General features: G+C 44.2%; 1 protein-coding gene across 3 annotated transcripts; it reads left to right on the top strand.

Moving 5' to 3' along the window:
- The first annotated feature begins 55,069 nt into the window (after nucleotides 1-55,069).
- ABTB3 (ankyrin repeat and BTB domain containing 3) lies at nucleotides 55,070-224,588 on the top strand. 3 transcript variants are annotated; one of them, XM_057420536.1, is made up of 18 exons: nucleotides 55,070-56,263; nucleotides 152,336-152,485; nucleotides 166,600-166,804; nucleotides 177,554-177,706; nucleotides 191,610-191,775; nucleotides 195,147-195,236; nucleotides 198,399-198,500; nucleotides 199,614-199,707; nucleotides 199,817-199,952; nucleotides 200,498-200,521; nucleotides 201,568-201,788; nucleotides 203,212-203,390; nucleotides 214,641-214,746; nucleotides 215,537-215,639; nucleotides 217,440-217,521; nucleotides 218,377-218,445; nucleotides 221,530-221,643; nucleotides 224,336-224,588. In XM_057420536.1, exons 1-18 carry the CDS (start codon nucleotides 55,303-55,305, stop codon nucleotides 224,543-224,545), a joined length of 3,165 nt encoding a protein of 1,054 aa, XP_057276519.1. In that variant the 5' UTR covers nucleotides 55,070-55,302; the 3' UTR covers nucleotides 224,546-224,588. The 3 variants fall into 3 exon arrangements, with proteins under 3 accessions (XP_057276519.1, XP_057276521.1, XP_057276520.1); XM_057420538.1 differs by lacking the exon at nucleotides 198,399-198,500; XM_057420537.1 differs by lacking the exon at nucleotides 200,498-200,521.
- The last annotated feature ends 12,494 nt before the right edge of the window (nucleotides 224,589-237,082 follow it).

Here is a 237,082-nt window from a genome sequence, read left to right as displayed (position 1 = left end):
ACACCTCTTCCCTTACTCTGAAAGTCGCTTTTCAGGAGCGCTGTCCTGTGTGCTTGCCTGCTTAAATCTAAGGAGGACTCGAGCAGCCCAGAGGAGGGCCGCGCAGCTGGTCAGGGGGCTGGAGCACCTCTGCTCTGGAGACAGGCTGAGAGAGCTGGGCTGGTTCAGCCTGGAGAAGAGAAGGCTCCTTAAGGGGAGACCTTAGAGCAGCTTCCAGTGCCTAAAGGGGCTGACAAGAAACCTGGAGAGGGATTTTTTGTAAGAGCATGTAGTGACAGGACAAAGAATGGTTTTAAACTGAAATAAGGTATTTTTAGATTAGTCATTAGGAAGAAGTTCTTCACTATGAGGGTGCTGAGGCCCTGGCACAGGTTGCCCAGAGAAGCTGTGGCTGCCCCATCCCTGGCAGTGTTCAAGGCAAGGTTGGATGGGGCTTGGAGCAACCTGCTCTAGTGGAAGGTGTCCCTGCCTATGCCAGGGGGTTGGACCTGGATGAGCTTTAAGGTGCCTTCCAACCCAAACCAGTCTGGGATTTTATGATATATTATCTTTTTAAATACGCTCTGCCTAAAGATTACTTAAAAACTAGGTCTGAAAATGAAGTCAAGCTTTTACCTTGGTGACACGTTCACTGAGCTGTCTCTGACCCTTGGGGACCCATGATCAGAGCATGGGGCCAGGATGCCTAAGATTCCGATTCTTGTTTCTGCCCTATTACCACCTAAGAAGCCTCAGGTATGTCTCTGCCCATTCCCGAGGCCTTCATGCACAAACTCTTGACAGTAGCCATGTAGTTCTGCTTTGTTTTAGATTAGATTAGATTATAAGAAGAAGGACAGAGAGAAAGAGACAACCTCCTCCATTGTTTGTGCTCTTTATTTCCAATAGAAAAGTATTTGAACAAGAATTCCCTCCCTTAAAGGACCAAGCAAACAAAATTCTCATACTTCAGCCATTAGCTCAGCTTTAACTTGATTGTTTATTGCAATCTCTTTTGCCCTCCCTCAGAAATTCAAGATTTCAAGGGTGGTGAAAATTTCTGTGTAGAGGGGAAATGTACATCGATCCAAAAAGCACAAGGAAATCTTAAGCAGATTTAATTTTAATGTTGTTTTCAAGGGATCTAAGACCCTGGTTTTGAATTGTGTGCACTGCAAATGCAAAATTAATTCAATATTAAATTAAAAAATGCAAATAGAGTTGATTTCCATGTTTTTTTTAATTACAAATCTCCTGTAGAACAGAGAGATGGAAGATGCAGAAAAGAAAATAGAAGAGATACCCAGAAGGAGCTTCTCCCTTCAGGATGCTGTTGCTTTGCTTGCTTGCAAGAGGTCCTAGTGCAAATTTCACAACACAAAACTCTTACGAAAGAGCTGCAAAATGCTGAAATGCAGCCAGTGTGCAGGATCCCATGTGAGTACCTATGGTTAGTGGAAGCTTGTGCACGTAATGCCAGGTAGATCATACTTCCCTTATCTTTGCTAATTGCACTTAGCACAAGAAGATAATCTCGTTAACTGTGATTAGTCTGGCTGGGAGTAGCCAGTAAGCACATAAATAATTAATAAAAGAGCAATTTATAGGCAGCAATTACATAGAGGGAGGATTTTCTTCAAGTCTGTTTGCCTATGTAGAGCTTCTGACCATGTGGTCATCGCAAGGTCTTTAATTACCTGGGTTATATGTGTTTCTCAAGTGCCTTTTACCCTATTCCAAACTTTTAAGTGAAGTCATCCTTACCTAGTGGTAGATAGAGCACTGCTCTGAGGAACAGCTTGTACCAGCAAACATCAATAATGTTGCATTCAGACCTGAGGGTGAATGCATTCACACCTCAGGTGCTATGTGCACAACAGCAGGGGATTTCAGGTAAGGTTGGTGAATAGATGGACGAAAGATGGTGAAAGTAGGGAGGGATTTTACAAAAACCTTAGAGGGAAGAAGGAAAATTAAAGGAATGGTGTAAGGAAAGAAGCTAGCAGAAGGAAAGAATCAAAATGTCAGGTAAGAAATGGAAGTGCGTTGGCAGATGAGGGTGCGTGGATAAAATTTAGCATCTGTTGTGTCTTGACTAACTGGATAATTAGTCCTTTTATAACATAAACAGTTTCTGACCAGGCAAGAAGGGGAAGAAATGATCCTTCGCAGGTATATTAGGTATTACATGACAATAGGGTTTTCTGAAGTATGTATAGTGCACATGGCTTTGGTTTCCAAGTGCTCTGGGATTCCGGTGATTTTGCTCCCTCTTCTGCTATCAGCCCCTCCTTATGGGGTAGCATACCTGGCTTCTCCCCCTTCTGCAGGGCAGCTGAGCTGCTGCCCTGTGGGGTGTTTCAGCATCCCCCTTGTGCTCTCAGCCATGCAGCAAAACATGGGTGGGCACTTCAGAAAGCAGCTCACCTCGTGCAAAGTGTTTGCATATGTGTATTTTTTGTAATTAGCACCGTCAGGCCTTGATTTTATTTGTGACATCAATTGCTGCTAATTACAGTGCTTACTGATGAGCAGACCCTTCATCTCCCATGGTTCCTGTTGCTAGACTTCTGCCTGAGCAGCTGGAGCTCTTAAGAGGCGCTTTCTCTGTGCCACACGTGTTGAGGCTGAACAAGCTGTGATTTTAGGTGCTTATTGGGTGTTTTGGCAAAGTTTGGTAGCTACACCATCCGGCTCGGCTTGGGGGTAGCATTGAGCTGTTGAGGGGCTGTGCAACAAAAGTCATTTGCAGGGCAGCACACACCTTGCAGTGAAGCGAAGTAGCCTGGCCTGCCCCGCTATGTCCAAGTGACCATGGGGAAATTGACCATTCCCTAATTCCTTGTAGCTGCCTGAGCTTGAGGAAACCAACTGTCTCTCTGGGAGACAACTGCCATTAACAGGGCCCTTTGCAGGCTCCAGACAAGCCTTAGAATGTGTAAATGGACACACTTTGGAAAGGTGTTTAATCGTCCAGTTTAAGGATGAAAGTGTTGGGTGGATGTGTAAAAAAAGTCAGCTCACAACTGGTAAAGGAAATACTACCTTAGTGCATGTTTGAAGGTAGTGTCTGAAAGATTTATTACAGTTTTATGCTCCATACCATAAAACTTCACCCAAAGCAATGAAGTCAGTAGACAGAAGAAAAATTATTGAAGTGTTATCTATGACTGTGCAGCATTTGTCCTGCCAAGGCATTTTGTCATGTGCTTACAGCCCTACTCAAACATGTGTTTGTGGGTCCAGATAAAGAATAATGCAATTTTAAAACCACAACAGCACTGCTTGATGAACTCTCATTTAATTTGCACTTTACTACAGCCAGCAGAATATCCTGGAATTATTCTCAGGCTCTCTGTGCACAGGCCTAGGGATTGGTGGATGCATAGAGTATGCCCTGGTGAGAGAAGTTGCCTCCTCTGTCTATTCTTGTTAATGTATGTGGACAATCATGACAAAAAATGAAGCAATGGGGGACATTTTATATGCCAAGACTTTCAAATTTGCATACCCAACCTTGGGATCTAAATCCAGATTTAGATGGTTTCTAAATAATTAATGACAGCAAAATGTAGTCAGAGTCTCTGTTCTGAGCAAATTATTTCTCATCTGAAACTGACAGGTACGTAACCTCTTTCATACAGGTACCACAGGTCTGTAGTTCATGCCTAGATTCACACTAGTCCTCTTTTACCTGGGCCTTGGCTGTTAGACACGCTGAGCACCTATAAGCTCCCCACAAGCAAGCTAGCAACAAAACACACATGCGTGTGGATTTATCTGTGTAGGCTGCATCCCAGGTTGAAGTCTTCCTCCCCACAATGTAAGCAGAGCCTTGAGTGCCACCTCCAGATGCCCTGGCAAGTGCTCCAAGTTTAGAGACGCTTCTCTGCATGTAAGGCCAAGCCTCAGTTTCTAGCCATTTTGCATTGTTTGGTGGGTCCTGTTACTAGTTAGGGTGATTTATGTTTTACTATCTGTCAGGCAAGGGCTGGCATCGTCATCTGGAGCGTATTTAGAATGGAAAGGGATTCCTGCGGCTTCACTGAGGAGGTGGTAGATTCCATTCCCCATGTATCTTAGCTATTTTTATCAGATGATTTGGGGTGGGTTTCTGTCTCTACAGCTATCATGACATGATGCATTTTAACACGATAACGTTATAATCCATCAGTTTCTTTCGGTCTCCAGTGCCTTCAAAAGGAAACCCAGATCCCACCCGCACCCAAAGAAATCTTTCTTGTATGTAAGGGCACTCATTTCCAAACCCATCTCTTCTCCCAGGACAAGTATGGATGAATGGCTCCCTTTTTCTCTGATGATAACTGCAGTCTGACAATTGTGGCGTCTCCACTGGCTGCTGGAGGCAGGCAGGGGTGGGATCTCTTCCCACTGGAATCCCTGCCACGCCGTGCCTTGCGAGGAGAATCCGCTGGCAGAGTTTCCCTCCAACCTCCCTCTCTAATTCCTGTGCGTAGCTCTTGTGCCCATCTACACAAGTAGGCTGCGCTGCTTCTAATTAAGCAAGTGATTTTGAAACAGCTCTTGAACCCTTGACCTCCAGGATTCCCTCAGCCGACATCCCCTCGGCTCATGATCCCAGGAGAGCTCTTCCACTGGTTGCTACTCTTCATGTGAAAATAGGTAGGGTGTAATTTGCAAATATTTATAAAGGTCTGTTCTGGGTAATTGAAACTGCTGTTAATTGCTCATGATTTCAATCCAGACAGCTGGTTTGTTTTTCTGCTCCGCTCCCACAGGAGAAGTTGCATTGCTTCATGCCTCAAGCCCCCAGAGGTCTGCTGGTTTGCATAGCATATTGTCTATCTCCCGCATTTTCAGTAACATTTGACTGAGTAGTAAAGGCGACCGTGGCTTGTTCCAGGCCTTGAGACAGAGAACAGACAATATGTAAAGCTTTCTGGCTTGAAAATTTGGGAATGATTGCACTGGGAGCTGAATGAGCACGAAGAGGAGAGGGAGCAGAGCTGTCTGCCAGGGCTCTGAGCAACATGGCAGACCTTGTTAGGAGGGTGGATGTTATAAAGCCTCTTAAACAGTAATCTGAGGTTGGTAAGAATTCAGCTTTGATTCAGACTGGCTCTCCAAAGGTCAGGTTGGATTACTTCAGTGCTGCAGAGCTCTTTGCACCAGAAAACTCTGCATGAGTGGGTAGATCCCACTGGACAGCTAGCTAGCAGGAACAGCATGAGAAGAGGAATTACTGGAAAAATGGTTAATACTCTTCCTGAGAGACATCTATGACAAGAGAGGGTGTTAGGAGCAACCAGGACAATTCAAGCAATGGCAACAGAATAGGAGATCACTCAGGGCTAAATAAATCAATAAGGTAATCAACAGCCAATTAATCACAAGAATGTTACAAACAACTTAAACACAACAAAGAACAAAGACAGAAAAAAGGAATCTGCTGTGTACACTCACATATATATGTGTGTGTGTATAGCCTTGTATATAATAAAAGGAATAGAAGATCAATAAAAGCAGCAGGGCTCTTGAAGGGGAAAGATTGATGAGTTGGATATTGCTGTGGAACTGAATGTCTCATTAAAGACAGTGAATGAAAAATGGTCTCTGAAAATAGGAAAAAAAAATAATAGGAGGAACTGAAGTGAAATCCAGGCAGCAGGAACTTCAAAGCACCTGCATATAAGTGAGGACACTAGCTCAGCTGCATCTGTGGGACTATCTCATAGCGTCAAAAGGATTTGTGCAGTTGCCTTCAGCTCACACCATCAGGCAGTTGCCTCCTCCAGCTCCATGACCCTCCCTGCAAGAGCAGCCTCATCCACACCACTGCAGCTTGGGCCTGGGAGGGATAGCTGCATTAGGCTACAACATAGGTAAAGATATGCTGTGGCATTCAACAGGCAGGGCCTAGAAACCACAGAGCTGCTGGTTCTGTTGCTTTCCAGGGGTTTCACTCCCAGTCCTTCATTGCTGACAGGCAGGATGAAGCCGGAGGCAGAGCCTGATGGAATCTCACGTGGTTGATCTGATGAGCGAGCTTTGTTGGGCTTTTTATGCTAGGGCTTTGTTTTGCAGGCAAGGTGGGCCAGAAGGACTCAGAGTCCTCTCTTCACACCAGGGCTTTACCAGCCCTGTCTGGCTAGCAAGCTTGGCAGCTCCCAGCCCTCACCAGCTGCAAGGGTGCTCAGCTGTGTCTGCGGAACCAGGGCATGAGGAATAATTAGTTCAGACCAAGAAAAACCTAAGTGCTTTACATCAGGAGCTAGCAGTGTGGAACCTCTTGGTCAGCTCATGAGTGAAGGAATGAGTGTAGGTCAGACCCAAAGCCCCCTGATGGCAAAAGAAGGTGCCTGGTGATTTAGACTTTTAGCTGTGCAGTCCTCATGACTGCACAAGCTTCAGTGTTTTGGGGTGTCTTAAGCATATACTAAATGTGACATCTGTGATTTAACCTACTTTGTATTTCTCCTGGGACTGTAAGTTTTGAGGTGCTTTTAGAAGAAACTCAGTAGGTTAAACTGATAAAAAATAGGCTGTACCAGAGGAGGGGCTAAAGCTAAAGGAAGCTGGGAAAAACCAAACAGATCAACAGAAATGCTGATAAGTTTTAATTGTAACACGTAGAAAAATAATGGAATGAAAACAGGTAGAAAACAGATAGTGATAAGTTTTAATTGTAACACGTAGAAAAATAATGGAATGAAAACAGGTAGAAAACAGATAGCTTTAGATAGAAAATAGGTTTATTTGGATAATTCTTACTAATATCTACCCTATGCCTTTATATGTATATAATACATTATACAGGGTGAAATGTACTCATTTCATTTTTTTTACTATGACCTCTTGCACGTGAATTGTGCATGAATTGTACCATCCACATGCTTTTGTAGCTAGCATTAGTATTAATCTGTGAAAGCTGGTGGGAGTTAAAAGAGGCAAACTGCATACATCTGCTACGTATGAAGATCTTTGTATTGTCCGTTCCTTATTTATTACCATCTAACACTGTCTTTAATGGCAAATGCTAATGACTGCACAACTACAGAAAATACGAAGGAGATGGAATACACCCAGTAAGACCCTCCAGCCAAACTGAAACTCCCCATAAGATTTCCATTAATTAAAATCTCTACAGATGGGTTCCTTTAATTGGAGGAAATGGAACACGATCCCTGTAATTAACTCTTCACTCAAAGGCTTCTCCCCTCTCCAGCATCTGGAAAGAGCAGCAGCGATTGTTTGGCACCTCATTGCTGGAGGCCGCAGCTGACTCTCCGAAGCGACACGCTGCCCAGGGCCCCACACCAAAACCACTCTCATCTTTTCATTCAGACTCCTCCAGTAACCCTACCACACTGCACTGAGAGTTCTCTCTCTGTTTCTCTTTGCCATGAAGGGAAATGTCCGTTCTCCTCTAAGGTCTTCCCTGCCTGGGCTGGAAGGTGAGCATCTCTTTTCCACTGCAGTGCAGGGAGCAATGCCAAGCTCTCGAGCAAGTGATATTGAGAGATAACCAAAGAAAACTTGCTGTCCCCCTTGAAGCAGCAGGTGATCTTTGGAGCAGACTTTGCCTTATGATGAGAGCCTTGCCTTATGTGGAGTATCTAGCAGTGTGGCACCAGCAGTCCACACAGACTGCCCAGCCAGTTCCATGGGAATATATCCACCTCTGTCTCTAGAGCACACAGTTTCTTCCATCACAGGTCTGACAGGTCACCTTTTCCCCCTGCTCCTGTAATTAAAAGCTTTTGTCCAGTCCCACAGCACTTTATGTCCTCTTCCATCCCACTATTTCCCTTTTGTTACCACTTTTCTGTGTACATTCCAAGTCCTATAATTGTCTCAGCCTTTCTTGTTCAGAGAGTCATTTTCCCTCCAATAGCCATATCTGCTGTGTGGCGCTGAACCCCATCTGCTGTTCTGCCTCCTCTTTCTCCGTCTCATCAAGCTGGCATACCAGAGCAGAACACAGTGAAGAATAAAATTTCCCCTCCCTGTGGCATCTGTAAAGCCATGGGTCTTTGTTACCTGTTTTCTTGTCTGCTGCAGTGTGAGGCTCCGTGAACAGTGAAGAAAACTTCCCAAGAAGTGTGAGGCAGTGCCAGGCAAACTGGCAATTGCTGAGGAAAGCCGCTTGCTCCAGGATGCCCAACATCTCAGGTCTTCTGGGACAGCTTATGTGTGCTGCTGGTGGTAATGCAAACTACCAATGCATTGGGTATGGACAAGCCCTGATCCTGAGGGTATGGTTAACTATTTATAGTAACTACGACTGGGAGCAGCTGCTACAGAGAGCGCTTACACACACTCCTTAGCTAAGGGTTAAGTCATCATCGCTGGTGTTAAATGTCCTTGGGCTCTGCCACAGGTGAGCCACAGGGATGGAAGAAGCAGTGGCACTTTGCACACAGTGAATTTCAGCACTGAATCCTGAAGCAATGGATTTGTGACTACATACCAACTGGTCCAAGGAGATTTGCCACTTTTGGGGAAAGCCAGGAGACATCATCTGGAGAGAAGTAGAAGGGTTTCAGGGGAACTCACGGGCCTGGAAGCAAAGGGGATACCTGGGGTCACTCTGCAGATCTCAGCCTTTCCTAATCAGTGTGGACCTTGCAGGATCCACAGCTCTCCATGTCTCCTGAGCACAGGGCAGCTCTTCAGAGGTCATCTTCTTCTTACACCTACTTGCCATTCACTATGACCAACATGGATCTTGGTATCTTGGCTTGGAGGAGCTTCCATGGAAATCCATGTTCTCAGTGCTCACAGGTATGTTGGAGCTGTTCTCCAGGGACCCATGGGAGCAGTTGCAACTGCATGTGTCGCAGACAAACGGACTCAAGAGAAGACATGCTTGGATACAAACCAACCTGAGGTAGGGGCTGCAAAGCCACATGGAGTCTTGTGCGTGGACTTCACTAAGAAATATATCTCATGCAACAAGGGCTCTTTCTCAGCTGGCCCTGACCAGGAGCAGCACATTCAAAAGGGAATAATATGTACAGGGCAGTGGGTAATACAGACAGAAATCGTTAGCTTTCTCTTTCTCATAATTTCTTTTACTTCAGTACGTGGGTACACACTCAGTACAGATCACTGCACACTTCTGCTGAAGGCACTTCCAAGTTGTGCAGCACAGCACTGTATGAGGCAGATGTTTTACTGCTGCTTTCCATGCTTATCAGGAAAGAAAGCCAGAAACAGAAATAATGATCATTTAATTGCTCATACACTCTCGCTTTGTTCTGTGACAGCAGTGTCTGAGTTTTCTATCTATGGCAGTTGGGTTTCTTCCTGTTTTTTAGGATGAGTTAGTTTTAGGAACACAAGTCTGCTTTTAATCAGTGCTTTAAAAAATAGGTTTTTTTTTTCTTGGAAATAACTCAAACATTGGTATCACTGGAGTCCTTTGGTCCCTGAGGCAACCTCTCTGCTGCTGTGGAATGCTAGGGTCTGCTGGCTACTCTGCAAACAGCTTCAGGCATTAAAGAATTGCACATTTTGCTCACTGTAGCCAAGCCAGACACCCTTCAAATTGCAAGGATCCACTTTTGGGGTGGGCAACACCTTTCTGAGTGGAGAGCAGGACTGCTGTGCTTGTGCCCACATAAGGCACTAGCCTGCATCTCAGAGAGGCTGTGTCCAGTTTCCCACATTCACATAACTCAAGAGCAATTCAGTCCACATAAAATAGCCAGAAATGATGGTGGCCTCAGACTACACCCTTAAAAGTTACATAGCTACTGCACTGTAAGTCAGTTTTGAAGATGGTACCTGCGTTAGCAAATCAGGAAAGGTAAGCATATTTGTGCCTTGTGAGGCCAAGGGACATTATACAGTGGTGCCACGCAGGGCCCCAGGATGCCCCTTTGTCACGCTTCTTGAAGAAGGTGCATAATCCCTTCTGCTCGGCTTCTCTGAGGTCTTTCTCTGAGGACTCCTCCTGGTCCTTCTCTCTGAGAGCCTACAGGAATAACAGCCCAGTCCAAACAATTGCTTCTGAATCCAGTGCTCCTTACAAAAAGGAGCTTATTCACCTGGCAGAGGGATTGGTAAAGAAATGCAAAATGGCACTTACGGTTCAGCAGAACACTTGGGTGTATGATTGTTAGAGAGAAACCTAGGTGTGTGTTTCAGTGCAGTGCTGGGTCCCTGCTCCAACTCCTAAGTCACCAGCAGACATGCACTAAAGAGGCACCAGTCTTAGTGCACAGAATATAGGACAAACAAGACGAGGTCCCCCCACTTTTGACTCGCTAGCACTGGATTGGCTGTAAGCAGAGTTCCACGCCACTTCCCACAGCCTGCAACAGTTCAGGCGTGCCATTGCCTCCTATCCTCCACATCGAGCCAGAAGTGATGTGGAGAGCCACGTTACCTCCCTCCATAGGACAAACCCAGGTGTCACGAAAGCCTTGTTCTCTGATGGGTTTCAACTGCTCAAAGGGGAGGACTTGGGTCAGGCTTGCTTTTCACTGATGTAGAGCTTCTGCATATACTTGAAGTTGGGGATGTGGCTAGAGAGGATTTTTCCTCATTCACTGCTTGCAAGAAGACTGATTCAAATTCTTGAAATGCTTCACCCTCTACCAGGGTTATTTAATCTGCAGGGATACACCCAGCAAAGTGGTTTGTCTTTATAAAGTTTTGCTAAATATTTCAAGAGACTGCTTTGTGCAAATTGCTACCTCAGTGAATGTGCCTTGCAAACCTGTATGATGACCTAATTAATATTGCTAAGGACACTTCAGTAGATGCATTTCCTACCTAAAGGCAAGCTGCCCACTGTCACCCAATGAATTTTTAAATGCCTCTTTTTCCTTTTTTTCCTTCATGGTTTTTGTTGTTGATACCTCCCCTATTATGGTCAGAATACAAATTCTCTCTCTATAAGTATCGATTCAATTGTACATTCAGCTTGCAAGAGGCTGTCTAGTAGCCATAGTAGTGTCCTGCTTTTCTACTGCTTACTGAGTGAAAAGCAATTCTGCTTAGCTCTTCCTGCAAGAAAGCATCCTGCTGGCTTTTCACACTGCAGGCTGGTTCCCATGCCTCCAGAGTCAATAGGGGTTTCGTCACTGATTTTATTATTTTTTTTAAACTCTGTGTCTTGTAAGGTAGATTACAGGCAGTGAGATGATGTACAGTCTGGTCCTGTCTGTACTGAAGTCAATCCACAATGCTTGTGGATTTTGGTAGCAAGTTGTAACTACATTTACGAGGAGGTGATGATCGTGAAACATCCCTAGCTTATACGTGCCCTGGCATAGACGCAGAATCTGGTTTGACATCATTAGCCCTAATCATGTGGGAAATCAGTAGATACTGACTTACCAACTCCATGAAAACAAAGCACAGCCTGGCAGCTCTCATGATATTGGTCTTTCTAGGAGTGACCTGTATACACCCAAGCGTCTCCGCCAAGGGTGATTTCTTAGGCATAAGCCTGTGGGCTAAAGCCATCCAAAAGAAAATATTGTGTGTCAAAATATGTCAATCTTTGGGTATCTGATTTATCAGTTAATGGGTGGATACCTGCCCTCTCCACTGATCTCTCAAAAGAAAGGAAACTATTGTGTTGAAGTTTTTTTTCCCAGCTCTGGCCTTATGCAGTGCTGTAGTTAAAGTTACCTGAATATATTCACTTCTCATTTGAGCAATATCAACTTTAACTGCTTTTCATATGCCAAACTCATTTTATATAGTTAAACCTGCTTCCTATTTTGCTTTCTACCATTGATGTGGTGTAGTAGGTATGAACATAACTTGAAAATACAAGAAAAAATAGTCTCAAAGGGGCTGGTGCTTCTGGCTAATTTTATTTGTTATTGTTGGTTTTTGTCTTGATGGTAGTGACTTGCCCTGCCCCTGACTGTACCCAACGTCTCTCATATGATACTTGCTCCTTTTTGTGCTCCTGTTGGGGAGAATTGTGTGCAATAGTGTTTTGGTTGTTTTTTTTTAGGAGGGCATGTTTATAAATGTTCATGTGCACTATATAATCCTTTCTCAAACACAGGGTATTTGGTCTGTAAGAGGAGTCAGAGTTTGGGAAGAAGCAATGGGACCAGAAACATTGGAGGGCAGCAGTACTTGCCACTAGCTAAATGTAGCTCAAAGAGAAAATGATCTCATGGAAATAATTCCACTGTTCTTACCTTTTTTCCAAAACTTTTTGGGGCCAAATGTGACCAAGTAATATTTTTAATTTTGTGAACTTCCAATAGAAATATTGATGCACGGGGAAGGCACAGACTGACAGTCAGTGACTCATCAGTAGTATTTTATGGACCGCCTCTGCCTTTCAACTCTAGTAATTAAACAGTCATTGCTTGGAAATGCCCTCCCAGTGCGTCCTTGCTGGTTAATTATAATCCCCTCACCTTGACTCTGAAACGTCTCCTGCAGACGGAATGCAGTAAACTGCTGCTCCTTACCCAGGCAAGTCTTCCACCAGCTCCCCAGATTGTGGAGGGTGACTCCGTGTCCATGAGGTGCCAGCCTCCAGGCCCTTCTCTGGTCTGCTGGACCTGCTGTCAGCCACAGGGAAGCCATTGCAGCTTCTGCTTGGAGAAGACCCTCTGTCTTTACCAGTGCTCAGCCTCTCAACCTGCGAACTCAGGGAACGCTGTTGAAATCAGAGGAGGACTAATCTCCTGTTGGTGTGAACTAGAGCAATGGCATTTAATTAAATAAAAACCAAAACAAAACTGAAAACAAACACAAGCCAACAACAAACAAACAGAAACAAAAAACACCCCACATGGCTTCTCCAGCTCCACTGATAGCTTTCCATATGGGTCTAGGCCAAATGAACCAAAGTCCACGTAGATTACATCTAGCACTTTTCTCTGATCAAGACAAGCAGATACCCAAACAAATTCAGTCTGATGTGATTGATCTGCCTCTCCTATAATCATGTTGCGTTTTTGCCTCCTTTCATTTCTGCATCTTGACTATTGCTTCCTCCAATATCTCTTTTAAGAAGCTGTATGATAGAGGTCAGACTAATCAACTGTACTTTCTGAATTACTCTTTTTCCTAGTTCAAGATCTACCCCCAAGTCTTTAAAACTCTTTCAGCCGTTTAAGTGCCTGCACAATCTCCACTACTTCTCGTATATTAACAACATTGCAGTACTCATGGAAGAGATGCATAACCTTGAACTGTCAGTACACACAGGTTCTCCGGCTGTTCAACATCACCGTAAGTTTTCAAAGAAGTGGAATATAATGCAGGTTAAGACTTTCTCTATTTCCAGCCTTAAATTTGTACATACTGTGAAATAACCTCTGTTAAGTACTGCCTTTGTATCAATAGTTAACAAATGTAGACAGACAGAAATGTCAGATCAATAGAAAGAGTGTCTCTTTTTTTTTTTTTTTTTACTTTCCCATGCAAAAATGTCATGAATTATTAATCAAAGCAGACTAAGATTTCAGTGAAGATCTGACTTCCTGCAGCAAGATACAGTATCCTTAAATGTTGAAGGTACATTCTTTCTTAAAATGCATGCTAGAGTAGGTTTTAATTGCAATATGAAATGGATTCAGTGCCAAAGCTTGAGTAAGGATGAGCATGAAGTGTGGGCTGCAATGTTTTAACATGCAAAGAGCTTTAATATGAGTACTGTAAGTGTACAGAAAAGCATGCTACACAAATGGTCCTGAGGACTTCAGGAGAAAGCTGTCAGTTTCCCCATCCCTAAAGAATTTTCTAAACCTCGGGGCAGGGCAACAGTGGGGACATTCCCCTCTGTGCAAAGGGCAAATAGGGCCCAAATCAAGATTGTCTTTAGACAGAAGAAGAATTTGGGGATGCCAAAAGCTGAATTTCAAGGCTAGGGGTTTCTTTCATGCAATGGTTTCTGGTGTCCTTCACACTCACTGGCAAAGAGGTTCTGGGAATCCTCAGCCTGCTGGGGCCATGCAAGGACCAGGGCTGTTGAGGCAGAGAGGGCTGTTTGCTGGATTGACACTTAGACCTTGCATCAACTTTCAGCAAGCAGCTTCCAGTATCTATTTTAAAGCTCTGTTGGCTCAGTTTAAGCCATGCCTGTCATGAGCATTATGTTCAAATGCAAGCTAAAATGACTTAAAGACACGTTTAGAAGGACCGTGAACCCTGTCAGAATTGATAACCAAGGCCTCGCTTGCTTGATTATTTTCACTTGCTCAATTTATTGAATATGTACAGAGAATTAATTGAAAACAAAGTGCATTTGCATGACATATTTAAATTATGTATCAGTAGCCTGAGACACTGTGGTTAGCCATTAAATAAATCACTGTAAAAAGACCAGTTCAGAATGATGTATTTCTGAATACATTTGTGGCAAAGAGAGGAAATGGAAGCTTTTCAGGGAGGAAACAAAAAATCCATCCATCATGGGATTCTCCAACTAAAGTAGCCAGGGCTAGTAAAAATGTTTTAAAACATAGGTTTTAAATAGGTTTCCAGCTTCTCCTAGGAGTGGAATGCAGTCAGGTTTCTTTGTGTTACTCTTTTTGGGTTTTGTATGATATATGTGCTCATTTTGAGAGAAATATAAGAGCAGTTTGTTGGCTGGGCTTTTGGCTTTTTGCTGTCCTTATAAGAAAATAGTTTTCCATTAATTAAATTGGAATTCATCCCTTTGAAACTCACCTGCCACAGAGCTCAGCAGGTAGGAAAAGGCAGTCCTGCTGGCCCTGGAAACAGTAGCAATGCTTCAATTAATTGCAGTTGGACCAGAAAAAATGGCACTTCTCACAATGGCCTCACAGATTCAATGTGTGCTCAAGTGCTTGTGCTTTTCTTTTTATGGCTGCAGCTCCTGGAGTCATGAGATTCCTGTTACATTTCATTTGTCCTTTTCAGGATAAAAAAAAAGAGAGGAAAATTTTCAACCTCTAATTGTGGACGATTCTGAAAATGAGATAAGGCATCTCAGGTTAGCAGTCATCTCATGACTGCTTTTTTGAGTCCTTGCCTCATGATTTTGAGAGACCAGAGACTGGTTATGCTGCAGCAGCAACAGGCCTTGTTGTTCAGAGCCATAAGGTCAATTATGCAGGAGGCTGGCACCGGTGATCAGGGTTAAATGCACACCTGAAACATATCACCCTCAACCACCTGGCTGATGTGGGCTTCTGACATCCTTGGAGCATCCTCCCCCAGGGTCGGTTTGTGCAAAACATAAAGTCTGCTAGAAAATCTTAATGTAAGTTAGCAAAGCTGAGGCAATTTCTGGGATCCTGCTCTGCTTTTTGCTAATTGTATTATTTATCAAATTTATGTCTTAGTTGGGTTGAGAAAAGTAAACCTCAAGTTTCACTTTCTTCTGAGGAGCTTCTGGTTAAGATTCCCATTCAAATTCTTTAGTGCAGTATAGTAATAGCAGCAGCAAGTGTTCTGAGGGAGTCCTTGGCTTTGGGGCTACTTTTCTAGGGAAATATGCACATAGAAGGAACATTTTTGTTGCTTGAAGAAAAGGATCTTAACCTGCTGACTTTCCTCCAATTCTATGTGCTGACCTCACTGTGTTTGATTTACACTAGTGCCTAACTGGAGGCAGTGTACCTCCTAGTCTTCAGGAGCTCAGTGGCCTCGTTTGGCATTCCTGACAAACCCCTTGATAACCACAGATAGATACCATGTAAAGTGTGAGTACTCAGAGATGCTATCTTCCTATGACTGTGCATCTTTAAGCTAAGAACAAGAAAAAGCTTCCTGCATTTATGTCCTGCTGTCACAAAAAAAGCCCAGCCACGAAGGCACTGAAAATCAACACTAAAAAAACACCCCAAGCTTACTTTTCCCTTTGTATAAATATGCTGACTTACATCAGCTGAGATCTGACCCCGTGTGGGAAACCTGAGAAGCTGTATCTAAGCATTAGGAGTAGGTCCTCCTGTATTAATACTTTGTAGAAAAGGGAACAAGCTGTTCTTTAGAAGGAAGAAAAATTGCACAGCTCTGTGAATGATGGATCTGTTACACTTGTACAATTTCACCAAAGACTCTCCTGGCAAGAAAAATGCTTTGGAAAAGCATCCCTAAAAAAATCCAATACTGCCAATAGTTTTAGCCATGCAAACACCACCTCTGTGTATGTCACTGTACGTAAATCCTGTGAGCTAAATGTTTAACTGGCTGTTTCTGCTATTACTCTCTCACCCTGAGAGCTGTTTGCATTAGCAAACAAAGTCTAATGTTTACGTACGCAGTCACCCACTCTGTTTCCCTCCCTCACTTAGCTTTTATTTTGGAGAGTTGTTCTCTCCAATGATGCAAGCCTGCTGTAATAGCTCTGCCAAAGGATCCTGCCTCTCAAAAGAGAGCTATACTGGTGGGGCCAGAAGATAAAAGCTGGGTTGGTGCACTTTAATTGATACCAAGATTTCTTTTAATCAAGAGCAAAAGGCACTGTTACAGTCTTTCTGTGACATGAAGAGACACAGATGAGGACAGAAAGCATTTCTTTTACTCCCTCTGAAAATACCCCCCTAGAATGATAATTTCCTTTACAGAAGAAGGAAAAAGACCTGCAATTAAGCGCTCAGCATGCAGACAGCACTGTTAGGTGGGGAAGTCCACAGTCACTCATGCAGGTGGGTACTGTATTTGCTCCTGGGGGTGAAGCCGTGGCACAGAGTCAAAGGGTTTCTTCAAGGATAGAGAGATTCTGGAATAGAAATGGAGAGAGCAAGAATTTTTTGTGGCACTATGCTTGCAGCTCTGTCCGCTGGAGCCCTGTGCATGGTACTGAGGAAGCTGCAATATACTGATTGAAGGAAGACCCAGCATTTTTTTCCCCTCTCTTGCTGGTGATTGCTGTTGTTAAAACAGTCTTTCCAGGCATCCTTCTCATTGCTCCTACAAACTACAGTAGTAAAAGTGGCAGGAATTGCTTTCCTCTGCCTTTAGATCAGGAATTCTTATCTATTCCCTTGAATTCCTGTCCAGTCTTTTGTGGCCTGTAAGTTATTTTCCTCAACACCAAAAGGGGACTTTTTGCTGGGGCTTCAGGAGCACATGCAGTCTCATGCTTGGATGTTACAGTGATGGACAATATTTAAAGACTCAGTGGCTAGAAGGAGCAAACTGTATATATGTGTGTATGTGTAAGAAAACCTGCAGAATATGTCTGCTGTTCTAGCTGAGGTGGGGCCATTTGCAGGGCAGTGCTTCCCTGATGTGGGATAACAGGGCATGGGTGGGGGGTGATTCATCAGAATTTCCTAGGAAAGCCTCACCTTTGTGTGGCTGGCCACGAATGGATGATGAGCCTTCTACAGAGACTGTCATGCAACTATCAGCAGGCAAGCCATGAGGAGAGTTCTTCAGCAGTCATTTGAGAGTGGTGCCCAACACAGGTGGGTGTCCACACAGCCTTTGCCCCTGCCTCCCTCCAGTCTGGTTCTGGGGATGCTGCAGGTGATGGGGATCAGCCCAACGGCAGCTCAGGCTGTGGCAAGAGTGGTCTCATCCATAGGTGAGAAACCACCTTGGCAAAGTTTCTGTGGGCACAGGTATGACTAGAGTTATGTGATGGGGGCCCTGTGGGGTGGCAGGATGCTAGGGAAGGCAGCAAGGTGACCGCACGTGCCTGGCAATGGAAAGTCATCTCTTTTGGAGAGGGCAGTCTTGCCACCAATTCCTGCACAGCTTGGATTTCAGCACTGGTGGTGCCACACAAAGGAGGACCCTCCCACCCTACACAAGCTCAATCGGTCTCAGAGATGGGTGTCCTGTCCTGGTCTGGAGTAAAAATTTGGGGACTGGAGATAGCAGACAAAGCACAGAGCCATGGTGAAACAGAGCTCCTTTTTTCCATCTTTACACAAACAAAAGTCCCATTGAAAGCAGTAAGACATTGAGTCCTCTGACTGAAATATATATATATATATATAAATACACATAAATTTTTGATGTATTACAGTTCCAGCTCTACTCTTTCCCTTGATTTTAATTTTCTCTATGGAGTTCAAATACAGAGTGTTCCTTCACAGCTTATTTTCAAAGCCTTTTCTTTACTTTCATATTTAAACTTACTTAAGGCCCCCAGATTTTTCTCCCAGCTGTGGAAGGCAAAGGCAGAGAAAAATAGAAAAGTCAAACACTCTTACAGTACTGGAATATTTAAAGACCATTCTTGACATACGGAGAAAACCCACAATAAATAATACTTCCGTTTTTTAAAGGAAATTATCTTTTTGACTGAAGCCTTTACCCGTTTTAAAGAGTATGAACAAATTAAAGTGTGTGTGTGCCTAATGAGGCTTTGTTTCCACACCTGTAAGTGTTGTGGGGAGTTTTACCCCCACTTTTGCTCCTGTTTTCTCTCTCTTATATTACCAATCAGGCCCTGCTTCCCAGGCAGGAGCCCTTGGAAAAGAGAAATGCCTGAGCTTATGCCAGAATCACTGCCCTGGTTCTTTGGCAAAACCAGGCTTCCAACATGTGCTGTGTGCAGCACATGCCCTGCCCAGGCAGGCGACCATCTCAGGGCTTCCATTCAGCAAGGGTGGGTGTTGCTTTCTGGGGTTTTGTTGCCATCCTTCCCTGTAGCTGGTGTGTCTGCTTCAAGGTTTCTTTGCTTGTTGTTGGGAGAAAACAGCCAGGTTTGTGCATTCAGGCAGATCTGTATAGAAACAAGCAGTCTGTGTTCAGGTTCCTCTCGGACATCCAAGCATACTTGCGTGACTGAAGTTCATTTTAATGGGGCTGCAGTCCTGGTCTCAGCCCATCCCTTTGCAGGTTTGAGGAGCCCATGGTCCCTGGATCCACTTATTGAGTGCAGCTAGCAAAGGCAGCTTGCAGATGCAGCAGGTTTGGGGCTCTACTTTGAGATCTGAGACTGGGAGGAAGCTCCTGGGAGCTCTTTGAGGACTGTGAGGTGTGGGGTGCAACCAGTGGCCATGACCACTAGTGAGCCCTGGCAGCCTGGAGTTCATTTCCCTTCTGTCACCTATATTGCTGCAAAATGCAGATTCACTGTAACTCCTCAGACTTTTGCCTGTTTCAGTAACCATTTGCTTCCGAGGGACCAGTGGCATTGTGCAGACCATGATTTCACCCTGTGGAGGCCATGTTTTCCCCAGGATGGACACAAAGCAGGCTGGTGCTGGGGTAGACTTTCTCCTGGTATGCTTTTCAAATGCTGGCAGGTTTGTGCACTAGCAGGGGCAGCTGGGTTGGCTTTTTCAAGAGTAGAGCAGGCTATTAGCATCCCTGGGAGGTGTCTCAAATAGTGAGGTGCAGGGGTATAGACCAGACAACCTAGGGAGCATGGAGGTCAACCTGGATGGCAGGCTCCGATGCCAGTTGTTCATAGTCCTCCCCTCCACCCTGGATAACAGGAAGATTTTCTTTCCATGGAGGGAGCTGAAGCTTTCTGCATAGAAAGCTTGGGGCATCCCAAGGGGATACTTGGGGCCTCCTGCCAGCAGCTGTGTAGCCTCCAGGTCATACATAGAGGGTGACTTCATTGAGTATCTCTCGCGAAACTTGGGGACATTGCCAAGGATGCTGTGTTTGTAAAGCAGCCTGGTAATACAGCCAGGGAGGGTGATAGTTAATCTCTTTCTCCTTTATTTTCTCTGGATGAAGCATTTATTTGCGCAGCATAGCTGGTGGGGGTGAGCGCAGGTGTCTGCCATCTGGAGCACACAGAATTAGGAGACTAAAACTTGGGCTGGGAGGCTCACAGAGAGCATGGGAAGGATGTGCATGCTGCCTGGGAATAGCACCCCAAGAAAGATCCTCAGGGAAAAGGGATGCAGGGATGTAACTCATCCTCGCCCAGAGTCTTTCTCACCTGACAGAAGCATGCCATGGCAGCAGAAGCTTAACCCACTGCATGGGGAGAAGTAGTGCAAGGAAATGAAGGATGGTGGGCACTTCAGAAGAGCAGATGAGTTTACCCCTGCTCATGGCTTTTCCAGCCCCCTGTGTCAGGGCAGTGGGACTTTGCTGCTTGTCAACACCATTAAATTTTGATCCCACTGGCCAAATCCAGCAGAGTTTGAGAGACACTCAGGAGCCTCAAAGTTAATTATAGACTCTCAGCAGATTCACGAAGAGGATCATTAAATCAAGGAGGTGGGTACAGATGGGGCTCACTAAGGGGACAATGCTCCTAGCTTGGTCTAGCTGATCTGGTGAAGCATCTTGCCCATGCATGTATCACCAGAAGCAGAGGGTAGGAGCTTGCTGTTGCTGGGATGATGAAGAGTGATGGGGAATAGAAGATGCAAATCTGCAGAAACACAGGCTCCATTAATTTCACTGCTTTGTAAATGAGGGTAGGGGGTAAGAGCGGTCATTACTAGGATGGTTGTGATTATTAGGACAAATCCACTAGAGCTATGAAATTAATATGCTGAAGTGTGCTAAGTCTCTGGATGCTCTTATTCAGAAGTCACTTTTTTTTACTATCAGGTCTTTTGCTAGATTGTTAAGAAATAATTAGTGGGGCTGAGCTCAGTGTGGCCACATGTGAATGGGACTGTGCATGAACAGAAGGCTTGTCAGATAAAAGCTCAAGGAGTAGAAGGAAAATCTCAGGTCAAAAGAAAGCATTTGCAGAGCCCGGGAAGGGAGAGAATCTGAATAATCTGCCTGTATATAAAATACATCTCTCCAGCTAGACTTTTCAGATGGATTACTCCGAAGGGACTGTTGTGACTTTATTTCTTAAGCATGTCAGAGAGGCTTTTCTAAGACAGTACTTACATTTCCACTCCCTTATGTGCCAGTTGCAGATTCTCAGCAATGCTTGTTATGAAGTCTTGTTCTCAAGTGCATTTAAACCCCCCCAAACCAGAGCTATGCTTAGCCGTCTTTTCTATGGAGACTTGATAGACTTTCTGCATGTGTTCCACAACTCACAGTATCTCAGGAGGAACTCCAGTATTTTCTGTTTAAAAATGGCACAAATCCACTTCCTAAATCTGAGTTTGAGATATGCAATTGAAGGGGTCAATAAAATGTTAATTCTTTTTAGAAAAAAACAAAGAAAGATGTCCTGCTCCTGCAAATGAAGGGTATTCAGCTATGCCATGACTGCATGTTGCAGGACAGGATAAGGAATCCATTTGGCTCTTTGGGATAGGTATCAAGCTGCTCAATTACAGGAGAGTGATGGTCCCAGCAGAATAAATGAGAAGCTGCTGGGCTCTGTGTTCCCATGGGAAGGCTGTTGCAGGCTCTCCAGCTAGCTCAATTATAGCTGCAGGCTGCAATGTGTACTATCAAACATACAGTGGCTTCAAAATAGAGATCTGAGCTGTAATTTTCCACCAGGATGCAGGTCTTTTCCCACATCACTTTAAGTTGGGATTATTCATAATAGTTTGTGTCAGCAGCGCATGGGGGCTCCATTTGAAATTGAGCTCCCTTGGATGCACTATTGCACAGCCTCATATTAAAGGCACTCTCTGCGTTGAGAAACATCTCCCATAAATATATAAGGTGAAGGATGAGGTGGGGGAAGAAAGTGCCCATTGTGTAACTGGTGAGCCTGAGCACCGGTGGCACAGACAGCAGCAGGGATTCCCTGGTTCCCAGCCCAACATCTCTGCTAGTGCTGCTGCAGAGGCCCCCTCTCACTATGGTTCCGCCAGTGATGGCAGATGCAGGAGCTCTTGCTCAGCCCCTTGCTGGTTGAAAGCTGTTCTTTCTGCAGCTCTTCAGTGCTTGGACAGAAGGGGCTGACTTGCCAATGGAAGAGTGTTGCCTTCACTGAGGAACATGCTTCAGGAGCTGCTCAGCACTTGCAACTCTGTCAGTCTAGAACAACATAAAATACCATGACAAAGTCTGCCAAAACATTGCACGTCTGCCAGGCATTATAATTAGAAGCAATCGGGCCCTGGAGGGGCTTTGCTGCCTGTAGCACAGCACGCTGCAGAAGACACTGGTATCCACGCCAGCTGCACATTTGGGGCACTGCTCTGCTGCCAGTACAGTTGAAGTTAATCCTTGAGCATAATATTGTCCATACAGTGACACTGCTGCAGGGCTGCACAGGCTGGGCAAGCAGGCAGTGAGTCCAGTGAGTTGTGTAAGTGCTGCCCATGCTGCACTGGATTTGATAGCTTGCCATAAGGCTGTGTGAGACTCTGCGGGCACCTTTTGGTGTGTGTGGAGGAAGCATCATGGTAAATCCCAAAGGACTGAAAGCAAAAGCCTATGGAGGGCAGAGCAAACATGTCATGTTGGGAAAAGCGGTTTTGATGTAAGACACTTTGTTATTTGGTGCTTCTGGTTCCGTAGGCAGCAAGCCTGTAGCTCCTACTCTACTACTTCTGTAGTCTCATTTGCTGGATGAGCATGTGCTGGCTTCATTACGTGCACCATTGTGACTGATGGTAGAACTCATGTTGACTTTGATAAATGACATACTGAAACCTGACTGCCATTCTTCCATGTGCTTTCACGGTAAAAAGGTGTGATTTTTAATTCTTGGACATCCAAGCAGGTACAAAAAAACCTGGGAGCTGATTGTCCACAACTCCTGAAACAACTGCACAAAGTGTAGGAAACCCCTTGATCCTTACTTGGCAAGTGGTGGGCTGGCTACAGACCTCCCCCCCCCGCCCCGAGCCATCTACTGCCTTTTGGAATAGGAAGAGGGATTTAAAGGAGGCTCATTAAAATGTTTCCTTTACACATTCAGTTCCAAGCTGGTGCTTCTTGCTGTGCCATCTCAACCTCCTTACGTATTTGTTCCTACTTTCCTTCATACCTATATCTCTGAAATTATTTTGAGAAGTAGCTATTTTTCACCTTTTGTCCTTTTTCTTAAAATTGGGAATGTTAGATACTCGTAAGTACTCATCTTCTCGTCTTTTCCTCACTCTGATGGCATTTCCTAGGTCTGTCTCACACTTAGACCTATCTCCTTTGTAATACTGAAATACACATAATAAGCAGTATGATTTTTATCCAAACTATTGTAAGCCAATATTATTTATTTTTACCATTCCTACTATAATTTTTGAGCTAATAGTCATGATGCTGCAGTTATAATTGAGTTCTAGTTTGTACATAAGGCTGGGGTTCATAATCTTTTTGTATGAAAAATGCGATTTGTCTTCAAACTTTGCAACACCTACTCAGAGAGTAGAAACAGGACTCCTTTTGTAGAATTTGCAAATATATCTTTTAATTAGCTTGGCGTTCAAACCAGTTATAGGTTCGTCCCTTTAAAAGTTAGTACTTGTGTCAAATCTTTCACTATGAGTACTCTTGATATCAGAGTAGCACAGATACTTCATACTCGGTAAATAATAAAAATGAAATCTTGGGCCCAGGTAACACTGAAAAAATATTAGGTTGTAAATATCCTAATTATTAACAAGTGCCTTTAATTACTATAATTACAGCAGGCTAAATACAGTAAAGTCAGCAGCTTAGATAAGCCTTGGGTGAGGCCATTTGAGATGTCAAAACTAAAGTCTCCTTACACCATCCTGCCTGTACAGCTAATTGGAGTGACATGATTCAAACATCTGTAACAAGGAAAATATATGCACAAGCAGGGCAGACTATGTGAGGCAGCCCTGTTGCCCTGGGAAGCTTGGTGGCTGCATGCTGGCATGGGGGCTTGCCTGGAGACCTGCTCATGCATCAGGTGAGCTACCATTCATCTCAAATCATAATAATGTTAACAGCAATAGCTGAGTTACTGGTTTATGTGATAAAGAGTGCATAACTCAATAATCCTTGTGTATGTTATCATCTGATCCAACAATAGGTCTTGATGTGTAAATTGATCTATCAGTCTCATAGCTGTAGGTGCTGCATGCTAAGATTCATCCTTGAGAAATGTCCCAGTCCTGCAACATGAGGGGTTGCCCAACACGGCTGTGTGCAGCAGTTACCTTGGCTTTTGGAGCAGGGATGCTGACCTTGCTGTGGCCAGGGAGGGAGAGGACCTCTGCTGTAGGCAGCACTAGAAACACAGCACAGTGGCCTTCTTTGCCCTACCCTGTGTTTAGTGACTGTGAACTCAAACTGTTTTCCCAGTTAAACTGAAAACTAAGGATTAATATCAATAACACTATTAACTTAGAAGCATGGCAATCTCTTCTCCTGCTCTTCCTGGAAGTTAGGAGTCTTGCCAGCCATGTCTACCTCAAAGCATTCAGATTTCTTCTTTGCTCCCTATTAAAGTGCTCAGACAACCATGTCTCTCTCCTGGTGTGACAATGCAATGAGAAAATTGTATCTTTAAATACCAACCTAATCTAATCTGGGACAAAAACAATAAAAGGCTTTAATCATAATTGCACAGTGCCTACAGGCTGTCACCAGAGGGCAGAGACAAGGTTGTTCATTGCCATGTGTGGAGAGTTTAGAAATTAAATCCCCTTTTCACAAAGGCAATAAATTCTGCTCTCACTTGTGTCTTTTCCAAATATTTCAGCTCTATAACCAGATAGCTCATTTCATCAGCATCTGTCAGAGACTCTTTTGCTTCTGTCAAGCTATGTACAAAGGGGCAAGGAGAAATGTCTTTTAATACTACACACACCTGACTCTATAACATCACAGTTTACATGAAATACTAGCTCTAGATATAAACAGGAGACTAACTTTTCCTTCACGGGAATTTTTCCACTGCTTTGTACTTGTGGTGTGCACGATCTGTGGATGCATCCCACCCTGGTACCCACAGCAAGGACAGGGAGAGAGGGTCTAGTGGGAGCACATCTTTGATCAAGAACTGCTCTCATATGGTACATGTGCAAAACTGTGCTGTGGTTTCAAGTTAGAATAGAGGTTTTAAAGCCCAAAACAGTAAGTTACAATTTGTCCACTGCCTCCCCTGGGTAGGGAAGGCAGATTCTGACAACTCCTCTATTTTCCATTTCTTAAGTTGGAAAGACAGTGAGGGTTTTGAGGGCATCAGTGGCAGCCTATGAATTCATTTTTGTTCTGGTGATTGCCATGAAGTTCTCAGCAGCAGGAAACCAGCTCAGCCTCAGACACTGAAGCAAGGCACATCAACCTGGAGAAACTCCACCATGGCAGCAACTGGTAGTCATTGACTCAAAATAACTCTCTTAGTGTTTTGTCTTCAGGACCAGGGCATGCAAAATCCTAGTACAGGGGGAATGGGCACAAGGGCCACCCGCTGTTTTTAAAACAGAAAAATGCCTTCTGCCAAGGAACAGGCACTCTGGAGCAAGAGGCAGACATAGGAGACCGGGAATCCCTGGTTTTCCTGCAAATACCAGGGACCTGCTGGCAGCATGGGTACCTGGTGGGGGAGATGTGCTCAGGGTTCTGCTTTTCCATGGCTGTGTACCTTCTTGCTACAATCTACTAGGTAGCTTGGTTTTGTTTAGGAAGAGGGTTTTAAAGTTCTTGCAGTCGTCCCTGTTTGCTTTCTGGATAGTTAAACTGCATATATGAGCATCTGAGGACCTTGCCCCTTGAGGAGGCTGAACGTCCTGCATCAGATGATGCCAGGCAGGAAACATGTACAAGAAACCAGGATTACATGCAGGATCTGAATGGTGCTCATAGCCTTGGAAGGAACAAGGCAGAATGACTCTTAAGGGCAGAATAACAGTAAAGAGGAATGCATGAATCCTTGAGCACAGATTAAGTGAATATAATTTATTGTACTTTCTGTTTTAGCATGTACTGAAACACTCAGCTCTGTGTGTTTCTCTGTCTGAAGAGGGAAAAGCAATTGGAAAAATCCATGGGTTGGGAAGGATTTGTCTTATGTCTGAACTCCAAGGATACATTGATACAGAAAGATGCTGGACAGTGTTTGCAGTATTTCCAATTAAAATCCACTGTTCTGCACAATGAAAACAGAGTTATGCCGAAATGGGACAGTGTTCTAAATGTGACACAGAGGTCTCATAGAAGGCTAAGTGGGTATAAAGCAAGCCTATCCAGCATCACTGATGTCAACCATGTTGTTACAGCTGTGTGATCAGAGTTTTTTGCCGTTGAGTTCCTTCTTACTCCCATCTTCAACAGGTATGATTATGAACAAATACATCAGGAGGGAAGCTCAGTGCATGCAGAAGCTCAGTGCATATAGTTTAGCTAGAAGGCACTGCAGCAAAAAGAGCAAGGGAGCTGTGGCTGTTTTGGCTTGCCTGGTTTTAAGAAGCTACAGCTACTGGATGCACTGAGGACTTGAGAAGAAACTGCATTCTATATACTATTGCAATTAAGATACCAATGTTTCCCTCTCCTTCCTCTTTCTACACTGCTAATGACTGTGGGACTAACACTGCAGCCAGGGGATGTATTTTGCCATAGACACCTCTTTGCTACCAAATCCCAGACAACTCCATGAAGGGGAGTTGCTCCTGAAGTAAGATGCAGAGGCTTGGTCTTGCTCACTGCTTTCCACCTATCATGTTGTTTAGATAACTAATATGATGAGGGATTGGATACTTATAAGTTTCTGATGTTAAAATTGTCATCAAGAATAAAATAAATTATATAGGGAAACTCTTTCAAACATCCCCGTTTCTAGTCCCCAAAGGACTTAATCAGAATCCAATCTCTCTACAGCTTGCACCAGGATATCTTACTCTTCAAGTTGAAAAATGTTTATACACTAGCTCAGGCAATAGAACAAGGGCAGGAGGAGGGGGCTGGTTACAGCATGTTACAAATATAGTGTAGGATAATGTTATTTTGCCCTACTGGCTACTGTTCAGACCCTGCATTTATCATTAACCCTTAAATTTTTGTAAAATAATCAGACTATAACACTTTGATCATACTTACATATCTGTAGTTTTAGTTTAGTTTCACGGTCATGATATTGAATCATCTTAAAACAGAGGCAAGACAGTTTGACTGTGGTAACTATTTGTTTCTATGCTCAGCTGGACTTGTGCGCATCTTTCGTGCTGAACGTTTAATGCTTAGATTTTGGCTTATCGCAATGTCTGTGGTGTTTTACGACAAAATGCTGTTTTAGACTCTCAACTGTACCTTAGCACAGCTTTGGTTTGGGAAAAGCTACATTACACAGAACACTGCTGCCAGGCTGCATAATGAGCTGCAAGAAGACTGAAAAAGACTGCTTGTTTTTCTCTGGGGTTGCTGCTTTGTTGTTTGATTTAGTAGAACTGAGCCCAGTTTGTCACCTCATGATTATGGGGGCTGAATTTCTGACATGGCTCACTGCTCCCACACTCCTGGGACACCCAAAATGTCTCTCTCTGTCTTCAAAGGTAGATCCAGAGAGGTGAGCAACAGACGGCTACTGCCAGTGAAGTTGATTTGTACCATGTACCACTAAACGACCTGGTTTGGTGTCTGTGAATGACCTGTTGGGTCTGCTGTTCATCACTTCAGTGCGATGGCTGAACTGGAGTTAAGCCTTCTCTCAGCAAGTGAAGAAGGAAACACTTTCAATCAGAAGCAGGAATTGTTGGGCCAGCCTGCCAAATCAGATTAGAAGCAGTTTACATGACCGTTGTAAGGATTTATCATAAGGTGCCGAGACGTGGGAGACATAAGTACATAAACAAGATATCCCTTGAGTTTTTTAATTATTTTGGCCTGCAACAGTGAAAAGCATTTGAAAGGCCAGACCCTTTGTAGTGCTTAATATCCTCAGCTCCAGCTGCACTCCATGAGATCCAGCATGCCTGGTGCCTCCCCAAGAGGTTCATCTGGTGCTGGCCCCACGCTGCCCTTCCTCCCAGTGAGCAGCCGCTACCACCCCAAAGATGGATATTAAAAGAGCAACCTGACTCCACTGAGGACCGCAAGACATTCCTTCTGTGTGAAATTAATTCATATTCAAGATTCTTCATAGCTCTGCTGCCACTTATATGTTTTCACAGCTTAAGTGTATTAACGCCTACGAGACCTCAGATCTCTATATAGGATTTGACATGTCTTCAGGACATCTTCAGGACCCGCACAGGAATCTATGTGAACTAAGCAGCAACAGGAAAAAAAAATATAGCCACTCCTGGAAATGAAAAAATAACTGAATTTAGATCAAACACATGGAAAGCCTGGCTTTTGCCCCGAAAGGTTAATCGCTATTTGGAATTTTTTTGCAGTGGGAGATTCCTTGCGTAATTATTGAAAGGCGAGATCAAAACCCAACATCATCTTTTGAGTGCCAGTGTCATGCCTGGATAAAAACAAGCTAGATGATCCCTAATAATATTCACTTCCAGACATCTTGCTGAATCTCTGGCTATGTTTGGGATAGGAAGGAATTTCCTCATGTGGTGAACTGGCGAAGCTTTGGGGTTTGTCTTGTTCTTGTGCATTGCTCAAGAACCATTCTTTGGAGTCTTATTTCACCTTCTTTGACTTTCTGCATCTTCGTGATCAGAGCTGAACATTTTCCTTTTCCCATCATTGGGCCTTGTTTTGTTTCTAATGATTTCCTTTACTTTACCAAACAGGTATGGATGGATCTGATTTTTTGGCATTAAAACATAACCTAGCAATTGCAAAAATAATCTGGATTATTGCCTACATGGAAATAAGATGCAGACAAAGGAAGAAGACAAAGTGAGTATTAAGGTGCTCAGTCAGTTACAGCCTTCAACTTCACTTTCTGGAAAACAAAGGGATTGCAGGATGCACCAGTGTGCAGAAGTATGGTGAAAGGACATGTGTTGCAGCAGCACTACATGTAAAGAGTAATCTCTTACCTTTCAGGTGTGACTAGATCATTGTCAGGCCTAGTATAAAACAAAGAAAGTAATTGCTAAACCTCATGGTTAATGGCAAAATTTGTAGAATCATAGAATGATTTAGGTTGGAAAGGACCATAAGACTCGTCCTGTTCCAACCCCCTGCCATGAGCAGGGCCACCTTCCACTAGACCAGGTTGATCAAGGCTCTGTCCAGCCTGGCCTTTAACACTGCCAGGGATGGAGCACTCCGAACTTGCTTGGGAGGACTGTTCCAGTGTCTCACCACCCTTTTAGTAAAGAATTTCTTCCTTATATCTAACCTAAATCTCCCCTGTTTAAGTTTGAAGCCCTTTGTCCTATTGCTACAGTCCCTAATGAAAAGTCCCTCTCCAGCATCTCTATAGGCCCCCTTCATATACTGGAAGGCTGCTATGAGACCTTCATGCAGCCTTCTCTTCTCCAGGCTGAACAGCCCCAACTTTCTTAGCCTGCCTTCGAATGGAAGGTGCTCTAGCCCCTTTACCTTGCAGCCCTCTTCTGAATTTTGAGTAATTCCTTTATTACTCTCTTGCTGTTATGTTATGAAAATGGTCTGTATGTCTGACACTTACAGCACACTCAATTACTCTCATTATTTCAGGTGCATTACTTCTAGATCTTTATAAATTGCTCCAGTGCTTTTTTTTTTGGTTTTCTCAGTTACCTGTGTGTACCTCAGCCTTGCTTGAAACCAACAGGAGGCTTTAAATTGGGATCACAGAGAGTGAGTTTTGACTTGGGTTAAGTAGAGCAAAGAACTAGATCCAACAACAACTGCTCGATCTGATATTTCCCTAGCTGTTTTCTCTGTTCTGCAAAAGGTAAGCTTATTTTAAATAGTAGTCCCTGGCTTGCTGTACACCTCTCTCCTGTTCAGTTGCCATGATTCCAAACCCACAAAGGCTAGAGAGCTACACGAACATTGTCTTGTGAGCATGTGAGCAAACTAAAAATTGGATCTTGAAGAGGAGATTGAATCATTCCTCCATAAGGAATACTAACTTCAACACATTGTAACTGTAAGCAATGTTTGCAGTTTAATACCTACTTCCATTAGTTATAGTTAAACCTGTCCTTTCTGAGGGATGTCGGGAGTTTTCCCAGATAGGGCACTACTCTCCTCCCCTCCCTCTGTTGCCTTTGCAGTTCCTTTCTGGTTTAACATCTTCTTTATTGTTGCTGGGTCATGGATCAGAGGCTGCTGAGGATGCTCATGTGAGGCAGTAGCCCCCGCATGCATCCGGCAGGCATGACCCTAACTATGCAACCAACAATGTGCTCATTGCTGCTGTCAGCTCCACTGCCACCCAGTGCATGAAGCTTAGAGGGCTCTTTGACAGAACTGAGCAACTGTACTGAAATCTCTTTCATTTAGCTCTGCTTTGCCCCTGTCCTGCTGCTGCTGAAGTCAATAGCCAAAGTCCTTTGCCCACAGCCATGCTGGAGTATGCATCCTGTCTGGCCAAAAGAGGAGAAGTTGCCTGCTATGGTGCATAAAAAGCAAACAGAGAGGCAGGAGATACTGCTTCTTCCATTGTTATTTTATTATTGTTCATCATTTATCATAATTGTTGTAAATTGCTGTTCATCTCCCGAACGCATATGGAGCGTGCTTGGTATTTGGAACTGACAGAGAGGGAGCATCTCAAAAAATCCCCGAGGATTTCTGTGATCACAAGCCTCAGAAAGATAACAAAATTAGCACACATAATTTGCCTTGATTTTATTTATGCCTTCTGACAAGGTTAGCAACAACCCTCCTTTCTGAGATTTTGTTTTGTCTCCTCTACCAACGAATCCAGATTGGCAAATGCTAGATGGGTCTGATTTATTATTGTATGCCTTGTTTTTCTTATGGAAAGGGTGGTGCAATTAGAAACAAATTACATTCAAACTTCCTAAATTATAAAGGCTGAATACTGGGGAAAATTAATTAAAAAAAAAATATTCTTTTTCTCCACCGTTAATTTAAACTGTAACCTGAAGACTGTCCTTAACTGACTCTTATTTGAGTTGGGGGGTGGTTTAAGCAGCTCCATTGTGAAGTGAATGATGAAACCCAAGCTCAGTGAAACTGCACAGTGATTAGACTGAGTGTGGTCTGTACTGTGGCTGTTGGTGGCTGAGCCATGCTGTCTGTCCTCAGATGAGTTCACCTTGAGTTACGGTAACTCAAGCAGTTCTGACTGTCTCCTAGATGCCAGCTCTCAGCTATTCCTGGAATTAAATTCTAGGCAAGCAGAATGCATTTTAATAGAAAAACATCTATTTGATCTCCATTTTTTAAATTCTCATAGAGAAATGTTAATTTCTCTAATTCTGTTGCTTTTTTCCATTCACCCCTTGCTTTTCCCACACTTTCTGGCTTGCGACAGATGAAAGAAAGTAGGACCTGTTCATGGGAAGAGGCAGACGCAGTCTGGATGCTTCAGAGGATCACCTTGTAAGTAGCTTGTCTTTGTTGTCTCCCAGTATGAACATGAGTCCCTGTCCTAGCTAATCTGGTTGATTCAAGAGTTAGGAATGGTATGCAATGATACCGATGGGCTATCCCTAGGGCTGAAGAATGAGCATACCCATTATTTATATTTGAAAATCTCAGTTACTTATGTTCTCAGCAAAAGCTCTTAATTTTCTCAACTATTTCTGTACATTCAGCATGAAAGAGTTGCATAATGGGCCCAGCGACTCCCACAACTATTGTTTACAATCTGTCAGCTAATCCTTTCTGTGAGTCAGGCGGTGCCTACTGGGTTGGGCATTTGACTGGGATTAGGAACTCGTTATTATGATGATGCATATTGCAGTGCTGCCTGGAGGACTCAGCAGGATTATGGCCATGTTGTGCTAGACAGCATTCAAACCTATAGCTTGTAGCCTATTGTTAGAGCACCTTCACTCTAATTCTGGATTTGACCCCATTTCTGCTTGTGGCCCCTGGGTAAAATGTCTAATCCTGTTCTGTTTCCGTATCTTTTTAGGGGAGTTGATAATTCATTCCCTGCCATCAGTCAATGCCTGAAACCACCTGCCTTTGGAGGAGAATGCCAGGATGATGTCACCCAAAGGCCACAGGGAAATACTGCAGCACAAGTGGGAAATAGCATTTCCCCTGTTTGAGTGCCTCTGCTATTCAGTGAAATAGGTTTCACAATGGGAATTTGTGCCCTTTCCAGTAGTGCTGCTGCACCCGAAGAATACGCAAGGCAAAAACCGCAGCAAGTCTTGAGTTGCACCAACACTGTTTGCAGCCATGGAGTCATTTGCTGAGCCAGGGACACATTAAGTGGTGTTAGAGTCTTCCTTCTCCCCTCTCTGTGCTGCACATGGTTGCTGTCCTGATGTGAGGCTTTAAGGGGTAGCAAGCAGACTCTCCTCCCTGTTCTTTCAGGCTTTAGGTGTTCCTGATGCTGCTGGTCCAGTTTCATGCCAGAAGAACAGTTGCTGGGTTCAGGCACCAGCACATTCTGTTCGTACTCCATCTCTGCACTGCCATGGCCAGCCATCTGTATCTGCAGTTGAACCCGAACCTTGTCTACACCTGCAGTTCACTCATTGGCAGCTACTGTTCCATGATATCACTCAAGTGTGAGCCTTTGCAGGGGTAAGCTGTCTTTCCTTATAATTTCAGGTCAGGGTGAGCTTTTTTTATCACTCCATAGAAATGATGCCTCTTCTGTCCTGAGTGCTTTATTGAGGTGGCCATACCAATAGCTTGGGAAAATGGAGCTGAGCCATGTACTGATGGGCTCTTTGAGGGCTGCCTTCTGTCCCATTCTGTTGCTGGGAAAAGTGCTGGTCAGTGGGACCACTCTGCAAAGTGCTCCTAAAGAAGAACAAAGATATCTGAGACATCTTTCAAAGACAGCAACATCCCACAAAGACAGGAACAAGGCTGGTGCTTGCTGAGGGATTCCTGAACAGCTTCAGCTTCATTTCCCTTTTTTCTAAGCCCAGATCCTGTCTCTGCAAACTAATAACAAAGTGCTGAAGTTGTCACAGCCATCATAGACACAGCCTAGAGCTGGCACACTCTTGACTATTCTGTTTAGTGAACTTTTTTGTTCCATGGGAGATTTGAGACTTAAACACTCACTTGGTTTGTACCTCCTTATTTGAGACTGACCAGTCTGAACCACTTTTGATTGATAAACTATCAGTAGGAGTCTCAAACGTAGTTAAGTTCCTATCAGTTTAATTAAAATAGATTACTGGATAGAGAAGCCCTGTGAAATGCTCCCATTGAGGAGAAAGCTACACCATGAGTGCTCCCCTGAGTAATCACCAGAGGCTGCTATCAGCAATATAATCAGCAATGTCTGGTATCAGTGGGTACTGAAGAGCTCAACTTGAAACTCACACTTCAGCACATGCCAAAGAGCGGTTGAGACACGAGTGACTGAGGACTAATCATGTCCACCATATCGTAAGTGAAAAGTATATAGAGGAGCCACCATAAGGTGGCCTGCATCACAGGTCTGTAGGAAACTGGGCTTCATTAATGTTCTTGTATAAGGGACAACCTGTTTGATAAGGCAAAGGTTTTTAAATACTACTTTTATGCTATTATAGGCAAAAGGTCAGTCAGTCAAAACTTTGTTAACCAAAGAAAAGTTGTATTTAAAGAGTTTCTTTACCTATTCCATTCTAGCTCTGTCCTGCATTACCTTTTCAGGATGCAGTACGATATGAATGAAGCTGGATATGAGAAGCTGGAAAGAGACAGTGCATTTAGGGTTGGTGTGGAGTTTACTTTGTGTTTCTTCTACCCTGGTGAGTTACTGGTGTTGGCCACAGTGGTGCAGACTATACCAGATCAATTTTTAGGGACTCAAATGCCTTTGATAGACGTATCTTCTACAGTTTTCATTTTTGTCTTCACAAGCTAGTGTTTGTGAAGACCACAGATTAGATTAGTGCTCTCCCATGGGATGCAGACTTCAGGGTTTAGGTAATGCTCTGTGGCTAACAAGAGCCAACAAGCTATACCTGAGTCATTCCCCTGGGTGAAAGATGCCTTACTCCGATGACGACAGGAGTGGGCTGAGCATCCTTCCAGAAGATGCCAAGTGTTGACACAAGGACAGTCATCCCCCATTGTGACTAACGAAGCAGAACTTGCAGTGGAAGAGCCACTGAGGCAATTTATCTTACATTTATCCTAGAGGCGATATCAGGCTGCCAACGAGATTAGAAGAGCGACACTTAATGTAGTCTTTTGGTAGTGGGGCAAGATTTATATTCTTAACATAAGCTGCTTAGGGAAAGCCTCTTTTGCTCAGCATTTATCACTTGTTACTGATGTTTTATTGCATTGATAGCCATCCCAAGAAAGTGTTTGCTAAGTCGCTACTTGTTTTATGCATAGGCATATTCCCTTTGACTCCAAACATTTTGACAGAGCAAAACTGGGGACAAACTGAGTTAGACCTGCTTAGTTACACTAACATAGACTTAGTTTAGCTCCATTTTCTTGGCAACCGAACAGGACCTAATGTGCTTTCTGAGTCACTGTATTTCTTCCTACTGGCACTGGTGGGAGCTGGAATGGTGACCGCAGATGTGCGGACCTTACTCAGGAGAGGCTTACAGTGAGCCTAGCAGGATCTCTGGCTTGAGCAATAAATGCCAAATTTGAATCTATAACATAAATCATGCTGCATTTCCTCTCAACATATCTATACAAAAGGATAATGCAGTGTACAGCATCATCACCTAACAGTGCCTGTAATGTGTGTGTGCAGAAGAGTCCCAAAGTGTTGTACAATGACATTCTACAACGATCTTAGTAACAAAGTCCAATTAAGAGCAGCAGTTAACCTATATTTTTCTACCCTACTTTAAGTGTCAACTTACACCCAGGATTGCAAATAATACTTGGAAGTACTTCACACTGTCCAGAGACATAATTACAGAAAGCTGTAGTTGTCTTTATCAGAAAGTTTTAATTAGCAGGACACATTAAATAACCAACTGATACAGATCTTAATGAATCATTTATAGGCCTACATCTTAGATAATTATATGTAGCTGGTCACACATAAACACTCACATGTGCCTGGGTTTATATGAAATGGAATATTCATCTTCCTCATGTGAAAGTAAAACATCGGGATGGGACAAAACTGGGGCAACAGCCCACCTTAACCAAGTAGCTTGTGCCTGGACCATTGCTGACAAAATTTGTGGGGGATAGTTGGCTTGAAAAGAAATCCACCTTGAGGAAAGGCAGGAACTCTGGGCTTCCAAACTGTTGGCTGGTTTGGTTTTTGGTTTTTTTAGATCAAGGTGGTTGTCCCAGGTTGTCCCAGTGCTTTACATAGTGTTGTTCTGGAATAAGGAGAGGGCAGATGCACACAGGGGTTGAGGACATGGTTTCTGGGGTGAGCTGGGACTCTGGTGTCTGCAAACCATGTCATGCTGCCCTTGCTGCAGCCCTCTGGCAGCCTATCCTGCCCTAGGTGTGACTCTTCTTGAGCTATGCTGCCTGCCCTGGAGTGTGGAGCACCAGCTCCAGAGCAGCGACCATAGGCCCTTTGCTCCACCAGGAGAGTTCCCAGCTCTTTGGTTTCACCATCTTTGTTGCTGCTTAGTATGTCTGGATAAACAAGGTGGGAAACACGGGAAAGCATCCAATAGCTCCAGGGCTAACTTTTGCTCTGTGTACTGTGTTAGGGGCAGATATCCACAGCATTTCTTTGCGTCTGCTTCTTGACTGAATAAAAGAGTATATGTTGTCTGTTTATCTGGCCAAGTGAAGGATGCATGGGAGCAGCTGGCTGTGAAACCTATTTATTCTCATTGCTGATTTCTGTAGAGCTCGGTAAGCTACAGCCACATAAACAAATAAATTCTGGTGTAATAGGCATAATGCATACCTCTTCCTCCCCTCTGCCTGGAAGAGACTGGTTGTAGGCAGACAGCTCTTGTCAGTCAGCCACAGTGACAGGACAAACTGACTGGTGGAGCTTGCCCATGCAACTTGGTTTTAAGGGAAGTCTGACAGCCTTCAGGATACATATGTCAGGCGTGGTGCCAGTCCCATCTCTTTCAGCAGGTTTATCCCTCCCACCTGCTCTGCTGAGTTCCCTTGTGTACTTGCATCCCCTCCTCTGCTTCTCCCTGTCCCATGGGCTGCCTTGGTATCCATCTCGGGTCCTGTATTTTAGCTTGTATAATTCTGAGCTGTTGGTTTCTTCTCCCGATTTCTATCAAGTAATACTTCAATGCCTGATTGTATGTAATATATTATGTCCAATCCTCCCCAACTAAAACACACCTCCTGCATATTTGCCCATAATTTTCTTGCAGTGTCTGACTCGGCTTACTCTGCTTAGCTGGAGCTCCAGCAGGAGCAAAGCTCATGTTTGTCTGATTGCAAGGCAAAAGCTAGCGATAAACAAACTATTGCAAATGTATATTTGAAAAGATGAGGAGCAAAGTGTTACCAACCCATGCAATATTGTCATCTGAAGTCCTTTAAAAGCAGTGTCGAATGATTTTCTCCAGTATCCAGAGTATGCTGTTAACAGGTTTCCCCGGTTCTCTAGCATCAGATTATCTCTGCAAAAAATTTGTGGGGTTTTCAGATTTAATATGTTAATCTCCCGATGCACCACACCAGGCATCTGGAATAAATCTTTACTAGACTGTTTACACTGTGCTTCCTTTCAGGGTGGTTAGAGGCAAGAACTGATGTGGTGTAGGGTTTGACAGCATCTTTCCACACCTAGTTGTTGCTTTTGTGGATGGGGGAGCAGAGGCTCCCAGGATGGCTTCTTGTGTTCTTCCCATCAGGGGGCTGTTGCAGAGCAGGATGTGAGCCTCAGCTCTGTTTCCCCCAGTGTGCCCAAGGTGGCAGAGGTTTCCTTTGCCACCTTCCTCTGGAAGGAAAGGAGAGACCTGGTGGGAGAAGTTTGCTTTCTCCCTCTGAGGCACAAATTGGTTTGTATGAGTTTCAACCCTCCAAGCCCAGAGGCACCTATGCCAGAGGAGCGCCCACATGCTCCATCCGACAGAGCAGTCTCTGCGAATGCTCTCAGCTCCAACGTCTGATAGCAGCCTACGTGCTAAAGCTGACAGTCTCTCTGGATGGATGGTTGTAATAACTTTGCACTTTGTGGCTGTTGCTGGTTTTATCCTCACAACCCTCCTGGGAGGTAAGAAATTGCTGTAAGTCATTTTATGTGGAGACACTGAGCCATGGTATGATGAGGCCACACAGGGAGCCAGCAGCAGAGCTGGCTATCAGACCCTCTTCTCCTTCCTTATCAGCCTTGCCTCCTACCTGTGCATAAGCAGGATATGGGGAAATGGCTCCTGAGTGACTATGAGGAGTGGGAAGGAGTCAGGGAACCCAGAAGAGTGGTGTCTTCCAAAACCAGGCTGCCTGAAAGCCCTCAGAGTACTGAATGACAGCAGATTTGCTCCAGCACCATGTTTTCAGTGGAGCAGATTTTTTTCCCAGCTCCTTGTTAGACTTTCAGTCTTGGTTTTCCAGCCACCACCAACACTGTCTGGGCACAGGTCCATGTTTACTCTAGCTCCACAGCCAGAAATATGGTGATCTCTTGTTCATCCTAGTGTGTGGTTGTGCTGAATGCATCAAAATGCGTCATCAAGAGTCACCAGCTACATAAAGCTTAGAGCTGTGGCAGGGAAATCAGAGAGGGTATAGGACAACATTGAGGAGAGCAACAGCACTGGAAGCCAGAAACTTGCTTAAAACAGTCTGAATTTTAAAAATCACTTTATCAGGAGACCGTTCCCTAAAGTTAAATGTTTCTTTTGGAGTGCTGAGTTTTGATTTCTGAGCTGGGTCAGGAGTACAGTTTATTTTACAAGAGCCAGTGGTACCAATTACAGCCTGAGACTTTCAGTGCAGCACAGGGGACTCAACCACACGTCTTCCATTAATTATCTCTTGGCCAAGTTAACTCTGCGATGGCAGCACAAGTAATATGTCACACACTCATTTTCTGTCATTAAAATCAGCAGATATAACCTTGATCCTTGCTGGAAGCACACCTTCACAGTAAGAAGATGCTATTTTATTGCAGGTACTTTTCAAAGAATACCATTTTAATGCCAGGTTGTGCTGAAGCAGAGCCTGCCTGGCTCCTGCTTTCTCACACCTCCTGGAGCAAGGAAGAACTAAGAGCCTGCACTGTTGCCACTGCTGTCTACCTTCGAAATTCTCTCAGCTTTTGATGCTCCTGTTCTATCTCCCATCCTTCCATATAAACTCTGGGGGACAGAAAGCATCTGTTTCTAAGTAGTGTCCAGTGCCTACCTCTACGCATTAAAGCCTGGCAATGCGTTAACAGCTAACAATGACAACTTATGCTCTGCCAGACAATTCAGTCTGTATCTGAAGAAGAAGGCAAAGAACACTCAGTTTGGGATAATCCCAAAACATGTGTGATTGCCATTTTATAAAGAAAAGAGGGAAAAAACAGCCACATCTATTGGCCATATCCTTCTCTTACCCTTCACGAAAAACAAGGCTGATGAATAGACAAATGAATCCATCTGTCCATCTGGCTGCCCAGCACCTCTGAAGGCGGCAGCTGGGCTGAAAGTGGGAAGGACATAACTTACTGAGTGAAGGTGTCCAGATAATGAATTAGGCCCCAGAAAACTAAAAACAGCAAGAAAGAAATTGTACTGACCAAAAATAAAAGTTAAAGGGAACAGGGTTACACAGTGCTAAGCAGCCTCTTGTGTTTGCAATTAGCACTGTCAGTAGCAACAGAGAAAGTTTTCTACCAGTTCCTGTGAGGTGTTCCAGCAGGATGGACATGGAGATCTCAGAGCAGTGAGAAGCACCTAAGCCTCAGTGTTTTAGAGGTGATTATACCTTTGCAGGTTTGTCTTGGCAGGCACCAGCTGGAGAAGGTGCCACATGGCTCAGGAGTGGCCTGCAATCCTGTTGGGATGCTGTGCTAATTCAGGCACTATTAATTGAAGGATCTACTTAGAATTTTTTTCTGTGAACACAATTGGGTTTATTATTTTTATTATTGTTAGAATTGTCACTGAGAGAGTCTCTTCTGTCCTTTTCAGCAGCTATTCTGAGTCTACCAGAAAGTCAACCCAGAAGATGCAGTCCTCTGGGTGTGCAGGCATTGATGAGACCTTACCCAAGAAGAGCCTGGCTGAAGTCGGAGTGGCTGTGTTTAATCATGGAGTTTCTTCCTCTCCTGGAATTATAGTAAGATCAGAGGTGGGACTGCGTGCCAGTGCCTGTAAACTAATTTCAATTGCAGGGTTATAAATGTGCCTTGAACCTTTGCATGTATCTGTGCAGCCCAGGGGCTTTGAAGCAGTCCTCTGAATTGTGTCACTGTGTGGAAAATCTCTATCCCCACACTTATCCATGGCTACAGGCATAGAAAACCAATCAATCGCTTGGACTGACAAAACTGCAGAAGCTAAAAACTTCTGTTTCAAGGCCATCAAGGAAAAATATTGCACTTTCCTTCCTCCACATGCTACAAAGCCTTTCCTAGAAGGGCTCTGGGACATGCTGGGGCTGGTTTCCCACTTCTGCCACAGGCATAAATGTGAGTGCAGGTGAACAAAGGCTGCTATGACTTAACCAAACCAGCACAGATGATGAAATAGCTATATGGCAGGAATGTCTTAGAGCAAAATACATTTAAGATTGTGATAAGGTGAAATACTATAGCAGTGGAAACTGTATGTTTGTAATGGGCTGTATCCAGTTATAAGAAAGTCAAGGATTCAGGAATAAGAAGAGTCTGTTTTTAAGCAGATTTCTAATAAAGCAAGGCTTACATAGTCATGTTATCTGTACTTGTCTGCCTGCTTAGACCCTTCCTGTTCTCCTCAATAGCTTTTGCCTCCATTAGGGTCATTGTTCACTATGAAAGACAGTGATGGTCCTACAAGGTCCATAACCAACAGCAGTGCAGCTGGGGAGAGACCTGGGGAAATGCTGCCTGTGGACAGCCAGCATTCACACAGCTGCAGGCTCTGGTAGGACCAATGGCCGCAGCTAACCTCTCTCCAGATGCCCTAGCTGCTGGCTGATACAAGCTTCCAGTGATGGTTTTCATTCTTTTCCCAGGGGAATGACCTCTGCCTTTCTCTGCTTCTGTGCGATGCAGTGATTTACCTTCAAAGTCTATGGCATAGGCTGGTTTCAAAGATTACTTCCAGGCTTATTTTAGATCTGTTTTAAGCCAGAGGAAATGCTGGTAGAGTCTGTGGCTGGCTTGCTCTCGCCTGGCTCTCATGCTTTCAGAATGCCAGTTATCAGACAGAATTTTAATGGCTTTTATGGTCTGTACGAAAGACTGGTGATATCAGAGGGAATTCTTAAACAGGCTTTTCTGAGCTTTACACAATGTCTTTTTTGCCTGCTGCAGAAATGGAAGCCCTAGTTGTGTAATGCAAAACAGTTTGGCTGTTGAATACTCTGGGGAGATGGTGCTGGGAGAAGGTGCTTCCGTGGCTGGTTCTATTCTAAGGGTGGGTTTGCATCTGCTGCCTGCGATGATAACCTGGCTCATGGGCTGCTCCCGTTTCCTGTGAAAGGGCCGCACATCGCGCTACCCCTTGTCCTCCTGGGTGGAGCTATCTCTGGGTTTGTGGCTTAAAAGCTGAGTGCTGGCAAGGGGAGAAAGATCAATAATCCTCAATAAGGAGCTAAGTAAGACAGTGGCTTAAGGGAAAGCTCCAGAGAGCTCATAGTTACCATTAGGAGGGACAAGCAGTGATGTCTTATTGGCATATCTCATTAGAAATTGCTCGGAGCTACTGGACTGGACAGTCTCTTCAAATGCCAGCAACCCTGGGGGAGCTGGATGTAAATGTTGTAATTGATATAAGGATGGAAGCTACTGCACTACAAAGTGACATTTCAAATATTGTGGGAATGGATGATGTGAAACATCCTCAGCAAGATATGTTTCTGTCAACTCTTTTGACTCCTGTCAGAGGTACATGTTTGAGCTTTTCTCTGGGCAGATGGCTTCTGCAAATAGAACCAGCTTTGAAATATGAAGTTTTGCTGAATTCATTATACGCTTTCTGACTTCAAAGCTTTGCACTTTCCTCTTTGGTTTTAAATAGAGTCACTCAGCTGCTTTCAGGCCTGTTACATTTGAGACAGGGTCTGCAGTGGATGTCACTGATAAAGCGCAGTAGCGGTGGAAGGGTTATTCAGGGTGCACTGAGCAGCAGTGTGCCTGCCCAGAGCTTCTTCTCACCTCTGCCCACATCTGGCCAGGAGGGACACAATCCCTATAGTTACATGGGTCTCAGGCGGCTCTCCCTGTTAGTGACTTTCCTGATTTTCCCATTCCTCAATGAGAAGCCTGGCTGCACTAGCCTGTCCCTGCACCCCCAGCTTTCCCAGGGTGCGGGGCACTATGCAAGGAAGAGGATGGAAACAATGCTCACAACAGGACTTGTTCTGCCCAGCTCGGTGTAAGTCTTTACAAAAGGAAGCTTCTTCCCTGGGAGGGAAGATCTATATGAATTAATCTTTAAAGGGCTTTATATTGAATTTACCTTCTGGAGTGTAATGGCTTTCCACCTTGGTTTAGCCAGTGGATGCTAGTAGTCAGAAGTTACTATAAGCATAAAGCTGTCTTTATTGCTTTACTTTGGCTGTATGTACTTCAACTGAAGTGACGGGTTTGGGGTTTCATATCTCATTTTTACTTTTGATGATGTGTTGCAGACACTCAAAGGGAAACAAATTGGAGAGCTTTCTCTTTGTATCTGCTTGCTATGCAGAGAGATGACATTTTGTTGGCCAAAAGTTTTCTTGGAAAGAAAATGTCACTTTGGGGACTGAAATGTCAGGTTAGTCGAATTGTTCATATGCACAAAGAGGGGGAGAGATGAGCACCCAAACTTCAAAGCAGCTGAACCATTCCTTTCAACATCATCTGATTTGCCACAACTTTATTTCATAATCCTTCAGATGCAGTTTGAAAGTTTTAAAGGTTCAAGGCCAAAATATTCAGACAGTACAAAATGTTTGCTTCACCCAGAAACTACTTTTTTCTTTTTCCTTTTTCTTTTTCTTCTTTTTCCTTTTTCTTTTTCTTCTTTTTTCCTCTTTTCCTTTTCCTTTTCTTTTCCTTTTCCTTTCCCTTTTCCTTACCCTTTTTTTCCTTTTCCTTTTTCAAACTGGCATCAAACTAAAGATCTATTATTTGCCCTGCTCTGGTTGCCTACAGCATCTGGGTAAATTGAAGGCAGAGCTCATGAAACTGCAAAGTATTTAAGCAGAAAAAGTTCTTCATTAGTACCTCGGCTCTCAGCAGCTGGATCCTTTATGGATGCTCTAGAAAAGAGGTGTATTACAACTTTCAATATTCCTTCATGTACTCATGAACTGGAGAGTTTTTGTGAGATTTTTGTCTTATCAGCAGTACATTATAAAAAAAGTCAACTTTTTCCAAACCTTCATCATTTCATTGAAAGGGTTATTCTTAATTATAACCCTGGAGTTAGTTCATGCATTGTTTGATCGTCTGTTCCTGCTTTCATACAGATACTAGCAACGTGGGCAGCAGAGCAGCCCTGTCACAGAGGATTAATAGCAGAGTGTGGTGTCGCTTGCGGAAGCAAACTAAAGGTTAACATTAATATTGTACCATATGAATAAACACTGAAATTGGAATAATTTTTCTAAATGTTTCAGCATCCTAAGTACAAAGTAATAACTCTGTCAGGAACAATATTCACTGCTCTCTTGTCTGGCTGCGATGGAATTAGCAGCAGCCTCCTGGGAGGAACTTAGGTATGTCAGTGGTAGAAACCCACCATGCGGTTGTGTTAAGGCAAAAGGCAAACAAATCCCTTGTCACAGTACAGGGGGAGAAACCTAAGACTGCTTGGAAAATCAGCACTGCTTTGAGTATGGTGTTTATCTTGGTTTCCTCATGAGCAGAATAATGCAAAAATTGGAAATATGTATTTGTATATCAGACGCAATGTGTTGTAGAATTCGGTAGAGAATAAAAAACAGAGTCTATGAAAATCTAGAATCAGGGCAGGAAGAGATCAAACAGTGGATGATGAGAAATGACTTACTGAGTACTCTCTGCTGAGATATCTGTAAATATCTAGCTCTTCCTACCTGCCCCAAGGTCAGCACTTAGAGCATGGGAAATGTCAGGTGGAGGCACTTGCATAGAAAAAACAGATGCACAATTACACTGTTTACCCTGTCTGCTCAAAACCATGTTGAGCCCTAGTCATCTTTGAAATAAAATCTTCCTCCACAACATATTGGTGCCCAGTAGCATGTGTCACAGAACTCATTTAGGATTTCTTCTGAAGAAGCCAAAGTCAGCTACTGCCAGAAATCAGATATTCAATTAAACAGTCTCGTGCTTCAAGCAGTATGGCAAGCCATGAAAAAATTGCTGCTGTGGGAACAGCTGGGATTACATGGTTATGGAGGGAGAATGTTTACATCAGCAACGTGGTCACTTGCACATATGGAGTGGTAGGATCTGAAGAGGACAGTGATGAAGCTCAGTGCATGTGTGGTGTTTCCCTCTTCCAGCCTCCAACCATGATCTATCCTGACCATGGCAAATCACAGCAGAGACAAAAAGAGGCTCCACTGAAATGATGATTTGCAAGAAACAGTTGCACTCCAGCTTTGGCTTTCCTTGAAGTGACTGTGCTGGGGCTATTGGCTTTGAATGTTGGCTTTGACAACAAGGCAGGTTTGTGCCTCTGCTGCTCTTCCACCCTTCTAAGATGGCTGTGTCTATGCGTAGGGCTGTCCCAACACTGAACAGCATCACAGAGTGGAGCTCATACCCTCTCCCTTCCCCTTTTGCTTTCCTCATGTTATTCTTCCCACCAGCTCAGCTCCTGGCGCAGCCAGCGATTACCAGGCTGGGGCAGGGACTCACCCAAGGGAGCAGGAGATCTCTGTGCCTGTGAGTGTACGTGTGAAACAGAAGTTATTTGATTTGCCCTTGGATCTAACTCTCTTGGTTTAGGTAATGTCGAACTGTAAGGACTGACATTAGCCACCTCACTTCTATTAGCAAAGCCACTTTAATACCTTGTTCCAATCACTTTGTTTTCTGCCTGTCTGACTGCTACTGCTGAACCCAGGACACTGCCTAAAGACCTTTTTACTGTTCCTTTGCATGATGACTGCTTTCCACAGGCTGAGCCATGCAAGCAGAAATCAGGCACATGCATCTTGCTGATATGGGTATTTTGAAACCCTTTCCAAATGCCTTTGCCAGTGAGTGCAGAAAAGCTTTTATATCAGTAAGGATGTGTATATTGGGCTTTCTTCCAGAACCTGTGAGAGGGGCACAATATGTGCTGCAGCGTTATTTTACCAACTGAATAAATGTCATCTCTTTTTCCAATAAGAAGCTTGGACTATGGCAGAAGAGGTATTTCACTTTATAAATGAGTTCTACACATCCTGAGTGGGAACTCAGTGCCTTCACAGGGCAGAGAAGCTCAGTTCTATGCAGACAAAGCACCCCAGTATTTTCAGTGTGGCAGATTTTGACTGTCCGATATTACACATTGTTTTTCTCCCCCTTGGATGATTTGGCTTTTTAAAGCAGCAGCTGAGACCCAGGGGACTATTAAAGCCTGAGGGGGGAAATAAATCTTCACAAAACCTCAAGCTGGGCCTCTGATTTTGGGACACATGATTGAAAATGTGTATTCTGGACTTTTACCACTCTGTGCCCTGTTGCTCTGGAGGATGGTTGGACTATACGCTGTTTTGTATAAGGGGATGGATTATTGCACTCAAAAGCCTCACTGATTTACATAGTTCTTCTATCCGGTGGTATGTCACTGGGGTATTTTTCCTTTGCAAGATGAGAATGTACCAGGAACAACAGGTCTCTTCAAGAAATGCATCATGTGGCTTAAAATGTAGTGTACAATGAAGGAAAGTATCACGTTAAAATGAAGCCTTCTGTTTGTAATTAGGAGATTAGTTAAGCGCTGTGCTCTGCAGCTCTGGAAAAGCCACAGGCAGCAGCTGAAATGCCCTGGGAAGGACTGTAATAGCTGCCTTGGTACTTAGGAATCAGTCTGTGGCAAGCTGTGTGTGTTCCCTGAAGTGAAATGTATCGTGGACCCTGATGAGCTTGTCCTTCGAGACAGCTAGCATGCTGACCTTGCTATGCTTGGTGGGGTTGCCGCAGATGTACTGTACAGATGGTGACTCCAGGGAGCCCATCTCCTAAATGCTGATCTGGATGCTCGAGCCAATGGTGCTGTGCAGCGAGTGCAGCATCCTGCAACTGCAGAAGCTGCGGAGCCAGCTTCGACACTGGTCAATTTTTAGAAGAAGACATCCTTATAAACTTACTCCTCTCCTTCTGTGCTGTAGGACTTTGGAAAAGGCAGAGTATTGTCTACAATCCCCGCAGGTCCATGCCTGCTGGGATGGGAGCTGCGTGATGCAGGGCCACCACAGATGCTGGTATCCATGGCAAATGCTGGTACCCACCACAGGGCAAGCCTGCAGCACGCAGCTGCTCTCTGCTCACCAGCAGGTAAAGCACTTCTGTCATACACTCTTGCTAAAAATGCATGGCTTGTGGCATTAAGGAGAGAAATCAATGCATTTCCATTTGAGTACAGTAAGTGTATTTTGCTTCTGTGGGTAGTTCCTCTAAGGCCTTAATTGGCATTGACTGGTGATGATCAGGGTGTAGAGGAAGAGCCGGAAGCAGACGGTTTCTCAACCACAAAGTAGCAAGTGGCTTTGGGCTGACTTTTAGCACAGTGTAGAATTAAGCTGGTTTCTTCTGAAGCTTTCCTAGAAAAACCTTGAATTCATTCTGCAGTTTGCCTCTTTGCTGGATGGAGTACAGTAGATGTTTGTCTGAGCTTGCACAGAGGTTAGCTTGGGATTTTTCTCTCCCATTGTCAGCAAATGGGACAGTGCTTTTGTTCCCAGACAGTTCTTAATTTTTAAAGCTGATGAGTGCCTCACTTTGACAGAGTGTTAAACATTTATACGCACCAGTAGGGTGCCTTCTTCATATCACACTCAGATGGCTCATCTGCAAAAATAGCCCCCAAAACAAACTGAAAACAATTCTCCTCATATGCAGAAAACTCGGCCAAAAAACTTTCTTCTGTGATCAAAGTAGGATCTATGTAGTTTGGTTTTTTGCAATGGGGTTAGATCTTTTTTCCTCCCTACAGGGAGGAAACATAGCTTGTCAGTTGTCAGCCAAGAGATACATTTGGATTTTTCATCCCTATGTGGATATGTGGGAACACGCACTAGGAGACCAGATCAACATTGTAATAGTGCCTGCATTGATCTAATGCAGTGTTTATGTGGACTCCAGCCATCACTCATTTCTTCTCCAGCATCCAGAGGCTATGATGGGTTATTTTATACAATAATCATGATTGTACTTAGCTGTTGTCTAGCACTTACGAGGCATTTTATGAAGAAGGTCAATGTAATTATCTCCCTGTTACAGCTGGAAAATAAAGACACAGAGACATAGAATGATAGAATGGTTAGAGTTGGAAAGTATGTTAAGATGATCTAGTTCCAACCCCCCTGCTGTGAAGTGATATGTCCAGGTCCATTTGCACCATAGCAGTGATGGGACTAGGGAGAGGATGTGGGTCCCCAGAGGCCTAGAACAGGATTCTGGGTGGTGTGTCCTGGCCACGTGGCTAAAATGAACCCTCTCTTTCCATTCAGACAAGGGTAAGACCCCTATGGCTCTGGGATCGGTTCCCACCCCGTAGACTCATGCCATGGGAGGGATTATCTCCCCAAGAGGACACGGCTGCTGAAGGATACAGACCATGTGGTTGTCCAAAATAAACAACTGCTCTTTCCTTTGGTCACTGCAATAACTGCATTGAGATGGGATAAAAAGGGAAGTGTTTATGTCTTTCATCCCTCAGTTGTCTTTTCCTTTTGGGAAATCCTGTCACTGAAATTTGACTGGAGCCTTGCTGGTGTCTGGGATATCTGCCCTGGCAGCTTGTTTCTCCACTGACTCACTGCATCTTCACCTCTTCTGCAGCCACTTCCTCCAGCGGCCCAAGGAAACAGGTCTCATCCTTCCTCACCCCTTCTCCCATCTGGCCCAAGAGGGTTTGGGAGCCCAGCATGGCCACCTGTGAGAACTTCATCCCTCCCAGCCCATCCGCAGCTCATGACGAGATGTGAGAATACAGGGGCTTCCTCACACTGAACTGAAATTAAGATACGAAGCCAGATGAAGGCAATGGCTTGTCACCAACACCACCGAGCTTCTGTGCTTGGGGTAACAGACTTTGCATGTCGGGAGTTTGCAGAGGGTCTCTCTTGTTGCCCTAAACTCAGTAGATAAAAATAAATCACCAGATCAGTGTTTAATACTGCCTAAACCTCCTGCCCTTACAAACTGGGCCCCACCTAGCTTGTGCCATGTTCACAGCACACGCTTACTAGTGTTTGCAGTGTATGTTTAAGAGCTACTTAAGGGCACTTTCCTGCACACAAGCCCAGCCTGCAGGGGACAGGAGCATGGGTTAAGTGTGTCATTCCTTTTCCCTTCCACAGTCCTTGTAACTACAGGGTAAAACAGTGTGCATGCTTAAGCCACACCTCCTCCCAAGCCCAGGGTGGACTCCTGTCCTGCATTTACAGTCTCCTTCAGCATCCAGCTACTGTCAAGTGTGAGCCCTTCCCAGACTCTGCTTTGGGTACTGGAAATGTTATATTCCCTTTGCAGCTGACATCAGCCTATGACCATATCAAGGTGTATCTAGATATCCAACAGGGGACTCTGAAAGGAGAAAAAGTTGCTAGTTTGGAAAGGTTGTTTTGGCAGGTTTCTAAATGAGATACGGGTCATTGAGAGCTTGTGATGTGAAGCATAAATGGCTCCCAGGTGTTTCCCTTGCTTCTGCAGTGCTTGCTTCCTGAGCCTTTAGGCATCTGCAGATGCAAGAAATACTTGAAATTACAAAAATTGGAAGAGGCAATTTGGTAGCTCATATTTCTTAAAGTGCATGGAACTCCAGTAGGTCACTGGCTGGATAAAATGGATAAAGCATAATCCCTGCGCAGACCGTAAATAGTTTGTCTACTCCCAGCAATAGAAGGGAAAGAGGGGGAAATGGTGGAGAAAGCAGGGATTATGGGTTAGTTAGGGCTAGAGATTTCTCACAGATATGTTCTGATTTACTCACACCTTTACCATGTGTGAAATCGAGGGGTCTTTAATAACCTTCCAGTTCCTGGAAACAGAGTTACTCAGTTCAGAAACCTCAATGGGTTCCCAGGAGATGTCTGCTCCTGAGCGGAGCCCACTGTCCTCATGGGTCAAGTCCTCAACTTCATTAAACCAATCATAACCTCATGCAACTGCATTCCCTGAAGTGGAGATCTGGCCTTTCCCCTCCCATCTTGCTGTACCCTCTGCTTCTGAGTCACCAGGGTACTTACGCTAGACTGCGCTGTACGATGGGGCCCCATGGGGTGATGAAACAGGTGATGAAACACACCTCATGCCGGAGTTGGGAAATGTCAGTTCTCATCGCCCAGTGCTCTCTACTGTTAATCTTAAAAAAATTATTATTAACCCTCAGAATAATAATTTAATAATAATTTAACAATAATGTAATTAATTTTCAGAAAGAAAAAAAAAAGAGGTGTGTATTATATGTTGCTATATTTACTTGTTTTATTTTTTATGTGTGGACTCCCATGTATTAAGGTATAGTTGTTGAACCTGATAGACTGTGGTGATGTAATATCTCCCTACAAGGAAAAGCGCTGACAGCAACATGAGCTTTTCAGGAGTTAGTTCTTACTAGGTCTGAGGCAGCTTGGCTGTTTTCTCCCCCCTCATTTATTTATGGGCATTTCAGCAATACTTTTGGTCAGTCAAGGAATGAACAGAATGCTGTGATGTTAAAAATAAAATATGGCGCTTTGATCAGTTTTTGAAGGGAAATGAGAAGAAAACACGCAAAAGAAGTTGTAAATGCTAGGACAAAGGAAAGGGACTGGTACAATGCTGCTCAGTTCCTTCCTTATATCATATATCATATATGATAATGTTATATCATTCCAAAATGCCTAGGTTTTGTTTTCTTGTTTTTAAAGGAAGGAAAAACCCTTTCATATTACACTGACTTCTTTTGTGAGCAGGACCTCAGCCATGGCAGCATGGATGGTGAGGATGGGAGCTTGTGATGCAAAAGATATCTCTTTACATGGATGGTAAGGTCGTTTGTATATCTGCAAATGCCCCCTGTAAGAAAAAAACAACCAACCAACCAACAAAAAAAAAACCCAAAGTTACATGGGGAAATAGGGAAAGTCTTTACCTGGGACTTTTCTTTGTCAAACAGAACTGTCTGGGAACAGCCTTAACCGACATCATGCCTTTTAAACAACAGAAACATAAGTAAGCCCTAAGTACTGGCAGGAGGCAGAGCTGTGAATAGATTTTAAGATAACCTTCTGTAGTCCTTTTTCTTCCCTCTCCATTTTAAAAGAAATACCCAGGAGTGTGGGAAGTGAAGAGCATGGCTCATGTCCTTCTTCCACCCTTCCCTTCACACATTTTCTAGAGGGAAATGTTATATTGTAGAACCTGAACCTCTTAATGTTGCATGTGAAACCATGTGTGGAGTACAGTACCATAAAGTATCACTTTTAAAGCCTCCTAAATACTTCTTCTCTTCTAAAATCAGGACTGACTCTTAAATTGCAAACAAGGACTAACAAATTAGTTCGATATGGGGAGATTCAGGTTAGATACACGGAAGATGTTCTTCACTATGAGGGTGGTGAGACATGGGCACAGGATGCCCAGAGAAGCTGTGGCTGCCCCATCCCTGGCAGTGTTCAAGGCCAGGTTGGATGGGGAGTTGAGCAACCTGGTCTAGTGGAAGGTGTCCCTGCCCATGGCAGGGGGTTGGAACAGGGTGAGCTGTAAGGTCCTTTCCAACTCAAACCTTGTAGACACGCTGCATGGCACGCCGGGATCCAAGTGAGCACCAGACCCAGTCCACCGCCCTCTCAGGGTGCATCAAGTGTGGTTGCCTAACTGTGGTACTTAGCCTCTGCCAATGGCAGTCTTTGCAAACGAGTTTTTCAGCACTCCTCTCCTTGAGGAGACAAAACTTCTGAACTGCCAGGTAGGAAGAGGATCTCAGTGGTGATAGATAGACAGAAGCAATTACTTAAAATGGTAGAGTAACTTACGTCATTTTTATGCTGGACATCCTCCCAAGTGAAGAGTAAAAGGCTGGCTAACTTGACAGCCACTGCTGATCTCAATCACATTTGTCACTTTAGATTTCACCTTTAAATTGTTTTCTCATATACCCATGTACATATCCCTTACTCAGGTTTGTTGTGTCTTAGGTGGAATGGAAATTTCCACTGGCTGAACAGAGTCTTTCCTTGTCTCTGTCCTCTAGAAAGCCTGCTGTTCCTGTTTCTTTTAGTTCTGATCAAAAAGCAGTATGTATGTATAAACTTCCTGCACATAAAGCAGGCGAACACTGTTACACTTTTTGGAGTGCTATAGCAAATTGTAAGAAGCACCTACACTTGCTGGCTGGGGGCTAACTGCATGTGGATTCTGCTTGGCTCTATATATGCTTTTAGTAGTACTGCCTAAGATAAAATGAGACAGCGATGCCAGTCCTCAAAACAAGTTTGGGAGCATCTTTTTATTTTTTACGTTCGTAGGTTAGATGCTAGGAAGGCTGTTTCAAACAGTAAGATTATTTGGACCATCCAGGGATGTTGCAGTCTTAATCACAGATGGTTTAAGAAACAAAGAGATTAAAACCTGTCAGGATTTGTTTAGAGGTTGCAGCCAAAGGTTCATTAGAACAAAGGACAAGATCCAAGATCTTGTAAAGACAGTAAGTACTGCTGTGTTGGCTGTGCAGACCTCTGAACCAAGTTGCACTTGCAAACTGGTGGTAGTGCCCTTGGCTGGTGTGGGAGTAAGGGCTTAAACCAAGGGACTGCCTTTGGGGCTTTGGTCCCATCTCTGCAGCACATTATCTTGTCTCACACAGCCACCAGCAGCAGACCCATGAGGAACTGAGCCGTGCTCCTTCCCCTGGCATAACCTCCCCTTTTCTGGCAAACAGCTGTTGAGAAACTTCCTGAGATGAAGACTGCATGTGCATCATTCTGTTTAAATTACCAGTGGCTTTAGCCTTCAGGAATTTGTCAGATCTCTTTCTCAAATTGCTTATGCTCTTGGCTTCCAACACATATGAGGCTGTGGGCTCCACAGCTTTGGTTTTGGCTGGGAGTTTCTCTGAGAATCTGAGCTTCTGAAAAATCCCAAGTAATAGCTCGTGGGGGGGGGGGGGGGAGCCAGGCATGAGTCTCCAATGGACTTCTACTCTCAACATACAGTGGTACAGTGGTGTGGGGACTGCAGGAAGAAAGTCAGGAAGGGTTTTGAGCTCAGTGGGAAGTAGGAGCTGCTGCTTTTGTGCAGCAGAGGAGTTTGGCTAGGCAATAGTGAGCTGAAATTCAAGGGCAGGTTTTTTCCTTAGTGTCTACAAGAGAAGCAGCTGATCGGCTGAACCTTGCCTCTCTGTGGGGCAATAGCTCCTGCTGAGTCCTTGCCAGGGCTCCTAATGTAGCCGATTGCTGAAATCAGCAGGACGGAGCTGATCCAGACGGGAAAAAGTGGATTGTACGGCATTCAGCCTCCATGTGTCCTTCCTTCCCACTCACACTGAAGGCACCACCAGTGCCTCCCTTCCAGCTAGCGAGCTGGTGGCCTCATTGTGTCACTCATCCCCACTCCTTTCCATGATGTGTGTGCTTGGGAAGCAACACCAGAGTCAACTCCTGAGCCTGCTTGTCTGAACAGTTGGCAGCGCTCGCCCAGTAGCCCTGCAGGGACAGTGCTACCTGATGCCAGTGCTTGGTTCCTTTTTTGATGGATGTCGTATTCGCAGCAGCCCCAAAGGCTCCTCCACCAGGGATGTGCATTTCACACCTGCTTTACAGGTACAGGATTACAGCCTTGCTTTGTAAATTAACCTCCTGTGATTAGAAACATTAGCACTCTGACTTCCCAAGCAATATAAGCACGGTTTTCCTAAGGCTCACCACTTGTTCCTAGCAGTCAGAGATAGCACTGGGAGATCCTGTGAATGCTGCTTTTGATCCAAGCTGTACTGCAGTGCACTGCATTCTGAATATAAAAATATGTAGTAGCCCTATCCTAGGTACATTCTTGTTCTGTCCAACAGCCTGTTTGCTGTCATGCTTTTCCCTACGGCAAGAAAATGCCACTTGCAGGCAGTTGACTGGGTGGGGAAGGAAAGCATCGTGGCACTTACTTCTCTCCTGATACAATTGTCAAATTCCCATTCACTTAAGTTTTCCCTGAGCACCTTTCTAAAACGTGGTTCAGTTTCCCTCTTTCAGGGTTTTTGCTGGCACTTATCATCCTGGAATGGTACTTAATCAGTCCCTGTCTGAATTCTCTGTAAGGATAATTGATGTCCATGTCTCCAACAAGCTGAAAATTGTCTGTCCCCCCCCCCCCCCCCCCCAGCCTTTGGCATATAAAGGGACTTTGTTTTCTGCAGAGGATGTTTTTGTTTAATAAGCAAATGACCCCAGCTTGCAGGGTGGGGGTACAGCTGCAGACACCAGCCTTTTGGCCCAGGGCAGGAGAGGTGTGGTACCCTTTCTGGATTAAAGCTCAGGACTGTCTCCAGAGCTCACCCCATGCAGGTACTGCACATGTTCCAAGGGTGTGGGTTTTTCCCTTCAAACTGTTTGATCCCATCTTTTCCCAGGGCGGTTTCAAGAAGGAAGTCACCCTGTCTCAGGAGCACTTTAAGATGTCCTTCAGTAGCTTGCTTTGGGATGCAGCAGCCAGTGTATCTGCGCCCAGGCAGGTGAGATCCTTTAGGCACCAAAAGGTCGCTGGACATCCAGAATGGCCACTCTGCAGTGATTTGAACTTCAAGCCCTTTCAATGAGGTCATTAATCTTTTGACTAAATGAGTCAGAAGCTCTCGCTGCCACTTTCAAAGGTTTAAACCAGCTGCTGACGTGCCTTTGGTGTGCCCAAGTGTGGCAACATCTTCTGAACTGGTAGTGTGACCAGGAATCAAATTAGGATGTGAGTCGCACATCTCATTGTTACTACAAAATCTCCAGTAATGTTTTCAGTATTTTGCTTTCCAAATTAAAACGAAAAAAACCCTCCAACCTCTTTTCAACTATAAACTGGCTCTGAGCTGGCAACATGAATGCTTGAATCTGCACACAGCCTGAGACAACTGTTCACTTCTCACTTATCTTGTTCATCTCAATGCACAGTTAATGCTGCAGCATAAAAAAATGATGCAACACCTAAGGCTGGTGTTGACCTATGAAACACCATTTTTTACAAAGGCTGGTAAGCAAACCACCCAGATCACTTGTTCCATACTCCCTGGACACCCTCCTTGTGCCCCCGTGAAGCCCAACAAACCATTTATTAGAAAACCTCCCAAACATGGACTTTCTCTCAGTTTGACATGCTGTCAAGTGTGCTCAGTGTGAGCCGTTGTGGCACTTTGTGAAAGCACAGGGACAGAGTCAGGCAAATGGAGAGTGAGGAGTTTGGTCCCAGTGGTGCCTGCGTTCCCCTAACAAATGGAAATATGGATTTTGAAGGAAGTTGTGAATGCTCCATCCGTGGCAGTGTTCAAGGCCAGGCTGGACAGAGTCTTGGGCAACACGGTCTGGTGTGAGGTGTCCCTGCCCATGGCAGGGGCGTTGGAAGTGGATGATCTTAAGGTCCTTTCCAACCCTAACTCTTCTCTGATTGTATGAACAGCCACTGCACTGAAGCACTGAAGACAGCAGAGGGCTCTACTGCGAGCCTTACAGCTGAGTGGCCACAAAGTCCATCCGATTTTGCTCTCAAGTCATGCTCGCTTTTTTCGTGATCCTCCCCCAAAGCCTAGCTGCTGCCGGCAGTGTGGGCCTCAGCTTCTCACTCGCAGCATGACAGTGGCTCTAGTTCAGGTTGCTCCTGTCCTCAGCTGTTTTATCAGGATGTGGTGGTGGTGAGGATTTCTGTGGAAACCTATTGAGTGCATGGTGTACCCTGTGGAAGAGCCAAGTCTGTGCTGAGAAACCAGTTTCTGACAGCACTTGACTTAATTTGGAAGGCAACCCCGTCTCAGCGTTTTTGATGGTGTCATAGTTCTCCCCAACCTGACAAATGAACTTACCTGTAATTGCGTTAGTGTCTTTCCTGTAGGAAGTTGCTGTTGAAGGATAGCCAGGCTTTGCTTGTTTGGATGGGGAAATCTCTTACGTGACTCGCCTTGTCTGCTCAAGAATTTTGGCTGCCTCTGTTGGCATGATAGAGAAATGTGCGTGCTAGGCTTTTATCCTTAAAGGGATAGAATTTCACTGGTATTTTACACTTAAAAGGATAAAACATTTCTTCAAAACCAGAAGGCACAAGCATATACATTCTCAGTCTGTCGCCTGGGATATTAGGCAGACGACTCCTAATATTGCTAAAGCCTAGCAGTGTAAGATTAAAATACGTTAGTTGGGGATAAATTGTCTGTATATTGCACAAAAAATCTTAATGGGCGTAGGAACTGTGCCCTAAGCCCAGTACAAATCTTACTTGCCAAAGCTTTTGTGATACTTGTGGGGTTAATTTCAAGAAAAACTTAAGGGCTTTATTGTACTTGTTTTAATTATTTGTAAATTGCTCTTCCTGACTCCACTGATGCCTGGTATTCTTACGTGGCAGTTTCTGCTCAGTTTCAAAACATCTTGACAGTCTCATGCTATTTGTGTGTATGCCGGTGCTCCCTTTCTTCTGTTTATAGTAACATCAGGAAACTCCTGCTGTGAAAAACGAGGGAGGGCTGGAGCGGGACGCCGGTTTACGCGCCTGAGCGGCGGCTGTGCTGGATGTAATGGAAACGTGCTTCACACCTTGCGGAGCCGGGGGGCACAGAGGACGCGGTTGGCCGCATTCCGCCCCGCGCATCGCCACGCACCCGGCTGGGCCAGCGCCGGACTAATGTGGTCATCTTCGGGGCGCACAAAACCCGCGCCTTCGGAGGGGAACTGGACCGCGGGTTCCTGCCTGTGCGCAGGCTGCGGCCCGGGCGGGGCCCCGCGTCACCTGGACACGCCGGGGACAGCGAGCGGGACAGGGCCGCGCCCCTCGCTGCGCGGGGCTGCGCGGAGTGGTTCCGCGCCCCGCGGAGCTGCGGGGAGGTTCGGTCAGGCGCAGGGTGCAGCCCCATTGGCCGCCAGGCACGGTGTTTTGCATGTCTCCGCCCCCCGCGCCGCCCCATTGGTTGAGAGCCGGAGGCGCTTTGCATGGCCCCGCCCTCCCCGCGCCGCCTGGCCGGCGCTGTGCTGTGCTGCGGTGCGGTGTCGGGCCGGCGGCGCGGCGCAGTGCAGGAGCGGGAGCTTGATCTGGGGGTAGGGCGGCGGGCAGCACCGCCGCTTGGTTGGAGTCTGGCGGAGCGGCAGTAGCAGCAGCCTCTGTCCGGCGGAGTGAAGCGAAGCGGCCGGTGGGTCTCGCTGTTCTCCTCCCCTTTTCCGCCTTTCCTGTGAGCCGCTCCCCGCCCGGGTCCCGCGGGTGCAGCATGAAGTGCAGCGATGGCCCGGAGAGGTAAGACGGCGGTGAGGACGCTGGAAGACCTGACGCTGGACTCCGGGTATGGTGGCGCGGCGGACTCGGTGCGCTCCTCCAACTTGTCGCTGTGCTGCTCGGATTCGCACCCCGCGTACCCCTATGGAGGAAGCTGCTGGCCGCACCTAACTGACTCCATGCACAGTCGGCACAACAGCTTCGACACTGTCAACACCGTCCTAGCGGAAGACTCCGAGGTGCTGGACTGCGCGGGGCAGCAGTGCTCCCGGCTCCTGCCCGACCTTGAGGAGGTCCCCTGGAGCCTGGAGGAGGTGGAGGCGCTGCTGCTGCCCCCGTCGCGCCGGGAGCCGCGGGCGCCGGCCGCCGCCGCCGCCAGCCCCGGGAGCCGGGATGCGGCGGCGCGACTCTCGACGCTGGTGAGCCGGGCGCTGGTGCGCATCGCCCGGGAGGCGCAGCGGCTGAGCCTCCGCTTCGCCAAGTGCACCAAGCACGAAGTGCGGAGCGCCATGGAGATCGTCCTGGGGTGGACGTTGGCGGCCCGCTGCACATCGGCCGCCCTGGGTGCCCTCTCCCTCTACAACATGAGCAGCAGCGGCGGCGACCGCTTCAGCCGCGGCAAGTCGGCGAGGTGCGGGCTGGCCTTCTCCGTGGGCAAGTTCTACCGGTGGATGGTGGACAGCCGCGTGGCCCTGCGCATCCACGAGCACGCCGCCATCTACCTCACCGCCGGCACCGAGAGCCTCTTCCGCGACATCCATGCGAGGGTGCTGGCCGGCCCCGCCGCCCCGCTCCCGCCGCCCGGCCGCCCCCCGGCCACCTCCGCCACCCCAGCCGAGAAGGAGAAGGAGGGCGGCGAGGCGCCCCGGTTCACCCTGGAGGCGCTGGAGCAGACGGTCAACAACGACCCCGAGCTCTGGGGCTTGCTGCAGCCCTACCAGCACCTCATCTGCGGCAAGAACGCCAGCGGTGAGTGCTGCCGCGGGGCAAGACCGGGGGCCACCGACCACCTGTTGCGCCGGGGCGGGACCGGGCGGACCCCCCCATCCCTCGGCGGGCGTCCGTTCGTCCGTCCCAACGGGCGCGGGGCGGGCGAGGCACCTGCCGCCGGCGACGGGGTGGCCGGGGGAACGGAGGGGTGGGTTTGCCCCTTCCTGGTGGTGCCCGACGGAGCGCGGGGAAGGGGCTGCCGAGCATGCCCTTCTGGCTCTGCCGGGGCTGCCTGCGGGACTCTGTGTGTGTGTGTCAGTGTTTAGGAGCTGCTGGCTGGGGTGCGGCGAGGGCCGGGTGATAGACATCGTTCGGAGCTTCAATTTTCCACAGGAAATGGCAGAAGCGCAGCTGAGCGCTCGCAAGCGAGATCAAACTTTGTTACATATGCAGTGGTTTGGCCAGAGATTGCGTGGTTGGCGCTGAAATGCAGTCTTTCTGGACAGATTTCATTCATGTTGCTGCTTGTTTACCCAGAGCTTGACACAGATGCAACACGGTGATGCATCAGTATCCTGGGGATTTTTTCTTTTCTTTTTTAAACAAAGAGCTCGATATTTTTCAGTTATCGTTCAGTACAGCAACCAAAGTTGACGTTTCTTATTTCAGCTCCCTGTTTGTCAGGGAAAGGAAGATGGAATGAGCCACATCTTGGAGAGTCGGAGTTGAAATCTGGTGTTTTCCTGCTAGCGTCTCCTAAGCGTGCACAGGCACATGCAAACACTTTTATTAAGCTTGAATACAAAATACCTGTCAAGCTGAGATGCAAATATTGACGGGTGGTAGGGGGGTAGGAACTGGGAGAACAAGGATAACTGGAAGCCTAGATCAGGTCTACAGATAAGCCCTGTTAAGTTTTTACGGCCACAGAGGATGCATTACAGCTAATTATCTATTGTGTTAAGACACCTTCTCTCCCATAAGAGACCCAAAGGAGAATGCCAAGTGGGAGCAAAAGAAAGGGGCAAATCCTCTTCCCCGGTGTGAATTGATGCGGCTCCGTCACATTCCTCTGGTGGTTCTACTCCATCTGAGGATGCCCTCCCCAGAGGCTACTGAGCCTCCCTCCTCTCTCCCAGTGCATCTCCTGGCAGGGACATGGGTCGCAGGGCGCTGTGCTTGACCCTGGTGTTGCAGGATGAAGCCTTCCCCAGGAGTACCCCGCTGTTTTTTCCTGGTCTGTGTACCAGGAGCCCTGGTACTGTGCCTGTAGGTTTCAGATGGCACTGTGTTGCGTTTCTGACATTGCAGCACTGCCTGTGCAGGCTCCTTCATACTGAGCCTTTCATTTTGTTTTGCGGCTCTCTCTAACTCCCTCTGTATCAGCTCAGTGGGTTTAAATGAACTTCATCCTGACCCTCATGGATCTTCCTTCCAGGGACATGATTCAGAGTTTTCATCTCCATTTTGTTGTAGCTTTACCTGGCACAAATCTCCTTGGTAGCTCAGTCCTGACTCGAGCAAATGGCATTTTCTCAGATGTTCCAATCAGACCCTAGCAAGTTGTCCATTTTGTTTTGCCTCTCTCCCTGTGTCATTATGCTTTCTATACAAATGACTGTAATGTTGGTTTGCTTTTTACCATCTTGCAGTATGTAGTTTGGCATCCTGTTATATATATTTAGAGTTACAGGTGCAAACGAGTCAGGCGTTCTTGTTATAAAAGCCATTTTTTATTGCTGTTTACATTTATTTAGATTTAATCCAAGGACGCGTTGCTTGCTCTGAAGTACTTTAATGGCAACTAAAACAGCCATTATAAACCATTAAACACATCAGCCTGTTTCTTCACCAGTGAGATATGTATCTGTTTATACAGTCCTCACCATTTTGATGTCTGAGTGCTCCATGGTTGGTTTCCTTTTCAGGCACTTAAAAAGTGGGGAATTCTGATGGGAGAGATTATTTGACCTGCTTGAAACTATTTGGGCAATCTGTGGTAGGAGGCTAGGAGTGCTGGAAGCTACATCTCTATACAGTGGCATAACCACAAATTCATCCTTCCTCTCTGCTCAGAACTTGAAACACCATGATAAAGCAACTTAATAGGTGGCAGACTTCTTGCGTTTCTCTGCACTGCTACAGGAGAAGACACAGGGCTTGTACTCTGGAGGTTCAATAAGTCAGGGTGCCATTCCCCAGCTGAGTGGCACATGGACGCAGGTGCTGAAATCGATGGATTTGGTCCATCTGACATGGATGAGAAGTGGTGGCAGGGTCCTTTCTGGAGGTGTCATGGCCAATATAATTTGGGGGGGGGGGGGGAGAGAGAAAGCTATGCAAAAGCAGCCATCCTAGCTGTTTCTCTTTCTAGCAAGCAAATGTCAACCCTTCCAAAATTTTCTGGGCTAAATTCAGTACCCTGAATTCTGTCCAGGCAGTGAAGCAGGCAACCTGTGAAGAATATGGGTATGTGAGGAGCGTGAGTTTGTGCATGATGTAGTCTGCGATTGCTCTAAGACAGTTTATGAACACAAGTGTCGGGGAAGATGTTCTGAGGATCTGCAAGACACAAACCAGCTTTTCAGGGCTTCCCCATCGGCTGTGCAGAGCGTTTAGTGGTTTTAGCTGAGGTTTTTTAGCCTGGTGTCATACCCAGTCATCTTGGAAGCTGCTGAATAAGATCAGTATTGCAAGATAACCTTCTCCTGCCTATAAATGATGGTCACATGCCTTCAGACAAAGTCTGAGCTGGTTCTTTTAGTGGGTGCTTCAGCCTGTTGGGCTCATCTTGGGTGTGTCTGGCCCGAACTTAGACAGTGGCCCTGATGGGAGCCCCATTCTCTGACAGATACCTGTTCATTCCTCGTGCAGGGTGAAGGCATATGGATGAAGGTGGTGGCACTCCTTCCTTTGTGCAGCAGACCACACCTCCTTGATAAGCCTCTTGATAACCTCTTATGTGGGACTGGGGTAGGGATGACAAAGGAGAATCAAGCAGTGGCATCTGGAGCAAGATGCTGGAGTATGCCAGCAGCTGCTGACATCTTGTCTGAGCCTATCCCAGTTACTATATCAGAAAGAATAGAGCTTAAAAGCACTCTGAGGTAGTAATTTCCCCCTCTTCCTCCTCCCCACCCCAGATTTTAATGTCCTGGTTGAATGAAAATTAAAAACTTTACATTTGGGAGTTCATTTGGTGCTCAAATGTTTCAATTATGAGCTCCATCCTAATGGCACGGTACACGTTTTACATCCCGTAACAGTCGCGTGGGGTGTTATTTCCCTTGAAATAGTGGGAGCAAAATATTGTGTACTCAATGAAAGGCAGTAAAAGCTGGCACCTCTGTGGTTTAAGCTATATTATTTCCGTTTTCTTATTGCTCATCAAACCCGTACTTTCAGGCCTGATTTGGGAGCTGGATGGCTGAGAAGTTTCCCTAGGTCTGGGATCTACCGCGAGTTGTAGAAATAAGCCCATGCATTTAATTTTCACAGGGGATGCTTGGATGGCAGATCCAAGCAGCTCAAAGTCACCTATGCTGTATTACAAAGGTCCTCTTATACCAGGTGGAGGAATGGTATTAGACAACACTTAGGTTAATATAGAACTTTGGAAACATGTTGTTCCCATTTCAGTCTTAAGAGTCTCCTTATCTTGTGTGTCAGGACTGATGGTGGGAAGGGCAGAGGCTATAAGCAGGACATCCATGGAGCCAGGGAGGAGGTTTTGGAGGAGCAGTCAGTGTGCACAGCTCTGCCTTGTGTGTTTGTGTGCAGCTACTAAAAATAGTTATTTGGAACCCAACTGCATCCCTGTGGTTTCTTCCTATTTTTAATATTATTTAGAGAGGAAGACACAATGACCAGGAAGAAACCCGGGATTAGGTCAGGCTTGGCTGACACGTGTCTGCTAACCTCAGTTTAACCTCAGCCTCTTGTCCTAACCCCCACAAACTAAACGGACTCCAAGCAAATGAGCAATACCAGTGTATTAGCACAGCTTGACCAAATCTGTTAATGCTTTTAAGTTCTGATACATATGTATGCATACATGTGTGTTTATAGAGACCATATCCTCTTTTACTCATGAGCATACTGTTATCTGTTTGTTACTTCTCTGCTTTCTATTGTAATTGAACCATTCAAGATGCTATTACGTCTCTTGGGGCAACATGAAAATCAATCTAAAACTTATTCAGCCAGGATGATAGAGGAATATTTGGGCACAAAATAGAATTTCATGCCTTTTTCTTGGGCTTTTTTTAACTGCGGTTTCAAGAACATTCCCTTCTCCCCCTTAAGCTTTCAGAGTAAAACAAACCCTGAAATACAGTTTCAAGTTTCTTATATATGCTTGTATGTTATACTTAGAGGTCCCTGTTACTATGTTTCTCCCCATCTGTTCCTGGGCACTTGAGTCCCTGGCTGAGAGGTTAACGCAAGTAGCGGTACAACCGGTGATGTGTGTCTTTGCTCTATTCTCTTACCTGACAATCCCCCAAGCAAACTGCTGCAGCCTCTCTGAATACATTGTGAATTTGTTCCCTCTTTGGGTGGGAGGGAGAGTTGCCTGGCCAAAGGGCAGGAGGTTGTGCCTGATTGTGGCTTGTGGCCACAAATGCTGATGAGACCTGGAATGGCAGTGGAGAAATTGTGCTCCTTTCCTGGAATGCTATGGGTTGCTTTAACACCCAGTGTTAAGCAGGAGCAGGACAGACTGAGAGCTCAGCATGTGTACGCTTATTGCAGACCTCCATTACCTCACAATGGTGAGACTGTGAAGTACAGATTTGACTGGCAGGCTCACAAAGGTTTGTTTCCCTCTGAACATTTTTGTTCATATAGTTTGATTCAGTTATGAGTATAACATTAAGAAAAAAGTCCCAGAAATGGTTATACTAGCAACACCCATAATAATCATATTGGCATACATCAGCTTTATGATTATTCCCCTTGTCATGTTGGAAAGTACCTTAATAGCAGTTATAGCCACTCTAAGGAGTTTTAGGGCTGCAGCTAAACACTTAGGTTCTGATGCAAGCAAGGCTTTGGAATAATGATTGGAAAATATGATTATATACACAAGAAGCATAATTTTATCAGTATATTGTGTTCCTGGCTGAAAGCTAACAGGTCTCATGTGGTCTTTCATCCCTCTTGTGAGTGGGTGACACAAGGTGCAGATGAGTGTTAGGGACAATGTTGTGCCTTTCCCTAATGCTTCTGCAAATGCTCTCTGTTCTGTAACTGCTCATGGAATCATAGAATGGTTTGGGTTGGAAAGGACCTTAAAGTCATCCAGTTCCAAACCCCTGCCACGGGCAGGGACACCTTCGCTAGACCAAATTGCTCCAAGCCCCGTCCAGCCTGGCCTTGAACACTGCCATGGATGGAGCATTCACACCTTCCTTGAGCAGCCTGTTCCAGTGTCTCACCACAGAAGTTACTCAGTTACTTTGAGTGAAAAAGACACCGTGGTTAATGTGTTGGCATTTGTGCAGTGCTTATTGAACCAAGCTGTTGGTTATCAGTAAGAAGTCTTCCATGTCATCCAGAGTAAATACCTAGTGGTGCACAGCCTGGGGACATCAACAGCTTGGAGCTTTTCTCCCTTGTCCTGAACAGGGATTGAGTTCTCCCTCAGAAGTCAGAGGAAAGCATTATGGTCTACCCCCCTGACCTTGCCTCCAGTGGAGGTGTAAAAGGAGAAAGCCACACTTGATTAGTTGACACCAGAGCAAAAGAGAGCTGATTTCTGGAGTGTGTGAGTGCCTGTAGTAATTTGCTCTGGCCAGTGTGTAGTGCAGAAAGAGTAGGGTCTCCTTTCAGATGGCTTCCTGAAACTAGCAGCTTCCATCCAAAATATCTCTGTGGCTGGCCCAGTAGAGGCTGTACAGAAAAAGCAAGGAGGAGATGGATGAGGATGTTCATCACCAAGATGTGCTCTCTTCCTGCGAGGATGATGAGCAGCAGCGCTGCTGCTGTTTGTGTCCTTGAGCAGCTTGGTTTTCTGTGCACTAGCAGGGGCCAGGGTGGGTGTTTGGATCCCTGTGGACAGTGGACTGGTTCTGATCTCTCCTTTAACACCAAGTATTAGCATTAGCTGCTGGACAGAGAAGTGAGCAGCTGCTTGGTGTTGTAGGCTGACTTTTCCAATGCTTTTGTCTCCTAAATCTTCTGACCAAAAGCTATTTACTGCACCATCTCTGTATAAATCTGTAATTGTTACGTACCTGGTAAGTGTATTAAAGATTTTAAAAGACATACACATGGAGACAGAATTCCCCCAGAGCTTGTGCAGCCAGCTTGCTCTCTGGTTACTTTGTCAGAGGTGTTCAGTTGGGCAGCCTGAAAAAACACACAGACATTATAGAGGACTATGCCACCCAAAGCCTCAAATGCAGCTCTTGATCTGTCCTTGCTTTCAGGGATTTCCTATAACAAAGAGTTTCTATCAGTGGGTTCAGCATGGCTGCATTTGTCTGCCAGTGCGTAAGCTTCCCATTTCCCAAAAGGTAATACAGCAATCCTGCTGTTGTAGGCTGTGAGGAGGTAGAATCTGGTGGCCATAAAGCTACATCTCTCCCCTGTAAGAACAGGAGAGAGGACACCATCGATCAGGTGAAATGAGTCAGTGAGAAGGCAGTTGTAGGCTTGTTTTGATAGCAGGAGTGAGGGGTAAGTTTCTGGGAGGAGTTGAGCGCAAGGAGCTATCATTGGTGTGGATCCATTCAGCAGCATGGATGGGGCACAGGCACTTATGCCTATACCTTGCAGAGGCTTGTCTTTGTTATTTTAATTAACTTAAGCTGTTACACTGCACTGATGCTTTTGAATCATCACACGACCTTACCATGGCAGTTTGTGGGTAAGGAGGAAGTTGCACAGCATGGCTTATGGGACGTGACCATTTCCTTGGGCTCCATTCCAGCAGTGCTTGTCATCTTGGTGGTATTTTATTCTATTCCTTGATTCCTACGCTCAGTTCATTGTAAGCAGTACCCTTTTGTGGTGTAATTGTTACTGGGTACGACCAAGGAGGTTTTAGAGTATGGTACTGTATGGGGGCTGTTGGCATCCTGCAGTAAATACATGGACCAGCTTGATGGCTGAGAAGCTGCTTGGGACACTTGCAGGTTCCCACAGGGATTTTCTTGGCTCATCACTGATAAGGAAAAGAAATTGGTTTTGACTTGATTTAAATGATACCGGATTGGTAATAGAGAAGAAAATTAGACCTCTCCTATCAACAGGCTTTGGGAAAGGTAATTGTGCCCATGATGGACTGAGCTGGCAGAGGTGGGTAAGGGAGCAAGGATGGACTCATTCACCAGATCATTTAAAAGCACAGTGTTAAATGGCATCCTACTTGTTAAGATAATTTTGGGACAGATTCTGGTCATGGTGCAAATGTATGCGTGTGGTGGTGTGTTGTCAGTGAACAAACAGATCTGCTTGGTGGGAGCTTTGGTGGCATGATGCTTGAGGAATGGGCTCTTCCTGCTGTTGTGCTGAAGGCAGTAATGGCTGTTGATAGTGGGGTCTTTCAAAAGCTACGTGGAAGCGCAGGAGAACATGTATAAGCTCTTTTCCCCTGGTGTCGTAAGGCAGCTGAAAGCAAAAGTGCAGGGAGGGATCCGTGTTGCAGGATGTGTGGGATGTGGGATGCTCGCCAGGAGATAGGAGTGCATGGAGGCGTTGCAGCCGAGCCGGGAGGGACGGGTAATACCTTTGGGTCAGCAAATTCACAGCCTGCTCCCAGAGCCCTTACATGGATAGATCTTGCTCATGTGAACAGCACATGGATTTCCCATGGCATAGAGGTCTCAGGAATGAGTCATGAGTGAGCAGGCGAACAGGAACCCCCGAGAAGATTAGAGAAGAGGCCTCTTCAAGGACCGGATTTCTGTCCTCGAGTGCTGTGGAGTAACACCTGGACCTGTGAGAGTCTGAGGCTTTAAAATTAATAAAAACACCCTGCTTTAAAATTGCACTGGTATGAAATATTGCTCCCAGGTGGGGGAAGTGAACAGGGCCAGGGTTGCAGCAAGGGGTATGGTGAATGCATTTGCATTTTCGAGGCAGTTAAATAACTGGAGGAAACTTTGCATCCCGCAGTGTTTCACAGTTTCTCTGGCCCTGTGGTATTCTTGGATAAACACTGCTGGGCTGTTGTGCCTTTGCTAATGTATTGTGTTTGGCTGCGAACAAGGAACTAAAGTGAGGGAAAGTCAACTTTCTCTTGCTGAGCAGGTCTTGTGAGCCTCTCTCCAGTATATTATCAGGCAGGGATTTGGAAAAATAGAGGTGGTGAGGCTGTGAGCCGTATCCAGTCCCCAGAGTGCAGGTCCTTTGCCCTAGGTGAAGCATCAAAGCAGAGGATGTGGCTGATAGCAAGGGAAGCTGCCACTGGGTAGGCAGGCCTGGTGCCTGGGAACTGATGCTGGACTCCCAGCCCTGTGGTGGGGAGTGCTGCCAGCAGAAAGGAGAGAGATTTCAGAGGCTGGAGCAATTTTGGGTACCCATTGAGGTGCTTTTTGTGGAGGATCCCGAGAGGATTTCTTTGTAATACAGAGGCATTTTTTTGCATGCCAGTGTATCACAGAAAATTAGTTGCACTGAGTCATTCACTGTAAGTTTAGGTAGGTAGATGATTTTGCTCTGGGTTGCAGTATAGTGAACAAAACTTCTAGGGGCTTCTAGGGGCTAATGCAGTGTTGTAGTCCTTGGCTGGGCAAGGACTGTTCCCACTGATTTTGGTGGTGAGGGTGGTCTGTCAAATGCCAGAATGAGATGTTGCATTTGGTAATAAATTAAAGAAAAACTCCCGAGTCAAAGCTGTAGACCCAGGTTTAGTTTTGCTAAAAACCAGCTTTTTCAAACCCGAAGATCAATATTAGATACTTATTCCCGTTTTTGTTTTCATTGTTCTAGTGATTCATGGTGATGGTTTTAAACTAAAAGAGGGGAGATTCAGGCTGGTTATGAGGAAAAAAATCTTTACCCTGAGGGTGGTGAAGCACTGGCACAGGTTGCCCAGAGAGAGATGGTGGATGCGCCATCCCCGGAGACCTTCAAGGCCAGGCTGGATGTGGTTCAGGGCAACCTGATCTAGTTGAAGATGTCCCTGCTCATTGAAGGGAGTTGGACTGGATGAGGTTTGAAGGTCTCTTCCAACTCAAACTGTGCTATGATTCTGTGGTTCTATGGTGTTCAGCTTGAAGACTGCTCAGCGCAGCCTGTAAGCCCTTGTGCTAACTGGCTAGCCTATTTCCGCTGGCCCACATGAGAAAACCCTAAAAATAGTCCAGCAGCATGTGTTTTCAAAAGTAAATTAGATTTTAAAAATAAGAGCTTCAGTTTAATTATCTGGCATGCTCTCAGTGAGGAGGAGGGGTTTCAAAATACGCAATTCCTTTAGCATGGAAAAAAACCTCCAAACCCAGTAACCCCAAACAAGCTGCCCCTCAGTAGTTAGACCCTGCTATTGTACTTTAACTAGTTCTTCACTATACCACTGTGCTCACACAAAAAATTGCCTTGTGCATCAAATGGTTTTGGATAGTGGGAACAGTTCTGCAAGCTGAGTTGAATGCAGGGCAGACAACAGCAGCATGCACTCTATTTCAAATGAAAAATTCCTGCCTGTGTGAATGCATATAATACCTTGCCTTCCATCTTAAAGAGCATGTTTGGTGAACCATGGGAAGATGAGCAGGAGTAATTTCAACTATTATGCAGGTTTAAATGGAGGAATGAGATAAACACCTGTCTAATGCAAAGGATGGTGAACTTACGTAGCAATGTTCTTGCAGCCGAAAGCTGGGAGCCAAGATAGGTAAGTCAGTGACGCTGTCTGTCTGATGTACATCAGCAGTTAAACTGTCGTGCCTGAATGTGTCTACAGCAAGATTAAATACAACAAGAGACAAATACCCTAGCCAAAGTTTATTCCCCCTTAAGCATGCAGTCTAATTGATTTTCATGAAGGATATGGGCTGTCACTTCTCTTCAACCCATAGAAACTGCCTATGTGTGGGATAATTGGCAGGTTTTATAAGGATACCTGTGGTGATGAGAGCCATCAAACCAGCAGGGCAGATGGGGATGCTGATGTCTGCCAACTCTACCTCCTCTCTGCTGACCAGGAATGTCACGAGGAGAGAAGGGCTGGAGACAGAGCTTGAGGTTGTGGAGAGACCAGGCAGTTATCAGAGGGGTGGAAAACCACCATGTTATCAGGGGTGGTGAGGTTCTATGGAGACACCTTTAATTACCACCTGAGTCGGTGTGAAGCAGGAGCTGGTGAGTCACAAGGTGTTTTCAAAGGTTTTGGGCTGGCCCTGAATGCTCAGGCATTGGCTGCTATCACAGCTGACTTCTCTTTCATTCTGAACAATTAGGTGCAGCCATGGCAAGGTTCCCTTTGGACCCTGCCTCCCTTACCCCTGCTTTTGTCACCTTGAGATCAGATGGCTCTGACTGGCCCAACCTAGCGCTATTCTTTGGGACTCCTTGGAATCGCCTGGAATGCCGATGCCTGCTTAATAGCTGGTTCTCATGCAAACAGTGCAAACACACCCAAACTGCAAAACTGGCTACAGAGCTAGTTGTTGAGCAAAGTTAGACCTGTACAGTGGAAAGGAGCTGCAAGGCCCATGGGCAGCTTGTCCAATCCATGTTGCATATTATGACTGCTGCCAAGGCATCCCTGGCTAGAGTGAGAATGTGTTATGGGCACACTGGGGTTGGGATTCATACCTCTGAGTTGGGTGAGCCCCTGGGAAAATGTCCATTTTGGGAACAGGATTTAAGGTAAGAGGGGTTGAGAAAATGAGGACTTCTTAATTTACTTCTCCACTTAACTGTGGCTTGGGGAGCATCATGGGTATGGGTTCTGATCTTGTTCCCTGTGGAGGTTTGCACTGCTGCTGGCACTGCACTGATACACTGAAATAGTTGTCGATATTTAAACACATGAGTGTTGGCCGTGGTGTAAGGAAAAATGAGAACAATTCAGCACCCCCATAGAACATCCTCTGAGCCTGGAGTAATTAGTTCAGTTTCAGTAGCCTCATTTCCAGAAAGAGATAGAATAGAGCAAACAGCAGAAATGATAATGAAAGCTGGGGAGCCCAAGGGGGATATTTCAGTACAGCGATAGCCAACTGGAGTGGCGTTATTTGGTCCAGAAAGAAGGCACCCAGGGGAAGCTGTGATTGCGCCATGCAAAAGACTGAGTGGCAAAGCGGGAGCTGATTTTATTGCAGAGAACCACGATGAAAGACTGAAAGAGAGTATACTTAAAATAACTCTAAAGAACCCTCTCCTTTTGCAACGTACTGGGGGGGGTTGTGGAGCTGGATACTGTAGGGAGTGACTGGGAAACAGTATGTCGGGGTTATGCACATGAAGGAGGCTGTTTCTAAAGGTTATATTGCTACTCTGCCTTACAGTCATAGTTGCAGAGGAAGTACTGTTTCATGTTTTAGCCCAGGCTTTGCTTGGATGGCCTTCCCAGGCATTACATATGGTGAGGCGGTTGTTTCTGGCCTTTCTCTACACTGCAGAACCATTCGCTGCTGACGGTGCACTGCAAACTGAGGCTCCTTCCTGCAATATTGCTCACACAAATAAACTTTATTCCTTTCAGTAGTCCTGTGAATGAGTAAGAGCCACAGGACTGAATGATCTACTGTTCTGAGCTCCTTTCATGATAACTTCTCTAGGTTTGCTTCTGCAGTTTTGACACTGGAAAATCTCCCTTCCCTCACTTTCATATGTGCTCCCAGCATTAGGAGTGGTGACCCTCTAGATATAGCTGCCTTTTTTCCCTCCTTTAGCTTCAAAGAAGTTTAGTATTTGCTTAAGAGTCTCGCTAATTTTCTGCATTCTGGCTTAATCTCTCTCAAATGCCTCTCTGAAAATAGTCTGTCCGGATGAGGTAAAAATATTCACTTGTCAAAGCAGAGTATTTAGAAATAGCTGTAATTTTGAGTTGTATCAAATAGAAACTCGTGCATTTGCATTTGATTAAGGACAGGTGTTTAACTTTTTGTGCAGCTGGGTTTGTTTGTAAGGTTGGCTGGAATTTTTGACCTACTGGAAAAAGAGCCCTCACTAAATCTGGCATCAGTGCTGCGGCGCTGTGAACTTGGTGTTCAGTAGGAAGAAGGATGCAAAGCATCGCTTCATTACACTGGACTTTTGCATCAATAATGTAGTAACGTAATGACTTGGAGGGAAAATAATGGGCTCTAATGGTGTAACCAGTGTGTTTACTGATACTGTAGCACAATTAATTGTGGCTTTTTTGGAATTAAGTGCTGCAAACAATTTCTGTTAAAAATGGTTGCAGTGCATTCCAGCTTAGCCTCCTCCTTCCTGCAGGGAGGCTGGCGGCCTTACCCCATTCCCTTGGGATGATCTGCAGGAGAATAAAAATGGGCCTTGTTAACTGAAAATTGTGGAAGTGTTTCTCTGTTTATTGTCATGGAGCGCAAGAAGCTGGTGCTCTGCTTCCTCAGGCCTGTGTTTTGTGACTCTCCAGTAACCTGGGGTCTGACTGGGGGGAAGTGCCATGGAGGGGCTGTGGACTTGAAGGCTTTGTCCCTATGCCTTTCCCCATGGAACTGTGAATAACAGGGCTGAAGCCTTTCTAGTTAGTCTGAGAGGCTTTTGTGCTTCCTTGAGCACTGTACCCTCTGGGAATGGTTTGATCTCACCAGGAAAGGCAGCAAATATCCCCTTATGTGGTACCCAGTCATGGTGTGGGGAGGAGGCGCTAGGGAGCACAGAGCAAACCATGAGGCTGGTTGGGCTGCTGAGACAGCAGAGTGGACTCCAGGCTTTATTCAATTGTTATTTGTTTTTGTGGCCAAAACCCAGGGGTGCAGGGATGAAGGAGGGCTTTGTGCTTGGGTTGGATTGATGAAAACTTTTGCGACCTTTGCATCATTCCATCATTCAGAATACTCTTCTGTTGCTTTTCCAATACCTGACAAAGTTTCAGCTTGCTGCCAGCCTTCCCCTCAATGGAAGATCTGTTGTTTCCATAATATTTGAAGGAGCACAGTTGTCAGTGGCCATCCCTCTGGCCATATAGTCTTTGGCCAGAGCTGGTTGAAATCTGCATGTGATCTGGAAGGTTGCTGGGGTGGATGGAAGGACCAGCAGGCATGTGCAGCAATGAAGATCTCATTTTCTTAGAAAAAAGCTAAGAAATGCAACTTTCCATTTTGACAGATTTTTAGGAAATGGGTCTGCATTCATATTTCTTGTAAACTTACTGAACAGTCACCCTGGTGTCATGTACAGTAGACAGAGACCTACAGGAACTGCAGCTTGGGCTCCAAACATGGTGGTTTGTGGGCACCCCCAGGTTCCTGATGTCTTCAGCAGGTGAAACTCCCTGGTTTTGTGTCAGTGGGCTCCCAGATGTGTCCTGCTTGATTTGTTGTGTACTATTGACAGGGAAGGGAATCCAAAATAGAAGGGAATACATTCCTTGAAGCACTTTATAATGCACTTTTGTCCCCTAGTTTCAGATTGAACAGGATGTTTATGAAGGGATTTTCAGTGATGGTTGTTAGAAGATTTATTTTCTTGTTACAAAATGAAAGAACTCTTTAGTTTGATCTTCTAATTTGTTATAAAAGAGCCAAAAAAGATATATTTAATCATTTCATAACCACACACTTTCAAAACTGTATTTATCTGATCTTTGTGCTGCAGAGGCTAATTGCTTTTTTGTACAAAACAGTGTTTTCTGCTGGTGGGTTACTTGCTTTTTCGCATGTATGTAGCAGCTTTGTTTTAAAAAGACTGTGCCAGGGGGAGGTCATGGTTCAGTTCACAGAAGTGACAGTGTGCATTTGGAAAGTGGGACACTTTATGTAGCATAGAGAAGCAGCCATAGGTATCCGTGTGATGTGAACTTGGGACTGGCACTTACTGGGAAGATTCACCACTTTAATTATGTGAGAAGCTCACCCTTTCATGGGAATTTGCCACAATTTTGCTGGTAGCACTTTTCTGTTAATAAACATTTACCTCATTACTTGACGATGCTATGTACAGACAGCTATTTAATGTGTTGTAGACTACCTGTAGCCATAAGCCCCCATGGGCATAGTCAGCTAATGGTGGTGGAGGAGCTTCCTCCCCAGGAACAAGGGGGAGCTTCTCACATGCTTGGGCCAGAGGCCAGGCTTATTTTTTCTTACATTTTCTACATGAGTTTGGTGTCAGACTTCTTCCAAAGAGTACAAATTCATAATTTATTTTATTTATAGAGCTCTGTGATTTATACCCTGAGATATGTCTCAGCGGCTTCAAATTACAGACAAGTATGGAAATACTGGCTGATTTTTCACTTACCCTGTTCGTAGACTCCAAGCTGCAGGTTCAAGCCTAAAACTCAGCAGTTGGTAATGAAAATACAGTTCAGTTTCATGGCCTCCAGTCTTGCTGTAAACCTTTCCTAAATTTCTGCTTCCTAATGTGTGATGAGGTTTGCTGCAGTGATCTTCCTTAGGCTTATTGCTGCTGTGTGAGAAAGCAACTTTAGCTGCATTTAGGTCAAATATGTCATCAGGCAGATCTAGTGCTTGAAGAATGGAAAAGTTCCATTGAAGTCAATATAGCTGTGTTAAAATAAAAATAAAACAAAACCTACTAAATGAGTCTGTGACCTGGTATCCTCTCAAGTTATTGAGAGTTGACCTAGAAAAGATACATACATACTTATGTTAATCACCGTGGTTTCTATTCCTGGAATTTTCTTTGTTGGAGGAAAAACTTCTCTTATATTTGAACTTCGATACAGTGCTTCCCTCCTTACACAATTTCCAGTGATACCAGCCTTTGTGTTTGAAATGGTGCTGTTGATGGAAGCTGTCCTTTCAACACACACACACTTGAAATGCCTCAAAATGAATGACTGATGTGGGCTCCAGCACATGGTATGTCACAGCTTTGGCATGCCACCCATTTGTGAGGGCAGCTTAAGGGATGCTATCCCAATCTAGCAAATACACCACAGCCCATTCATGTTGCCCACTGCCTTCTCCCAAGCGATTCTTCAACAGGGAGTAGTTTCAGACAGTCTTGCTGCCTCGGGGTACTGGATAAGTTGTCAGCTACTTGACAATTTGCCTCTGTTTTACATGTGTAAATGTAGTGTTGGGAAGCACCATCTCCCTAGAGCATGCACAAGCCAGCCTTATACTTGTGCATGTGTTTTAGTCTGGGGATGTTGAGGTTTGCTGTCACCTCACTGTGCAGGAGAGCACCAGAGGGTAGGTGCAGCTGTAACTACTTATGGCTGTAGTCAGTTTGGTGCCTCTCACTTCGGTGTAGCATCAGCTGCCAGACTGTGGGAGCTCTTTCCTCTGAGTCTTGAGAACCTGGAAAGGATGTAAAGCAGGGGTGGGTACTGCCTTCACATATGGAAATGGCATGTCTCCTGGCATGCCTGGCCTGGCTCAGTGCCCTGCTTCAGCCCTGGGTTCTGCCAGGTGGAAACCATGCAGAGCTATTGGGTAGTTGGGGGTCTTTGTGCACCCTTTTCCTAGTCATGAGGCTGGGGAGGCTGATGTGCCTGTTGAGATGCTCTGGTTGGTTTTTAGCTCTCTGTCTCTGTTAGCAGGACACCTGGCTTTAATGTTTGCAAAGACTGTATCTTGGAAGCTGAGTAGAAAACAAAAGCTCAAGTGCCTTGACTTTTTGATCTTCCTTGCAGAGACAGGCTGCTCCTTTCAGACCTGTGCTTTCTATAGACAGCCACTTCTGAAGTCTAGTCAATTCCAAAGAGCCAGAGCCAAACAGGAGGTCTTTGGGAGCCTTTCTGCTTGGAGGTGACCTTCAGTGCCAGCCCTGGCACTCTCCTCAGTGCTGAGAGGCTGGTGTGGTCCCATAGGAGGCTCTGTTGGGAGGTATTGGAATGCTTATTTTTTTCCGTGACTGCAGCAGGGCCTCTGCATCAGCACAGCAGCTGATGGCATTCAGAAACTCTGCACCTTTTTATGGCAGCAGAGGGAACCAGAAGGCTTAACGAGCCCTGTTGGCTTCTCCAGAAAAGGAAGGAGGGATTTATGTTGTTCTGTGGGCTTTTAAATAAAAACAATGAAAAGCCAAATATGTTTTCAGACTTGCGTGAAGTGAGTGTCTAAACTTAATGGAAACTGAGGGGAGATTTATGTGTCATCTGCTGTCCTGCACATACCTGTGTAATTCCTTGAGAGATGCCTGGGGGGAAGGATCGGCTTTGTGTTGCAGCAAATCTGTTCAGTGTTTGAGAGCTTCACCAGCTATGGAGGCCAGCTGCCTATTTTTACCCACATGTATGCTGCAGGAAAAGAGGAAGGGTGGTTCTCAAACCACCTACCTCTCTCTTCAGTGTGTAAATAGTGGATTTGAAAGCAGTGTCAAAGTTAACAGTGGGTGCAGATGACATGTAAAAGTGCTCTCCACTACTTGGCAGGAACAGGAGCTGCAGTGCATTTGACTGGAAGTGATAGCAGTGGCTACCTCTCCTAATGCACCCATAGCAGTGTCCCCTCTGCTGTCATTCCTCCGAGGCACTCTGTGACACGGCCTTTTGCCTGCATTGGTGCTATAAACCTCCCTAATGATGTCCAAGGCAACATTCCCAGGCTCTCCCAAGGAGCAGCTGCTTCACAAGGGTTCTGCTTTACCTCTAAAATTGGATTGTGAGGTTTCACTTAGAATCCACAGGCTGAGGCAAGTAGCGGGACTGATTTGGGGTTAACCATGAGATGTAACATCCAGTTTGGATGTTCCCTGGCCGTCACCGTGATGCATCCTTTGAATAAATCCCTTAAACCAAAACTGTGTGCTACATCGGGAGGTCTAACCTTGTTCTTCTTTCACTCAGCGGGAGGTTGTTGGAGTGACAGTGTCATACATCATGTGTGGTGTAGCACGTTACTAATCATTGTGCGTGGGCTCAGGCAGCTCCGTTCCATACATTCTCACCTCCATTTGTTTCTAATTAAGGGTTACCATGCTGGTGGTCTCTGGTGCTCCCCACATATCATTCGTAGGGTAGGCATCTACCAGAAACTGGTGTTTCCTTCAAATTAGAGCTACGCAGCCATCTCCCTCTTTATTCCCACAAAGATTCAAACTTCCCTGGCTTTACAAATGTGAAATGCCTACAAGCATAGCTGTGAAGAATTACAGGTAGCCACTTTTGCTGTGAAATGCAAAGGAAAGTTGGGAATGCCAGGATGTGCAGTACAATCCTGTCAAGAATGAAAAGATGGTTTGAAAAAGAAAGCATGGGTATACAGGATGAATTCTTGAAGGTGGACTGTAAAGTGCTCTCAAAATGGAATTGTCCCTTTAACAATATGCAAACAGCAGCAGGAAAGGGAGCATTTAGTCACATTCATTTTATTTTTTCTTAAAAAACCTCTGAAATTCTCCAAAACTGTAGCAGCAGGCTGTCCCTGCTGTGCTGCGGTGCACTAGAATGCTCTGATGTCCCTGGTACCCCACTGGGTGATTGATCTGCCCCATACAGGTTTTGCACGGTGGTGATTGCATATTATGAGGATGGCACAGCTTAGCATGGCCTGTGATCGTAGTATTTTATATGCTTTTGAGAGAATGTATATGGCAGTGTTTTTAAAGATTGTGAAAAACTGTTGCTCTCTTTAAGCAGTATTTTTCCATCCTTCTTTCCAAATATGTCCTTTTTCCAGTGAGGAGAAAGGTGAAATGAGTGGAGATAATTGTCTTGGCCATATGGGCTGGCAAACCAAGTGGATGCACTTCATAGTCTGGTATTTTAATTTTCAAGTTTCTATCAGTGCTGCTGAAAATAGTTTGTTCTTTAGATACATTTTGTTCTGCTGCTTTGGAATGACGTGAAATGTGTCCATAGTGTTTTGCAGCTTCGAGCTTTTGCAGTTTGGTTTCTCATGGCCAAGTTGTCCCTGTTTTCTTTCAATAGCTTTTCTATCTCATCCTTCAGCTGGGCAAAAACTTGTGTTGTGCAGAGACAGTGGAGGAGACACAAAAGGTATTACCTAACTGGTGCCTCAAAACTTATCCTGGTAAATTTGATCTACTGGGCACGGTTGAATGGATTAGATGTAAACTTCAAATGTGTATAACATCTGACTAGCTTGGGAGGTTAAGGAATAAAGCAACTCACCACAGCAGCATTAATGGAGGAAGTGCAAATGATCTAGTATGAGTGTTTTTGCCTCTTCCTTCTGTGCTTCATAGATGGTTGCTGAATACTTACCATGCACCAAATTAATTTGAAACACCATTGCACCGTGCAGCTAGTGACCATCTTGAGTAAGTCCATGTACTGTCACTGAAGACACATGCTGATACAGGCTGAAAGTTACTAAAAACTGCATTTCTGAAAACTTTCCCTTCCTCTTAGCACTCTGCTTTCTCATGGCTGTGGCCTGCAAGAACCCCTGGTGTTGACCAAAACCCTGGAATACTGCAACGAAGAAGGAAGTCGAGGCTGATGCTCCTCCTGCACCTTGCTTGGTGATGCTGCATCACCTGGCTTCCTGGGGAGAGTGTTTACTCTTGGAGAAGCAGGAGTCTCAGGAGATTCACTGAAAGTCAGGTAGAAAAAGATGTGGGGAGCAGCCCAGCTTTTGATAATCCCTGAGTAAGCCACCCGGCACCAGGTTTATTCCCTGAGTCGCTGACACAACAGTTGGAAATAGCCTCTCTGCAAGGCCCAGGACTTCCTGGGAAGTCAGGTTAAGGATAGATGTCCTGCAACTGCACTCCCTCAGCCTTCACTCTGGAAATGCCTGTCACCTCCAAGCAGTGAGGTGGGGGGTAGTAGTGGGGGAGAAACAACGTACTTTCACGAGGGCCGTGAACTCCATAAAGAATGGGTGAGCCTGAATAAACTTGTTTTCCCATTCCTGTCTTGACAAGGTAAGCCGCCTTTAAAACACACAGTGCACAGCAGGCACTTGTAGTTAGTTGCTCCTCCAAGAAACAGAAATTACTGTGTTGTGGGCCTTTTGATTGACAGCTGCTGCGGCAGCCCTGGCCTGGCTTTGAAATTCCCTATACTTGCTGGAGTTATTGAGCAGGTCATGCAGAAGCTGTGGCAAACATCAGGCATTGGACTTGCAGTCAGTGCATCCCTTCAAAGCTAAAGGCACGATGGAGGTCCAGCCCCCTCCCATGTGTGTTAGACGCCGGTTGGGAGGCAGAGGGATAGGCTGGGTATGATGGGAAGTTCCTTGAGGTGGACAGCTCATAATGCTGTGGGGAGCTGTTGCTTACTGGGGTGTTATTAGGGATGATTTATTTACAAAGCACCTCCACAGGCAGGGCAGATAATGTCAAATAAAAAGCAATTTTGAGGTCTGGTGCCAGTGGAGGAGCTGTTTGGGTAAGCACCAGGAAGCCCGCACCCTGGTGTCTTGGTATGATAATGCTTTACCATAACTTAAAGAAATCTTTGTTTGAAGCTGCTTGTGACTTTTCATCTGTTGTATGTTATCTGCCCTCTTGCTGCTATATATTGCTGTGTTTCAATTACACATAATTGTCTAATCGTCTCCACTTCCTCTTCTTTTCCTGAGCTATTAACACATTTCCTCGAAGCCCCTATAAGTCTTAATACTCCAGGTTTAGGAGAATCCTCTTGGTGGCATCTCTGCAGTTGTGCCTGTCCTACCCCTTCCCTTCCTGCCCCCAAACCTGCAGCCTTTAGCACAGAATTGTGCATTTTGGCTGAACAAAGGCTTATCCTTCGTGAGTGCTTGTGTCTCCCTGGCTTGTGGGCTCATTGCATGGTTTCACTCAGTCTTCCCCTGTGGTGGTGGTTCTCCATCACCTGGTCACCTCCTCAATGCTCATCATGGTGAAATGGGGTTTCTTACCAGGCTGTAAGAAGAGGGCTAGTGCAAATGTGCATCAGGCCATCTTCCTGTCATCAGATTCTGTTCGCTGCCTTTTGTAAATACAACTTGGTCATCAAATTTGCTTGGTATTTCTGTTTTTTAAGTGATTTTCTGTAAAGACACTCTATTAGTGTTTTTCACACTTGGAGATCTATTGGTTCTGTGTAAAGGTTGTGGGTGCGATAGGAACTTTTTCCTCCTCCACCAATACTGTAAATAGGCAAAATTTTGTGTTAAAATATTGTAAGACTATTTAAATGCTCTAAATTGCCAACTGGCTGGTCTGCCCACGGTTCTGATACACCTGGCTTGTTTAAGCTCACAGTAAGCACACTGACAAAAGATGTGGATCTGTGATTTGCATAGGTGACTGAAAAATCTCCAGGCATGTTCCCAGCAGTAATGCTCATCTCCAGGGGAGAGAGTCAGTGATGTGAATATGGGTTTGAGTTCATCTGAATCTGTCTCCATAACTGGTTCTTCTGTCCAGCAGCTTGAGGTCTGACCATGCTCAGTGATTTATTAATGGTTCCTCTGGCATGACTGGTGATTTGCTTTCCAGTGTGAGCTGAGAACACTGTTATTGCTCTGTGCTAAATTAACACCTATCCTAAGAGCATTAGTTCACACTGTGAATGGATTGGGTCCAGGGCTGGTCCAGTCTTGGCTTCCAGCTCTGCTGGGCTGAATCCACAGCAGCTGGTGAATGTTATCCAGATTTACAGAGGCATAGTTGAGCATATACTCTGACAGAGGACTTTCCCATTCCCTGTTTTTGTGGGATTACTGTGGAAATCATACTCTTACATATATATTTGTAATCCCATAGGAATAAGTAGTAATGACTGCTTGCTTAATCTGGGATTCATTCCCTCCAAGACACTTGCATGGTTGGAAGACATTCAGGTTTCTCTGGGCAGAATAATTCTTGAACTTTTCTTTTACTCATCATGCTGTTTTATGTTGTGTGTTTTATTTCTTCTAATAAAGCAGTTGATTGGAATTTCCTAACTCTGTGTCTTACCCCATCCCCATGTTGTATTTATTTTCTACAAGCTGTTTATCTCCAGACTGCTCATATCTTGCTAGTTCTGTATTAGCTTGAAGACTGCTCCACAGCAGTTTTATGGTCTCAGTGTATATTTGGTTTCTTTAGATCCCTCCTGTGCCTGTCGTTTGGTCTTATTGAGTTGTAATATGGTAGGCTAAATATATCCCTTGTTTAACTCCATTGACTTCAGTAGATGTTTGCTATAGAAAGAATTTGGCATGTTGATTAAATGGATATACACTCACATTTCTTCTTCATTTTTTTTTTTCCCAGGCTTACCTAGATCAGGAATTGTATCTCCTGCTAAATACTTCTGTGTCCTTTATACAGAGCACATAGGGAAATAACTACTGAGTGGCTTCATCTGTCTGGAGTCTTGTTACGTGATCCCCTGCCTTGTTCAACAATAGACTCATTCTCTCTCCAGTATTTTCCTTGGTTATATTTATAAAAACATATACTTGTTTCCCATTACTCTTTCAAAGTAAAAGCAAAACAAAAACCCTACTGTTTGTCCCCTTTATGCCTTATAATATTTTACCTCCAGTGTATATTCAGGCTTCATAACTTTTCTTTCCTCTCAATTTTTTTTCGCATGTAAGAAATGAGCTCATTGCCAAGAGCCAGAGGAGCCATTTATTTTGACCCACTTGTTTCTCTGTAGCAATGGAATTGCTTTCACATGTATTTCTTCCAGGTTAGCCTGAAGGGTATCTCATCCTTTACATTTTGAAACGCAGGTCACTGTTTTCTCAGTTGTTTTAGGTGAAGATAAGTTTGTTTTCCTGAAGACAGATTGTAAGTCCCTTCCTTAGTACTTGGTTCATGCAGAAGGGCCACCAAGATTTTTCTTCTTGTTTTTTAGTGAACACCTCGCTTCTAGCATCAAATTTAGCATTGCCTCATGTCTCATTGCATTCCCCATTGAAATGTGTTATCGTTACCTTCACAGTTCACAAAGTCCTCTGACCTATATCTTATAGGATGGCAGGTCTTTCCCGAGAGCTAGCTCAGCAATTAAAGTTTCCCCCTGGCACAGATGGTTATGATAATAGGACATCATATATTTATATATAGAGAAAGTGAGGCAGGAGAGAGTGAGCACTCCTCCATTTTTCAAAGTAGTGTACAAACATTAGCTAATTAACCCTAATAACAGCTCTGCAAGGAAATTAAATGTGATTATTCCCATTTTATAGGTGGAAACGCTCAGGAAAGCAGACTAAGTGACATGCCAGAGGCCAGCACAAGATGTCATTACTGAGGGGTGGGGTAAGATTTAAGGACCAGAAGCCATCCTGGCATGGTTACTGTTCAGTCCAGCAGGTTGCTGAGTGCCAGGTGAGATCTTCCCTGATCTCCCTCCAGCTGGTTTACACCTCTCGTATGGTTTTGAGTTGTCCCTGGTGTGCACATTTATTTGAGAGAGTTAAGTTGTTATTCTCAGAGCTCGCCCTTCTTTACATGGCTTGCATTTGTCACTACCCTGAAGCTAGAAGAGGTGCTTGGTGCTGATAGTTTATTTTCTATCCACGTTTTCTGGTGATGAAAACAAGCAGGTCTGTGTTGTAGCTTCACTGTGGACATCCACCTGGTTTCGGTGCAGGGAGCTCTAGCTCTAGCATTTTCTGCGCATGGCTGCTGTGGGAGTTGAAATGTAATCACTGGGGCTGTTGTTGGAGGCTCCAACCTGCAGAGAAAACATGTGTGAGTAGTTGAGTAGTAAATTATTATTTCGTTTAAGTGACTTTTTGTCATCTCACCTGCTTCACCCACAGTGTAGGGTGTATGCTCAGTCTGTGAATGGAAATTGTACTTCAGTGGGCACAGTGCTTACCCCATAGCAGCACGTGGGGTCATGCTGTGTATGCCTTGTCTCAGCATCACATTGAAGCAGTGTGGCAGCAGCCTGCTTGCTCTTAGAGCCCCATGACAAGAGGCTCAACTCATTTAACACTTACCAGTCACCAGCCCTATTTGTGCCTTAGCTTATCCACAGTTTAACAGGACAGCAGATTAGTAACCCTTTAAGTCTTCATGGCTTTTGTGAAAGCCCCTTTATGCAAGGGGAGTATGAGGTGATGTCCATGTCAGAATCAAGTGGGCAATGCTGTGAGGCTGTGAGAAGGGTTCCGTGTTTGGATGGTTTTGAGGATTTGAAAGTGGAATCCTGTTGCGTGTTCTTAATCTTTTCTCACCTTGCCTGTCACTTTTGGTTTTTAAGGAGTGGGCAGAAGTGTTGTCTCGTGTTATCAGCTGCTATTTTTAACCAGAGCAATCAGCACCGTAGATAACCTGTACACTTCGCAACAGTTCCTGGAATGTGAGTCTTTCACATAACCTTCATCTCAAAGAGCACGTGCAAAATCGGATGCAGAGGTCGCAAGCATTTTGGGGAAAGATGGTGGAGTTTTGAATGTTGCTTGCTTTTTATTTTCAGGTAACCATCTGGCTGAACACCTGAGAGTGGGAGTAGTATGGTGTTTACTCTTTTATTATCAGTCGCTGGCAACAGCAAAACTTCTCCCTGGAGACTTGTCCTGGTGAGGGCACAGCAGGAGCATTTGAATTGAAAATGGTTGTGCTATCTGAATTTTTCTGTGCCTAATGGAAACTCCAGCAGGGAGCTGGAGGAAACAAAAAAGCATTTCTTTTGCTGCGATGTCACTATCATAACTAATAATGTAACACAACCCAGTTTATCTCTTGTTGGCCTCCCACCCAGTAAACAGGGAAGCAGTGCAAAGCTGTCCTGGGTGATGAAGGGCTCCTAAGAACCGTCACACCCCTCTGCACAATAGGAATGCTTCCTCAGCAGCAGGCATCTGCAAAACCTGAAATCATTCCTAAAGCAAGAGCTGCTCCTGTGTCTGGGAGCTGAACCTATGTGTGGCCACCCATGCCTGGGACATGTCCAGGGGCTTTGCCTGGTCCCTGCAGCTTGGGGGGAAGCTTTGCTATTCCTATGTTATGGAAGGAGGGGAGTGTTTTGAGGGAGCAGAGGAGGAGCAGGACATAGGTGCATGCCCTGGGAGACCATCTACCTGAGACCTTGAAAGAGGGCTGGGAACTAGAGTTGTTTGAGCCCTGTCCAGCACCTGGGCTGCGGCAGCAAGCAGGGGAGGTGGCAGAAAGTGAGTATCTGGGGAACTTTAGGGGTTTGTGCCACAGACTGGGCCCATCTGAAGCAAGGAAGGGTGGGGATGTGACACATTTCCCCCCAAGTAACCATAGCCCATGGGTGCTGGGAGGGAGGTGGACCCCACTGCAGGTCCGCAGCAGTGATCTCTGCCTCCCCTAGCCCTGGGCTTAATGCCTTTGAGAGGAAACTCTGCACTGTGTTTATTATCCTTGCTTTGTGTTGGGCTTCATTGTTTAAATGGGTCATTTGTCATAGGGCTAGAATTGGGCTTGGTAAAGCCTAACGTGGATTTGGTTTATGGAGGAATGTGAATCTAGCAGTGCTGCTTTCAGAGGAGCCTCTTTTGGAAAGCAGTTTCACTACATCAGGCTGAGTGTTTTAGTTTTCTTTATTCTTTCTCAAAATCCAGCATTCGTGAAGTTATTTCTGTACATTAGGAACTACACTGGCAAACATCTGCTGGCTGGTGGCAAGGTCCCCACCTAGGGGAGCCCAGTTGGTGAGCTGGGCTTGTGAGGTGGGTACATCACCTGAGCTGAGGTTTTTAATTGTCTTCAAGAGCAGTATTATGTGCTACTGCCCTAAATCCCTGCTTTACATATGGTTTTGACATGTGCCCTAAAGCTTTCCTATGTGCCTGACCCTTGGGGAGCTGAATGCCCGGCTGGGCTTGTTTTCAGTGTGCTGCAGCAAATGGATGAGCAGAGGCTATGAAAGAGCAATGTGCTATGAAGCTGCACCACAAGAATACATGGGATTAGAAATGGTCTCTGGAGTTGCTGTTTATGTTCTGAGTTAAATTAAGGTTTCTGAAATTTGGAGTCAAGGGGGAAAGATGGTGCAGTGCACAAAAGCTCATTACAGAGGCCTGGGTAAAAAGGCCCTTAGGAATCTGATGGAGTGGTTATATGAAATACTGAGAAAAGCCAGGTTGCATTTCCAATTTTGCCCTTAAATATACTTTCTTGTCTTCATTAAAGTCAGTGACAACCTTGCATATACATCTGAGGTCAGAGTTTCATCTATTAGAAGAGGCAGGCTTAGGTTGCTTATTGTTGGTGTGCAGATTGACTCTGCAGGGGATAAATGCAGTTTATTTTCATGTGATGTAGTGTAAGAATGCTTCAAGGAATTGCAGGCACCAGCAGGGCCCTAAAAGCAAAATCTGGAAAGATACTCACGTACTTAAGAAAAATAAAGGACAATTCATTTTATTTGGAGCTTGGCATTATGATATTTTTTATTCTGCTGAAAAGTAAGATTAAAAAATCGGTTTTCATACGGCACTAATGGATTGGTTACATAGCTCAAGCTAGGAAAAAATCTTGAGACCTGGCTGTATAGTGTGAAAGAATATTGATGTCATCTCTGTGAAGTTTTCTATGTATTAACAAGTGGCCTGGATGAAGTAGAAGTGAGGTGTGTAATACCCAGTTATCTGAAGACGGCAAATTGGGCGTGCTTTTCACATACAGAAGCAACTGCGAGACAGGAAGACCAGGAGAGTGAAGAAGAATGGGCAGCTGCTTGCAGTGCTGGCATTAGCATAGGTGTGTGGAAACACTAATACACTTGGGGTGAAAATACTATCAGCTAGAAATTAAAAAGAGATTATTAAAATGCAGAGGAGCAGGGAAAGCCTGAGGATACCTCACATAACTACCTAATCGAATGTGAGTATTCAGTTTGATGTGTTGCAGAAAGCAAATGCTATTTGCCTTCCAGGACTACAAGAGAATATAATGTATCCAAGAGCAAGTAATGCATTGTTAAGTGGACCTGCTTAGCATTCCTGTGTTCTGGGGTAAAATAAGTTGGTTTGTACCAGAGGCAGCATGAGAAGGGGCCTGGATTTCTTGATGTAGGTTATGCTAGTGGGAGCTAGCTCTTGCTGGAAGTCATGCTTAAACTTACTGTATGTTCTCCTGTCATGCAGGGAGCTTAAAACTGAAATCACTTTGGCAGTGGTATTTTTCTTTATTGTATGCCATTTTTGAGAGGTTCTGGGAAAGTCGAAAAGGAAATCATGTTAGATGTCTTGTTTCTTGGCTGAGGGGACTCCACTTCTTTGGTGCTTGGGTATGCTCCCAACCTTAACAGCCCCTTCTAAACTTGTTTGCACAACTGTCATGGGTTAATTCTTCCTCCCTGCATTGCATGCATGGCCTGACAAGGGAAGCTTTGCTGCTTTTTTTCTCCTGTTGTGTTCACATGGCAAAAACCATCAAAGGTTCTCTCTCTGCTTATCAACAGCATTGAGAGACAAGTGCTAAGCACAGAAGATAGGGCTTTTGAGGGCTGTGGTCAGGATGCCAGTGAAGACTTGCTGTTCTCTTTTCAAACTACCTTACATTTCAGGTGCATCTGCTGATAATGTGGCCTATGGCCCCTTTAGTCATTCCTACATGCTTTCATCCTGTAAAGGTCACCTCCCCTATTTCTGAGAGTTCACAGCTTGTGAAGGTTAACTGATGAGTGAGTTGTTCCTGAGAAATTAGCCCAAGCCCAGTTAGTAATTTCCAGCAGGGTAACTCAAGATAAGCACGGATTAGCAGAGTTTGTAGGCTTCTGATTTTGACCTGGTAGCATCTACGTTCTTACACTTGCAAACAGGTAGGCTTACCCTGGTTTTATTCACACTGTACAGCAGCCCAGTCCCTGGAGCGCCAGTTCATGTCTTATACTGGAAACTAGAAGCCAGTAGTGCTTCTAAGAGGTTCTCATAAATACAGGCTGACTGTGTGGGATTTTTATTCCTCTGTGATATTGTGAAATGTTCTGTGTGAATGTCAGTGAAGGTAGTAAATACCTGTGATACTTTTCCTTTGTTGTTTTGCTAATGTTCCCATGCTTTTGCAAGAGTAAACTCACTGACTGGAAGGAGGTTCTTGACTCAAAAAGCAGTGTGATGAATGTGTATATATGAGTGAGCGAGTGAGATGTGATCAGCTATTTGGCTGGTATTCTTCTCTATGATCAGCGGGTCTCACTAGCACTGCCCTCCGTGAGCACTGGCCAGCCTGTGGGCAGTGACACCAGGCAATTCCCTGGTGCATAGGGGCAGGAGGGACCACTGCTATCTCCCTAGTAGTACCACTAGGTACAGCATCACCTTCAACTTTGTGAAGCAGATAGTGCCAGTTCCCTTTCTTTGTGCCTCCTAAAGTGATCGCCCCAGCTGTGATGTGCTCAAATCAGCCTATACAATATGCACACCCGCTCCTTGTGCCCTTAAGATGGGCAAAATACCTCCTGTGCGCTGTGTTGTGCTGCCTGGTGAAGCATGGCTGCTGTGGGTGGGGTGTGTGATTGCTCACCAGCAGTGATGGATGGACACAGTGTTTGTGTTGGTGTAGAAGAGTCAGTGCAAACCTGCATATGGGGGAGACTGGTCTTTGTTCATGGAAATAAGGAACGTCATCTCCTGGGAAGAGGTACTCTACACCGAGCCTAAAAATACAAGGCCATAGAAGTCTTAAGATGTGATTATTTTTTTTGCCTGTCTTTTCTTTCCCTCAACCAGCTACTGAGAATGAGAAACAACCAACCAACCAAAACCAACCAAGCAAAAAAAACCGAGCAACAGCAGCAGAACTTATTTCTTCAAACCATGTGTGGAGGTTTTTTTAACTCTGCAAATGGATTTTCTTGCTGGGCCGCTTTTGTCCAGCACCTTCAAAGTCTTTCAGGTTAGCCTGGTGCTGGGGTCTGTTGTGCTTCAGCCAACCTCCACATCACATTGCTTCCCACACATTTTCTCCTATTGCAATGAATATTTCTGTCTGTTACAATCTTTATGAGCTGCCTGATCTTATCTTCAAACCAAGGCCAGGATGTGGTATCCCAGCTAAACTGAAGGGTTTTGTAGCACCCAAACATGAGAGCTTTTCTATGATACCAAGCCCTGGCTCAGTCATAGGGCACTCTTGGTGGCTTGAGCCATTGAGACCAAGCTTGGGGACAGCATCTTGGAGGATAACTGCAAGATGGAGCAACCACCTTGAGTTCCTTAGGGCCCAAATACTGTCCACTGGAAATCCCATTTTATTTTCCCTGTGCTGAGGTGCTCCTTTCCTCCCTCTCCCAGCCTCAAGTTTAAATCCTGCCCTCGGAGCCTGCTGCAGTAGCAACAGCTGAAATGTAGTGAATTCACTTATTTATTTTCAATTATATTGAAAATTATATTGAATATTATATATATTATTCAGTTCATTCAGGGAACGTTTCAGGGACATAGAAGATCATTTAGGGGTGACTCTCTTCCTTTTCAATAGTAGTGCGTGAGTGTTTCATGTGTATTGAGGAACGCTTTCTGCAAGAGGTTGAAACCGCTGCTTACACCTCTGTCCTCTCTATTCTGATGCAGTGTTAAGATAACTCTCTCCACTCAAACCAGATTGTATCCTGAAAGAAAATCTCTCTGGGAATGAAGTTGGGCAGTTTGACTGTGTCATTTTATATTGTCATTTGAAAGAATCATTTCTCTGCAGCTGGGGCCATTGCTCTAAAAGAAGTGAAGGTTATAATTTACTTAGCTCCAGCAGGGCAGGGGATGCTGCACAGCCACACATTCTTATTGTTTTCACGGGGTTGAGCAGCACCATTTTCTCAAACTCAGAACCTAGGGTTTAATACAGCTTATGAGAAATGGCAGCTTTTGCAAGAAAATAGAGTAAATGTGTTAATGTGCATGCCTTTATAATTCCCACATGGAGTGAAAATTAGCCTCTTTCCACTTTGCAGGAAAAAATTTACCAAGAGGGGATCTGAAGAAAAGGTTGCTTTATTTTCACTTAATATGCTATATTACATTTACCTGCTTGTTATCTAACTGAAACTGAACTGCAGTTGTCAAAATAGGTAGAGCACATCTTGCACATGTATAGAAGGGTATCTGTGTATATTGAGTTAGTGCTTGGTCCGGAATGGTCATGACCAAATGATCACCTGCTCCTTCAGCCTTTTGGAACAGCATTCTTGATCACTTATGGTCTGAGCCAGCTTCTGGGTATGTCACTGAAAAAGCTCTTGTTGACTTCATTTGAAGCTGGCTTGGGCCCCATGCTTCAAGATGCTTTAGGGTTGTTTGCATGCAGAGAGGGAAGGGACCTAATACTCCATGCTGGAATGAACTATTTTAGCTTGACATCCAAAGCCATGCTGCACACTTCATTCTTGAGGGTGATGGCAACTATTTTCTTACCGGCAGTGAACTGCGGTTGGGGAAACATTCCTGCCCATAGTGCAACAACTGGTGGAGGAAAGCACCTGCCGGGGATCCCATTGCCTGGTGTGCTGTTACTTCTGCTTTAGTCTGTCAGCTGTTGTAACAGGAGTTACATTTACTGGCTGCTGGAGCAGTGGAGTGGATATCAGATTGCTTCTTATGGGCTGGAAGACTTCAATGCATTGGTAGATTCTTCCATATATAGTGCCTTCTCTGCTTGATAGAGAAGTGTCTCGGCAAGGTTACCAAAATAGCACAAGAGCAGAAAGTACACAACCAACTGCTGTCTCCATCCTAATGTGAAATGTGATGGCTCCGGAGATGAGCTCATCCATGTCCCATTGGAAATGTCAGTTAGAGGTCAAGAGAGATGGACCCAGGTATGAAGAGTTGGGAGTATATGCAGTATACTGTAGCTCTGCAGGCAGGTCCCCTGGCCAGTGAAATGTGTTTTGATGGGCACACACAGAGGCTTGGCAGAAGTCAGGCAATGAATTAGGTAAGCCTTAGAGGCCTCATTTCCCAGGAGCATGCTATGGCCATTGGCAAAGCCTTGCTCGTTGCAGAACCTATGACAACTGTTAGATCAAGAACTATTGCAGGAGCTAGGTAATACTTTTATTTCAGAAGAAAGAATGCTGTACAGGTTTGCATTCAACAGGCTGATATGCTTAAAATCGTATTACAAACAAAATTATTTTGCACTGAAAGACTGTTGCAATTTGATTATCTCTTTTTTCTTCTTTTATATTTGGCAAAATTTGACTTTTGTATGTGATGACTGGGGGCATTGCAAAGTGTTCTAAAAATACAGGTACGTGTAAACATAAGCATCTGTGATGTTCCTATGTAAAGATACGGTCAATACATGTATGCATACTAATGTGTATAGGAACACATATTTGTGTAAATTTAGCAAATGGTAACAGTAAATTCTTTGCATTATTTAAAAATATTGAACATTATATCAATTTCCAACCAGTTAAATGCAGGGTTAGTTTTCCTTTCTGGACTGTTCTGGAAACTTAAGCCAAATATTTACACGTATTGCTCATGCTACAAATGGTATAATCCTATTTCAGAGCAGTTTAGTCACTGATACCAGGTTAGGTTCACAGAGGTTAGATGATGCAAACATAAATCAGCAGAAGCCGGGTTTCAGTGAGAGTTTAAGTTTTCAGAGCCCAGGAAGGCACTGGCAGTCACCTTAGTAAGGAAAACTAACACAGAGACCATAAAAATGCTGAGTGCAGTGCTTTTCATGGTCATGAGCAAAGCACTTTTTTCCTTTTAAAGGAGCTATTTGTGTATGTTTGTGCAGCATTTTATGTTGTCACTGCCAATCTAGCTTCCCTCCGTCCCCTTTCTCAGCCATTATACAGAAATCCACCTCTCTACTCCCCCATCTTCCCACTTACTCTTCTTGGGGAACCCAAATATCATTGTATTGAGCTTAGCAGAGGTAAATACCTGTTGGAAAACCAAGCAGCGCCTTAGTAGACCTGCCGTTCCACTGCAATTTGTAGGACGTACTTGCATGCTCTTTTGAGCATGTTTTGCACCACCTACCCAGCTGGCTTTCCCCTCCTGTGGTTTCACAGCTCTTCAGCAGCAGTTACACATATCCCACGTACCCATAGATGATTTATCCACTTCTTTTTCCTGTCCTTTCCAGTTGCAGCACATTTGCCTGTATCGCTTTTCAAGTGTCAGCCTTTTATTAGTCTTGTTGGGCTAGGCTTGATCCTGTTCTCCCAAATTAAGTAAGTTCAGCCCATGCTGTCATTGACACATTCTCAAATCAAACTTTATAATCATTCCATGAGCTGTTTTTTGACCAGGTCATGAAGTTTGCACTGCTGTGAAATCACTAGGCATTCGCCTGAATAAAAAAAAAAACAGAATAAGGTTTTTTTTTCAGGGTGAGCTTGTTATAGAATCATAGAATCCTTTAGGTTGGAAAAGGTCTTTTAAGATCATTGGGACCAACTGTTAACCTAGCACTGCCAAGTCCACCACTAAACCATGTCCCTAAAGTCACATCTACACATCTTTTAAATATTTCCAGGAATGGTAACTCAACCACTTCCCTGGGAAGCCTGTTCCAGTGCTTGACAACCCTTGCGGTGAAGAAGTTTTTCCTAATATCTGACCTAAATCTTCCCCAGCGAAACTTCAGGCTATTTCTTCTTATCCTATCACTTACTACTTGGGAGAAGAGACTGACTTTGCTACAACCTCCTTTCAGGGAGTTGTAGAGGAAGAAGGTCTCCCCAAGCCTTCTTTTCTCCAGCCTGAACAACCTCAGTTCCCTCAGCTTTTCCTCATAGCATTTTTCTCCAGACCCTTCACCAGCTTTACCAGTTTAAAACTCTTTCAGTGAGCCCTGCTAACTCCTGCGCAAAGATCCTTTTTCCCCTTTGGGACAGATGTACCTGGTCTGTTGCCAGCAGGCCTGGTGTTGTGTAAACCGACCCATGATCAAAAACCACAAAATTCTGCTGGTGACAGGTACTGATCTGCTGGCTCTTCCCTCATCATTTCATGCAAGTGGAAGGGTAGAGGAGAAGAACACTGCTTGTGATCCAGTTGTCCCAAGGCCCTGAAGTCTCTCTTGATTGCCCTTGGACCTCATGTTGCAACTTCATTGCTGCGTGCCTGAAGAATCAATAATGGGTGATAACCTGAGGGCTGCACCAGGGCGGGAAGCTTTCTCTACACAACTTTAACCCAGGCCCCAGGGTGGCACCAGACTTCCCTTAGCAGTGGTTCCAGTGTGAATATTGGGCCTTCTGTTCCCTTCAGAAGAGAGGCTCCTATGCCAATGACCCATCTTCTTTTCTTTATGGAAGCAGTTTTGACACAGGGTGTAGACCAACTTAACAAGTTAGATGACCCATGGTCCTCATTGTTCGGTTCCACTATCAGAGCCTTGTACCGGTTATGCGAGGGCAACTGGGCAGGTGGGGCAGTCACAGAGTACACGTGCCTGCTGTGCTGGGTGGGAACTTGTTGCCATTCCCTCCTGTCCCTTAAGCCACTGTGTTCAGTCAGGCAGAGAGAGGATACGGAATCCTCTGCATCACGTGTGGGCCAGTTTCAGGGATGGTAGGGTGGGATTCCTGTAGTGTCTCTCTTTTGCTCCCTGATACCCCTCAACCCCTTCATGTCCTCCGGGAGCTCTGTCACCAAGCGGAGGAGCTCCTGTGTGAGATGTGCTCACTCCTGTTGTTTGATACAAGCCTAAGAGCAGGGTACACCCTGCAGCCTGACAGCTGGGTGGCACCATGTTCCTGCCTGGGCAGCTGCCTCAGTCGTGGTGCGTGAGAGCTTAGAGAGGCCATGGCTTTCTGCAGCGTGGATACCGTGATCCCCAGTCAAGCTGATGGAGCTTCAGCACCCTTCCTGCACACCCTTCCTCGCAAACTGCCGTGCTCTGTTTGCTTGCCCTGGTCAGTGTGCTCCCTAAGGGCTGTGTTTATCGGGGTGTGTGTGGCGGGTTGGTTGCCATTGCTTCTGGCCCCGTTCAGGTCCCATCAACTGTTGTCTCATTAGCTGTGGGCTCCTGGGGTCTCTCTCAGGTTCCTCAAGATCCCTTGGATGCAGATCGTGCTGGCACCAGTGCTGCTCGCCTTGGCGACCTTATGTTTGTGAATTTAAGCCTTCCCTTTAAGACAGTGGTCATGCTTTGAATCAAGTGTTCATCCTTGCCTCCTACTGCTTACTTTTTTTTTTCTATCTCAAAGGCTTTTGGTTGGTTCCAGACTGTTGGTCTTATGTGTGGCCATGAGGGTCAGTCTTGGTGCCTCCCATGGGCACCTAATGTCCTATAATCCAGTATATTTAATTCAGGACTTAAGACATGGTATTTATCTGGCTTAGCCTTTGGTTACTGAAGCAGCAGATCCTTCTCTTCAAAAACAGAAGGAGGAGAGCCCCTGCATCAAAATGTAACTCTGAAACATCACCACTTCTTCACCACAGTACTCCAAAGCAGAGTAGGAGCACAGGTGTGTGTCAGGGCAGAGACTGGGCTCTATGTTGTAACCGTGTGTTTTGGAGACAAGCTGGTTAGGTGGGTGATCATCCTTTCCTCTCTCCTGTTTGCTTTTTGTTACTGTTTTGGTTTATCGTGTGTGTGTGTTTTTGTTGTTGCTAATTTTTGGGGTAAAATACTGGTACTTGTGAGCCAAAAGAAGAGATGGTGTGGTGTGTTACAGCAATACGTAGCTCTGACAAAAGATGTAATTGTGCCAGGGCTTCTGGTCACCACATGAAACATATGAGCAGGCTTTGGATGGCTTCTCACCACATGCCCCAAATGGGAGGCGCTTCGATTGCACTATTATATTTGAAAAATAAACTGGTTGTACTTTGCTTCAGCTCAGTTTTGCACTTCTTTGTGATTACCTCTGGAACCCTCTCCTTCCACCCAGGAGTGACTTGAATGTGTTCTGTGTTTTAGTATCAGGAGCCAAACCTGTATGGTGTGGGTCTTCTCTTGTAGTGTTTTCTGCCAGAGAATGAAGATGCAGGAAACAGCTGGAGGAGCATTGCAGCTGGCACTGGTGCAAGCTTCAGGATGGTGGTGGGGTTGATTGTTGAGACCCTGCAGCAGTTTGCTGCTTGGTGTCTCTTCCTTCAGTGCATTTTCTTTTCATGCCTGGTCAGACTTCACTTTGGCTGCAGCCCCAATTACTGCAGAGAGGGCCAGGAGAAGGGAAAGCACCCTACCCCCTGGGAGCCTTTTGGCCAGGAGTCCCATGCTGCTGGGTCAACCTTCCCATGTTCCGTGTTGCTCTTCCTTCCTCTCTGCTCTGTCTCTTGAGGCTTTGTGGCTACTGGTGTGAGTCTGCATGGCAGTGCTAGTTGATGGAGTCCCTTTCTGTAGGTAGCCAGGTGCCAGAAATGTGGGTTTATGCTCTTCTTGAGTATTCAGCCTCAGCTGTGACCTGCAAGTTGGGTGGGTTGGTGTAGCAGTAGCTTGGCTGGGAGCAGCCCTGTACGCAGGACTTCCCCAGGGCTGGTGGGCTCCTCTGCTGGCCCTACCCTAATTTACATCTATTTAATAGAAAGTGTGACTGCAAACCAGTTAAATTTGCTTGAAAAAGTTCCTGGGCTGACTGAGGACTTCCCAAGCCAGAAGCTAGGGTGTTTCCTTTACTTGTTCCCTTGAATTTGGACACAAATTACGTGTAAACCTTGTGATGGGAATGCACGTGGGAGATTACGGTCCAAGGTGCTGGTTTCCATGGGACTTCCAAGTTCAGTTCACCTAGCAGTAGGCTGGGCACAGCTTCCGTATGGTACTTAACAGTGCTTATAACATTGATTGCCTTCACTTTTTGGTAAAGAGTGCCTGCTGATACACACAGCTTTAATCAATAAATAGCAAATATGAGTCTGCGTACAATCTGCACTGGGTTCCTTGGTTCAGAATGCCCATTTTCCTCCGCAGAGTCTACTGATTTGTAATGCTAGGTGTGAGACCCTCTCTGTAATGCTTCCTCCATGTCAGGAAAACCTCCTGGTAAGCAGATGCCTGCTGTGCTTGGCTCCAGCAGCTGTTGGGCAGGCTGACAGCTAAAGATATGCTTTGCATTTTCCGTGGGGAGTGTTTCATGTTAGTGAGTAATTAGCATTAATAATAATTAATGTTGGATGGAGAGAGTTTGTACCTCTACAATACATTTATTTTGAGAAACTCAAAATGCATGTAGTTGTGGGCTAGCAGCCTGGAATAAATCTTGATGCAGCTGGGGTTGATGGCTTTGACCCTGCTGTTCCCTAATGAAAAGTGTGAGAAAGCTGGAAATAAGAGCTTGAGGCCTCTGCTCCTCATCACTTGGGGAGCAACTTCTGGGTCGTACCCTTCCTACCCCCACAGGGCTACTTGTGTTTCTTACGTGTATGTTTTATAGTAGTTCTTGCAAGCACCAGCAGAGACCCATTATGCTCCCTGTGGAGGTGATCGCAGCCCTGACCAGCCCCACTTTGCAGAAGCAGTCTGCCTGCCCTGGTGTGTGCCCCTGCCAGCAACCGCTTCCAGCACGCCAGCTTGTGAACACGGAAGTCAGGTGCTGTTTGGTGAAACAGCAGCGAGAGGGATGGAAGCAAATGGCATGTGATGGTGTGGGGAGCTCGGGAAGCTGGCAGCAGTGGTGGTGATGGAGCCCGGCACTGCCTGCTTCAGCAGGGACAAAGCTCGTGTGCTCAGCCACACGCCTGTCACAGGCTGTGGGTTGTAACCTTGGTGGAGAGTACCCTGAGCAAAGCAGAGCTGTCACAACCTTGTTTTATTTAATGAGTGAAGCCTTGTGAAGGCACAGCTTCATTTATTGGATCTGTTCCCTGTGCTTTTTCCTAGCACGTAGCGGTGCTTTACATGTTCCTTGGAAGGCTGAAGAACAGGACCATGTCTATTTATTAATCTTTGCCTAAGAAAGATGACTACCAGATATGTTCTTTGGCCTTAACAAAGAGGTATAGTCAGTGATGAGATTAAATGTGACCCAAGAGGAGGTGCTTTGCTTAGGAAAATATTCAGTGATGGCTTATAATACAGCCTGTCTGAGGCACCATATCCTCCCTGGAGGCCTTGTCTTGAACTGAGCAGTGACCCTTCCTAGCACTTCAGTGCCATAGGGAATCTAGGAAGAATATTAACAATAAAGGGATATACAAAGCAAGCTTTGCCTCAAACAAGACACCACCAACCTAAAATTATTCAGCAGAAGTTTAGTTGGCCAAGTTAATAATTTATGGTTCTGGCTGATAGCACCCCATGCAATAGCAGTGTGTTCAGCAGCCCCAGACCTGATTAAATATGCATGGACTCATTGGATGCAATTTCAGTGCAATTAGAGTATGAAGGCTGAGTATGGAGGCAGAAGGAACTCTATCATTTCTGGAATTGTCCTAAAAGGCCCTGGTAGTTCTTCCATTGTCATGTTTTACAGGATAGCAATTGTTCCACATCAGCTGTATTTAAGTACGCTGTTTTAAGGAGCGGCTGCCGGCTGTGTTATGTACGATATGAGAAGACAAGTACTCTGCGGGTCAGTAGGCACAGAGACTGCTTGCAAATGTTAAGCTAGTGCAGGACTAGAGAAAACTTGTTGCAGTAGAGCTTCTAGCCTCATGTGTGTCAGATTTGTAGGTGCTGGCAGTGATGATGGCATGAGGGAAAGGTTAGACCAGAGAAGATGATAAATCTCATTTGTTTTTTCTCTGTTTGCTGTGAAAACTCGTGTATCATGCTCATCACTGAGACTCTGGTGAATACGGGGTGCAGGAGCTTAAATCCTTATAAAAATGCTTTAAGTAAGAACAGGGAAAAAATCGTGTTCGTTGTTCCACAGTCAACATTGTTGGCATCTAGGTGTGTCCTGGCTAAAATGCCAGTCGCTCCAACAGCTTTCCTTCCTGGAGCCACACCACTGACTACTGTGTTTCATCCATCCCCAGCATGGCCAGCTCTGCAGATGGAGACGAGTCTGACCAGTTTATGCCAGCTGACAATCTGGCTTATTCTGTTCTGTGACCAAGGAAAATCCTCGCTCTTCTGTGCAGCTTCCTTCATTTTCTCCTCTCTCCTTTTGCTTCCTTGTTGCCCTCCCTTCTCCTCACTGTCTCTTTTTACCTTCCTCCTAGCTGTATGCTCTTCGGTCTGCTGCCCACTTATGAGCCACATTGCCTGAAGATGCTTCAGTGCCCTGGGTTTCTGTCATGGGTGCTTTTATTCTCCAAAATGCATTATTTTACTGGCTTTTTTCCTAATGAGATTTAAGACAACCCTCAGAAGGGTTGGATTGCCTTTACTTGTGGATCTCTTGGTGGAAAGTCACCTGAATGAGTGATTCCCTGTAGAACACAGGGGAACAGAGGCTCAGCAGCTCAAGACTGGAAGGGAGTATGAAGGGAAGAGTGGGCACATGGTTTGTAGCATTGCACTCTGAGCCTTGGAAATCACTGATGCCAAGAGTGGCTCAGTACTGTGGAGGAGAGAGACAGAGAAGAACTGGGGTTGGAACAGACTGCTGGAAAGCACCTAGTCCAACATCTGGCTGGAGGCAAGACGAATTTCAGATTTAGGTCACTTTGCTTGAAGGCTGTCTGGTCAAGGGTGTTAGAAAGAGCAAGAAAAAGAACCTGTATTCCTGCTCTTCAAATAAATGCATAATCACCTGTTTTGGCTGGTGCAGGTGAATTGTTCAGGCCATGGAAAGAGCTTTCATATTCTCGCTTTGGTTAAAATTCTGAAGATGTGCAACCTGTATTTACTGGTATGAGCTCATACAGGTGTCTGCTCACCTGGTTGTTTGATCTCGTTGCATTATTGTGTCTGTCCTGTGGAGGCCTGGGTTCATGTTATTTTTTGTAGCGTGATGGTGTAGAGAGGGAGGTGGTCCTGACTGTAAGGCAGAGATGGGGGGCATCTCATTCAGAAGCTTGGTCCTTGCAACCCTGTGTTGTCCATACAACTGCAGCATTAGAGTTTTCAAAGGAGCTAAAGGGAAAGACAAAAGCAGGGTGAGAATTGGACACTGAGAATCATGTTGATGTTTAATTTCACTGGAGTGCCTGCAGCTGCCTTGGCCTTTACTTGCCCCTTCTGAGCTGCCCTCCAGATACCTCCAGGGCCATTAGTGTCTAGGGACAGGGAGCTGGGAATTTAGGGCAGCTGAATGCTGCCCTTAATGCCTCCAGGTCTCCTTGAATATTCAAGCCTCCAGCTTGCTTCCTTGGCTTCTCAGTCAGTAATTTGGGGATAACAGAGGTGTCTGCTTCTCAGAAGTGCTGGCAGGATTAAAGGGTGTTTGGGAAGCAGCACTTTGAAGAGGAACGTGAGTAGTGGTGTTGCAGGGTGGCAGATGGGATTTGCTCTGTGCCTCCAGGGGGGAGAGTGGCATGAGCCACCTCTGGCCAAAACTGCAATGTTTGTAGCATGTACAGAATAATCTGTGCCACCTCAAAATACGCATGCACCCTGTTTTCCACACCTGTTACCAGCCTTGCAGATGCAAACACAGCTCTGCTGACACAGTCTCCTCTGCCTGCAGCGCCCTTCTGCTGGATTGCAGGCACCAGGAACGGGTTCAGATATATAGGTGCAAAACAGGTACTCTGTCTCATTTGTGGAGCCCAGGGAAGGTAATGCTGTACGATGTTTATCAGCTGTCACACCTGCAAAACCCCAAGAAGTCGCTGTGTTGAGGATGCTTTGGAGGAAGGTCACACAAATAGCTCATGGTAGCATTGACCTTTATCAAGCACTTGGTGCTTTTCATCATGGAAGGTGTTACTCTCAACTGCAAAACAACCGTTTGAAGGAGGGAGCTGTTGTTAGCATGTTCTGTACAGATGTAGAGCTTGGGCATTAGGCAATCTCGCACGTATTGCGTGGGAAAAACCTGCAGGTGGCTGCTTGTGGGGCTCTTCATCGTTTAACCCGTGGCCCTAGGGCTTCATTGAGAGGCAGAAAACTGAGTGATAGCTTGAGTCTGCCCTCTTTGGCTGTCGACTTTCAACATACAGTGATGGAGTTACAACAAGTGACTGATGGTACAGTGAGGATAGATTGAAGGAGAAGTTTGGAGCATAGAGAAGGCAGCAGGCCAAAGGAAGGCAAAAAGGAAGAGGGAATTATGGTGTAGGACTAAATGTCTTCTTGCTTATTTATGTCAGGAATGACCCCTATACATCCACATGAAAGGACATTGGCTGCCATTTACATACTGGCTGTATGAGGTGTATCTCAGATAAGTAGGTAGAAGGAAAACCGAGGCCTGATGAGGAGAAAGAATAAGATCATTTGTCTGAAAGATCATCCCCCCCATCCCCTCTTCCCTCAAAACCAGAGGCATCTTGAAAGTTCGGGCTAGAATATTTGTAGCAGCTCATGGGAAATCTTAATATAAGCATTTTGTTTTCTTTTTAATTTGTAATAATCAGCTTCTCCTATCTTTAAAAATGAAGTTTGTATTCATTGTTTTCTTCTAAGTATGTATTTTGTTCGGATTCTGAAAAAACATTTCAACCCACACATTTTGAAAATCAGCAAGATTCAGCTTTACATCTGTCTGTCAATTCCTTTTTTTTTTTTTTTCCCCCTTAAGAAAGGAATTCCCATACTTTATTTTTCCAGGCCGCTACTTCTGGAGGATCTGTTTTTTTCCAAAAATCAGCTATTGCACGTCTGGCTGTCAGTAGCAGTTGTGGTGTTGTTGGGTTCTCCCCAGTGCAGGAATTTCCTTGGGTTGTGACCTAATAAAACCAATGTGAGTTTTGTGCATAAAGCTACTTTACTGATCTTGCATATTCTATTTGTTGGTTTTGTTTTTCTCTCTAAACCAGTACTTTGGGCTATCTGTACATTTCCAGAAGACTCCTTCCTTGGAGGGGAAATCATAAATAATAAGGTTTTCGTGGATGTTGAAAGGATGGAGACTCTCGAAGGAGAATCCTGTTTAGAATTTCCTGATTTTCCTCCTGCAGCAATAGTTAGCTTTCTTTTCTGTAAAGTTGTGGAGGTTATAGAAATATATTGTGCAAAGGGGTGGGCAAGGAGTTAACCACTTCGATACTTTACAAAGCATTTAGTAGCAATTTGGAAAGCTGAACAGTATTTCTCTTTGCAGGATTTCTATGTGGCAAAGATAAAGGTAATGGCAAATTTCTCTGATCAGAAATGGCCTAAGAGTTTTGCAGATCATATCTATAAAAATAATTTATTGCAGTTATTCATTAGGGGAGGCATTCAGTAGCAGAATGAAGCATGTATGTGAGGAACAGATTATTGCCTTTAAGTCAAAGACACATTCATATTAAGTTTTGCATAAACATAAATTGATATATAATCAAGCAGACCAATTCTATTGAGGTTCTGCATATTCAGCAGCTCTGAATGAGGGATTGGTTCATATCTTCCATCAGCCTTCAACAATGGAAGTATGCAGACTATTTTCCCATGAAAATTAGAGTTGCAACATTGTCAATTTGATTACTCAAAACAACTTTTCTCAAAAGCAAGGATAAACCAAGGAGTTGGTAGTTAAATACTGGCCTTCAAAAACAAAACCCAAAAGCAGAGTTTTTCAGTGGAAAGCATTGGTTTTCCATGGGAACTGTTTATTTAATGATATAACTTTAATATAGTGGTGGTTTAAAAGAATTGGGTAGGAAAGATTTAAATAGCTTTTTTTTTTTCTTTTGGTATTTCTAGAATATTAGCTGGTAGCTTGAATGTAAATAGAAGGATAGGAGTTCTTCATCTGCCCAAAGCAGGCTGATACCGTCATGTAACTAAAGTGGGGTTATTGTGGATTGCAAGCAGGAAAGCTAGATTCATAAAAGAAATTGCTGTTAGCATTTCTTTTTATCCCAAACCACAGGGTGGTTTTGATTAACCAGTTATTCCTGGCTTCTCAAGGGAGAGTTTGGAAATTCAGAGTAAGAAGAAATAGCATGACAAATGGAAGAGTTTGAGATTTTTCTGGCTCACATCAGCTAGGACGATGCAGGGGACATAACTGGTGTAACCACAAAGTCAGTCTTTGACTGTGGTTTTTAAACCTGCTTTACTTTTTGTCAGCAGAAGCAGCATTGAAAGCACGCTGCTCTTGGTATGTAACTTACAGATTTTGTTTTTCTTTTTCAGTACTGTTTGTTTGTAGACTTCCAGTTTACTGAGGTCCGGATCTTGTTGCTGTTGTGCATCTCGAATAGCGACACTATTGCCAGTTTCTGTAAATTTACTGCTAGTGTTTCAAGAACTGTTTCCTTACTCCTTGTAAAGCCAGCTACTACAGTGGGATTTCAAAAGAGTTCATTTAATTCTCCTCCTTCCCTCAAAACCCACCCCCAACACACACATCAGTTTTTACATGCCATGGCTGTGCAAAAGAGCTCAAAAATGGGAAGCATGTGTGCTCCAGAGGCTCAGAAATCTGACAGCAAGTAAAAAGAATTATGGTTTGAAAATGTATACATTGGGCTTTTTCAGCCAGTTGCACATTAGGGGGGAAGAGGGTGGCTGGCAGATGAAGTTTAAGCCTTTATTGGCTGATCTGAGCCCTTGAGCCCAGATACTGGTTATGGATTTGGCGCCTTGGCCAGGCAAGTACAGCATGTTGGGAAAGGCATTGGAGAACATATTAAACATGAACTTTGCATTTTGCTATAAATGCAGTTCAAACAGTCTTTTATTTAAATAATTAGCCTTAGCATCCCAATGCTGCTCCCACAGTTGCTTCTAAAACATAAGCTTTGCCCAAGGATTAGCTGGTCAGAAATATACTGGTGTATTATCTAGTTTATTCAAGTGGGTTCTCCGGGAAAAAAAAATATGAAGGGATATGGCATGGCTTTTCTCCTTGTGATGTGACTGCTAAGTGGCTTTTAGGTTGGTCTCAATCTTGAGAAGCTGTCAAGGCCTTGCTGACTTTGACAGGCTCAGTACTAGACCTGTGCAGAAGCTTTCTTTCACATCACCTGAAGATGCTGGGTTCCCGTTAACCCCCTCATATGCCAGCAATAAATTGATGCTTGCGGAGACATTTGACAGAAGGAGTCATGTATCACTTAAACTCTTATTTGAAATATCAAAACACAGCTTGGTCTTCTTGGTGTATATGGATGCATTTGTCATGGACTCCCTTTCTCTCCCAAATCCTTATGAAGTAAGAAGCAGCAGTAGCTGGTAATCAAAGACATGAAATAAATAGATTTATTTTCCAAAGACTGACAACCTGCTATACAAACCAATGCCTTGACTTTGCAAATACAGGGATCTTAATAGATGCTAGGATACAATGCAACACTATAATTAAGTGCTTTTACCTGGGGCTTGTCCTTATTTAAAACAAACAAAACCTTGGTGGTGGTAAAAATGATGGAGAGTCTGCCAAAGGAGGCAAGCTTTTTCTACCTGTCTCATTGCTAAAAATACACAAAGTAAGTCGTGAGAAAAGTGCATTTCAGCCAATAAAGGTTCTGTTGAAAATTGTACTTTATCTACAGTGTTCATCTAAGGGGGAGACTCCATGATGGAAAGTGTACCATAATAAGCCTTTCTGGACTGCATTTCCTTTAGGCATTTTGAATATTGAGAGCAAGCTTTGGCACTTTGAGTTTGCAAGTCTCAGGGCTGCTCCACGATGGTGTTGGCATCCATGTCTGGGTCATCCAAAGTTGCTGATTACTAGTGAGTAGCAGGCACGTTGGATGCAAAGCAGGGTAATGTATTATGCTCTGCTGCCATTACTGCTACCTGTGCTGTGTTATTTTTGGGTACCATTATTAATCTAAATGGATGTACTAGAAAATAGTCAGAGTGGATCAACAAAAAAAAAAAAAAAAGCCAGGGAAAGAAAACAAAAAAAAAGCAAAGATTTGGAAGCAGAAAGCTTGTAATAGAAAAGCCTGAGGATGAGCTCTGTGCCAAGAGACAGACAACTAAGAAGAGACACAATATCTACAAATACACAAAGAACAGTTTCAGAGCAAGCAGGGATCAATTATTTGTAGTCAGTTGGGACATAAATAATGATGAAGGGGGAAAAAATACGTGGAATTAATGGGAAAAAGGTGAAGATCGCTTTGGGAAGGGCCATGGGGTATCCACTGTGGATGCTGCAGGCTTCTGGTGGCAAGGAGTACCTTCTGTGGGATGATTGTGCCCTGCTGGGTGCAGCTGGTGGGCACCACCATGAGTGGCTCAGTGGCCAGAAGTAATTTTAAGCCCAGGTCCCAGCGCTGAGGAAACACTTGAGCACCGCCTGGGTTTGAGGTGCATGCTGGAGTCCTGGTGGTGGCAGCAGGAGCTCAGTGCCTCCTTTCCTTCCATGACACCCCTCCAAAAATGTAACTCTTCAACTTCTGAAATGTAGATAATTTCAAAGTGAGGTTTTAAATGGTAAAGCTAAGCCAGAGCACTGAAGGAGACATCTCCAGTGGCAGTGGAAGCTGGAGCTTGAAGCATTAGTTTCCAAGTCAGGAGCTGTGTCTTTACAGACCCTCAAGCTGGGGTGATCTGATAGTCAGTGCAGGAGTGCAAGCTGTTTGCAAGGGATTGGAAATTGTTTCTGATGTCTCCATAATGAGTCCTTGGGTGTTGTGGGTGTAAACAAATAGTTTCTGTGACATTGACTTGTTTGGTGGTGAGGAAAAAGCTAGTGACAGAGAGAAATTAATGGTTCCATTTATACTTTTTGACCATTTCTTTTTCTTCTGTAAGTGTGGCTCCCACAGACATGCCATGATCTGGAGGAACTAAAGAGGTCTTTATGAGCTGGGAGCCAGCGGTAGGATCCATGCTCCCAGGAAACACGCACACAGATTTTTTTGGTGTTATTTATTTATCAAGTGCAGTCTACTGATAGAAATGAATGTTGCTCCCTCAGAAACCTGTCCACCACCTCTTCCCACAGAGCTCTTGCCTCTTCATTGAGGAAACACAAGCACCATTTAATGCTGCTAAACTAAAGTTGCCAACAAGGTAACAGTTGACTTTGCTTGAAGCTGGACGCACTCAGCTCTGGTAGGGCCAGTTTTTGAGTAGACAGCTGACTTGAAAAGGTATTAGCTATCATCTTAAATACGAATTTACTTGTTGGGTTGACTTATTTTGGAGGTACGTGCCACACTAAAAGCACAATGTGCTTGTGGAAGAGTTGTCCTGTGCTATGGTGTAAGTTTGGAGCTTTCAGGAGTATTATGTCTTTAGGTGCCCTGGCACAAATGCACATTGTATGTTTGAACGAACTAGCCCTGCTCAGACAAAGGTGACCTCTTGCATGCTGCTCCTTCTTGGGGAGAGAACGAATAGGTGAGAGATGGTAGTAATTCAGCTTCAGCAAGCACAAGAGTAGAGCATCTCATGTCAGAAACCATATGTAGATTGGTGTGTTTATCAGTGTTGACCCATTATGGTCACAGCTACATCCAGGCTTCTTCTTACCTGTGGCAATTGCCCTTCACCTCACCATTCTCTTCGGTTTCCTTGTTAGCTGCAGAGAACCAAGACTCAGTTACCTGCGTGTTGCATGCAATGCAGACACCACTGCTGTAGAAGTCAAAGCTTAGAAATCCTTAGCATTTCTCACTCAAATGCAGTTAGTCTGATTGCCATATTTCACGCCTTCCTGCAGATATTAACCTTCTCCTACCAGCTTTTTATTTCTCCTCTGCAGAGCCTTTAAATCCCCATCAGCTGCTGTGGCAGTGTAGAAGATCTCATGATCCTATGATACATTCCTTTGATTTTGGTTTTATTCCTCCGAGTGGAGGCCCTGGACTGAGTGAAGATTCTTCGGAGTCTGAGCTGTTCAAACTTAGTATTTAAGCCAGTATTTGAAATATCGGGGGGGGGGGGGGCAAAAGAACCTCCCAAATCATCAGCTTGTTTGTTTGCTTGCTGGGTTGTTTGTCTCCGCTGGGTGCTGCTGGTAGAAATCCCACAACAGGCACCGCAAGGCAAAATGCCGTTCGGGAGACTTCCCAGTTTAGCACTGTGATTCAGCAGGGTCCTGGAGCAGAAACCTTGGTGTGTGGTTTAATTAGGAGCTAAAATCAGGCAGAAGGAAAAAAACCTGCAGAGGCTCGGATGGAAAGTGAACAATCTGTGATATGCTGTTAAAAGCGGCTTTCTCAATGGGTTTGTGTATGCTTTTGTCACCCAAGCACAGAAATCCCAAATCCCCTCTCATCAGGCCCACTGTGTCCCCTGTTTGTCCCTGTGTCCCCAGGCTCCTTCCAGCCTGCTCTCGTCCTCTGCATTGTGGGCAGGCGAGAGGCAGTGTGCCCCTGGCTTCTGCTGACCCTGTGTCTCATTGTCAATTTTTGTTCAGTTTGGAAACCTCGTTCCCTCCCTCAGATGGGGCTGAGGGTTGTCATGGGCTCAAAAGGAAGGGACCCCAGGAGGCGTGAGCCTTCCTGCTCTGGGAGTACAGGCTGCTGCAGAGGGGCACAGCCTGGGTAAAGAAGGGGAAAGAAATTCCTGTTTGGATGGAGAGGCAGTGATGAAGCTAACACAGTCAGCTAACCATATTGCATTTCTGAAAAGAAAATGGAAAATGGAAAAAAAAAAAAGAGGTTTTCAGTTCTGTATTATAAAATCTGGTACAGATTTGTAGACAATAAAACTTCACGTATGAAAGAACATCTAAGAACGGGAGATTTGTCTTATCAGTGCCGATTATGTTTTCATTTTCCATTCTCCTGAAATGATGTCTAAGAACATTTTTAATCACCTTTTCAATGTTGTTCTTTATCACAATGGTTTTAATTTTGAGGCCATTCTGTATTTTCCACTTGAAAAATAATCTTTTCCTTAAATTTCCTCTCTTTCCCCATGCTTGTTAGATGCCATTGAGTCAAGTATCAGAGTGATTATTTTATTTATATATGTTTAAGGGATTATATAATTTTATGTCTGATACTCGTTGCGCATATGAAAATAGAGCTAAGCAAATTTCATGCTTCAGGATATAACTGCTTCTCTGGAGATGAGGAGAGATGGTTTGCCGCATTGCAAATTCGCCTGGGTGCCTTGGTCCTGCAAATGGCCAAGGAAGTGTTGAGCATCTCTGGGCACCCTGTGAAGGCTGGTGGGGGGGAGACAGGAGCACCCAGCATCCCAACAGGATTGCTTGGGACCTGGCAGCTCTGAAGCTTGAGACTTTCACCTTTTGTTGTAGCATCAGGTATTGCTCGCTGCTGGAAAAAGAAACATCAGTCTGGTGATTCGTGAAGTGCAGACTTCTCTGTATTTACTAGACAGCTCTTACTCTTGTTTTATAGCGGGGATCCCGTCTCTGCTTCTGGAATTTTAAGATATAGTATGCAGTGCAGAAAACCATCTCTGCAAATGGAGCCCTTTAGCTGACTTCTTGCACTTTGTCATCAGCTGTTTGTCTTGTTGCCAGACTGTAAATCCCTGTGCTGAAACTTCCCAAGAAGGTCAGCAAAACTGATGTTTGTGCATATTTTAATTTTGGGGTGGGACGGAATGTCAACCAGAATAGCTCAGAGATTTCCAAGAAATATGTTGTGTGGCCCAGGTGAGATATTTTTGGGAGCAAGGATTTGGGGCCTGGCAGAGAAGCTTCTTGGTGGCAGGCATGCCTCCTCCCCATCCTCATACAGATCTGCACCAAGTAGGCAAAGTGCAAAGCCTTGGATGAATGTCATGCTGGAAGAAGGGCAGATTTGGCTGCTGTCTTCTCCCACTCCATCATCATCCCTCTTTCCTCCCTGCTGCTGCACAGTGGCCATCCCCACTGGGGCAGCCCTCACAGCTGGCCTCCTGGTACCCAATGCTGGAGCTGGCCCTGATGAGATTACCAGACTGTTGGATTGTGCTCTAGTTCTCCCTGAACTCCAGCCACTGGGCTCTCACGGGTTTAACAGGTGTGTGAAGTAGTGCACAGGTGATTTTGCATGCCTTTTTGAGACAAATTACTCAACATAAATAACCTGAGATGCTGTTATTTATATCCACAACCCCTTCATACATTTTCTTGCTTCAGTGCATTTCTCAGTACAGAGCTTTCATTGGGCTCAGGAGCCTGGGGTCTCTCCTCCAACTGCCACAAGCGTGGCCAGCAGGACCAGAAGCTTCTCATCCTGTTCCCCCAAGGTGCTTGCTTTGCCCTTGGCAGGACTCACAATCAAACAGCAGTTCTGCCTGCTAAGAAAGGGTATTTTCTGTTTGCAGCCTCCTCATGCAACCTGCTCTCATACGTGCCCTGTGGTCTCTGAGGGGATTGTGATAAGCGTATTGCTTAGCCCCCTGCCAGGGCTGTGGCATTCCCAGCTACTGCAGATCCCATCGCAGCAGTGGCTCTGCTGGATTAGTTTTCTTCCTTCAAGAGAGATTTTTGATAGGCTTCTGCTGCTATTTCACGGTCCTGTTCTCTTGTGCTGCAGTTCAGAAGGGCAGGTTTCTTGCTTCTACAGTTTTCCAATAACTGAGCAATAGCTTACGTTTGCTCCGCAGTAAATTCAATTTTTAGTGTACTGGCCTAGTTACATAAGTGATCCGAATCCCTCTGGATGTCTCTTGTGGTTGCTTTGTATTTACTACTCCCTTCAGTTTCATGTCATCAGCAATTTAGCAATTTTACAGCTAGTTTCTTCAAGTAATTTATAGACATTATCAACAGGGTGGAATAGATACTGAAAATTTGCTGCGTAGATCTCACTGACTTTAAATGAACTACTTTTGCAGGAGCAAGAGTAGTTGACGGGGTGGGGAGGTGATGGCGTATACTCACATCTCAGGTGGGCAATGTGCACGCTGGTGATCGGGGAGGTAGTTTGGCCATAAATTTTAGTGCCAGCATTGGAGAGTTTGCGATTGATGCTTCTGAATTTTTCCAGTTGGGTAGCCATGCTGATATATATAACCTATTTCAGCTGCATTAACAGCAGACACTACTGTCAGCATCACCTTGAAGGATGCTTGCAGTGAGATACTATCTTAATTCCTTCCCCTGGGAGATACAGGTATTTCTTGTGCTGCTCCTTTGGAAGGAGTGCTTAGGGCAAGGATGCTAAATCTCTGTGCTCTCCTCAAAATAAGAGATGGAGAAGAGATCCTAAGAAGAACCACACAGCTGAAGAAGTCTTTAGTTTGGCAGCATGAGGAGTTAAAAAAGAGGTGGAGGGATATCTCTGCAGAACTGCTTGGACATGTCTCCTGTAGCTCGAGGAGCAGAAACTGCTGAGAACTAGGCTGCTCTTTGATAAGGTGCCATAGCTGCTGGCCCCTTAGAGAGTACATAGCAAGAGAAGGCTGCACCCCCTGGGGAAGTCCAGTGTTGAGGCGTTTCGTGTCATTGCGCGTAAAACCCACGGCATTGTTGACCTCAAGGCTGTGATGATGGACGTGAAACTGGGGAAATGACTCACTCCCTCTGGTAATTCAGGCTGAAAGCTAGTGTTCTCCAGCCTTTGTTTGACATTTAAGAGGTGTCCCCCTTCCCCTCTGAAGAAAAGTGAACTCGGAGTGCCCCAGCCAGTCTCACTATTGCTGTGTCGTGTTGAGGACTTTCTTTATGACCGCAGGCGCTGAGGACTGAGTTAATCCAGTAAAATTAAAGCTGATGGTGGAAAATAGTGGGAGGGCAGGTCTCTGCCTAAGCTGGCTCACTCTTCCTCTTCGGGAAAGGAGGGGGTGACCCATGCTTAGAGAGTTGTTACCACAAACATTTATTCTGAAGGGCAACAAAACACATCCGTTCTCATGGGGAATATTAAATGTTGACCTTTAGCAATAATTTAACGGGTGTTAGAAGTTTTTAGTGAATAATACATGGGCTTCCCCAAGAAGCCTTAGATTATCTAGGGAAAATGTCTCTTGCCTCTTCTCTGGTTGAGAGAGAGATGCATTGCGGGTGCTGTGTGCACCGGTAGGGAGCGACTGGGTGCGTACCGAGGGAGAGCAACCTGCTGCCATTTCCAATGGGAACATCATAAAAACTTGTTATGAGCATCACAAAAACTTGTTTTGAATATTTTCAGAATTTGTCTTGGCCCTGCCATCGTTTAATAAAAAATCAAATCAAACAAAGAAACCAGCCCTTTGATACTAGTTGGGATATTAGATAGTTCTAATTGCTTTTCTCTGCAGTGCGGAAACAGTCCACTCCCTGCAGACACACCTTTTATCACTGGTATTTTCTTTTTGCTTATCTATGCATAACTTTGCTGTATTTTCATGGTGACATTTCATACTTGGTTTTGATACTCTTTGTTTTGCTGCTTTTGCTTTGCTTCTCAAAAGGGATGAGAAAAATTCAGTCTTCCAAGGTATGAATAAACCTCTTATCATCATAGTTTCAAAGGGTGATTAATGGAGCATTTCAGGTCCATTTTTTCTGGTTGTTTTTCAGGTCCTTTTCCAGTTTTCCATTTGCCAGTAATTCCTTGATTCTAGAGTTAACTCGCTTGATTTCTCAACTGATTGAGCACTTCTGACGCAAAGAACAAGACTGGCAAAATTGGTCTCTGGAAAAGCACCCCGGTAATATAATAAATAGCATAGAGTTGAGTGTTGTTTAAAACCCACCACACATTCAGTTCCTCATAGACTTCACACAGCCTGGTGGTGGGTTCAGTAGTTTTGTCCAAGAAATTCAGGCGCAGGCACAGTCAGCATAGCGGAGAGGGAAATGCCTATAAATGTATAAAACCATATTTATGTACTGTTGCCAATACTTTTAACACAGCAAAGGCCTGATTTCTGAGGTTTCTCTTCAAAGTGCAGGCTCAATAACGTGTCTTGCTGGGCGCACACTGATTTATTTGCCCTATGTTTGTTACCACATCCTGTAAGTCATTAACGATCACCTCGGAGGTGCTGGAATGTCCTGTCTGAAGACCATTAGCAAGGTGCACACATATTTCTAGGCCCCACTCACTTGCTCCTGCCCTAAACCTGCCCTGCAGCAATGCTGCCTGTACCATGTTGCCCATCATCATCAAGCATGAGCATGGGACTTATTAGCGTATAAAGCCTGTACCTCTAGTAGTGTTTCCCTTCTCTTCCCCCTAGTTTTACCTGGCCCCAGGGAGGCTGAATGCAAACAGAACCAGACTTGCCGCGGGTCAAAGGAGCGAGGCAATCAAGAAGGCAAGTGTATTCCCAAGGGGGGATGGACTTGCTGGCTGATGCCTGGGATAATGAAACTGCTTGGGAGAAATGTCAGCTTAAATGAGTATGTTCAGAAAGCCGGTTATTGCAGCAGGACTAGTGGGTCGTGGCCACTGGTGCAGGACAGCACGCTGGTTTGGTCATGCCAATGGTTAGCTTGTAATGGTTGCAAGGGTGGCTGCTTGCCAGTGTGAATAGCTGGGTAAACAAATGTATAGAAGAGCAACTGTGGATGTGAATAACCCACTCTTTATTCAAAGGATGTGAAAAAATGTGTAGCTCTAATCAAATCCGCTGTGGAAGCGACTGCGGAGGAGATTTGGGTGTGATGAGGAAATGGAAATATTTGCCTGGAGGAGAAGAGAAGCTGAGCACTGTGGTGGGGGCACAGGGGCAGGAAACCCTGTGAGAGGGCATTGCCTCTGTCTGTGGGCCCTTCATTGGCAGTAGCTAAGGGTTTTGAGGGCAGCTGTCCCCATGTTGCTTCTGGGGCCGAGGCTGTGGGGACAGAGCAATGTTTTTTGTGGCTTGACCCAGCTGGTGAACAAGTGAAGGGGTGGATTTTTCTTGTTTCTTTCACCTGGCTGCCTGGTCAGCCTCCGTGCCAAGCTGCTGGAGTTGTGTGGAGCTCCCTTATGTTGCCTTCCTCACTGCTCGCCTACGAGGGTGATGTGGGGTGAAGCATTCTTCCTCTGTCGGGTTGGGATGCTTCTCTACAAGGCAGGGTGAAAATCAAGGGCAAGCTGAAGCTCAGCAGAAAACTGCAGTTTTGTGCTAAATACGTAGCCACTAGGAGTAAGGGTGCTTTAATTCAATGAGTCATCACTTGTTCTTAATAAAGAGTCTGTGGGGACAGCTTTTCTGGTGCACTTGGCTGGGTTGAGGTACAGAGGGGAGTTGCTGTAATGTGTAGCCAAAGAGCCAGTCCCAAAGGCATTACCCCAGCTGGAGGAGCTTGGAAAGGCATTTTCTCACAAGAACTGATTGATAGCCCATGACCAAACAAGAGAGACCTGGTCAGGAATGATGGTGCTCAGCTCAGGAGGGACCTGTCTGACAGGCTTGTGCAGGGAATGGAGCCATCCTGGCTGGGTACCCCACAGGGCAGGAGCTGGGGTGCCCCAGCTGTGGGATATGGGAACACGGGCAGGATGAATGTGCTGATGGGCCTGTGAGGGTTGAGTGAGAGGATACTTTATTTCTCCTTCAGTTTCCCTTGCTAAGATAGGAAAACACAGGATTCCAAATCAGAGCATGCTTTCTACTCATTTTCCCAGCCCTTCCCCGGGCAAGGAGAAGCTTGCAGTTTACTTTCTAGAGTTGATGCCTAAGAGTGTATAAATAGATGATGTCTGAAGGGATAGAGCTTTAGATAACGGTGATGTTAGCTGTGCTTTTCAAGAAGTTAGCTTCTGTTGTATCTTATTGCAGTTAAAGGTTTTGAGGATGGATAGCATTCTCCAGACTGCAGAAGTAGTGTAAGATGTGCTGTGGGTCATGTTATCAGTCTCTTGCAGGTGGTGGTGCTTGTTTAGTGTGCAGCTTTGAAGAGAAACCCCTTTGACATTGAGGTGCAGTTCCATAAGATCCAGTACAGGTGTAATGCAGAACACAGACCTTCTCCAAATAGCTTATGCTGTTGATTTAATAAATGGCAGTAACGATTGTCTTAATATAAAACCCATAGCATAGTTGTGATATTGTAGAGTCTGAAATCTTGTTGTCCATGTTGGGTGGTATTTTTGGTTTTGAGAAGATAGCCAAGAAAAATAACTGAGCAAAGTCCTTGGAAAAATTGGTGCCATCTTACTCTTAAGATGTACTTGAGTTGACCTGCTTCAGGTCTAGAGGTTTGGTAGGAGGCATCTTCAAATGGACATTTAACACTGATAGAAATAATCTTAATTTTAGGTGCATTCAGAATAAGCAAGTGGTTGCATGAGCACTAAGAAAAGCTGTATTAGATGAGTGAAAAGCAAGGTGCAGTGCTATGTAAGGCAATCAAAGAGGCATTCATTGTCTATCTTTTCATCCAGTAGCATTTTGCATAAAAATTAATTGCATGTAAATACATAAAAAAGTTAGACTGATATTCACCTCATCTTCATTGCTAATTGGAACTCCAAATTGCTGTGTTATGTTTGATAACAGATTGATTGATCTGATCAAGCAACGCTTGCTTATCTCTAGAATGGAGACAACTGAATTAGCGTTCAGAAAAATGCCAAGATGATTATATCATACCCCATAGTTCATAGATGCTTTCTTCAATGGTATTGCCTTTAGTCTTCAATAGGTAGCACTGGGCTCAGTATTAATGTTGCCATGATTAGAATATGGCCTTTATGGAGGTAGGAATAGGTTCAGGAAGCACCATATTCTGTACTGCCAGTCAGACTTGGAGATGTGATCTCATCTGTCAGTGGGTAATGAAAACTTAAACTAAGTTAGCTGTCAAGCTTATGTAAAAAAAAAGAGACATGCTGAGTTCATGTAAAACTAGCACATATAACAGCAGCATCCGTAATAAGATGAACAAGAATGATGGAAAGCACAAACCTGTACATAAATGTCTTGGATTCAGTATTTACTTGCAGCTGAGAGGAAGCATTGGGCCGCAGGGCACAAAGCGCCCTCTTTGTAGGTGATCCAGGTATGCAGTTTTCAGACAGGTACTCAGATGCTTTTTGTTATTATTACTTTTCCTTTAGAAAAGTATTAAGATCTCAGGCACAAGGATAAAGAGCTGTGGAAGTTCCTGAGCAAAGGCAGCTGCGAGAGGATAATAGGACTGAGTCTAATTGGAGTATTTTTGGCACTTATCCTCTAAATAATTAATGATGCTGAAGCTGAGCCATTTTGCTCAGATGTTTTGATTTCAGGAGTGTTTTATTAGATTCCAAGATTTAAGATGGACTCCCTCATCATTTACCACTTGGGAGGAGGTAGTGAGAGGTGTGTTGAGGTGAAGGAGGGAAAGAAAGCAGAGGGGAATAAAAAAATCTGCCCTGTTCAATCTGTTGTGTCTCATGTTGAGTTTCCCTGCTACTAGTTGTGCCTGTAAAACCTCCAACTTACCAGGCACAGAGGGATCCCAAAAAGGTAAACTGAATTTCATTCTGGGCTTGAAAAAGTTTTTTGTTGTGGGAAAAACATTCCTAATGAGCAGCTGCTCCTTCTTACGCAGCTCAGAAACTTTGGGGCCTGCCCTGAAGGATAGCACTGATGTCTCCGTATTCAGAGGTTTGACAGGAAAATGTCTTTTACCACATTGGCAGGAGCGATCCCTTGGGTAGCAAGCGCTGATGTTAATATCTAAAGGGAGTCCGTGTTTTGTGGCTGTATCATATGGAATGCAGCATGTGGTAAAATATTAGTAGGTTGGAGAAGGTTTTAGATAAAATATGTTGATGATTACTTGAGCAGCTAAAATAGCTAGGTAAATAACAGCTCTGTGGGCAATTTAGTGATTAAAATGTATTGAAGATGTCTTCAGACAGCTAGCATGCATGCTTATCAAGTGAGACATCAGAGGCTAATTCTCCAGGGATAAAAACGAGGCTGTGATCTGTACTCGTTTGAGAGCTTGCTGCTGAAAGGTGGTGCTGAGGAATGAGGGACCTGAAAGCTGGGAGCCTGCAAGGATGGTGGTCACATTGCGTGCAACGTCCAGGGAAAGCCTGGAACTGAGCATCATTGCCGTTAAGTTTTTGTCCCTTTAACAAACCAAATACATTTGTTTAGTGTGTCTTCAGCACAGTATAAATAAATCTTCTGGTGACAAGGCTTGTGCCTTGGAGTCTCCTGAAAAGTCCACATGAGCAGGAAGCAGTGGCTGGCAGTGAGTGACTCTGACTACTTACAGCGACTGGCTTTCAAAAGGTCTTGTTCTAAAGCGTTGCTAGTGTGCAGTGCGTGATTTTTAGTTCAACATGCTTGGTGAGCTTGGAAATGAGACTCAAGGAATAAATTTCCCTTTTGACTACTGTCAGAGAGTTTCAACAGTTAGTTTATCGAATCTGTACCAGCTCTTTGGTGAGCCTGAAAAATTATGGTTTGGGACGTTATCTCCTTTCCCAAGCCTCCATTTGCACTGGAGCAGTATTGTCTTGTTTGCTGGGGACAGCAAACACACGAGCAAGTGCTTGGAGCAGATGTTACTGCAAAGGTAACTGCTCTGTCATTCCTTTCAGCTGGAAGTGTATTTGTAATTTTAGGATTAGATTTGGGTGGAAATGTTACTTATTTATAAATACACGCACATGGCAAATTCTTTTTTATGTCATCTAATAAAAAACAGAGGGCAGGCAGTGTGGCTGAAACATTGCTTGTATCCTGGGTTTCCATGTTCATCAATGGTAGCTTTCTAGTCTTCTAAAACCCCATTTTTAGTGGAAAAATCCAAGACACAGGCATACAGATCTGGAAGCTAATGCAGTTCCATAGCCTGCCAAGCTCCTGGCAGACACCTCAGGTCTTCTGTCAGATGATTTTGAACCCATTTTTTTTTTTCACCAGTGAGTTACTTCTGTCCTTTGGAGTCTGCTGTTCTTCAGTTAGGGAAGATGCACTGCGACCTTGGGTAGTCATCAAGAAGTCAGTGGATTTATATCAGCTGGAAATCTCATGGCAGTTAAAATAGTGCTGGGTTCTGGGAGGATGGGAAGACCTTGAACTCTGTCTGGGGTGTCTGTACCTCCCATCACCACAACCTGGCTGCAGGCAGAAGCCCAAACTCTGTCTGCCTCACCTCTGTGTGTAAAGTGGGGATGCCAGCAGTGGGAGCCTGGTTGAAGTGCTTTGAGGACCTGAAATGGAAGGATCTACACCTTGTCCGTGTGTTTGTCAAAACCTTGTTCATGTTCTTTCACCAATAATACTGCTGTGCTTAACACTAAACAAGCAATGCATGTATGTTGTTGCTAACCATTTATGTAATAATGAAGTCATTAGTTTATCATCTTGAGCCTGGCAGTGCCAGCCAACAAGAGTTTTGAAAGCAAATGGTGTCCTTTCCCACTCCGGTGAGCATTGTCCTTCCTCCTGTCCTCGTCCACAAATAGGAGGAACTCCTAATCTCTGTTCTTGATAATGCCTTTTACCATCTCGCAGTGCAGGACTCTTATTATACACTCATAAGAATAGATCTGAGAATTATTTCAGGAGTCCACCCCCTTACACCCAGTAGGATATTTTTGGCTGAGTTCACCTCTTCAGTTTGTAAAAGTCTTTAATATGGGAAATTCCACAGGCTCCCTAGGCAAACCTCCTCAGGGTTATCTTCACCATTGGAAAAAAGCCTTCCCTAATGCTTAAATTAGTACTTCATTGCTGAAGGTTAAGCCCGTAAGTTCCTGTTCTATGCACTGTCAATGTGGAGAACAAATCAGTTCATTTCTATTTGCAGCAACCTTTGATGTGTTTGCTGACCTCAGAGAAAATCTGATCACTAGTCTCTCACAGGTCCAGACCTTTGATTATTCTGCCCTTGTCAAAGTATTCCCTTCAGTTATCTGAATTTTTTGTTCCAAGTGCAGATGGCACAGATTTGGTTTTGGTTTTTTTTTGGTGACAATACTCTATTAGATACATGTAAGTTCAACTAAGGCACATGTTTGGTTGACTGAAGTAGCTCATGAGTCTTGAAAACTTTCTTTTATGTACTTGCTGCTATCAGTCACGTTGCCATTCCATTGATTTCTTATGTCCTTATTTTACAGTCTTGCAGCCCTAAGAAATCAAGTTCTTATTTTTGAAGGTTAAAGCTTCCAAGAGCGTCAGTGATCACTTGTTTTGTTTCCTTTTGAGGTAAATGCTATGTTTTCTTTCAAGTGTCAGATGACTGCAGGTGATCAGCAAGGGCATAACAATGCATGCATAGAAATCATTGGTGTGGGGGGGAAGTCTAAATGTCAAAACCAAGAAAATCACACAATCCAGTAAACCCTTGACTCTCCTTTAATGTCCCTGGTAGTTGGACATTATCTGACTTGTTCCCCATGGGATTTACTTGTATGGCTGCTTTGGTTCCCAGGCCTTTTGCACAGTAATTTTCTATCTCTGTTTGGCAGTTTACAGTGGATTACCTGCAAAGTCTATTCAAAAATAAAAAAGGAAGCTTATTGAAATTCAGCTGAAGGGTGTATTCACAGTCTTTTAGGGACTGAAGAGTGAAAAAGGGTTAAACCCACCCTGCCTTTTGACCCCAAAGTCCCTCCCTTTTCTAAAGTAAATAAAGTAAATAATTGCTCTTCATATTCTGTAGCTTGTCTCTAACCCCTTTTCCTCGAGAAGCACTTCTCTTCATCCTCAAAGTTTTCAGCAGAAAAAAAACTGAGATAGTTTAAGATTTTGATCGGGATCTGTCAATTGGGATAATTACTGTTATTTAAGTTCTTCAAAATGGACAAGATCTGGTGACGTTTATTGTTAGATGTTGATGAAATGGGGTAGTAGGACCAAGAATATATTGTAAGATAAGATTTTTTGAACAGCAGATGTAGCCATAATTACAAGTATTTTTTCGCTGCATTTTTTTTTGCTTTTCTGAAAGTGCATGTTTTAACAATAAGCGTACATTTTTAAATAATACCACAAAGAGTACTGATGTGTATGTGGAGTTGTGCTTAAGTCATTTGCCAGACTATGCTGGTTGTAAATGACTCCCTGTCACTTTAAAAAGCTGCTTTTCTACATCCTACAATAAAATAATTCACAAGGTCACAGAACATTTGCAAATACTCACAGGGCACCATTCATACAGATTGGCAGGTGAAGAACGAGTCATAAATAATTACAGAGTCTTTTCTTTGCCTTTGGTGAGCTTGGGATCAGGACATGGTAGCTGGTTGGCAATTGAAAACTGAGCTAAAAATATTTGCATATACGATCTGCTTCATGGCCATGAATGCTGAATACACTGGGAATCTTTATAGCCTCTTTGAAGACCATTTGAAGCATATACGGATAAATTATTTAGGTAAATAATGTGCAGCTAGCAATTTGACAAGATTTAGGTTTTGCTGCTCTAAAAGGCAAGTGCTTAAGTATCTTTGTAATGTGCAGATGAAAAATCTTGTCTTAGTTTGGAAGAGTGAGGTTTGCTGAGCCTCTAGCAAGTCTTGCAAATCTTCTGAAGCAGGGGCATGCCATGACACTAATAAAAAGACAGTGACATATCCAGGTCCATTTATAGAGTGCTTTTACAAGGACTGAGGTTTCACTTGACAGAAACGAGGGGGATTTACTTGGGCAGAGGAGAACCAGTGGTTTTCTTCTTGTCTCCCTGTCAAAACACAATTACGTCAGAGGCAACAGTTGAGTAAGCTTAGGGATGTCCAAAACCCAGTTGCATTCTCATAATTTACTTGCCTAATTTAGCTACAGCTAGTGGGTATTTTGATGCTAGCATGGGAGAGGTGAAGGCTCTGAAACCCATGCAGGTTCCCAACCTCAGTAGCACAGCTGAATTTTAAGCATGCGGGAGATGCCTTGCTGAATATCAGGGACTGGCAGTCCTGGTGTATGGGGAGGTGACTTGGAAAGAGCTTTTGTAGCAGTGCTGAAAATGAGTGGCTGCTGTTTAGTCAGCATTTATCTGGAAACCTTAAAAACTCTCATATTTATTCTGATTTTTCTTATTTTGAGTCCTGCTTTTGCTAAGATGATGGTTTTCAAGAGCGGTCAATAATAGATACATTGGTTAGAGGGCTGCTTTCTTTAATGCTTTTTAGGAATGATGAGAGTAAACAGATGGAAATGAAGAAAGTTGTCTATAAGCTTCAAAGTTCTGCTTAGCCTGTAAGAAGCAAATCTGCAGATTGGAGATGGAATTATCAGTGATTTTTTTAAATTCTTTTCTTGTGTGCAGTTCCCATAGGCTGACTGTTCTTGGCATGCAACAATGGCTCTGGTATTCCTTTGGGATAATTTTGTTGTTGTTGTTTGGGAATTAAATCTGCTGTACCAGTAATTCACTTCTAAATATGAAATTTCAAAGAATATCATACATTTCGTAGCCTGTTGCTATTGCGAGCTTGAAGAACGATTGAATGTGAAGTTTTATTAACTGTAGCCCTGGCAATTTCAAAGATACTGGTTGTGGTGAAAGCTTTTCTGACAGTTCTTATTCATAATGGCCTGAATATGTCCAAGACTGCTGGATCTATAGCTTTTAATCAGCTAATGGATTGAGCCTCACAGTGAAACTTGGCTGTATTCAGGCCGGTTAGAGCAGAAAGGATTTTGCCATTTTACTGTTATCAGACTGGGGCAAGTTTCTGAGGGAAGCAGCAGTGTTGTTCCTTGCTGCTGGTTAATGACAAAGCAATGTTATACCTCAGAATAAAAGGTTGCTCAGCTTCCCTGAAGCCTTTGTAATGGCCTTTGCCCTTGTCCTGTTTTAGGATTTGGGATCTTTATATTGCTGTTTTCATCTAGCTATGGGTAAGAGCAAGTAAAGCAGAGCAGAGGGAGATTACCACAATTCAAGGGTGTATTTCCACTGTAAAACTTTATAATCTGACCTTTTCCACCTGGATTGCAAGTTCAAATAGGCAAAGAAAAGGCTGTATAGAGATATAGGCAATGGTTGGGATTGCCACATTTTCTCCTGCTTGTTGTTGCAGTGATGGGGAGGATGTGCTGTCAGGGTGGTCCATTGGTGGGGAGAAGCCAGGTGGCATTGCCAGTGATGAAACCTTCAAGTTCAAACCTAGACATGTGAGGTGTGTGTGTGTCCTGAGACCGTTCAGGGAGATACACATATACATAGGAGGTCTGAAGTAGTTTACTGGAGTCTGACAAGTTCCCTTGTCAAAATTCCTTTGTGTGTTATCTGGGCAACCTGATCTAGTTGCAGGTGTCCCTGCTTATTGCAGGGGAGCTGGACCAGATGACTTTTGAAGGTCCCTTCCAACCCAAGGTATTCTGATTCTGTGTCTGAGAGCTTTTCACAGGTTGCACATTTCCAGTTATTCTGTCAACCGCTTCCTTTTGTCTTTTAGTCCAAAATTCCAAGACTGGAGGGGGGTGGGGGGGTGGAATCCAAGAAAGAAAAATCAGGTTGATTTATGTCTTGGGGAGTGGGAATTGCTAAGGGATAGAGAGGAGGAGTCATTCTTCTTTGAGCAGAGTAAGAAGATGAAAATTGCCCTGTGAATATGAATTCACCAGCTTTAGTGTGTGTGTGGTGAAGTTCCCAAGCTCTGTGCCTGTAGTCACAAAGTCTGGTGAGACTTCCTTGATTTTTTTGTTGGGTTTTTTTATTTTTCCTCTTTCAAAAAATAAGAAGATACTTCCTTCAGGATAGGCCAGCACTGCTGCAGGTGTCACCACCTGGGTGCAGGTGATGCAGTTTGCATCCACATTTACTCTGGTGTAGGTTGAAACTGACTTGCCTGCCCTTCTGAATTCTGTGCCTGTAGGGTAAAACAGACTCTCTTCCCTTTAAACAGTCTCAGATTTCTTATATGTTAAGTGTGTTATTCACACCTGGCACTGCACAATGAAGGCACTATATTTTTGGTTAAAAAGAACAGAAGAGAAAGAGCCATTCTGTGGTGATGCTCTTCCCCGCTGCCCCCCAAAAAGAGAGGTTTGGGTTGGCTTTCGGTTTTGTTTTGTTACGAAGAGGTTTACCAGTCCCTGGAGAGTGGGGTGCTGAAATGACTGTTGCAAGCACAGGCCTGCAGAGCTGCCAGGCACCCAGACACCCCATTTATGTTATAGGGAGTGATGTGGTGTTGCTGGTGGGGCTGGGAGCACCCTAGCCAGCTCCTCTTCCTGCCAGGAGCAAGGCAACTCTGTGCAGCAGCTCCCCATCCATCCCCATGTGCAACGCAGGACCAAAGCTACTGGGAGGGCTCTGGCAGGCGTGAAGGAAAAAGAACAGATTCCCAGGGTCTCCCCTCTTCCTGGGGAGGCTGTGGCAGCACATGGTGGCCCCTGGGTGAAACACAGAGTGGTGGGTGCCTTGAGGGCAGTGCTGACCCCAAGCCTGCTCCGAGCCCTGCCCCACACACCCCTTCATTTCAGCGGGGTGATGCAGGAGAAGGGGTCAGTGGCTGGGAGCCACAGTGGTTCAGAGCTCCCCTCTCCCTGTCCTGCCACTGCACTGGGGTAGGTACCGCAAGCGGGTGTTTAAAGGGATTACTTTACACGCTGTTACTACACAAGCTGGAACATGATTCAGCCCTTAATTAAGATGCCATAGTTAGGAGCTGTCTGCAGACAAGCAGCACCATTTTCCCACATGCGGAAGGCTCGTACTTCAGCTTTGCAGAGAGACTGCCCAGAACAACAGATTTCAAACTGTCATGGAGAACATGATCTGCAACCAAAGGTAATCTGTGCTTGAGGACAGCAGCAGAGCTATACTGATCCTCATGTCTTACACTTGAAAGGTTTTTTTTTTTGCAATGATGGGTGGAGGAGGAAAAAGAGGAACAATAGTCTTGTTCCACACAGGGCAGGAGTGATTCACAGCCCACCTTTGTTATTGCTGTGACTTCGTGTTTGCCTTGCCCAGGAAGTATGTCGTATTGGGTTTGCAGGCATGCAGGCATGAAGTGAGGTTACTGTATCAAAGAGCTTCAGATCAAGTGGGATGAAAGGAAACTGGTGGGTGTCAGGAAGAAGGTGGTATTTCTTGTGGTTGCAAGCGGAAGACCTGCGACCAGTGGGCTCACCAGTGTCACACTCAAAATCTGAGGCAGATCCGATGTGAGCCCTCTCTGCCTTCTGCAAAACTTGTCTGTAGAAGAGAAGTGTTTGACAAAGTGGCTGAGTTTGAATGAGAGTGAGTGAGAGTTTATTTTATGGAGCCATTTAAAAATTGTCCGATGTCACATTCTCTTGGGTGCGATGGGTGTATCGCTCATTTTGATGGGCTTCCATGAGAATAAGCCTTTGGTTCATTGCTCTTGGTGTAGAGATTATTACTGATCTCAAATGTGGTATGGACCAGGATTGGGTGACCTGTTCATATCCCTTCAAATGGGAGAACTAGTATTCCTGGGCTAGCTAGCCACCATGTTGGTGGTAAGCCATATGATGGAAAAGTTTTGATTTTTGTCATCTTATTGCTTGTATCAGAAAACTGTACATCAGAAGCTCTGCAGAGTTTGGTGGTGACGGAGGTAGGGTGGCTGTGGGCCTGGGGAGCCTCTTAATGATGGGAAGGTTGTTGGGGACCAGGTCACACCTTGGGTCCAAGGAAGTTTTGGAGCCCCCATATCAATGGTATGCACATGGTGGGACCCTGATCTCAACCTACACGTTGGCCTGTGGGTTGGAGAGCTGCAGGTTTGGGTAGGAAAGAGTCTGCTAAATCCCACGTTGTGCGGTGTTGTAGCCACTGCACTCACACTGTGTGAGCATGAACATCTGGCTGGGCACACAGCTGCTCCCTGCATCTGGGCCTCAGTTCCTTGTTCGTCGTTAGCAGGTCTCCCTCCCATGCCGGATCCTCCCCAGCTCTGTGCGCTTCCCAGAGAGGAAGTAAATCTAGTGAACCAGGGAGCAACCTTGTAGTAGAGCCAAGTGGGATGGAGGGCTGCCAGGAAGCTGCATGGGTGCAGGCTGAGCCTAGCAGATGTGCTCCTGGCCCTTTGACAGTGAGAAAAAGCTGACTCGTGTATCAGGCGGGCAGGTATCGTCTGCAGCCACCAAGGCTGGTGTGCGTGGGGTTGTCTCTGCAGCCTGTCTTGTCTCCTATCTCTGCTACAGGCAGATGTACAATAAGCCCTCATCCCTCAACTGCAGTGTCTCTTCTCTCTTCACACACGACACCTATGAGAGATCACACTGGCAGTCTTGAATATTTGCATTTGGTGGGAGGGGCTGGTTTGGGGTATGGATCCTAAGATGTGTATCAAAGGGATTGCTCTTTTATATGATGTTTCCACAAGTGAAGATTTCATCAGACCTTCTCATGGCTGGTTGCTGTTGGCTCCAATTGTCCAGCAGCAGTTGATGGGAAATCCATTTGCCATGGGAATTAGCAGGGGTGGGATTTGTGCCAGGGCCATGGGAGATCCAGACTCTTCCTCACTGCTCCCAAAACTCCCTTAACACCAGGTGCTTCCCTTCATCAAGATAAATGAGATACACAGTTTTCCTAGCTCTATTTTTTTTTTTTTTTGCATATATGGACCTCATTATTGTCCTTGAGCAGCTGTGGGTATGTATCTGTGTGCATGTGGTTTGCAGACCATCTGCCAGCAGGCAGAACAGATTTTAGTCAGACTTTTCAGATCTGAGGTTCAGGTCCTGAACTGATGTAGGTGGGTAACCCACCAGCATTTATAATGGGAAGCTGGTGCCTGAAATATCTAGGTGGAAACTGAGCTACAGGTCAGGGGGGCTGGGGAAGCCTTCAGGGAGTCGCAGAGAAGCACCGTGGATGAGTAGAGTCAAACGGCAAGTCCCTTTTGGCTAAGGGATAAGATTGGGCTTGAGTTGCATGGCTGTGGGCTCATCCAAACTGCCCACACAATCTCCGGTGCAAACACCTAGTTTTGTCCCATTTATGTTCACACACTTGACCACAGCTTTGGAAGGAGGAAGTCAATTTTCTGCCACTGATCTGTGAGAGATGGACATCTGTTTCCCTGGGTTTCAAGGGGAGCATGTGGAAAACCAGCGCGCTCCTCCAGCCATTGTCCTGCTTAGGCCATGGGGAGCGTCTGTCTCCCAGAAGAAGGTGCTCTCTGGGGGAGTTGGGGCAGAGCTGATGCCTTGGGGTTTCACCCACGGGTGGGAGAGGGGCTGTGGTGGATGTGGGTTTTGTTAGCCTGCCCTCCCTGGGAGCTCGGGAGGAAGACAGAAGCCTGAGCCTGATGGAGGAAGGAGGAGCAATTATTGGAAGTACAGTTAATCTTTCTTTAATTAGAAGACATGCTAAATTAAAAGACCCAGGAGTGATCCCACAGATGTCAGCTTACTGAAAGATAATAATTGGTGTGAGAATCTAATGTTTTGCTAAGCTTCATCTCTGCGTTTGATGGCATTGTTATGTATTTGTGTGCTTTGTTTAAACTGAGAGAAACTTGACCCAAATAGACAGCTCAAGCTTTGTGTTCTGTCTTCTTCAGGACTGGCATTGGACAGTTTTCTTAAGCAATAATGCCCATGATGATTATAACAATAATAAGCATCATAATTCTCTATTGTCTATAATTTTGGAGAAAATAGCAGCCAGCTTTAGAAACCTTTGGAGAACAAATGTCTTTATGATGGCAACTGTGGACTTCAACTTTTGACAGCAGCTCTTGTGGGTAAACTTCCAGGAGGATAAACCTGAGTGGTGAGAGGCAGGACGTTGCACAGAGCAGGCAGATCCTCAATTAGGGTATCACACAGCAGAGATATCCCGGCTCTGCTCAGCGGCAGGTAAGAAAATCTGCCGTCTCCTTTCCAAAGTGCAACAAGTTTTTCTCCTATAATTCTGGGTTGTTCTAGGAAATTCCCCTTTTGCTTTGGGAGTGGGGGCTGGCTGTTAAATCCATGCTGTGTCAAATCCTGTGTCAGTCCTGCAGTCCCCATCCAGTTGCCCCTCCACATCCTTCTCTGTGGGACCCTGGCATGGATCTGAGCTCATCCCATGTGAGTGCACAGCAAAAGGCAAGCACTGGGTCCTGGCTTGGGGGACTTGCCTTTTATATGTAAAATTTAAGCCACCAATTTTTTTGAGTGTAGCAAAGGATCTGTACTTTCCTTAGAGTTAATAGGAATCAGCAGCTCTTGCTTTATGGGATGTCGGTGTTGGTGAGGCTGTGCCTTAAGCAGAAAGAAATCCTCTTTCATGCACAAAAAGAGGGTCCCTCTGAGTATCCTTAGAGAAAACAGGAGAAGCACTTCTGTTGAGGGAAGAGCATGAGGGTAGAAAGATGATGATGTTCATGCCTGAGGATAGCTCAGGGTGCTGGATAAGTTACAGCTGGTGATGCCTTCAGCCTGAGTATTCTGCAGAAATAAAGGTTGTGGCACATGAGAAGGAAGCTTATGGATTTTCACGGGCCTTTGGATTTTGACTTGAAAGCACACTTTCTATTACAGTCTGAACCCGAGCAACAGCATTAGAACAAATGAAAATAATCATAGCCACTTTATTGATATAGACCTAGTTACAAGGAAATAGACTGTTCTTTTGGAACCGGTTTTCCAATACAGTAACGCAGTCAACCCAGTGCTTTTCTGACTTAAACCTATTTTATACTAATGTTTATATCAACTGTGATGGAATTATTCCCAGTTTACATTGGTAAGTGAGAGGAAAATCAATTGCAGGGTATTGACCTTTAAATGCACTAATTACTTGCTGTGTGCCAAGCTGGGTGCAGCTAAGAACTGCTCTCTGTGTCCCACAGAGCTTTCTTCCTTCTCTCTCCTCCTGCATGGTGGCTGGGGATGCGTGTGGTTTGACTGCTCAAACAGGTAGCAAAGTTTTCCTGCCCTTTCAGGTAAGATCTCATCGAGATCCTGACTCTGGAGCCCTTTTGGCAGTCAGTACTGTAGCAGAGAAAGGGCAGGAACTGCTTTCCCAGGCATTGGCATGGCCAGCCCCCGCATCCCAGGGGAAAGAAAAGTCTAGGAGATGCTGTCGGTGTCTCCCATTTGTTGTGCAGACCTGGTGACAGATGCTGGAAGATGCAGCCCCTGAGAGGAAAGTCCTGGCAGAGCCTAGAGCCAGGGCTGGAAGTTGGTGGGTGGTCCCACAGCCACTGCAAAGTGGCACTGAAAAACTGGGAGGCTCGCAGCACCTCATCCCGGCCTCAGAAGTGCCACCCCATTGTACAGCTCTGGCCAGTGTATGGGCGTTCCTCACCATCCCACTGCCCCCATCTGTATTGTTTTATTTTTCCCAGAAACAGGGAAAATAGCTGACATTTTTAGTGTTTTTTCTTAGAGTTGCTCTGAATCTCACTCCAGTGTGAAGTGAAACCTGAGGTTGTACCCAGTGTTACATAGATAGTTAACCCTTCTCTCACATGCCTGTTTTTTGTGTGTGGCATATCTTCAGGTTGCAGTAAGGTGTTATTTCTCTCTGCACTCAGGAGCTTATGGTCTGGCTCAGACATAGGATTAGGTACAAGTAAAAGGAGATCAAGATATTGATTCAGCAAAGCACTGGCATTTAATCCTGTGCCGCCCCTTAATAATAACAACACTGGTAGTGTGACTATAATCAGTATTTACCATCTGCAGTTTAAGTGCGTGCTTTTATGCTTGGCTGAATTGGAGCCCAGTTTTCTGTGTATGTAGCAGAAAGGGGGGAGAGGAGTGCTGGTGGAGCAGCAAATAGTACAGATGCTCTCTTATCAGGACCTTTACATCCATGTGCTTGCACTGATGTGGGTACACCTGCCTTACACCCAGGCAGTGGGGTGGCTCTGGCAGCAGCACATCATCCTGCTGAGGGTGACGGGGTGGTTTCAGTATGCTCTGCTCAGTGATGGGAATCGTGCATCTTGCTGAGGAGGCTGCCCATTCTGCCTTCTGTGCTTGCAGAAGTGGTTTGCTTTGGCTTTTGCACTGCCACATGCTGTGGCTGCAGGTCTGAGGCACAGAGCAAAAGCATTCCAGAAAATGAATGGCAGCATTTTTTTTAAGAAAGCCTTCAAGAAAAACTGTTAGCAGCCTTTAGAACAAGAGCTGCATTCACCTTGTGTTTATAGCAAAGGCTGCTCCACTATCTGGAAGGTATGTCTTCCCTTTTCATTTCCAATGCAAGGAAGTCCTTTTTTGCGTGGCAGTTGAGAAAGAAAACCACAGAAGCTTCCTCTTCTTTCAGTGCACTCAGCCCAAAACACACTTTGAGGAAATACTTGTTCCTGCCTGAGAAAGGAGACTTCTGTGTGCTCTGCAGTTCATAGCTGCAGCACAAAACACATGAAGCTAGATCATTTTGCAAGCTGTCCTAATGCAACTGTCAGTAGTCCTAAAATGAAGGAAATTAGGAGGCTAAATAATGGTGAGTAGCTGATAATAGTAATTTAAAGAAGACATGCCAATAAGCAAGTTATTCTCTGAAACAGCTCATTATGATACTATAAATCCCGCTACTTTCAGGAGGGTCAGCCTGCAACTTCTAGCTCTTTGTGTCATTCATTCAGCCTTATCATATCGATTTAAAACATTGGTTACCTACTTAAAAGCATTCACGTTCATAGCTTTTCCTCTCTTGCTATTCCTTGGGAGAAGACTGGATTTTCTTCTGAGCACAACAAACTTTCAGGTTTTTACGTGTTTAGCGAGGCAGCTGCTGGCCTGGCTTTCACCAGCAGCACTGAACAAAAGAATTAATGGGTAGATTAGTCTATTTTATCTAGTAGGCAAAGGCTGTTTATCTGACTTTTGACTAGAGCACTGACTCACTGTCAATTTTATTTTAGTCTTTCAGCATTTCACGTTCAGTGAAAAGTCCAGTGTTAAATGACATAAACCCAACATCTCCTTTTCCAGTCAGCCATGCGATTCGATCAGTTGTTTGTATGAGTTTTGTGCAAATGTCAACATTACGAATTGATGGTGCTTGGCTTGTCCGTGACTGATGATGATTGATGTGTTTTGGCGCACCATATTTTTTCATAATTCATGAACTTGCCTTTCTGCCTGTGTTCGTATGTGGCCAGAGCTTACAGCTGTGTAAATCAAGGCAGCACTTGAGCAGTCGTGGTCCCTGCTGACCTGAGAGTCTTTCTGTTAAAGGCGAGTTAAGATTGTCTCATCTCATTTTCACATGTGACGTTTGCATCACCGTGGGGCAGGGAAAGGTGCTCGTGGTGGAGACATGGTTTGTGATTGCTAACATCCTTGCATTTGAATGTGTACGCAGCCCAGCTGGCAGAGCAGTTGAAGGCAGTGTTGGACACAGATGAGAACAGAGAGCGTGCTGCTGGTCTCTGCTTTCTGACAGACAGATCTGCAGCATGGTTTATACATAGGCTGTACGCAAGGATGCTCGGCAGCAAAAGAAATAAATGTTTCGGCATGACGGAGCCCATTTTTGCTCTCATTCTCATTGCAAGATCTATGCTTATGGTAAGCTCTGGTTTTAGCAGGGCTTTTTTGCTTTTGACCTAGCTAGTGACCTTCAGAGTGCCCTAATCCACACAGTACGGTCTCTGGACAATATTCTAGCCAAATTACTCATCACGGCCATACAGTCCCCGAAAGGCTTTAAATGATGCATTAAGCAATGTAGTAGCATCTGCCACATGTGGTTACTCCTCTTGGGGATGTTTGCACCCAGGCAGCTCTTTGTTTTGCTTTGTGCTTTGGGAGGACAGGGATATGTGTGTGCATGTGAGCAAGAGAAAAGCGCACGTTGATTGTGTGTGCATGGATGGATTTAAAGAGGTGTACCTGGTGTAAGACCTGCAGCATTGACCTGGCAGAGCCTTTAAGCTTCATAAGGTGTGAATAATGTTGGAGAGTTTAAGGAGGCACCTTAAGTGTCTTCCTGGACAACTGCCCAACTACTTAGCACCTTTTGGGTTTTGTGTGAGATCTGTGGGTGTTGGAAGCAGTGGAGGTGAAGGAGTGTTTCTTATGTAGCCTCTAGCAATCATAATCATGGCAAAAGGTTGGTTGGATATTTGTAGCAAGGGTTCCATCCTGCAGATGTTTTATCCTGCAGGTAGCCCTGCTGGAGCCTGCTGGGCTGCTTGTTGGATGGGCCCAGGGCAGGAGAAGCCTGCAGTGGAGGAGGAATGGAGCACCCATGTTCCCCATGCCTCATAGAGGCCCATGCACTCAGCTGTGCCGCCTGGCTCCATATCTTGTGCATGGCAGAGTGGGGAAGGGGAGAGTAAAGCCACTGAAACCATCTCAGACAGGGTGAGCTTTTGCTGTCATGGCACGCAAGTGTTGCTTGTGATGATGAAGGTGCTTTACCCTCCGGGTTCATGTCAAGGTGGTGGAGTGACCTCTGCGTCACATTGTGAAGGCTGAACTGGCATTGCTGCAGACGGCGTGAAAGGGCTCTTGCAGTGCCTGGGGGGATGCAAGCACTTGTGCTGTGTAATGTATGCACAACTTAGTGTAAATATGGAGTCTTGTGTGCAACCACCTCTTTAAGCACCATTACTATTAATTAGTAAGGAGGGTAATAGCACTGAGGGTGCTTGACCTGAAAGAAAAGGAAGGTGCGGTCTTCTGTACGTTGGTAAATTCATGCAAAGATTACTGCAGAATTTAAATGTGTCCATAGTGACAGGGTTATATTTGTGAAGAGGAAGATTTGACTTAGAAAGTCACACCTGGAGCACAGGTGGATTTTACTTGAACCATCATGCTGTGATAAATTGCTGTGGTTTTGAATTGAACCTGGGGAACAGCACTGAAAATAGCCCATCTACCAACTGAACCTAGGTGCTACCATGACTGTTGCTGATTTTATTATAATATTATCCAGAAGGTCCTGCTGTTGCTGGTTGCATTACAGTAGGGACATTTTTTGCATTGAGATAGACTAGCTCCTTTCCTGGAAATCCCCATATCCTGTGGGTAGATGTGGGGTGGGAGAACATTTGAGATCGGAAGTTCACACAGATGCCTTGTCCAAGGCCCCTTGAGGAGTTTCTAGAAGTGGACCTCAGTCTTCCCCATTTCAATCTAGTGCCTGAATACTGAGATGAAATTTGTTAATGACAAAGCAAAATTATAATGACTCGGGGAAAAGTGTGACGTCTCTAACACTGACAGATGCAACGTGGTGGTTGTCAGGATCCAGGGCTTGATATTTCCTTGAGTATAAAGAACCTGAGTGCGTCCCTTGCTGAGATTAACACCTCCAAATCAATCTGGTGTACATCAGGAGGGAATACACAGATTGTCAATTATCCTTGCTGAGATTGCACCTCTGAATGAATCTGATGTACAGCAGGAAAAAATACATCGATTGCTAAATATTCTAGAATGGAGACAATATTTCAAATCCTATTTGGATTTGGAACAGTATCCAAAAAATTAGTGGAATGTTTCTGGATCTCTGCAGCCCTCCTGGAGAGTGAGGAATAGCAAAACAACCCTCTGTCAAGGTTCAACAGAGTACAAACCTCTGCATTGGTGTGTTTGGCTGGGCAGAAAGTTCAGTTTAGCCGTTTGTCTCTCCAGTAGCTGCAGTTCCAATGGCAGGGAATATGAGATACCTGTGGGAGATGCTGTCATACAGAAATGTCTAGGAGGGAGGGAGGCAAATAAGAGCTGTATTTCTTCTTTTTTAGCTAAGGGAGAGGGAAATACTTTTTACGAGGTTATGCCACTTTCCTCAATATTTGAGTTTTCTTCCAAGAGAGTGAGTTTTGAAACTCAAGGTAGCTCCATCAAGAGCTGGGAAATGTGGAGACGAAAGGAAAATTTTAACTTTCTATCTGTAAGTGTAGTTCTTTGTGCGGGGACCATCAGGATGACCTGCTTCCTTCCTCTGTCTTGGTGGGACAACTTCCTTGAGTGCAGGTAGCATTGCCGCTGAACTTCCTTCTCAGTATATGTTCATTTGTATTATCATAATTTTGGGAAAAAAAAAGAAGGAAAGAATGAAGATGGGGCAAAAACTGCTGGCTAACCCAGCCACAGTTAATGCACCACTGGAATTTGTGTCAACAAGCTGAGTGATTCTGAGGTTACGTTGTAGTCCATTGTGGAGATATTTAAAACCTCGTCAGTGGCAATGCTGGGAGAAATAAATGATTTAGAAAACAGATTATAGATTCATTTTGCATGGAGTAGGTGCAGGCCATATGGAGTCCAGATGTTCCTGGTGCCTTCCGAAAAGGTAACAATCCAGAGCCACTAAAGGAGGAATTTCAGACTAAACAAATGAGAAAAATATGTGGCTGAACACAACAGAGCTTTTCAGCACAGCAGTCTCTCCTGCCTCTCACCTCCTCGCCATTGCCCTGTTTCATTGCCTTCTGTGGGAATTTTTTAATGTAAAGTAGCAAAAAACACACCTTGATAGGCAGAATAGTGTCTCAGCATCTGTATGCAGCCTGAAGTTAACAAACAAGGCAAGGTGCTCCGTTTTGGGGGATAACAAATAGAAAATGTTTAATAGATGAAAATAAAGAGAATGAATAGAAAACATAAAACATTTAAAAAAAATCTGTGATTTCCCCCCCTTGTTTCTCTCAGCATAGGCCTCAGTATTTCCTCTTAAAATCCTCTATGCTGAATTGTAACTTTTTATCAATAATACATAATTTGCATTTGCAGCACATTACCTCATTTGCATTTTACTTGTCAAGCAACTTGAATACAAAGAGGTAGAGGCCCCAGCTCTGCAAACATCTATATGTATGAGTAACAGTTCAATTAAGCAAAGATATACATATGCATATGTTTTCAGGGCGGAAGCCTGTGTGTTCCTCCTGAGGTAATTTTGGAAGTTTAGGGTTTATTCAGGTTGAGAATTGAGTTCATGTCTCTCAATAGACAGAACACTCTAAAAGCCATTCTTCATGAAAATACAATGCCTTCCATGTGTTTGCAGGGAAGACAGGATTCCTGGTAATTTGTTTTTCTGTACATGAAGAAGAAACAAAGGATGAGGGAAATATCTGTGACAGGTAGTGCTTAGACATTCAGGACTGTGTTCCTCAAAGCCGTACACCAATATTGCCTAGTCATGCACCAGCTGCATTTTCATGCTAAAATTATTAGATCCTTAAACTTTGTGTTACCTCTGTCTGGGATATCTGTGCCAGCAGAAGACCCATGCAAGTGTGGACATAAAGGGAAATTGTGTCTCTTGTCAGGATAATTATTTTGCTTAAGGTGGACAAGGGGAAGGAAGAGAAGTTTAATTGTAAAATTGTTCTTTAGTCAATTGAGATTGTCTAAGTGTTGGGAAAAGCCCGCTTTTGTAAGCTGCTTTTCTAGCTGTGTAGTAGGCAGATGTTCCCATTGCACACCTGCTCTAGGAGGGTGTCTGGTGTGCGATCGTGCCTTGTAGCATGCATCTCCTTTCCCTGACTTTCATCTGAGGGATGGATAAACCTCATTTGCAGAAAAAAGGGTGAGCTCTCCTTGTAAAAGAAGTAGTCCCACGTATGAAACCAGCAGCCTCCATCTCCCCTGAGTTTGTACAATATAGTGAGTATAACTGCAGTATCTTTTTCTCAGGTTCACCTTCTCCAAATTAAGCGAGGAAATTGGTTTTCTTGAGGCACGCTCCTGGCGTTTACCCTCATTAAGACTTCCTGCTAATGTGATTGCTCAGCAGTATTTTGCCTTTGCAGATTACAACGCTAATGGGTGAAGGCTGCAGCTAATGAATGACCTCCTCAGTCCTTCTGTGAGCTGAGAAAAACACTGCTCAACTTGGAGGATTTGGCATCACTTGCAGCATTTTGCACTTCTGGATAGCTCTTACTTTGGATGTTGAGGAAGCAGAGGTAACACAGGCCAACTGCATCCCTGGTGTAATGCCGCATGTGGTCAGGAGGAAATGGCCTTGGGCCAACAAACGCAGGCAGTCACAGCCAGCGTGGTGGCTACCTACTGAGAGGGTCAAGCCATCAGCAGAGGTGCTTTCCCTGCACTAGCTGCCCTGCTGCACCTTGCTGAAAATGACAGATGCCTGCAGAGCCATCAATCGCCTGGCTCATCAGCCTGCTCCCTGTCCCACTTTGGTTGCAGAGCCTGGCCATGTTCATGGCTGGGCGACTCCATCTCCAGCCACAGAGCTGCTGTAAGCAGATGGAGAGAGGCTGGTGTGGTTGGGTTGTTGGAGGCACAGCTGGAAACAGGAGAGGATGTGCGTCCCGCTGGTCTCAGACAGGGAAGGATAAAAAACATCTGGAGTATTCAGTCTTGCACACTGTCTAAGGTGCAAAAAGACTAGAGATGGGGGCAATTCTCTCCAGCTCATGTTCCTTTTTGTTCTCTCTGAATCAGACAGAAAACAGCAGAAGAAAGTAAGGTAGCATAAAACATGCAGGTCAAAGTGTGTCGTCTAGAAAACAAAATAAAGAGTTTTCAAAGAGATGCTTTCTGAGGTTTAAAATTGCTTTTTCATGTGTGTGTGCTGCTTTATTAAGACGCTTTGAGTTTCAAGCTGAAATTTAAGTTACGTTCGTTGTCTGCTTAAGCAAGGTGTTGTTTTGTTCCTACTTTCAAAGCTGTTGGTGTCAGGTTTGGCTTTTTTGATGTCCCCATCACATGTGCCAGCATTGCAGCAGCACCTGGCTTTTTTCTTTTACCCCAGGCCTTGAAATCAACAGTTTTTCTGACAATCAGGCTGGTTGTTTACTACATTCATGTTCCAAAAGCATCCGTAAGGGGGCTATCGTGGTGTAAGCAGTCTTGAGCCCACCTCATTTTGGTCTGGAAGCATTTACCATTTTAAGGTTATGAAGTCTTAAATTTTCCCTTGGTCTGTTTCTGGTATTGGCTGAGGGTGCCTTCCGCTACACATGGCAATACATGGAAGATGATCAGAAGGGCAGTTTAATATATCTGTCACCTTTGGGACTGTGAGTGGGGCCCTGTTATGTGTTAGTGGCATTTGGAGAAAGAAATTCCATTATGACATTTTGTTTCTTGTCTTGCACCTTCTCACATTTTAGTGAGCTGTTCATCTGTTGTTTCACTGAGGTGAAGTTTACGCTAGTGATCATGTGGGAAGGTCAGAGAGAACCATTAAAAGACTGAAGAATTGCCATTGAGGGGACATATCAGTCTAGATTCAGTCACCCTTGCTTCTGACCTCAAATAAACATGAGATTTCGGGTGTATGCACCCATGTGCAGTTCTTCAGATGTTAAAACATTACTGCAGCAGTGCCATAATGTTCATCACCCTGTGCTGTTGGTGAGCCTCACCCTTGAAATGTGTGCTCTTTGTGCTTTGTAAAGCTCCTCTTAAATAACTTGTAATAATGCAAAGATTTTAACCTGGGGTTAGGAGTGAGCAAGCTTCTCCAGAGGGTTTTAGCAGTAGGGCTGGGACAGGTGATTCAAGAAAATGAATTTATAGTTGTCACACATTGCTAATCATGGTGATAGTGAAAGACAGCACTTGCCCTTGGAGGTTTAGTGATGGAGCGAGCAAACTGAAGGCTCCCAACCTTCTTGCTGTCAGGGTGCTTAGAGACACCAGGCAAATCTTTGCTCAGTACAGCAAAAAAGAAGCTCTTGGTCATCAATCGTCCTGAGTTCTTCAGGCTTTTGTGCTGCCTGTTAGAGAACAGAACCTGCACAGTGGCCCAGATAGTCTATTTAATGAGGTGTTCCTCTAATGAGGGGTTATCATTTTAAAGCTGAGCGAATAAAGGGTGAGGTGTAGTTTCAGATGCTTCCTTTTTGGGCTTTACTGGCTGTTCAACTGGCCTACTTAAAGTAAACAAAACTCTAGCATTGCAGAGCAGCATTTCACAAAAGCAGATTTGTCCTGTGTTTTCATGTTCTCTGGAATATTACCTGGTACAGATGGAAAAACTGGGTCGTCTTTTCTCCTCCCAGGAGAAGGTACTGCTATGTAGATGTTCAGCCAGAGAAAAGGTGGCTGACTGTATGTTGGCAGCACATCAATGTGAAGCCATCCATCTCAGTGACAAGAGGACAAGGAAACGCAGTGGGTGTTTGGGTTTAGTTTTCTTTCCTTGTTATTGTTTCTCTCTAGAATCAGGGACTAGTCACTGTAATCTTCTGTTATTTCTGTTTCCCTTTCAATTTTCCAGGTCTCTGTCAGTTTGGTAAAAAAAACCAACCTAGCAGTGGAGTAAAACCATGTGTGGTAGTGCAGATGTATAAGAAAACAAAATTGCAAGTGCAGCAGTAAATTTAATCTGGCAATCCCTAATTTTAGAATACTTGACTTTGTGACTTTAACTTTCCTTTGGGCATACAGTTAACTAAGCTGTTCCAAAAAATTACGTTTTCTGATTGAGTCATGTGTGGAATAGTTCATGACATAAGTGAATTATCAACCCAAAAGTAATAATTTGTCTCTGTATTTTGTTACCTATATATTGGTGAGTCCCCTCATTTTCCTGCATGTGGTTTTTGATTTTTTATTTTTTATTTTAGGATTCTTTTGTATTTATTTAGTGCATATGTTAAAATTTGTGCAGTTTTTATCAGCTGTGTAATACTGGGCTGTGAGGTTTGATTTTAGTCCAGGTTGTGCTCACGCTGGTTAGTTAAACACTAGTGGATTGCTAGGAGGTGCAGTATCTTATAAGGTATAGACTGCCTTTGCCATTTAAGGGGCTTTACATTGCTTTAAACATTCACTCTTTTTTAAAAATTGGCCTTCATAGTTTCCAACCTTACAATAAAGACAGATAGTACATGTATGTAAAACATTTATAGAAACATTAAAATTGTAACAACAGAAAGTAGGAATCCTTTCACATCGCATCTCATTTCTAGTTAGTAAGTTTCTCTTCTCTTAAGCTATGACTTTTAAGTATCCACCAGTTTTGTAGCACAGCTCTATAAAACCTTTAGTTGAGTGAAGATCAGTTATATGAGGGGACTGATTTATTGCTGATCCCCCGAGTGCTTGCTTGCGAGCAGTTTTGCTGTCAATATCATTTCCAAGGGTGCTGTATTTTTGCATGTGGAAGAAGAGCACAGCAGCAGCCTGCGCTTTCTGGAGACAAGGCATAGCACAGTGAACCTTCAGCTACCACGAAGGAGAAACATGACTGCTACTGCTGAACCCAGGACACACAGGCTGAAGCTGTGTTGGTGCTGTGGAGTCCTGCTGGTGTGGCTGTCAGCAACAAGTTGCCTCCTCCAGCCGGTAAAGCCTAACCAGCAAAAAGCCCAGAGTCTAGATGGTGTTACACAAGCAAAATTACTGCCTTTTGGTTCTGTACTGCTGCAGCCAGGGTCTAATGATGCTGCTTTTCAGCTGCCTGTGTAGAAACTACTCCAAAAAGCCACTTCTGTTTCCAAAACTTCCATTGTCATCTCTGCTCTTTCCATTTTTTTTCCTCCTGTCTTCTTCGGGTCAAGTTGCATCCCTACCATGTTTTCCAAATGCTTCCACATCTTCTTCTGGGTAGCCCTATAGATAAGATACAGCTTTGGAGTAAATCCTTGCATCTCTTATCAACTCATTTTGTGCTATACCCAGGATTTTCTGATACATTTGCATCTAACAGTGTTTGTCTATCTATTCCCTTCACGGATTTACAGCTTTCCTGCCTTGATATACAGGCAAGGGTAATATTTTAAGTTGAAGACTTGTAGTCTTCAAGAGTTTGAGCCGTAGATAATATTTTTAATGGACAAATCCTATTTAAGATGCTAAGCACATATATCCTCTTTTCAGTTGGTGAAAATTATCCCAGTTGACTGTAATATACAGACAATTACTGTATAAACTGCATCACTTCTGCTAAGATGGAAATTATGTTTTAAGTACATTTTTTCCTCTGTAGTAGGCTGCTAACTCCATCCAGTGCTGGATCCAGCTGTTGGTCTTTGTCAGTCTCGTGTTTTGGGTGGGATGCACTTGGAAGACTTGGGGACATCAGCAACGGCTGAATTTTGAAGGGGACTTTTGCTAAACCATCTATTGTTACCTTTATATTGGTTTTCCCAGTGAAGTCACAGCAGTGCCCAGCTACAGAAGTGAGTGAATTCTTGCTGATCTGACACCAGCCTTTATGTTGAACCCTGTACTTCAATCTGCATTTACTTTAAGTATTCAAGCTGCAGCTTGGTATAAAAGCTTGATGATGTAATTATTTTTGTTGCCAAGCCTAACACTTCAAGATGTTCCAGAGTGAATAGTGATGGAGTCTGTCAAGTGCTTTCTTGAAATCTCTGAAGTTTATGATGAGTGAATTTTGCCATTTGGTGCTTTCTTCAGTGATTAGTCTTACACTGAAAATCTGGTCAACACATGAGCTTTCAGGTCAAATTATTTACTCCCTCTTTCAGATTTTCATGGATATTTTTTCTTTCATGTTTTTTATTAAAATGAGCTCACTAAACCAAAGTTTACTGAACTTGATGCAAAGTTTACATAAAATGACAGAGAAAAGCATCTCTGAAAAAAATTACCAGCAAACTGTGTTAAGGCTTGCCATGGAAAATATTGCCGGTCCCTTTTGGGTGTTATCAGGAGTGCCCGTTGCAGAGGCTGCAGGGCTGGGTATGGCTGCCAAATGTTGTTCCCAGCAAAGGCTAACAAACCCCACGATGAATTTTGGGTTGAATTGCTTGTAAATGCTTGTCATCCGCATGTGTTTTCAGCTGTGGTGGCTAAACAAAGGCTTTGCAGAGATAAGTGTGTTCTGCCATAGAGCAAGAGGTCTTGTTTGGACGGGCTCTGCGCCTTCCGGGCAGCTCCACTGCTTCCCGTTGGGATTTTGGAAGTGAGCGATTAGCAAGCTGCTGCTGAGATCTAGTTATACCCAAAAAAGAGAGAGAGGGGGAACTGGATTTTCCTCAATGTTTTGCTCAGTGGTAGTCTCAGTGACTCTGAAGTTACTCCTCATTTTTCACTGTAGTGATGGAGAGCTTAATCTGGTACATTATTTTTATGGTATGGTTTTAAAACAACAAAAAGCAGATGAGTTGGCAAATAAAAGTCCTGTTGTCTTTGATCTTTACTGTGCTGACGATAAAATTGGTATGAGCTTTGTGTCTCTGAACCCTGTTTCCTATGGGCTTCATCTGGTTAAGAATATTCTGCTAAATCAGTGATCGGGTTAAAGTCATTTATCACTGTCCCTTGGCATTTCTTCTTAAGAATGAGAGAGTGGTGCTTTTAAGATCTTTAGAAAAAGCTGAAACCAAGGAAATGCTGTGACATCCAAACCCCAATTTGGAAATCGTGATGCTGTATACTAAATGTGAAATCACTAATCATTAATTTCTATTAAGTTCCTTGCAGCATGTTTGCATCCAAAGCATGACCTTTGTCATTCTGCAGAGCACTTGGGCTCAGGAGTCCCACCAGCCAGCTCCAGCAGTGAGAGGTTGTGAGACCATGTTCTAGCCCTTGGCCTGCAGCCCTGGCGGCTGTGCCTCTGCCCCCAAACCTGCAGGGGTTTCTGTGTGTTAATACCAGTAAAGCTCAAAGTGTTGGAACAGTTAGGAAACAATAATAAGGTCACAAGGACAGCTTACAAAAAAATGGTCTCGTGTTCTGGGATTGTTGCGTGAATTATATTTGTATTATTTCTTATTTTTATAAACTCTGTCAGTACAGATTCTTTTTGCTAGTGTGCTGGATTATTTTCACTGTCTTTCTTTCCCTGACAAATGCCATAAGCTTTTCTTTGGCATTCTTCTATATCTTTATTTCTTGCTTCCCTTCTACACGCCCCACCCCAAAAAAAAAAAAAAAAAAAAAAAAAAAAAAGAGAAGGATTTAGTAGATTTATTGCCTGTAAATCTATGAAAGGTGCTACTAAAACTCTCAGACTGAATGGCTGGGATACTGGTGAGGATCCAGTTAAGAACCATGGCTGATGTGATCAGTAAAGGTCTCTGCCTGTTTGATGGTTTTCCTAAAGCTCTCAGGATGCTGGGTTTTCTTGAGAACTTTTCCTCTGACATGAAAGAAAATGTAATTTCTGTTTTTCTTGTTTGAAGAGATAAGTTTGACAACATGACTAGAGCAGAGTGTGTGTTGAAAGCCATGGAAATAAAGCATTAAGTGAAAGAACTCCAGTTTTACTCATAAAAATGTGTTTATTTTTTAGCCAATTTCAGGATTTTTTGACATTTGGATTTCCTGATAATGAAATATCTAAAAGCTATGACTTTCCCAGGTAGGGTGTGCAGTTCAGTGAGCTCTAATGAATACAAGGGTACTTTCCTCCTTGTATTTTTCTTCAGCTCTTTTTTTTTTAATTGTTATTATCTGTACAGGCACAGTTTTAAGAATTGAAATATTAGACATCTGGGTTTATTAAAGTCCACTGTGTTGGGTGAAAGGAGTAGGGCTTTTTAAGAGCACTTCATTTTCACCTCACCATAGCAGAGTTGTCTTTGAAATGTATCTTTCAAGGGAGCAGAGCGTGTGCCCTTCAGCTAGGAAGGCCCAGTTGTCTGCCTGTGTTTAAGTAAGTCACCGTGAACCTCCCATTTCCCATTTCCATTGTTTCTTTCGAGAATAGGTTTGTTGATAAACCTTGTGGGGGGGGGGGCTGCTTAGGTAGCATAGTGCTTCTCAGGGTGCTTTCTAGACATTACTGAAACAAGTAATGTTCTGTGGCATCACCAGTTTTACAGAGGGATACGTTGAGTGTCCATAGGTCTGTGAGCTTTTTTGGAGGCCAGATTGCATCCATAGCAGACTACAGCTGGAAACGAGAGTCCTGGATACCAGCTCATTATGGAGGTGTGCTGGGGGGGGGGGGTGTGCTTATGCTTGCTGTAGAAGATCCTTGGGCCTTCTCAGATGCAAGGCGTATGTTCCCCATGGGAGCAAAGCTTCTCTACCCAACCCCACTGCCTCTGTGCAGTGTGCTCTTCTGGATGTCTCTCTTCATCGTAAGTGTTTTTGTCTTGTAGTGAGGGCTGATTTGGGACCAATAGTGGTGTAAATAAGGGGCAGTGCCCCTAGTGTCAGGTGGAGTGAAGCCGCTTTGTCTGGCATCAAGCTGGAACATTTGATGAGCCTCCATTGAATCTGTGTGTTAAAACATTCACTGTTTGCATCGTTCATGCTGCATCCTCTTAGTGGCTGTGGTGATGAGCTTCATGTTGCTGGCTTCGATTGGAGGGTGTCTCGCCACCCAGCTTTACCCTCTTATAAAGAGGGTTTGGGCCGGCAGACCTCTGAGCTCTGGTTTCATTGCAGATACCAGTACCTCTATCCCTATTCAGGGCAAGAAGATTTGAAGCATTATATCTCAACTGCATAAACTAGAAGCCTAACCATACCTTCCGAAGTCATGGATGCCTGAGGAAAATTTATGTTCTAATATTAGTTAATTGTTTTGAAGACATATATTGAAAATAAAGGTCTGAGTATCTTTGTAAAGATTGTTTCCTTTATTACAGCAATGTATCTCATTTTATGGGAATCGTTTAGAGTAGCAATCAGTCCGTGGCGATAAAGCAAACTCAGCAATGTGCTTTACAAACTCCTGCTGTGCAGGGGTGGTTTGCACTGATGGCTCTTCAAAGCCAGAGGATGCACGCTGGTACACACGGCTACGCGAGCAAAGAAACCGAGCCTGTTTCCATGCCTGCCTGCAAGCACAGCATGCAGACCACAACACCTACAGATGTCATGTACATCCCTTAATGGGATGAAGGAGGTCACCCCGTTCTCACAGGCTGTGGTCTCTTGCAGAGCCCTCCTGAAGCAATGAGGAGCCAGCCCAACTTGGCAGCATTGCTGGTTTCCCTGCTCTCAGGCTGGCATCGGTGTGGCTGTGCCATCAACCCCTGTGCTGTTCCCCTGCTGCTCTTGCAGATTCCCAGCTTGAGGCTACAGCACGTGGGGATTTGGTCGGTGGCCAGAATAAACCAACAGAGGGAATTGAATAAAGAGCGTGTGTTGGCACATGTACAGATGTACCAGCAGGGAGCTGTCGCTGGAACAGGATTTCCATGGGCGGACAGCTCACTGGTGTTTGCCACCAGCCGAGCCCCAGCACAGCAGGCGCACCATACATGCCTACAGAGTCACCTTTCACAGCCTAAACACCCCGAGACCACTCAGCTTAGAGTCAGCTTTTCCAGCAATGTCCCATGGGCCTCTGGGTTTGATATCCAAACAGGATATTAGCCAAATAATTGACTGTTAATAGCAGTCAAACACTGTGCACCTCAACTGCAAGGTGATGGGACACCACGGGGCTGTTAGTTCTGGGGGAAGTGTGGTGGTGTAGGTGCTGGCAGGAGCCTGCATTGCTGAGATGATTTGCTGCTGAACCTGAAGGCTTCATGATGAGTCGATGAACTGCCCTTGTCCAGCTGAGAGTTGACAAAAATGTGTTTGTTTCCACCTGGTCTCAGTTCATCTCTAATAATATATTTATTGTCTTTAAACAAGACAATGTCTTGTTTTTTGTTCAGGACATTGTCATTCTCAGATGAAGATCTGCATGTTCTAGCTGTCCCCAAGATGTATAAACTTCATCTTTTATCTTTGTTAGACATACGTGTTTTGAATGTCTCTCTTTGCTTTGTTTCAGAGTAATTTCATGGTCAGTCTGCATTTGAAGCACCTATGTTAAGGTTTGCTGTACATCTAAAATTAAGTGCAAACTGGTGTTTGCTTCAACAAGCTGGTGTTTGTTCTCAAATATTGCTGCTATACACACCAGTCAGCTACTATTATATCATAAAAAGTAAGAGGATGGTATATCACATGAATGCTATTGCACACTCAACTGCCAGTTCATTCCCCAAAAGCATGCAGAGTGGCTTAGTGTGAACGTTATTTTCCATCATTTATGGTTTTGTTTTCTTTCTCTATAGCTGCTTGCATTAATCTTTTATGTCCTGTCAATAAACCACAGTTCACGAGCTCCTTATCTCTCTTGTCTACATCATATTGGTCTGTGCTGACTCTTGAGTTATGTGCCTAAGGACATTTGAATCATACTTCCACTTGCACATGAAAGCCATTGCTTCATCCTGCATATTTCCCATGATTCTGAAGTCATCCCCAAAGTATTTTACTGGTTTTCCCCTTAGAGTTGCAAGCATTGTCTCTAGCAGCCATATTTTTCCTTGCCTCCACGATGATTTGCAGACCCCAGAATGTACTTTTTGCTGTGTGAACAATTCAGATTGAATATTTCAAAAGCATGTGAAGACCAACGCTGCGGATCCTGAGAGATCAGTTCAGGGCAGTCTGTGTCTGCATCTTGTTTCTCTGTCTCAGTGTGCTGGTGAAAGCCATGCTGCTGGACTTGTCCTTTCTGAATCAGATCCCTTCTGAAATATTGTTTTGCTTAAAATCTCCAGTGGATGGGCTTTGCAGTGATCAGTCCATAACCAAATCTGAAGGACAGTTTTCAGTTCATCTTTCCAGCTCTATCTGAAGAAGAAAACCTTGTCCCAGAATTTCCAGTTGTCCCCTTTGTGATCAGGGCAAAGTCAAGGTTACTTGGGGATCCTTAAATTTGACCTGGTAGGATTATTAGTGTTTTGGGGCACTGTAGGGTAAAAGCTGAATTCCCAGTGTTATTTTGAGAACTGCTCTTGAATGCTTTTGGGTTGCCACACTGTCATTGTTTTTGCTATGATTCTTATCTTCATCCCTTTAAATCATTTGAGTTGGAGACTCAAAAAAGTTCATTGTGAATTCAAAGGTTCAGATAGTGGCTGTTTAAGCAGAGATGGGGAAAACGCCTGTGATCATATGTTTATTCAGTACTGGTGACTTGTATACACACAGTTTATTTCAGAAACTAAATAAAAATGTGTCAAATTCCCTAGCTATGTTTAGTGAACAAGGAATACCACCTGAGTGCTGAACAAAGATGCAGCTGTCTGAGGAAGGAACTTACAGGTGTATTAAATAAAAAAGTTTCAGTGCAAAAATCAGCTCACCTCTTTTGTCAGAATTCCTCAGCATTAAATGTGGTCTTTCAGTTCTCATACTGAAGGCTTTGCTCACTGCAGCCATGTTCATGGTGACCTGTGTATTATGGAATATTGCTGTTACCGTATTATACCCTTTCACTGTAAGAGATGGAGAGAAGGGAGATTGGTTCTACCTCTGCTACAGTAAGAAGCAACTTTCTTATTCAGCAAACCCTTTTGAGAGTCCACTAATCCACTGTTAGTCACCTAGAGAAGTGATTAATGAAATTTGGACCAAAACAACTTTCTTCATTGAACAAACCTTGTGTCAGAAAATATGATCCATGTGCAATGTGTTTTTCAAGTGTTGCGTCTGTGTCATATACGTATAATGGTGCAAGAGAAAATGATATTGTTTCCCATTTAAATAAACAGCTTAGCTCTGCCTATGTATATAGTCTATAGTTAAACAGTATATTTTTGTCCCTGAATGCACTAGAACTTAGTTTAAAAGATGATAGCAATGAGAGAAATTGCATCAATTTACTTTTATACAGTAATTTCTTGCCAATGGTTGGTGCTTTGCAGCATGTTCAGGAGCTGCCAGGTGCCTGAATGGCAGCATCCTCAGCACTGTCCTGTGGCTTAGCCCTCATACATAAATGGGTGCTAACTCTTGAGGTTAAACAAATAAATAGATAAATACAGGGAGGCATATTAACTTCTTTTTTGCATGTTGTCTGTTGGATCCACCAAGAGTGGTATAGGTGGAGGTGGCTTTCCAGGTACCTCTCTGCACAGTGAAGTCCAATGCGTATTCAAACTCTTAGCAGCAAGTTAATAATTGCTTTCTTGATTACATTTTCTGGGCAAACAAGCACTTTTCATTGAAAAGTGAAGATCTGTGTGCAAATGAGATGAGGGAAGACGCAACATGAACAGGTGGCTGTTTGGGGACTGTACCCGAGTGATGAAAATTGAGTTTATCTATCTGGCTGTTTGGAAAATGGAGTATGATGAAGAGCCTACCTTGTATTGGTTTATTATTTGGGGGTTCTTTCCTACCTTGGCTTTTGACTTGAATCAGTTTCCAAGATTTATATTTTATTTCTCTGTCTTTCATAGTGTATATTGCTGCTTAGTCAGCTTGTCAGTTATGTAATGCTGTCCCACTGAAGCCACATCTGGAAGTTTCCAAATAGGATTTGGTTTCTTTCAGACTGCTTGAAAGAGAAAAGGTTAAATAAAAGCAGCAGATGAGATGTAGCTGGCGAGGCAGTTAGCATGGCCTACTGTGATGGCTACCTGCTGATGATCGTTACATGTCCCTGATTTCAGGTGCTTCTGATATGTTCCAACAGCATTTAGGTTTTTCTAGGACAGTCACTTCCCCTCAAATGATGCAAAAATACTTTTTCCTAAATTTCAGCAGAGTTGGCTCAGCCATTTCCAAGATCAAGGCTGTGGGGGAAAAACTGCTCCACAGTTTGTTTCCCATCCTAGGTTTGGTACTTGAGTATTGCAGAAGGACTGGTGAAGCTGTGCTTGCTTGGAGCAGAAGCATCTCCGTGGGGCGGCTGAAGTGCTGCTGGGGGTGTGCCTCTGTCCCCAGGAGGGCACCCATGGGAAGAGGTGAGGGGAATGGCATTGTGCTTTACTCCAAGCAGAGGACGCAGTCATGTCAAAGTCATGCCAAATACCTCACTGGATCATAAAGATAAAATAGTGAGCGTCTGCTTATTCATTAAGTACTGTCTATTCAGTGCACCGCAGAAGGATCTGACATAAAAGTGGTCATACTCCTTTATTACAGGGGTTTTGGTGTTTGTTGATCTGTCTGTAAAGGTCTAGGTGAAACAGTGGAGGAGATTAATAATGCATAGGTTCAAATCTGAAGATTATGCACAAATGAAAACTGGGTTTGACCCTTAACCACTGTGAGAATAAATGTGCAGTCATCTCTGTCTGGAAAAAGTAATAGAGGGCATCATTTTCAAAAAATGAATGAGCTATTTTAGGAATAAAACCATGTATCTTGATATAAAATTCAGAATGTACAAATGGGTACTCTGCAGGGATACAAAATACATTAAACTTACTTAAAGTAATTTTTAAAAGTCTTTTTCACTTTAACTAGTAGCCTTGTAATGAGCTCATACAGCTGACTACAGTATTTATTGCAGTTGGGTGGGAAGAGGGTGTCCATCAGCTCTGTTAAACCTGAATAATTTGAAATGGGTTCAGCCAGCCAATCTGTAGGGCAAGCAGTCATAAAAGTATGCTAGCAACTTGGTCTAACGTCTCTTCTTGTAGATTTTTTTTCATTCTCTGTAATGATTTTACCATATATATATGTGTATAGGTTAACCTTTACTGGTCAGAGCTGATTTATTGTTGAGGTGTCTCTATCAAAGGTCTGGATGGTGAAATATGCGCTATTAACAAGCCATTTCTATTTAGTAAGCCAAGTGGAATGTTTGAAGAACGTAAAGGTTACTTTTAGAAAGGACTGACATCTGGCCAGCATCCAGGGTTTCCAGTCAGTGAAATTTTTAGGTGAGTATTTGGCTTTAAATACATGGCAGAAACCCACTGCAGCACATGCTGAAGGCAGAGAGTTACTCCTTTACTGAGAGTCAGAGCTGGGTACCTTGGTCCCACACAGGTCACTGCTGTTGGTACCTGAGCTCAGGTGTGTGCAGGTGAGAACATCTTGCTTCCTAGGGATACCCCAAATGATGCAGCAAACCTGTTTGAGGCAAGTATGCAGGAGACTGTAGGACAGGTCCTGCTCTGAGGTTGCCCTCAGTTCAGGAGGTTGCTGTGGGTCCTGTGCCTCACACTTTCAAGGGGAGGTGTTTTTTTTATCCTGCTGTGATAATCCCCTTTCTCAGTACCATCCTTACCAGGGTGGGAGGGAGCGCAGTAAATGCTCAGGGTGATGAGATACTGCCCTGAAGCCGGTAAATAACATTTCATGTTTCTAAAACATCTTATCATTCTTTATTTTCATTAAGCACAGGCTTTCATGGTGAGGGTGGAGTGGCTAATCTGATATTTATCTGTGCAAGCAGTTGAAAGGAAATTCTAATTGCTTAACCTTTACTGTGGGCTCCACACGTGCCAGTTTACCCAAAACACATTGCTTGGGGGTAAAATCCCGACCCTTACAAAGTCAGCAAGAGTTCTGCCAGAGCTCTATTCTGTTTACCTCCTGAAGCATGGTAACATGCGGCAGCAGTGCAGCTGTGTTCATGTGTCCGTAGGTTCAGGGGCTTCATTGCAGCCCCTGCATGTCATATGTTTGCAGGTTTAATGCTCTACCAACTGCAGACTACTGATTTTATTTATTATTTACTTATTTCTTTCAATTATATACCCATGTGTCTTCCCAGAAAGCTTTGGGGCTGATGGTTTAGTTGTTCGAAGTTGAAGGATGGTGGTGGTTTTAGCTGCCCAAGGCTTTGGCACTGGTGGAAGATGACTTACAAAGCAAACAGTAACCACACGGCTCTACCAAAAGGGATGTCATTCTTCAATCAGCTGGTCACCTCACCCTTGTTAGGTCAGGTGTTTCACCAGTTTGAATTTCAAACCATCCTTATTTCTTTCTGTATGTATAGTTTGCATAAGCTTTTGCATACGGAACTGGCTTCCAAGTGCAAGGTGGTGATTGCTCCATAGACCACAGGTGCCTTGTCCCGCTCCCTTCAATCCCATTTCCTGCTGCTGCCCCCGTGCCCGCCTGTGAAATGTGAAGCGTGCAGTTGGTAATGTCATGTGGTGGGAATTCTGTGGTGGGAATGTCCTGTGCTCAGTTTCAGCACTGCGTGTCTGCTCCACTATGTCTTATTCATGGAGTTTTGCACAAGCTGATGTTCCAAAGCGAAAGGAGGGATTTTGGCAAACAACCCCTTCTCCTGTAAAAAGTATACTAATCTTCACAAATAATGAAGCAAATGGAGGTGTTTTTTAAGGTATTCAAGGTATTCTTGCCAAGTGTATTGCGTAGTATTCAGTGCAACTGCTCAGAAACTTAAGTGCTTCAGTGTTTCTGAAATGATGCGTCTGACACTTGAAGGCATTTAATGCGTGATGCCTATGCCAAAGGAATGGTGGCATACAGAGAAAACAGAGGAAAAAATAGTCTTTTGGATCAAGCAGTTTGTACTGCTTTATATAACTGCAGTACCTGGTACTGAATCCTGTTTGGATAGTAGGCCTCTCAAAAATGAGGGATTACGTGCTTGCATGGGATTTTCATTTCAAATTGAAATACTCAGTCCTTCTTCTCAAGAAGTCCAAAGCAGCTGGGTCCTGCATTTGGGCCACAATAACCCCATGCAACACTCCAGGCTTGGGGAAGAGTGGCTGGAAAGCTACTCAGTGGAAAAGGACCTGGGGGTGCTAATTAACGACCACTGAATATGAACTAGCTTGTGCCCAAGAAGGCCAACATCATCCTGGCCTGTGTCAGCAATAGTGTGGCAGCAGGGCCAGGGCAGTGATCATCCCCCTGTACTGGGCACTGGTGAGGCTGCACCTCAAATCTTGTGTTCAGTTCTGGGCTCCTCACTACAAGAGAGACACTGAGGTGCTGGAGCAGGGCCAGAGCAGGGCAACAGAGCTGGCAAAGGATGTGGAGCACAAGTATATGGGGAACGGCTGAGGGACCTGGGTTTAGTCTGGAGAAGAGAAGGCTCAGGGTGACCTCATCACTCTCTACAACTGCCTGAAAGGAGGCTATAGTGAGGTGGGGTCGGTCTCTTCTTCCAAGTCACAAGTGACAGGACAAGAGGAAGCAGCCTCAAGCTGCACCAGAGGAGGTTTAAATTGGATATGAGGAAAAAATTTCTTCACAGAGAGGGTGCTCAGGCATTGGAACAGGCTGCCCAGGGCAGTGGTGGAATCAGTGTCCCTGGAAGTGTTCAAAAACCGTGTAGATGAGGCCCTCAGTGACATGGTTTAGTGGTGGACTTGGCAGTGCTGCAGTAATGATTGGACTTGATCTTAAAGGTCTTTTCCAACCTAATTGGAAATATGATTTTATACAACAGTGCTCAATTATCGGCTGGTGTTCTGTTTAGGAAATACTGGAGGAGACTGGACTGGATTAGGAGAGAGATTCCTTATCATCACCATTGGGCTTCCAGGCCATGCCCATGTTATGGTTACTGAAGGGGAAGTCTGTTGCGGCTGGGCATTTTGTGGGGCTGACAGTAATGAATGAATGAAAGAAATTAGAGGCCCTAGGAAAGCATATTAAGCTATGAATCACTGAATCCTCTTGTTCTGCTCCTATCAGCTGGCCGGCCTTTTTCCATAAAATAAAACCCATTACTGTGTTCTTCATCATTTTCAGTGACTCAGAGGCTTAGACCTTCTGCGAACTCTTGGTCTAATAGGGAGTGTGCTTATTTTAAGCCAAACCCATTTTTGCATGAGTTAGTAACTCCTGTGCATGTCTAGAATCCATGTTTATACCAGTGCACAGCCTTTCCCCCTTGAGTATGTCTTCCACCTTGAGTACTTGCCGGTAGCTGCAAGAGGCATCTCACAGTTAGACTGGGTACCATCAAATCCACATTTCTCTCAGCTTCTTCATTTACCAGCACTGCTAATACATTCATTGTGCTCTTTTTGTCCATCAGTTTTACCCACGACTTCTCAACTTCTTGCATCTGTGGAGACATTGAGGTGCGCATCTGTTGTATTTATTTGCATGTAGCAGAGAAGGAAGATGATAACTGGCATTTTTAAGTTTTATTTTCTGTATCTGGATGCCTCCTGTCAAGGAGTGTGATAGAAAACCTTTCTTCTCTGCATCGCTAGTTCCAGGGCAGCATAGCTTAGATCAGGGTGATCTCAAGCTGATGAGTACTCAGTGTGAAATAAATGCGCTGTGTCAGCTCTAACATCTCTCTGCCAAAAAAATCACAACTCACACTGAAACTTTTATGGTCACGGTGACAGTGGAATAGCGTGGCTGAGCACAGGGTGCTGTTGTGCAGTGTTCCTGTTGCGAAGTCGAGAAAATGCTGCTTTGAGGCCAGGGGGATGAGCGGAGGTGAAAATCACAGGTAGAGGATGGTGTGTGGTGCACATCAGTCCCCTCGCAAGGGAAAGGAAGGGAGGTACAGCTATTGCATCAGCCACAGCTCAATATGCTGTCACACACGTGTTGTCTGTCCAGTCCATGGATGCACGCTGGCAACCAGCTTCAGCTGCTGCTACTTGCCCAATGGCAGTACCAGAAAGACCACTTCATGGAACAGGGATGGACCTTGGGATAAGCATGAGGAGATTAATCTGCATTTCTTCTCTTGCTTGTGGGCTGGCTTGCTTCACATTCATTGGTTTTGTTTGTGTTTGTTGGTTTTTTTTTTGTTTGGTTGGGGTTTTTTGTTTGTTTTTTTTTGTGGTTTTTTGTTTTTGTTTTTTTTTTTTTTTTTTTTGGTGGTGGTGATGGTGGTTTTGAGGATTTTGAAGTTTTGCAGTTGATTTTGGCGGGACCAGGATTTTGTTTTCTCTGTATCCTAATAAAGTTAAATGTGAAGCTGGAGCTGGTGATTTGGGAGCCTAGTTTCTATTTTTAGGGGGATCTAGTCTTCTGATTCTTCTTTGTTTTATAATATATAGGCTAAACAATCAAATCCATCCCGTGTTCCACTTGGTTGTGCACCACTTGGTGCTTGGTGCTAGCCGAATGTATTCTAATTTAGTTGAATTGTTGTTCGTTCTATGCCATTTTAAGCAGCAGTGATTGTCACACATTATCATTAGGCTAAAGCGATTGCCTTTAGAAGGATCTTAATAAGGAGGATGTCCCAGTTAAGTAGAATGTGTTGTGCTAAGGAACTCCTTAGAAGAAAAGGTGTCACAGTCACTTGTGATATAATTCTCTTGTCTTCCTGTAGCATCTGCTCTAATATCTCACAGAGGTACTCTCTGCATTGGATTATTTTGTTAGGCTCTCAGTTCTTTCATTTTAAAGCGTTATTCATCTGCTCTTCTACTGATTTTTCCAGGAGAGAAAGGGTGATCTCTTGTGGTTAAACTGCATAACTAGAGGTCTTATGCTTTTTTCCTGGTTTTCTCTGGCATTGCTTATTTCACCTTGAATTGGTTACTAAGTTCTCTAATGCTTTACTTTCACTTCATCTATAAATTGGACATGAATATTGCCTTACCTGCTTAAGGCCAGTGTCTTGAGGCTAAGAGAAAAGCTGATAATGGTTACTTACATCTTTAGGTAGTAGCTGTTAAAGACACAAAGTAGTGTCCCTTTATTCTCTTGCATCTGATCCCTATGCCTGTTCCACCCTTCCTCATTTGGGCTGCTCTGCCTACTCTTAAGATTCCGATTCTGGAAATTTTGTATCACCACCTAGCTTTCCCAAGTGCTTTGTATTTTCTCCATGCAAAGGCACTCCTTGTTATTTAATCAGGCTGGAATGTGTGGAAAGAAGACACTTTGCACTCTTTGCTTTGAATGCTTTCCAGGTCTTCCGTTAACTGAAAGCACTGGCTGATATGATTAGCTTTAAGGTTTTCCCTGTAGTCTCATTTCTGTAAGGAGAAGTCAAGATGTTTTCCATTTTGCCTTGCTGATCAAGTTGACAGGCTGAGCTGGGGAGTTGCTTCAAACAACAGAGACCCTAGAGATTCTTTCCAAGTCTGAGTTTCATTGTAGTGGTTTATGTCACTTTGTATTTACCAGTTCCTGTGCATTGGTGTCAGGCTGCTGAACTCATGGTGCTGGTGTTCCCCCACCGTGCTTCAAAATCTGGTGTGTACCTAGATGGTGCATCGTCTCACATATTCATGGTTGCCACAATTGCAAAATGTGGGGTCAGGAGAGTTATTCTTCATGTCAGAGTGCCAACCCTGTGGGTTTGCACCCAGTGAAATGCTTTGCTATTGCTAAGGCAGCTTGCAATACTTTGTCCCTTTTATTTCTTCCCCATTGGCCTATGTGGATCTCAAGAATACTCTGTGGTGGTGGGAAATATTTTGGTACATGTGGAAGAAAGGTGATTTTTTTTTTTTTATTGGATGTTTTGTGAGTTCTTGAACTTCACACGATTGTTTATGAGAGCAGGACACTGGACTCAAAGACATTTTAGTCCCATTACAGTTGAGTGGATTTCCTACTCCTAACCATAGCCCGCCTAGGTAAAGTCAGCATTTACTTGACCAATGTAACGTGCAGCAGCACATTTTGGGGACTGTTCATGGTTAGCTACCCTTTTCAGGCTCCTTACATGCAGCAATTTGACTGATCTGTCATGCACACTTAATTTCTATAAACTCTTTGTAGGATCCAGCTGTTCCTTGCAGTGGGAGTATAAGCTGTTTTCCAGATATGTACATTTGCATAAGATGTAATAGATAAAGAGGGAGGTCAAAGATACTTTGAATTATTTTCTCTTGAAAGCAAGAGCACTTAATTAAAGAAAATAGCAAGAGATGAGCAAAAAAATTCTTACTTCCATCCAGACTCTAAATTAATACACATAAAGAAATTTGGCACTCTTTCCAAGGGAACAAATGGCGAAATGTGCAAAACATATTTTATAGTCTTCCCAGCACTTGTATTTTTAATCAAAACAAACACATTTGTGCTGAGTTTCTGCTAGATGCCTCAGCATGGATCATTTGAAGCATATTGTCCAGTGGGCATTTTTATTAATGTCATTGGAAATTTGTTTTGGTTTAGACCATGGGGTTTGAATACTAATGACAGGTAGATGGCAAAGAATTGGAAACATGGATTGCATTAGGTATTGCAGTGGAGACTTTTCCTTGCTTGCCTTGGTCTGTCACTTCTGTATACACACATATATATATATATATATATAACAAACTGAAATCAGTGATACTTGAGGTATTATTTGGTCTCAGTGAATTTGCTGTATGCTCAAGCAATAGCTTGATTAAATGTCTTCAACTCCTTGATGTACAAATGAAAACTTCAAATACGGGAGGTGTATGGTACTGACTCATGTTCACAATGGGTGAGAAGAGGAAGTTTGGAGGAATTAAATTCAGACCTTCAGTAATGGGAACTGCAGGTTTAGGTTCTGTATCCCTCATTCTCCTTTTCCTGAGATGGACTCACAGTTAAAAATGAGGCTTTAGGTGGCAAAGCTGATTTGGGACCAAACTATGAGATGTTTGAGGATGCAACACAGCCTTGCCCTGGACTTTACTGGCCATTCCGAATAAACAGACTTGCTGTTTTCCTGCTTTCCACATTGCGTAGTCATTCATTGTGATATATAAAAGACTGCTTGTCTTATTTTTTGCTGTTTTGCCCTTTGATCTGCCTTTGCACAATGAAAATAGCTGTGCAGTGCCAAGAGCAATAGATGATCCATGGAAAGCCAACAGCCTTCTATGCCCGAGAGAAAGTGCCGACTGCTGATCCTGGAAAATAGGCACTGTAGGTGCCAGCACTCGAGGAATCAAATATTTTGCAACAGCTGGTATATAAATAAGTGCAGATATCTGTCTAAGTAGAGAAACAGTGGAGAGGGCTTAGATTTCTTTTTTTTAACGATTCATCTGTACTTAGGTGAGATTTGGGCTACAACCCCTGTATTTCTCCTACCCTGAAAGCCAGAGGGGTCACATAACCGCTGCTGCATCAGCTGTTGGAATTGCTCTGGTCCATCAGGTCCTTCAGGCTGTTTTGCTGGGGAGACGCTGAGGAGAACGTTCAAGCTCTGCCAGGGCTGCTGCCAGGTCCTGAGTTTGGGATGTTTGCATTATCCATGCACGCTTCTGTCACGCTGCAAGGACAGCATGGACAGCTCCGTGGCAAAGTCTGAAATGAGTATGCAAGAATGTATGTATATTTGTGCCAAAATCTGCCTTGTAGTGGAGGGTGGTGTGTCAACCAAGCCCAAGAGGTGGAAATGTGCATGAGGAAACTGGAATAGGGGTACCAGGTACCCCAGCTTCGAGTGAGTTTGCATGAAGGTTTAAAATAACTGCTTCTTTTATGAGTTCGGGCATTTTCAGTCTTCACTTTGTCATTTTGTGCAATACTTGTTTGGTTTGGGATTTTTTAAGTCCTTGGGGACTGAGTTCTGGTTTGTGTTTCAGCTTAGCCCAAGGGGCAGGAAAAACGTGGAGTCTATTAATTGCACATCAGATTTTTTGCTATGATGTTGTTTGTCTCTAGAGATTTGGGAGGGGGAGCATTATGAGCTTGTCACTGTGATTTTATTTTTTCTTGGCATCCTGCTGGTTTTCAGATGTATTCTCTGCATTTCTCTTCAGTCTTTTACCTATAGACTGCAGGGTATCCTGAGGCCAAGGGCAAAGTGAATAAAACAATTTTGAGTATGGCCCATTCTGAATGCCTCCTTGCAGACAAGTCCTAGACAGATCCCTGCCCCAGGGAGGGTGCAGACATGGGGAAGCAGTGAAAGAGGTGACAAAAATCCAAATACACTTGAATGCTTTGGTTGTCTTGCCTTGCTCCAGTGATTCACAGCAGTCACAGATGCAATGTATGGCTGCTGTAGATTGCTTGGTGGCACAGAGCAGCCAGGGGCATATTGAGTGACTCTGGCCCTGCATTTGTTGGGCAGTAACTGACTGCTTAATTTCCACTCTAGTGAATCAAGAGAGAAGAAGAGGGATAAAATAATGGGCAAAGAAGCGCACAGGCTTGAGTAACCGTGCAGAAAGGAAGGACATTGAACAGCTGAGGGAAAAGACAGATAACTGCCTTTCATTTCTGAAGATACTTCACAGACATTTTTGGTGTAAAATGACAGATAGCATCAGCAGTGACAGATGGGAAAGCAAGGGGGAAAACATCCTTTTCTTCAGGCCACTGGAAATTTGAAGTCCTCATGTGTTTGTCTAGTTCAACACAGTATGGCTGAAGACACTGCTGAAAAAGCAAGTGGATAATACCAATTGTCACAGAATCAAAATAAGGAAGTTGAACTGTAGCCAAGCCAGTGAAAGCTGGTGGTGGCTATTTAAATGTTTATATTTATAAAAAAGAGATTTATAATTGCAGACTTCTTACCTTTTCCCCTTCCACTTTGATTTGGCATGCTATCTTCTTGCCAAGGAGCAATTCCCTGCCGTGGCCTTTCATTGGTAAATTTGAGCTTTACGTCAAACACTGATAAAAGAGAATGGCTTTTTTGTTCTAAAAAGCATTTCATTCACTGATTTTTATTATTTTGGGGGGGGAAATAGTTGAATCTAGAAAATTGGCAGAGTTGCATGCCCAAAACATAGAATTCCCTTTCTCCATACTGGCAAAACACAGATCTGATCCAGCAAAATCATGAGAACTGGTCACCTACTGTGGTCAATTGTAGTTCTGAAGCTGGTGTATTAAGTATCAGGTGTTTGGCTATTGCATGTCTTTAACCTCCAACCCAAGTAAAATCCTTTGGCGTGACATTCTATAATTTGTTAAGTTTTCTAACAGTGATACCTTCTACATTTCATTTTCACTTTTCATCCAAAAACCTGAGAATATTTTCCCCTCACTGAAGAACAGAGTAATTAATCATCAGGGCTGTTTGTAAGGAAAAGCCTGGCTGTGGGTACGGAGTCATAGATAGAGAATAAAATATATCTATATGCCACTTCCTGGAGAAATCTCTGCAGTACATATTATGATTTAAGCCACTTGAATCTTACTATTAAAAAGGTATCTTAAGCCAGTATTTTTTCCATGCTTAAGGTGTGTTTTCACTGAAAAAGATTTTTTTTTCTTGGATATTTGTTCTTTGAAGATGCCATAAATGTGTTTGTGCTCTCTTTCTTGGTTTTAGAAATGTCTTAAAATATATTAGATCATTTACACATCTGTTTTCTGCAGGGAAGACTCTTCCAATTCAGTCTTAATTTCTATCCATTAAAATTATAAAGAATGATCTAAATAAATGAGAAGGATTTCCAAGAGAGAATACTTATTACTATATGTGAGAAAGTGTGCATTTTAAATCCAGGTGTTGTATTCCTCAAGCTCTGTACCTTTCCAGAATATAAATGTTGATCAGTGCACCAAGTGTTTATGCGAGTCAGCCACTGAGCGATGGCAGGAGGATTTGGAGAGCTTGTTTGATAAGCTGTTGTCGCCTTTTATCCCTTACCTCTGTGTTTAATTTTCCTCCCTGTTGCTGTGTCAGATGTCCTGCTCTTTCTCTCCAGGCTGCTTCCTCACGGGTCGTGTTCCTCTCTCATGACCTTCCACACATTAATATGTTTTTTCTGTAGCTGTTACAAGCCCGGGATCAGAGCCAGGGCTGGGATAGCGGCTGCTCCTGCTCCTCTATCTCTAGCATTTCAAATAGGCTATTAGGGAATTTGTTCTGGTGTTGCTGTTGTGCACAGAATCATAGAATCACAGAATAGTTAGGGTTGGAAAGGACCTTAAGATCATCCAGTTCCAACTCCCCTGCCATGGGCAGGGACACCTCACACTAAACCATGTCACCCAAGGCTCTGTCCAACCTGGACTTGAACACCGCCAGGGATGGAGCATTCACAGCTTCCCTGGGCAACCCATTCCAGTGCTTCACCACCCTCACAGTAAAAAACTTCTTCCTTATATCCAATCTAAACTTCCCCTGTTTAAGTTTTAACCCGTCACCCCTTGTCCTATCACTACAGTCTCTAATGAAGAGTCCCTCTCCAGCATCCCTATAGGCCCCCTTCAGATACTGGAAGGCTGCTATGAGGTCTCCACGCAGCCTTCTCTTCTCCAGGCTGAACAGCCCCAGCCTTCTCATACGGAGAACAGCCCCAGTCTTCATACGGGAGGTGCTCCAGTCCCCTGATCATCCTCGTGGCCCTCCTCTGGACTTGTTCCAACAGTTCCATTTCCTTTTTATGTTGAGGACACCAGAACTGCACACAATACTCCAGGTGAGGTCTCACAAGAGCAGAGTAGAGGGGCAGGATCACCTCCTTGGACCTGCTGGTCACGCTCTTTTTGATGCAGCCCAGGGTACGGTTGGCTTTCTGGGCTGCGAGTGCACACTGCTGGCTCATCAGAAGATGATTCTGATTTAGATTGCTATCTCATGGCCATGGTGGACAAGACATTTGGTCCGACTTTTCCCAGTGTATACCCCTGCTTTTTGATTTGAACATGCTCACTGAACCTGCATCACCTCACTCCTCTCAGGATGGGTGTTTTTAGGTCTGTGCTGCCAAGAAAACTTTTAGGCTAAACTGTTTGCAGGGAGGAGATGTATGTGAGAAGGGAATTCAAGGCAGTTTGGCGTAGCTAACAAGGTGTCTGAGAAGCATCCCCTCTCAGGTGCATTGCCTGGTCTTGCAGTGCTCCAACGCAGAGAGGTTTGTGGGGCAGTTGCATAACTGAGGTAAACAGTTTAAGGTAGCTATGCTCCACTGGACCTCAATGCTATACCTATTGGTAGAATGCTTGATTGAGAGTTACATGCCATATATTTGCTGACCTGGTAAACTAAGCAAGTTCTCCCCTCTGAAAAAAAAATCCCACTAAATAAGTACTTCTTTCTTAACATACTTTGTAAAGTCTGCTTGGCCCCTAAGGGCAGAACCTCTGCCCTGTGCTTAAAAGGTGGGAATAGAAAGAGCTACTGGAAAAAAAAGTTTTCCTATTATGGCTTCTTTTCAATGGTATTTGTTGCATTTCATAGAATCAGAGATATGATGAAATGTAATCATCATAAAGAAGTACGATTCCACTGCCTCCAGTGGGTCTCCACCTGTGTGTGTCCCAGAGGGATTGGGAAGGCAATGCTGTGAAGAGCATGGCCATAGCTGGCTGTTCACAGACCTCAGGAAGGGAGGAGAGCTTACTCTCCAAGCTGGACTTCCATGTGTCTGTTACCCAAGGATGGTAATGCAGGGTTTGCTCTTGTAAATAAGTTCTGTTATTCAGCATGACAGTGATTTTGATTAGTAAATGTGTGCCCTCTATCTACGCCTGAGGGTTTAGATATTGTGGTAGAAAGTGACTTTTGTGCCTGAATAAATGTGTATGCAAATTATTATATGTCTGTAGCTTTATTTATGCCCTGCCCCACAAAAATTCACTGCTGTAAGGGCTTCTGCATAATGTGCTTTTGAAGCCCAAGCAGCTCAATTGTCAGGAGTTGTATTTACAGGAGAAATTCAATATGCCCATCAATGACACTGTGAGCATCTTGACACTGTCCATTATTTTGGCAATTGATAATGGAATTTCTCTTAGAGGAGAATCCTGTATCATCTGTCTTATAAATTTAAAGCCAATCTTTAAGAATTGTGTTGCTGAGATACCATTTTCTAATAAATTTGTATTTACGAGTAGTTTCTAGGAGGCTTCTTTGGAACCCTCTTGATATCCTCCTTGGGCAATTCTCTAGGATTTTCCTTAGAATTATCCCTAATAGACATTGTAAGTGACTTAAGGATATTCAGAAGAGCTAACGAGGGCTACTTCCAAGAGCATGAGTCATCTAGGACATTGAGTTATAGATGTTGACTGTCTTTGAGCTCTGCACACACACTGTGTCTTGGAACGTCCCTAAAGTGATGTGGTGGTGGCAGCCAAGTCACCCGTGGTGGCAGCCAAGTCACCCATAGTGGCTGAAATGACAATGGATTTCTCCTTTCTTTTTATCCACTGTAGGTGTTCTCTGCCTGCCAGACAGCCTGAACCTTCACAAAGACCAGCAAAGGTCAAACAAGCCTGGGGAAGTGCAGATGTTCAGCCAGTCAGAGCTGAGGACCATCGAGCAGTCTTTACTTGCTACCCGTGTGGGGAGCATTGCTGAACTCAGTAAGTACAAGGCTGTTGATAATGTCTGGGTTTCCTTCCTCAAAATAAAGCGAATTCAATTGCATTGCCAGGTTATATGGAGAAATGAGGAGGGGGCACATGTGACGTTGAAGGAGACATTGAGGCCATGTTTCTGTTCCATGGCTAGTTTGGAAGCTGAAGCCATAGGAGGAAAGGAGTCTTGTGCAGTCTCATAATAATGCCTATGACTTCTTTGCATACACTGCTCTCACTTTTAAAGGTGGAAGATGCTTTGTTTCATCCTCTTTCTGTTGTATTTGAGAGCACCTCACAGCTTGGCCAGACTTACAAATGTCTGTTATATTGGTGTCCCATCTCATTTCACTGGGATGCCTGTTTTGAGATGGGCAGGCAAAAAGCTGAAGGTTGCAGTAAGCAAAGGAAATACTGTCACAAATTTAAAGTGGCATTAGTTCCACCTGTGTTAGGGTCCTTCACCCTGCCTTTCCTTCTCAGTTCCAGCAGAAGAAAGAACCACAACTGAAACACGCACCAAAGGAATTTGTCCTTGGAAGATAAATTATTTGCTATTAATCGAAATACTTTTTAAGAAATGTGAGAATCTGTGATGTCTGTCAAAATCCAAAAGCTTTGGTTTGAGCACAAAGGAATTGTAGGAGGCAAAAGCCATGTGAAGCCTCATATGATGTGGAGAAGTGCCTTTTTTTAAACTTATTAAGAGAAAAGCCTTCCAATCACATGTTTATGGTATGGTTAGAGATATGAAACAATTTGTGGGGAAAAAAGAAACGTTCAGACAAAAATAGTGTTGTTTTTTCTGAGGTCTGTCAGGAATACTGTCAAGTATTTTTTTCCTGAGATGTTATGAGATTTTGAGGAGCAACTGAAAGGAGTCAGAGCTATGAAGATACAGGCCACCCAGCTTACTGCTGTTCTTAGTACTGAATCCTGTGTTACAAGCATCATAAAGATCATGCATAGGGATTTCATGTTCATTTTCCTGGTGCTTTCTGTAGCAGTGGGAGTCTTCTCTGCAGCTCCATCATATTGTCAGGCCTCAGTTTACTTGTTGCTCATGAGCCATGTGGATGCATCATGGATGTTTGTCAGCAAGCCACAAAACGATTTTCTGTTTTCAGCTTGCTAATTTTTATTCTGCTTTCATGAAACATCAACAAGCCAAGAGCACTTACATGCCTTAGTGTGAAGTGTTGCGCTGCCTCTGGTATCAGGTGTTTGGTGTTATTCAAATTAAGTAATTTATGCTTATTTACTTCACGGTCATGAAACACACAACACTAGTCTGTGTGCCAACTAAATTATGCACAATACAGCTCTCTTCCTAGAAGTACATATGGTTGTGTTTTAATAAATAAGTAAATCTGCGGATATTTCAGGATTACTTTTCTAAATTCATCCTGTATTTTTTTTGAGCCTCTGTATGAAACCAGACTCCTTTACTGCTCCCTCTCCCCCTTTTAAATTTGATTCCCAGAAATCTGTCACCCCTAAGTAGTCCTAGCTTAGATTCAAACACTTGGTTAGTAGGGTTTGCCTTCTGTGTATCTGTTGACTGCAAACACAGGCAAAACACTCTTCAGGGTGGCCAACTCGAAGGAAAGAGCACATCAGTGGGAGTTAGCTGCAGCTGTCAGAGAGGTTGGCACCTCCAGCATGCTGGTAGGTCTCCAGAAAGCCCTCTGGACAACCGTCGGGAGTGCCTCCCCAGCCGCTGCAAGCAGACGCATGTCAAGGAAGAAGCAGTAGGAGGAGTGGTAATTGGCAAAACTTACAAGGTTTGATGCTCAGCTGGGTAGAAATCTTTGCTGTGGAGCAGTGCAGTGCAGAGTTCAAAGCCGAGTTGTGAAATGTGGAGGGAGGCGCAGCATGTCGGTGCTCAAAACCCCATGAATCTGGGGAGAAGGTTGTGAAATGTAAGGAAAACGGAGGGGTGGGAGGTACAAAGGGGTTTGCTCTTGCTCAGTGCTTGTGTATCTGTCTCTGGCATCAGCAGAGGCTGTGACCTGGAGATTACAGCAGATCCTCTGCCATAGAGGGAGGCTGGGAAACCACAGCATGGGGGCAGAAACCCTGAGGAGTGGGGAGAAGCCAACAGGGAACACCTGGGGATCAGAGCACGTTGGCGGGGAGAGAGTAAGCAAAGGAGGATTTATCGTTAGTCCGGTGGTGTGAGGGGGATGGAGAGCTTTAGAAGTGGTGTTATGGAGAGGAAAAAGGATATGGCAAGCTCTGGTGTGGAGAATGTGGGATATGAGGGAAGGGTTAGGTATCTAAAAGCCCCTGCTCATGCGGGGATGAATAAAGGTGATGAGGGAGAGTCTCTGGGGATAGGAGGGAATTAAGAGGATAGCACTTGTGAAGAGGAGGAGGAGATAGCATCCAGGACTGGGTGGCAAGGACAGAAGCTTGGCCTACTGGACCAACAGAGGAGGCAGTTCCTGGGTATGTGTCCGCAATGTTCCACCAGTTGCAATATCGCAGGAGCCAGGACTTCATTTCTGTTCTCTTCAAAAGAGTACAAAAAACAATGGCAAAGAGTGATCTTGCAATAAAGCAATTTAATTTTGTCTCAGGAAAAAAAAGAAAGGGCAAAAAAAAGCAATTCTAATTGAATGATATTTGCAATAGTTTATCGACATTAATAATTAAAGCATAGCAAGTACAGGGAACAGCTAGAATTAACAAGTGCCTGCATGCGGAGAGAAGGCTTCCCCTGCTCTCAGTTCTGCCCGGCATCCTCCATGTAGCGGCATAGCCGGCTGCTGACTTGCTGGAGGCGTTGAGAGCAGGAAATCAAATCTGTGCCCTGTAAGATAGCAGCTGGCAAATGGGCCCAGTTTACTGCCCAGGACCTGGGTTTCAGCTCTAGTCTTCTTACGTTTCTTTGCACTGTGGTCCAGGTGGAAAATGGATTCACACGGTGAAAAGCCTTGCATCTTGTGGTACCTTCATCTTGCCCTACATATGGTGGCCCTCAGTTGTCAGCTCCCTTCGATTCTTCATGTATGCTGTCTTCCTATTAGAAAAGACCATTTAGGTGAGCTGCATCTCCCTGAGCGGTGGCAGAGGTTAGAGAAAACTGGGGGAAGGTGGGGTGCTGAATACAACCATAGCAGGAGGGCAGCACCTTCTTCAGAAGAGGAGGTCAACCCAGGATGACATTGAGGGGTCCTCACAGCCAGGCAGGTACAACTGGACTGAGAGATGCTGCTGTGGTCCCCCAAAAACCCTGCTTCTGCTTTCATCTCCTAGGTTTGGCAGGCAGCGGGTACTGGTTGTCACTGGAATGGCCCTGCCTTGCCTGGCGGCGGAGAGGGGAGGTAACATCACTGCACTACTGGCCCTGGGGCGCTCTCCTGAAAACAGGAGGAAGAGGAGATGTTGCTGACTTAGGGGAAAAAAATCAAAGGAAGGTTTCATCTCCAGGACTTAGGAGGAGAATGTAAATAGAGACCTAATTCTGCAATGCAATTACAGTGTAATGCGTGATTCCAAAGAAAAGGCTTGAAAAATTAATGTGAAACCTTATTCATTAAAATATAATGAACACGGCACAAACTTAAAGAACAACAATAAATCTGGCCCATGTTATATTGGCATTTAGTATTCAGGAATTATAATAGCCTACTACAGTGTGTTTTAAAATAATTTCATTTGAAATGCTTATTATATAGAGAACATTGGGAAGAACTGAAGCACAGCAAAAATAATAGGATTTTAAACAGAAACCTGACAGTATTTCACTGTTTAATCTTAAAGAAAATATTTCATGAGACTTCCCCTCCCCCCCCCCCCCCCCCCCCCAATTTTTCCTAAATTTTCTGTTTTTTCCAGACCAGACCTAGAGGAGAAAGGGGACAGATTTGTTGGGGGGGGGGGGGGAGGTGGTTCAGAAGGTTTTGGAGATTTTTCTAGATTTCTAGTTCTTCTCTTTTATTTCATCCCCTTCAGAGGAGGAAAAATAAGTAGACTGAACAGAAAAAGAGAGGAGTATTAGGGAGAGCTTTGGCCTTTGAGAGGTTCCATGATACTTCATTTTGACCTTTGAATATTTTTTCTAACCTCTTTATATGCATGTTTGCAATCCACAAACATTTAGGTTGTATTTAACAGTATAACACTCCAACAAATCTATTCATCACCCATCTAAAAATGCTGCTGCCCAGATGCAGAAGGGATGAGGCTCATAACTGGAGGTCACTGATGTTTTGCTGGATGGAGGAAGACCCTCTTTCTCTTGTGTGTGCATGCAGGTGGTTAACAAGGAAGAGCAGAGGCTTAGCACCAATCCCGGCACAAAGAAATACTCCTTTCTCGCTGCCTTGGGGTGAAGAATGTAAGGTGTTAGTGTATAGCTGAGCTCAGACAGCCACCCCATGCTGAGGCAAATGCATAGGGCTGCAGGAGGGCTGTGTTTCTTGGGCCTTGTATAGGGATTAACTGTGGTTTAGGATGTCATCCAAACTGTGTCTTCACGCATGTCTTCAGGTTAGAACAGAAAACTGCTTTAAGTCCAAAGATGGCCAGTCTGTTATGGCTTTTCTGGTGAGAAGTTTGCCACCCAATATTGTACAAACTGTGGTGATTGGTGGTGGTGGCATTGCTCTAGGTGTTAACCACAATGAGTAGACATGTTTTATTTTAAACTAGGATAATCTGAAGATGTGGATGTGACTTAGCACTGCTGATCTCACAGCTTTTTGCCCTTCGAATGGTGTTTAACTCAGCTGTGATGCTCAGGCTGATAACTTCTTCCACATCAGGTCTCAGCAATGTTTTCCTTTTTGTCATTGGAAAAATGCCACCCTTCTCCATCATCCTCTCTTGGCCTCCGCAGTTCTGAATGTATATATTTCCAAATTAACGAGTCGATCTCGGCACACTGTTAGGGATGAAAGGAAAGGTTACTGCTTAAGCATAAGTCAGAATTTGATTGTACATAACAATACTGATTTTCATTTCTCATCTCAGCCCCAGCTAAGGAGATGATGAAAGTTGACATCCTCTCTTTTGCCTTTTCATCCTCTGCAACCAACAGGAAGGAGCACTGCAGGAGCCGTACAAACCAATTCACGTCCTGTAAACAAGAGGTTAAACCTAGGCTTAGGAGCAAATACCAGGGTAAAGGTGCTTGGTGGAAAAGTGGCACCTGAAGGAGGGTTGATTTTAAGTGATCTACTTATTTACTGCCAGAACAAAAGCCTTATTTGTCAGATATTTTTCACAGATTAAGCAGCATTGTAGAGAAAGGGCAAAGCTTAGTCCCTGTGAACGATTTGGTTCATGCAGTGTACTGCTGAGCTAAGTGGAGATACTAGCCAAAACCTGAATTCAGATCATAGTGCTCCCTTCAGTGTAGGGTTTGGCCATAGACTGGCAACCTGTGGGGGCATTCTCCACCTGTGATGATAGGTCTACTTTATAAGGCCCTCCACTGGGTTATTGCACAAGATCTCCATGTCCTCGCTCTCCCACTGCTTTCTGGACCTTTTGTTTGAGGTTCCTCCTCAGTGCAATCCACACGTCATCTGCTCTGTCTGTAACAGATAAAAAAGAGAAGTTGTTGAGATGTCCCTTCAGTAAGCACAAGACAGATTAATGCAGTGCTTAAAAGCTAGGTAGTTCCTTGCCTCCAAGTGCTAGCTGGTTGCAGGCTTTCCTAGCCTCTGTGCTCCTCTTGCAGCTCCCTCCAAGTGATGGACCTGAGCCTCTATTCACTGTCTGTGCATGAAAAGGATTATAGTTTCTAAATAGCCCCAAATGACCCCCTTCTTTTCTCCCCTTTCCCCTTATCATAAACCATAAAGCAATACGTTTATTTATCAATGAAATGAAGCACGGGGGAAGATAATTTGAAAATACCAGTCTATACCCTGCTAAGGCTTTACCTTCCCTTTCACTGCCATGCTGACCATGGAGTTACAGGGGCTGAACAGAGGCAGCTGTCATTTTCCTGCTCCCCATCTGCTGTCAGCACTCCTTTGGGGACTCCCTGGCTCTCCCCACAGATAAGATTCAGCCACCTTTGCCTTTCTGGGGGCCGAGCCAGAGTCTTATCCCCATGCAGGTGGTTTTCTTCCTCCAGGGCCTCTATCTCATGCATTTGAGCCCACTCAGGTTTGATGATTAGAGGCAAAAGGCATCGCCTTGGTGGGTGGGGGATGCTGGAGCTCCAGTCCTCCATCAGCCTTTTGTGATACGCCACTGTATTGGCACAGGACTCCCTCATGTACATCACCCTTGAGGTGCAGACTCATCTTCACCCCTGAACTCCTGTGCATGACACCACACTTGGTGTTAAAAGAGCATTTTCCTTTCCTTAGGTTTGCAGTCCTCTCTGTCTCTGCTGTGCAGAGCACAGACGATCAGACGGGCCAGGGTGAGCACTCTTCAGCTGGCCTTTTCAGCCATGGGGGTCTCTTAAATTCAGAGTTTGAGCACATGGGTCTAGGTCAGGCCAAAGATAATCTGGGAGCAGTGGTCCATAAGGCAGTAGCAGTCTCCAAAGGGAAGGCTCTGCGTTAGGTCAGGAGATGAATAGCTCATCTGAGTCAAAGCTTGTTTTGTTTGGAGTTGACGTGGTTTAAGAGGAGTCAAACACAAACATCATGCTTGCCACATTGGATTGGAGATTTTGAAGGTAATAGTGTTGTTATAATAGGTATGTGAACTTGAGAAGGTTTAATTATTATTGTGGCTTCTTCATGGAATGTATCCAGTGCCTAATTTCTCAGTCTTCAAAGGCTTTGCAAACACTAAATCGCACACGAACGCTACTCTGTAATATAAATAGAAACTTCTTGTGACTGTGGGATAAGGGGAGATAAAAGGTTAGTGATCTGTGGGAGGCCACAGGGAAGCCACTGTCAGGAAATGGGCTGCTTGTATCCTGGTCCTCTCTTTTGGCACTGAATTCAGAGTTTGAGACCACAGCTCCTTCGTTTGCTCTTCTGTGGGTGAGACAGTTGGCTGTTAGGAAAAGAAAAGATTGCTGGGAGCAGCAAATTCACATAGGGGCATGGTATGGGCAAGTGGAGATAGCAGAGATGGGGAGGTTTCTGCAAGATGAGCTCAGTGGTGAATCCGTTGCATGTGGGATGCTCCACTGACTGTGGGTTATGGCACCCCAAATGCACCCACAGCCTCAGGCAGTTGGCTCTTGAATCTGGAATACACTATGTGCCAAGAATAGCGTAGCTTTATGTCGGAAGTCCCTTTGTGCTAAGAGCATTGTGCACAGTGAAATATGTACTAAACGCTTTATAGTGTGCATCCACCTAGCTCTTTGTGCACTCCTTTCCAGGTATAGGTGGGTCATCTTGAGTTAGCAATGCAAAGACCTCCAATAAATCATTTGAGGAGAAGTTTCAGTCGAGCAGTTTTTGCTCAGCTCACTTTTGAAACGTAAGAGATTGATGCAGCAGCAGAGGTACAGCAAACAGGGAGGAACAGCGTAGCTGAAATCAAGAGTGTAGGAATGGCTGGGGCGGCTGACTGAGTAGATGGCTGGAGGCAGTCTGCTGTGGTACAGGAGATACAGTTCAACTACTCGTGTTCACCCACATTCATGCACTTACAGGCATAGGCTGGTGTGAGATGTAGCAATGCATCTCTTCAGTGCAGACACCAGAGGAAACGGGGAGGTAGGAAGAGAAATGTAGCTAAAGTCTGGGAAGGATGCAGGATGGCCACGGCTACCAGGTAGCAGTCTGATAGGACAGACTGTGGTTTTATTATCAGGGTTATAAATCATGTTTTCAATATAGCCTCCCCAGAGCTGGTCGTGAGCAAACACAAAGACTCAAGACTTTTATACTTAGGTGTGAAATGAGTCCATGTCAAGAAAGTGAGTTTTACATCTGGCTCACATGCTTGTAAAGGAGTAAACTTTGGAAAGTGCTGGCCATGACATGAAGTTGACATCTGGAGTGCAGTTCCCTGACCAGTTCTCTTCCTTTTCATGGTCTGGGCAGGATAAAGGAGGACATTAAGGGCTCTGAAGGGCAAGCGCAACCTAGTCTACAGCTCTGGCCCCCTCTTTGCTTGGGGATGATGTTCACTCAGGTAACACTGGTGCTGTCAACATGCAGGGCATGATTCCTGAGAGCAGGCTACACACACTGGAGTCATGGGCAGCTGGATGGATGATCAGACCAGCATTATCAGACTGATGGGTGCTACCTGCAGGGTGCTGCCATGCTAGAAACACAGCCTGCTGCTGCTTCACACGGTGTCCTAACAGGATGTGCTGTGGAGGGTGGGCTGCGATAGAAAGAGAGATCCTTTTCCCTCCTGTGCTTTAAAGAAAAGACATGGGCCAAAGAACTGTGTGGCCTCTTTTTTGTGTGCAAAAAGATCATCATTAAGTTATTCTTGCAGTTTTAGGACATGTTTTTGTAACAAGAAAAACTTGAGGTAGGTGTCATAGGGAGTGGCCATGTAAGACCTCAGGGTTGTAGTTGGCCAGTCACACACCCTGCTGAATGTTGTATGCTGTGGAATTTTATCCCTCTGAAAGCAGTGAATCTGCTCATAGGCAGACATGATTGGACAATCAGGTCCATCATGACAGACCATAAAATCCCACAGGAAGCTTCTAAGAAGTAGGCATTGGGCATCTGTCATTTCCTCTTTCTTCCTTCTCTTTGCTTTTCTTCTTCCCCCTCCTCTCCCGCATCACAAAACTGGAAATGAATGTGCTATATTGTAAATATTTTTCTTTAAAATAGTAAAAGCAATGATAATAGCTTTTACTGAAGCCAAAAAGCCTTTGCTGGTGACTGTGGAGCAGGCTCCAGCTGTCCACTTGTGTGCTGCATGTTGTATATAATATACTATCCCCATAAAGACTGAAGAAGCTTAACTTTCCCTGTCACATCACATCTTTGGCTTGAAGTCGGTGAAGCTGTTCTTTAAATATTCAGTATTGCCTTAAACCAGGCCTGTGTCACACCATGCGCATTATAGAATATTTTCAATTTTTAAATCTAATGTATATGGACTTTGCACTCATGAACTGTGCTGAACTGACAGCAGCAGTGACGGGAAGTCCTATTTTACTTGCGGAAGGGGTGAAGTGTGTGGAAAGCAGCTTTAGTGGCTGCTTTCCACACACTGGGGTATGCTGATGGTTTCATGGGTCCATTGCTAACCTGTGTGTGAGGCATGGTGTTCCTCCCCTGGGCTGACAAGCTCCAGTGTGGAGCTGCATTGCCAGAGCTCCTCCCCATCCCAATCCAGGGCTGCAAGGCAGTGCCAGCCTGGGGCTTGCTGCTGCCTTTGCTGCTCTCTGGGAGCCTGCTCTCCAGTTCTGGATTCCCAGAATCAGAATCAGCAACAAAAATATCCTCAAATATCCCCCACTTCGCTGTTCAGTTTGTTTTCTACGTGTCTACCGCATACAACGTGCTGTTTTCCTCTCCCTGTTCCTGCCAGCAGAGCAGTTTGTGCGTTGGCTTGTGTTGCATACATTACGGAAGTGTTTATTTGGCTTAAATTAAAAACAAAGTAAAATTGGCAAGGCCTTTCGTCAGGCAGATCAGCTCCTCGGTCTGTTCTTCAGATGGCTTGCAGGCGGTGGTAGAAGAGTGTGAATAAGCCAGGGGGCAGTGAGGCAGGGATCCCCACCGAGACCCTTGTGTGATCCCACAGCCCTCAGGAGCCAGGTCCATGGAGTTAAAAGATCAACTGGGATTTTTTATGTTTTCTGGGGGTTTTTGTAATGATGCACTCAGTAATTTATTGGCCTTTCAGATGCACTTAGTTGATACAGTTGAGACATTTTCAGGTGCAGAAGAACCAGCAATGCTGTGAACAAGTAACCTTCCCTTGCAGAGCATTGCTGTACTGACCACATCTCTGAAGAGCGGAGATGGCTGACACAAACTGATGGAGGGGGCTTGCCTTTCTGTGCTTAGCTACAAATTCAAGGTTGCCCTTTCTGTTCAGATATACCATAGCTTTTACAGCTGGCAATGAGAACTTGTATAGATTGGGCTTCCCAGATGAGACCTGTGGCTGACTGCTGGAGACCAGACCAGTGAGTCCCGTCATGGAGATGGTTTCACATCCATGGGCTTTGGGGTGCACTGGCCACGATCAAAGAGTGTTTCAACTCTTGGTATATTCTTTGGAAGAAAATGGAGAAGAAAAAACATATTAGCAAGGAAGAATAGAAGCAGCAAAATGTGGTAGGGATTGAAAACAGTACACGTGCATCTCAAACAAGATGTTGACACTATACTACATTTTACAGAGTATGAATAAATACTGCCATACAGTGTGTGCGTGTGTCTGTCAGCTTCCTCATCTGTTCTTGGCACTGATCCTGGTGCACAGTTTTTGCTCTGAAGAATGTGCACCATAACTGGAGGAGGAAAAGGGCACCAGGGCATGCAGTGAATTGTCCGAGGTTACACTGTGGAATAAAATAGAGAGCAATCATTCCCATCCTGCTTCCAGTCATCTGCCTGTTGGGTACCAAGGTCATAATGCAGCCTTTTATGCTTACTTACAGCCAGCCCCCTGTGAAGTTCAGTGCTTTATAGGTATTCATTATTTAAGCTTTGAATTATCTCTGATAGAGGAATGTTATAATAATTGTTAATATAGATACTATTTGAAATGTAACCAGAGATAATATAAGAAAGGCAAAAGCAAGATCTAAGCCAATCGGTTCTTGGTATAATGTGATTAAATGAGGTTTAAACATGAAAGGCATTAATACAGCTTTAATGGCATGAATCGGTTTGGGTTTTTTAAGAAGCAGTTGAGGAAACACAGCATAAAAGGGTGAACTCCTGGTCGTACTGAAACGGATGGGAGCTTTGCTACTGATTCGAGAGAGGCTTGAGTTCCTCTAGCCTTGCATCAGCAGTGCTGCTGAGCTGCCTGCCCTGCCAACGTCATTCTTGCTGATGCTTTCCCTCCCTACTCACTGTGCAGCTTCCTCTGATGCTGGATGTGTCACTGAAGTTGCACTGGGGAAGTGCTTGGGGAAGAATGAAGATGAAGTAATGCTGCTGCCTGTATCTGGGCCTAAATGGCATCCTGATTTTTATTCATTGTTCAGTACAGGAGTCAGAGGTGCCTCTGTCTCAATCCACTGAAATGAGACTAGTCAGATGCTTAATTTCAACAACACGCTTTAGTGCTGTAGTGGTTTGGGTCTGAAGAGTCTGAATTTAGTGCAGCTCCTTTTTCTCTGCTTTTGCAATTATTGTTAAAGCTGGATCTTGCAGCCAGCGCTTCTATGCCGTTGTTTTGCCTTTTGGAGAAAAAGAGAGGAATTTACTTTTGTTGTCAGCAGTGTTGCTGGCAGTTAGATTGGCCAGTGCTAGTCTTGGCAGTGCACATCTGCTGTGACAGAGTGGGCTGAGGGAAGGGGATCCGGAACTCTCCTGCTGCTTCGAGGTGTCTGCAGTTAATCTGGGGCAAGACCAAGGAGTCACCTCTGAGGCACATCTGCTTCTGCTGCAGATCTGATCCTTCAGGCTTTCTGCATGCACAGCTTCTCCTGGAAATTATGAGAATGCAGGGCTACAAGATTGGTTCTATCATGACAATTTCCTGGCAGAAAGAAAAGACAGAAACTATTTTTAAATGAAAGCTTTGAATCAGAAGAATATTGCAGAGTGCAGCAAAAAATTGTGTTAAACCCCTAAAATCATGGACTCGGCAGTTTTCTCATGCCAGCGGTTTTCTTCTCTCCATGGTTTTAAGGCTGTGATTTTCGAGGACTGGGCTGAGCATTTTTCAACAAGACATTTCTATTCTCTCTGGTGCACATTATCACAGCATCATCATCATTTTCTGCGTCAGTCAGGTTAGAGAGGGGTGATATGTGCTGTGGTGTGTTCGCAGGGATGGGGCTTTGCAGAAAAACCTGTAGCTCTGCCTTGCGCGCAGTCATTCCTCTGTAAGTTTGCCCAGGAGTTCATTATTGAGCTTTTATTTTTTTTTCCCCCAGATTTGTTTTTATGTTCCTACCTCGGTGTACATTTTTAACTTTTTCTTCCAAGTTTCACTGCTCAGTGGTCACCTGGGAAAAGCAAATAAGAGAAAGTGTGTGACTTCTTCTTAACACTGGAAAATTATGTCCTCTTTTCCCCATCACTCGCTTTTGTATAGCTTAAGAATGACCCAAAGGGCTCTTGCTCAGGTTTTCATTTAAAACAAACCATCTGATTTGATCTGAGATCATTATTTTCCCCTAAAGCACTCTCAGAGTGATCTGAAAGTGTGAAAAAAGACAGTTTATAACCGCAATTGTTTCCTTACCTTTGATAGAGTGGTCACTAGTCAACAGAGGTAAAATTCACTGCCTTGGAGGGAGGCACTTTAGTTAATTAGTTACCATCAGTACTGTGCTAAGAGACTTCACTGCTGCTTTCCCATATATATTTGCCTGCTCATCTCACTTGCTGGCTTTACTGATCCTGGTCCCCATACTGTCTGTGGTTTCCCATACCCACCCTGCGAGGAAGCACCCGGAACCACTTCAGTGGAGGGGAGACAACAAGCATCATTCTCTAGGGCCATTTTAGAATCATAGAATCACAGAATGGTTTTGGTTGGAGAGAATGCTTAAGATCATCCAGTTCCAACCCCCCTGCCATGGGCAGGGACACCTCACACTAGACCAGGTTTCTCAAGGCTCTGTCCAGCCTGGCCTTGAACCCTGCCAGGGATGCCACGTTCACAGCTTCCCTGGGCAACCCATTCCAGTGCTTCACCACCCTCACAGTAAAAAACTTCTTCCTAATATCTAACTTGAACTTCTCCTCTTTCAGTTTAAACCCATTACCCTTGTCCTACCACTACAGACCTTCATGAAGAGTCCCCAGCATCCTTATAGGCCCCCTTCAGATACTGGAAGGTTGCTATGGGGTCTCCACGCAGCCTTCTCTTCTCCAGGCTGAACAGCCCCAACTTCCTCAGCCTGTCTTCATACAGGAGGTGCTCCAGTCCCCTGATCATCCTCATGGCCCTCCTCTGGACTTGTTCCAACAGTTCCATGTCCTTTTTATGTTGAGGACACCAGAACTGTACACAATATTCCAGGTGAGGTCTCACGAGAGCAGAGCAGAGGGGCAGGATCACCTCCTTGGACCTGCTGGTCACACTCCTTTTGATGCAGCCCAGGATACAGTTGGCTTTCTGGGCTGCAAGCGCACACTGAAGCCGGCCCATGTTCATTTTCTCATCAACCGACACCCCGAAGTCCTTCTCCGCAGGGCTGCTCTGAATCTCTTCTCTGCCCAACCTGTAGCTGTGCCTGGGATTGCTCCAACCCAGGTGTAGGACCTTGCACTTGGCATGGTTAAACTTCATGAGGTTGGTATCAGCCCACCTCACAAGTGTGTCGAGGTCCCTCTGGATGGCATTCCTTCCCTCCAGCGTATGAACTGAACCACACAGCTTGGTGTCATCGGCAAACTTGCTGAGGGCGCACTCAATCCCATTTTCTGTGCTCTGGAAACCTTAGGGGCTGGGTGAGCCTACTTCACAGGTCTTGCTCTTTTGCTAACGTGAAGTTTTCCTGTGCTTTCAAATTGTAGTTTTGGTTGCATGTTTCTGATGCAGTCTTTTAGGAATTTTTCCCCCTTTTTTTTTTCACCCACATGTCCCTTTGCACTCTTCCTTAGTGCTTAGTGCGTTACTTGACTGCCTCCTTCCTTCTTTCAAGGGGCTGGATTTCCCTGCCACTCTCTAACCAGGAGCATGCAGCTTTTGGTGCCACTCTGCATTGTTCTCACTGGTCATTTTTGGGGGGCTGTGGGGTGAGGTAGCTGTGTCGCACACCCTGGCGTACCATCTCTTCTGGAGTGCTGAGATGGCATTGCGTACACATCCTGTTTGCGGGGAACCATCTTCTGCAAGCCTTTGGGAGCTTACTGGCAGCTTGGGTATGTCACACCACACCATGTAAACCACCAGGTGAAGGCCAGCCTGGTGATGAGCAATGCACCGGATCCAGTCCTACCCTTTGCCATTTGCAAATGTGAGGTTAAACAGAAGGGAAAACCAACCCAGCGTGTCTTTTGGTTTGAAAACTCAGGGGAGAGGAAGCTGAAAAGCCTGGCATTCACCCAGCTTCTGCTTCTTTCCAGGCGACCTGGTGTCTCGAGCGATGCACCACCTCCAGCCTCTCAACGCCAAGCAGCATGGGAACGGGACACCAATGCACCAGAAGCAGGGTTCCTTCTATTGGGAGCCAGAGGCTCTGTACACCCTCTGCTACTTCATGCACTGTCCACAGATGGAGTGGGAAAACCCTAACGTGGAGCCGTCAAAAGTCACGCTGCAGACTGAGAGGTAAGAGCACTTAATGTCGTGGTGAAGACCTTTTGTTAATAAATCAACTTGGCTAGGTAATTGCTAATTACAGCTGGCGTGTGAGAGGCTGCGGAGTGGTCTGGTTTGGTTTAGGATCACCTCTTTGAAATCTGTTTCTCTCACCAAAGCGCTGCGTGGCTGAACCAATATATATCAAAAGTGACACCCAGTGGCTACATACAGCAAATTGGTTCCAGATGTGCACTCGGGAGAGATTTCCTTTTCCTTTCGTTGTTGCTCAGCTATTCTGTGTTTTGGAAAAGAAAATGAGAACTTCTATTTCTGGCCTAGCAGGTTTGGGTTTAAATGTGTTTCTTCTATGCGTTAATAGGGCTCAACAGCTGTGACTGGGGAAGTGGAAAATGAATAGAGTAGTGTGTGGAAAGGAGAGGTTGTTAAAAGATGCTGGGCTCCAGCCATGCCGAGTACCCAGGCACAGGAGTAACCTGGGGAATGCCGTGGCCGGTGATGTGGCAGGCTCCGGTTGTGCTACTGTTGTCCCCGCTCCAGGGATGGCCAGGGATGTTGAGACATGCTTGAGGCCTCATTGGTCTCAGAGTTTGCTGTAAGGTGAGAACAATATACCACTGAAGCCAGTGATGGGGTTACCAACACCGGCAGGCAGACAAGGTGCCCAGCACAGGGCAGCTCTTCACCCAAGTGCTGTAGAAAGCAACCAGGACAGCCTGCTGGCCAGGAAAATAAAGCCATCTCCTGTCAGAAGCCCAGCAAGCCCTCTACTGATGGAAGCCTCCACTTGTGTGCTGAGGCACAGAATCACAGAATACTTTGGGTAGGAAGGAACCTTCAAAACTCATTTAGTCCAACCCCCCTGCAGTGAGCAGGGACATCTTCAACTAGATTAGGTTGCCCACAGCTACACCAATGCTATGCTATTTCCCTGCCATGCTCCTCCCCAGCTCTAAACCAGGCTTCCCCAGTACTGAGACAAGAGGACCAGCAGGTGCTTGGAGAGTGCTGGGTATGCATTTTGAGAATGGGTATCATGGTGATGCAGATGCAAGCTGTTTTTTCAAACTGGGCTCTAGATTTACATCCCAGTACATATATTGCACTATACATGTGTGCCAAACTGTCATCTGCATGTATGCCCTGAGAACTGCACGTATAGGGTTTGCTTATTGTTTCAGTATGAGGTCTGCATCTCAAAAACAGCATTTGAGAATCTCATCATATGTGTAATTGTAAATGGTATATAATATGATATCTTCATGGAAATACTTTTGTAATGATTCACAGAAAAGCATACAAGATGAAATTCTGGCATTAATAATGTTACTGGGAATTCTGCCATTTGCCTTTGGATGGCATTTTGTTTCTTTTCAAGTTTGGGTCGCTCCGTGGGCATGTTTGTTGCTTTTTGCTCTATTGTTCCCAAAGTATGAAAGAATCCATAATTCTCTCTTTTTTCCAGATTAATTTTAATTTCATGGTTTGTCATACAGCGTTGTTATTGCAGAAGGCAAAAATTTGTGTCCAAGAGTGGTCAGTATGCACAAAAGATAACCAAAATTAGAAAATGCCCTCATTTGATCTATAGTCCCCATCCATGGGAGAAATGCCACTGGGACCAGTGGGAATATATATAAAAGTGAATAGGGCTGAGGCTCTGGTTTTGTAAGATTTCGGCAGATTTCTCTGTGAAAAGTGAAAAGGGCAGGGGAATATTTGAAAAATCACTTTTAACATTTGCTTTAATGGGTTTTCCTTTCTCTGAGGTCACCTTTATGCGTGTTCTCTTGGTTAGAGCAGTTGAACTGGTGACTATTTAAAGTGATTGTTCTTCTTTGCTTTATTTTGAATACTCCATCTGGCAAGACATCTTCCTTTGGCAGGGCAGTGAACAACTGCGGTGTGCGGTTAGGGCCATAGCAAGTACTCAGTGTTATTGCCAAGAGCTTGTGGTCACTTTTGGAAGGAGCGGATATGTCTCCTGTTGCCTAATCAAGCATGCGTTAGTACTTAGTGCTGGAATGGGGGTGATGCAGGGTTAAGCATGAGCCTGGATATTTCCATGGGGTTGTGCTCTGGAGCTTCACCAGATGGATGTAACCATCCTGTGCTGCAGAAAGGAGAGTGGTGAAGCTGACTTCTCTTTAGTGCTGTGAGGAGCATTCCTAACCTTTTCCCATCAGTTTTTTTTTTTTTACATGCAAGCATGCTTTGTGGTCCATTACTTATTTATGATGGTTTTGGTTTCTGTGATAGTTTTTGTGTGTTGCAGGGAAGTGGGTTTGTTAAACATGACTTTTTCATATGCAGAATATTTGCCAGCTTTGTGCTATAGCTATACGTTGTATTCTGTCCCTTCTTCTCCAGCTGTGTCAATTGGTTTTATGTTGAAAGAAGCCCAGAAGGAAGCAAGGAGGTCCAGGCATCTTTCCCCACCCTTGGCCTCTCTGTATCCCTGCTGGTGCAGAGAAGCCAGGAATACATAGATCTGATTGTAGGCAGTATTCCCATGAAATGGGGATTGTTCGTGGCTTATATGAAGCCAAACTGGCTGCTGTCTTGGCTCCCTCCTCTCTGACCATGCAGGCCCAGGGTTGAGAGTGTTGTGGGATGCAGCCAGAGAGCTTTCCCGCTGCTTGCAGGGCTTGGCTGGCTCCATAAGAGCTGTTCCTGTCTTTCCCACCCATTTCCAGCCCACCTGGACTGCAGTTTTGAACCAGGTTGACTTAAGAGGCTGCAAAGGCTCTGCATGTTCTTCTGTGGAGGCTGGATATGGGAGGGAAACTGGTGTGGCGGTGGTCCCGTCTGGCTTAGCACTTTCCAGCACAGAGAGTGGTACCTCCTCCAAAGTCTTGGGGGACACATAAACGGGATGTTTTCATTTGAATAAATCTGGCTCTTTTTTTTTCTAGGGAGTGTTTCTTTGTATTTGCTCTTCATGGAGGTAAAGAAATGAGATTGCAGTGTATTTTTAATAGTGTTTGTCTTTACATAAAATAAAAGGGAAAAATGATTATACACTGAAGCTCTTGCTTGGGGGGGGGTGGGGTGGATGGCTCCTTCCGTGGAAGGTGAAGGTGGTGGAAAGTGGCCAGGATTGCTCAGAAAACCTGGAAAATATTCCCCACTTCCTAAGCGCCAAGAAACTCAACCATAAGATGGATATGTGACACCCTGCTACCCCAAATTTATATTCTTCTTTCAATCTGGTCACTTTGTAAGAAACACTGATTTTTTGGCTGTGTGCAGCACCAACACAAGGTAGTCCTGCTGGGGTGGGTTATCTAATGGCCCCAGGTACCATGTAGACAGCTATTCTGGTAGCATGAAGTTACAGGCAGGGGTTTGGACCAGTCTGTGGGGAATGTAGACAGCTATTTTAGCAGGCATGAAGGTACAGGGAGCATGTGGGGTAGACTTGTTTGTGGGGTTCTCCTTTCCAGGCATGACATGATGGAGGCATTTCTCTTTGTGCCAGGTATTGCATGCAAAAGCACTGCTCCCTCCGCATGCAGGCAGCTGTTTTCTTTATTCGTTTTCCCTGGAATTAGAAATAAAGGAATTGTAGATGAAACCACTTTTGCCAAGATATCTTTCTTGCTTGCTGCTTCTGGTTTAATAAAAGGATCTGTCTTGTGGTTGTGTTTTGCTTCTCAGCCTCTATAACACTTCCAAAATTATGGCAAGTAATTTCTTAAGGACCGGAAAGCGCAAATCTGTAGCTGCAGATTTGTGTGATGTTTTTTTCTGTAAGTGGTTCCTTACCCACTTCTATCCACAGCTATATTGACAGAGTCCTCATTACTTCCTAACTCTCCATGTTCCCCATTAACAACTCATTGAGAAGCAGCAGCTCAGCAGCTCAGCCGGTCCAGAACCACTCATTAATTCTGCACACAGGCAGCAAAGTTCCTTCTCCACCGCTTCCTCTGCTGCTCCACCTTGGAGGAGCATTAACTCCCTGTACTACTCCAGTGCTTCCTCTGCCGCTCTGCTTTGGGGGAGCATTAGCTCTCTATACCACCCCACAGCTTTTAGCTTTTCTCCTCAAATCTTCATTGAGTTGATGGGGATGTGTCTGGTTCTAACCTTTGTTTCACTTCTCCCTCACTACTTTTCCCTGTATGTGGAGCAATCCCTTTGGAAACTCCCATCGGCAATTGCTTGCTTTTTATTTTCGTGCCTGCCTTCCATGTGGACACACACAAAAATATGCATGTCCCTTACGCATGCACACATGCAAATTACAGCGTGTAGTCACTGATGATTAACAGAAAGGTTTGGGGTTATTGTCTGAATTTTGGTTCGTGCTTTGGATACTTATTAGTGTACCTGGTTAATTAATGTGAGGAGTGCTCCACTACTATAAAATAACTTGAACCCTTTCAAAGCATCTTCATAACTGGTACATGTCTGTAGTACAGATTATACCCATAGAACAATTTCAGTAAGAAGGTAACTAGGAAAACGTGTCTTTGATTTAAATTATTATGTGGTACAAACTCCATGGATAGGGCAGTCTCCAACAAAGGCCCACAGAGAGTGGAGGGAATGATGGGGAGTGCTGATGAAGAACAGGTAAAGCACTAGCACTGGGAATGTGGAAATCCTGCTATGAAACCTGAATGAACCTAGCAGCCTATACCTGAAGAAGGGGTATGCTGCTTGATGTGTCAGTATGGCATAGTCCCATATAACCCTATATATTTTTATCCACCGTCTAATGGAAAATTTCACATGGTAAAACCGTGACTTCGCTGAACTCAGAGTTACACTGGAGTTGATATGAATGGGAACTACTGAAAAGAAATCCCAGATCCATCTTTACATAAATCCTCTAGGTTTGCTTCCTAAGTATCAAACTTACCACTCTTTAATGATCCCTTCAGAAATGGTGTTGGCAGCTGCTTGCAGCATATGAGATAGCACATGTTATGAGAAATAATTCAGGCAAGTATTCATAGCTCGACTGTCAGATGCCATATACCCTTTCTGGGCTATGACTGTATTCTACATCTATAGACTTATGCTGTCCATGGGATGGCTAGAGGATATTTTAAATAGAGAAATTGCCTGCAGCACTGCGACAACAGCCCATTACTGGGGCCGTTCTGCGCCATGCTCCCAACGCTGGCGTCTCTTCAGGAATTTATGCCACAACCAGCCCTGTCAAATCTGATGTCAAAACTGGCTGTGAAATATTTCCCTGTTGTGGTTGCTGGCTGAGTCATCACTTCGACTCGGTTGTATTTCAAACTTCGGTCATTAATATTTTTAACGCAGGAGAGGCAATAGCAATGGTGCATTCAAATGCTGGATGCAAGTTTAAAACCCATGACTTGCAGATTGCCTTGTGAAGACTCTGGAGCACTGATGTCTTGTAGAATCATAGAATGGTTTGGTTTGGAAAGGACCTTAATGATCATCTAGTTGTCTTGGTACAGAAAAGCAACTCCCCCTGCCTAGGCAAGTCTCATCAAGGGTTGTGCAAGAGCAATGAGATTTGTTCCTTTGGCCTGAACAGAATGTAGAATTGGCTTTTTCAAAGGTCTTCTACTTGGGTTACCCTTAGCTTTGTTTCTGGGGCAGCAGAGGAGCTGCCTAGGGATAGCTGCATGGACTTGGGTGGTGCTCCAGTTGGCACCGCTGGGTCCCTGGGTGGGATTGAGACTGGAAGCTTTTTGAAGGCATCAGAAAATAATTGCTCTCTCTGAAGACAAGTAGCTTATGTTGTAAATATAAACCAGGAGTTTTGCAGTCCAGAAACCCATCTGAAATGTATGATAAACATTGGAAAAAACATGCTTTTCTATCCTCCAATAACACTAAAAGCGGACTAGAATTGCATATATGGTTTCATCATGTGCTCTAAATCAAAACTGTCGGAACTGAGGATGCTTTTCAATTTCTATATTGGAATTTTCTTTAAAAACCATTCATGAAAACATAACTAATCAAACCAATGAAATCTTTTTATGATGTTAAAGTTGCTGACTCATATCTGCAAGCAGAAACATCTCTCTGCCTTTGTTTAGATAGGCTTTTTCTTGTAAAAGTACAGTCTTACGTTTCTCAGGAGCACCGTTAATTCTTGTTCGTTTTTGCAGTTGTACACAGCAGTGACCTGCATGCAGTGCTTTGGCTACCATTGCCATGAAGGTTTGCAGTCACCACTCCTTGGCTGGAGTGATTGGAGAAACTCAAGACTCACCACAGCAATAGCTAAAGGATTCTGCAAATAGAAATCTCTGAAGCAATTGTCGTAATTGAACTGTATAGAACATGTTTAAGGTAGAGCAAAGTCAGATCTCTATAGCTGTGTCCACAGCTGGTGAAACTGAGGGGTGGACAGCAGAAGGCAGCTGTGGGAATTCACAGCTGAGTAGGATTAGCCCTCAGGAGTTTCTCCATTTCTGTCATGATGCAGACCATCAAGCTGGTCCTCTCTGTAAAAGCTGATTTAATATATGCATAAGCATGTGTGTGTGTGGTGGGGCAAGGCTTTGGTATCAGAAGAAGAGCAATGTGGAGTGCCTCTACATTTCCCCTGTAACATCTGCATTCCTGATGAACCATTTTGTGTTTAGAAGTGCCCCAGAGACATCGGCCCTGAGAAAGACAAGATACAGGTTTGATGTCCCGTTGGGCAGGAAGGGGTTGTCAACCCCACTGAAAGGAGGGTGCCAGAGAGAGGCATGGGTGAGAGCCAGTGTGGACCTGCCACATGTGAGGGTGATGTGGAGAAGGACAGAAGGACATGTGATAGACTGGACTGGGGAGTCAGGCAAGCAGCTGTCCCTTGTGCAGGGTGCCAGCTGGGTATTGTCTGCAGATCTGCACAACACAGGAACTCCTGGCTCCCTAAGCTATCCCAAAATAGATGCAAGAGGGGCACTGGGCAGCAGGAAGGAACAGGAAGGAATGCTGTGTGAAGAGAGGAACCAGGGATGTGAGGGTTTGTGGAGCATTCATAATTCTTTTCAAGTAGGGACCTGGGTAGGGCATGCTTCAAGAGGAGCTGTCTGTCCCCTTGCTGAGGACTGGGGAGATAACACCCGTAAGGGACCAACCCTTTGGAATCTGCTTTTTGCTTGCCTCCCCCATCCTTCCTCCGCTTCCCAGCTCTTTTGTGTGGGATGGAGATTGCTCTGTGCAGAGATCTCTCCTGCATCCTGATCTGGCATGTTTTTCCCGTTAGATGACAGCTCAGGAAAACAAGCCAGTGCCAAAACCCATCTTTTTTTGGGATATTACTTCAGCTCATGCTTAACTTTGAACCTCAGTAAATTAAAGAGGATGGGAGCATGAGTTTAAAGTTAAGTGCAGGTATAGAGATGGGCTAGAGGCTCACTGACTCACACCCTGGTAAGGTGCTTCTGCAGCAGTTGTGCTGCTCCTGACTTCCTTCAGGCAGTCAAGCCCAGCACGTTCTTACCATGGTTAGGTTAATTTAATTAAGATATGCACTTCCAAAGCACGTAACTGGTGACTTATCTGCTGTGTGTCTGCTCTGGAACATGAAAGTACCAAACTCTTCTGGTTGTTGTCTGCCTTTGTACCAGAGATAAATCAGTGTATTGATGCAATGCATTAGCCTAACCCATTTTCACACAGTGTCATTTGAAAAGTGAAATGTTTCTTGCTGATGTCACATTGTCCTGTGGGTTATCGCACCCCTATAGCTTTGTGTTCCTTTTTCTTCTTTGGCACACAAACAGTATTTAAAAAAGAAAAAATCCCCTTCACGTGGTGCATAGACTCTTGGAGGGTATTTTTAACCTATTGCACTCAGCCATATTTGGTTCTCTTCTCATAATACAAATTCCCTGACATGCTCAGATATGCAGTTGGGATTTTTCTTTTCCCTTTGGAAAAAGGTAGGTATTGTGAACAAACCTCACATCCTCATGTAGGGGCTGAAATTGGCCTTTAGAAAAAATTCCCCTGCCTCTTCAGAACACTGATTCTCTTCCCTTTAGGGACTTACTGCACCAAACAGCTACGTTCGTTTCCATTTCTCTGTTGAAGTTTGCAAGATGAGGAAAGGAAAAAAAAATGCAGTTTTATAGTGCATTTATCACAGTTCCTGTGAATAATTTATTTGCTCTGCTCCTCACTGTGGTGAGGGCAGATTTTGTGCTGGGTGAGCTTCTGACCTGCACAAGAGGAGGAGGAAGCATGATCCCCAACCTAAGACCCCGGTTCAGCCATAGCCTTCTGCTTTTCCCTTCACCCAGCACATGTTATAGAAAGGTTCCGTACAAGCCTATCTTAATTTCTCTGGTCCAGACCATGTTTGCTCTTGCAAACCATAACCTAGAATTGAATTTCCCTTTCCTTGCACCAGGTTCTGTAGGTAGCTATATGCATTTTTACACTTCCAGTGTGATTTGCAGCTCCCTTTCCGCTGTTTGCTCAGCAAGTGATGAAAACAACTCCCACCGATCACTTGTCCCCAGCTACTTAACGCTGAGAGAGTGTCACTTCTGCTCTCACAACACATGTCACAGGTGACCTGGGAAGCAGGTCGTCTTCCAGGAGCAGATACACCGCTGCTTCTCCCTCCTCTGACTGCTGCTATCATCACGACAAATTAGGTGGGTTATAGAAGTCGTTTCACAGAACTGTGGGGGAAGATGCTCTGTCCTTATCTACCTCCTTATGTGGTCATGGCAGATCTGGGGAGAGCAAAAAGCCTTGGAAGGAAATGCAGCCTGGTCTTGAGGTGATGGATAGAATAATGATGAAAGTGGCAAGTTGGCTAAAAATGTCATATTTCAGAAAGAGGTTGCTCATTTAAGCTCCCATGAGATCTGGGGGCCAGGCATCCTAGCGAAAGTTAGTGGCCTCAGGGCTTCACTATCCTCTGGCACTTCTGAAATATCCCTCCTCAAGAGTATTAATATCAGAGCTGTGTAAAATCGAGCCTTCAGAAGAGAAATAAATGGCATAAAGAGCTATAAATAGGAAAATGATATTCCAGAATTAACATCTTCTTAAATAACTTTTCTCCTTTTCTGGTAAAGTTATATATTTAAAATGTAAAGTATTTGCCTACTGGGCACCTAATCCACACTTTTTTTTTCCCCTTTTTCTATGAAAAAGGACTGCAGAAGGAAAGGTGAAAAAGGGAAAGCAATATTGAACGAAAAGGAGCAGGAGAAGGGAAGGGAGCAAAAGCAGGGAATGGTGCTGCACTAATAAGAACATTTCCAATATTAGAATGATATACTGAGCTAATAAACAGAAGGAATATGCAGTTAAAGAGGATGGGGAAAGGAAGCCACATAGGGAATGAGGCAAAAGAAAAAGATTCAGAAGAAGGTAAGAGCAGGTTAATTGCAGACATTCCTTGAGGACAGTAGTCATTTACTAGTTTCATATCTTTTTGTTGTTGTCAATGTTCTATCAGTGTGTTAAAATACCAGTGTAGCCATGGTATTTACTTTACAGGGTGGATGAAACAGTCTCATTGTGTCCCTGTAGTTTTCAGCAGTCCTTTCTAATCACAGGACTTTCAGCACAGTTTTCAAGTAACTCTTGGACAGAAATACTGATTTTTAATGATTTTACAATTTTTAGAATTTTATAGTATATTGTTATAAAGAGGGGTTTCTCCTTTAAACCTTCCTGCATCCCTGCCCCACACAGACTTTGTCTCCTGTGTACAGCTGTGGAGGAGACACCCATTTTGGACACCCCAGCTGGGTGTTGAAGCAGATAAAAACCCTGTTGAGGACAGAAGGGCAGTAGCTACAGCCTTCATTGCTCTGGGGATTTTATCCACCTTGATCTAGCAGGCAGTGACCTTCCAAGGTGTTCAGCTGCAGATGTTTTCATTTATTTTATCTGCAAGCTAGGGCTAGTTTTTGTTTAAGGTTTGGCTTTTTGCTCTTGGTCCCCAAATAGTTTTTGGCATAGATGAAACAAACTGTATGTTGTGCGTTTTATCTAAGGCTTGGGCAGCTCTTGCTAGGATGCAGGGCTGTCTAAGACTTGTGAAGGACCACATCTTTGATAGCATCCACGCTTTGCTCAAGTGGCGGCTGTGGCTCACTCCCGCCACCCACTCTGGGGGCAGTTCTGTGTATTTTTGCTCAAGTGTCAGAACAGTTGGTACCCAGAGGTATAGCAGTTTCATGCCGCTTAAAGTGAAACAAACCATTCTAATTTCTGGCGCTGCTTGCAGGTAACTTCCACAGCACAGCTGCAAAGGTCCCTGCTTTCAGTGCTGAGCATGAGGTGCACAAGCTGGAGACTTACTGGGGCATCACCTCTCCATCCCTGGCATTTCAGGGTGGGGCGTCCTATCTCTCTACCCATCTTTGTTCTCCAGCCCCTATTGCAAAGTGGCAGGGGAGCGTACGCTGCCTGGCCCATCAGCTAGAGCAGGGCATGGTCTTGTGCTCTCTTTTTGGGATACACTGAGTGCAGGATGGGGTGAAGGGAGGGCTTGCCAAGCAGGTGCACTGATCTCATAGGAGTGCCATAAATGAATGTGGCTCATAAATTTCCCTCTTCAAATAATCCAGCTTCTGAGACAGGGTGAGACATTTTGATTTAGACCTGCTTGAAATTTGCTGAGCTGGTTTGCTCTCCCATGCTTTCAGTTCGCTTGTTTCTTTCGCTGTCTCTCTGTATATATATATATATTCTCACACACATGCACACACACTCACTCCGCTGCTCTCTTTACATATACCTGTTCTTTTGATGCTAGGGTACTGTAGTACTCATGTCTGTGTGCTTTCCCAGGCCGTTCATTGTGCTGCCTCCCCTGATGGAATGGATACGGGTTGCTGTGGCTCATGCAGGACACCGTCGCAGTTTCTCGGTGGACAGCGATGACGTACGGCAGGCAGCGAGGCTCTTACTGCCGGGAGTTGACTGCGAACCTCGACAGTTAAAGTAAGTCCACACAAAAAAATCAGCTGCTTTGTGCAAAGCGTGTCTCTAGTCACAGCAAGCAGGCAGGCAGAGGGCTCTCTTTCTGCCTTGAGAGGTGCATGGATGCTCGGGCTCATCGCCGTGCGCGTTGCAAAATCGGCTCCTGGTATTTATTTGCTCACATCCGTGGATAAGCTGGTTGCATGGTAATGGGTGTCTGAATATATCACAGCTGGATCGAGCCCGTAATCTGCTCCTCAGAGCTCAGACGGGGTTCGGTTGGGGTTTTTTTTTCCTCTTACTCTTAGGTTCTGCTTGCTAATGAGGGGCTGAAATCTTCTGCTAATTGTCTGCTTCACGTTGCTTTGCTATAAAATACTGAACTGTAATTGGCAGGGCTGCAGATATTTTTCAGGGCTTTGTTTTCAGCGTTAATGCTTAAAGGGCACATTTAAACTTATAGGTAAGACCACCTCTTGCAGTAGAATCATATTTTTCATGCGAATGTCAGTTCAAATTAGTTGGAAATGTCAGCCTAGATAATTCGACTTTTTCATGTATCAGTTGTGACCTTTTGGTTTTCTAATGAAGTCTTAAAGTATTTATTGCCAGGGTATGCTTTTAGTGTCTGTTTTGCCTTATTATTATGTACATGTATAAAAGCATGATCCAGGGCTGTTCTGGAGTCAAGAATATATTTGTGTTTGATTTTCGTGTGGAAAGGAATTCTGAATCTGCAAAACAGAAATTACTCCCTGCTATTGCTTCACAAATTTGTACATAAACCCCAGTTTCCAGCAGTCTTGCCTCTTCATACAGCAGTAGGTGCATTCTTTCTTGCAACACAGAAAGCAGAGGGATGATCTACATGATTAGCTGTGACAACCTGCATCAGAGCAGCTCCTTCTGTTGACTCTGGCCTTAACGTGCTCTTTCACCAGAGAGTATAATACTTGGAGATTTGCATAGGCTTTTTATAGTCACACCTATTCAATATCTAATTGAAGAAATATATTGAATTTCAAAAGGGAAATCTTGAGCGTTTCACATTTCAAATCTTTGCTGTAATTGCTTCCCTTCGGTATGACCATCTTGGCCCTCATTTCCAGAAGTGCAGCGTTCTGTGTCCCTACTGAAATGTCAGGACTTTAAGAGATACTTACTTTCTGAAGACCCAGCACTTGGTTTTGAAAGGGCACAATTAATTTAATAGGTCTTCCAGTACTTAGGTAGCATTGCAAGTAAAGCAATAATGTTTCTACTCTATATCCTCTATCTTAAAAATTAAGGTGTATAAAGTGAAATATCTGTGGGCTAAAAAAGCACAGGATTTTATTCTTGAAGTTGTATTTTATCTGTGTGTATATAAATACATATGTATGTGTATATATATATATATATATATATATATATATATATATATATAAATGCCATCAGTGGCTAGACAATTTTCCAGGAGTTTCAAAGTAATTTGAAGTTGGGGAGAGCTGTGTTATGCTGCAGAAGAATTTATTAATTATGAGGAACAAATCAGCACTTAATTTAAAAGTTGCCATCAAGAATTCATTTAATAAAGAACAGAAGTGTTGTCCTGCTTGTCTTGCAAGTGGGAATGAGACTGAAGAGCACTGTCTGGGATTAATCAGGTGGGAATGAAAAGAGAAATTATTACAGAGACAAACTGGATTTTAGAGAGACCAGACTTTGCAGTGTGCCCTTATTTGGTTGCAGGGTCCTGATTCACCCACAGATGTCCCAAAATGACAGTCTCACTCTACTGTGCTGGCAGAGGTCTGCAAATGAGTGTCTGCATACTTCACGTTTTACTTTAAGGTCTGTGCCTACTGCCACTGTAGTGCAGCAGTTTCTTTGGATAGCTGCACAGAAGACCCTGTCTGCCTGTAATCCTGAGATCAAAGGAAGGGCTAGGCTTTTCTGGAGAATAATGTGAGGCATCAGGATGTCAATTTGAAACATTGCAGCTTGTAATTTTTTATTTGCATTCTGTGCAGACCCACAGCACTACTCATTTCCACTAAGCCAAGCGCCAACTTTTAATGGTTCCCCATTATGGAGGGAGTGTTTCCAACTATCAACTCCTCAACAATCATTAATTCTGTAAATGCAAACACTGGGATGGGGAGAAAAATACCACAACTTTGGAGGGAATGGCTTTTCAAATAAGCTGTGTGAGGAATGACAGCTGGAGGATTTTAAATGCAGTTAGCTTGATATATTTTGTGACTTTTATAGAAAAGGCTTAATAAGTAGAACCTTGAAATTGGTTCAATTTAGGCTTTTCTTAGCAGTTGTCTTCAGTCCCTAAAATATAAGAGACCAGAACACAAAAGCACCCGTGGTCCCATGTGATACTGCATCATTCCATGGTGTTGATACACAACCTGTCATTGCAAACGCATAAGGCAAGATCAGCTTCTACGCTGGAAAAACACACATCCAGGGGGAGGGAGAGATTGGCAGGATCTCAAAGGCTATGAAGCTGAGGATCAGTTCGGATAAAAGCCAAATGTTCAGTTTCTTATCTGAACTACAGCATGGAGGTCTCCCAGCAGATTGTCCCAGCACAATCACATACTCCAGCAGTGAGGTTCCCAATATGTGGCTTTGTAAATTACCTCCCCTTTCTTCCTGCCTTTCATTCCAGTACTTCCTCTTTTTCTCCTCTCTTCTGATCCTTTTTAAAAAACCCATTGCCTTAATTTCTTGCAACGTTTTCATCTCCTGAAAGAGAAGCCGCGCTTGCTCTGGGTAGAGGAGTAAGAGAAGCTGTGATCAGTCGAGAACTGCTTGTCTCCCTCCTGGTCTGTTTCCATTTTACAGCAGCAGACGTGGCAGAACGTTTCTTCCCTTTCCCAAGCCTTGGGACTTGAGCAGGGATATAAATGTTCATTTTCCCCCAGGAGTGGAAGCTTTAGACGGATCAGTTGTCTCACCTTTTGCAAGGAGGCAGGTTTCACAGGTGGATGCACAACAGCTATCTGAGATGGAAGCCCAAGTTGTGTCCAAAATATTCTTTGTCACAATGAGAGGTCAGACTTCAATAAAGCCTCACCTGTACCTAGGGCCATGTTGGGCCACCTAAGGCAGCTCAGTGTAATCAGCAGGGAATTGCGTGCAAGCTTTCTGCGGGCATAAATCCGTTGAAGGTGGGTGCTCTGCTCCCTGCTCTAGACCTTTTATTAATGAAGGCATCAGGGATGAAGGTAGTTTATTGCCAAAAAGGGGCATGGTGATAAAAACTGTGTTGACCTGCCTGCTGCAAGAAGATACTGTCACTTCTCAGTCTGCAGTAGGTCTGGTTGGCTGCAAACAAATACCTGGTTTTGGCTGCTCCTCATCATCGCATCTGCAAGGGGTACTTTCCTTACCTAAGTACAAGAAGCTCTTTGCATGTTTTTCCTTCCTCCACTCTGGGGGACATTTGTTTAAAGCAAAAGCAGTCCCTAATATGTTAGACATGTGGTGGAGGGGATTGTTGATGGATGACTACATCTGGGGACTGGAGGCTCGTGGCAGAGAAGCTTAGCAAAGGAGAAGCATCCTGTATTGTTCAGTACAAAAACATGTTGCCATGCTTTTAATCAGGGTCAGTGGCTGCACTTCTGGTTGTGATGTATCATGGCAATCTTGAAGGATGTAAAGATGCTGGAACAAACTGGCCCGAGAGAGTTGGTAATGTCTTTCAAGGAACTGTTACATGGTCACTTTTCCACCTGGCTGGATAAAGGGCTATTTTCTGTCCAGTCAGAGATCAAAAGAAGGATATAGTCTAGAATGTGAGTGTGTGTGTGTGTGCATGTACATGTGCATTCTGATATCCAGAAGCAGCAAAAAGTGAGTAAAAGTTCACAGTCTTGGAGAAGTCAGTGCAATTCCACCCTACAAAGGGCAATTCCCATGTGCTATTTGAAGTGCTTTCTTCTACCCTCTTCATTGCCTCAGACTTCTTTGATTCTAAGTCATCCCCTGTCTGGTTTCTCTGGAAATCTGCTTTTTCCACATATTTCTGGGTCTGGCAAGAAGTCCCTTGCCCCTGAGAAGGGCTCTGTGCTCTGCTGAAGGGAATCAGCTAGGCAGCATTTTCACTCCTGGTACTTACAGTGATGCAGGAGGAGGTACTGCAGGAGATCCTGGCTTGCACTGTCCAAGACTGGGGTTCTGGCTCCTGAACTCCGAACATCCCAGCTGGACATTCGATCCCCAGCTTGGCTGCAGAAGGAATGACCTGCAGGGCTGCTGACCTAGCCCACATCAAGGGGCCTTCCTGTCATCTGAATGAAGAGGGATATCACATGTGTCCCCATGGCACCAAGATCCTCCAGAACCATTGCCCACAAGGCTGGGCGTTTTTCTGCAGCCATTGGGGTATCTGGAAGCCCTCTCATGCTCATTAGTCCTCTGTCCCCTTGCCCAGCAGGCTGCAAAGCTCCTGGCTGAAATTTGGAAGAGAAGCATTTTAGTCATCTTGAGGAGTGGTTTCTTTTTATCATAGAATCAACCAACCTTCAAGATCAAGTCCAACCTTTACCACAGCACCTCCAAGTCCACCACTAAACCATGTCACTGAGGGCCTCATCTGAACAGTGTTTGAACTCTTCCAGGGACTGTGGTTCCACCACTTCCTTGGGAAGCCTGTTCCAATCCCTGGCCACCCTTTTGGTGAAGAAATTTTTCTTGCCTCTTCTCATATTGACATAACCCGGAGAGACCTCCCAGGCTCTGATGGCACCATAAGAAGCATTGCAGTCACTTGTTTGCAGTCTGTGTTGTTGGGGGGATGCTGGAGGACAGAGCTGGGCAGCAGGGTTTGCATGCCAACCCCGCTGGTGCAATCAGAGAGCTCCCCCTTACGTTCCACTCCAGTTTAGTTGGAGATCGCAGCATTGCTGCTGGTCAAGACAGAGCTGGTGAGAGCAGGAGCCAGCACAGCCAGGGCTTGTGCCTGTGCACAGATCCCCTTTAATCACTTGCTCATACACCTCAGAAGCATTTCAGAGTTACAGCTGGCATGCAAAGGTGGAATTTGTATCAATAACTGCTGGCCTTGAGGCACATGTGAGAGTTGTGCATCAGTTCCTACAGAGGCCATCACCCAAGCACTTAGAGTGTATACTTTGCCTCTGGTTTGGGGAGGAAAATCCTGTGGGGGAAAGGAAAAATAAATACTAGCAATAAGGTTATGAAAATGGAAAAACATTAATCAAAAGGAGAGCAAATTATGCAGCTTAATGCATTCAAATTGGGGTGACCAGATAACTTCTATCCCAGCAACGACAAAGCTGCCTCACAAAATCAGAGGGTCAAAGGGAAATACTTTTAACAAAGCCCACAGTGGTGCCTTAACGCTAAGGATTAATAATAGTAATGCCCAACAGTTGAAAAAAAAATGAAAAACAACGGGAGGAAAATTCCAGGCTGTTAGTGCAAGGCTTTTGAATGTTTTTTCAAGCAAAGACTGATTAAAGGCATGCTGTTGAAGGAAAAATGGGGTAAAATGTGACACAGATTTTCTAAAGATAGCTCTTGCCAGACTAATCTAATAACTTTCTGATAAAATGACTGATTTTCTACCAAAATGAAATTCAGTAGATACAATCTATTTGGACGTGAGTGAACAATTTGATGCATTCCATGCAGGGAGTTAACTGGAACAGGTTAACTAGAGAGGTGGTGGCTGCACCATCCTTGGAGACATTCAAAGCCAGGCTGGATGGGGTTCTGGGCATCCTGATCTAGTTGAAGGTGTCCCTGCTCATTGCAGCGGGGTTGGACTAGATGGGCTTTGAAGGTCACTTCCAACCCAGACCATCCCGTGATTGTAAGACAGAGAAGATGTGGGTTAGTAAAGGAATTGGAAAGTGAGCAGGGACTGGATTCAAGAGATGTGGCAAGGGCTGGGTTGCTGTGATAGGGTTACAAACAGAGATCTTCAGCTCTCACTCACTTTTAAGAATTGGTCTGTTTTAATTTTCAGAAAGGGTTTTGGCACAAATCTTAGCAGCAAATTTGCTGATGCCACAATTGTCTCTCTCTCAACAAGAGACATTGTCCTGACAGAGGAAGTTTGGGAAATCATCCAGGAAAAAGTGGATGACCTTGAGGACTGGGACACAAGAGATGGGATGAAATGCAGTTTTCCACAAATGGAAGACACATTTGGAGATTAATTAGAATAATGCACACTGCAGTGTATATGTAACATGCACACTATTTCCGCAGTATAATATATACTTATATATATATTGAGAGCTGAGTATTGGAAAAGTGGTGGTAAAGACTGTAAAACAGTATTTCATCTCAGAGTGATTGTAAGCCACAAAAGTGGATTTTTCCTTAGCCTTGAAAAAAGCAAATGCATTTTAAAGATGTATGGGGAGAGGTATTTCCAGTAGAAGCAGGAAAATATTGGTGCCTCTGTACATGAAAGTGGTAGGAAGTGATATGGAATCTCAAATCCTGTGCTTGGGTCAAGCAAATATTCACATTGGAGCGGGTAGAGAGAAATAGGCTGGGGTGATTGAGTTTTGACAAAATGGTCTCATGGAGGAAGACTAGAAGAAAAAGGCGTATTCAGCAGGGCTAAGTAGGTGCAGAGGAAACATGTGACTCTTCTCCAGAAATACATCAGGGGTAAACACCACAGGAGGAAAAATACACTATTTAAAGGGCAGCATGGACATGGGAATATGTGAATATTAACAGGTCACGAGTAAGTTAAAACTGAAATTGTAGAGGGATCCAAGCCTTGTTGCAGTATAGGACTACATTTATTAACTCTCCAGTCTCATGTGCTCCTGCAGGTGCTGCCTCGTCACAGCCTCACCCAGGGCTCTGAGTTGCATTTACAGCTCTGATCCAGAAAGATCTCTGGGCAAAGACAGGATCTGAGTGCCTTTGAAAATCTGTCTTTAATTGAAAATCAGTTCTCATTTCCAATTAGCCTTGGCCTGATAATACCTAAGTCTGCTTTTCTGTCTGGGACCATCCCTCTTAATGAAGGCTCTCTAGGAAAATAAGATTACCAGCCTCAAGATTGAAGCTTATTTAACATGAGGGCATCCTTGGCTCATTTTAGTGTTTTCTTAAGACTGTGGAAAAGGAAAAATACAGCAACATAAAGGGAAGATCTGTTACTTTGTTCTTTTAGAGCAGTCTATACCATTTGCCATGTCATCTTAATACTGTACCACACATAATGCAGTTCTAACTTGAAAGAGGAAGAGTTGCATTTAATGTTTTATTTATGGAAATCCTGTGCTTTACTAGAGCATGAAAATGTAAATAGAGATTTGAAGGCAGAAAAATATTTCCACTGCTCTTTGCTCTCTCTTAAAATGCATGGGGTAAGGGGCTGAATTTCTGGACAGGGAGAGTGAGTAGGAAGTTGCTAAGAAAGTCTGCTGTTTCATTAGATACAGCCACTTTTAAGTAGGGACAGTTGGTGTTTGCCTGGCTCCTTGAATGCCCTTCCACAAATTTTCACTAATCCTTTAACACCAGCCACGGCTACTGCTGTAATTAGACACAAAAATGCCAAACCAGTGAGTGGTAGCAAACAAGCTACTTGACAAAATCCAGCAGTCCCTTAAGGCAGATGGTGCCAGTGAATGAAGGAGATTTTATTACTTAAAAGGTAGAGTACAGGTTTCCTGAGGTGAATCTCAACCTCTCCTGCCAAATGCCTGCTTGAAGACAACAGCAATAAAAAGAAATTATTAAGGGGAGGACCTTGTCCTTATGTTCTCCTTCACTTTCAGGGCAGAACAAACTTGCATTTTTATAGGCTTTAGGATCCAGCTTTCTTGGGCTTTTCTCACTGTGAGCAAGTTCATTAGTGTTTCATATGTTCTGTCTCTATACACATTCCTGAATATAATAATCAGGATACAGAGAACATCTCATCTTCCACTCATCATTAGTGAAGACTTGTGCTACCTATTTATATGAAAGACAAATCTGTACCCAAATTTTCCTATGACATAGTGGCTGTGTTCATAATCTGAAATCAGATTCAATTTTGAACATGGTTTCTGGCCTGTATACGTGGGATGTAATATTAAGAGCTCTGAAAAATACATTTAGGTCTTGATTTGATAGTCACATCGCTTTTTAAATGAATTTTCCAGTATCAATAGCCAATTTATTTTCAGGAGTTTGACAAGAGGTTGGCTAATAAATGGAAGGAGTACTTCTATTTTCTTGTATTAATTTGGCACCTGCTTAAAGTAAATGGAAATATTTTATGTCTGCATTGGAAGGTAGTGCTCTTCATCACTTTGATCAACATGTTTGTGCTTAATGTTTCCCTCTCTCCAGAACTGAAAATGCAAATAATTTTCTCAGTATAGTATTTACATTGCAGTCCCATTAGTATCAGCATTATAGTCTCTTTTAAAGCACCATATTGGAAAAAAAGAGTGCTCACAAATTTAAATCTAATCATCTGCCGCTCCTGCTATTGCCTTTTGTGCCTGTAGTCTCACTGAAGAGCCGCAGGCAAGGAGCAGGACCCTTTTGTGCTACAGGCTGTGCATACCCAGATCAAAACTGTGATCTCTGACCCCAAGAAGTTCAGCATTGCAAATGCATGTATATTACTGGCTAAAATATGACTCTTTCCAGGCTTCAAACCAGCTGAACTATAATTTCTGACTCAAGACCTCATCCAGATTTAGGACAGACACAGGCTGAATAAACTCTATAGAGCTAAAAGGATGGACTTCATTAATAGATTATCATTCTCTTAATTGAAAGGGCTGGCGATCAAGTCCCAGGTGGACAAACAAGACTTCGGTGCTTGGCTATCAGGAGGATGATCTGTTCACTTCAGTGGAGGGAAATGATTATCCTGCCCCTCATCACAGTCTGCACTCCATTTCTTTTAAATCAACTATTAGCATGCTATGGCTTAGAACATGATTAAGATGTTCCTTTGTCTTTTTTTGTTAACATTTACAGAGCATTGCCTTTTCTTTCTTTTTTTTAATTGTCCACTACTGATTACAGCCATAATCCACCCCAAAGAACAAATAATTAAAAAGCTATGCAATAAGAGAACTGCTGTGTCTACCAGTTACGACAGAAACACTTTGCCTTTGAATCATCCATTTTCCCAAATGTATTCAATCCATGACTAACTCATTAAAGATCCGCACAGATTCTTAGCCAGTCTAAATGAAAATGAAAAAAAAAACAACCTAAAACTAAAACCAAAAAGCCAAAACCAATGCAACAAAATCAAACTCTTGCACTTAAACTGTTGCTATAGAAGTACCGTATTGTGTTTTCACAATGTGAGTTCGGGAGAAGATAAAAATGATTTGCTGTACTGCTAGGATCCATTATAAAGGAAGATTATCTTTGACTCCTTTCAGAGGTTTGAGTATTTCAGAATATGACAGAGTGTCATCATGGTCACCACGCAGCATTTGACAGTGACCGTTTGCAAATAATTAATGTTACCATGGCATTCCTCATATAAAGCCATAGTAAAGTTAATTATGTGCAGCGGCAACACTGTAATGATCTTGAAGATGACTGCCGTAGAAGCAGTATCTGTGAGGAATTGAAAGTGGACTCAGAGAAAATTGTTTTGCACTGTAAATTGAAAAATATGGCCGCAGCTTTGCTACAAATATAAAATCAGGAACAATTTTGCCAGTTTCTAATTTTCCTTTTATTTACAAAGGCAATTGTTTGCTTGATTCAAGGTAGGGAGGGACCAGTTAGGGAGTTTACAGGCTGTGTGATTGAACCCCTGAATTAGAAGGGGATTTGCTGTTGAGCACGAGGACCGTGATCAGTGTATGTTATTAATTCAGGTATATTATTTCTCAATTGTGGGAGTGGGAGCATGTATACAGGATGGTGGTGCCAAGGAGCCTGACGAGCCCCACAGGTTGCTAAATAGGGAAAACCAGAGTAAGCTCAGTCTTTCGAGATATCAGCCTCGAAGGATGCCTGTCAGTCCTATCTTTGTCACTGTATCACCTCTGGGAGCCTCAGAGTTAGCCTCACCCAGCCAGCGTCTGGGATGGTGATGTCCTGCCATCCTGAGACTCTCTCAGGGGAGAAGAGAGGGAGAAGAACATTGGCAGCTCATATTCTTCTGTTCCTTCTTCCTGTCAGCTCTCCCTGCCCCTTTGATGAAAAACACCTTTTATGCAGCATGAGGTCTTGGGGAAAGGATGACCCATGTTAATGCTGGCAGCGGCAGAATCTGGCAACCAACCAAGGTGGCCTTGGAGGGGACACTGCACCATTGGGCTGGTGTCAGCCTCCTGTGTGCTTGGAAAGATCACACAGGCTTTTTGGCAAAAGGGCCGTGAACTGGCTCTGCAGCTGGAGAGGTTTCCAGCTCTGCGCTTACACTGGCTTCCCTTGCTTTGCAGGCACAGTTTCCTAACTCTAAAAAGTGACCCTACATATTTAGCTGACTTCACGGTTCCTCCTCAACCTTATTTTTCAAGCTTCTTCATGTCTCTTTCCCACCTCTTCCTAGCTTGTCAGTATATTTGTTGCAGTCCAAAGATAAGAAGTCTTGAGTGAATCAAGCCTGGGTGCCTATTCCCTTCCTTCTTTTCTATCTTGCATCCTTTAATGTTTGTGATTCTGGATAGTGTCTTTGATGGAGCAGCATCCCCTTATACAGTGTACTATGGAGCAGAGGCCCTCTGTTCTTTTTGGAATCAACATTATGCAGTTAATGGTATGAAAGAGGACTTTAAAACAAATGCAGTGTTGTGGTGGCTTAGGGTTGATTTTTTGATGGATTTGGGGGGCTGGGTTTTTTGATTTTTCAGTTTTCATTTTGAAATGGCACTGCTCAGTCTGTCTGCTGTACTGTCTTCCCAGTTGGCTTTTTCCAGTGTTAAAAGTGATGCTGTGTTCTCCTCTTCTGTACTTGTAGTTCCTGATCATTTTTGATCTGTCTCTACACTGCTTTTAATCTGTACATGTTAAATCTCTTTTTCCTTAACTCATTCATCTCTCTGTCTTTTCGAGACGTTATGCTTTCTCTTCTGTTCCTTTCCCTTGCGTCATCCTCTTGTTTTATTAAACTTCTCAGTTTGATCACTATTCGTTTTATTAGTCAACAGATGACAACGGTGGCACCGGCAATGATCATGTCAAATTTTGCCGCATAGTTTCCTTTTCTTTGTCCCATAAATCAGGGTTGTAGCTCACTCATGATGGTTCCTTTGTGGGGTATACAAAGGCAGTGGGACACTGGAAGTGGTACTAAATTGTAGTTTCTTGCTTTGTGGTATTTGGTCTAGGTGACATTTCATTAGTGCTGGCATCCTAGCAGCTGTGCAACCCAGGTGCTCTGCTGCATCCATGTTACTATTGCAGAGTTTGTGTATCTGTAGCATCCTGGAGCCCTTGGACCAAAACAGTACCCCTCACTGATTGAAGAGTACTGATTTGCTGATACCCAGTATCAGCAGTAATTAATGAGTCCCCTTCCTTGGCTATAGTAAGCAGGTGGGGTGATAGGTTTTTAGGGGACCAGAGACAACTCACGGCTGAGTTACTTATGGAGAACTGTGTAATTTCTGAACTTGTGCCAGAGTAGTGATCTGGGCAGCCCATATAGGATAAATGAGATTGGTCCTTGTTCCTCCTTCCTCCCTTGTGTGGGCGTGCAACCCAGGTCAAAATCTGGCTTCTTTTAAAGAGGAGATCATCAACTATCATTTTGCATGTACCAAGCTGGGCTTGACGTCAGTGAAAGCTCTGTCTCTTTCTGCCAGCTCTGAGTTTGACCCATTTTACTCAGAGCATATGTTATATACCTCGGTACAAATGATGAAGCAGTGACTTCACATAGGCTCTGATTCATAGTAGCAGACACCTCTGCAGTCCTCAGAGGATGTCTGGATCTTTCCATAGCTGCATCTTGCTGAGAAGCCACCTTATTTTCAGCCCAGAGTCATCTGGAAATGGCCAGCTACAGCTGGGAGGACCAGACTCTCTGTCTGTCCACCCAAAACCCCCACCACCTAACTTCTGAGCATGCTTTATCTTTGCCATACGTGTAAGGAGGGCACAGATGATCTCTGGCATCACATGCTATGGGGGTAACAAGTACCAAATGTTGCTGTAGTTCTTGTGTCAGAAATGTGCCATACGGTGTGAATGTGTTAAGCCGCAATTGTTCCCATGGATCTTGATGTTGTTGAGCTCAGCCCTGCACGTCTGTGCTGGTTTTGCTTTTTCCTTGCACCCACCCAGAACCTACTCCAGAAACCTTGCGGTGCATTGCTTTCTTCATCTCTGTTGTAGGCATATTACTGCTGCAAAATTTGTTGTTGCAGTTACGGTGTGACCGAGTGCTGTGCATTAATCTTGCAGCATACTGTTGTGATGAAGTGTCATCCTTGTTCCCCTGAGTAACGATAGTCCAAGCACACCTTGTTTGCATTCTTAGGACAACAACTTTTTAGCAGTCAAAACGCAAACTGAGCACATAGAATGAACATCATCATGTATCTGTTGTCTTCCAGACTTGCCGTGGCCTAGCACAGCAGAGAACAAGCTTGAGCTCAGATGCCAGTTTCAGTACTAAGTCCTGCAGAAGCTTTGATCAAAATACTTTGTATTTCCCATCTCCCTTTCCTTCCTCTGTTGAAAGAGGAAGAGTGGTAGCTATTACTACATACCACTGCTTCTATATAAACAGCATATGTGTTCCATACTGCTGTTAAATATTAAGCAGTGTTATATATTTTATAAAGCTCTGATAAAGCACTTTGAAGAAAAAAATCTAAATTACAGTGATATGCTGTTTATATTTTGCTTTTCATTTGCTGCATTTTTTTACATATGAAACAGAAAACAAATATTTGATGTATTTTTGTCTCTCTCACTTTTGATCTTTATTTTGTTTTCCATTCGTAAGTAGCCCCTTGTTTTCTGACCTAGCATTTTTGGACAGTGAAAGTGATGTTATTCTAAACAGTTCTTTGTCTAAATTCACACCAAAACCACTGGATTTGGACTCCAACCTCTGCCCTAGACACTCCTCAGCATGAAAGAGAAGCAAATCTGTCTTTTAATAAGATGACGCCGAGCTGGATAAACATCAGATTTGAATTTCTGAGATTCACATCTTGGCTAAATAACTCTAAGCCCTTCTTCCATTTGAAATTGATGTCTTGAGCAGTTTACAGTTTGGAAATCTTTTGCATAAGACCTTAATAGAATGACATCTCATCTGTTCAGACACAGCCAGAAAGGACTTGTGGTGTTTTGCCACCATTACCTGGCCCGATTGTCTTCTCCTTGATTGCATGATATGCTGATCTACAGGATATCACGGGCAGGGGAATTGGACCAGATGACCTCCAGAGGTCCCTTCCAACCTCAGCCAGTCTGGGATTTTGCACATTGCACTTTCTGCTCCAAAAAGACTTCCCTGTTACTGGGGCTGTGCTGGTAAAATCCTTGAAAATGTTTGAAGTGACATTATTTTCTCTTTGTTGTATTGTCAATGATTATACATCCATTTGATGTTAAGTTCAAAGCTTATTGAAGCCACTGAAACTTTTCAGGGATCAGGGAGACTGGATCTTTCTGCCATGCAGAAAGAAAACTTGCAGTGAGAATTGGCTGTGCATTGCTTAAACAGGGAAACAGAATCAAGTGAAAGCTGTGCCTTTTTTCCCCATTTTTTTATAAAATGTGCAACTTGTCCCATGAAAGATAGACCAAGGGCAATCTCCATTAGCTTGCATTAGCATTTCCCATTCATCGCTTCTCTGGAACATACAGGTCAAAGGAGAATGAATGTGTGCATGACCTACATCCTTCATACATAGGGCAAAGTATTATTTTCCTGGGGACAGTGAGGTCTGTCCTTTGACTGTCCTCTGAGGGAGTTTATTTCTCACATCCACAGAATCGACGACTGTTTTTGTGCATCTCGGAAACTGGATGCAGTTGCCACTGAAGCGAAGTTCAAGCAGGACCTGGGTTTCCGGATGCTCAACTGTGGCCGAACGGATCTGGTTAAACAAGCCATATCCTTGCTGGGGCCGGATGGGATTAACAGCATGAGTGAACAGGTAACGAGATAGAAATTTAGAGAACCAACTTTGAAATGCAAGAGTTTTGTCTGCTTATCACAGAAAATGAGCTCCAGCTTTCAGCTAAACATAGGACCTTAGTGCTTTCTCTGCATTACTTTGCATTGAGTTAAAGCACAGCCAGGTGAGCATCTACATTAAGTGGGATAGTTTTGAATTGCATTGATGTTTTGGTGGTACTGAGATAACTCAGCATGAAGGCAGATGCATCCCCTGAAATCTTAACAGTGACCTGAGTCGAGTGAAGCCAGAAGATCCCAAGAGAGCTTAGTGTTGATCTGAATACTTGAAGCTGCTTCAGGTCCATGAACAGTGGTGTAGGGCAGGGCTTTTGAGGTGAACATCCTTCCACTGAACACTGCCCTGGGGTCTGCAATGCATTTCATGTGCACCACCGAACCCCCAGCAGGAAACGATTAATTGCTGGCAGTCTTTAAATGAGCTCAGCCCCGTTTGAGCTGACCTTCCAGATGTGAAAGTGTCTCTGTTGCTCATTGTGGTCAACATCCACCAATTGAGAAGCCCAGATTTTTCTGGAGTTACTCCTCCATTGAGGCGGTGGTTGTGGCTACGGGTAAGCCTGCCTCTGCAGCTACCTACCAGCAGCAGTCTGTTGGACTGTGATACTCACTGGGGTGGTTCCCCCTTCCCAGAGGGAAGTGATGGCCATGGTTACTACTGTTCCCTTTTGAAACAGAGCCCCCTGAATTTTCTGATGCCCCTGATGGAAGTGTTACTGTGTATTCCTATAGCTGTGAGCATCCTCTTTGGCAGGAGGCAGGTGGCTGCTGCCCCCTGAGGTGGTTGCTTGGGTCAGGAGCTGGAGTCTTAGTAGGTTTAGGTCTTCTGAAATGAAAGCTGCTCCAGGAATGTGAGTTATGTTGCTGTTCAGTAGCTTTAGTCTGAGTCAATATTATGGATTTGCTCAAGAAAAGCTTTAGAAAAGGGAAGTATCCACCAAAAAAAACCACCCAAAACCCAAACCAGACTGTTCATTCCAAAGTTCATACGTTATACTTTTAAAAACTATTATTACTTTAAGTTAGTCTGAACCTGGAAACTTTTCACACCATATTTCCTCTTTCCTCCAGACGGAAACCTGGGAACACTCTGGCTTGATTCATCAAAGTACCTAATCATATGCTTAACACTGAACACATGCTTACATCCTGTTTGAGTGAAAGTTAAGCCTGTGCTTAAACATCTCACATCTTGTAGGATCACACATCTTGCAGGACAGAGCCCTAAGTGATACAAGGGTAAAAGAGAGAGGGTGATTTTTTATTTTGCCAAAAGCCAAATGCTATTGTGTTGATCGTACACGTAGTTACTGCCTTGTGTGTGCATTGAACACTAATGATGGGCTCATTAAAAATCCATTCCTCCCACATGCAAAGAGAGTGCAGCTGAATGATGCTGTAGCACAAGGCTGAGTTGCAGAGCAAGGCTGGGGATGCTGGCAGAGGCAGATGCAGCAGGGATAGGAGTGCAAGGGAAAGGGAGGTTAGAAACCTCATTAACTCCTTAAAACCCTGACACTGCAGCATGACGCATGACACTCTGGGCCCCTTTTAAGTCCTTCAGCTTCATCAGGGCCAAAATACGCCCCTGTGGTCCCCAGGCAGACCCTTTGCTCTGGGTATTACTGCGGGGCTCTTTGCCACAGCTTTCCATGTGCTGCATCTTGCGGGGGGGGGGGGGTGGCACAGGGCTTTCAAATACTTCAGATCTGATTAGACCCCTTATGCTAAACACTTGATTTAATTATGCAGTGACGCCACTTAGAGAAATTGAAAAAACAGCTGTAGGAACGTGTATTTAATTTTAAGCTGCCATCCTGTCCCCATGTTTCAAGGCCCAAACACTGTTTTTTGTAATTCTCATGGTTCCTGTAGCATTTATTGACTGCCAAAGGAAATGTTTTGCCACTGACTATAGCTGAAGCAGTTTCAAATTCTCTTTGCAAGTAACTTGAAGTCACTAAAGAACTCTCCTTGCCTGGGGTGAGCTTGTTTCTTCTTAATAATGGCATGAAGCCCTAAACGCCTGTTCTCTTACTCTGTATCTCCATGAGTACAGGGCAGATTTGATCCTATGAAATGCTCAGTCTGTTGCAGGGGGCATGAAGTACCTTAGGAGGACAAACCTTAATTTACATTTTCTCTAGAAGAGCAGCACTTCCATACATAAGCACCCACAACCTTTATCTCTGCATGCAATCAGAAAAATGGGGTAGTTCAGCAAAAACAGTGGTGCTGGGCTCTTGCTAAGAAGACCTCTGTGTTGTGGTACTGTGTCTGGCCATGCTGGGCACCTCCAGTTTCTCTGGAAAACACTTAATGGCAGCACTCAGGTTGAGCAGCAGACAGGCTATCATCTGACAGCAAATTTACCAGGAGAGCTCGAGGTAGGCTATAAACATGCATCAGAGGTAGCTGCATGCTGTGGCAGATCTACTGCAAAACAACTGGTGGCTGTTGATTAACACCCCCCAACTGTATTTAATAAGCAGCTTTTTCTGTTATAATTTACAGTAGATTTAATGATATTTTTTTTCTCATGGTTTTCTCTGGACTCATTACCACAGCCACAGTAATACTTATCTTAAGGGAGAAATGGTGATCAGCCGTAGCAGGTATTTCAGATTAATACAAATTGCATTATGGTGGTTCTGTAGCAAAGGGTCACTTAATCTGCTTTTTCTCCAAACAGGCCATGTTTTCCTGGAACCCGCAAGTTGCAACAATGCTGTCTGGCATTTCAGTTAAAATTAAGTCTTTGTTTGCTAGGGAGTGCTATACAAAGCCTTTACATTTCTACCTCCTTAAGCATATCCACTCTGAAAAGCTGTGCCCAGATTCAACCTATCTTAAGAGGAGCCTGGGATGTTTCTAAAGGGTCTTTCAGTAATCAAGAAGTTACATTTTATGAAACTGTTATTATAGAAAACTGAATAGAATTATTGTCTTATTAAATACCAGTGGAAATTTGGTTGCTTTGATAAAAACATTTCTTTGCTGGGGCCCCAAAGACAGAGATGTTCAGTTTATTATACAAAGATGGAGGTGAGGCTGACAAGCCCTAGTTTCACTCACCATGTTGAGGATGCTGAGAATAACGTGAAAAAAGACCAAAAACCAACCCAAAGCCAGTCAACATGACAACAAAAATGGAGATTTTACAAAAATGGTTACCATGGTCTGAGGGGCATGTCTGTAATAGAGGTAATAGCTTTTGTTAAATGCGTACTGTTAGTCTTGATTATATACATAAATAATTGTTTAAAAAATCAAACAGTTTTGTGTTAAAATTGTCAATTCCTTTGTTTTTTAACTCCAACAAATGACTAGGGCATGACTCCACTGATGTATGCTTGTGTCAGGGGTGATGAGGCTATGGTGCAGATGCTGCTAGATGCTGGAGCAGATCTGAATGCTGAGGTGAGGACTTTTGTTGGTTGTATCTTTGTTCTGTTATTTGTTTGCATCTTAAACTACCCCCTGAAACCATACTGGAGGGAAAATCCCAGGAATTAAAAAGAAATGTGTTTTACCCTGGACAGCACCACTTAAAATTAATAGTGAAATCAAACTGCATTAGATTAACATTAGGATTCACTGCACAGAAGGGGTCAAGTCATCGTACATATCCCACAGGTAATATTGATTTAGTTGTGTTTGTGCACTGGAAATGAATGCAGGCATTAGCACTAGCACGGAGCACAGCTCTAATGATATTGGAAGGACTCCCTGAATCTCAGCTGAATAAAAATGAAGAGGGTAAAAGAAATACCCATCTGATAATCTGCCAAAGCTTAAGCATTTCTGCATATTGGGATGTTCCAGCTAAGCATCCCCAGCACACAAGCGCAATGTAGGTCCCACTGCTTTGTCCAACGAAGTGCCTCAGGCTAAAAACTGTTGGATGAGGAGTTTGAAGCTTCCAGAATATCCATGTCTCTTTGATGAATGCACATCACAAACTTAACACAATCTGTCCATTTACACAATCTGTTGATTGTGGTCCAGCTCTGCACAGTGCAGGTATGTACATTTTTAAAGAGCCATTTGAATATCCACAGAAGAATTATTTATTTGTTAATGACTTCAGTTTCAATTTGTTGAGGTCATGAGTCAATTAAGCTGTCTGCTTCACTTATCTGTGTTCCATCTGTTCTGTTTGGACTTGAATGAGCTGATAAATCGTAGTCACTCCTTTCAGCCAGACGTTTTGCACTTCTGAAAAATCTAATTTAAAAGTAGAAATGGATGTCACCTGTAAGAGACTGATAGTCATTACTATCTGACTGCTGTTTGGTGGCTTATGTGAAATCAGCTGATGATTTCAGTTCCCCAAATTCAAGCACACCGCCCTCAAGAGCTGGCAATAATTGAAAACTTGAATCCCTGTTAGCACTCTCGATAGGCACACCAGAGACTGAATGGGCCTGGAGACTGACCTCTCCTTTAACCCTGTCTGTGGCTCAGAGATGAGTGGCATTATTTGGTTCCTAGGACAAGTTTCCATTAGGAGCAGTTCTCCCAATTGCTCCAGTAATCTTCCAGACCTGTATCAAATGCAAATTTAAACAGTTTTGTCTTCCTGAAACTGCTGACATCTGAGAGAACAGCTCCAGTGATGAATGTGAACCTCCCTGATTCATTTCTGTAGAGTGTTTGCTCTGAAATCAAATGAAAACACTTTGGGACAAGAACTGTGAATAATTATGGTGTGCAATTATAAGATGATTTGTGCACAACACAACCAACTGTGCAAATTGGGCAATTATGGGGGAAAAAAAGGCAAATCAACCACGAACAAAAATAAATACTCTTGTCAGGTGCCTGCATCATTTTCCCCTTTCACTTTGAGTATCAGTGATATATATATATGTTTCCAAAAGCAGCCTCAAATGCTGGGTGCCTCCCTTTCTGATTGCCCATCTTTAGCAAAAAATGGACTCATTTCCAGATGTGCTGAGATGCTGCAGTTTGCTCTGAAGTCAGTGGGACCTGCTCAGCAAATCTCAATGGAGGCCTTAAAAGCCTGGTCAACAGCAGGTCTTTTGCAAACACTGTCAACTGGAAGGAACTCTAACCCCAAAAAAGGAGCAAAGGAGTTAAAATGACTTCATTTTCTTTGCCGCTTCACGTGGGCTGCCCCAAACAGTGGTGGGAATCTGTGCTTGAGGAGGAGCTGGAATGCATTTGCCAAACCCTGATCCTGCCCATCCTCACCCTCTGCTGCTCTTGCTCCCCAGGCTAAACCCCAAGGCTCGAGCTGCTCAATCTTCTTCCTTCTGAACAAACCCAGACTTAAAGAAGCCTTTCTCAGAGGCCAGCACTCTTCTGTTGCACTCTGAGCTTTCCCTTTGGCAAATCTCTGTGATAACACCTAGGTGCTGGTGCAGATCTGCTCCTCTGGCAAAATGCAGGATCTGCATGGGCTATTTAGATTTTGCCCTCATCCCTGTCCTTGGGACTGAGGGCCTGGTCGTGTGCTTCTAGCAAAACACTGCATGTGGCGCTTGGAAATGTGAGCTGCTAATGCAACCGAGCATTTAATAACTGCTCCTGCTCCCCTACGTGGATAAACGTGCTTCAGACGAGGTGGTGAAAGCATAGCTGGCTGATGAAACAGAGATGGTGCATCTTTTACTCTGATTTTAGTCCTCCTCTGAAGATGAGTAATAAGGTGTTGAATTTTAGTGTCACACTCCATCTGAGTGTACAGCCTTGGACTGCAAACGTTCATTAGATTTTACCATCACTGTGGACCTCATCAATATTAATACCCCCATCTTTAAGACAGGGAAACTGAAGCAAAGAGTGGTTATTTGTCTTCCTCAATGTCTACATTAGATGCATCAGGCACCAAGATGTAGAAAATGGAAGGAGCAATTTGAAAAATACCATTTCATTTTCCAAGGATGTAGTTTGCATCTCTTTTATCTGTCACCACTCTGCTCTTCTAACTCAACTCAGACGGGAGAAGGCAGTAAAAGGAGTTTTCTTAAAACTTTCCTGAAGTGCCACTCTGCCCCATCACTTCTCAGGTGTCTTTTTTTTCCTCTGGTAACAGAGGAGGAGCCCGGAAGCACGCCTGTGAACTCTAGGGTAGGGCTTGTGATGTGTCTTTTATGACGGCAGTGACAAAGTGATAATGATTTATGTGGAAAGAATTTCTTTGGGCCTGGAGCAATCCCAAGACCCAAGGCTGTTGATACACGGCCTGGAGAAGTCAGTGGGAGCGGTCCTTAGCTGTAAGTGTCCTGATCCATCCCTGCTTCCCCAGTGTGTGCTGTTGTAACCAGCTGTGGATGTTTTTGACCTTGTGCAAAAGAATCCGGTGGCCAGTGGTTTAGATGGAGCTACAGTAGTTGGTAAAAAGACTTCATTTGGTATGAACTCTATTCAAGCTGTCAAATCAGCACAGATTTAATATTGAGAAAATTTTTGCAGGAAAAAAACAAAGCCAATAATTTTATAAAGCACCTTTCCCAGGTTTTCTTTCTCACTCCCTCACATGCCTGGCTTTCAGGCAGGTTGAATTTTATTACGTATAGCTCTTTAAAAAAAAAAATAACTTTAATTTGTTTGTAGGTTGTCAGTACTGCTCATAAATACCCATCCGTCCACCCTGAGACCCGCCATTGGACAGCTCTGACATTTGCTGTGTTGCATGGACATATTCCTGTAGTTCAGGTATTATTGTATTTCCCTACCTGCATCTCATTCTTTTGTTTCTCCTTTTCAGTTCTAATTACATCCATCTCAAACCAGTATCCTTTTGTCATACTTATATTGGTTACTTCTGCTTCTTTTAGAGTGTACTGATATATAATAGACCTATTATATAGCAAATACAGTGTTCAAACCTTAAACAATATGAGGTTTAAATAGGACAATTTTAAAGCAAAGTTGCACCAAAAAAAGTCTGACAACTCCTTGTGCTCCTTCCTGACCACTTGTTTTATATGTTTGTTTATTCATTCATTACACTTTCTTACACTATAATGTTCTAGCAAATACAAAACCACTGCCTTGGTGGGGAAGAGGGTACAACAGCCCTTGTGCTGTTCCGAATGGGGAGTATCACTCACTCTCCTTACTCCATTGAGGTGTCACGTGGGATATGCTGGTTCTGTGCTTTGGCATCTTGAAAGTTGAGGAGGTTTATTCTTCAAAACAGCTTGTCTATGGCACACTTAATGAAGCACCAAAACTGTGAAGGTCTCAAGGCAGAAATGGCCAAGACAGGGCTGGAGCACAGGCTCCATCCTGCTCAACTTGCCCGCTTTTGTTTTCTGCATTGTTGTTATGTATGTGCAAGTGTCCCTGATGGAGATCACAACTTTTGGACTGATTGCTGCAATTGGTTCTTTAGAATTGCTTTCTTTTGGCCATGACTATATATAAAGATGGAGAAAATTGAAATCTGATCCATTTTAGGATGGTGCTGGGCTTCTAGAAGACCACGAAGAAAGGATGCTTGTTGGGTTAATTTTCAGTACTTCCATCTTCTATGCATCACTTCCTAGCACTGACCTTAACCCATTTCCCATTCAGAAACACTGGCTTACACTTTTTTGGCTCTGAAGTTGGACACTACTGCTCCTGGTGTCCGGCAGCATAAACTGAGCGAAAAAAGGAATGAATTTGCCTGTGTGAAACAATGGGCAAAATTTGCATGTCACTTGTCTCCATCATATCTGGTTTGCAGATAACAAGATGCATTAGACTCTCATTCGTCACTGTTCATGAATTCTGAAGACTGTGATACCCCCAGTTGCTCTAAACAGTGATTTTTCTTTCTAGCTGTTGCTGGATGCTGGAGCAAAAGTAGAAGGTTCCTTGGAGCATGGAGAAGAAAACTACTCTGAAACTCCTTTACAATTGGCAGCAGCTGCTGGTAAGAACTTTCTCTTCCCACTGTAATAAATTCCTCAGTCAGGATCTGTGATTTAGATGAATAAGCACTGGACTGTAAAAGAAGTAAAACTGAATCTCTTGACTTGCAGGAAATTTTGAACTGGTCAGTTTGCTGCTGGAGCGAGGAGCTGACCCCATGATAGGAACAATGTACAGGAACGGCATTTCCATGACTCCACAAGGTGACATGAACTCTTTCAGTCAGGCTGCTGCACATGGACACAGGTAGAGTGGGAACAAGTCTAGTGGCATCCTTCAAGTGCTTATTTTTTGCCTGGACATCCGGTTCGAGCAGATGGGTGCAAGTTCTGCATGAACGATTGAATATGCCACCAACTGAGCAGAGGCTTTTTGGTAGCATGTGATTTTAACCAGTTGGTGGAACAAGTTGCTTTTTGCTATCTGATTGAAACAAAAGAGGAAGGGCAGTCCTCATGCTGTGTCGCAATGCAATGGTTGTTAAATGGCAGCTGATGTGATGACAGAAAGGAATGCCAAGAGCATTCCTTCTGAATTTCTTGATATATTTCTCAGGTTTGAGCAAATCATGTCTGTAATGCTGCAGCTCTAATTTTTGTTGAATACAGTTTCTGCATCTGTGTTTACTGTAAAGTCCTGTATGTCTTAATGTTGTATGTATGCTGTAAATCTAAAAAAAAAAAGGCAATGAAACGAGCACCTGGCATGCATGATTTTGCAACACTCAGGAGTTGACTGCAGTGTAATGGATTAGTATTATGATCTTCACGTTCCTACTTTTCTGATTGTAGCCATCCAGAGGAACATAGATACAGGTTAGAGACAGTACCTACCGTCTGTTTGCTTAGAGATGAGCTGCCAGTCTAACAACATGCTAATGGCGTGTCAGGGTGGGTTTGCACAACATTGCCTATCTGGAGCCTGCGGGGGATCCCTGGGACAGAGAGGACAGTTTGGTTACTGGAGTCTCACGTTCAGCTGGCATATGAGTGGGAGCCATGTGCCTGAGGAGGACCTGGGGCTCTCCTCGGCTTGGCTGTCGGCTGTGCATGTCTCAGGCCCTGGCTCTTACGTTCCTGTGTGTACACACACACTCCCTCCTCCTTCCCTTTCTGCCCTAAATTTGTCTGGGACGTGCCATGCTTTGCTGCCACCCAATGCTGGGGGCTGAGCAGCTGAAGGGAGGACATTGGAGTACAAGCAAAGTGGGATGAGGCCCAGCCTGGTTTCTTTTCTCACAGCTGTGAAACCAAGTGACTCTGTTGAGACTGATGAGTTTAAACTGGTACAAACCTAAGGACACCAAGTCTCTTGAGTTTGGGCTTTGCTATTTGATGGCACTTTACTTTGCAGAGTGGTCTCAGATGTGCTCGAACCTGCCCTGACTGGCCTTGTTCAATGTCTAGTTGCTCCAGCTTTCCCAGACCGCTTTGTGTGTTAATCAAGTGGTGGTGCTTTCAGTAGCTCCAGGCAGCTCCTTTCTCAAGTGGCCTCCATGGTGGAAGTCCTGAGATCTTGTCCAGAGGCACCTCAGCCTTTCCTGATTGTGGGAAGAAGTCTTGAGTCACATTTAGCTCATGGGTCTCTGTTCCCATGAGATGATGCCACTTGCGCAACATCTGTATGGTTCCTGTCACAAAAGCAGACGTGGCCCAGGCAGTGCAGGTGGGCTAGCAGGAGCTGTGCTTGTCTCTAGTCTGCTCTCAGCTGTTTCTGCCATTAATTGGAGTAATATCCTGGATAGGTGTTCTAACTTGCCATGTTGCAGCAAGTATGCTGGGCACAACAAAAGCCTGGCCACTGACTCTGCTCTCCTGCCTTCTCCTTCCCTCTCTCCTGTCTGCCGTGCTGTGATTGACAGGAACGTCTTTCGCAAGCTGCTTGCTCAGCCAGAGAAGGAGAAGAGCGATATTCTGTCACTGGAGGAGATCCTGGCTGAGGGGACGGACTTACCCGACTCAGCAGCAGCTCCGCTCTGCGCCAGCCGCAACAGCAAGGCCAAGCTGAAAGCCCTGAAGGAGGCCATGTACCACAGCGCCGAGCACGGCTACGTGGATGTGACCATTGACATACGGAGCATAGGTCAGTCCCAGCACCCTCTCTCCTCTCCCTCCGGGAAAGGATCGCTGAAAGAAATGCATCTGTCAATGGACTGTTGCTTAAACCGACCACGGTTTCACCTCCCTCAGCTCTTGTGGAAGCAGGTGATGGGGGATTTGGCAGGTGCCCAGCCCGTTTCAGCTCTACAGCATGCCCCATTCAGGGGCTACTGGCACATTTCTTCAGAACAGAGTGATTCCTACTGGCACCTATCTTCACTGCTGCATGGCAGAGCATCAGATAAGGCTCTGAGGCAGTGTTTGGCTCAGTGGTTGGGCCATCTCTAACAGCTTCTCTTTCGTACTCTGCTGTAAGGCATTAAAACATCTTTATTTCCTGGGGTTTGTGAGCCTCTGAGGGTACGGGCAGGGAACTGGCTTCTTGTTGTGCCAACTCTGCCAAAGCAGGGCTTGAACATCATACCAGCCTGCTGGGAATTGCTTCTGCCTGTGGGGAGGGTGATTGGGTAGCATGGAGGGGAATTGGTCTGGACTGTGTATTTACCATCGCCATTGATCTGCATTCAGAGAGACCCAAGTGCCTGGCATGCCTCTGCCTGGTGCGGTGCTCCAGCTCTGGGGATGTGTGGTGTGGGGCAGTCTGAGGAGTGGCTCGCAGAGTGGGCTAAGCAGGCAAACCCTGGTGATGAACGGGAGGAGAGCAACAGGGCTGCTCTCCAGGTACTGGGCATTCGCTGAAATGGAAGGAAAAACCTTTTGCAGCCAAACAAGAGGCTTGCGTTTCCTCCTGCTTTGTTCTGCAAGAGCAGAAACTAGGTCACATCCAGCCTAACGCCTGCAGAGGTACATTAGCTCCATGTGCTTTCTTGCTCACTGCATGGGAGCAGTTCCCTTTAAGTTCCTGGAGAGTGGTTCTGCCACAACAAACTACTTGAAAAGGCTGATCTGCTGAACTCACCCAGTGCTGTTTAGGGAAAATAGTAATGATCAGGAGAGAACATGGAGTAGCACTAAAGAAAGTTTTAATCTGGAGACCACCAGTCTGAATCCAGGTGGGTAGTGGCCAAAATTGGGTTTTTTTTACCATTTAACGGCTCTCCAGGGCTGCATTCGAACAAATGAGCTAGTGTAAATCTGGTTTCCAAAAGGCTTCTGCATCACAGAGCACCACAGCAATTACCACAAATTGGCAGTCTCAGCAGAGAAGCTGAAGGCTAGATGAGCAGAGAGACCACAGTCTTCTAGCATTTGGAGGAAAGCCTCTGTGTAATAGGTCTGGGATGTCCTGATAACCACCAGCCTTCTCAATCAGGGAAAAAATAGGAATATGATTTCTAGGGTTATTTGGCAGCTTTTGCTTAAAATCTTAGCATAAGTAAAGGTAAAAAAGCAGAAGGGCACTTTCTTCTCCAAAGCTGGGAATGAGCTTTGTCCTCTGTCCATAGGTGTTCCCTGGACACTGCACACATGGCTGGAGTCCTTGCGCACATCCTTCCAGCAGCACAGACGACCCCTCATCCAGTGTCTGCTAAAGGAATTCAAGTCCATCCAGGAAGAAGAGTACACAGAGGAGCTCATCACACAAGGGTTGCCTCTGATGTTTGAGATACTTAAAGCCAGCAAGGTAGGATAAATTATGAGTTTTAAAGACATCGGCTTCATTCCCATCCATTGCAACTTTGGTTTTGCACAGCTGTCCCAAAGGTTGTTTAGACTGTCTAGAATTATTATTAGTGGTAGTATTAGTATTATGTATCTCAGGGTTTTTTCACAGTGGAAACACGGATTAAAAACAAGCTAATGACATCTCCTGCTAGAACAGTTTAGTACTGATGCTAACAATAAGCTGGAGAGACAACAGAAGCTGATGCATAGTGGTGAAATTAACATCAAATGGGTCACTGCAGTATGGCAAGAGATGTTGGTAACAAAACCAAACCAAACCGACCAAAGAGTAACTTTACCAGGCTTGTTTTACAGGACCGCACAACAAAGCTAATATTCATGTTTGCTTTGGATTTGTTTAACCTCGCACGTGACTTTCCCTTCCCTTCATGTGGGATTTGGACTCTTAAACATGTGGGGAGACTGGTCTCTACAAGCACAGAACAGGATAGGGTTTTTTAAATCTTTTGTGTGAGTGTTTGTACTTGCAGCCTTCCCAGATTTATTCTTAGCTGACATTTTCTTAGCCAGACAAATCAGACTAACAAAACCTTTTGAGGGAGGTACCACTGGGTATGAAGCGTAACAGCAAAGGGGATGATCATGGGGTATGCAAGGAGAGGGAAATGTCTTACCTCGTGAAGGATGGACGCTTCCTTTTAAAACTTGTTATAACCATCATTCTCTTCGCTACTGGTCCCCCTGACAATCAGTTGCTCCCAAGGAATGCCCGGTCAACTTTACTGTTGCCAGAAAATCATTTTAGTGATGAAAAGCATCAAAACGGTTTGATTGCTGTTCTTTTTCTCATGTATCGTGTTGCTATGGTTTTCTAATTGTTGAACCGGGAAATAAATAACATTTCTCACCCAACTCTGCATGTAACAGCAAAGAGCAAATAATTTTTAGCATCTGCAGCAATAGCCTAAATAATGTGAAAAGGGGAGAGGTTCTGGTCTAAGCACTCAATACTAAAAGATTCCAGACTTAATATACCTAGTAAAAGCCTACATGGATTTATTTCTTGTATCTTCCTGCAAAAGAGGGCTTGGACTACAGTCTGAGCAAATCCTCAACATTTGTTCCAGCAATTGTTCTGATACTTGCTCCCACAAGTCTTCCCTTTGGGATTAGTTTGTATTGGATGGGTATTTATGGAGAATGTTTGAGATAGCTTTTAGGAAATCATTCCAAATCCTAGGATTTGTAGGTTCCTTGTTCTGAACTCACTTGGGTTAACGTTTGGTCATGCAGGAACTACCAGCAAGGTGCTGTTTGGTTTGAAAGTTGATATAAAATTAATCATATTGAAAACTGAATGGAGATTCAGTTTAAGCCTTTTTATCTAGGTTGAGGGGTGTCATTAACTGCTCTTCTCCTGGGTGGCTGAAGCCAAGGCCAGTGATCACTATTAGAATAAGTGACTTACAGGATGAAGCATTTGGGATATGTTAGACTGTGTCTACTGAGTCTGTTGTAAGACACCTGGAAACAAATAAGACTGCTACCTTCTGCTTTGGGTTCACTTAAAACCTAAAATGTGGCAGGGTGAAAGAACTGAAGTATCAAAAAACTCCTACATTACAAAGAAGAAATCTGTGCTGATCTTTATTCCTGCCTTTGGGCCTTAGGGGAGCTGCCTTTCTTCACTCTTCATGAGCATGCATATTCACAAACACACACACACTGCTTCATATTCTTAGAAAAATAATTAATCATTCTGGGACACTGTAAGGGTTTACAGATTGTCTGCAAATGACATGAATTATTGCAGTGGTCTTGTCCAAATGGCCTCTCACAAAGCTCTCCCAGACAGAAATGAGGACAGACTCCATGTAAATCCTTTGGAAGAAGTCAAAATAGATTCATTTGTAGGAGAATGAGCCAATAAAATTTCTCCCTGGTCACTCTGTAAAAGGAAGCTGAGATTCAAAGGATCTTCTGTTCCCCTTCTCTTGAAGGGCTGGGAGCTGAGACTGTTCTTTATGTACACTCACAGACTGGAAATCTCCTTTAAGAGGTGCAGAAGGGCCATAACTGTGGTTCACATCCCTCTTTTTCAACAGCAAATTGTAAAGTCCCGCCTTTTGTGGAGCTGTGGGGAGAGCAGCTGGATTTGCCCACATGGACATCCATTCCCCTGTGGCCTGGGAACTTCAAGAGAGATTACGACTCTTGCTAAACATCTCAGTCTGGCTCAGTACCCTTCCTTAATGAGTTTTTCAGGGCAAAATGTATAAAATAAGCAACTAGGAAGCACAAAGCCACTTTGCATTTCTTGGCTGATGTAAAACAAGATGTCCCATTTGCTACATATTGTGATGCTCAGTATATTGTAACAGCATGGCAATTCGCATCTAATACAATTGGCATTTTGCATTCCTAGAAATAGTTCCAACTATCCCCTATTCTCAGAACAATTTGCAAATATTAATGAGTTGAGACATTGAGGAAGATCTTGCCTCCCTCTGCAAACAGGGAAACTGAGGTAATTAAACAGCCGTATTCTTAGTGCCTCATAAAGTGAGTCCTGGCCTCAGAGGCTGTGACGACCTCGATAAGCCAGACAGAGTAGGAAGCACACCTTCTGCCCCACCTTTTGCTTTGGACTGTCAGACAAAATGTTCTTGCAGGTCCAGATGTGAGGGTTTATATGGGAGCCCTGCACCAGCCAGCACTGATGCTGGTGTCCTGCAGGGTGGCACTTTGCTCCCATTTATGCACTGGAACACTGACAGTAGAAATAAAAGTAAAATTAGGAGAAGTTCTGATGCTGGAATAGAGAACAGCAATAAAAATTGGCAAATCAGGCAAAAGTGGATGAGCTGAAGGCCATAGTTTCATTGTTTCTTTTCAAGCTGTGAAATAAGCAGGGAAGAACAGTGAATAGATTGCACACTGGTTGTTCACTGCTGCACTAAAGCCCTGGAGGAAGACTTCCAAAAGCACAAATGAAGGTTCAATACCCAGCTCCTGGTGGCTTCCAGTGGGACAGAGTGCTTTCATTTCCTTTCGTGCCTTTAAATGTCTTTATTAGCTGCACCTTTGAGAATTGGGTGGAGAGCAGAGAAGTGGCAATATTTCCATGCTGGTGAGGCAGAGCTGCAAGAACAGGCAGAGAATTGCTCTGCACTTGCTTCCTCCATGGTTTCTGCCGTTATGCAGTGAGCTTGGGTCTTTACCAAACCAAAGACCAGAGACAAGGTACTTTGGAGAAAGCAGCATCAGTGGAAAGGACATGGAGAGCTCAGTTTAAGGCACTCCTAAAAGCCAGCAAAGCTCAAACCAGGGGAAGGTCTGACATTAAGAATGTCAATGATGTGGTGGTGGATTTGTGCCACCAAATGAGGAGGAAAGGCGCTGCCGTTTCGGGATGGATTGAACGTCTTTGGCAGGCAAGCACACAAACCCAGCCTGCTAGAAGTGGTTTGGACAGGGCTGCATGAGACAAAAGCTGGAGAGACACTTCTAGTGAGTAGCCCTGAGCTAAACTTCAGCTGCTGCACAGAGCAGAATTGAGTCCCTCAAAGCTAAGATGACACTGGAGATCTTGTTATAGAAGAGCGATAGGAAGATGCAGCTGAATTCCTGCCTGTTGGTATCTGTGCTGTGCTCTTCATGCCCTGGAGGATGCCCTCCAGACTTCTCATAGGAAGCTCTGCTTTGCCTCCAGCTGAGGTTGATATTTGCATTCCCTGAGTTTGGCTCTGAGCTAGACTGACCTCCTGCCTCATGTCAGAGGACTGTATTTCCCTGATGAGTGCATGTACCTGAGGGCTGGCCATCGGTCTGAGACTGCCCCTTTCCCCCCACCCCACCCCAAACAGGCACTTTCAAAAGAGCTGTGTGGAGACTGCACCCAGATCTGTGGGCTTATAGTGCCTAAGGTGAGGGCTCACAGGTCAGCTCTTCTGTTTTTTGCATGGAGATTCTCTTGAGAACAATGTGCTGAACGTGCAGGGATGCTCCTTTGTCCTCTCTCTATGAAAATCCTGGAGCTGTTTCAGTTTGATCTTGACATTTCCACAACCTGAAAAGGGAGAGACTCAAAACCACAACCTTGGAAGTTAAACACATCTGGCCTTTAGAGGAGGTTGGTTTTAGATTTCCACTCTGGACCTCTGCGTGAGCTTGAATTGTCATTAAAATCACGCAGCTCCATCCATGCAGATGAGCCAGCACTGTTGCTGGTAGTACGAGGTTATGAGCCAGTTCCATCCACTGCTTTTTCTGCTTGTCCTTGGCCTATTTTTTTTCAGAAAACAAAAATACAATTTTTTAATTCCAAATAATCTCTCTTACAACTTTCTCTCTTCCCTCCCCCAGTGGCATGGGTGAGGAGCTGCTATTTGCCACTACTTTGGATCCTTTGTGGGCGCACATCACCAAAGTGCATGTGATAGTCCCCATGTGCACTGAGTGCACGTGCTGAAGCGTTTTCTGAAGCTCTGCCTCACACTGAAGGTGTTTTGCGCCAGGAAAATTTGGCTTAGGACTACAAGCATTCCTGCCAGTGTATTGTCCAAGACAAAATCACCTTGGAAAGTCATGGGAGAGCTCCTTTATCACCATGGCCCCCTTGCGTTCTGCAGCTTTCTCTTCATCCTTCCCATCAGTTTGTGTCAGTGACGAGGTCATTTATTTAAAACCTAACCCATTAGTGAGGTGTTGCTCATACTGTGCAGCCGGGCTTGTTGAAAGATGCAGGAAACTACTTTGCAAAGATGTTTCCTCAGGATTTACAATTCCCCCCAGCCCTACAGATGTATCTACAGGCAGCTGAAGGAACCTGCAGGAGTGCACCAGCTCTTTTGGAAGGCTAAGCTTTTTGAATAACAGCCATCAGTCTGGTGTTGACAGTCGTTGAGAACAAATAACAATTCAAAAGAGTAACCAGGTTTTAGAACTCCAAGAGGCATGTGGGTATCTTGAGAAACCTAGCCTGGATAGTTTAAAAGCTCATGTACTCTTTTCAGCATTAACTTAGCCACTTGGAATCCAAAATATCTCAGAAAGTAAACTTGGGGGGGGGGGGTAATATATCTTTTCACAAATTGCAGCATGTAGCCTCTGCCTTTCATGTCTCCAGCAAACAGAAAGCGGCAGGAAAGGCTGAAACACCTGCCTGCTCTGCTGCAGCAGAATGTTCAGAAGCTGAGACTTGAGATGGGCATCCTGTTTCTTTATTGCTGTGGTCTTTCTGGATTTAATCCCCCTAAAACAAATGTTGGGAGAGGTTCCTCGGAGAATGTCAACAGACTCAGGTCATACACGGTGGTCAGCAAACATCAGCTTTCCCCCAAGGTCTGCATGTGACCTGGGAAGTGGCACTGGAAGGAGCTGGAAAATTCCCCTTTTTGTCCCTTGCTTCATGATGGGCTGAAATTAGTATTTTAAGGTGGGCTTGAGTGAAGCTGTGTTTTGCTATATGAATCCAAACTACCCTGTTCTGCAGGAAGGGCTTAGGGGATTGGTGAACCCTGTATGGCACTTGGGCAGACACTGGGCTGTAATCAGCTCCTACAGGAAAGCCCTTTCCTAGGAGAGTGTTGTATATGTTTCTTTTGCCAGGAGACAGACCAGGAAAGACCCCTCTATGCTGGGTGAAACTTTACTTCCTTGTTTAAACTGCCTTTCAACAGAAAATTGAGGGTTTACTCTAATAACAGGTTTCATTAGAACGTTTGTTCTCCACATAATTTTTTACCTTTCTTGAAAAAATTTAACACCTGAAAATTGGGTATTTTGGCTGATGACTGAAACACTTTAACTGAAGTAAAATGTGGACTTCCCAGCGAGGAGACAGACACACCAAAACCTGCACTAAAAAATAACCCTGAAGACATTCCAGGACGCTAAAGTGCCTGCTTATGGATTCCGTGGAGTGGCTAATGCCCTTCTGTGTGTCAGCTAGTGCCCAGCTTGCACTTGTGATTGATCTTTTGGCTAGGAATTTGAGTGGTTTCAGAAGGCAGATTTCACTGTTCTGAAGAAATTGCAGTGTTCTGTAACATTGCCCGTTGTCATTTGTAGTACTTCTGTGTCTAAACAGTTCAGAATAACCAGGACGAAAGTTATCCACACATGTACATCGTGCATTCCCCATGTGAGATGCGAACGCCAGGTACCGAGTGGCACGTTAATAATAACTCTTAACCCTGTCTCGTGTTTTCGTAACGCAGATTCAGCTTTGTACTAACACAGGTTTGACTCTTTTTTTACCCTCTGTCTGCCTTCTAAAATGATTCCCTGCCAGAGGCAGGAGCGGTTTCTTCATTTACAGTAAATAAATGCCATGGATGTGACACCTGCCCTTTTCTGGGCTCTCACCCAGGGATTAGACTGTGCCTGGGGATCTGAGCTCTTTACATACAATGCACAGCTGTGGTATAAAGAGCCTTTTGAAAGGGAGGCTTGGCAGCTTTCCCAGAAGTGAACTGAAGGGTCCATTTGTGCCTTACCTGTGATTAATTCTTTTCCGTTTGTATTTGCAGTGGAAGTACTTGAGCCTGGCACTAACAAAACCCATTTTGTTGTGCAGTTCACTGCCTCTAACTGTATCTCCAGCCTCTGGGGCTTCCCTACCTTTGCAGCTGTTGACTAGTATTAATTATGTGTATGCTACTTAATCATCTAGGAGTGACCCTCTAAAGTGGCATTTAATCTGTTTTGAGGCAGCTGACAAAAGTGAGTTATGCCAGAGGACTGTAGTGGAAACACCTAGGCAAGGATGGAAAAGGTTCAGAGGGATGGCTTTGACAGCATCCCTGTTCCGTGAACAGTGGGGCTTCTCTGCTTGCTGTGGAGATGTGTATTAAGAGGCAGGCACCAGGCCCAGAACAGTAAGTGTTTTACCTTTCTGTCTAATGTGGTGAGCTTTTGGTTTTGAGGCTTTGTGGTAGAGGAATTTGAGGGCCTGGCACACTTAGGTTAAAACAGCATTAATAGGGCAGAGCTGGTGAGGGTAACATCAATGGAAGGAAAACCCAAAGTACTGCTTGGGATTTGAGAAGCAAAGCAAAGCCTCCTGACTTGTTACCTCTGTAGAGGGCACCAGCACGGAGGTGGTGGGATATCTGTAAGCCAGTAAGGGGAACTAATGGGTATGGGTTTTAAGCGGTCCAGAGAGATATGATGTGGGAGTGGGGGAGCCTATGACAAAGAGGCAAGTGAAGCACAGTGTGATCAGAGAAGAGTAAAAGCTTAGTCTGATGAATCCTACCAGACTTCTTCCCTTGAGAGTTTGGACCATAGCCACCAAGATGACATGTACCTTCCACAGGTACTGGACAGAGCTGGCTGTATATTTCCCAGCTGTGTCTCGTACCTTGTAGGTCCATGTCCCAGAATGGCTAGGCTGGGTTGAATTGGGTAAGCTGAAATGGAGCAAGCTCTCCCAAAGTATGTGCTGAAGTCTGGAGGAGCCTTTCCTGAGTCCTGCCACAGACTTTCATTGGATGGACATTCAAGAAAAAACAGCCCTGCACTCCCCACGGAGGTCTTCACCTCTTCGGATCAATCATCCACTCATCTCTGCTCCAGCAACTTGAAAACCTTCAGCTTTGCTTCAAAAGAATTCCCCTCACAGTTCAAGTGCATTCACTAGGAGTGGGGGAATTCCTTTCGATCTCTGCTGAAGAACGCTTTTAAGTCAGGAGACCGCTTGTATCTGCAAAGCAAATTTGCTTGCTCACCAACCAACTCTCTGCTGGAAGCACCATCACCCTCAGAAGATTCACTGTTGTTCCCTGTTCCCTCTCTCCTATCTGTAAACTACCCCTATGGCTAGGTAAATATTGTTATTACATCCTATGCCAGGTTTTCTTCCCCCTCCTACAGCAGAATATGCGCATCAGCTCACTTTGTGTGTGAACGCCCATGTCTGAAAGGAGCCTGGCTTTGCTCCAGATCTCAGCCTCTCACATCCTGGCACAGTGTTTTCCAACATCAAACTGCAGCAAGAAAACAAACTTTGGTTTGCTCCTCTGGTGTTAATATCGCCACCCACAACTGCTGCAGCAAGCTCTTACAGCTGTTCTTTCACAGACAGCTGGTGGGGTGATAGGATAAAAGAGGAGGAATTACCCAACTCTGTGCTTAAACAGGATGGATATGGTAACCAGGGCATCATCTGAGCTTCCCAGTGTGGACACCGTGCAAAGGGGAAGGTTGAATAGGCTGGACATGTCGTCCTCTCTGCTTAGAGCAATGCTGGTGCCCCAGGTCATGGACTCATGCATTTGTTCCCAGTTACTTCGTAGGCATCCCAGCTCAGCCTGCTCCAACAGCAGGATTTGGCTTTAAAAAGCCATTTTTTTCCCCAGCCATGTAGTGACAAGCAAAGCATTGCTTTCCTCTTTCCTCTTTGCTGCCTCTTTCTGCCTGGTTTATTAGTAAAAGCCATCAGCCGCTCTGTGGGGAGCAGATCCAGAGCCACAGCCCTGTAAGCTTGGCTGCATGCAGGGTGGTGTGGGAGGCGAGCTTGCTGTGCTGTAATAGCTCACCACTCCCCTCCCTGTGTCTCAGAGAGAAAACTTGCTGCTGTTTGTTAGCGATGGCTCTAAATGAGCTTTCTAGACAAGCACATTTTTTAGCCTTTCAGTGGCATGCGTTGTAAGTATTTAATGTTATCGACACAAGCCAAAGGTCTCCAAACCTCCTCTCTGCCAAATGAGATCAGAGTCCTGCACTGGAGGTCTGAAGTTCTGCAGCGCATCGAGCCACTGTCTGCCTGATGGCCCCACTTTCTTTGATGTGCCTTTTCTTGAGGTTTTTAAACATCTCTTACGTGAATGTATCACATCTTGAGATAATTTGAGCTGTTTGACCTGTTTTTTCACAGACTTGTGGGCAGTCAGTGGCAAGGTGGCTTTATAATGGACTTTATAATGGGCTTGTGTCTGCACACCACAGGGTTCATGCCCTGTTGGTGACCCAGGCAGCACCTTGCTTACATAGGCAGGCTCCCATGGGGTTCATCACGTTGGTTGGAGTTATGAGTAGGGATCTTCACCCACCTGTGTGACTGGGCTTTGCCCGTTCTTCCCTGGTCTCAGTGCACCAGGACATCCTGGCACGTGGTGCCTTAGCTCAGACGGGTGAGTGAGTCCTCTGGCTCCTAATGAGGCGCTGGGAAGTCAATACCCAGGTACTCCATCAGTGCATTCCCACAGGTACCCAGAAGGAGGAGATGGGTTGTCTTTATTGATGAATTTGTGCCTTTTGAAAAAGCTTTTGCCCAGGTACAGCTGTGGCTGTGACTGGTGAGTTCATGGACGACTAAAACCTCAGTGGTATAGACAGGACCTGTGCACCCTGGCAGATTCGAGAGGGAGCTGCCAGTAGCTATCCTCTTCAGTGCAGTTACTCTGCTTTATTCACCACAGGTAAAGGTCAGCATTGCTCTTCCAGTTACGCCTCTCCTCTCCAGAAGCGTCCCTCTGCTCTGAACCACAGAATTATCCCCATCCTTTCTTGTATTTACTGACTTCTTAGCATCTGCTGGATCCAACTGGGAGCTGCCCTGCTGGTAATCAACATCCCCCCAGACATACTCCTCCATGACTGACTCAGTCAGCCACAGCGCTTCAGCACAGCCCTTCCGAGCAGAGAAGCAATTGCTCTTTCTGCCCTGTCTAGCGCTCTCCCAGCCAGCCCTCCTGGCAGCTGAGTCACTTCCTTCTTTAAATCTGGCCTTAAACCTTCCTTTTCTCTTTGCCTTGTGATTCATTCCCTTTGTGAAGTGTTTTGCAGAGATCCAGCTGGAAGATGCTGAACAGAGAAATGCCTCCAGTGTGAGACATCCTCCTTGTCTTGGAGCCACAGCGGTGAGACCCCCTCTGAGGGCTGGTCCCTGCACAGTGCTAAATGGTGTCTCTTAGTATCAGTGTTTCTCTTATCTTACCATTTCTTTCAATGCTGCATTTTAGGAGTAGGAGCCAACTCCCGCCTGCAGGCAAACGCGTGTAATTTCCTTTGACATCAGCGTGTGCCTGTGAGGACAAAGCTCTACCCTTTCCCACCCCATCTGATTAGACGTGGTGAGGGAGTCATTACAAGATCTCTGCTGCTCCTCCTTGTCTCTTGTGGGATTTAAGGAGAACCACTGTTAAAACTGAGCTGAAATGCGCTCAGAGAAGGGAAAGCTTCAATTTCTACTCTATAAGCATGGAGATATTTTTAGTATAACATCTACACGCCTCATATTTTTCTATTAAGATTTAGGGTGTTTTGTCCCTCACCTGCTTATTTCCTTGGCTTTGAACCCTCTCATATCTATCTGCCTCGCCTCTTCAGTTTCCTGGTGTGGAATGGAATCTCCAACCAAGGGCATAGTTAAAAGATGTCATCATGTGGCACCATTGAACTTGGCTAGACCTGCCCCTGTTATCAGCAAAGCATGAGGAAAAATTTGCCAAAGCTTTTAAATCCTGCTTTCAGCTGTGACTTGGGTAGTTAAGCTCTAAATCCATTTCACTATCCTTGCAGTTTAGGCATATGAACACTCAAGTTGCTTAGCACTTAGCAAAGTGTCCCACGGGTGTACCCTTAGAGTCTTGGAACAAATGCATACAGTCAGGATCCAGACTTGGTTCTGTTATGGTCTCATGGCTTCCTTAGGACAGTGATGCCCAGGCTAGTGCTAGTGTTGTAAGTGCACATTAACGAAACATTTAGGAATGAATGAGGATGCAGTAGCAGACTGTGATGCTTTGGTCACTTTGTAGGGGAGGGTCTGTTTGTGAGATTGTTGCTTCTAGAAGTGCATGCAGGCTGTACAGCTGTATCTGTTTGTAGCTCTGGTTTTCTAAAACACGATAGATGACCATTTTCTAGAGAGTGACAAAAAGTCATTTTCCAGTACGGAAAGCCCGCAAATAAAATGATATCACTATTGTAAGGGAGCTTTGTTTCTATGGAGGGGACAGGAGCTATGGAGTTTTTTAGAAATGAAGACCTCTGGTCCGAAGAGAGGACTTTCCATTTTTAACTGATTCTTACAGGAGACACAGCAATCAAGTAAATGAGAATTGTCATTTCTAACAAATACTGATAATCCTAAAATCTGATTTTTAATAAAGCTTCAGCAATCACATTCTTCAGCCTCCAAAACAGGCAATTTTTGAGAACAATGTAACATCTCCTTGGCACACTGATGTTCCTTTGCACAATGAGCTTACATTGCACATATCTGTTTTCTTTTGCTTAGAATGAAGTGATCAGCCAGCAGCTCTCTGTCATTTTCACTCATTGCTATGGACCCTACCCTATTCCGAAGCTTGTTGAAATTAAACGCAAGCAGACCTCTCGCCTCGGTAAGCATGGCTTGAAAGTGCTTGTTGGTTCTCAGAGGAGAGCTGTGGGAAGTCTGTGTCCTGGCTGTGTGCCAGGTGGGCATGAGTCAAAGGAAAACCTGAATCTGAAAGGCAGAACTAGAAAAAGGGCCCCAAACTTAGCCTGACCTGAAACTCCCACTGAAATCAGGGGGGGTCATCAGATGTGTTAGAGTGGGACCATAAATCTGCAAAGATCTGTCTGTGTTGATAACTAGGCTGGAATCTAAGCTTGGAGCCAAACGTCTGCCCACATATGAAAATGCTGTGGCTGGCTGTGGGTGATGCCAGGCTAGCACAGCCCTCCTTGCCTGCAGACAGAGCCCAGGTCATTTTAATGTGCCCAAGAGAAGACCAGAGGTCTTCCAGGACCCTCTTTCCCTGGGCAGAAAGACTTCCCCACACAAGGAGAGGGGTCTAACAGGGTATAAATAAGAGTAGGGCCCTCCAGCATCCATTCAGGTGTAGTTTACTTTGGGTAGCAGAGCTGGGAGGCCTTGCCAGCTCCGCTCGGTGGGGATGGCTGGCTGTCAGCAAAGGTCCTCACAGAATTCAAAGCTTTGAATTCTCTTCATCTGAACTCCATGTGGCTGTCTGGGGGCTCAGGCTCTCCACAACAGCTTCATAGGCTTTACTCTTTAATTAAAAACAATATCCTTTTATGCTATTGTCATGTTTTATCAAACCGGGATAATCTTCTCTACATTCATGACCTCTTCCAAACCAAAGTTATTGGCTTTTTTTTTTCTTTTTCTTCTTTTTGTGATTCTAGATCCCCATTTTCTTAACAACAAAGAGATGTCAGATGTTACATTTCTGGTGGAAGGAAGACCATTTTATGCACATAGAGTATTGCTATTTACTGCATCACCAAGGTAAAATAAAGAGGCATTTCTGGTTTTGTAATAAAAATCAAACTTAATTTTGTGGTTTGGTTTTCTTGGGGTGTTTGGGTTTCTTTTGCAGGTGGTTGGGGGGGGGTTTGTTGTTTTGTTTTGGTTTTTTATGTTAAGATTCTTTGAAGGTTAGTGGCCCAGCCTTCAAGTTTTTCCTATGAAGAACATCTCAACAGCTTGTTTCTTGTTGATCTGCAGGGTGTTTAACAAGTCCTGCTATCACTAGGTTCCTACCCAATAAATCATCCATGCTTCTGGCCATGCATCTGACTTCATTCCACTGAGGCGCATTTGCATGGAGCTCATTGCTGCATCCCGCTCTTGATCGCAGAGGAGTCTTTTAATATTTTTATTCCTAATGATTTATCCTGTCAGTGGCTAAATCCTGCCTTGCATCGGTGTAGGCAGTCTCCAGCAAAAACAAACTCCTATCACTGCTTTCATTGACAGCATTTGACCCTTTTAAGATAAAATTAAGTAACTATGAAACGTATCATACTGTATTCAAAGACAGTATTTATCGTCTGTTCCCTGTGCTCAGGAGGCTGGACGTGGGTTACCCAGCACAACCCAAATCTTATTTGTATGCAGCTTTATAATTAAAGGTGTGCTTTGAAACAGCTTTAGCTAGTCCTCCATAGGAGCTTATGTCAAAATGTGGCAAGGACGAGCCACTGAGTCTGGGTAGTTGAGCTACCGTGGGAACTGATGCTAGTCATGCTGCCAACCCACACCACAGAGTAAAGAGACTTGCAGAAAGCAACTGCAGTATCTAACTCTGCCTTCTATTAAGAAATGGGTGTTTTGGTTTGGAGCTTATTGGTAGAGGTACAAACATGTTCCAAACTCCAGCTTTAAACCTACTAAATTGTGTTCATAATAGAGTTTGACACTAGTAAAAGCAAATCAATTGTTATCTCTATGTTAATTAACAAGATGCAGTCATGATGTGGAAAAGGTTAACATCCAGCAAATGCTTGTCTTGATAGATAAGCCAAGCTTCGCACTACTGTTGGAAGGTCAGGTGAATTACCAAAAAGAGGAATTACAAGGACAGATGTTTCTGACAGCATATTTCCTATTTTTGTCTTCTGATCAAATGGGAATATCTGGTTTTGAGAAATAGATTGCTACATACAGATATGTCTCACATAAGTCTGCAATTATTAACTTAGAATGTGGGGTTTTCTCCAGAAACTTGTGTCTGAATTTCAGGTTTTGATAATCAGAGAACAGCAACTTGTCCAGTTTTCTCTCCTGCCTCTTCTTACACAAGTATACTGAGCCTACATACATGTAGCATGAAAAGTCTTAGTGTAGCTGCTTTAATATTTTTTTCCAAAACACTTTTTTTAAAAGCAGCATAATGAACATAGGCCAAAATTTATGTCCTTCAAAAAAAGAAGGTGTGCTGTTTTTAAACGTTGTGTGTCTTCCTAAAAGATCATGTTGCCTCCAAGGGGCGAGGGGGAAAGAAAACAATAGTTTTGGTTTTGTAATATGCACCATTAGAGAATCCAAATTTCTTATGTACATTTTATTTTGTTGTGGTATTTAGATGTATTGTTCCAAAATCTCAGATTGAAATCTCCTGAAAGAGTGGCATCTTCCTTTTGGTTTGAATGTTATATCAGTGTCTAAATCTTGATGCATTTTAGTGACAAATCCATTCATTTCAGTGTACTGTATTTGCAAGAGCTGATGCTGTCCTTCCACTTCACTGTGCCTTTTCACAGAGATAATTGGGCTGGTATTTCAATCTTGCTTCTTTTTATCTAGGTTTAAAGCACTGCTGTCTAGCAAGCCCGCATCCGATAGTACTTGTATTGAGATCAACTATGTGAAGTACCCCATCTTTCAGGTAAAGTCAGTTCTCACATTGAATTTGAATGGAACATGTAATAGGAACATCGTACATGCCCTGTCCAAATTAGTACGTATGTATTTAGAAAACACATAGCTCAGAGTAGTGGTTTCATGAGCACAGGTTTCACCTCTGTTTATACTCTAAGCTGCCGAGTGCTACTGATTGCAAATGTTGTGCCCAGCCAGATTCAATAGCATGTATATGGGCTGTGCAGACAAAGCAGAGCATATCAAGGTAAAGCACTTGACTCTTTTTTCTCTTGCTGGCTTTTTCTGTATTTAATGGACAGACTTGCAAAAGAAACAGTTAATTCCATACCTTAGCAGCATTGTTCAGTCAATTTTTTCCATGAAAATACAGAGCTTGCTTTCTGTATCAGAAGCGTATACATGGTATATGCTTCCCTCTATTTGAGTCAGAGCTCAGACAGTTCCACGTATCAACTGCTACTGCTGCAGATAATTCCCAGCTGTCTACAGTAACTTTAGGCTTGCTGGAAGCTCACTGCAGAGGGATCTTAGCTGGCTTGTATTACAATGCAGAGCCTCCCCCACTCTTTCTCATCATCCATGCGTGCCCACACACAGCTGGGTGAAGGTGGGGGTGCCATTGCCAGGGAAGGAATAAGGGAATAACCATTATATATGCTATGTTTTCCTGAATCAGTGATGTACTTCGAGAGAGAGAGTAGTAAAATCTATCTTGAAATTGGGAGGTTTGGGCTGGTTTTATTTACAAATCCTTGGTGGTGTTGGAGAGCCTTAGGTATTGCCTACAATCTTTACATCACTCCCTACTCCCTGATGTCTTGGATAGCTTTTTGTAAACACTTCCTTTGTTTTATTACAGCTGGTTATGCAGTATCTTTATTATGGAGGTGCAGAGTCACTCCTGATTAAAAATAATGAAATTATGGAGGTAAGAGACATTTATCTTAATTGCAGTGGGAGCAATGCTAAGTGATCTCTGTACCATTCACCAAAGGGCATGTGGCCATTGGGCAAGACATGAACACTCCTGTTAGAGCCAGCAGTGCACAGGCTGTCTGGAGTCCTGCAGGAGACTTTCAGTCTCCTTCTCTGCCAGTCATCTGTTAATGGTAACTTTTACCAGTATGAAGTTGGCTGTCAGAGAAGAGAGAGTATAAAAATTATGGTCATCAAGCCTCCCAAAAGTATCTGAAATAAAAATATATAGTTAGGTGCTTTGAGAGGCTCTTTCAAGGAAATGCAAAGCTGGTATTACCACAATCTGGAATGAGCCCCCAACAGCATAGTATACCATCCACTCTATCTTTCAGCCTGATAGGTGAGGTGCTCTTCTACAGCTTCCCTCTGACATACTCTTGCTTTTATGTTTATTAGCTCAGGCTTACATGTCCAGACCCATCTCAACAGCATAAAAGCGTCCTGTTCAGTTCTTCACTCAGGAGAATTCTTGGGCATGTACCAGGCTTTAACCGTGCGAGAAATCCCACTGGAATCACAGTTCAGTTCAGTTTCAAGCATGTGACTGTCAAGTTTTCTGAATAATACTTCAAGCTGCTCCCTGAGCTACAGAGACTTCTTTGCCCCTTTCTCACTGGATTTAAAACATCCAGTGCCATTGTGCCCATTTGTGAAAGTCAGACCAAGCCAGCTGGACTGACTGAGCTGTCAATGTAGCCACACATCCGCAACCTCTATGGATGTTAAGTCATCCTCTTCCAAATACTGTGTACTGTCATTGCCAGCTATGATCAACCTAATGACCTCAACTAAACTGAACTAAGACATATTAGAGCAAATTCTTGATAGCCATTGAGGGAGTTTTCCTGTTGACAGTCACCAAATTATGGTAGCCAAAATTAATACAGGACAGTAAATACTAAAATCTTGAACAGCTAGTGTACAGATTATAGTCTACCACCATGATGTTTTACTGTTGCTTACATTAGTTAGTCTGTCCCTGTGACACTGTTGCCTGGGGCATCTATGCAAGGCTTGGCATTTACCAAAGTACTGCTAACCACAAATTGGGAGCAATTCTTTGGGGTACAAGTGGCCAGGGTGAATCAATTCTGATGGGTACAGGGACATCTGTACCAGCCCTGCTGGCAGGGAGAGGATGGAACTGGTTGTGACTGAAATTACCCCTTCCTGGTGCAGGTGGTGGATTTTCAACTAAGCATACCCACCCTGACTTTCTGATCTTTACAGGACAAGGTCACTGATTCTCATACCTTGTATGAAATCTCGTATGATTTCATTTGTAGTTTTGAAAGAAGCTCCTGAATTTCTTACCCTCCCTGGAATAAGAAGTCTTAGACGAGGCAGTACAACAGCTTTATAGAGATGCCTGTGTTACCACCTAGGCTGTTAAAAAGCTTGTGCTGCAGTTCAGCTGGCAGCTTTGCTCTACTTTTGTGACATCTCAAAACTTCTGTGACTCAAGAATGTATGACTGATTGATTGATCTGTTGATAACAGATCTAGCCACAGTTCCTCACAGTTTACAGTAATTACAAACCAGCACGTGACTGCTTGAGCCACAGAGACAGCTGGAATAGGATTTGGCTTTATCTTTCAAAACTGCATTTAGCAACTTGCCTTATTACAAATAAGATAACAAGAAGCACCAGAAATACTCCACAGAAATCTTTGCTGCAATTCATAATTGGGGCCAGCTGGCTGCTGTCACATCAGCACTGCAGATTTTGAATACTTGGATTTATTTATGGGATTAAAGCAGAGCTCAAGCAGACTGCATAGGAGAAGTTAGAGTAATGTCATGGAAGTTTCAGGCGTTTGTTCCCCAGTGCTCCTACCTGGTGGCATGAAAGCCCTTTTGGGATTCACAGGATAGCTTTTTGTCATGCAGCTATTGATGGGAAGGGCCATATAAATGCCTAAACACCTGAACAGCTTGGCCTAAGAGACCTGTCTGGATTAGAGCAAGGTGTCAACAGTGAAGAACCCCTGCTTCCTAAGCCAGAGCAGAAAGCAAGAGGCAATGACTTAACATGGAAAGACAGGAAATGAAATCCCTTTTCCCTGCTGTGAAAGGACAGAAAGGGAGCAATAGCAGAAATCTTGGCACTACTGAAATCAGTTGGAGAAATCAAAATTCAAGCTATTTTCACCCTGTGGGTTCAGGTCACGCCCACAGATCCCAAGGCAGTACCAATCCAGGCAGTAAATCCATAGGGCTGAAGAGGGAGGTCAGCTTGAGTCCTGATGGCAGGAGAGTCATGGCAGTACAGCGATATAGACATGACACTACATGAGTGTTAACTAGGCACTGCCTCTCACCAAGCTGGTTCCACCTTTGCATTGTATCCCACTGTGCACCCACTCCTTGGAGTAATGTGGAGTCAGCCAGTGTTTTAGTGGCCGTGGCCTAGCTGTGACCTTACTGCTGCTCACAAGCTAGAGCAAGGCGCATGTGGAGATCTGATTCCACTTCCTTGAGCCTGCTGAGATGACAGATTTGAAGTTTATTGCCTCTCTGGACTTTTAAGTCTGCCCAGGGTGGTCATCATCATCTGGTTTGAATTCCAGTATCCTCTTGTCCTGGTCCTTCTGCTGACATCCCCATACCCAGCCTAGGTGCTCTGTTTCAGCTACAGCCTGGGGAATGGTTGAACCAGAACTTTTTTTTTTTCATGGAATGTAATTGCAGATCCCTCCTTGCCAAGTCATGATTCAAAGTGACCAGAGACTCTCCAAGCTGCTGTTTTGTTTTTGTCTTCCCCCCCCACCACCACTGCCCCTATTCCAAAGTTAGCACATGGGTCTGAGCAGCCTGTGGTGGTCTCTCCATGGACAGCTTCCCCCAGTATGATCTAGAGGGGACTGCAAAGGGTTGAAGCAACCAAGCAACCTTCTCAGTCTGACTGTCAGTACTTTCATGCTAACTGAAGTAGGGGCAGAGAAAGAAATATAATGAAACAGTAAAGAAGCAAGCTCTGATTCTGTATCGTTCAGCAGTTTTGACTGTTCTTTCCCTTCTTTTTTTTTTTAGCTTCTCTCTGCTGCTAAATTTTTCCAGCTTGAAGCTTTACAACGGCACTGTGAGATCATTTGTGCAAAAAGCATTAATACAGAAAACTGTGTGGATATTTATAATCATGCCAAGGTAAAAATAACTTCATATGCTTGCATGTTATGTGACTGTCCTCATATCCATAGGTCACTGTTATGATAAGTAGTGATACATACATATATCATATGCTTAGTATGTTTTTATGTATCTAAGATTTGTCATTCATTTACTGTGACTGAGTGGCCAATAGGTACCTAGTATAGTGACAGTCCTAAATCATGTAGTATAAGAGCATCAGTGGCAACTTCTCACCTCCTTCCCTATGCGGCTGAAATTCAAGTGTACCACCGTGTGGCAGATCTATCCCTTGTCATGGCAACCCAAACTGCTGTGTTACTCAACAGGAATCACCTAAGTGAGTAAGACACCTCTCTTTCACCTTCCAAGCCACGTGGTTCCGTTACAATTCCTCTTTCCCTCCTGCCTCAAGCCCACTGTGGTGACACACTCCATGCTGGTGACAGCTTGTCAATGTATAAAAATGCCATGCTGTCAAAGTACAACATCTCAGGGCCATGCATGGATGGTAATGAGAATTTTGTGTCTCAGAGAGATTTGCAGCTTCCTAACTGGAATCAAATTATTTACTTAGCTTATGAGGGGGCCTAAGCCATTAGGCATAAAAGCATGGCATTTTTTGACCTGGAAAACCTATTTTTGCTCATTGATGGAGGTGGTTGCCACATTGATTAGTTTCAGTTTTTTCTCCTCCTTTTGTGTACTTAGTAGTTAAGACTTTCATTCAGAAGACAGAAATGATACCCAAATAGTTGCGACAAAGTATTTTTAGAGCATTCCTTAGATGATTTTTTCTAAACTTACATGGTCTATACGCATGATAAAATGGTGCAGCATGACATGGAGGTTTGATTGAACACAGTAATCCTGCAGATTGCTCCAAACCCCTGCAGACCTCTATTCACATTATCAGGTATTTCTTACAGAAAGTAGTAATGTTAAGTCTTGATGTAGAGATAACATGCAATCAGTGTTTGAAATAGTATAAAGTTCCACATATAAAATGAATAAGAAATGAGTTTTATCTGCAGGTCCATTTATTGTAATAGAAAAATAAAATCAGCAGTGCAAGAATCTTTTGAAAAATACCTGATTTATCTTCTAGCTCATGTAGGAGCTTCTCAGTTTTTATTAGTTACTAAAAGTAAAATGAATGATTTTGGTTTAAAATCGCATGGTTTCTTTGAATTGTGAAATGTAGCTGTTATTACATCCTGATTGAAGAAAGTTCTTACATGGAACTTTATACCTGCCTAAGGGACTTGAATACCACTGGTGATGGGACTGAATAAACCCAGTGATTAAATCCAGCTCCTTGTTTGCCTGCAAGGGCCCCAGCCTGCAAGGTTTTTTTGCCTGCATCTTCCAGTGGTGGCAGTGGAAATGGTGTCCTTGAGAGGCTTTCATGGCTGGGGTCATGTTAGCACTGATGTGGGTTGCGCATTGCAGAGACAGCCAAGCTAGCTGTGAATGAAATCTTGACTTCATTAAGCCACATCACCCTAGAGCTCTGCATGGTTTAGTTTACTTTGCTTCCAGTATATTACATGGGCTAAGCTTCATACTGCTATAGCTAGGTGTCCAGGACCTGAACTCCCACATTTAAAGCTAGTTTGGATACCTCTCTATTATGCTGTCTGCAGAGAAGGCACTCCCATCTTTTGGTTCCCTGTCTGTGTGATGTGCAGGTGATTAATCTGAGCACAGATTGTTCTGCGCAGAGTGCTTCTGTCACACAGTAGCTTCATTTGTTTGTTATGTGAATATGAGATAATGGTATGTGGTGGAAGAGACCAGATGGTTGTGGTGAGCCAGAGGAGCTCACATGCAGTTTAAGTGCAGCTTGCCAGCCAGCTGTCTGCTTTTCCATGTTGCTTTCTGAAGCGTGGAAGAAACTCATGTTAGACAGCAGTTAGGCTGGGAATAAGGTGAGCAGGTACTGAAGCCAGGAACCACCACATCAGCCAGGAGCAGACTTTAAGTATCTTGCTCCTGCTGTAGGTGCCGTTTCTAGTCTTTACAAGCTCAGCTGCATCTGCAGGTGCTCAGGTGGTGCTGAGACCTGCCCTTCCAGATGGGGATGTGCAAACAGGTTGGCCTACAGACTCTTTACTCAGAGCTCAGACTTTGCAGGAGCTTACTTGGGTGGGAGGGTAGGCTGAGCACTACTCTTCGTATTTGCACGCTTATAATTGCAGCTATAGTGGCATATCGTGGCTGTACTCTTTGTATGACCACAGGATCTACGGATTTGAGCAATCTGGTCTAGTGGAAGGTGTACCTGCCCATGGCAGGGGTTTGGAACTGGATGAGTTTTAAGGTCCTTTCCAATCCAAACCATTCTATGATTCTGTGACCAATACAGGTCACCCATCAAATGACCAGCATGGGTCATTTAAGGTTTGCTCATACATTTTCACTCACATATGTAAGGTTTGCTCTACACGTGCTCTACAAATCTCCATTTCCCCACTAAAGATTTCTTGAAGCAAGAAACTTTGCCTGACGGGTTTCTGCAGTCGTATGTCCCATCCTTACTCAGGATGGCATTCATGAAACTTGGTCTGTAGTACATTTCCCCAGACATACATGTGTAAGCATTACTCTGCCTGTCTGAAAGGCTTGGCTTGTGTGTTTGTTTGTATGCAACTCTTATGCACTGTATTTGCTGAGCAGATTTATCTTTCTCTAATTTCACTTCTTGCAGTTTCTTGGAGTCACAGAACTATCTTCCTATTGTGAAGGCTACTTTCTAAAAAATATGATGGTCCTCATTGAAAATGAAGCATTCAAACAGCTGTTGTATGACAAGAACGGAGAAACGTCTGGTCAAAATGTACTACAGGACTTACAGAGGACGTTGGCCACAAGGATTCAGTCAATCCATTTGTCTTCTTCAAAGGGCTCCATTGTGTAAAGCTACGGAAGACGGTAACGCTCTAATAAAGACCCTGCAAGTTCAGTCTGCTGTGGCAGTTGCCTAAACCCATTGCAGTTGCTTAAACGACTACGAAAAAAGCAATTAAAAAAATTCTACTTTGCATCCAAATAGTTCCGTGTTGGCCAAAGGTGCTGTGCTGGGGCCGCGGCCCCGTCTGGATGAGGGAGTGTGGAAGACAAAAGCTCCTCCATGTTTTTGAGCAAACAGAGTACCCAGTGTATCCAGTGAATTGCTGTTGTACTCAATTTCTGACCACGAACACACACACACACGCACGTACATGTGGTTGTGGAGCTTGATGCCAACAAAAGCCAGAACTCGGTGAACACCAGAAGCCCCTGACTGAGCAGTGGTGCTGCGGTACACCAGAATTGACCAATTGATCACTTAAGGCAGATTTGTTCCTGTGTTACATACTTAAGAACTGTATCTATCCCGGAGTCCATTATCTCATGCATTTAAGAAATGTAAGAACTGTTACTGCTGTTGAGCAAAGATCAACTGTATTAGAGAGTGGGTAAGCCTATTGCAGCTGAGGGAATATACTGACAGATTTTTAGGGGTGGGAACTTTTTAAATTGGGGTGGCCTTGTAGTTTAAAAATGATTTCTTAAGCTTAAAATTTAATTTTCAACAGAGCTGTGTTTGAGGATCTATGTAACATGTTTTGGTTTTTTAAATGGTAAAATGTACATTGTGTAAACATACATATGATCAAGTTTTGCTTGTATTCTTTCCTAGGGTGGTATAATCTTGCCTAATAGGCTATGATTACACCAAAGAGGTACATTACCCAGACTATCTCTAATACAGTAGTTGGGGGGCGGGGGGGCGGGCAGGAGAACTGCATGCTACTCATGATTCGGGGCTGAAAACAATGACAAACTCAACATGCATTTGCATGGTAACTGTACCTGTGAGATGTTACATTCGTGCTTCGTTTTGCCAAGACTAATGCAGTGTTACTTCTTGTCAAACTTCATTTGTGAAATTAGCACATTCTTTCATTTGGTGCGATTGGTTGTGATACAATACCCCTGGAGACCCTTCTCGAGGTGATGATTTCTGTTTGTTACAGTGAAGTGATAATAACAGGTCTTCAGTCATGTGTTGACACTTTGCTACTGGCCGGAGATTGTGTCTGAGTTAGACTTTTTTAAGTTATAATTAAATATGTACAATAGAATGATTTCTCACTGTATCCTGAGAATGTATAGGTTATCTACAGTGCAGGGGATGGTGGGGTGGGATGGGGGGCGTGATTTAATGTTAAAACTTTGTTTATTTTGCAGCATACTGTTAGCAAAGCAAATCTGCTACATGCCACAACATTCCTGATGCTGTGTCTCTGAAAACCATAGCAAGAAGTAGGCAAAGATATTGCCTTCTCCATGGCAAACTGACATTAATGTATTTATTTTCTAGGATGCCATTCAGAAACTGTGCCCAGTTCATAGACTTTAGAAGTTTTATTTTGACAGTGCATGTTAACCTCTTGTACTTTTGTTGAATTATCTATTGATAATTGAGTGCTCTTCCATGTTGGTAGCTTTTGGCATGCTCAGTGAACACAGTTTTGGCTCTAGCTACCAACACGGCAGGAAGCTGGTTTATGACTCTGAGGTGTAAATCCTCCTGTGTGCTTGGTCTTTTAAAGCCTCTGCAGTTTCTGCAACACATTAAAAAATGTCTAAACTGCCACTAATGTCACAGAGACTCAGCATGTCAGTCAATCAGACCTTTTTTTTCCCATGCATATAGTAGATGTTCACACAAGATGCTCTCTGTAACATTTGGGTAATGGCAACTTCTGTGTGAACATTGTGATCCTAGTGAAGCAAGACCATGGCTGATGCAGAGCAACACACAGGGGTGCTTGCTGTCATTTGGTGTGTGTCTTTTTCTATGGAAACCCATCTTTCCATGCCAGTGATAACTGGATAAAAGCAGACCTCACCCCACAGCTTCATGGTTTAAAATAGCAAAGCTTTCCAAACAGTAATCATGATACTAAAATTCTTCTCTTGGGTACACACGTACTGCCCAACAAAATCATCAGGGGTTGTGTATGTGTATATCCATAGGCAAAATAGTTTTTTCTAGGAAACATGCCCACAGGTATACACATATATATATATATATATATATAAATCTGGCATCAAATGCTATAGTGAGAACCACAGGTGCTGTACCCCTCTTTCTAGCTCAAATACTATGTTTTGGTAAGGGGAAGTAGAGTCCTGTGCATACAGCCTGCCCCTTGAAGGTGATGTCTTTTGAGCATTTGCATGAACCTGCCTGGAACCCATTAGGAAGGGAACACTGGTAACTGTACAAGTTGTTCTGATGAGTTGAGAGTATCCGTGGTGATGTTCACTGGTTTTCATTCAGAGATAAAGAGCTTAATATCCTTTGGCTATATGGGAACTGAATGGTCACTGTGTTTGGGCACTCAAAGGCCAACACAAGCCAAAGGCTCTAGCAGCAGAGTGCAGATGCCTCCAACCACACACTGTACAAGCCTGCCAGCACCAGCTCATGCACTCCTGTATCCCTTTGCTCCTTTGGGTCCTTGTGAATGTGGATTGCTGAGCACGACGGAAATTGTGGCACCCACTAGTGCTGTGAGATCTGCTTTACTGGTGTCTGGCAAATGGTAGGAGAGAATAAGCCCCTAGAAGCTATCATTCAAAGCTGTTACAGGCAGGGATTGCAGCTGTTGATTTATAAAAGAGTAACTTTAGGCCTTCAAAACTCTGGTAATCCCGAAGTCACAGATGTATAGCTGAAGGGAACCTAAAAAAAAAAGAGAGCTGTAACTTTCAATTCCATGCCAGATAGTGTGCAGCTTGCACACAGGGATAACAGGGATCCATGACCTTCACCTCCTTCATAACCAGAAGGTTTTCCTAAGAAACTGCAATTTACTGCAAATAGAGCCACTTTTTCTTCAAGCCCTGATTGAAAGGGAGAAGGGATGATCTTACAGGATCTTCTTACAAGCTTACTTTATGTATTAGATTAATCATCCTACTTTCCTCACTGGTATAATCTTTTCTGGTTCTTTTGCAGTTATTTTCTGTATCTCTAATTTTTGCTGTTATTCCTATCATTACTCCCCAGTTTCCCCAAAACACAGCACTCCAGCAAGGGTTTTATACAGTAGCAAGCAAAGCAGTGTTAACTGTCTCTTGTGGTTTATATAAAGCATATCAGAAAATATATCCTGGAATATTTCCTACAAGAACACCCCATGGCTGACTTTGATCTAGTTTGTCTTCTCTTATAATTCCTGGGTGATTTGCTGCTGCTTTCCCAGGAGTTCCCATTTTCATTTGTGCATTTGTTTACTGCACCTTCCACAGTGTAACACTTCCAACTTGTCCTTATTAAACTTGTTCTGCTTTAATTGGGGCAATTTCTCCACTTCATCAAGATCAGTTGCAATTCTGATCCTGTCTTCTAGCCTGTTTCATAATCTCCAAGCTTTATTGTATGTGGCTTCATGCATGGATTCTTCATTCCATTATCTGGGGCTAGGGGGAGGAAGGTCTCTGTTGTCAGTTTAATCTAAAAAGCAGTGTGAGTTTCAGTGGGTGCCCATGAATACCATGCCTATCAGATAAAGCTCTTTCCAGCAGAGCTTTTTATTAGCATTTTTTAGAGAGATGGTGTTATCATCTTGGAAAATAAAACACCTTCTGCTTCTTTAGTCTTTGAATGGGTTGCAGTAAGTTACAAATTTTGAGGGAAGATATTAGCTCTAACCTAGGTGAAATGGAATGAAATACAACATCCTTAGAAAAAACTTGTGATTTTCTTCTTTAATTGTAACTTTCCAGCCTTTAATGAGTGAAGAGCTGTTTTGGTTCCTTTCCATCTGTCTTTTTTATACTAATCCAGTGCTGTAGTATTGGAGGACTTGCAGGCATTCTGCCCCTGCCTCATAGCAGATCTTTTCCTTCTGCCTCTCCACAAGGTCCTTCCTTAGTTCCCAGAATTTCCTCACTTTGCCTCACATTCTGCCAGTTGCCACACTTCCACACTTCCCAGGGCTGTTTTTTTTTACTCTAGAGCCCTACTGGATGCTTTCCCAAGCCCAGAAAGAATATCTGTGTTCTCCTGAATGGGCAGTTTTCCAATAATTGGCTTGAGAGCTGGGAAGAGAAAAGGACGCGAAATGTAGGAGGGCAAAGGTTTTGGACATCACAGAGTAAGGCTGGTATTATTTTCATGACAAAAGTCAGCACTGTCTACTTGTTTCTCAGATTTTCCCGTGATCTGTTCCTTCTGCCTGCTGTCCTCTAAACACAGCTGGTGGCCAGATGCTGTGTTCTGGGAAAGGGCCAGCTTTCTAACGGCTCAGACTTCTTTTCTCCAGCTAAAAGTTTTGCCTGCTTGGTCTCGGCTTCAGAGTATATTTGTGCAAATGTCCATTAAAGACAGAGGAAACATCTTTAAAGAGGTGTGAAGGCTCAGTAGCCAGGCTGCTATGGGCACTAATGAGAGCTGCTTGCTGAATCCTCCACATGCTGCTTTTGACACTGAGCCTTTTTGTGTTGAATACCCACTGGCTTCATGCCGGACGCTGCACAAGTTCTGGATGGGCTGCAGTGTGTGGTGTGCTGGGGGATTTCTGAAATTCTAGTTTTGTTTCAGAGCGCAGCACCACGTGCTGCTCTTTGAAGATTAAAGGAAAAAAGGGAAATCCTCAGTTTGTACTGAAATAAACTCTCTGAGGTGGTGCAGTGAGGAAAAAGAAAGGGCATCTCTTCTCCCCGTCCTTGTACCTGTCCAAACTCAGGGGAGGGTTCTGTTATGGCATGCAATGCAACTAGGTCTGTGGGGACTCGACATGCAGGACCCTGTTTAAGTTGGGTTCTTATGTTCAAGAAAAATACAGGTGGTGGTAAAGTTCACACATCCACATACTCAAGGCAAGGTTCAGGCCATCCTATGGAATAAGGGTTCCTAGTGCTCTTGTCTATGGGCTAAATCCTCGGAGAAGCAGAGAACCTGCAGAACTTGTCGTTGGTTGCGGGTATTCAGTGTCCCCACAGGAGCTGGCTCTGTCTTAAAACTTGCTGGAAAATGACATCCCAAAGCCTGTGTTCACTAAAGCTGCCTCTGAAGGCAGTGGATGATATTTTATTTTGAGGGATTGAACGAGAGTTATCTGAAATCAAAGACTTTAAGTTAGTTTGTTTGACAAAGTGTCTTTCATGTGAGGCTGTTCAAGCACTTTACAGAAGTGAAGGGCCTGATGTTGCTTTCGTCCTCTGGCCCAGAGATGTTGAAATATATAAGCATTTTAAAAGCTGCTTGCAATTTGTCCTAATATTTAATAAACTAGCATGCAGAAAATTAGCCTTGAAATAGCACTCAAGTAATATCTGAAACCCCATATATGAGAACATCACTAATTTTAGATATCTACCTATACACACAACATTGCTATCTCTAACTCAGCACTTCCAATCACATCTTCCATAGGTTTGTAACAAAATTAATGTTTTGTTAGTTTTTAACCTGTTATTTATTTTAAGATAAGGCCTGTTATCTTCAGTAGGTGAAAATTGACCACTCTGACCAGATCATCACATTTCAAGTAGAATTGCATCTGACCTACCATTTGTAACTGTCCTCCATGGGCAAAAAATACCGAAGCTGAGTCTTCAGCTATGAGTCAATGATCTGTGACTTCAGTGAGACTGCAGCTGAAAACACTGCACACGTGGTACCCAAAGCAGAAGGAAAATATGGAAACCTGCAGAAGCTGATGGGTGCTTGTCACCTGCCTTCAGTGAGCCAAAGAACTGGGAAGCGAGCTCGCTGCAGATAGCAGGCGGGTATTCAGTTTCTTTTTGTTGCCATTAAACTGTCATTCTTTCATGTCAGTTCAAGGCTTCTTGCATGGAAGAGCCATGGATGGTGTACTGGGTATTTATCTTAGGCACTTGCAGAGGGCTTACAATATGGTATCTCATGTTTTCAGGTCAGTAGTCCCTGTTAAGACGATACTTTATGCGCTTTGCTTGGATTGCTTGTCACTAAAACAGCCAGGAGACATGGCAGCAAGTTAAAAGAGAAGTTACATTGGCTGGATAGGCTAAATTCTACAAACAACTTGTGTTTTGCAAGCTATGCTGTTTAGCTGACAAAATCTGTCCACCTGATTTTATGTGATGTACCAGAACAGCAATTTTGGTGTTTCTTTTCCTTTGGAGAGGCATTTTTCATCCTTCTTTCAGCTTACAGTTTTGATCTTTCATCCTGCAGTGGTGATGACACAGTGTGATGAGGCACAGGTTTCTGTCCATGTTGGATGGCATGCTAATGAATAGGTAAGGGAAGAGAATTAGGGACAAAGATTTCAATGTCTAACCTCAGATCTTTGCCTTGGATTCCAGAGGTATAGTGTTCCTTATTTCCTGTTTCATATGTTCTCCAACTCAGGACTTTCCATGAAATCAGAGGGGAGGGCAGAGCAGAAGACAGGTAGGTGAGGAGGAAGTAGCCCCATCTCGGCATCCCCAACCAGCCCATTTGGCTCTGGTCTCTTTAGTGCTCACAAAGAGGGTTTGTTTGGTCCCACTGCTCAGATATGACTGCGGAGCTCTAGCAACTGGTAGCTTTTCGTTGTCCTTATAAATATCTTGACTGCCACAGCTGCAACAGTGAATTTGCCTGAACCCCTTTGTGTGTGGTTAACTTCGGTCTTTTCACTTCCTGTCATCTCTGCTGCTGTGTTTTCATTAAATCTTCCATTACTTGGCTTTGCCCAGCTCAGTGAGAGGCAATCTTGTTTCTTATTGCCTTTCTAAAGCAAACAAAGACAGGGAAAAAAACTCTCTGAAATACCCAATCAGAAATCATTCATGGTTTAAAATAAGCCACATTAGAAAATGGAGATGCTCAGACACACAAAAAGACAGCCACTTTAGAAAAATCCAATGTGCTAGAAGGTCATTTTAATTAATTATGGTCAAAGCCTTAACACCTCACATGTTCTGGCAGGGATGGATTAACGTGGCTCAAAACATCTGGACTTGTTCAAGCCACGTGTTCAAGAGCGTCCAGCCTTACCCTTTCCCCTTCCCAGCAATGGATAAATTGACTATCCTATAGCTTACTACGTGAGAGGCTTTCAAATGAGCTTTTCCAAAGCCTGGTTCTCTCTGTTCTGCGTAGCTTTTGAAGAGCTCACAGCACATCTGTGGGCTGAGATCTGCTCCTGAGGACTGTTAAAAGCCCCCTGCACCCCAGCACTGGCTTTGCCTTATTGGGGCAGGAGGTAGAAAGGAGCATAGGAAGCCCCTGGAGCCTCATCAGAGAGAAAGCTGCTTCCCCAGCATCCAGGCATTCACTTGATCAAATAACCCTGCTTAACCTGCTCAAGCCTGTGCAGACTGCTGATAGACAAATTTGGGACAGCTGGTTAAATACCTTGGGAACTAATTTTTGCCTTGCCATTATTGAGACAGTGACTAATTGTGCCATTTGGGAACATGTAAAAATGTGCAGTCTTCCTGGAGTTGCAAGTTTATGTTTATCCATTGAAGAATACAAGGACCAAAGGAAAATACCTGAGAGCTTTTTGACCTTGTGCTCCTGGCTGAATTCCAATTAATACTAGAAAAAACTTGACTTATTTAAGTCACATCAGTACATTTTGACCAGTATGTTGCTTCTTGTCCATATTTCTCTGAGTATTGCAGCTGCTGTATGGCCATATGTGCTGTACCAGTGGGGAACAGAGGTGCCTGAGCATCACACTTAAATAGGTAAATCCCACTCTCTGCAATGCAGGATATTTCTTCAACTGACCTCTTCAGTGTTACGTCAAGGTGAATTAAGCAGCTCAGCTTTTTACAGCCCAAAGATAAGGTCAGTGCTCTTTTTCCAATGCTCTCTTCACTTTGCCAACTACCACACAGCAGTGGAATCTGGATCCTGCATTTTAAAAACCATAATGTAATTAAGAGCAGCAGAAATAAAACCCAACATGGGAAATCAAACATTCCCTCACCCCACTCCACTCCCCCCACCAGTAATGGGTGGGCTACTCAAGTGTCCTTCAGTCTCACACATCTGAAAGCTTATTGTAATGCCATTTGTGCATTAGTTATCCTCAGAACTGGCTTTTGATTAGGTTGAAGACTGGAAAGAATCTGAAGTCATTCAGGACAGAAGTGGCACGTAAATTAATTTGTTCTACATCATCTGAGCTGTGCGCTTTGTGCTTCTTTGTGGGTTTTGGTGTTGTATCGGTTGTTTGGGTTTTTTATTGGGAAGAAAAGGTTAAGAATGTGCAATGCTTTGGGTTTCTGTCCATAGTTATCATTGTATGTTTGTATGTGAGAGAGATAGACAGTAACTAGATCTACGGGATATGTTATGAGGTGTGAAATCACATTTGTAATGAGATTTCTTGTTAATGGCAGTCAGCCTTCCTTGATGCTAAGCATTAATGCAATATCCATTAGTGCAGCTAAACCTCCCTCCACTCCACTTTCCCAAATGGGTTTCACTTTGTACCTAGTTTAGCATTTATAAATATTTGATACAAGGTTCAAGAAGTAATTTAAATGTTAAATGAAAGATAGATGAATGTTCTAGGAAAGATACAAGTTAGGAATCTGCTATAACATCATTCACAAACCAAACATGAAAGCATGATGAAATTTGCCCCATGAAAATAGCTGGAAGCCTTTCCATTGATTTTTCTAGTCTGTTTTCCATCTCTCTTTCATACTATATTACCTTTGAAGTCTTTGCACATCTCGCATTTTCCAAGCTGAATGCCTATCTGTAATTAGAAAACACAATCTTGATCTTTAAATGGGGAAGTGATCCTTCCTCTGTCATTCACTTCTGAAGCTGGTTTTGTATCTTTATGTTCACCACTGAAAACAACAGCTGAATGGGGAAATGCCAGCGCAAGCATCCTGAAAAGACAAAAGAACTAGCACTGTCAGTGGGACAACTCTTTGCTTCCTTCCTGCCTCTTCTCATCCACTCCCACTTGTCCCTGAGATGTCTTTGAACTTAAAGCTAAAAAAGAAAAATAAAAACAAGAGGAAAGGATGTGCTAGAAATAAGATGGTTTCTAGAACAGTGTGGAACCATCAAGTTAATCTGGATTTTTTTCAGGTTTTAGGCAGACTCCTAGTTTGTGTAATATAAATTCAGGAATAGTCATGACTGGTTTGCATTTGTGGTTATTACTATTATTTTCAGTTTGGTTTTTCTGGAGGAGTAGTTTTGTTTGCTGACATCCATTGTTGGGGTTTTATGGGCAAGTTTTTATTGAGAAGCAAATGAAAGATCATCCAGCCTAACAGTAACTGTGAACAAATACATAGATATTGTCCTTCATCCCACAGATGTAGCTGAAATACTGTTTTATACCTTCATAGGGATGTTTGAGGTCATCTGCAATTAACAACACAGGTGAAACCTTCTTCCCCTTTGCTTATCCATTTATAAGAGGTAAAAAATAGCAGAGAATCAGAGTATAGACAATAGGATGGCAGATGTTTTTCAAAAGAGAAAGAGGACAGCTAAGAAATACAAATGTTTCTGGAGCCAAATCTTTTTCCTTAAAAAGACAGGTAGATATTTGTAGCTCGTTCAAAGATGTCAGCCTCTCAAGTCTATTAGATACTTTTGAAGAACTCCTGTTTCATGCTGTTAATGTTCCAGAGCAACCTGTTCCACCAAAGACTGAGGGCACTCTGGAACGAGGCAGAAGGGAATGTATTAACAGAGAGGAGCTCAGTTGTGATTTGAAGCGGCAGCTTTTGTCCACTGCATCCACAACTTGAATATCATTTTAAAATGTGTGCTTGTATTTAATTTATTTTGATTTTTTAATTACTGTTTTGAAAAGGAAAATAATTCTCCCTTGAGTATAATGTATTCAGTCAGCAGGATCAGAAACCTCTATGTGTTTTATCACATAATCGGGTCTTTAGCATAAACGTTGGGAAAACTCTGAAAGCGTCTTCTCCAAGTGCACCTTAGGTTATCTTAAACCCCATTCTGTCTGATGCTGATCCTTTTAAGGTCTCCAGTGAGATTGATTCGTCATTGCTAGATGTCGTTAACAATGTCCAAAGACAAGGCAGCATGTGAAACCAGCAAATTGGGGTTTTTATTATTCCATAACTCTAGCAAAAAGAGGAAAACTAACCAGATCTTTGTTTCTAGTGTGAAATACTCCCCTTAGTTTGAGAGGACATGTTCAAAGCCTCTGCTCTGAATGCCTTGTTATAATCAAGTTACAAAATGGAGGAAAATGGTATTTGAGAAAGATTTTTGAGGAACTTAACTCCAGTGGTGCAGAACATGCACTTGTTAAAGCCTGCTTTCTCTGCCTGTCATGAAGTCAGTGGGAATCTTTAATAGGAGTTACTGCAAGGCTGTATGCTTTTTAATGCACTAGCAGATGTAATTTCCCATCTAGTCATTTGCTCAGTTGTGGCTGGTACACCATGAAGGCTGAGGGCCAAATCCTGCTGTCACTGCACACAGCAGCTCTATTTCAGCAGGGATTGTAACTCAGGTTACATGAGTTAGCTGCACAATTTTGAGGTACTTGCTCAAAAGAAATGATGGGAGAGGGCATGCTTTCCTTCTGCTTGTTCATCGCAGCCTTTGCATTTCCAATGACTCTATTAGAAGCATCATATATTTACATGCTGCAGAATGAAGCCTGCATGGGATGGGAAAGATTTTCATGACTTTAGACCTGCCTAAGAAAACATCAACCATTCTAATTTTAGACAAGTTGCATTCCATGTCCGTCTGTTTAGTGGATCAGTCTGATGTTTATTGTTTAGTAAATTACATTTGGTCTCCTTTTTTTATGTTTCTTCGAGGGCACTGCCTACCATCAGCTAGTGTAAAATGGTGCCAAGGACTTTCAGACATACCCTTAGGGACAAACTCGGCTAGCTTCACATACCACAATCCCATCAAAAGCAACAAAAGCTGGACTGGGCACATGAACTGCAACCCCCCAATGTGCAGTTACATCTCCTGCCTCATTTCGTAGAGATTGATGACTTCCTGGAAAGAAAAAACATATGCTGCCAATTCACCCCAGTTAAAAATATATTGAAGTCAAGGAAATTACATTAGATATGGCTGTAGTCTACCAAATCCAATCCTGTGCATAGGCAGAACTCCCAAGGGAAAGTAATGGGAGTTTCTGTCACGGTGTTTGCGGAATTAAGCCTATGTAATGAACTATGACAAAATGTCAACTTTGTGTCAACTCGCCTGGTGACTCTGTATAAAGGTTTGTAAGAAATCTTCGTTGGAACACATCAGAGAATAATAAACTTGCACCTTGATAGAATAGCTTTATTTGTATATACTCTATGTAAATTTTAAACCAGAGGATACATGTCATTCCTTGTACATATCTGACTAGAACTGTGGCAGTGCTGTGCACTGCTGTTTAGGAGATCCAGGTTCTCTAGTCTTGGGTTTCCAACTGTAAAGGCTGCAGGAGACTGCTTGGGACCAGCCAAAACAGGATGGATAGATGCTCACCACCCACTGCTTAGGACTGAAGGAGCAGGAACTGGAACAGATGTTGGCTACAGAGAAGACTGCTTGCCCCCACTCCTGGCTAAAGGACAAGTGCCTCCTTCACTGTCATCTTCAACAGAAGTGATTTATGGTCAAAGAGTATGGAGAACATTCAGAGCCCTATTTGGATCACTCTTTCGTAGGGACCTGAGCTTACAAGGAACCCACACTTCTGGTGTAACATGGGAAGGTCCATGAAAAAGCAGTGTGTATATACATCTACCTATCTGTCTGTCTGTTATATCACAGTGTTTCTGTATTGAATGGTTTCAGTAACCTGTAAACAAGTGATTGCTCCTGTTGTGTTACTGCTTCAAAATTCTTTGCATGCACTCTGGCATATAATTCTTTAAGAAAAGAAATTATACATATTATATATATATATATTGTAGCTTGCAAAATATTCATGTTGAAGAGCCATGTTTTGTGCAAATTGTACATTTATGTTGTGAGCAATATTGCAATATGAACTTTTATTAGTTGTTGGCATTAAAACATGTTTTTATTGATAGTAAATTTGTCACATTATTTTTGAGCGTATGTATGTATCCCAAGCTTTCAAACTCAGGCTTTATATCAACTACTGAAGGAGACTCTTTCTGTGCAGTAGAAATAGCACAGGCTTTCAGTAAATAGGCAGGTGTGCAAGTCCCATTGCAAGTTGCAAAGCTGATATTTCATGCAGTTTGCTAGGCAAATACTTCTCTTTTGTCAGTGCTGGAATTCGTGTTTGGTATGAGGACTGTGTTGCCCTCATCTATAACAACTAAAACCCCAACCTTGCAAAACAACACACTTAACTCCTCCTGCCCTGTCTCTGCAGGTGCATCAACATAAATACAGTGAGGACCTAAGAAACTTCCAATTTCCTGCCAGATAGCCAATGTTATATTTTCAAATGCTCATGCTACA

This window comes from Pezoporus wallicus, unplaced genomic scaffold, assembly GCF_028554395.1.
Source record: "Pezoporus wallicus isolate ANWC-B61680 ecotype Strahan unplaced genomic scaffold, APGP_CSIRO_Pwel_v1 contig_2871, whole genome shotgun sequence".
In the NCBI taxonomy this organism is placed as follows: domain Eukaryota; kingdom Metazoa; phylum Chordata; class Aves; order Psittaciformes; family Psittacidae; genus Pezoporus; species Pezoporus wallicus.
The sequence above is the reverse complement of the archived record's forward strand: the minus strand, read 5'-3'. Positions and strand labels throughout refer to the sequence as shown.

Excerpts from the sequence above, each read along its gene's own strand:
- ABTB3 (XM_057420536.1), top strand. The coding sequence starts at position 55,303 with ATGGCCCGGAGAGGTAAGACGGCGGTGAGGACGCTGGAAGACCTGACG. Across the intron at positions 166,805-177,553 it reads GTCACGCTGCAGACTGAGAG|GCCGTTCATTGTGCTGCCTC; the intron begins GTAAGAGCACTT and ends GTGCTTTCCCAG. Across the intron at positions 191,776-195,146 it reads TTAACAGCATGAGTGAACAG|GGCATGACTCCACTGATGTA; the intron begins GTAACGAGATAG and ends ACAAATGACTAG.